At 40.8% G+C, this 280,603-nt stretch overlaps 1 protein-coding gene across 3 annotated transcripts; it reads left to right on the forward strand.

The window, feature by feature from the left end:
* The first annotated feature begins 7,165 nt into the window (after window positions 1-7,165).
* CD109 (CD109 molecule) lies at window positions 7,166-142,944 on the forward strand. 3 transcript variants are annotated; one of them, XM_040983637.1, is made up of 33 exons: window positions 7,166-7,239; window positions 8,596-8,768; window positions 30,169-30,197; window positions 37,323-37,553; window positions 44,667-44,792; window positions 64,188-64,227; window positions 65,711-65,795; window positions 73,636-73,732; window positions 73,996-74,137; window positions 74,932-75,041; window positions 77,341-77,565; window positions 78,371-78,472; window positions 78,562-78,624; window positions 80,432-80,608; window positions 83,525-83,677; window positions 92,729-92,803; window positions 93,165-93,225; window positions 98,076-98,217; window positions 99,147-99,264; window positions 101,504-101,617; window positions 102,885-103,103; window positions 107,133-107,277; window positions 109,899-110,075; window positions 117,877-117,958; window positions 120,052-120,280; window positions 121,325-121,490; window positions 123,428-123,618; window positions 123,989-124,144; window positions 125,188-125,253; window positions 126,567-126,709; window positions 136,571-136,718; window positions 139,894-139,996; window positions 141,757-142,944. In XM_040983637.1, the coding sequence occupies exons 1-33, from the start codon at window positions 7,166-7,168 to the stop codon at window positions 141,924-141,926; spliced, it is 4,332 nt and encodes a 1,443-aa protein (XP_040839571.1). In that variant the 3' UTR covers window positions 141,927-142,944. The 3 variants fall into 3 exon arrangements, with proteins under 3 accessions (XP_040839571.1, XP_040839572.1, XP_040839573.1); XM_040983638.1 differs by having other exon boundaries at window positions 123,989-124,092; window positions 125,187-125,253; XM_040983639.1 differs by lacking the exon at window positions 37,323-37,553.
* The last annotated feature ends 137,659 nt before the right edge of the window (window positions 142,945-280,603 follow it).

A 280,603-nucleotide genomic window follows, 5' to 3' on the forward strand; every position in this document is an offset into this window, starting at 1 on the left:
GTTGCATTCCCAGAGCCCAGTATGATGGCCTAGTGGCTAAATCTTCACCTTGCATCCACCACGGTGGATCCCATAATGATGCTGATTCATGTCCTGGCTGCTCTACTTCCCAACCAGCTTCCTGCTTGTGGTGTGGAAAAACAGTGGAGGATGGCCCAAAGCCTTGGGACTCTGAACCTGTGTGTGAAACCTGGAGGAGGCTCCTTTCTCCTGGATTTGGATTGGCTCAGCTTTGGCCATTGTGGCCACTTGGAGAGTGGACCAATAGGTAGAAGATCTTTCTCTCTGTCTTTGATTTTCTCTGCAAATTTGATCTACCTTTGCACTTAACCACCCCCCCCCCCAACACACACACACATGTTTTGTACCAGCCACCCTTGTGGGAGAAATGGATTCCTAGTTCCTGGCCCAGCTCAGGTCATTGTATTTATCTGCAAGGGGGAAGATCTCCTTCTCTGTATTGCTGTTTGTCAAATAAATACTTTTTAATAACAATGTGGCAAGCATTTTTAGAAATTATGAACCATTGAATCAAATCTTTGCGTTGTCAATACTTCTGTTCTTAAGTTGTTTACGTTGATTTGATTTTGTAATTATTTTCTTCTTCAAAGACAACTAATGAGAATCATAATGGCATTTTTTTTTAAAATTGAATTTTTAGGCTTCCCTGAGTTTCTAAATTCCTTTCTCTTAAAATAAAACAAAACAAACCACTTATTTGAATGGGCAAGAAAGTGGAGGTGAGCATGCGCAAGCATGCTTGTGAGGGAAGTATCTTGCATCCATTGTGGTTCACTCTTCCCATACCCTACCTGACCCTGGGGCTGGGTCAGGTTGAAGCCAGGAGCTTGAAACTCTATCCAGATCTCCCCTGTGGGTGCTAGGGACTCAGTACTTGAGCTGTTATCTGTTGCCTTCCCAAGAGCATTAGCAGAAAGCCAGTCACAAGAGTGGTTGGGATTCTTAGATATGGAATGTGAGTGTTCCAAGTGAAGGCTTAGCCACTGCTCCACAATGCCTGTCCCTCCCTTTTCTTCTATTGTAATAATGTACTTTTCATAGACCAAATTATTCCCTCAATTTCTCTCATATATATATATACAACTATATATTAATCTCTCTCTCTTTCTATGTGTGTGTGTTTTATTAAGATTTCTTTTATTTTCCCCTGAGAATTGCTCCTGGAATTCTTCCTGTTGGAACTTCTCTTTCCATTGCTCTGTAAGGCTATATATACTATTTCCCTTTTCCTGGCTTATTTCATTGGTTTGCCAACTATGTCCTCCTGAAGAAACTTCCTAACAAGAGCTTGTGGAGGTCAAGTTTCTGAGCTACTCCAATTCTGAATCTTTCTCCTGTATTTTCCTTCATTTTATATTTTGATTAGACACAGAATTCTAATTTTAAATTCAGACTCTTATATAGAATGTTAAGGACAGTTTTACTATTATTATTCCTTGTTAATTTCTGTATCATTCCTTGTCTTTCCATGGACAGTAATTTCTTCTTTCTTTTTTTTATTTTTTAAAAATATTTACTTGTTTATTTATTTGAAAGTCAGATCTATATAAAGAGGCAGAGGTAGAAAGGAAGAGAGAGAGAGAGAGAGATTTTCTATTTCTCTTCCACCAACTGGTTTACTTCCCAAAAGGCTGCCTTGGCTGGGACTGGGCCAGTTCAAAGCCAGGAGCCAGGGGATTGTTTTGCATCTCTGTTGTGGATGTAGGGACCTAAGGACTTGAGCCATCTCTGCTGCCTTCCCAGGCACATTATCAGATAACTGAATTGGAAGTGGAACAGTTGGGGTATGAACTAGCCGTCATACAGGATGCCAGCATTATAGACAGCTGCTTTACTGGCTACACCACAGTGCTGGCCACCCAGTAATTTTTTCTTTCTGTCTGTGCTTACAAGTTTTTTTTTTTTTTTTGAGGAAGGTGATAGCCTAGCGTTCTGTGAAGCATTCTTTACAAATAATTCTCAAATGAAAAATGATAGTAGCTTTATATTTATGAAATGTTGAATGTGCAAAAATGAAAAAAATTAGGGCTAGGACATGGCAAATCAGCAACTTAATATCTCACGATTTATCCCCAAATCGACCTCATTGGTTTGAAAATCAGGAGAAGGAAAAAAGAAGGGTTCCTCTAATATCCCTTGTGATCCTTTGGGGCATATTTATCTTCTCATTCTTGCAGTATCAGCCTTTTGGTTTAGAGGCCTCAGTTCCAAGACAGGGATTCTTTCCAAAAGGGATGATATAGTAGTAGTTCAGCTAACCAGATGTTGAGTTTGTCACCTGACAACTTGGGCTCCTCACGCCAGTGGAGGGTTACTTTGTACTGGCCGGAGTGATTGAGTGATGCTGATTGTCAAGGGGTTGCCAGCACACTTGGGGATAAGGAATATTTCTAGAATGCAGAGGCTACACTGTGCCATTTCTTAGTACTTCTAGTCCTATGATGAAAGTCAATAGAAAGGAACACAATATAAGGGGGACTGCTAATGGCTCAAGTCCTTTAGGAATGAGGATTGGGGTCACTCTGCCATGTAAACAACCATGACTGGGGTTGGTGCTTCCTGAGAGAAAAGGAGTGGGTAGTGGAAGAAGGTATTTATAAATGCTGTCTCCCGTCACGTGGCTAACAGCAAAAATAACAGTTATTTGCACTTTTCCTTTCAAAATTCAAATGCAAGAAAACTTTTTAAATAAGATTTATTTATTTTTGTTGGAAAGTCAGATTTACAGAGAAGGAGAGACTAAGAGAAAGATCTTTGTCTGTTGGTTCACTCCCTACATGACTGCAATGCCAGGAGCTGAGCTGATCTGCAGCCAGGAACAGTCTCTGGGTCTCCTGCTTGGGTGAAGAGTCCCAAGGCTTTGGGCCGTCCTTTATTGCTTTCCCAGGCCACAAGCAAGCAGCTGGATAGGAAATGAGGCAGCCGGAATATGAACCGGTGCCCAAATGGGATCCTGACATGTGCAAGGTGTGAATTTAGCCACTAGACTACTGTATTGGGCCCAAAAATTTGCTTTAAAATTTTTTCATTTACTTATTTTTAAAGATCTGTTTATCTGGGCCTGGTGCAGTGGCTCAATTAGCTAACCTTCTCTTTGTAAGTGCCAGGATTGCATATGGGTGCTGGTCTGGCTTGTGTCGGCTGCTCCACTTCCCAGTCAGCTCCCTGTTTATGGCCTGAGAAAACAGTGGAGGATGCCCCAAAGCCTTGGGACCCTTCACCTGTCCGGGAGACCTGCAAGAGGCTTCTGGCTCCTGGCTTCGGATAGGCTCAGCTCTGGCCATTGCAACCATTTAGGGAGTGAACTAGTGGATGGATGATCTTTCTCTCTTATCTCCTTCTCTCAGTAAATCTGCCTTTCAAATAGATCTTTTTCTTGTTTTAAAAAATCTCTTTATTTGAAAGTGAATGAGCGAGTGAGAGAGATTTTTCATCTGTTGAGTCACTCCTTAAATGAGCACAACTGTCAGAGCTAGTTCAGCTGAACAAAATCAGAAACCAGGGATCTATCTGGATTTCACATGGCTGTAGGGCATCAAGTACTCACGCCATCATCCACTGCTTTTCCCAGGTACATTAGCAAGGAGCTGGGTTGGAAGTGGACTTGCTGGGACTCAAGCAAATGCACATATGGGATGCTGGCATTTTAGGTAATTACCCAACCCACTATGCCAGAAAGCTGGCCACTATTTATTTTTTAGAAGAGAGAATAAAAGTGAGAGAAGAGAGGGAAATAGAGAGCCAGGATATATGTCTCTCTCTCTCTCTATCTATCTATCTATCTAATGTGCTGGTTCCCTACCCAAATTCCAGCAACAGCTGGGGCTGGGCTGCGTCAAATCCAGGAGCCTGGAACTCCATCCAGGTATCTCCCATGAGTGGCAACGACCCAATCACTTGAGTCATCTACTGCTACTTCCTGCAGTTTGCATTAGCAGAAAGCTAAAACTGAGAATGCAGCTGAAACCCAAACCTAGGTATTCCAATGAGATATATGAAGCCCAAGCAGTTATCTTAACCACTAAACCAAATACTCACCCTATTCATTTCCTTCTTATTCTAATATAAATATATTTGTGTATTAACCAACAGTTTTCTTTCTCCATTAGTGTTTAACTTTGTATTTCTGACACCCTGTGTGTAACAGGGTGTCAGAGAGAGGAACATGTAGAAAGATGGTTAGAGGAATTTTGTAGCCTCTTTTGGAGAGCTTTGGCTATACCAAGGATAGTAACATCATGTTATGTGAAAGCTTGTTTTTTGGCATTCTGTTTTTAAGTTAAATGTAGCTAAAAGGGGAATGCATGGATGTCAAATTGATGAGGCGAGGACTTTGGTGGTTTTGTCCTGTGCCAGTTTATTTAAGATGAAGCTGAGCTTTTTAGACTTCCCTTTGCTGCGTGCTTCTAGCTGGTGCTGACCACAAATACATTTGGTGTGAATTGGAAGGCAGCAGTGCAGCAGAAAACTGTGTTTTTCACTCCTTGAAGGTCAGGATGTGGTGCCAGGCAGGTGGGAACATTCGCCCCTGCTGTTACGGATGTGGTAGCTCAATTTGTGGTTATGGGGGCCTGTCATCCAGCCCATAGCTCCTCCATTCCCAGAGGGGCACCTCTTTCAGCTTCTTCTGACTTTTAGAACAAATTCCTGTACAACTCTGGGTGGAGGATTCCAGCTTCACCCGTAGTTACCCATTGCACTGAATTTGAAGATGGTAAAAGTGACAGCAGCTCCTGTTCTCTGTCAGATAGTCCTTGTTCTCATTGACATTTAACTTCCCTGGCTGACTTCCAGTGACTTTAGGCTCAACACTAGGCCTGAAATGGCCTATGTGGACAACTCTCCTGGCTCCCATGGTTGCTGAGGGGTTCTCTTTCTCATTAACCATGACAGCAGCATGGATTCTTATCTCAAAGACCACATAGTTCTTTTCAATAAGATTTATTGGAAAAGAGTTTCTAAGAGCTCCCTTTGGAGTTTATTAAAAAAAGGCTTTCCATTGGCTGGTTCAGTTCCCTAAATATTCTCAAAAAGCAGGGGGCTAGGAAACTTCATCTGGGTCTCCCATGTGGGTGGCAGGAGCCCAAGACAGACTCACTGCTTGCTGCCTTTCATGATGGATTAGCAAGAGGCTGGTTTGCAAGTAGAGGGACGAGCACTCACATCAGGTCGCACTTTAATGTACTGTGCCACAATGCCTGTCCTACAGCCTATAGTCATTGTAGTATACTTGGCAGAAAGAGGTGATCACTAGGATAGTGCTAATATTTTGGTAAGGACTCTTCGAGTCTTTTTTCAGGGCACATGAGAGATCTTTAAAAAGTTTCAGGAAAATGTGTGTCTTGAAAAAATTGTGTGGACTTCAAGTTTTTGCATCAATATAAACATACACTTTGATTTCATTTTTCCATGAACTCCCGAAGTATTCTTACATTGATATCTATGTACACATAAGCATACATTTAATTTGTTGTGTAAGAGTTTTCCCTCTGTAAAGAATTTCGTGAAGACTTATCTCTAAATGACTAGTCTGTTTAGTCCCCTGCTTAAACAATATTCCATTGCATAGATATGCAATTTATTTCATTCAGCCTCTTACTGTGAAATAAGTGAAAACTTGAGAAGTATTTTCTCAGTCTTGTCAACTTCCTTCGCTTATTTGCTTCCCAAGTTTCCCCTACCTGAGGACCCATTGTGGCCCACAAAGTGCTGACATAAAGCAGAATCTCTATCTCTATTCCAGATAAGCCAAACCAGCTGCTGCTTTTTCATGTACTTCTCATACACGCTGGAGAAGGAGAAGTACATATTTAGATGTTGACGTTTTGACCCCACTTGATCCTGATCCTCCTCTCTGAGTAACAGAGGTGAGGAGGCCAGCTCAGCACGGGCAGCTGTCAGGAACAATCTGCACCTAAGGATCCGCTCCAAATTCACCATGCCCAGGAAACCACCGCTAAAGATAGGCTGCCCATAGCAGAGGACCTGGAGGATTTGCGAGGGCTGTTCTGCAGGGTGAGAAAGGGTGGGACAGGGAAGGGAGCAAATCAGGATCTCGGCTCCAGAAGCCACAGTTCGTCTAGGTGCTATGTGCCCCCTAATTTAACTCTTAGCTTTCCCGTGAGACAAACCACTGCCAACCTCTTTTCCGGTTGCACTTTGCCTGTAGTAAAGCATTACCATCTGAAACTGCTCCATGAATTAGAACATTTACGTTGTAAGGGACTGAGTGTTCTTGTTTTTCAGCCCTTTCTGGCAGTTCCCTGCTTTTATGGTGTAGTCATGGTGAAACCTGAGTCATCTGAAGACGATGGCTGTTGCCAAGGTGGGGGAAGGGGTCGGAACAGCTAGGACTGAAGAGCGGGGCTCCAAACTGTTGGGCACCGCTGGCCCCTGGCACCCATTTTGACAGGAGTACTGCCTCACCCCTAATCGTGTTAGGACAAATTACTGCAAGCTTCACAGTCCTAATTAATACTTTCTGCAGCAAATGTGTTTATAGAGACGGCAGCAAGGTCCCAGGTAATTGCATCTTCAGAGTGCTAGGCAGCAACATGGACTTCTGTAAGCGCCAGGATTCTTTTTCTCCCACTTCCTTAAGAAAAAAAAAATCCTCCATCTCCACTCCTATACACTGGACGACTGCCCAGGAAACACCCCTGTGTGTGTGTGTGTTTGTGTGTACCATTTCTCTAAAATTCTGACTCATACTCTGCAAGACAATGACTGATTTTTTCCCACTTCACATAGCTGCTATGAATCTCGGCTCACAAGGATGGGCCTGTTCGTGCACTCTGGGCTTGGTTGGTAGTGCGCTAGTGTAAACAGCCCGAGGAGCCAGGAGGGCCGGGAAGTGGGCGCCCTCTGTTCTCTGCGGGGAGCAGGGCGCTGGTGTTTTTAGGAACTGTGTTCTAGTCACTCCCACCTCCCGGACTGTGATGCGCGTGGAGGGGTGGAGCTACCAAGTCCCGTCTGGATTTAGAGCTCTCCGTTTTTTAGGCGCGCCCATTTCAGATTGCTAAATTTCGCAGTCCCGGGGGTGGAGAAAAAAAAAAAAAAATCTGGGAGGAGGTGGAGAGCCGCACCCCGTGGTGCCCGCGAATTTCCCCCGCAGCGGAAGGCAGTCCAGGCAGACCCCAGCAAGATGCAGAGCCCACAGCTGCTGACCACTGCCCACCTTCTCTGCGTGTGCTTCGCCGCACTGGCCGCGGCCTCCGGGTAGGAGCGCGGGGTTGGCGCTCGGGCTGGGCGGGTGCACCCCGGGGCCGGGCTGCGGGTGTTGTGGGGGGTTGCAGGGGCCACACTGCAGGCTGGGCACAGGGGGCCCGCAGCCCAGCCGGTGGCCAGGAGGTTTGACCCTAGGTCGCTGCAGGGTGGCTATCCTCGGGACTGTTAACTTTCTCTACCCTTGGAGTTGTTCAACGTTTCTCAGGCCATCACAGCTTTCTGAAGAGTCATTTTTTAGTCCCTCTGTCTTTTGCTTCTTCACATTTTGCATCCAGATAACCTGCTTTTCTCCAAGGCATGATTTTAGTTTTTAATTTCTAAACAAGATGTCTCAACTTTGGCATTGTCATTGTGTGGTTGAGGTGACTAAGCATGGGTTCAAGTGCAGATATTGGAGGAAGATAACTAACCTGAGCTCCCAGATCATGGAAGCGGCCCTGCCCCTTGGAATAGAGGTTTTCAATTGAGTCCTAACGCTTACTTAGGAAGAGAGCATCCTTGCTTGTGCGACCTTGTACGGTCAGCCATACCTGGACGTTTCTCCACTAGCAGTTTGTTTTCGATGGTCTGTTTCACCCACTGTATTGGTATACTTACCTTGGGTGCATGTTCAAGCATAAAGTTTGTAAAAGACACAGGCGAAAACCCTAGTTTCCTTCCTTTCCTCCTCCTCCCCCCTTTTTTTAAACAAAAAATTATCCTGCTTGGATGGGTTTTTTTTTTTGCACATAAATGTAAGAGTCTTGAACTTGGACCGTAACTTATGCATGCTCCTCTGTACAAGTCAGGTGTGCAGTGGCTCTTTCTGTGCTGCTTGGGGTTTACATGATGGCATTATTGTCACAGGCTTGGGGCTGTGGTCCATTCGGATTCCTGTCACTCGCACTGGAGTGCCTGAGCAGGAGTCCTGCCTCTGGCTGTGGCCCCAAAGGTCAGCTTCTTGCTGATGGGGACTCCAAGAGGCCTGCGTGACAGCCCAGGTAGCTGAGCGCTGCCACTCACAAAAGAGACCCAGGCAATGTCCCTGGCTCCCTGAAGTCCCAGCTTGTGGGTGTTTGGGGAATGAAGTAGGAGGTGAGAGCTCTTCGTCTCTTATCTCTCAAATACATAAAAATAAAATGAAACAACACCTTCCTCTAATAGCGGTGCATGAGTTATTGCGTTGAAGTTGACTTGTGGAGTTTGCTGTTGTTTCAGTAGCATTTGCATGCTGTTGCTAAGTTGGAGTCACTGCTCTTGGCCCAGTATGTGGAATCTGTTTCTCTGTCTGTGAAATTTGAGGGTGACTGTAAAATGCAGATGGGAGAATGAGAAAGTATGTTTGTTCCCTTCTTGGGAATTCTTTAGGCCCCGGTTTCTGGTGACAGCTCCAGCGATCATCAGGCCTGGAGCAAACGTGACGGTTGGAGTGGAGCTTCTGGAACAGAGCCCCCCACAGGTCACTGTGAGGGCAGAGCTGGTCAAGGTGAGGTCAGCCTCAGATGTGTCCGTCCTGGAGGCAGAAGGTGTCTTCCACAGAGGTAAGAGCAACTGTGCAGAGCCCTCCCTTGTGCAGTAATACCGGGGCCGGGCTAGCATACCACACATTAGGTAGTTTCATGGAGTACTCCTGATTTACAGCAGCTCCTGCAACATACATTTTGAATAAGTAATTTTGCCATTCTCATTTATGTCAAGTCCAAAATGGTGTTTCTGGGCACTCATCCGAGTAGAAGCTCAGAAACCTGGGTTTCTCTTCATGGGTGGCGCCAGCATCACCGACATGTGACTCCATGACTGTTTCTCACTGAGGAGCTTGTGGACTCAGCCGGGTCCCGGCTCCCGTCACCACCGCTTGGATTCATATGGAGAGAGACTGGGCCACACAGGCTGCACACCCTGCGAGGACAGGCTGTCTCTGATGAAGCCACGTGGATTTGCCGTGGAGGATTTTGCTACCTAGGCCTTTGGGGAGGAAAGGAGTAGCTACACAGTAATTCAAATCCGGTGTTGTGGAATACAACTTTAATTTTTAAAGTAAAAAAACAGTACCATGAATATGTATTTCTCAAAGGATAAATAATTCTTATTTAGAGTTTCGGTTCTGACCTGGTCCCGTATTGAGGATGTCTGCTTTTTCAGTATGAGGGGAAGAATAATTTTCTTTTTGGGGAAAAGCAGTAAATACTTAAACTTTTCTCATTAAAATGAAAATTTATTATATATTTTTCCTTATCACAAGAGCAATCAATGCTCAGAGCTTAAAACTTGATACACACTGGGAAGGAAAGGAAATAAAACAAATCACTGGTAATCTTGCCTTCACCCAAATATAGACACTGGAGGAATGTTTAGAAGTTTGTCAGGCCAGAAAGCAAGGCATAGATTTCTATACAGTTAAGAGATTTTAAAAAAAGTCATTGAAAGGCATATAATGAAGGGTGGATGGGATTCCACAAGCATTCATTAAATAAATATTCACTGTCTACCAGTGGAGAGAGGTTAAACCATCATGAAGGCAGAAAACACGAAGGGAGAAAACAAGAGATTGTCGACACTTGTGGTTCTTTCCTCCACTAGAAGGTGACAGCCTGGGTAAATGTGGGGCACAGCAGGGCGCAGTGGGGCACAGTGGGGGTATGTGGAGGCCAGATCACACCACTTTGTCTCTGGTAGAAACCATGTCAGGAAGTAGAGAAGTTTGAGTTCTAGCAGAGCTGTCATACTCAAGTCATCTGATTGTCAGTCTCCCGCTGTATAACTCAGAGATAATGAAACACTCTGAAGGGCAATTAGAAAGTTGACAACGGTACGTGACAACTGCTTCTGTTGGAAGTGGTGACAATACTGAAGACAAGGCTGCAGACAGCAACACTTCCTGTTTACATGGGGGCAGGTGTCACGTTTCACTATTGAATTGTCATTTCTGGAAATGAATGAATCTAGATCTGATGATAATAGTGAAAGAAGAAATACCAAGTCACAGGAGATAGTAATGAAGGGCGTTCCTGATTCATTCTTTATTCAACAAGAATCTATGACTTTGTCTTGTGTGGTAGCTTACCGCAGTGCAGAGCTACTGAGTAACATAGGTGGTTCTGATGGACATTTGGACTCTGCTGAATACTTCTATGCTTGGTTCTAGGATTTCTCCTGATGTTGTCTTTTCTGTACTCTCCATTATTGTTTTTTTTCTCTCTCTCTCTCTCTCTCTCTGTTAAAGTTGAGTTGAGGGGGAGAGAGAGAGAGAGAAGGAGAGAATGTTTCTCCTACTAATTCACTTCCCAAATGGCTGCAATAGCTTGGATTCAGCAGGGAACCTGGAATTCCACCTTGGTCTCTCACGTGGGTAGGGCCCAAGCACTTGGACCATCTTCTGCTACTTTTCCAGGCACATTAGCAGGGACCTACATTGGAAGCAGAGCAGCTAGAACATGAACCACAACTCCCATGTGAAATGGTGGTATGGTAAGCAGTGTCTTAACCCACTGTACCATTATGCTGACCCTCCTCTATCAGTCTTTTCCCTCTGTTCTGCAAGAAGCAGTGTCTGCATAGGTGGTGCCTGTTGTTGGAGTTTGGCGGTTGACTGTAGTTTTTTTGGATATAGAGTCCTTTGTAGCCAATTGTAAGACTCAAACGCTCAGGATTAGATTGGAAACAGAGGTGCAGGAAGGATCTTTGAGAAGCAAAGAGGGAACATATGCTGTTACTGACTGTCGACAACTAGTTACATTGAAAAAGCTCCTGGCAGGAGTATTCTCTCCTATCCAGAGGCCAGAGCTCGTCTATTATCAGAGGCTTGCTTATTGTTCTCCCAGCAGATGCTTCCTGTAATCTTGGGGCTCAAGGAGCAAGACATCTCTCCCTTCTTGTCCTTACATCCTTTGCTTTGTCCAACTTCTCCAGTTGTAACAATACATAGTTAATGAGGGTTTCTAAATCAGGAGCCATGTTTTATTTCTCCTATCACATAAACAAATGCATCACTCTCTTATGAGGGCCCCAGATTTCAGGTTGATTTTAGTCAGTGTTCATCTCCTGGCAGAGTTAGGGAAGAAGAGAGCAGGTTGTGAGTGGCTTGTTTCCAGCAGTCTTGGATTCCTGAGAACTCCCTGGGTGGGTGGGTGGCAGTGCCTGACCACAGGCTGAATGTATTACTGGATTAATTTGTGTCAGAAACGGTAATAACTAAAGCATTCATATTGAAGCATATACTTGAGTAAAGGCAGACAAGTATGATTTTTTCTCAGGGAAGAGTTCATTTATTTATTTGGCAGGAGTGGAGGTAATTTTGTTTTCATTTCTACCCTTGAAGCCAGCAGCACTGATTGCAGTACAAACTGATTTTTTTCTTCTTCTTTTTAAAAAATAATTTATTTATTTGAATGGTAGAGTTACACTTTATTTGTTTGCAAGTTAGGGTGGGAAGTGGTGGGGAAAGAGAGAGAGAGAAAGGAAGAAGGAAAGAAAAGAAGGAAGAAAGGAAGGAAGAAGAAAGGAAGAATGGGAGAGAGAGAGAGAGAGAGAGAGAGAGAGAGAGAGAGAGAGATATGTTTTTTCTTCTGGTTCATTCCCCAAATGGCCACCACAGCTGGACCTGGGCTTGTCTAAGCTAGGAGCCAGGAACTTCCTATGGGTCTACCATGTGGGTGCAGGAGCCCAAATGTTTGGGCATCTTCTGCTGCTTTCCCATGACGTATTTGCAGGGAGCTGGATCAGAAGTGGAGTAGCCAGGACTTGAAATGGCACCCATGTGGGATGCTGGTACCATAGGCGGCAGCTTAATTTGCTGTGTCCCTGGACAAATTATTTCCAGTGAAATGCAGCCCTTTAGAGAGTATTTCTACCAAATTTGGAGGGAGTTCTATATAGATGTGTTCATGCCTCTGTAGGGGAGCAGCTAGATTCTGGTGTATATTGGTCATTGTCAGCACTCCTGTCAGCCCCCAACATCAGCAGCCACCTCACTGGCTCTGCAGTGAAGACTGGGTTCGTGATCTTCCTTTGTGTAAAACTTGATTAAGCAAAAACAATTGAAGCAACATAGTAAGAGTTAAGTGGATACAAATGACCAGAAAGGAGAAGCTGGAATGGCTATTGCTGTCTGTTAAAATTTTCTTTCCTTATTTATCTGAAAGGCAATTACAGAGGGGGAGGAGGGGAGAGAGAGAGAGAGATTGAGAGATTGAAAGAGAGAGGGAGATTTTGTGCTGGTTCACTCCTCAAGTGGCTGTAACAGCCAGTGCTGGGCCAAGCTGAAGATGGGTCTCCCATGTGGTCAGAAGGGACCCAAGCCCTTGGATCATCTTCTGCTGCTGTTTTCAGATGCATTTGCAGGGCCTGGATCAGAACAGCCATGCTCATCCGATGCTCCCAAATAGAAAGCTAGTGTTGTAAGTAGTGGCTTAACTTGTCATGCCACTACACTGCTCCAGCTTTTGGTATTTGAAATCAGATCGTAATGATGACAGAAAGACGAATCTGTTATCTATTTTTTTCCCTTAGTAACTTTTGCCCCTTTCCGTACTGTGTGATATTGTCAAGGAGTTCTCTTCCAAGTCAATTAGAAGCAGCTAAAAGCATTTGAATGTATAGACTGTGAATGAGAGTAATTCATATGAAATAACTGACTTATTTTGATTCTGTTTTTCCATCTTGGTCTAGTAAGGGTGGGAAAAATTTGAACTTAAGATATTAGTTGAAAAACTTGAACAGAATTATCTAATTTAGTTGGGAAGTTTTTCTGGTGGAAAAAATGCTCCTGCACATGTGTTTCTTGCTTTGTAGATCAGAATCAGTCCCATGGTTTTTAGGAAAGTAGATTAATTAGTGTAATGTGTGGGCAGGACTCTCAGGGCAGGTTTTCACAGGCAGCTTTGCCAGCAGAACTCCGCTTGAACTTGTCATTTCTAATTCTTTTCAAAGAATATGGGCTTCTCATTCACATGTCTTTGCTGTGTTGTGTGTACGAACAGGTGGGTGGGGACTAGTGATAAAGGGTCGTGGTGTTATTCTAGGCTTCTTTGGCTGCAAAGCCAAGCTACTTGGATGCAGGTGCTGGCCATTCCCACTCAGTGACTGAGTATCTGTGGACAGTCAGGATCTTGGCATGTCTCAGTTTTTTCCACAATGGACAGAGCTGAAGTGATCAGAAGCCAGGAGCCAAGAGTTTCTTCTGGGTCTCCCATGAAGGTACAGGGTCCCAGGGCTTTGGGCTGTCCTTGACTAATTTCACAGGTCATAAGCAGGGAGCTGGATGGGAAGTAGAGTGGCTGTGACATTAACCAGAGCCCATATGGGATCCCAGGGCATGCAAGGTGAGGACTTTAGCCACTAGGCCACCATGTCGGGCCCCAGGTCTCAGTTTTTATTATTGGAAATAGCAACAGTTCACTTAAAAGGCACCTGTTGGGATGATTTTGGATTGGGGTTTTACACAAGGTACGTCACCAGGTGGGAATGGGAAGGTCTTTAAAATATTAAATATTGAATTTCCTCGCAGTGCCAGGAACTTCAATGCACACTGTTTCATTTCAACAAACGTATAGGTGGACGCTATCATCTTAACTTTGGAGGATCTGAGACTAAGAGAAAACAATTTTCTGATGTAAACCTAGTTAGTAAGTGGTGAAGCCAGAATTTGAGGTTAATTTTGTCTGGGATTTAGAGACTAAGGTTTCCTTTCTTTCTTTCTTTCTTTTTTTTTAAAGATTTATTTTATTTTTATTTATATTATTTTTATTGCAAAGTCAGATATACAGAGAGGCACAGAGATAGAGAGGAAGATCTTCCATCTGATGATTCACTCCCCAAGTGACCCCAACGGCTGGTTCTGTGTCGATCTGAAGCCAGGATCCAGGAGCTCTTCTGGGTCTCCCATACTGGTACAGGGCCCCAAGGCTTTGGGTCGTCTCCACTGCTTTTCCAGGCCACAAGCAGGGAGCTGGATGGGTAGCGGGGCTGCTGGAATTAGAACCAGCGCCCATATGGGTTCCTGGTGCGTTCCATGTGGGAGACTTGGAGGAGGCTCCAGGCTCCTGGCTTCGGATTGGCTCAGCTCTGTGTGTTGTGGTTACTTGGTGAATGAATCATTGGATTCATTCTTCTGTCTCTGCTCCTCTCTGCATATCTGACTTTCCAATAAGAATAAAATAATCTTAAAGAAAAAAGAAAAAACTGAAAACTAAAAACTGAGATGGGCCTGGTGTGGCAGCCTAGGGGCTAAATTCCTTGCCTTGTGTGCACTAGGATCCCATCTGGGCGCAGGTGTATATTCTGGCTGCTTCACTTCCCTTCCAGCTCCCCGTTTGTAGCTTGGGAAAGCAGTGGAGGTCTGCCCGAATCCCTGGGACTCTGCTTCTGCATGGGAGACCTGGAGGAAGCTCCTGGCTCCTGGCTTCAGATTGGCTTAGCTCCGGCTCTTGCGGCCACTTGGGGAGTGAACAGGTGGATGAGGATCTCTCTGTCTCTCCTTCTCTCTGTGAATCTGAATTTCTGATAAAAATAAACAAATCTTTTTTTAAAGGAAAAACCTGTGAGATGAAATGTTGTCTCTCCTTATTTTTTAATTTTCTTTTTGGTTGGGATGACATTTAGTGAATTTCATTCCAAAATAAATTCATCCAAAGTAAATTCATCCAAAGTGATACAAATTTTGGAAAAATTTTACACTTGGTATGTAATGAAAACAAATGCAGTTTGACTTTAATAATGTAGCATGGCTTTCTATGTAAAAAAGTGATCATTTGATTTTTGTGTTTCTGTGTGTCAGCTCTATCTTTTCCTCACGTGACTAGTTATGTGAGCAGTGCAAAGAGTAACTAAGGCAACCTTGTATACCATTTTTCCATTATTCTGGTTCCTTTTCAGAGTGAATCTTTCCCCTTTCCAACTTTGTTATTTCTTTTGGGCTTCATAGAATTTTAGAGTTGGAAGGGACTTAAAAACAAGCTGGTCTCATCACCTCACCTGTGGCAGAGGAGCCCGTGTGCTGAGGCCTGACGTGTGGGACCTGCTCTTGGTCAAATCACTTATTGGTGGCAGTGCTAGAAACATATTTCTGACCTCAAATTTGTAGTCAATAGGGTTTCTATTATACTTGAGAAAATTTTCCTAACATGGAAGACTTTATAGAAGACCCAGGATTTATGTGCAGTAGTTCATTCTACTCATTGGGAAGATGTTGGGCTGACCAAGGAGATGAAAAATGCCTGCTGTAGGCATACAAGTTTATTTTAGCACAAGATGGAGTTGCTCTTTATGGACTAATGGTTCTGTGAAAGAATTGGGGGTAGGCTTAGGGGCTTCATAGAGCATAGAGCACACCTTTGCTGTGTTTCTCACAAATATGAGTCATATTCTGAAAATGTAGGTTCCTCAGGGCATGGATTAAGTCTGGGCATCTAAACTGTATGTTCAGCTACTGCTACAGATGACTTCTGGCCACTTTAAAATGAGGTCCAGCTGCTCTTGCTTTAGGATCTCACACTGTAGCCTGAAAGCAAGGAGCATGCCCTTGCATGCCTTTGATGACTCACGAGAGTGCAGACTAGGCCCCTCCCAGGCTTCTGCATTATCTCTCTAAGTTGTTCCCAGAGCCAAGCATTGGCATTAATTTTTCAGCATTGGGGACACATGTTCTTGGGATTTGATTGTGAATCAGCATTTGGGTGAACTTGAAAATGAATGCACTGGTACTTGGAACTCCAAGTTAAACATGTGCGATTCCTCTTCTAACACGGAATGAGTCACTGTCCTCGTTGAAGGGTTGTGGTGGAAATAGAAGTCAGATCCTGTAAAATTTGGGCTGGGTTACTGTTGCTTCTTTATATTCTGTTTAGAGTGCTGAAGCACTGTTGTTTCCTGTTACTTCATTATGTTGCTCATTTGCTGTATGAGAAATGTGAATGAAGGGGGCTGGGGAGGAATTAGAGGAAGGATGGCACTGGAGGGAATCCAGAGGTTTCAGAAGGAAAACATAATATTAAAAGTGCAGGAGGCTGCAGGAATCTTTATTTCTTGTTTACATAAGAAGTTCAATATGGTTTGTAAATAGGGCTTCTTCTGGCTCTGTGCCTGTACCTTTTACGTCCAGAGCTTTACAGATGTCCATTCATAGCTGTTCCGTCTCTGCTGACACATGTGGCGTTTGGTCAGAACAGCCATTTCACACGCCTGACAAGGGGAAAGTGTACAGAGGACCGAGCTGAAGGCTGCGTGTGGCAGAGCTGTTTGTGTTTTTGAAGAAATGATTTGCTCTGCTTTGGGTATGCGTTTGCAGATATTCAGGTGGAGATGTCCAACAGATGGTTGTGGAACTGCAGTTGAGGAGAGACTTTAAGGCATTGTTTTCACTGAAATAGACAGTCTATTTGAGATCCTGGACATACAGGATATGCACCTGAAAGAACTTAATGAAAAGAATATGACTGAGCATCGAAGCTTGGGAGCAGGGAGAAAGGTCAATGAAAGGGACAGGCAGGGAGCAACAGACAAGCACAGTAGATTGAAAATGGTGAGATACCTCGAAGGGAAAATTGTCTGCAGAGGAATGCTCTCTTAGTAACAAGTTCCCTAGAAGGTCTGAGAGGGGGGTGACACAAGGATAGGATAGTGGTGACCCGTAAGCAGATGGTTTTAAGTTGAATGTTGGGAGCAAAAGCAAAATTTAAGGAATAAATGGAAAGTGAGAAAATATAATTGTGCCCAGCACAATGGCTCAATAGGCTAATCCTATCTGGGATAGGATTAGCTATCCTAAGTGCCGGGATCCAGTATGGAAGCTGGTTAATGTCCTGGCTGCCCCACTTCACATCTAGTTCACTGTTTGTAGCCTAGGAAAGCAGTGGAGGATGGCCAAATGCCTTTGGGACCCTGCAATTGTGTGTGAGACCTGAAAGAAGCTTTTGGCTCCTGACTCTTTGCTTCAAATTGGCTCAGCTCAGGCTGTTGTGGCCATATGGGCCATGCACCAATGGGTGGAAGACCTTTCTCTGTCTTTCCTCTTTGTAAATCTGCCTTTCCAATAAAAATAAATAAATTTTGAAAAAGAAAATATAATAAGAAAGCAATGGTGCCATTTTCAAAAGTTTGGTTAAAGAAAGAAGAGAGTGTGCATGGTCTCTTAAAAGGTATGGTTGGGAGGTGAAATTACTAATGTAAAGGGGAAGGGTGAATAATTGGTGAGTCACAAGTGGTGGGAGTAGGATCATATGGCACAGGTTGAGTGGATAGTCCTTGAAACAAAACCCTCATTCTATTCCTATGAAAGAAGGAAAGAAAAAAATGAGTAAGAAAAGAAATATTTTGGGGTTTGAAGTGGGCATGAAGAATACAATTGAAATACAGTCTTATGAATATTTTGCCCGGGAAATGGTGGTTAACTGTTAACAGAATTGGGACACTGGAAAGAGAAACATGGGCATGGAGATATTCCCTGATTGTGCTCTAGATGGGGTCACATTAGGATTGTGGGAATCTAGTGCTTGTATTGTCTCCGAGGGAGGCAGCACATGGAGCACAAAGAGGAGGAAAGGGCACGGTGCGCTGGCATGCCTCACCTGCAGCCTGGGAGTTCCTGAATCACTGCAGTGGTGAGGAGGAAGTGGACTTGTAACTCCCCGTCTCCTGGTCTGGGCTAACATGACATCCTACGGGTGGGGCGATCAAACTTGAGGAGAATGGTGAATCATGGCTTTTTCCTTTTTCATCTGTTCATTTCCTTCAGCCAAGATTTATGAGTTGGCTTTCCTCCCTTGCCAAGCTCAGGGAGAAATGGGTCAAGGGAGACTTGGTAGAGGGAGTAGCAGCAGAACATAGGTGGGGGGCAAGTTGGTAGGTTTTAGGTCTGAAGAACTGATCTGTGAATTCTAATCTGAAGGGCAGAGGGGTGAGAAGCTTGGACATAAATGGAGAGTAAGGTTAAAAGACCCCCTGGTAGCTTCCTTCTGGCAGGGCAAGGTTAAGAATTTACATGTAGGAACATGCTGCTGGTGGAAATGATTTAGTACTTAATTATTAACACTTAAATTTCTGTGAAATATGAGTTAAATCTTCCCAGGGATAGAGTTAAGACTTAACTCTATAATATAATTTATAATATATTTATAGTTTTGAGTATTTTAAACATTTATTACATGCCAAATCGTGTATGGTACAGCATGGAGTGACATGAAATATTTGGTACCCACACAGAGTTCTTGTCCCTATACTCTTTTGGAAGAAACAAAATAGATGTCATTTCATGTGCCAATTTCAGCTGATGGCTGAGGCTGCTTAGAGCGCTGTGTTGGCAGTTTCAAAGTCAAGTCTGGGTTTACTGGATTATATAGCTGGGCGAATTAGCAGTGCCTGCCATGGGCATAGGAAGATGGGATTCTGATATGAATGCTGCAAGTGATTCTATTGGACTGAAAAGGGATAGTTACAAGGGGATTGACGTAATAGCAACCTGGGTAAGAGGGTGGGCGTATCCAAACACACACAATAAGGGAGTGGGCATTTAGCTTCACAGCTGAGTTGCATGCATCATGTATTGGAGTGCCTGGGCTTGATGCTCCCCTTGGATTCTTGACTCTATCTTCCTGCTAATGCAGGCCTGAGAGGAAGCTGTGATGGCTTAAGTGTGGTTGTGTTCCTGTCATCCGTGCAGCAAACCAGGATTGAGTTCCTGAGTCCTGGCTTCAGGATGACACAACATTGGCCATTATAGGCATCTGGGAAGTGATTTGGTAGATGGGTGCTCTGTCTGACTCTCCCAATAAATACATAAAAAACAAATTTAAAAACACCCCAAATGAGCTCACAGTGAACTACAAAATAGGCATGGGAAGGGATCTGAGGCTGTGTTTGGGCTGCTTGTTCAGAAGGAACCACTGGGTTTGTCTTGTACTCTCTGAGAAGCATAGTGGGTCAGATTGGGAGCGCTGAGGCCACATGAAAATTGAACCCTCTGCGACCTGCTAATACTATCTCATCACATCGTTGCCAGGGCTAAAGGTACTGTGCTTCAGACCTGCAGTCTAGTGTGGTAACCCCTAGCCTTGTATGGTTTCTGAGCACTTGAAATTTGACATGGAGTCTGAGTATAAAATTTCCAATTATTTTTGAATACTTAATATCCAAAAATTCAACAAAAATATAAAAAGAGTATTATATTGATTGCATTTTTTCTTCTTCTGTTTTATTTTTAATTTTATGATACAATTCCTTAGTCTCTGGGATTTCCCTTACCCCCCTCTCCAAGTCCCTCTCCTCTCATTGATTGCGTTTTCAATGATACTATTCTGGATATATTGAGTTTAGTAAAATGCTGTTGAAATTAAATTCACATGTTTCCTTCTTCAGTGTATTGCTTTAGGTGCACAGTAAACACCCAGGGGCGTATTGGCTGGATTGGACCTGGCATTTCCTAGCAGCAGGTTTTTGTACTGATGTCTCCCTTGTGAGCAGACGTTTCTCTTGATGACTGATTTCAGCTTGAGTGGTTCTTGGACTTAGGCCTCATGTTCTGAGGAAGGAAGAAGTCTCCTAAGAGGAGTACCAGGCCACAGAGGTCACCAGACTTTTTCTCTGAAGGGCCAGATGCTAGATGGTACAGGTTTTGCTGACCTCGTGGCCTTTATTACGGCCACTTAGCTCTGCTTTTGTCCCTGGAAAGTGGCCATACACAGGGCGTAAACACAGGAGTGGGTTGTATACCAACAGAACTTTATTTATGGAGGCTGAGATTTGTAATTCATGTAATTTTCACTTGTCATGAAATAGTATTCCTTCATCTCCCCTTTGCTATTTAAAAATACAAAAACTATTCTTAGTTAGAACTGTCTGACAAGCAAGTGTTCATGTGTAGGCTGTAGATTTCTGACCCTGCTATAAAAAACTGCTAGCTCATTTAGCAGCTAAGAACCTTGCTGCAATTTTTGTTTTCCGTTTAAATTTATCCTAATATTTAGTTTACACTGCACTATACTGTTTATTTCAGTCTTAGTGGCTTTTTGTTTGACTTGATTTTTGCTCAGCTGCCTAAATGGAACAAAATGTAGAAAATGTCATGTATGAAATTCATATTTCTTGATCCATTTGCAAGCAATAGGAAGCAGAAGAGAGAGGAAAAAAATGAATGTTAAGGAACCAAAGGAGTTTGTTGTTGCTGTTGTTTTGCCTGACAGCTGTGTCTCCATCAGTATAGACTGAATTCACCAAATAGTTGCTTATACTTAAAGTGCACATTGTGAATCAGAAGTGGTGTATTTTAAGATTCTTCCATCCACAGATTTGTGATGGAGATCCTTATTTTTCACTTCATCCACTAGTAAATCACGGCTGAATACTAAGGAAATACTTAATAAGCTGGTTAAGAGGTCAAGTTTTTCAGGTAAAAGAGGTAATAATACATTTATGTGTATTGCTACACATTATTGATCAGTAAAGGACTGGCAAAAATTATTCAGCAGCAAATACTAAGTGATATATATATATATCTCCTTTTTTTTCCCCATAGAGGGTATTTCTGGATCTAGTTGGATTTCCAATTACATACTGCTTCTTCCCTTTGGTGATCCTGCAGAGCCTTTGGATGAGGGCAGATATCAGAAGAGGCAGCATATGGTATTACAGAGTGTGTTTAAAAAGTTAAAGAAAGGTTAGTTGTTGTGTATGCTTATTACACAACTTAAAAATAGCTTTGACTCTATTTGTAAATCAAATGACCAGTGCCAAGGCTGAATGCTTAAAACAAGGTTTCTTTTCAGTTGCTCAGGCAGCTTTGGGAAGGCGAAAGCATCTGAAAGAGGTCGGAGATCGATTTTTGGCTATACACGAAAATGATGGGAGTTTGACAAAGTCCTCTATGATAATGCTAAGTAGTCAGCTTCACAGAGTATATTTTTGACTGGTGATTTGAAAGAATGCTATGATGAATTTTAAGAGGTGGCAACTGTTTTCCATGTCTGAGTGGAAACTTGCCAAAGGAAAAAAATGTTCACAGCAGTTTGCAAATCCTATCTATTTAGTTCTCATCCTAGCAGCAGTGGAGAGAGACATGATTACTCCCCATCTACACTACCCCTCCCTTGCCTCAATTTTATGTTCTGGTGGTGTAAATTATTGCTTAAACATTAAGACTTTCAGATAAATCCTGTGCTAGAACTTAATAAGTGCCTAGAAAATTCCACACTGTATTTGTAAATTCAAAAGAAAGACATCAAGTTGAGATAAATGTGCAGGACTCAAAGTTGATTCAAAGGACACAGGAAGCCAATGATTGGCCTTAACTTGGGTCTCTCTACACATTCTATGAGTTGCTGCCTAAATTCAACAAGAATCAGGGGTGGGTGGACATCTCTGCTCCTGACTCTAACTTGGTCTTTCCTGGGTCTGTGAGCACAAGTGCTGGGATCTGAATGGAAGAACCAGGCATGCACACACCTCCCTCTTCCAGCTTCTTCCTAAGGAGAAAATCCTACAACTTGACTAGAAGCTGTAGTCTGAAAAAAGTTTTACTTTGAAATGAGATTTCCTGCATTTCAAATCTGCTGAAGCTGTTTTGAACAACTAGAATGCTTGCCTTTTAGTTAATCAACCTTTAAGATTTATTTGGATTGTAGACTTCTAACTGCTTTTTACTTTCTCCTTGCTTATATGTCACTTGGATAAAAATAAATGACCGTTCCTCCCACCCTCCTCAGTCTTTGTAAATTTGGCCGGAGGTATACTGTCAGCCTTGGGTGGAAAGGAAACACATTGTTTCCTCCAGTCATCAAGCTGACAAAGTAGTCAGCCCCTGATGATTTATCCTGAAGTACTGAAAAATAAGTGTCCTGTAGAACAGAGGGTGCTGGTGGGTTGGGGCACAGCTTATTACATTTTAATTTTGCTTTTCATTTTTATTGCATTGTGGGGCATTGAGGGGTGTGCTGCCCTCAGAACCAGCCCCCTTGTAGCTGCATCAGCTGGAAAGTCCGCCTTGTCCAAGATTGTACCCTGCTTGTGTGGTTCACACAGAATCCATGGGTTCTGATGGTTGATTAGCAAGAAGAGAGGACCCTGATAACCTGGGGGTCTCTAGCCTGCGTGATTGAGAAAGTGGTGATAGAGGTGTGTACATCCAGGCTGTCCAAATAAATGATATGTACAGTGGAAGTTCAAGAGTACATCTGCTCCTGGAACAGATGGTCAGGGCCCAACAGTGGCTGAGAATACAAACCCAAGAATTGAGCTGCCTGGCTTGGAGCCTTGGCCACATTGCTTCTTTTCTGTGTGATGCTGGGCGAATACCCTTCACATAGCATATGCTTTGTGGATCTCAATTATAAAATAACTGTCGTCATACCTAGTAGGATTGTTGTGGAAACTAAGCTAGTTAAAATGTGTAGTGCTCTCAGGACACTCTCTTAGAAACAGGAGGTGCATTTTAAGAATTATTTTCTCTTTCAGTGACTCAGTAGCCACTTGTGCTAGAGGATACCAAATAGGACAGTGTAGCTTTAGAAGTTTGCAACTTCATCCTGTTTGTTCCAAAAATGTTCCAGTTACCTATTACTATGAAACAAACTGCCCCACAATTTAGTAGCTTGAAGCCACCATGGCTTATTCTCATGATTTTTACCCACAGTGTATACACTAGATTGATGATTACTTTTTGAATGAACTTTTTCTTGTTTCTCAATTAATCATTTATTTAATTGCTATAATAGAATGAATTTATTTTATATAGTAAGCTTTAATTATTTATTTATTTTTTAAAAATCTAATTCTATTTAAGAGAGAGAAAGAGATTGTTCCCACCTGCTGAGTCACTCCTGTGGACCCATAGAGGCTCAGGCAAGGCTGGGAGCAGGGGACACTCTTCAGGTTGCTCATGTGGGTGCAGTAGCTTGGGCTATCAGCACTGCTCCAAGGGTCTGCACTGATGCGAAATTGGAGTCAGCAGCTGGAGGTGGGACGCGAGCCCATGTACTTGGATGGGAGATGTGGGCATCTGCAGTGACAGGCTAAATGTTCCTCCCCATGTTTAAAAAAATGTTCACGCTGTCTGCAGATATTTTTTAAATTGAGGAAACAGTCTTCACATATACTGGCATACCTAGTAAGATATAGTGACCACATAGCAAAATTCTCAATTTCATTTCCCTCTACATATTTAAATGTTTTATTTTTAAAATTTTATTTTTGATGTTGTTACATGGTTGGTTACAGTAGGAAAAGTTGAGGATTAGGAGAAAGTGGGTGAGACCAATTTTCCAAAGTTTCTTTTACTTCTTTCTGTATCTCGGGGGGAATGGGGTGATATGGGAAGAAGCCACATCCAGTCTGCTAACCGTGTTGGTACCCAGGAATGGGGAATGGCCACCTGATGTCACCCCAGGATCTTCAATGTGGAGCATGCTTTGAGGGTTCTGCTTAAGTAGTTTTGATAGTTCTGAAATGCTGTTAATCTCGTTAATCCAAGCATGAGGAAATTCTTCCAAGGTCCATTGGCTGATATAATCAAACCTTAGAGTCTCCATTAGCCCAGAAGTTTGCTGTCAAAGCTTGGCTTGGGTAGTTGAACAATTTGTTCTGGCCTCCTTCCTCTGCTGTGGTACCAGATGTCCTCTTCAGGCTCCAATGGATTGCCACATGTTCTGTGTGCATCTGAGTCTGCTGTCCACTGCTCTGTCTAAGCCACTGAGAAGACCCAGTTCTAACACCTGCATGCCATGGTTGGACCATAGATCCTGCGATTCTCCCCATGGTTGGAGTTCTGAGTCTAGCAGTTCAGTCAGGAGGATCTCCAAAGAACCTCTTCTGAAGTGATCCCAAGCTGACTTTTGTGTGTGTTTGCCAGAAGGGGGTCCTGCTCTGTCTGTCACCCACATTAGCCAACATACACACTGGTAGCTGCAATTGCTAGGACAATTTTGACTCTAGCTGAGTATCTTACATAAACCAATGGATGCTGTGGTCCAATCCAATCCTGCCCACAACACACTCGGCCCTCATGTATTCCAGTGGGAGCTGCAGTCTAGTCAGAGCAAACCCCAATTACTCCCACCAGACCCTCTCTCAGCACTGATTCTTGTGCTTGCCAGTTTGTACAGCAGATTGATCCAGTTTGTCCCACATCCCATTCAGCTCTTGTACACATCAATGGGCATTGAAACCTACCTCAACCCTACCAACCCCACTATCCAGCCCTCACTCATGATAGTGGGTGTCATGGCCTGACTAACCAGGCTTGCCACAGCCTTGGTTCTCATGCTCACCAGTGGGAGTTGGCAACCCATCAGAGGGGTGCCTACAATTTCCTACTGGGCCCACTCCCAGTCCCGGATCTTGAACTTTCCAGGAGATTTTGCAGTTTAGCTTAATAGGATTTACTCTCAGTCCCAGCACTTGCCAGCTGATACTGCGGCAAACACTAACCAGCCTGTTCTTAACTCTGGCCTATGCATGCATCAGTGGTTATTGTCGGTTCGCCCAGCCTGGCTCTCCCCCTAACCCAGTTCAAATGCAGACCAACAGGTGTTGTAGCCCTGCCTGGCCTGATCTGCCCCCAGTCCCAGTTCTCAGGCTCACAAGTGTGAGTAGTGGCCCAGCAGAGGAGCTCGTACTGCCCCCCTTCTGAGATCGACCCTCTCCTCCCAGCTCTTGCATGTGCTGGTGGGTGCTGTGGCCCAGTCTGGCATGGCCTGCCTCAACTTGGAATTTGTTGGTGGGAGTTGTAGCCTGGCCTGGCCTGGTATTCTCTCAGTTCCAAGTTCATGCTGGTGGGTGCTACAGCCTAGTTTAGCCTAGCCATCCCCCAGTCCTGGGCCCTAATGTGAACTAGCTGGTGTTGTGGCCCAACCCAACCTGTCTGGCTTCTTGGTTTTTAGGTCTGCCAGTGGGTGTTATGACCTGGCTTTGTTATGACCATGAATGCCAGCGAGTACTGTAAACTGGCTTTGTCTGGGTTGCTCCCAGCCTTGCTTCTTTTACTCACCTGCAGAGATTGCATCCTGACAAAGGATTCCTCCAACCTTCTCTATCAGATCTCTCAGTGGCAGTTTCAACTGCTTCAGTTTCAACTCTCACTGATGGATGCTGCAACCCAGCCCTACCCTATGTGCTCCCATCCCTAGCTCATGCAAACTGTGAGGTGTGATAGTGTAGCCCAGCATGACCTGCACTCTAGTCTGGCTCTTGCATATGTCAGTGAGCTAAGACTGGCTTGGGCATGCCTGGTCTGACCCCTCCAAAACCAATCCACTCACTTGTTGATGGGTGGAGCTACCTTGCCTGGGCTGACCAACACATGCCTGAAACACATGCTCATCAGTGGGATCTATGGCCCACCAGGGGAGTTTTCCAAGTTCCCCCACTCAGCCCACTCCCATATCCATATATCACATGTGCCAACAGGTGCTAGGTCCTTACCTGGCCTATTCCCTCTGTCCTGGTCTTCGTATGACCTGGTGGATGTTACAGCCCAGCCCACTCCACACCCTCTTCTAAGGTGCATCTGCAGGTGCTACAGCCTGCACCAACCTGGCCCGTCCACAACTCCAGCTCCTATGAGAGTTCCACAGTCATGCCTAGCTCAGCCCATTACCACATCAGCTCTTAAGCAAACCAGTGGAAATTGCAGTTCCACAGGAGTGGGCCCACATATCCCCTTGCCCCAAATCTGCCCCCAGACTTGGTTCTCTCTTATGCTGATTGGTGTCATGGCTCAGCCCAACATTACCTGTCCCCTGTTCTGACTCTTGGTGGGTACTGTGATCTAGCCCTGCTGTCAGGTAAGTCCCCAGCCCTAGCTTTAACGTGGGCCTATCAGTGGTGGTCAGCTGTGATCCATGCTAATTAGCCCAGCTCAGGTCTCCCATGTGGGCTGGTGCACCTGTTTGACCCACAAAAGTCTTGTGGCCACTCCAAACCACTCTGTTTCAGACCCCTTGCTTACTTAGTATGTACTGTGACCTTGTGTATGAGAGTCATTCCTCACCTGCAAAATAGTTCCTCAGTAGTCCTTTATCTCCCACATTCCCTTACCCCTTTCCCTGATAATTCCACAGTCTCTGCGCCCGGGAGCGCATGGGCTTCCTGGCCAGGTCCACTAGCACTCCACCCTAGTATGCTAATCCAGGACTCTGTTCTCCCTTTCCTCTGGGATCAAGCCTGTGGGGAAATCCTCAGAGTCACTCCACCTGACTAGGCATGAACCCCCAGGTCCACACATGCCCCCTGTGGCACCATCCCCTAATCCCCCTGCAAGCCCACACCCCCAGTCCACACTATAGCTCGATAGTGGCAGCCCGGAGGAAGTCTCAAATGTCTTAAATGTTTCAGCTCAAATATTTCACAGGGTCTTACTTTTAAAAGATTTATTTTGAAATTTATTTTATTGGAAAGGCAGATTTACAGAGAGAAGGAGAGATAGAGAGAAAGATCTTACACCCACTAGTTCACCCCTTAAATGGCTGCAATGGCCAGAGCTGAGCTGATCCAAAGCCAGAAGCCAGGAAACTCTTCCAGGTCTCCCATGTGGGCGTTGGGCCATCCTCCACTGCTTTCCAAGGCCAGAAGCAGGGAGCTGGATGGTGGATGGTGGAGAGTTCCCAGTGGAGCAGCTGGGACACATGAACTGGTGCCCATATGGGATACTGGTGCGCAGGGATGGAGAGTTAGCTTGTTGAACCATGGCTGTGGCACCAGAATCCATAAGTTTTGCTTGTAGAATGACCAAAATATTTTCAAAAGACAAATTTATTTTCTAGTACATTGCATTATCTCTGCTTCTATTGAAGGTCTCAACGATGTACATCTTGGTGTGGTGGGTAGAGCTGTCTCTTGGAACAGCTGCATTCCATGTCCAAGTGCCTGGTCAGATCTCAGCTGCTGTACCTCTAGTCCAGTTTCCTGCCAGCCAATGCATCCTTGGAGGCAGTGGGTGATGGTCCATGTGACAAGGCTCCTGGCTTTTCCCTGGCCCACCATTGACTATGGCAGGCATTTTGAGAACAAACCAGCGGACAGGCAATCAATCTCTCTCCTTGTCTTTGTTAGACAAACACTAAAAAGAGGTCCTACCAGGTTAGTGCTGCAATGTTAATACTTTTCAATTTCATCTCAGTTCAATATAGAATATAACTATTCCAATAAAGTAGCTTAATGAAGAGAAGTTTTTTTCTATGAGTCAAGATTCCCCCAAAGCATAACTGGATATGTGAAGGGGTCTCAAAACATAGAAAATTTGCATCATGCTTTCTCTAGTTTGTTTATCTGTTTCTCTGAGAACACTAGTGTGAGTGCCAACTCTTGTCTGCTGGTCCACTTCCCTGATGTCCACAAGAGATGGGGCTGGTCTAGTCTGAGTTTGCCTATCTGGGTGGCATGGACCAATGATTTGAACTGTCTCCACCCACTCAGAGTCTTCATTGCCTGGAGGTAAGAGCTATAGCCAGGAGCCATAGCCAGGCACTCTGATGTTGGGCATGGGCATCCTAACTGCTAGATTGAATGCCAGGTTCTCACATCTTTTAATTCCATTCTTTATAAACTTTTTGAAGTTTTCTCATATATCCAGAGGAAATAAATCAGTATGTTGAAGGGATACCTGTGCTGTTGTGTTTGTTACTGCTTTAGTCATAGTAACTAATGGGTCTAAATGTTCTTTCATGGATAAATGGGTGAAGACAGTGTGGCATATATAAATAGTGGAATACCATTCAGTCTTAAAGGAAGGGTCATGTCATCTCTGACAACATGGAGGAACCAGGAGAGCATTATCTTAAGTGACATAAACCAGGCACAGAAGATGCATACCACATGATGTCAAAGAGAGAAACGGTGGTTACCAGCAGCGAGGGGGCTGGGAGGATGGGAGAAGAGGTCAGAGGACAAAACCCTCAGCTAGGAGGCAGATGTTCAGGAGATCTTACTGTATGTGATGGTGAGTGCCGTTGTAACCACTCATTATAAACTGGAGGTGTGTTAAGAGGTTAAGAATTCTCACCACAAATAAATATGTGAGGAAAACATATATATTAAATAACTTGATTTACTAAATTCCATAATGCACTTGTAAATATACCTCAATGTATGCCAAAACTCATCAGTTAAAAAGAACAAAAACTCTTTCAAAGTTAGATCATGCACAAATTAAACCTGTTCTGTAACAACATTTTGCTTACCTAAAATAGATCCAAGACAAATGCTGGGTCATGGTGTTCGGATGAAGTGGCACCTGGGACAGTCACGGCTGGGGTTCACCTGTCCCAAAAGCCTGCCCAGTTTGACCCAGCCTGGCCTCCCTCTCCCAGCCTGTGGACGCCCATTCATCTCTCTTGCATCCGTAGACACATGTTGTTTACTAATGTTGCTACCACTCTGTCAGGAATACTGTTCCTTTTCTTCCTTACCTGGAAGCTTCCCCTTTTCCTACAACTCTGGACACGTCACCATTTTCTCTAGATGTTTCTTCTTGATCCCTCCAACATGCTCATGGTCTACATCAGGCTATACCTTGTTGAGCTCTTCTTTCTTCCCCTCTTCACAACATTTTTGTTTAATGTCCTATTCGGAGTCCTGCTCTTTGCTAGCTATGATGAGTTATTGGATACACTGATTTGTGCTAGGTGATAAATGATGCTGGCGAATTGCTTCTCTGCTCCTTAAAATGTGTTTACATTTCACTGTGGTGCTTGAAATGGGTGTGTGCACATCTGGGAGGGCACAAGACCATTTGTACAGGTAAGGGTGGAAAAGTGTACTCACTCTTCAATTAAACAAAAATAAGAAATTAAAGGTTTCCAATATTTAATATGTTGGTCGAGAAAGTGCTTGTAGGTAACAATAAGTCCAATTTGAATCTGGTATTGTGTACTACATGTTTTTATTAATGGAGTAAGGATTTGAAGACTGCTGCTGCAGAGGCATACTGATATCCTTGGGGGATAACTCTTTAGACTTCTCACACTATAATGGCTAACACACATCAGGTGTTCCCTACATGTCACACACCATTCCATATACTCTACAGGCATCAACAGATTCCTTCTTCACAGTTTGTAAGGCTGGTGTGATTATCAACATTGTTTTGGGGGTGGGTGGCTAACGACGTCGAGCTCCAGGACCTGGTGACTTGTTCAGGATCAAAGTTGGTGTGTGGCAAATTCATGATAGGGCTGATGGGATCTGATCGCAGAGGCCACTTGCTCATAATGTGCTCCGTGCCATGCTGTGGTACCTCTCTGCTCCTATATGATAGACCTGTATTTTTCACTGTGATTACATGAATAAACAATTCTTTTTATCTATCTATCTATTGATTTTTTTCTGAATAAACAATTCTTAAATGAATAAAGAAACTGAGAGGTCTAACATCGCCACTGATGGAAACTTGGGATAAATATTCTGTTATTTTTAACTTGAAACCATTCCCCCTCCCTTAAGTGAGTATATGAGATGAGAAATTAGCATGAGTTAAGTTGGCTGTCCTATGATTAGAAGCTTTATTCAGAAAAAAGTCTGCATCAGCCTCACACCCGTGAGTCAGTTAGCGGTCCCAGCTTACGTGACTAATGCCTTTCTTCCCTTTGTCCTGAGGCTAGGAGAGCATAAGAAATAAACCTTAGTTTCCCCGTGTGAGGAGTCACTCAAACATGTATAATCTTAAAACAACAAGAGCAGCAGCAACAATGGTAGCAAAAATGATAATGACAAAGAGAAGCAGAGCTTTCCATTTTCTGGATTCAGCCACTTATCTTTCCGGTTCGGAACCTAGGTTCTTCATCAAGAGGATGTATAGTAAATATTCATGGATTCTGGGCATTGACAAAATTATCCTTGGTGAGTTAGGATTCCATCTACATGTAGAAGAGTAGAAGGGGAATTTTATGTGATAGCATATTCAGATTTTAATATCACTGTATGCAAATTATAATAAATTTGCTTTCTTCCTTGTTTTCCTTTCAGGTTCTTTCAGCACACTCACTCTGCCAGCGGTAAGTACTCACTTAAAAAGTTCATCTTTTCGGGGAGACGTTGGATATAGCAGTTGAGATGCTGCTTGGAACTCCTGTGTTCCATTGTGTGAGTGCTTGGGTTTGAGTGGCTCAGCTGTTCCCCAGGGGGCAGACCAGGGTTGAATTCTTGGTTCCCTGGCTGTTGTGGGCCTCTGGGGAGTGAATCCGAGGATGGGGATTCTCTCTCTCTTTCTCTTAAATATGTAAGTGATAAAACACATTAAAAAATATCTCAGTTTACTTAAAAAACATTATTTAAAGTTTTTAAAGAAGATTTAGTTATTTTTATTGCAAAGTCAGATTTACAGAGAGGAGATAGAAAAGATCTTCCATTTGCTGGTTCATTCTCCCAAGTGGCCACAATGGCTGGATCTGAGCCAATTCTAAGTCAGAAGCCAGGAACCTTCTCCAGGTCTCCCACATGGATACAGGGTCCAAAGGCTTTGGGCCGTCCTCCACTGCTTTCACAGGCTCCAAAGCAGGGAGCTAGATGGGATTTGAAGCAGCCATGACTTGAACTGGTGCTCATATGGGATCCTAGTGCATGCAAGGTGAGAATTTAACCATTAGGCTATCGCACCAGGCCCACATTTAAAGTTTTAGTTTCAGAAATACATCGCATTAGTGAAATAAGTAAAATTCTATTGGCTTTTGTAGTGCTTTAAATTTCTTCTTAGTTCGTTTTGAGTTTAGTTCAACTTTCAAATTATTTAAGAATTGTATTTTTTAGCGAGTTGTGTTCTTAGGCCAAATGACAGAAGACTGGCCTCTGGAGGAAGCTGGCCTGTACTGTTAGCACGGAGGGCTGTGCTGGCTGGGGCTTGCTCTGCCTCCCAGCATCTTAGTGCCTTGAGTGTGCTGTTGGGCTTCTGCTCCTGAGGTCTTGGTCTCGCAAAGGGCAGGGCTGTGCTCAGCCATGCTGAGGCAATAGAAGCAGAAACACTGATCCTGCCTTTGTTTATGACTTTGACTTGTTTTTTGTTGTTAATAATATTTCTGCATAATTTTGATATTTTGCACTGTTTCACTGAAGTTTTCTTGATGATTGAACTTTTTTGGGATACTTTTAAAAATTTTGCTTCTGAGACAGTTGCCTCACTCACCTCATCCTAGCCCTGGTCCTAGAATAGGGGATAACAATACCGCTTCTCTCCCAGGAACACCCTGGCATGAGATGAGATGTGAGAGTGTTGTAAAATTTGCTATAGAAACATAAAGGGGTTATTACATCACTGAGAGGGTCGTTGAACCTGACCTTTAAGTGTTTTTTTGTGTGTTTTTCTGTTTCTAATAGCTTCAGTTTGGGAATTGTGCTTTTTACAGCTTCATATGTTTAACATAAACAGAGTAGGCTCAGGCCTATTCCAACAAAAGACACGGTTAGGTGTACTGTTCTGAGAACAACTGATGGCTTTGGTTGTGACGTAGTACAGACTCAGAGTCAGCGTGGCTTCATGGAGTAGGTTTGTTCATTACCTTTTGGGCTTACTTATCAAGCACACTCAGAAACCAGACTTGTTTGTGGGAGTCACTTGGGGGGCTCCGCAAGAATCTAGTGCTTTTGGATTTTCTTGTTAAGAAATGTCCTGGCATACCAACAGAATGTGGATGGGGGAAAAAGGCATGAACAGGCAGAAGTGGAGAAAAAACATTTAGTCTTCTTATTTCAAAAATTGCTGGAGAGGTTGAGAGAAAGAGGCCTCCATGGGGGTCATCACTGATGCTGGCTCCCAGGGTCTGCACCCACCAGTAGCTGGGATCTGGAACTGGAGCTGGGAATTAAACCTGATATTCTAACGTGACCCATGCTGACTTAATCAGGATCTCAATTACTGGGATAAGTGCCTGCATCAGCTCTGCATCTTGGTGACAATAAAACCTCGAATCACATCAATGTGACTTCAGATATTAGAGGCTGACCTCAGGGCCTGAGTGCTGCATGGATACTCCAGTGATGAGATCAAAATAGATCCTGTCTCGGGCCCGGCGCGGTGGCGCAAGTGGTTAAAGGCCCTCGCCTTGCACGCCCGGGATCCCATATGGGCGCCGGTTCTAGTCCCAGCAGCCCCGCTTCCCTTCCAGCTCCCTGCCTGTGGCCTGGGAAAGCAGTCGAGGACGGCCCAAAGCTTTGGGACCCTGCACCCGCGCGGGAGACCCGGAGGAGGCTCCTGGCTTCGGATCGGCATAGTATCGGCCCGTTGCGCTCACTTGGGGAGTGAATCATCGGATGGAAGATCTTCCTCTCTGTCTCTCCTCTCTGTATATCCGCCTTTCCAATGAAAAAATAATAAAAATAAATCTTTAAAAAAAAATAGATCCTGTCTCATACAATTTCCCTAAGCATAAGTAGGATGGGATTTCAGTTCAGAAATCACAGCTTCTACTCCAGTACCGGTCTGGTTTCTGGAAGCTGCAAAGTCACAGACCAGAATTTTAGAAGAGCTGAAAGGAGAAGACTGGGTAAAGCTATGAAATATTTTCACTTGTTGAAACTCCCATTAGCCAAAAATTCAGCTACTATAATTCTTTTAGGTCTTAAGTATATGAAACACTAACTCTGATGTTCTGTGTTCCTCTTTATGATTATTCCATTCCCATAATATGTAGATTTAGGGTATATTAATTGAAAGCTTTGCTGGAGATTATATTTAGAAGTATATCCCTTTTGGTATAGCTTATGGTTTGGCATAAATAAAAGGTCCTCTATTTTCATTACAACTATTCTGATGTTTGTAAACATAATACTTTAAAATTAATTTTTAGGTTTTCTTGATTTTCTGTCATACTGTATGAACAGTATATGACTACAGTGTATGATTTATTGTTTCTCTGCTTCCATATGTGAAAATGGCCCTCAATACGAGGAGTATAAAATAGAACTGATGCTTAATATGAAGATTATTTTTTGTTACAAAATATGACAAAATTTTTATTTGTAGATGAATACAACCTAAAATGAGAAAGTTTTAATCAGAAATGCTTTTAAAAATTATTTTAAGTCTAATAGCAAACACAGTTTGATTGAAACAGTTTGAAATTTCTCAGGTTTATGTTAAAATTTATTCTCATTACTTTTAGTAATTGGCATTATTCATGAAGTTAATGAGGATAAATACTGATGTGCTGTCTCATTTTCTTTTAAGCATTGAATCCCTCAGCTAAGGTGCAGGTGGGAGCAAGTGATTCTCATGTATTGTCCACCAAGGATCTTTCTAGCATGCCTGCCTCTGTTATGTACCCTGGGTAGAAAGCTGTCATCCACATGCATAGTTTACATTTGTGTTATAAACAAAACAGACTAAGCATTGCTAAGAACCTGTTCAGTTCAGAGGCTGATTGATATTTTGTTAATCTAAGTCTCACAATAACTTTTGACACCCAGACCCCTTGCCCTGCTGCCAGAGAGTTGCCAGTCGTGGGAGCTGTCCCTTTCTCCTGGGCCTTCCGGTCAGCTACGGAATACAGCAGCTCTGCAGGCACTTTGCTAATTCTAGAGCCCTTTTTGGTGTAAGTGGATTCCTAATTGACCAACAGAGACACAGGAGCTTTGATTGCCTGTGGGAAACAGGTTTAGAACTTATCCCTGGTCTGGCACATGGAAATTTGTGGGAAGATTGTTCAAAATCTCCAGTTTCTCTCTTAATGTGTCTGCATTGTTAATGATGCAAGACGGAGCACCAGTTGTAGTTGAAGGAGACATCCCCTGGCATGTAGTGATACTCCATGCTTTGCAGAGACCCAAGGATTGACGGATCAGAGCCCACATTGTCGTCTCTGGTTTTCCAGTGTAGAGATCAACCCTGAATTGTTGAGGACTCCCACATTTATTAAACTTATGTGTGGGGTGGCAAAAAGTTAAAGTTACCCCTAAAAAGGCAAATGGATGGTCCACAACAAGTGTCTGGAATAGCATTACCTCTCTGAAGGGGGATGGAGTTGGAGGAAGAATGAGTGTTTGGGTGTGTTTGTGCTTTTACCACCTGTGATAAATAGGCCTCTTTAACTTTAGGTTTCCTTATCATTCATTTGACATTAATCTTCAGTGTCATGGGGTCTCTGTGCTACTAAAAAATGATCAAATTATATTCACATCATACAGACCAATTCCATCATATCTCATATTTTAATTATCTTTTTAATAAGATTTATCTTTATTTTTATTTGAAAGATAGAGTTGCAAAGAGAGACTGAGAGAGATCTTCATCTGTTAGTTCATGTCCCAGATGGCCTCAATGGCCGGAGCTGAGTTGATCCAAAGCCAGGCTCCTGGAGCTTCCTTTGGGTCTTCTATGTGGGTACAGGGGCCCAAGGATTCGTGTCATCCTCAACTGCTTTCCCAGGCCATAAGCATGGAGCTGGATCAGAAGTGAAGTAGTTGGGATGTGAACCAGCACCTACACTGGAGGCTGGTGCTGCAGGTTGAGGCTTAGCCTACTATGCCATGGCACCAGTCCTACATCTTCTATTTTAAAGCATGAAATATTTGTAAGACTGTGACATTAAATTAAGCTGGTACAGGGGCTCGAGGCTAACCCTTTACCTTGCAATGCTGGCATTTCATATTGACACTGGTTTTAATCCTGGCTGCTCCACTTCCTGTCTAGCTCCCTGCTTTTGGCCAGTAAAGGATGGTCCAAGCCCTTTGGATCCTGACCAATAGGAGATATCCAGAAGAAGCTTGTGGCGTCTAGCTTTGGATAGGCTCAGCTGCAACCGTTGTGGCCATTTGGGGAGTGAACCAGTGTATGGAAGATCTTTCCCTCTGTCTCCCAGTCTCTACATGAATCTACCTTTACAATAAAAGTAAATAAATCTTTTTTAAAAAGTCGTTGATATTAGAACCATGCTATGCTGGTTCCCAGCATATCTATATTTTTTTCAGCTTCTAGTGTTAGAGAATCTAATGCACAGAACCTGGGGACTAAGGTATCACTTGAGAAAATAGATTATAAGTGTGTAAGTTCCAGTGTAGACTTTCAGTCTCCCTAGGACACAGGTCTTTCATTAATGTTATATCCCATGTACCTAGCCCAGCCTGATACATGCTGTAGAATGTGCTCAATAAATATTTGTTTATTGAGAAAAGCAAATGTTGACACCAGAAACAGTTGGCAAGGCTGTTTTTCCTAAAATTTTTAAATGAAATTTCTAAATATGCAAAACCTTGAAAAAAGATTTCATAGCAAACCAGCCTATACCTGTCAGCCAAAGGTTCCTGTTACCATTCTATTGCACTTGTTCTATGATTCTTTGTTTATCTAGCCATCTTTTTATTCATTCTCAGATTCATCTTGCTTTTTGATATGCTTCCAGGTAAAATGCAGACATCAGTACTCTTCTCTCTAAATGCTTCCTGTTTACTCTTTTATTGCTAATAATGGTTTCCTAAGATTCTCCTCATATTTTTAACTGTATTGATGGCTTTTTAATTACTTCTGTTACTGGAAAATTTCTCCATGAGCCTTATGTGGATAAAAATTATTTACAAAAGTTAGGATGTAGGTTTAGAATCTCATATTTCATATGAAAGCAATTTAAGAAATAGGACCTACTAGATATCTATTGCTGGGTAACCTCTAGCATTGCCTTTAAACAGCAACAAGTTTATTTCTACAGCTTCCTTTTTTTTTTTTTGAGGATTTGTATATTTTATTAGAAAGGCAGATTTTACAGAGAGAAGGAAAGATAGAGAGAAATAGCTGGAGCATAGCTGATCTGAAGCCAGGACCCAGGAGTTTTCCCTCCAGGTCTTTCCTGTGGGTACAGGGTCCCAAGGGAGCTGAATGGGAAGTGGAGCAGATGGGGCATGAACCCTCACCCCTATGGGATCCTGGTGTTTTCAAGAGAAGGATTAGCCAATCAAGTCATTGTGCCTTGTGCTCCTCACCTCCCCCCCTTTTTTTTAGTCCTACAGTTTCTGTGGGTGAAAATTTTGGGAACATTTCTGATTCAGATCTCATGAGTTTGCAAACAAGATGTTAGCCAGGGCTGCAGTTGTTGGAAGTTTCATTAGGGCTGGGGAATCTACTGTGGAGGGTCTTATCTGGCATATGGGTGGCCATGGATGGGGGGAGGCCTTAGCTTCTCCTTCTGGCCTCTCCACTCACATCATTAGTGAGTGATAAGATGGGAGTGGTAAGAGGGAGACAGAGAGAGAGGGAGGAAGAGAGAAGAGAGAGAGAATATGAACAACATAGAAGCTGTTCTTTCTGTGACATGGCCTTATTCTAGGTTTTTAGAAACAAGTCATTAAGTCTAGGGAGTTAAGCCTCACCTTTTAAAGGGAGGAAGATCAGATATCTTTTGAACACATTTTAAAATCAAATATAGTTCAAGTTGGCTAGCAACTTGTACTAACTTCCTCATTTTTGAAGTGGTTTTAGCAAAAGCATCTGATCCACCTGTAGGATTATCAGGAGGTTAAATGGGATAGTACCTATAACCTACTTAGCGTGGCTTCTGGCCTGTTAATGCGGGAAAGTGGATATCAGGACTATAAAATAGCCTGATGGCTGCTGAGAGAAGAAAAAGTTGCATGACGTGTGTACCCATTCCAGAAACCCTGTGATGTAATTAGAGAGAAAACTATAGAAAGTTAAGAAGGGAAAACAGGGGCAGTGCCATGGATAGTAAGTTCAGCTTCTGCCTGTGGCACCAGCATCCCAAATGGGTACTGGTTTGTGTCCTGGTTGCTCCACTTCTGATCCAGCTCCCTGCTCATGTGCCTGGGGAAGCAGCTGAGGATGGCGCAAGCCCTTGGGCCTCTGATCCCACATGGGAAAGCTAGAGGAGGCTTCTGGTTTCTGGCTCTTGGCTTCAGATGAACTCAGCTTTGATGATTGTGACTATTTGGGAATGAACCAACAGATGGAAGATTGTTGTCTGTCTTTCCTTCTCTTTGTAAGTCTACCTTCCAAATAAAAATAGATAAATCTTTTTAAAAACAAAATGTTTAATCTTTGTGCCAAGGAGGGATGAATTTTTCGACATTGCAATTACCTAAGATAATATTCTATGTTGAAAATTTCTATTGTAACTTATATAAAATTTTTGACTATAAAATAATGAGACCTTGGTATGTGTCATCTCTTTTTTTCTCCCTAGCTACCCTTGAACAGTGCAAATGAGATTTATGAGTTACGTGTAATTGGAAAGGCCCAGAATAAGACTTTATTCTCTAATAGTACACGCTTATCATTTGAGACCAAGAGAATCTCTGTCTTCATTCAAACAGACAAGCCTCTATACAAACCAGGGCAAGAAGTGAAGTTTCGTGTTCTTACACTCTTCCAAGATTTCAAGCCTTACAAAACATCTTTAACCATTCTACTTAAGGTAAGTACCAAACAGCTGTGAGGTCAGGTGCTCAAGCCATCTTACTGAGAAGCTCTTTTGGATAGTTCTGCCCATGGTGCAGACACTGGAATGTCTTAGAAGGCAGAAAAGCGAACTTTCCCACTTTCTGGAAGAAGAGGTAGTAGAGCACTGGGTGAAGAGCTCAGACTCTGAAAGTTTTCCTGTTTGAATTCCAGGGTTCTTCACTGATGTATTCATTTGTCAGGCATTTATTAGCTTCCTGTTTTCCAGGCACCGAGGTGAGGCAGTGAACAGGGCAGGCTTCAGTCCTTACTCACATTAAATTTATTTTTCAGAGGGTATTGAGGACACAATAAATAAATATACACAAATATATACATATTATATATATACACATAATACATTCATATACATATAAATATCTCTGTGTATAATACACAGGGAGAGAAAGAGAGACAGAAAGAGATAGATAGAGAAGGGGTAGTGAATTTCCTTTAGGGCTGTCAGGAATGGTCTGAGCAGAGACCTAAAGGAAATGTAAGAATGAATCCATATACATAGAGAGAACAGCCTGTGCAAAGGACCTGAGGTGTGAGCTCCTTTGGTGCATTGGAGGAACAGCAAGCTGGCTGTGCTTTGCAAGCCAGGGAGTCAGGGGACAAACATGTAAAGGTGAGGTCAAATAAAAGTAAGTGGGTTGGGAGTTGGGCTCATATTGAGTCTTGGTGACCATGATATGCACTTCAGGTTTTACACAGACCATGAGAATTCACTGGAGGATTCTGAGGAAAGGCATGATGTGACCTGACTCAGCATCCTGAAAGCATCATTATCAAGTCTAAGAAGAATAGCTGTTAGCTGTGTAACCCTAGGGAAATTACTTTCTGTGTGTTTCCTTATCTGGAGAGTGTGTAAGTATGTGAAGATAATACGTACCCAGATTTTGTGAAGATGAACTAATTCAAATAAGACATTTAGAACCATGTCTGGTACATTACACTTGCTCACTAAGCATTAGCTGTTATTCTTTTTTTTTCTTTTATTTTGGTAATCTTTACATAGTTGATTAGGGCACCAAGGGTCAAGGATTACAGGAAAGTGGGTAAGACCATTGTTTCTACATTTGTGTGTGTGTGTGTGTGTGTGTGTGTGTGTGTGTGTGTGTGTGTATCTGGGGTAAAGAGGGAGATAAAGGGAGAAGCGCCACCCAACCTCCCACCCCACCCGAGGGTCCCCAACATGGGGCATGCTCTGAGGGCATTGCTCACGTGGTTTCAATAGTTCAACAGTTCTGAATTGCTGCCAATTTCACTATTTGAAGCATGATGAAATCTCTCTAGAATCCACTGGCTGATATAGTCCACCTTAGGGTCCCCATTTGCTCAAATTTTCATTGCCAACACGTGACTGGGGCAGATGATCCATTTGTTCTGTCCTCTGTCCTCTGTCCTCTGTTGTGGTTCCAGGTGTCCTCTGCAGGCTCCAATGGACTGCCATTTCCTCCTTGTGCACTTGGATATACTGTCTACTTTTCCATCTGAGCCTCTGAGGAGTACAGCTTTGACACATGCACTCCATGATCAGACCATGGAACCTGCACTTCTCTTCATGATTGGGGTTCTGGGATCAGCAGTTCAGTTGGAGGGATGTCCAAAGAAACTTAGTCTGAAGTGATCCCAGTCCTGATTCTTGTGTGTGAATACCAGTACAGGGTTTGGCACAGTCTGTCGCCCCAGTCAACTTATGGCTATGCTGGTGGTTGCAATTGTGGGTCAGCTCTGTTTCCAGTCCTGTCTTCCACACAAACCAATGGGTGTTGTAGTCAAGCCTGATTCTACCCGCCTCATACTCAGTCGTCACACAAACCAGTGGGAGCTGCAGCCTAGTCAGGGCGATTCCCTATAACCCCCACCAGGCCTGCTTGCTGCCCTGGTACCTGTGCTTGCCAGTATGTACAGCAGACTGGTCCAGTCTGTCCCACATCCCATTTAGCTCTCGTACATGTCAATGGGCATTGAAGCCTAGTTCGACCCAACCAACCCTACTTTCCAGCCCATACGCATGCTGATGGATGCTGTTCTGTCTAGCCACCCCTATCCCAATCCTGGTTTTCATGCTCTCCAGTGGGAGTGGTAACCCAAAAGGTAGGTGCCTACTATTTCCCTACTGGGCTACCCCCACTCTCAGATCATGCACTTTTCAGTTGGTTCTGGAGTTTAACTTGACAGAATTAGCCCCCAGTGCCAGCCTCTGCCAGCTGATGCTGTGACAAAGTCCAACCAACACTCACCCACTCTGATTTATGCTTGCATTGGAAGAATAGTCAGCCCAGTCTGGCTTTTCCCTGATCTAGCTCACATGAGGCCCACAAGTGTTGTAGCCTTATCTGGTCTGGTCTGCCCCATCCCAACTCATGTTCTCCAGTGGGAGTGGTGGTCAGGCAGTGGAGCCCTCCACATTCCCCCTGCTAGCTTTGTCCCCTCCCCTGTTGGTTCTCACGTGTGCTTGTTGGGTGCTGCGGCCCAGTCTGGCATGGCCTACCTTGCCTTGGCATTTGCCAGGGGATGCTGTAGCTTGGCCTGGCCCACCCCCAATTCCAGCTCCTGCTGGTGGAAGTTACAGCCTAGCTAACCCAGCCCAGCCTAGCCATTATTCTTACAGTTATCATTCTGACAGGTGGTTTCTTCCTTGGCTTCTTCTGCCTGCCCACTCTGATGATCTGGAGGCACCAGGTTGGCAATCCAAGTGTTTTCTTGGAGGATCAAGTAGAAAAGGAAATTATACAGTGCAAGAAAATAGGGCAATTCATTCACTCCAATTTTCCTGGAACACCCTGGCAAATTTTAAAACTGACAGTCCCTTGTCTTGGGACATGGGTTGCTTAAACTGTTGTAAGGAATAACACTACATGCATGGTAGACCTATGCTTTTAGCTTCATGTTTTCCCATTCCTAGTTTCTTTGGTGTTGTAAAAGAATGAAAACAACAGAAACAAATCAAGAAAACTGATACACATATAACTTCAAGTCAAAACATGTTGGTAATAAATACCATGTTGGTTGGCATGGTGCTCAACGTGTATTTTTTGAATCTCAGGGTGTTATTTCAGAGCATGCAGCTCTGTGGATTTCTGCCTTTATTCTGTAACAGGATATCTATGGAGAAGACTGGCATGGTGAATAGCATTTCTAAATTCCTGTGACACCTAAGTATGTGTGTGGAGTGAATTCATGACTTCATTCATGAGCTGACTTCATTTGTTCAACCTTTACTTTTCACTCAAATATACGAAGAATTTTATGTCAGAAACAGCCTGAACTGGGTGATTTAAAAGTGAACATGTCCTTTTCTCTGGGTGGTCACATCCTGTCCTTCTTTCACCCTCAGACAAGTAAAAGTTATCGCTGGATCAATTTCCTGTTGGAAGCCTTAATCTAGAACTAACCTTGCCGATTTGGACAGCTTGTCTGTGTGTTTTTATAGCTTTGCCTGTCTGCTTGCCTATGATATCTGCCTTTGAAACATACAATTTGTAGCTTCTTTGGACTCTTCTGTGCAATTTTGGATTTAACACGCCACATTTAGCTTTTCCAGTAAGACTCAGTGAGATCTTCCTCATGCTAGCTGCAGCACTGAGGTATCCTACTGGCTTGGCCAACATGTGATATTCTCTTGGCCAGAGGAGAGAGACAGTGAGTGAAGGGTGGCTGTACACCTCGCTCTGCACCTAGTCAGTGTGGCTTTGATGTGCAGCTTGGCCCAGCCACCTCCATCTTGTAACTTCCTGAGGCCAGGCCAGACAAAATGCTTTAAATATACTGTTGAACTCCTGCAGCTGAAAACAGTCATCTGAGCCAGGGTTCTCTGGAGTGTGATGTTTCCTAACACCTTTCAGTATGGAATAATTGGTTTCTTGGCAAAATTTTACCCTCAAAAATGAGACTTAGGGAATTAGAACCACTGGGATAGAATTGTGCTCCTAGCACAGCACCACCTTCAGGCTGATATGGAGAAGTGCATGTAAGCCCCTACAGGCCTTCTTTGAGGAATCCATCTCTCAGCTACGAATGGTTCTAGAATGGAGCTAATGCAGAATGTCACAGCATATTCAGGGTTGATAGGTATTGTGGTTTTTGTATGTTAAGGGTGGTAGAGATGTGATTGGAACTATGTAGCCTTCCTGCTCCTGTAACTGACCTTCTCAGGAGGAAGGGCAGGGAGTTGAGCAGCTTTTGATGGTGAAGCATTCATGCACTAACTGCATTAGTTAGTTAGTCTGCAGTACCAGCTCTGGCCTCCTGCAGCCAGTTTGGCCCACGCCTATGGAAATGTGTGCTTCTGATGCTGTGACGGCAGCTGGATAGGTGAGTTTACATGGGAACGGATGTCACCTGCTGGGGGTTCATCTATTGACTGTGCCTGGGGTAACAGTGGCAAACTCCGAACTTCAGAGCGGGTCAGGTGAAGTGCTAACCTTGTTTGAGTGAGTTGACTGCTGTAGTTCTGCATGCCACATAGATGTTTACTTCATGCTTAACCCAGGACTTGAGAAATAGTCCTGTGGACACATTCTGCAGCCAGGGAATTTAGTGTTTGAGATGTCTGGCACAGGTAGCAGATACCGTGCTATGCAAGGCAAGTGGCAGAGAGCTAGAGCCATCCAGAAGTGACTCAAAGGGCACGAGCATCTGCTGCTCTGGTGTCTGTAGCATACTCTTGGTTGTGGTCTTGAAGGTGTCCCAACAGGAGAAGAGCATGTGCAAATGCTGGGTTCTGCTGTGAGGGCCCCATGTGATCTCTTTGTGTACTGATGTGCTCTGGAAAGCCTCCAGCTGTTTTGGCATCCTCTGAGCCTTCCTTTTTGGGGACAGTAAGGCCTAGGTCCAAGACAGACTTAGGAAACTGAGGGATTAGTTCATTCTCTCCCATTCCTCTGGGTAGTCATCAAAGATGTCTAGTCAGACTTGCGTGTGAAGGGCTGTGCTACCATCTGTGGAACGGCTACTCAGCACAGTCCTCCACCAGCTGAATGTGGGCACATCCTCTGCCTACACTTTCGGTCACCCTGGCACTTATGATTATTATTACCTTTTTGGGGTCAGTCTAACACAAGAAACACAGTATTTCATTGTTTCATTTGCAGGTCTTTGATAACCGGACAGCATTTGAAGTTCCTGCTTTGTTTAGGAGCCTTGAAACTCCATGGCCTCCCATGCATCATACTGTGGCAGGCTGAGTAGAGCCAACTGCTGGTTACAATGCTTGACCCAGGAGTTTTCTAAGAATACGGTGACCTGCTTCTGGTTGATAGATTTTTGAGTAACTATTGTCTCTGACTTCTTAGACTATTCCCCCACATAGTTCTCAGCATCATGCTTGATCCTAGCTTTCATATCATCTTCTAAGTGAGAGGTTTCTTCTGGCTTCTAATAACTGGGTCAACTCACCTCTTCTAGTCAATGGACAGAGAGTAAGAGTAAGGGGACGGGCATGGTGCAATGTCTCAATTGGCTGAGCCTCTCCCTTCAAGTGCCAGCATCCCGTCTAGACTCCAGTTCATGTCCCAGCTACTCTACCACCTGAGCAGGATCCCTGCTGTGGCCTGGTAAAGCAGGTGAGGATGGGCCAAGATTTTGGGACCCTATATCCATGTGGAAGATCCAGAAGAGGCTCCTGGCTCCTGGATTTGGTTCAGCTCAGCTCCAGCTGTTGTGGTCCCCAGTGGATGGAAGATCCTTTTCTGTCTTTCCTTCTCTCTCTAAATCAGCCTTTCCAAAATAAATAGTTCTGTTTTTTTATGAGTAAGGGAAAGTATTTGATATTTTTTTCCAAGAGCTTTGAGTCTAGATGAGAACAACAACAAAAACTTTGTGTGAGATACAATGTGTAAAATAAACACTTGGGGCTGAAGAATGGTGAACTCTAGCTATATAAGGGACTCACCAGGAAGTGGTTACCTCTCCTTGTTTGAGGCAGGTGTGGAAAGCAGAAAGCTGAAACTTATTTCCGTGGTGGGCAAGACAGGGGAGGGCATTCTGGATAGCAATGGCAAGAGATTTCTGCATAGGAAGTTGGGATGGGGGGAAACTGCAAGCATTTGTATTTTTTTTGGAAAGATGAACCAAGGAATATTGATGCGGTCAGATTACTGATGATCTTGCACACTATGCAAAGGACATGAGACTTTCTGCAGGCAGACCAAGGCCATCAGCCTGTAGTAGTCTAGTGTTGCTCATAACCCATGTTAATTCATTGACTGTTCTACACCATGAGCTGTGCCTAGCATTTTGTCCACTGTGCCTCATCCTCACAGCTGTGTTCTAGATGGACCACACCCTGGGCAAAGGCAAAGATGTATCAGAGGTTGTGAAACTGGAGGGTGGAGGTTAGTTATACTAGTTAGAAAACAGGGTTTGATGGTAGATGTGAGGAGGGTAAGAAGGAGAGAAGTTGGAGAGAGAAAATGAGGCAGAGTTGATATGACTGGGAATGTGAGAGAGGATCTGAGATGGCTGCTGGATCACTTGGATGTATGTTGGAGGAAAGAATTGTGGTCTGGGAGGTAATAGGTGGACTGACATATTAAACACATCTCAATACTATTGTTGAATTAAAAGAATCATGTGTTTGAGTCCTGAATTCCATCACATATAGTGCTGTAACGTTGGGCCATGTCAGTTCCTGGGCAATTGAGTGTTTACTTAATCCCTCCAGGAATCAGTTTTTCAGTCATTGAGTGAAAATAATCCTGCCCCAGAGCTAAGGCAGAGGACCTGACCCCGAGGGAGCCTTTAGTGAGTGGGGCCTGCTATCCCTGCCCTGGAACTTCTTCTACCACCACCATGGCCTCCACCAGTGTGGAGACGCACACACTGCTGGGTTTCAGGAAGAAGGAAGCAGGGTGCCAGGAATTAAAAGGTGGGATAGAATCAAGATATTTTCATGAGAACTAAATTTTTGATCTGTCTTCTTCAGTAGTACAGGCCAGGTATTTCCCTCATACAATCTTAGTGCAAAATTTTGACAAAAGTTCTGGATGCACTTGAGACTGCTGCAAAACATCCTTCCTAATCAGACAGGAATGCCATGCTTGTGGATAGCTTTTCATAACATGTATGGTTTCCATTTCAGGATCCCAAGTCAAATTTGATCCAACAGTGGTTGTCTCAACAAAATGAGCTTGGAGTTGTTTCTAAAACTTTTCAACTATCTTCCCATCCAATACTTGGTGACTGGTCCATTCAAGTTCAAGTGAATGTGAGTATGATTATATATATTTTAGAGAACATTAAAATCATTGATATAGGTGGGAGAAAGATCTCCAAAGCTTTTTATTCATTGAACAGAGAAAAATCAATATGATTATCTAGAAAATTTCGAGAAAATTGAAGAGATTTGTCTTTAATTTAATCTTCATTGGTAGGCTATTAGTATTTTAATCATCCTTGACTTTTTCTGTGGCATAGTATTTGAAATTAAAATGTTTTGGCATATTGGTATAAAATGGTTTAATTTTTTTTTGCATGAATTGAATCTTAAAAATAAGCAATGAGTGGGTAGGTATTAAGTCACACATTTTATGTCCTGAGTGATGACTCCAATTCGGGCTAACTCAGTTGGTCTTTGACTTAAGAAGCAGAGACTTTGCCCAGCCATATCCATGCTTGTTCCTCATCCTCTTTCTCTCCAGTTCCTCCACTGACTTCCTTCATTTGCTGCCAACTTGCCGAGCTTTGGAGTCCAGCAGGGTGGGGCTGGTTTCAGGCCTTCCATCTTTTTGGGCCTCAGGTTTTTGATCTCTGCACCCCTGGGTCACACTTGAAGATTCATTGACTTTTGTCATTTTTCTCTGAAATTAATTATATTAGATTTTCATTAGTAGGAACTTTAAAAATAATTGTTAGAACAGGGCTTCTCACTATTGGTATTTTGGATAAAAATCCTTTGTTTTGGAGACATTTAGCTGCCCTCTTGGCCTCTGCCCACCCGACGCCAGCAGGAGCTTTTTCTCTCCCTGTGTTATGACAACCCAGACTGTCCCAGCCTTTGCCAGCTGCTGCCTATGGCACACACCCTGCTTCTGTTCTTCTGAAAATCATTGTATGAACAGGAAGAGTCATTCATGAGCATAAGCCGTGAGGTGAGGTAAGGGTACCAGTCCTGGCCATGTGCCCTGCTTCTTCACCGGCATTGCCACTACAGCCCTAAAAAAACAAGCTCCAGAGAAATCTTCCACCTCCTTAGAATGTGTGAGGAAGATGTTAAGTATAATCTATTAAGAATATAACAGGTAACTTATAGAAAACAGACTTGAATCAGCATTAGACATTAGTAAAACTGTAAAGACATACAGGGGGAATAAAGAGTGATCCTGACAACCTCTTAACAGGAGGTCATATGCACAGAGCGGGGGGCACCTCAGAGTGGAGCAGGCAAACCAGAGGAGGATTGTATCCCAGACTGGGAGACTCCCAGATCCTCACCAAGGACTATCAGTATGGGCACCAAGGACTATATCCCAACTGTCAAGGAGACCACAGAGAATTGGAATGCCCTTGTAGGCCAAGAACTCTGAGGTCATCCACTCCCTTTCAGATCTACCACATGGGATGGAAGATGCCCAGATCCTTCCTCACAGGATCTAATGTCATCAGAACAACAACCAGGAATCCTGAGTGGATCTCAGAAACGGAAGAACAGTAAACTCCCTTCAGGACTTGGGATAGGCGCTTTCTCTGGTCCTTACTTAGTTCCAACTTTGGATCTCCACCCTCTCTTGCAATGACCATCAGGATCGCTCTGGAGACCCCCGCTCCTCGAAAAAAAAAATAGACTGAGACCAATAAGGAAAGCTTACAAGCAAGCAGGAAACGGTTAGCCTGGACTCATATACCTTACTAGGTAGGACACAAAGATTAGTTACTCCTCACTAAGGTATTGAAGATTTCTCTGCACACCCCTCCTAAAACTGCTCTGCACCTCAACTGTTGACATATGCCTTGTTGGAGTTATAAGCCAGTTTAGACTATCCTAAAATCTGCCAAGTTCAGCAAAATTATGCTTCAACACTATAAACTGCTAAATACTAAAATTAAAATAGACACGAGAGAGCTGAATAGTACCCTATAGGCATTTTAAGGTGTATAGAAGCCGGTTGTGCATAAACTAAAATTGAAATGTCAGTGAAGTAGTCACAGGATATGGTTAAGAACTTGCATTTTCTAACATATTGATCACTCAATACCATGTCAATTAACTCCATAATGTTGTAATTGTTGTTGATGTTATGTTGTGGCTTTTCATTGGATGGGATAATATTCTGCCAGCTCTACTTTCAGACCAGAGATGGTCTGAAACTGTTGAATTTATCTGGACAATAAGATGCTGGACTCTGTGCATGGTACATGCTTATGATGAAAAAATCTTGACTGGATTTGAACTGTAATACTGCAACAAGGTAGAGGAATCCACCATGGGGGGGGAGAGGGCTTGGGGGAATCCCAGAGCCTATGAAACTGTCACATATAAAATGAAAAAAAAAGGGCCCGGCGCGGTGGCGCAAGTGGTTAAGTCCTCGCCTTGCACGCCCGGGATCCCATATGGGCGCCGGTTCTAATCCCGGCAGCCCCGCTTCCCTTCCAGCTCCCTGCTTGTGGCCTGGGAAAGCAGTCGAGGACGGCCCAAGGCTTTGGGAACCTGCACCCGCGTGGGAGACCCGGAAGAGGCTCCTGGCTTCGGATCGGCATAGTATCGGCCCGTTGCGCTCACTTGGGGAGTGAATCATCGGATGGAAGATCTTCCTCTCTGTCTCTCCTCTCTGTATATCCGCCTTTCCAATGAAAAAATAATAAAAATAAATCTTTAAAAAAAAAAAAAAAAAAAAGCTCCATTCAACTCAGTTCCTAGATTAGGGAAATGCAGCTGGCAGCAATATGGCAACTGGGAACTGGGAGGTGAAAGAAGCAGGATTTGAACTTCGGTGTCTGATGTGAAAGCCCTGGTTCCCCACTGACCCCAGGATCACACCTGTGTATGATGGGGTATCTTGTATCTGGGTTAGAAGACATGCATTGAGCTGCTGGAGGTATATCTTATCTTCTACATAAATTAAGATATAGAATATAGAAACCTTTACTCAGTTTCAAGGCAGCCTTTTTTAGTCAATTTAAAATAAAAATAATGCATTGGTAGGTTATACATATGAAATTGTCACTTCTATGTCGGAAGCACCAAGTTTCAATATTTCACAAGAAGCGTAACCCAACAGATCACTTTCCTCTGGGTGAATATGTTTTGTTTACGATAGAAGCCTTGGAGAAGCAGTAGTTTGTATGAGTAGCTTCCATCTTAACATTGTGGTTACATTTTTTAAGCGTATTAAAAGAGCAAACCAGGGGAAGAACTTGGGTTATTTTTTGAAATATTAAAACATTTAATATTCTTGACTCTTTCAGAAGCCTCATTTTTGTTCCAATACAAAGTATTGGAGTCTTCATGATTCACAGAGAAGGAGCCTGGGGAAAGCGTTAGTCCTGGTGGTTAAGCTGCTCACCTCCTGGGCCCAGTGCCCAGCTCCAGCCCCCGGCTCCAGCTTCCTGCACTTCCAGTGCTGGGAGGCAGTGGTGCTCTCTGCAGTGACTTTGCTGCTGATGGCAGACCCATCGTGCAGGGTTGGACTTGGTCCCCGGCTCTCAGCCTGCACCTGAGCCGGACGCCGTGGTGGGCTTTCAGACAGTAAGGCAGGGGAAAGGTTTCCCTTCATCTACCTGTCCCTGACTCTCAAAGAAACAAATGCAGAACCAAAAAGGAAATTGATTCTGACACATGTTACAGCATGGATGTGCCTTGGAATCGTTACAGTCAATGATGGTGAAGTGAAACAAGCCAGGCACAAAGGGCAGACACTGTGTTTCTGCTTATATGGGTGTGGATATGCCCAGCAGTTACGATTGTGGAAGCAGGGCCCTGCACAGTAGCCTAGCAGCTGAAGTTTTCGCCTTGCATGCGCTGGGATCATCCTGGCAGCCCCACTTCCCATGCATCTCCCTGCTTGTGGCCTGGGAAAGCAGTCGAGGATGGCCTGAGGCGTTAGGACCCTGTGCCCACGTGGGAGACCCAGAGGAGCTTCTGGGCTCCTGGTTTCAGATCATTGTAGCTCCAGCCATTGTGCTTACTTGGGGAGTGAATCATTGAATGCAGAATCTTTCTCTCTGTCTTTCATCCTCTCTATATATCTACTTTTGTATTAGAAATAAAATAAATCTTTAAAAAAATAAAAGAGTGTGGAAGCAGAGAGTGGTGTGCTGCTGGCTGGGGCTGTGGGAGTCGGGAAGAGTTGCTCAATCATACTGCATTTTAGCTTTGCAAGGTGAAAAAGTTCCCAGGAGTGGTTGCCCAACAGTGTGAGCGTGTTTAGTATTCCTGAGCAGCACTCTTAAATATGGCATAAGTTTTATGCATTATATATTTAACCACAATTAAAACAGTGACATGACTTAACTGGTCTGTGTAATATAAATTGGTCATTAGCTGGATGAGACACAATCATATTTCTCCATAACATATTTTTATGATGTATAAATATACACTATATAATTAATCCTTATCCCATTTTCCATAACCTTTGGAAGCACTTTCACCCACTTTTAAGTTTTTAAAAAAGGATTTATTTATCTGCTTGAAAGACAGTCTTACGAAGGGATAAGGAGACACACACACACACACACACACACACACACACATGCACAGCTTCTATCTGCTGGTTTACTCCTAACTTCATCCAGGTCTGCTACATAGGTGGCAGGGGCCTACCCACCCGTGCCGTCTTCTGCTATTTTTGCAGGGTGGTTGGCAGGGAGCTGGAGTAGAAGTGGGGCAGTTGGGACTGGAATCTGCATTTGTATGGGAGCTGGTGTTGCAGGTGGTGGCTTAGCCTGATAAGCAGTGATGCTGGCTCCCACTTTAAGCTGCTTGAACTCACCAACTTGCTTCATCCCAGGACCTTTTCCCAAGCTGGTCTCCTGCTTGGAATGCTGTGTGTGTGTGTGTGTATAATTCTAGTTACTTGCTTTTACCCTTTATATTGTCATAGTGCCTGGTACTTCTTTCAGTTTCCATGTCCCTTTCAATCGGTATCCCTGATTGCTGTTGTCTTTGTAAACATGGTGACCCTCTTGTGTTGCTCAACTCTCTTCCTGGGACTAAGCTCAGCTTAACAGGTAGGAGAGTGTTTAGTAAATGAATGTTCAAAAGCTAAATTACAATCATTTGTGCTTAAATAGTACTTAACCTTTTATAAACTCTCTCTATCCGTTTGAACACAAGCATACTGATCAAGTACTTATTATTGATAAAATGTTTGAGGGACACAACAGAAAAAAATGAGGCTATTTTCAAAAAGAAGTCATTCACAGACCAGCAGGGGGCAGTCTAATCAAAGAAATGTCATGCGTCGCAGACCTGCTCAGCCTCCATCTCCGGTTTTTGTCTTTCCTTGTTTTCTGCCCAGCATTAAAGGCTGTACATTCATCTTTTGTTCATGAGTAGAGCTGCGTCCTCAGCGTCTTCACTTCTTAGTATGCTGGTTTCCGTTATGTAGTTCCTCTAGATGAATATATGTACATACATGTTTGCCTATATCTGTGTTTTGTATTTTGCATGAAGTTCCTTATGTCCCAACGAGACTGTTAAATATATCTTGACAATAGGGTGCTGGACCTCTTACCATTGTCCACACCTACAATGTCAGGATATACTTAAATAGCGGAATGGTAGACTTGTGACTGTTGTTAAAGGATTATACTATTGTGATAATATAGGGGAAATCAGTGGCGGGGGTGGAAGGAGGAAAGGGAAATCCTTGAGCCTATGGAACTGTATCACGGAAAAAAAGAGGGCCAGTAACTGCTTACTGGGAAACCATTTTATCAGTGAACAATGCCAGTGGAGGTAATGCATTTATTATTTCCGTTATTGATCATCCTACGCTGTATTTGATTGAGGCAGTCCCCTGAGGTTGGAAGGGTTTGAAATTTGATTCTGGGTGTAGAAGAGGTGTAGGGTGATGGCAGGGTTAGCGCCAGCGGACAGTGTGTTGGAAGTGCGGGACCTTCGAGAGCGTTGGTCTGACCGTGCAGATGCTCAGGCTGCCGGCTTGGAGTCATCCTCTCCACTCGCCAGGAAAGAGCCCCTTCAGGTCACACATCCGTGATGGAGCCCTTGGGATTCTGCAGTCGTAAAAGGTTTGTTTGTACAATAAGAATGGATGAGTCATATTCTATGTTGTTTACCTTCTAGTTTAGCAAAGTGCACTTGACTTTCAAGTATAACTTTCACCCTTAGTATTTTTTTTTCAAAGAAAAATACTTATTTATTTGAAAGATCTTCCATCTGCTGGTTCAGTTCCCAAATGGCTGCACCAGCCAGCGGTATGCCAATTTGAAGCCAGGAGCCAGGAGTTTCTTCTGGGTTTCTCGCACATGTCCCATCCTCTACAGCTTTCTCAGGCCATAAGCAGGCAGGTGGAGGATAAGCTGGTCGAGCCATCACGCTGCCCCTGAAGCGTGTTTTAGAGGCTGTCGGATTCTAGGTATACTATACGTTAGGTGGGAAAATGTGTTTTTGATTTGATAGTAACTTATAAATATGCCCTGGGAAGGTAACTTGCTGTAAAAGTAAGATGCTGCGAGTGTTTTCATTGCTTTGCAGTACTTCTTTAAGTGTTTCATCTCTGCTGATATTGATGGCCACCCAGATAGTTACTTTTTAAAAAAAATTATGGTAGAACACTTGCGTGGCAAAAAAAAAAATACGATTTTTAAAACTTGTGGTAGAAAATAGTAAACTTTACTATCTTAACCATTTTTAAGGGTCTAGTTCAATGGCATCAAATATATTCATATTGTAGTGCAACCATCGCAACCATTTGCCTCTGGAGCTCTGCATCTTGCAAAACTGAAGCAAGAGTTGTTAAATAATAATTCCTGATTTGACCATCCCCAAACTCCTGGAAAGCACTTTTCTTCTTTCTGATTCTGTGCTTTTGACTGCAGTAAATACCTTGTGTCAGAGAATCAGATTTTATTTGTTTTTGCGATTGGTACATTTTATTTAGCATAATATCCACAAATTTCAACCATGTTGATTGGCATATGTGAGGATTTTCTTCCTTTTTTTTTTAAGCCGAATAATATTTCATTGTGTCAACATGCCACATTTCGTTAGGCATTTTTGTGCATTTGTGATTTAAAATCCATATCCCAGGTCAGTAGGAGAAAATTCATACTCCAGGTCACTAGAAGGCTAACCCTGGTGTGTGGGAGCCAGGTTCTCTGGAGCCAGAGGGCCATGGCTGCAGGAACCTTCCCCTGTGTATTGCACTGTGGCTATCCACGGCCAGAGAGTGTCCGGGATCTGCTTTGGCGCTCATGTTTCTCTGTGAGCCTGAGTAGCTGAGAGCTTCCTGTTCACGCTGTAGTGTGGCCTCGGGCCCACTTTCTTCTGTGTCAGGTGAGGAGTACAGCAGCAAGACTACCTACAGAGGCTCCCAGTGGCTCTGCACCATTCTTGCAGCGTGGAACCTACCTCCTGGGGAACTTGTAAGGCAGCTGCAGGCCAGCTGCTGCCCACACCACCACCAGTCTCTCTGCTCTGGACCTAGGTATTTGAATTTTAAGTAAGCATGCTAGGAAATCCTGTTGGCTCTTTGCACCATGTTTTTGAGAAGTACTGAGAGCTATTCAGAGCTTGATGTCATTCATGTATATTATTCTGTGCAGGTGCAATGGTGGCTAGAGCACGAGATTTGGGACTTTCTCCAGGCGGTCTGGGTTTGTTTGACTGCCCAGTGATTACACACACAGATGTTTCCCTCTCCTGGTGACCAGCTCAGTGGAGCCCCTGGCCCTTTAGTCTTGCTAAATCAGTGTGAGACAATCCATTGTTATAATAGCTTCTCTAGTGCTTTGGATGCACAGCCAGCTTGGGAGCCAGAGAGCCTGATGTATATATTTTTTCTTTTTATCCAACTAAGACTGAAAAAAAATTAACTTGAAAGACAGTTATAAAGGCAGTAAGACAGGCATATGGAAATCTGTTGGTTCATTCCCCCAGAATGGCTGCAATGGCCAGGACTGGGTCATTCTCTATCTGGGTCTCCCATGTGGGTGGCAGGGGACCTAGTGAGCTATCATCCACTGCTTTTCCAGGTCTAATAGCAGAGAGGTGGATTGGAAGCCGAGTGGCCATCTCATGGGATGCCCATGTGTGCAGGTGGTGGTTTAAATTCCCGTGCCACAATGCCAGCCCTGATAATCTTGTATTCTCTTCTACTTATCATTGATGGCAGTTTCTCATCCTTTATCTGACTTTAAACCATGACTGCAAGTGGGGAAGAGGAAATAAAAAGGCAAAAGTTCAACAGGCTTGAGATTCAAAATAATGTTTTAGGAGCCATATATATTGAATTGTGGATGTCAACTTACTGTGTAATTCGGAAGCCATATGCACTAACGATTTCTTCATGTATAACACTGAACATCTATTCTCTTTTTTGAGCCATCGGTTATTACATTAGGCCAAGTTTCTTGATGGCTTGCTGCTTTTTATAAACCTTTGGGATAACTCTTTGTCTTTTCCTGTCTTTGTCATCCAGCTGTTGCCTCAGCCAGCTTGGTTCTGCTGTCAGGTTTCTCTGGAGATGTTCCTGTTTGCCAAAGATCAAGGCTTTGTTTGGACAGTCCTGTCCCTATTGCCCTCTACAAATAACATCTGGTGGCTCCCCAGCTTGTGACGACAATAGACAAGTGTGGAGTACACTGCAGCAGGTCAGGAAATAGAGGCTCCTCTCTGGAATGTGGAGACGACTTCCAAAATATTTTTGCTGTCCTCTGTTTAGAAGAGGACACTCCTTCAGGGGAAAGGACCTTGAGTTCTTGCTTCCACATGCAGTGGGAAAAAGGGAGAGAGGTATTGGTTCTGGAATGCTGGTTTCTTAGGACACCACCTGGCAGACCACAGAACTTTGTTTTCCATTCTTCCAGGAAATCTCAGAGAACACTCCCCCACAGCACTTGGGTTTTACCTTTTTACCTTTACCTTTTTAAATTGTGTTAAGATGTATACAATATAAAAATTGCCAGTTTAACCATTAAAAAATTTTGGTGCAACAAGTACACATTGATGTGGTACCATCCCCACCACCCATGTCAGACATTGCCTTATATTCCTAAACTGTGACAAGTATAGTTTTAAGAACAATTCTCCCTTATTTGCTTGTCCATAGGTCCCTTGAAAACGGGGGTTTTATTTTGTTAATTCTCAAGTTTATGGTGTCTGACCCGACATGCCTCCTGCTTGGCAGATGGAAGGATGAGTGAATGGGCAGTTTCTCCTGGGCTGGTGCTACTGATGACCACAATCTGTGATGCTTTTCGGCCTATTGCTCCACTCAATGTGATATAATGACAGTACATCTTGAGGATCTGTGTGGTTACTTATTGGATGAACTCAAGTCCACAAAAAACAAGATTTTGAATTAGTGCCTGGGAATTTGGCTTTCACATTTAAAAATTTTTGAGCTGAGAAATGAAAACCCTAGTCTCTTACTGAATTTGAGCTGTACTCACAGCTTTTGTGCCCTGGATCTCGTGAACTGATTGAGCCATTTGATTTACCATGGCCAGTTCTTTGACAGTGTGTATTTTAATTGCTGGACTCAATACACATTTTCATGAGAAGTTTTTGTGTTCTTTCCTTTCTGGATTCTGTGCCAGGCATGGTCCTCCTTTCAATGCTTCTTCCTGCTCTTCTCTGCAGGTGCATCTGCACAGCATTTGTCAGCCTCTAGCACGTCATGACCCTCTCCGTGAAAAGGAGGACCTGAAGCAGTAATCATCTCAGAGCATGTCCGTGCTGGAGAGGACCTTAAGGGGCCCCAGAGCCAGCTCCTGCCTTTAAGGGGTGAAGGGCCTCTGTAGGCTCATATAGTGTCACCTAGCAGAGTTAGAGGTCCCATCAGTTAGAGTTCCTGGCATCACCAGCTCTATGAAATGTAACTAGTGACAATGTGTAGCTACCGTTTTCAAATGATCACTATTTCATTGAATTTACATGTGCGTTGGTGGGGAAGATGCCCACCTCTGCTGTATGACTTGGGGGGGGGGTCATATGGACCGCCTCCTCACGATAGATTGTTCCTAAGCTATCTCAGACTCTGACCACACAGCCCTGTCTGAAGATGGAGAATGTGAGTTTAGGAGACTCATGTTACAAGAGCCAGGTAGGTGTCTTGTAACCGTTGACCATTAATGTTTATTACTATGCTGTTAGGAATTAGCCTGGTGACACCTAGCAGACTGAATAATTTTGGTCAATGGAGGCACAAGAAGATTAACTGTTAGAAAAAAAATTTTATTTGGAAGTAGATTTATGATAAATTGTAACTATAGAACAGAGAGGGTGTTCCTTTTCTACCTTGTATCCAATGGCTGCATTTTACTCATTTAAAAAAAGATTTATTTATTTATTTTTTTGTTGCAAAGTCAGATATACAGAAAGGAGGAGAGACAGAGAGGAAGATCTTTCGTCCAATGATTCATTCCCCAAGTGGCCGCAACAGCCAGTGTCGCGCTGATCCGAGGCCAGGATCCAGGAACCTCCTCCAAGTCTTCCACATGGGTGCAGGGTCCCAAAGCTTTGGGCCATCCTCGACTGCTTTCCCAGGCCACAAGCAGGGAGCTGGCTGGGAAGCGGGCTTGCCAGTATTAGAACCAGCAACCATATGTGATCCCGCTGTGTTCAAGATGAAGACTTTAACCGCTAGGCCCGTATTTTACCCATTTTTATGGTACAACTTTAAATGCCAGAACTTGACATTGGTGTGATGTGTGAGTATATTCCTATGTGATTCTTAATTTCTGATGGCATGAATGGAGTTTTGGAAACAAGCCTACAACCAGTCATGACAACACTGGATGTTAAGAGGGAGCATGGAAATAAGTACTAGGTTCTTGGTCAGGATGAAAAGAGAAGAAAAGAGCAAGAAATGGAAATATTCTGGCCTAAGACTTACTTTCCCATTTAGTCTGAAACTGTCGCTTTGCTGCTGTTTTTCCCCTTGTCTGTAATAGATATCTAGGGGAGGTAGTTAGGTTGCATATCATTAACAATCTTTAATTTTTTCCATCATTAGTAGGAAGAGAGCTGGTTACCTTAGGGGATGGGTGAAAGATTGGGGCATTAGCCCCAGTAATTCTGATTCAGTAGCTTGGGGTAGGAAAAAAGCATCTATATTTATTAACTCTCCCTAACACAGATCCTTCTGCTTGGCTTGGGTTGAAACCCCAGAGAAATAGATTCCAACTATACAACAGAAGTTTAGGCTCTAAACATCACAGGGCAGGACCTGTAAATGTTAAACTTTTTCCATCATTTTGTACAGCCTGTTGACTATTATTCCTCAAAGTAGATCAGTATTCATCTATCGACATTTTTGTAACATATTTCCATTATGATTTCTTGTTTGTTTTTAAGGTCTTTTCTAATTTTATGCTAAAGATAAAAAATGAAAAATGGGATGTTATGTGATTAAAGTTCTGTAGGTAAAGAGGTATAAGCATTGCAAGATTAATAAATAAGTGAATAAATCTAAAAATATGGAACTTTGCTGTCATATGCTAGGGAAAGAAATATCAACCAGTAAACATCCAAGGATGCAGTGACACTGGACCTGCTTTTAAGGAGTTTATGGCAAGGTGGCTTCATGCCATAAAAAGGCAAAGGCATTGGACTGGGCATCCTGACACCTGGGTCCTGCTATCATTGCGGGACTGCGGCCAGTCATTTCAGCACTGTATAATAAGGGCCTTGAATCAGAGAGCATTTATTGTTCTTCACAGCCATAAAAATCTGTGCAGTAAGATGGGGCCAGAGGGGACTGTAGGATGGGACTCTATGGGGAGTGCAGGTAGCGTGAGGTTGTGGAGTTGGGAGCTGGAGTAGAGGTCTTATAGGTAGCATGGGTCAAAGAGAAAGCTGGAAGAGTTTGTGGACTAAACCGTGGAAGGGATAGGAAATCAACCTGAAGCTTCACATTTCATTTTGTCAACAGTAGACAGCTCTAAATATTTTTATTTCAGATATTTTGGGTGATAACCAGTGTTATGAATTACATGTAAGACTTCTGAGGTCAGAGAAAGGAGAGAATCTTAACTTATGAAAGATATGGCAGAATATAGATTAGAAGAGCAAAAAGAATCTAAATACAGTATTTTAAATGTTTGTTCCTTTCAATAAGTGAAAAAAACTACACTTGTTAAAACAAAGGAGCCTGTGAATTTGTTTTCTCGAAGCCTAGCTATATCCTGAACAGTTTTATTTATAATTTTGAATTGCCATTTGTATTTTGCTACTGATCTGTCATCAACCATTTTAACGTTCACTCATTTCTAGCAGTATTTGGAAAGGAATCAGATATACTCCTCAAGTGGCTGCAAGGGCTGTCCTTAGCTGGGTCAGATCAGATCCAGGAACCTGGAACTATATCTGGGTCTCTGATACAGGTGCAGGGGCCCGAGGACTTGAGCTATCTCCTGTTCTTTCTCAAGTACATTATCAGAGAGGTGGATCTGAATTGAAGGAGTATAGCTTGGATCAGCACTCACAGAAAATTCTGGCATCACATGTGGCCTCTTAATGTGGTTCCATATGATATGCAGCGGGGACAGCAGTAATACAATTTCATTCATGCTATGCTGTTCATGTTCTTATTTAACATTTTCATGTTAAGTCAATTTTGTGCTCTGTTTAGATCTCTAACTATAACTGATTCTGTGAGAAGATACACTCTGAGTCAGAATTTGGATACCTAAGGTATTCCTAACATTAACTACCCAGTTGTTTGTGTGTAACTGTGAGACTGAATACTTACTGCTTGACCTGTGTAGTTAAAAAAAGTATATTATTTTTATTTTTTTTGCCATTGGGTCCTGTTCCTTTTTAAAAAAAAATATTTTCTTTATTATTTGTATTGGAAAGGCAGATGTACAGTCAAAAGGAGAGACAGAAAAATCATCATTGCCCAAATGGCCACGATGACTGGAGCTGAGCTATTGTAAAGTCAGGAGCCAGGAGCTTCTTCCAGATCTTCAACGTGGGTGTAGGAGCTCAACACCTTGAGTCATCCTCTGCTGCTTTCCCAGTGCATAGATAGGGAACTGGATCAGAAGTGGAGCAGCCAGAATACAAACTGGCACCCATATTGGGTGCTAGCGCTGCAGGGAGATTATTAGCTGGCTATGCCACCATGTTGGCCCAGGTCTTGTTGTTTAGGTCCAGTTCTTCCTTGATCCATGGATGAAATGCAGAACAAATACCAGCATGTTTCTAATTATTTTTTGCTGTTAAAAGATCTTGTCATTTTTGGTTACACCCCTCCTCTCTCAACAGCTACATTCTTTAGTTAATATGTTATTTCCTTGAAATAAGTGCTTTCTTTGCCCACACTGGGACTTTGAGCTGTCTACCAGGCTGCCTTTGAGTCCTCTGGATTGAAATGAGTGGAGGGAAGGAAGTGAGAGGTAAAGAAAAATCATACTTGATGTGGAAGGAAGAGTCACATGAATTTGCCAAGGTTGTCCTGCAGAAATGGCCATTTAGTATGATTAGTGTAATTCTGTTGCCACCTGCTCTCCAAACTTTCTGGGCTCAGCGGGTATTGAAGACTTACACTGTTGCGTCTTAGTACTCATCCATTCAGCCTTCACTTTGGCTGGGAGGGCTTTGGATGTTTTGCAGTCTGCCTCTTCCTACTGGCAGCTCCTGGCTCGCCTCTGCTTCTCTCCCTGAGGTTGCCTCCCTCTTCCTGCAGCTCTTGCAGACAGGCTCTTGTACAGAGTATCTGCTGAGGGGGATGTGTTCCTGCTTACTTAGCCCGTTACCACTCAGGGAGCACAGACTACTGCTGCAAAAGCTCGCTCTTAGATCTGTCAGCACAGCAGCAGGCCAGTGTCCAGATTTTACCCGTTAGGTTTTTCTTGTGTGTCCAGACGGAGAAGGAGAGAGAGATTTTTCATTCACTGATTCATTCACTAGATGGCTGCATCAGCTGGTGCTGGGTTGGTCCAAAATAAGGAGATTTTTTGGGTCTCCAGCTGGGGTGCAAGAACCCAAGGATCTGGCCATCTTTTGCTGCTTTCCTAGGTGCATTAACATGGAGCTGGATTGGAGGTGGACTTAAACCAGTGTCCACTACTGTAGGCAGTGGCTTAATCTACTATGTCACAGCGCTAGCCCTGGATTAAAAAAAATCTTCAAATAAATGATAAATCTACTTATAGAAGACTAGATTAATGGAATGATCATAAGTGAACATAAGCAGAAATGACTCATCTAGCACCTGTGTTCTGTTTTTGGTAATTTTTTTTTTTTACTTCAAAAGCAAAAGCTGAAAGAAACTGCTCTGCATTTAAATATTGTTTTTAATAGTCATATATTTTGCCATATTTCTTCAAACTCATTAAGAGTAGAAACCAGGAGTTGGATGACTTCATGGTTAGAGAAAGAAAAATTTTTGACTAGGACAGATGATTTCAATAATCTAAATGCCTTCAGTTTGTGTAAAGCATTTCAAAAAGTTCATGGAAAATAAAATTAAAAGATAACTTTGCTTTGGTACAGAATTTTTGGAATCTATGCATGTTTTTTTCCCATAATAAGCATTTTTCATGAACTTCTTGAAGGTGTCAAGTTAATATTTTCTGTCATTTTGACTGATTTCCATAGCATAATCCTTATCAAGAATTATTGATTTAGGAAAAAGGGCTTAGGGAAATTAGAGACTACTGAGAATACCTCCTGGATCTTCCTTTCTGTTTCTGCTTTGATAGTTGTTTAGGAAATCTGGGCCAAGCTTACATCTAATACAAACAGTGAATACATGTGCTTTTGCAGGGAGAGCTTTCCCCAGGGATCAGTGACCATATTGGGGAAAGAAGAGCTCAGAAAATGTCTGTGCGTGATGGATTGTCCTGTAAGAGCCCATGGATTTGCTTAGAGCCTAAAGGTGTTTGCTTAGAAGAGGAGCTGGCCCAGTGTTTCACCTTCAGATCAGCCTTTCTTTCCATTTGCTGACACAGTGAATGAGCATGAGTTGTGCTTGATGAGCTGCAGCGAACATCAAAACTCATTTTGAAGCAAACTACATTCCTTTGAAATGGAAGGGCAATTGTTTAGCAAAAGAAATTTGCACTTTCCACAAAAGCTATGTTTCACCTCCTTCATTTTATTTCGACTAGGTCTAACATGCTGCAGTTTGGAAATAAAATTTATTCCTCTTTTAGACCAACAGTCAACAAATCCTGGCTTGTAGAACTAATCCAGCCTGTTAGCTATGTTTTTTTTTTTTTTTTTAAAGTTTTATTGTAGCACAGTCATGGTCATTTGTTTGCACGTTGTTTCTGGCTGCATTTGCACTGTGACAGCCTTGTTGAGTAGCTGTGATAGAGCCCACAGGGCCTGCAAAACCTACAGTGTCTTTGCAGGAATAAGCTATGCAGAGCTCTATTGCAGATTAAGGAAAGTGCTCTGCATAGGTGAAAAACACAGAGGGCTGCTGATTCTTTGAATTATTAATTTTAAATGTTTAAATATTTTCTGCCATTCTTGTTTATGTATTTTATAAAAATAGTTAAATGCATTGTGAATATTGTTCTGGCCTGGTTGCCTAATGGACAGTATGTTGGACATTGCAATGCTGAGTTTTGTTTTTTCAGTCCCTTGGATGCAGAAATATTTATTTCTTGATTTACATTTCACCACTTGTAAACACCCTGGGAAGACATGTGGTTCAGAGTACACTTTCAGTTACCAAATGATTTCTTGGAATAATTTTAAGTGACAATGAGAAAAAGCGTTTTCCTTCTTCTTTGGTTTCCCATGGTGGTTGGCCTCTTCTTTTCCTTCCTCTCAATGAAGGGGAGAGTTAAGGTTCCTTCTCAGTCATTTGATCCTCTTCAGAAAAGGGTCTTTCGGTGACTTGCTACAGACCCTATCTGAGGATGCAGGTTCACTTCATGAGCACCTGAGCAACAAGCCTGGCAACAAAATTATGTGTTCATTTTGACGTATGTTCATTCAATGCACTCTGAAGGTGTGTGGAACCAAGAACTGTGTGCCCAGGCATTCTGTCATCTCTTGCAACAAGTGGACACAGGCCAGAGAGTGATCATATGTTGTGCTAAAGGAAATGACAGCGAAGTTGAACTAAGTCTGGAGAGATGGGAGGTTGTGTAAGAAACAGTAGGCATAAAAGATAGTGCATGTACCCTCACAGCCTTGCACCCATGTGGGAGATGTGGATGCAGCACCTGCTTCCTGGCTTTGGTTTTGCCCAGAACCAACTTTGTAGCCATTTGGAAAATAAACATGTATATGCAAGATTCTCTCTCTGTCTCGCTGTAACTCTGCCTTTCAAATAAACAAAATAAGTATTAAAAATCCTCAGAATCCTTATGCTTATCAGTAAAACAGGTAAATAGGGGAGATTGTATTCTTAATTTGATTTTCAAGTAGTACAAATGAGAATCAAATTATTATACATAGTCAAATACCATATGAAAATATACCATATGAAAACAAATATACCATATGAAAACAGTTTAAGTTAAATATTTACATGCATGGAGATTATAACTTGATCTGAACAATGTAATTTCTTTGGGAGTTAAGTTTAGATAGTGCTTTTCTTAGTATATAAATTGCTGCATATTTTTGTATTTCAAAGTGAGTCATATTTTTATTTCTTTTTTAAACTTTTTTTAAAAAAAGATGTTTATTTCATTGGGAAATCAGATTTACAGAGAAAAAGAGAGATGGAGAAAGATCCTCCATCTGCTGTTTCATTCCCAAGTGACAGCACAGTTGGAGCTAAGCCAATCAGAAGCTAGGAGCCAGGAGCAGGGTCCCAGGCAGGTGCAGGGTCCATGCAGGGTCCCAAGGCTTTGGGCTGATACCCATATGGGATCCTGGTGCATGCAAAGCAAGGATTTTAGTCATTAAGCTAGCACGTTGGGCCCTAAAAACTTTATTTTAATAAGCCACTTGTTTTTCTTGTTTTTGCAAAAAAAAAAAAGTATCTGGTGAATCTGCGTGGTGTATTCATTTATGGAGTCCCTTAGAATATGCCTCAGTGAATCAGTGAGTTGGAGGATGTTGGCCCCTGATGCTTTTGTATGTTTGGTTATTTATAAACATTGGAATTGTGTTCAGTTGATTTTCTCCAGTAGTTTTTTCATAATGATATCTACAACAGATATATCCTGTGTACTGATGAAGTCCTGGGAAGAATTTCGGAATTCCATCGTCAGGAAGCCCTCCATTCAGCCATATCGCAGAAAGGGAAGAAAAACAGGGTAGGGGCAAGCCCACATCCTTAAAAACTCTGGTTTGAATACAGACTGGGCTCTCCTGGTCCTTTCCTGACACCCTGCTAGTCTGTCAGGTGTCCTCTCTTGATTAAACCTTGCTATTTTTGTTACTGCTTAAAAAATTGATGCCATTTCCTGATAGCTTATATATCTTGTCTTTGCTTCATAAATTTCTGCATTATCTAATTGAGTATAATTCTCATTTTACAAATAATAAAAATAAAGTTAGGTAGTTTTTAATGGCGGTTTCCTTTATTTTATTTTAGTCTTTTTAAAATTTTTCATTTCTTATTTGAGACTTAGAGGTATAGATAGATGAGACAGAAACAAGGGAGAGAGGGGAAGGGGTAGAGAGAGGGAGAAACAGAGAGAGAGAGAGGAGAGAAAGAGGTCTTCTATCTGCTGATTCACTCTCTAAATGTCAAGGACGGGGCCAGACTGAAGCCAGGACCCTGGGCACTTAATCCAGGCTTCCCCGATAAGTGGCAGGGCAAACACCTGTGGCATTAACCACTGCCTCCTAGTGTGCATGTTAACACAAAGCTGGACTTCCCCCCAGGCCCTGTTATATGGGATGTGGGTGTCCTAGGTTCTGGTTAACTGTCAGGCCTAAACCTACATCCAGAAACCTTCAAACTCTTGCAAGAAAATGTAGGAAATACACTACAAGACCTAGGAGTAGGTTCCGACTTTCTAAGAAGGACACCAAAAGCAATAGCAGTTGAGAACAGAATAAACAAATGGGACCTCATCAAACTAAGAAGCTTCTGTACAGCAAGGGAAACAATCAACAAAGTAAAAAAGCAACCCACAGAGTGGGAGAAGATCTTTGCACACGATATAGGCGATAGGGGGCTAATTTCCAGGATATACAAAGAACTTCAAAACAACCAAAAAACCAAAACAAACAAGCCACTCAAGAAATGGGCAAGGGAAATGGGCAAACATTTCACAAAGGAACAAGTCCAAATGGCAAACAAACATATGAAAAAATGTTCCAGCTCCCTAGCAATAAGGGAAATCCAAATTAAAACATCGATGAGGTACCACCTAACACCAGTAAGATTGGCCCACATAAACAAGAACACCAATGACGCTTGCTGGTGAGGATGCGGGGAAAAGGGAACCCTACTCCACTGCTGGTGGAGCTGCAAATTGGTACAGCCTTTATGGAAATCAGTCTGGAGAACACTCAAACAACTCGGAATCTGCATGCCATATGACCCAGCAATAGCACTCCTAGGAATATATCCAAAACACCTGTTTTACGACAAACCAACATGCATCCCTATGTTCATTGCAGCACAATCAGTAATTGCAAAAACATGGAAGCAACCGAAATGCCCATCAATAGAAGATTGGATAAGAAAGCTTTGGTTCATCTACTCCATGGAATACTACTCAGCTATTAAAAAAAACAAAATGCAGTTCTTTGTGGCTAAATGGGCACAACTGGAAACTATAATGCTAAGGGAAATGAGTGAATCCCAAAAGATTAGATACCACATGTTTGCCTTGATTTAACCTGTAATTTATTGTTTGGTTGTTTGTTATTTTTTGAACGTGTCATTGATGCTGTCTCAACCCAGATGTTTCGAAGAATGGAACTTGCATTATTTTTAACATATTGTTTACCCAATACTATGTCAATTAATTCCATAATGTTGTATATTGATACTGAGGCCTTGTTGGGGCTTTTAACCGACCGGATCTGTACTCTGTTAGACTTATCTTCAGACCATAGAAGGTCTCCCCAGGAAGCCACTGAACTTATCTGGACAATAAGACGCTGAACTTTATGCTAGGCATGTGTTTGCAAGCAATGAATCTCAACTGAACTTGAACTATGGTTATGCAGCAAGGTGGAGGAATCCACCATGGGGGGAGGGGTATGGGGAGGGGTGGGGGGAATCCCCAGCGCCTATAAAACTGTACTACATAATACAGTGTAAGCAACAATAAAAAAAAAAAAAAAAACAAAAAAACAAAAAACTGTCAGGCCAAGCACCTGTCCCTGGTTATTTTGTAATGTTAGTGAATTGAAAAGAAAAACTGAAAAAAAAAATCTCAGAGGCTAATAAAAATAAATTTGCACAAATTAAAATCAACTCTTTTATTCATTAAATAATTACAAATGTAAGGGAAATAATTTTCTAAGCTTTTTTGTTCAGGTAAGTAACAAAATAATTAATGATTCATAAATTCATGTATTGTTTTTTCCTCCTGATAGGATCAGACGTATTATCAATCATTTCATGTTTCAGAATATGGTAAGAGTTTTTAAATTTATTATTTTTATTACTTTCTACAATGATAAATCAAGAGATGTGCTATCTATTTACTGTAAAAAAAAGAAACTCAAAGAAAGTAAAATTCTGATGTTCCTTGTAGGCCTAAACATATATTTAATTTGAAAAACTTCTAAAATATTATTACATAGGAATAAGCAGGACAAAGATAATTTGTAGTCCTACATGCTAGCCTTCTTCTTATGTAGTTTTTGTGTTTTTCTACCTTATTTAAAATATTATATTTAAAAGTCTTGCACCTATGATTTTCTGCAATTTTTATATTTGATATTGGTGAAGAATAAACTCAGGTAGATCCTCATCTTTTTCTGTATGCCATTTATAGTACTGCAGGTGGAAACACATTAACGGAAACAAGGGGATGCTGCTTTGTGGGTGGATGGACAGGAAATAGAGATGTGAATTGAAACATAAGGTCTCTGCTTGCTAGCTGAAGAGCTGCTTTGGCATTTTTCATGAGTTTTTTCATTTGATTGTGGCATTTTGAAGTTTGTGTCCAATTCAATCAACAGAAATTTTGCAAAGTAAATTACTTTTACCTTTGTGGCTCTGGATTGTGTATCTCGTACAGTATTTTTAGAATCGGGTCGCAGAATCACACAGTATGGGGATCAGCAAAGTGTTTTCCTACAATGAGCCAGTTAGGAATATGTTGTAGACTTTGTGGGTTCTCCATGTACCTTTGTCTTGGCTACTCTACTTGGTCTTGGTAACACACAGCAGCCATAGCCTGTATGTAAGTGAATGAATGTAGCCACGATGCAATAAATTTTAATTGGTATGGATATTTGAATCCCACATGACTTTCATGTGTCCTGAGGTAGTCTTCCTTAATTTTTCTCAACCAATTAAAAATTGTAAAAACCGTTGTTAGACAAGATTGGCCATAGTTTGCTGTTTCATTCTGAAACAATGCTATTTAGTCCATGGATTGAGGGGTAGTTGCCTCATGGAACTTTCTCCTGTCTCCTGCCCTAGTGCCGGGGAGAGGTTGGCATATTAAGAGCATTTAGCTTTGTTTGGATCTGGGGAGCTGTTCTTTAGTTCTGACTCATTGGCCTTCATAGTACTTGTTACCTGAAAGATGTGCCTTGTGTGAGACTGATCTGTTTCTTTGGGCAGTGAAGTTGAGAGAAAGAAAATCTGTATAGGCTAGAAAACCATGAAAGCTTTTTGTTCTGGTGCAATAACTTGTCAAAGAATATTAATATTTACATGTTATTTTATATTTAGTCATCTAAAATGGACCAAAATGGGTATATCTAATTTGGAGGAAACTTCAAGACTTTTTATCTGTATCAACATGTATTTGAATTGTAATGTATTGAAATTCACATAGTAACAGTCCTTAACTCCCACACAGCTAATTCTTTTTAAAATTTATTCAGGTGTGTATGACAGTAAAATAATCTTTAAAAGCTTTACTCTTGTTTTGTTTTTCTAGTGTTACCAAAATTTGAAGTTGTTTTGCAGACACCATTGTATTGTTCTTTGAATTCTAAGACTTTAAACGGTACCGTTACAGCTAAGTAAGTAACATTTTTAAAAGTACTTTATAACTAGAGTAATATTTAAGGTAATACTTTATACTAACATCACTTATAATATTACTTTACAAACTATTATAAAACTTTATGGTAAAAGACTCATCATGTACCCTAGGGTATTGAGACAACGCTTTCCTTAGTAAACAGCCAGTGGGGCACAGGTGCTGTGGTGCCGCAGGTTAAGCTGATGCTTGGAAAACACCGACATCCCGTACCAGAGTGCCTGAGATTGAGCCTCACCTTGGCTTGCAATTCAGTGTCCTGCACTGGGAGGCAATAAACCTGGGCACTTGCGTCTCTCTCATTTGTATGGAGATCCAGATGGAATTCTTGACTCCAACACGCCCCAACCCTAGCTGTGACTGTGGGCATCTGAGTGAGCCAGTGGCTGGAAGCACTCACTCACTCTTGCTTTCTCCCTTTGTTTCTCCCCACTCACTGCTTTCTTTCCAAATAAGTAAACTCTAATAAAATACCTTAATGCGCTAAATAGGTCTCCATAATAAACAGCCAAAAGCCAAGCATGGCATGGATTTCCATGGGTCTTTGCATCCATGTCTGCTTCCCAGCTGATCCAGTCCTAAGATAGTTCCCCAGATCCAGTGTCTAAGATGACTTAAGGAATTTATATTCTAGATTTCTGTTTCTTGAAAATTGTATCTTTATTTATTCCTCATTCAGAAAATATTGTAGTCACACAACTTACATCTTTGCAATCAGTTATTTTTCTGTTTATAATGGAAGTTGAGCTACTGGGGAGATTTTTTTAAATTGTAATTAGCAGATTAATACATAATCTGTATTGTTCCATTTTCAGGATCTGCACAGAGGTTTTAACCACCCCTTCTCACAGGTGCAGGTGGCTCTCATGGTTTAAACCCACTGGCTTGAGCAGCGTAGTGTTTTATTTTACTGAGGCAAAAGGCATCCTCAGGTTTCCAGAGTAAAGGCGTTCACAAGTGCACTAGGATCACCCTTCAAATAATTTAAGGTCTGGTTTCTTGTAGATTTTATTTTTGATGCATCAAGGGTTGCACTTTGGTTTCTGGAATTTATTTGGTCTCAAAGAGCTTGCAAAGACTGGAGCTCACCTCACTGCCATCCCATCAGTATATTCCTGTCTGGTTAGAACTGATGGCAGTGGCACATGGTGGGGCTCTGAGTCGCCTGGCAGAAGCAGTCCACAGTCCATAACGTTCTGAGGAACATTCTGTTCTCCACTGTCAAAAATATGTCACTTGAAACCAACATAATACAAAGAAAAAGCATGTCTAAGTTAGTTTTCTGCTTGTGTTCAACTAAGAGGTAGCTTTTGATATGGAATTAGGGAGTGTGTATAGACCTATAGTTTAGAAAACAGACAAATGCCTACATTTTACCTAAGGATTGTGCTTCTTTTGACTTCAGCAAAAGTTTAAGCATTCTCTTTGAAGGTTTTTTTTTTCTTTTTTCTTTTTTAGCTCTTTGGTTTTAGAAAATGTAGTAGGAGCCGGTCTACTCAAACATGTGTGTAGCTCCGCCTTATCAGTGTCTGGGTTAGGTTGTTCTGGATATCTTCTTTGGTTCTGTTTTGGTTTTCAGATATCAGAGGTTTAAAAAAATTTTTTTTTTTTGAGCGTTAGATATACAGAGAGGAAGAGAGACAGAGAGGAAGATCTTCCATCTGTTGATTCACTCCTCAATTATCCACAACGGTCGGAGCTGAGCCAGTCCAAAGCTAGGTGCCCGGAGCCTCCTCCAGGTCTCACACGCGGATGCAGGGTCCCAAGGCTCTGTGCCTCCTCCACTGCTTTCCCAGGCCACAAGTAGGGAGCTGGATGGGAAGCGGGGCTGCTGGAATTAGAACTGGCATCCATATGGGGTCCTGGCATTGTTGACCTCTTAAGGTGAGGATTTTAGCTGCTAGGTTACCGTGCCAGTCCCAGACTATCAGAGGCTTTTAATAAAAGTCAGTTGACATAGTGGTTCTTAACACTGAAATCTCATCATTGACATCCTCCACCTCTAGCCCAGTAGGCTGTTTAAAAACCACTATGTGAAACACCTGCTTTCCAGTAGAAATTATTTTATTGTGATTCTCATTGGTTGGTCCTCTTTGAGATACTAATGCTTAAGAATGATAAGGCAGTTGTGATCATGCCAGGCATTTCTTCAATGTTCCCCCAAGTTGTATTCTGATAATTTTCCTGAATGTGTGTTATCAGTTAAGATCAAATCAGAGAAGCAGAACCAATTGGAGACCTACATTAAGAAGTTTATTAAAAGGAGCCCAGTGCATTAGCCTAAGGCTGAAATTTTTGCTTGCGTGCGCTGAATCCCATATGGACACCAGTTTGTGTCCCTGCTGCTCCACTTCCCATCCAGTTCCCTGCTTGTGGCCTGATAAAGCAGTGGAGGATGGCCCAAAGTCTTGGGACCCTGCACCCGCATGGGAGACCTGGAAGAAGCTCCTTGTTCCTGGCTTCAGATTGGCTCAGCTCTGTCCGTTGTGGCCACTTGGGGATTGAACCAGCGGATGGAGGAATTTCTCTGTAAATCTGACTTTCCGATAAAGATAAATAAATCTTTTAAAAAAAAAGTTTATTGAAAGGAATTGCCCTACATGATTATGGGTGCGGTCAGGCAAATCCAGAATTCATAAGGCTGACAGCCTGGAAGGGGAGGAGTGGCTAAACTCCTCAGGCGTCAATCTTAGTCTTCCACAAAATTTCTTCCTCTGTAGGAAAGCCTCAGCTCTGTTTTTTTAAAGGTCTCTCAAGTGATTGATTCAGTTTCAGATTATGTATGTAGATGTTCCCTTGTTAGGATGAGTGAGTTATGGACTTTATTTCTATAAAATACCTTCATCTTGAGCTTAGTATTAAACTCAACAACTGGAACTTGAAGTTGCTAGACTTGATATCCCCAAAAGTTTGGTTTGTGCAGTGAGGATAGTTAGCCTCCACACTGTCATTTAAAGCCTTCCGACCTGGCTAATTCTGAGGCTCCTCCATCCACTCTCAGTGCTTCTCCCTGCTGAATCTGCTTCCCTCAGGTCTCAGTTGTTCACGGGTGGCACGGGAAGTGGGAGTGCTGATGATGTTTCGGGTGAATTCAGAGGCATCGCCACTGAGGTGGCCTACACAGACCTCTGTCCCTGGGGGTGTGTGAATAAACTCTGAATGTGTCCCTTGCATGCTATCTCTCATGAGATCCGGGCGCACCAGTATGATTTTATGGGAGTCTGCGTTTCCCTCCAGGATTGAGAGCCGCACTGAGAATAGAGTTACAGCTTTGCAGCAGCACAGCGCATTAAAGAAATCTTTTGAATTTTTAAAAATCTGTCTAGAAGAATGGCATATAAATGGTGGCATAACATTATTCTACAAACACTATGTCACAGACGAGGTGGGAATGGTTTTTACTGTCACCATGCCTGTTGACCTCTGTCTCATGAGGAAAGCAGCCTCTCCTTAGCCTTCAGAGGCAGGTATTTTTGATTCCATCTCCTCTTTCACTGGGGGTTCAGCTTCTTGCAGTTGCTTTCTGTCATTTTTTGTTTGTTTGTGACATCTTCACTCTGTTTAGTCATTTTATCATGAGAAGAGACAAGCCCTCAGTGACCTGTGGTCTCTCTCCTGCTGCTCCGTTGCTTCTCATCTCTGCTTCACAGCCCAGGTGCTATTTCCTGCTTCACGTTCTGCTTGTTCTTCAGCCTCCTGGATCAGCCTTTTGCCTCATCACACATGGAAATTGCTTTCACTGTGGGCCTAGAGACCCCTATTGTGCTCAGCCTTGATGTTTGCAGTTTAGTTTTTTTGCTGCATTTGACCTTGTTGCTGGCTCCCACTGTCTTGCTGTTTTTCTCCATTTCCTTGGGCTGTTCCTTTGAGATGCATTGTTTGTTTCTCCAGGCTTATTTATTTATTTATTTTTTATTTGAAAGGCAGCTTTCAGAGAAGAAGGGACAGAGACAGAGAGCCATCTCCCATCTGCTGGGTTGCTCCCTAAATGGATGCAACAGCTGGAACTGAGCTGATCCGAAGCCTGGAGCCAGAAGTTTTTCTGGGTCTCCTATGTGGTTGCAGAGTCCAAAGACCTGGGCCAGGCTTTGCTGCCCTCCCAGGACACAAGCAGGGAGCTAGTTGGGGAGTGGAGCAGCTGGGACATGAATGGGCGCCCATATGGGATGCTGGTGCTAGCAGGTGTGGCTATGGCACTGGCCCCTCCTCTGAGATCCTTTGCAGGCAATTCTTTGTCTTTTAAAAGCTCTTATTCCTCAGAATGCCATCTTTGGGTCACTTGGTTCTTTACAGACTTACTCCCTTTTCTTCTCCGTGGTTAAGTCTTCTGCTATAGGTTAAGTGACACTTAGTTGCGCAGCTCCAGCCCACACTGTGTTGAGATTCAGGCTTTTGCATGTTGCAACCCACTGGTTGTCACCTCTGGGTGTCCCTCAGGTGCTTTAAGCTATAGGTACCAGCTTCACCCAGGTGTGGTGCTTCCCTTTCTTCGCATCTTTGAGTAAGGTACCACCCAACTCCATGTGCTCTTCCTGGTTCTGCATTCCCTGCATTCAAGCCCCACCCAGTACCACTGAACCTCTCTGTGCTCTCTCTCAGTTCAGCGTATTTTCTCTCATTGTCACAATCCTGGTATAATCTAACAGTCAAGTGTTTTTCCTGACTCAAGTTTTATTCTTTCTAGTCTTCTTTTCAACAAACAAACAAACAAACAGCCCCCCCCCAAAAAAACCCAAAAAACAAACTACACAGCACATATAATTTTATCACTTTTTTGCATGAAAATTTACAGATCATTGTTTTGAAGGTGAAGTTACACACACACACACACACATATATTTTTACTTTATCTTGTAGGTTTAGTGTTTCACGTCTTTTGAAACATTCCATCCAGGGGCTGGGCAGACACCTGCAGTGCCAGCACTCATTATGTGTACTGATTATTGTCTGGCTGCTGTACTTCCAATCCAGTTCCCTGCTAATGTGTCAGTGGAGGATTTATTAAAATATTATTTGATGAATGGAGACATTTGTGTTCTGAATGTTGCATGGAAACAAAAAAATGTATTGGATAGAACTATGATTATATTCAGAGATTCACTTTTTAGGATACTAGTTTATAAACTTCTTGCACTATGGCTGTTTTCAGAGAAATTTCATTTTTTTGATTAATGTTGTTATACCTTTTATTTGTTTTAAAATTTTTTTGCCCAGCTATTATTTTGTAACTAGTTTATTCCACATTCTTACAGATTCTGTTTAAGATAATTGTCAGTGTCCTTGTTTCACAAGTATAATAGCTAGCTTGGTGCTTGGAAACTTAAATCTGTTTAATTCTTAGTCAAAATTAAAAATGGTTGTGTCGGGATGGGCACCGGCAGAGGTGAAGCCCTCACTTAGGATACCGCATCCTATATTCGGGTGTTTGGGATTCAATTCTGCTCCCATGTCCAGTTCAGTGTTTTAAGATGGTTCAGGCGCTGGAGTTCTGCCTCTTCAGGTGGGAGAACTGGTTGTAGGACTAGGCTGCGGGTTTCAGTCTGGCCCTGGTCCAGCTGCTGCAGGTGTTTGGAGGGGCGGAACAGTATGGAGGGGATTTCTGTTACTCTTGGTCTGCTTTTCAAACAAACAAATAAATCTAAAAAAAAACGGTGTGTGAGAACATGTGAAATTACGTTTGGATTTACAAATTTCCTGAACATGCTATATTAAGTAAATTAACTCTTCAAATACCATTCTCACATTCTATTTTTGTTTTTATTTGATTTTTAAAAGCGTATGAATTGTGTCAGGTTTCAAAGACTGTCTTTGAATAAGTGAGGTTGGTGCCATAGTGGTACCCAGGATTTCTCCTACTGTTACTATTTTGATTTCGAAGGGTGATGCATTTGAAGGTTTTTTTTTTAATTTCTAATATGCTACAATTTACTGTTTGCTTTCTAGTTGAATTGACAAGAGACTGTATCTGTGTTCAATTAATGCATTCAGGAAGCAGTTCTTTACTGCTACGATTTATAGAATGTACAAAGTGACATCCACATTTGGTGTGGCATGTCATTACAGAGTTGGAAGAAACCCAAGAAAGGTATTTAGAAAGGACTTTCAGGGTGCAGTACGTTGGCTCAATCGGCTAATCCTCCACCTGCAAGTGCTGGTACCACATATAGATACTGGTTCTAGTCTTGGCTGCTCCACTTCCCACTCAGCTCTGCCTATGGCCTGGGAAAGCACTGAAGGAAGGCCTAAAGCCTTGGGACCCTGTGCCCATATGGGAGACAGTGGGGACTCCTGGCTCCTGGTTTCAGATCACCTTAGCTCTGGGCATTTGGGGAGTGAACCAGTAGGTGAAAGCTCTCGATCTCTCTTTATGTCTCTGCTTCTCTATAAAATTTGCCTTTCAAGTACAAATAAATAAATAAATAGGTAAACCCTTTCAGGCAGTGAAGTGGTTTGTCTAAGAATTGCCTCTTTTTCATGTGAAGACAGTTTTCCTTCATTAGAGAGGATAACATGGATACACAGAGGGCAAGGCAACAGAGAGTGAAATTGGCCTGAAGAAGTCCACTGCCAGGGATTTAACAGTGATGCTTTATTTGTAAATTTCCTGCAAAAAATAGCTTTGATGTCCCAAAACATATTTGGTGTTTCAGTCTAGTCTGACAAGCTTCTTGGCTAACATCAGAACATGCTTCAGTGGGCCATTGCAATTTCAGCTAACATTTAAAAATCTTCAGGAGCTGTGAAGATTCAAAGGGGCACAATGGGCCAGTGCCCATTTATAGAGGTGAAAATGTTTCATGTTTCTGAAAAAAATCTTTGAGTAGAAAGCTTCATGTCCAGCAAAGATTGTTTTCTCTGGAGTCTCTTCAGTTGTCAGAGGCTGAGTAAAGTGCATGTAATGAACGGTTTCAGATGATTTAGTTTGAAGTCTTTTCATTTGGAGGATTAATTTAAAGAATAATCACTCCTTGGGCCTGGTGCGGTAGCCCCGTGGCTAAAGTTCCCGTCTTGCATGTGCCGGGATCCCATATGGGCGCCGGTTCTAATCCTGGCAGCTCTGCTTCCATCCAGCTCCCTGCTTGTGGCCTGGGAAAGCAGTCAAGGACGGCCCAAAGCCTTGGGACCCTGCACCTATGTGGGAGACCCGGAAGCAGCTCCTGGCTCCTGGTTTCAGACTGATGCAGCTCTGACCATTGAGGCTGCCTGGGGAGTGAATCAACAGATGGAAGCCTTCCTCTCTCTCTCCCTCCTTTCTGGGTATCTGACCTTCCAACAAAAATAAAATAAATCTTTAAAAAAGAAAAGAATAACCATTCCTTAAGGACAGTTCTTGTTTCATTAGGTTTAAAACTTGTAGTAGGAGTATTTTTTTAAAAGATTTATTTGATAGATTTTGAGGAGGGGGAGAGAGAGGAAGGGAGAGATTGACGGTTGGGGGCTGGGGCTGGAGGTGTAGGAAGGGGCAGACCTTCCACATATGGCCAGGCACAACCAGGAGCCCTCTGTATCTACTGTGCGTATGTGTGACAAGTGCGTAGGTACTAGGTGCAGAAGTATGAGGACCATTTGCTGCTGCTTCCTGGGGACATTAGGAGGGAGCCGGATTGGAAGTGGGGCAACTGGGACTTGAATTGGCACTCAGATGGGAACTAGCATCACAGGTGATGACTTAAGACAATGTGCCACAATGCCCACCCCAAAGTACACCTTTCATATTTTTAGAGTTCTCTTATGTTAGGTTGTCAGGAGATGTTATTGAAAGTAATATTTTAATTTTTTTCTTTTGATGATATCAAGGTGAAAATGTTTTTGCTTTTCAGGTACACATATGGGAAGCCAGTGAAAGGAGATGTAGAGCTTACATTTCTACCTTTATCGTTTTGGGGACAGAAGAAAAATATTACAAAGAAATTTAAGGTAATTTTTGCAGATATAACATATCCTTGGGGAAATATAAGTGTATTTTCTTTCTAGAAACAAGAGTTCATATGGGATAAACAAAAAAGTTTGACTATAAAAAAGTAAAAAAATTTCTCGCATTGAGTAAATGAAAACCCACACATTTGTGGTGATTAAAATCAAACCAGGGCCATCATTTCGTTGTGACTTAGCTTGAGTTTTTTTTTTTTTTAATTTGAATTAAAATCTGGAAAATAAATGTGAACTTTTTAACAAAACAGATAAATGGATCTGCAAACTTCTCTTTTAATGAGGAAGAGATGAAAAAGGTAATGGATTTTTCAAATGGGCATTCTGAACACATGGATGTATCTTCCCCTGGGCCAATAGAAATTTTAGCCACAGTGACAGAATCACTTACAGGTTTGTAGCCTTTGAAGCGAAGGTAAAGCTGTTTCTGTGATGCTGCTCTGTCGTTTGATTGTAGTAGGACTTGCATCTGGGAGCATCACTGCCTTTCTGAAGATGCTGTTTCATGTGGAAATTATCCTGACTATTCGTTAGTTTAACTTGCAAATGTTTTCATAATAATGGGGAATCATTTTCTGTGAGTCAATACTTAGCCACATATGGTGGTTATGTGAAATTTTTCCATTTCTATTTTTTTTTGTCTTTAGCCTGAAAGTTGCACAGAAATGTTCACATTTACATTTTTTTCAGCTGCTTAATTATTCTCTCTAGTTCTCCCCAGCTCCGTCTCCTCCTCTCCCTTCTCTTCCTCTTCTTTCTCCCCTCCTCCTGTTCCTCTTTCTCCTTCTTCCTCCTCCTCTTCATCTTCTTCTTTAAATCTCTAACCATCATCTGGCATCTCTCCTGCTCCTGAATAGTCTTCTATATTAATTGGAAAATAAAGGTTACTTCTTTGGACTGCTCTATTGCTTCAATAGCTATAATACTCCTAAAGTAAAAGATTATTCTTTAGTTACATTCATAATTTGGGGTATAGGCCACCGCGGGAGGATAGCAATGAAGGGATACGCAGAAAACCTGGTAAACTATGTGTTTCTTTCAGTGTCAAAGCTAGTATGGAAATGAGGCTTGTGTGTCTTGATAGCTAATGACTCTTTGGCAAGTAGCTTAGATGGGAAGATTCAATGTATATAAGCTGTTGGTGAAATATTACTCTTGCATTCTAAATGGTGCAATTTCCAAAACAGGTGTCTCAAGAAATGCAAGCTCCAATGTATTTTTCAAACAGCATGATTATATCATTGAGTTTTTTGATTATGCTACTGTCTTGAAGCCATCTCTCAACTTCACAGCCACTGTAAGTTAGTGTGTTTATTACCTGTCCATTGAAGTAAGTTCAATGTCTTGTAACAGAATGGGAAATGCGACTTTCAATGGTTTTCTAAAATTTGAAGCAAAAAAATAAAATAAAATAGAACACTTTTTATTTTTAGGTTGATGAGACTTGTAGAAATTTCAAATGATCTTTTTCTAACTTTTCTAAAAAAGTAGTTTTTTGTCATTAAAATTTTTTCCTTTAGATTTCTATTTATTTGAAAGAGTGAGAGAGATATGGAGAAAGAGACAGACATAGCAAAGAAGAGAGGAAGAGATTTTCCATTTGTTGATTTACTCCCCAAATGGCTGCATCTGAGTCAGACTCAAGCCAGGGACCCGGAATTTCATGTAGATCTCCCTTGGGTTTCAGGATCCACGTATTTGGGGCATCATCTGTGACTTTGCCAAGCTTGTTAACAGTGAGCGCTATCCGAATTGGAGCAACTGAGACTAGAACACGTGTTCCAGTATAGGATGCCGGTATTGCAAGTGATGACTTGCTGTACGTAACAGGCCCCAACAAAATATTTTTCTGGATTTGGGTTTCTAAAATTTTTCTTAAATTACTTTTTATTCATATGTGTGATTGACATGCAAAACTTGGTACTGTTAGCATGAAAGCAGCCACTGACAATATCTAAACAACTTAGGGTGTCTGCGTTCTGATAAAATACTGGATTTGCCTACCTGATTGCTGTCCTTTACTGACCTCTGATATAAAGATAGGAGAGGTCGCTTCTTGTTAAATGACAAGTTTTAGGTAGTCCCTAACAATTTAGACAGTTTTAAGAGGAAGTAAAACAGCACAAGGCTGAGAATGGTCACTCTAGATGAGTGATCCAGTGGGAGCTGGCTTGGGGGACATTTCCCCAGGATTAGAGGAAGGGATGCTTAACAAAAGAAGAGGCTGTGAGCCATCCGTTCACAAGATTAGTAAGCCTTGAAATATTTGGTTGTGGGCGGGTGGTGTGGAGCAAGGTGAGCCGAGGGAAAAAGAGAAAACTCTGGTTCACAGATTCTGGGCATTTTCCAGTGACAGTGACAGGGCTGGGTGTGGTAAAACAGGAGAAGCTTGGGGAACTGTTGAGGATCCTGTGTCACTTGTGCATTAAAGCTGATGCTCTAGGCAGCAAAGAGCCTGGGAGCTTTAACGTGGGAGGAGCATGACAAAGCAGTGGTGGAGGGGAACTGCCAAGGGTTGTGTTGTACAGAAGGCAGCAGCCTCCCGGGTGGGAGGGAACAAGGGGCCTGGCTGTGCGCCTGGAGAGGCTGGGGGACACCAGTGTAGGACTTGGCAGGTGCTGGATTTGGGTGGTGGGGAGAGGAAGGGAGAACACAGAGGTATTGAATCTGACAGTCACTGTAATGGTAAAAATAGGACATGGAGGTGGTTGCCCTGTGTTAGAAGTGCTGAAATAGAGGGGATGAGGTGACTGAGCAGAAATTTGCTGCAAGGAATTTAAGACATTGAGCTGAAGCTCTGGAGAAAATGAAGATGGACATTTTGGGTTTGGATCTGATTGCAAGATAAGCTAAACAATAGGAATAGTGACACTTAGAGGCAGAGGAGGAAAAAAAACCCCATGGTTGATAATTGGTCTGGATGAATATCTGCATGTAGGGAGACGAAAGGGAAACCCGACAGGACAGAAAAAGAGAAGTATGAGTTAAGGGGGTGTTGGTGGTGCCACAAGGCAAGGAAGCCATACCAAGAGGAAGGCAGTCATGCCACGAGGAAGGCAGTCATGCCACGAGGAAGGCAGTGGCCAGTGGTGTTGGATGCCACTCAGGGAGAAGCCGTCGAATCTGAAAAGAGTACACCAGTCGTCTGTGTGGGCTCAGTTTCACAGGAGTACTCCAGCATCGACACTGGTTCAATTGGATCTTTTTTTTTTTATTAAGATTTATTTATTTTTATTGGAAAGTCAGACATACAGAGAGGAGGAGAGACAGAGAGGAAGATCTTCCATCCGTTGGTTCACTCTCCAGGCAACCTAAAGAGTTGGAGTTGCACCGATCAGGAGCCAGAAGCTTTTGCCAGGTCTCCCAAGCGGGTGCAGGGTCCCAAGGCCTTGGGTTGTCCTCCACTGCTTTCCCAGGCCACAAGCAGGGAGCTGGATGGGAGGTGGGGCTGCCAGGATAGAAACTGGTGCCCATATGGGATTCAGGAACGCCCAAGGCTAGGACACTGGCTGCCAGGCTACTGCGCTGGGCCCTCAATTGAATCTTTAAACTTTGGGTTTCTTGTTGGCTGTGTTTAAGATGTGTTGCTTTGACAGGTGAAGGTCGCTCGTTCCGATGGCCATCAACTCACTCTGGAAGAGAGAAGAAATGACGTCATCATAGCAGTGCTGCAGAGAAACAGTACCAATCTCTGGCCCAGGTGGAGCAGCAGACGTGAGGAAATGGCAGCGGACCAGAACATCAGTTACACCGTCCCCCCAAACGGAACCTTTAAGATTGAATTTCCAATCCTGAACGAGTCTGTTGAACTACACTTGAAGGTGCTGTCTGCTTGCCATGGTTGTGCTACTGTAAATTGTAACTGTGTGATGGGCACTTAGCCTGTCTAGGCTCAGTGGGCCTTGGAAGTGGGCATGTTGCCATTCACAACAAAAGGAGACAGTACAGAAGTGTTTTAATAATGGTGACTGAAGGTTTGGCTGAATGTTCTCCTGTAAGTTCTCTTGGAAGAGCACAGTAAAACGCAGCAATGTGAAGCTGGAATGGAGAAGCCGCATTCGCCCCAGTCTAGGCTGATTTTCTAGTCACCTGAAAGCTTCTTTTCACAAGAGCTGAAATGAAGCGTGTTTCACGTGTACTTGTATTTGTTGAGCTTCCTTTCCCAGGTGGCTTGTTTGAGCCAGTTCTGTCTTCCGGTTATTCAGCCCTATCCAGGCTGGGTGTTCCACACATATGCCTTTTTGAATTTTATTCTGAACTTCAGTGTGTGGAGCTGGGTGGAATGATTTCTTGAACTACCTGTTTTGGACAAAAGGAGAGATCCTTTTTCATTTCATTCTGTCTTCCTGCTGTGTTTCCTGGTAAAATATCTTTGTTCTGAAATAAGCTAGGACCATGCTTTTGTATCTTATATTATGGTGGTGAAGAACCTTTCCTATGTTTTGAAAGTATCTGTTTCTTTATGATTTAAGATATGAAATGATGAAAACACAATTTCTGGTGAATGTATTTTCTTTTTTCTGCATTGAAAAAAGTAAAAGTGAATTTGGCTTTAGGTAATTGTTCAGCAGGTAGCATCTTCAAGCATCACTCAAGAAAAAACAGCTTTCTTTTCTTTTGTTATAGGCCTATTTTCTTGGTAGTGTAAGTAGCATGGAAGTTCATGGCATGTTTACGTCTCCCAGTAAGACATATATTCAGCTAAAAGCAAGAGATGAAAATGTCAAGGTAATGTTTACAACTGAGTTGGTAATGACAATACGGTTGGATTCTCTTGGCATTGGCATGTTCACACTAACAGAGATTTGTTTTTCTAGGTGGGGTCACCTTTTGAGTTGGTGGTTGCTAGCAACAAGCCCCTGAAGGAGCTAAGCTATATGGTAATCTCTTGTAGAATCTATATTTATAACTTATTGTAGACTTAGCTTGAATAGTGTCTACTTTATATTTATATTAGACTTCCTATTTTTTTTTTCATGATAAGGTTCCTTAGGCACAGGGATTCCTCATTCCTCCTTCAAATTCCACCCCCACTGTTTTCTCCATGTTATTACAATAGTACAGTCCTTCAGCAACAGTCACAAGTCCAACATTCTGTTATTTAACGCTATTATGGCATTGTAGGTATAGACAGTGGTAGATAAGTCTAGTATCCAATTGCCAAGATATATTTAACAGTTTCATTGGGAGTCCTCCTTTTATTTGGGAGGGAGATGTGTAATGCAGTGTATCTTCACTTCCTGATAGGCTGGTCTCCATTATACAGTTTTTATACAGATTTCTCTGCCTTTGGATATATTCCTAGGAGTGGGATACCTGGGTCATATGATATGGTAGATCTTGATTTTTGAAATTCAGCCTCACACCTTCTTAACCTATCTTTAAGGAAAATCAGCAATCCATGTCTCCTGTATAGGTGTCAGCAACCTAATTGCTTGGGCTCTCACCACTATTTCCTTGGGTCTGCATTAGTAGGAACCTGGTTTTAGAAGCTATAGGTGGGTCTCAAACCTTGGATGCCTCATACAGGATACAGATTGAATAGCTACCCGAACTGTCCTAACCTGTCTTCAGCATATGACAGTGAAACTGTCTTTTTCTTCATCATCTCTATTTACCTTTCTAAGTTAAAGTGGATTTTTAAAAATTAGGCAAACAGCTTTCATTTATTATGGAAAATTATAAAATATAAGAAAATGAAGGTTGTTATCTATAGATTTATAATGCACTTTTCCAATGTTGCCCTATGTTTCCTCTAATAGAAAATTGATTCTTTTCTAAAAAAGACTCTTTAAAAAAATTTTTATTTGTTTTATTGGGAAGTCGGACATACAGAGAGGAGGAGAAACAGAGAGGGAGATCTTCCATCTGCTGATTCACTCCCCAAGTGGCTGCAATGGCTAGAGCTGGGTTGATCTGAAGCCAGGAGCCAGGAGCTTCTTCTTGGTCTTCCACACTGTGTGCAGAGTCCCAAGAGCTTGGGCTATCCTCTACTGCTTTCCCAGGCCACAAGTATGGAGCTGGATGGGAAATGGAGCCGCTGGGACACAAACTGGTGCCCATATGGGATTCAGGAACGTGCACAGCAAGGACTTTAGTCACTGTGCTACCACACTGGGCCTAAGATTTATTTTTTATTGGAAAGGCAGATACAAAGAGAAGGAGAGATAGAAAGATCTTCCATCTGCTGGTTCAGTTCCCAAGTGGCCGTGATGGCCAGATGACTGGAGCTGAGCTGATCACAAGCCAGGATACTGGAGCTTCTTTTAGGTCTCCCACATGGGTGCAAGATCCCAAGGCTTTGGGCCATCCTTGACTGCTTTTCCAGGGCCACAAGCAGGGAGCTGGATGGAACATGGAGCAGCCAGGAGACGAATGTGCAAGGAGAGGATTTAGCCATTGAGTCATTGTACTGGGCTTGAAAACAGATTCTTTAAAAAAACAAACAAACAAAAAAGATATTTTTGACTGTGAGGCTACTGTTGTTCCAATCAATAATGTTTTAATCTTACCATTTCCTATTCCCAGCTTGTATTCTATGTTTGTCTGGGGCTTTGAAGCTGATTTAATTGAAAAGTTTTTTGTATGCTTTAAATTTGCTAAATGCTGGTTTAGTTGAGAACCTAATAGCTTTATCCAAAAATAAAATAAAATAAAAATTAAATAAACTTCTTCTTCTATTTTCAGGTAGTATCCAGGGGACAGTTGGTGGCTGTAGGAAAACAAGATTCAACCAATTTCTCTTTAATACCAGAAAATTCTTGGGCTCCAAAAGCTTGCATTATTGTGTATTATATAAATGATGATGGTGAAATTATAAATGATGTTCTCAAAATCCCTGTTCAGCTTGTTTTTAAAAATGAGGTAAGATTTAAGGTAATGGCATTTAAAAGAAAATATTCCTATTTGTGAAGTCTGAGAAATGTAGTGTTTTAAAGGAAATGTCAGTAAGCCCAGTTGGATATAAGTTTACATCACTCACTTTTAGAACTGTGATTGGACCTCTTCATTTTCAGTTACCACATGTACGTTTTTGCATGTGAAATTATTTGGCCCTATGGATTCTATTTATAAGGTATGGTTTTGGACTGTAAGACTTCAGTGCAAACCATGAAGTCCTTTGAGGGTTTTCAAATCATTGGCTCAGGATCACCCTGGTATGGAATTTTAGGGCTGATATAGGATGTGTGGTGTTGATAGTGGCATAGAGGAAATAAAGGGCATGGGAGGGAGGGAGGCTGTCTGAGTGACACGTGGAAGCAGAGCTGAGCTTTATTCCAACTATTTCATCAGCTGGAAACTAACCCAAGACAAGCTTTCAGTGAACGTGGTTTTCTTTTGTGTGAGGATCTTTATGGAGTGTGTCCACCAATTCTGACAGTGCTCTGTGAAATCTCACACAAGCAGCCTTTATGGGAAATCTCCTGGCAACCTGACTGTAAGAAATCTGATAGATTGATTTTACATGTAATCGATCGAGCCTTTATTCTTGCTAAACACTGTTGCCTTCTTGGGTCATGTTAAGTAGAATGATCATTGTTTTGAATTCTTGATTTGTGGAGTCCATTTTTCTTATCTCTTTTTCCAAAACTTGTTATAATTTTGAGAAATATCAGCAATATATACTTTCTTTTGTTGAGAACTATTAGCGCTAACTTCGTCAAAATGTAATACAAATTTGTACTTTTTGTCTTATTGAGAGTTTTTGGAGATATAGTACTGTATTTTCTTAGTTTCAGAGAACAATCTTTACTTTTAGTTTTTCCAACAATTACCAAACAAATTTGAATTTTAAAGCGGAGTCATGGAGCCATGTATCTGTGAAAGGGACTCAGGTCTGAAGTGAGTGCGAAAACTCACTTTAGACTGTGGAATGTTACTAAAATTGGAATATTAATGGCATATTTATTAGAAATTTCTTAGATTTAAGGGATTTTCATAAGATTCGTGGAAAATTCATATTGAAAAAACCATGCATCTATTTCATTTTTTTGTACCAGATTAAATTTAACAATAAAAAAAAATCGTTTGTTTGAGACATATACATGCACACATTACAAAGAGTGAGCAAGCAAGCCCAGATACCGGGTCCTTCCCCAAACACCGATCAACAAGAGTGGTGGGAAGGCCCCAAGCAGAGAGCCCAGAATTCAGTCCAGGTCTGCCTTGTGGGTGACAGGAACCCACATATTTGAGCCCTGCGTATTTCTAGCGCAGAGTCTACATCAGGGGGTAACTGTAGTGAGGCGTCAGAGTAGAGTATTGAATACAGACTGAATGTATGTAGGCCAGACGTAAGATACAGGCTCATGGGTAAGCCTAACATTTGTGTGCAACTTTATCTTTGAATTAAAAATACCCTTGTAAGAGAAAGGAGGTTTCAATTCTGTTTGCAAAAGTATACCAATCTCTAATATTTACATGCTAATAATCATCACATTAAAAATGAAATTACATAGAAATAGAAGGTGTTTAGACAAAAGAAATTAGTAAAACTGTTGATGCTCAGTAATGCATATAGAAAAAATGAATGAGAAGTACAAGGGATAAGAGAAGTACGGTTAGAATTCATCCACCTAGAGGTACAAACTGGAGCCATGTGATCCCTGAGGGACATGATATAGAGCAAGAAGTACAAGGTGCAAGGCTGTCTTGGACATATTGTGCCCCCATCCACCTCTGCTTCACATTTAGGATGTTGAAAGAGGAAGTGAACTGGATTCAGTGGCTTGAGAGACAAAGGGCACTGGATAAGTTAAACTGGCAAGGAAGACTTTGAGGTTATGTAATAAGTGAGAGGTTGAAGCAACCCCACTAACTCAAAAGGCAGTTTTTAAGCTGTAGGTTGAGTTAATACAAAATTACTGGAGGGCCAGGTGGAAGGGCCGGTTAGGTGTGCAGGAAGCTCATTATGATCTCCGTGTGTGCCAGTTGGTACTGAAGTGATCCACTGGCATGCTAACTCCCTTGGTGATTGCCCATCAGAAGGAGGGCTCCCCAGTCCCTGCACTTGAGAGACTGAAGATTTACACCCCAAATGATGCAGAGAGAGGATCTGCAGTGTCACATTTGCTAAGGAAAGGGAGGTCAGGGACTATGGTCAGAAATAAACCTGTCTAGAAAAAGTTGAATCAGGCAAAGGAGAATGTTAAGGTCATCTTGGCCAGGCAATGCTGTCATTGGTGCGGTGGAGTGCTAAGGCGGAGATACAGAAATGAGAATTCCCAGCAGGAAGGGGCTTCCTGTGGTTCAGCTGCGGTGAGATGTCTTAGCTGACTGTGAGAGAGACCCTGCTGTGAAGAACCTGATGGCAGAGTAGGTGCTGGCTGCAGTGGAGACTCATGGCATTTTGGCCAGTTTGCTGTGTAGCTAGGAGAGCCCTCCTCACTTTGTGGACCAGCTGGTCTTCTGAGTGTCCTCAAGCCTGGCTCCTGCAGTTTATTTCTTCTGTAAGGTGCTTCCTCATGGTGACTGGCTCTCCCTAGGTGTGATAGACACTGCTGTTCAGCACTGGCTGGGGGCTGACAGGCAGGAGATGGAGGAAAGGAAGAGGACAGGTAGAGATGTGAAGGAGGTTTGGAGGTTATTCCATTGTGAGAAATCTTCACTTGCAAACACTGCAGGAGCAAAGCTTTTTAAATTCTCTAGAGAAGAGTTAAGACGTATGCAGAGCTAAGGCAGATGAGAATCTTAGGGTTTGAGTCATTGATTTGCTATTGGTAAGATGCGTAAGCAATGCTTTAAAAAAGTGAAATCAATCCTTCTTTCTTCCTTTCTTAGATAGAGCTGTTTTGGAGTAAAGTTACTGCTGTACCATCTGAGAAAGTCTCTCTAGGGGTCTCGGTGACGCAGCCTAACTCGATAATTGGCATTGCAGCTGTTGACAAAAGTGTGAATCTGCTGAAAACCTCCAATGATATTTCAATGGAAAATGTGAGTTTAGTTTTTTTTAAATTATGAAAATATATGCTAGAAGAAAAAGAACACATTTTATTATATTATCTCACAAATAAAGAGATTTTACAATTTTCTCTACATGTATCAGTTAATAATCAGTAAAGCTTGCTCTTCCAGTGCTTATGTTGGACAGTTTTTGCAATTGAATGTTTGCTGTCTTATGTGAGAAATATCTTTAAACTAGAAAGAGTAAATGATGAAGAGCTGTTGTACAGTGTGGCAAATGAAATCACTAAACATGTATTCTATACTTGAAAATCTCTGAAAATAATTTTAAATGTTATTACCCCCCAGATTTTTAATTTTCAGTTTTATTGTTATTTAAAGATTTGTTTTTATCTGAAAGACAGACTTTTACAGAGCGAGAAGGAGAGGAAAAGAGAGATCTTCCATTCGCTGAATTACTCTCTAAATGGCTTCGATGGCCAGAGTTGAGTCAACCTGAAGCCATTTGCCAGGAGCTTCCTCTAGCTTTCCTACATGGGGGTGGGGTCCCAGCAACTTGAGTCATCCATCACTGCTTTTCCAGGTCACAAGCAGGGAGCTGGATTGGAAGTGGAGCAATCAGAACACGAACCAGTACTCAAATGGAATGCCAATTTTAGCAGGCTGTGGATTAGTTTGCCATGGCACTGTGCGTACCCTTATCCCTCAGAATTATATGGTGCAATAAATATGTAGTCAGGCTGATTTAATTATTGCACAATGCATACATTTATTGAAACATCTAACTATATGCATAAATATACACAATAATAAAAGTTTCCCTTCATTTTCCTACAGTTTATTTTAGGACAACAGAGAAAGTATTGGGAAATTGACTTGCACAAGTCTGGATTACATGATCTAAGAGAGCTTTAGGTAGTTTTGAAATGCTTTCTGCTTTGGTTAGCTGTCGTAGTTATAAATAATTACAGTTCCCACTGAATTAGGAATTTATAGAATGCTGAGAGAGTGAAAGCACAGAAGTCTGTGGAAAATGTACAAACCAACAAGTATGCAAGATATCTGGCATCACATGAGCTAATCCCATATTAATTAGTCATTTCAGTTTTTAGACATTCCTTTAAAATTATTTGATAGGTCGAAAGGCATACACTGGGTGGGCGTGGAAAGAGACTATCAGAGACAGACAGACACAGAGTTCCCATCTGTCTGTTTACTCCCGAAATCCCTGCAATGAAGCTGGGAGCTGGGGACTGAATCCAGGGCTCCCACATTGGTGGCTGAGTGCCAACCACTGAGCTGTCAGTGCTGGAAACTGGAACTGGGAAGGGAACCAGGGCTGGAGCCCAGTTATACTGCTATGGCATTTTCCTGGAGTCCTAACTGCTAGGCCAAATGCTTGCTCTAACTTTACCACTTGCCATTGTTGGTTGTAATTTAGGTTGTACACTCTATGTCCATTAATTGATTCTGGACAATAATCAATGCCTCCAGAAAAGACATACATATGGTTAGGCTGAGTCTGTCATTATATTGTAAAGTTAATTTGCTTGAATGAATTGTACATTTCCTTTAGTTGCTATAACTGATTTTTTCTTTTCCAAAAAAAACTCCTATAAAAGATATTGATTGGGCCCAGTGGCATGGCCTAGCGGCTAAAGTCCTCGCCTTGAACGTGCCAGGATCCCATATGGGCGCCGGTTCTAATCCTGACAGCTCCACTTCCCATCCAGCTCCCTGCTTGTGGCCTGGGAAAGCAGTGGAGCACGGCCCCAAGCCTTGGGACCCTGCACCCACGTGGGAGACCTGGAAGAGCTCCTGGCTCCTGGCTTCAGATTGGCACAGCACTGGTGGTTATGCTCACTTGGGGAGTGAACCATCAGGCGAAAGATCTTCCTCTCTGTCTCTCCTCCTCTCTGTATATCTGACTTTGTAATGAAAATAAAGATAAATCTTTTAAAAAAAGATACTGATTATTTTTCTTTTACCGAAATTGACATTATTTCTAAAAGTTTAGATGTTATATTTGATTTTTATTGAAAATAGTAATACTTCTTAGTTAATGACTTTCTGAATATTTTGATAATTACATTATTCCATTTCTTTGTGTGTACATAAACATGTGTACATACCCAAGCATGCATGCCTCCATCTGGCAAGTATACTATATTAGCATATTTTACAATATAATCCATGTATTTATAATATACTTATTATAAATGTCTAAATATATAGAAAATATGTATTCAAAGTATATTTATCAGATATATTAAGGTTGCTAAACTAGGTTTTTTTAAGGTTCATATTTGCCTGATGTGTTTTTCTATCTTTACCCTCAACCTTTGTTTTTGTTTAAAGTATCTATTGTTAACATATTGTTATATTTTGCTTTGTTTTTGAATCTACTCTGATAGTAATAAGAAGTCTTTCCCTGCTACTTTGCTTCATGTTTTAAAATTTACTTTATTCTCTTTAATTTCTTTATCTTTTGAAGATTTGATCAAAGTTTGCTTTGCTTGCTTCCTTCTGTTTGTTTTTTTTAAATTGGTGTTAGATGTCCTTAATTCATGAACTGTAATAATAGTTATTGCTCTTGATTTCCTAATGTTAGTGTCTTCAATATCAGTAGTTATGTCGAACAAAACCAACATTTCAGATGCTCTCACATTCTTTTTGTCTGTCCTTGTTCCCTCCTCCTTCCTCTGCTCTGGCCGGAACAAGTTATCATTCACACTTTATCGCTGTTATGGATTATCCCTTCAGTCTATGCTCATCTTCCATTTTTTTTAATTCTAAAAAGTTGTGCCCATTTTTTCATTTATTTCTTTCTTTTCAATTTTTTTTTTCTTTCTGGGATTCCTGTTATTGAGAAGTTGGCACTTCTGCTTCTAGTCTGCTTATCTATAAACTTTTGTTTAATATTTTCTTTTTTTCTTGCAGCAAATATATTGCTTACTTCTTTTCTGCTGCTCTGGCAGGGTAGATGGTGCCTATGGGATCCCTGGGTTTGTGGAAGAGTGCTCTCTGTTTCTCCTGTCCCCAGAACGGTCTGTGATTTATTTTGTCTGTTCCTGCTGACTTCCACCCCTTTGCAAAGTGGGGAAGAGATGATTTCTCTTCTTTTTAGCCTCTCTGTCTTCAGAGTTAGGAGATGCATGAGAACAATACTTTCCGTGTTTTCCCATAATTTCTGCTCATCTTCCAGCCTAGTGTGGCTCTGCATAGGAACAAGTGATGACCCTGAAACATAAATCAAACCATTGGCAGGTGTTCACTGTTAACAGGCTGCAGCAAAATGTCCCTTTTACAAGGTTGAAGGTCGCCCATGTTTCTTTATCATTTATATAATTCCTAAAGTTCCAACCAAGAGGCTACAGTTGTCTATACCATACATGCATGAATAGAATTCTTACCATAGATCTCAAATTACTCTTATCAAGTCATCTCTATATCATTAATTCATGTCATGGATGTTCAGTGCATCCTGGAGCCACCAGCCAGGCCAGGAATAAGAGATCAATAATTTGTGAGTTTTGTAACCCCACCAATTTAGTCTTGCTTCACGGGACATATCTTCAGTTGCTTGCTCCTATCCCTGTCGTATCTGTAGCTGAAGGTCCGGTTAACAAACGGATGAGGCCCATTTTCTGGGGACTTCTTCCAGAGAAGCGGGTTTGTCATTGAAACAGTTGACCACTCCTGGCCCTTATCAGATGCTAGAGCCACAGGTGTTTCTGTGGTTGTGAGCACATCATGAAATGATGGGGTAGGGAATTAGGTTTCTTCTTATCTACAGAAAGTGTATTTTCCTAACTCATGATGCTTCCTATATTCAGTTATTTGCTTATTTTTTATTTTCTGGCACTCAACCCATGCTTATCTGCTTTTTTATTTCCTTGATTATTGAAAATGCACTTTTTCATATTGCGACTGGAGTGTTTTAAGTACACACTTTGACTCTGATGGCCGTTACTAGTTGTTGTTTCTTAGGTAGGGTCAGACCTCTCTGTAGGATTTGTAAAGTTTGAAAAGTCAGGAAAGTTGTATCAGAATCATCTAGAAGCTGCACATCTTCTTGCCCTCTGCTTTCCTTTCTCAACAGCTGGGAGTCCATGGTCCTTGACAGCTGCTGTTTCCGGATCTGTACCGTGGAAACTCTGTGTATGTTCATAGTTACTACTGACTGTGCCTGTCCAGCCTCACAGTTCTGTAAAGCTGCCTTTGGGGTGTGTCCAGGGAGGCCAGTCTTCCTGGGCGACTCCTACAGTCATATCTTTTTTTTTTTTTTTTTAAGATTTATTTATTTTCATTGGAAAGCCAGATATACAGAGAGGAGGAAAGACAGAGAGGAAGATCATCTGTCTGATGGTTCACTCCCCAATTGGCTGCAATGGCTGGAGCTGAGCTAATCCGAAGCCAGGAACCAGGAGCCACTTCTGGGTCTCCTATGTGGATGCAGGGTCCCAAGGCCTTGGATTGTCATTGGCTGCTTTACCAGGCTACAAGCAGGGAGCTGTATGGGAAGCAGGGCCGCCGGGATTAGAACCTGCATCCATATGGGATCCCGGTGCATTCAAGGAGAGGACTTTAGCTGCTTCGCTATCGCACCAGGTCCCTACAGCCATATCTTACAGTCAGTGTTCTAGAATATGAGAGTGTCTGGGGCCCGGCGCGGTGGTGCAGTGGCGCAGTGGTTAAGGTCCTCACCTTGCACGCCTGGGATCCCATATGGGCGCCAGTTCTATCCCGGTGGCCCCACTTCCCATCCAGCTCCCTGCCTGTGGCCTGGGAAAGCTGTCGAGAACGGCCCAAAGCTTTGGGACCCTGCACCCGCATGGGAGACCTGGAAGAGTCTCCTGGCTTCGGATGTGCTCACTTGGGGAGTGAATCATCAAACGGAAGATCTTCCTCTCTGTCTCTCCTCTCTGTATATCCGCCTTTCCAATAAAAAAATAATAAAAATAAATCTTAAAAAAAAAAAAAGAATATGAGAGTGTCTATCCTGTTACATAACAAAAACTCCCAGGAGAAGTTATGGCAAAGCCTCCTCATCTATCCTGTCTGCAGACCAGCATCATTTTCTTTACAGGTTGTTTGTATTTTCTATCTTTGTGCCTTTTCTGTGTTTTCCTGGGGGAATTTCCAACAGACTTTTCCAGCTGCCTGGCCATTGTCAACACCATTCATCTTTATCCTCCTTCTTCTCATATTGTGATCTTTACAGGTGTTATGATTTTAGTGCATCTTTTTATCATTTGGTTCTAGATTCAAATTGCCAATATTTTCCTTTATTTCCATTTGTATATTTACCATGCATATTTAAATTTTTAAACATTTATTTATTTTTTATTTGAAAGGCAGAGTTTCAGAAATAGAAGAAGACACACACATCTTTCATCTGTTGGGTCACTCCCCATATGGCTGTAATGGTCAGAGCTGAGGTGGTCCAAAACTGGGAGCCAGGAGCTTCTTGCTGGTCTCTCATGTGGGTACAGGAGCCCAAGCACCTTGGCCATCTTCTTCTGCTTTATGAGGCACATTAACAGGGAGTTAGGTTGGAATAGAACAGCCAGGACTCAAATCCGAGGATCATATGGGATGCCTGCACCACATGCAAAGGCTTAGGATGCCACACCAAGATGCTGGCTCGCACCATGTATGTTTTATGTTTTGGAGTTAATTGTGTCAGTAGTTCATGTGCCATGTATAGTCCAATCATGGGTGTTTCTTAGAAACGCTAGTTGAGTTGGCAGCTCCTCTGATGAAGTTTGCTGGGGAAAGAGAATGGGTGGTCAGATTTCACCTGCTGAACTATTTCTTTCTTTCTTTTTTTTTTTTTTAACAACTTTTTTCTTTATTTTATGACACAGTTTAATAGGCACCGGGATCTCTTCTCTCCCTCCCTTCCTCCCTCTCCTCCCCATTGTTCTCCCCTCCAGTCTCTCTCTCTCTTTTGAATTGGAGGAATCAGTTGGTCTTTATTCAAGGGAAGCTGAAACACTCCTTCAACTGTGTAGTGTTTGTATTGATGGATTTTTTAAAAGATTTATTTTATTTTTGTTGGAAAGTCAGATATACAGAGAGGAGGAGAGACTGAGAGGAAGACCTTCTGTCCGACGATTCACTCCCCAAGTGAGTGCAACAGCAGGTGCTGTGCTGATCCAAAATCAGGAGCCAGGAATTTCTTCTGAGTCTTCCACACGGGTGCAGGGTCCTTGACTGCTTTCCCAGGCCACAAGCAGGAAGCTGGATGGGAAGCAGGGTTGCCAGGATTAGAACCGGCGCCCATATGGGATACCGGTGCGTTCAAGGTGAGGACTTTAGCCACTAGAACACTCTGCTGGGACCTCTGTCCTCTAGTCTTACAATAGATATCTTTCGTGTACACTCAGAAGTCATACTGCCATTGAGGTGTCTCCCAACAATGCAGGAGATTATCTGCCGTTTTGCTGTGAGTCCATCCTTGTATTGCATGCAAGGGGACATACTTCTCTGTGTTTCTACATGTGAACATACTTATTTCTGCTGTGTTTCCATTATAGATTCCCCTAGGTGACTGAACTTTATCCTCTTTATTTACTTCCTGCCTTCATTCAGTTTTGCTCTTTTTTTAAAGATTTATTTATTTATTTTTATTGGAAAGTCAGATTTACACAGAGAAGGAGAGAAAGATCTTCCATCTGCTGGTTCATTCCCCCAAGTAGCCACAAGGGCTGAAACTGTGCTGATCCAAAGCCAGGAGCCAAGAGCTTCTGAGTCTCCTATGAGGGTACAGGGTCCTAAGGCTTTAGCCCATCCTTGACTGCTTTCCCAGGCTACAAGCAGGGAGCTGGATGGGAAGTGGAGTATCTGGGACACGAACTGGCACCCATATGGGATCCTGGCATGCATAGCCAGGACTTTAGCCATTAGGTTATTGTGCTGGGCCCCTTTCAGTTTTGCTCTTAACAACCCCACACTCTTTCCTGTGGAAAAAGCAGTACCTTGAAGACACAGTCTTCTGAGGTTAGGATCCCCTAGCCCTGAGGGTGCGTACTCACTTTCTCAGGTCAGGAGGGTGGAAGTGCTTGTCCTGGTATCCACCTCAGGCCATCTGAGCCTTTGCTGCTGTTTGTTCTGGGGGAAGGTTCTAAGCAGTGGTTGTCCTGAGGCTACCCCTTGGGGGAAGCAAGAGCAGAATTTAAAGACCTTTCACCTTGTGACTGGGGTCTCTAGCTGTCTTTTGCTATGGTCTGGGGCCACCTGGCACCTTCAATACCAACCCTCCTCTGGGTCGGGGCTTTTCTTGTGCCCCTCACTCATCCAAGTTCCCTCCACAGGGAACTTGTTTTCATGTTCCTCCACAGCAGGATCAGAAGAATTTAGTCAGGAGCCTCTGATAATAGACCGTTTGGCTTCTTTCCTTTTTCTTACATTTTTAAGTGCTGCTGAGAGCCTCTTGAGTGTATTAGAATAATTTAGTTGTACTAGATCTTCCTGCAATAATTTTCAGACACCAGCCTTTCCATCACTAGCCTCTGTGGCAATATTGGCAGGGCTGTTTTTCTTACTGAGCCGGTGAGCAAAGGAGGACTTCTTTATAAGAGAGGTCTCTTCTTGAATGCTTCCATCTGTTCATGTTAGGGCGTGGGCAGAAGCAGTTTCAAGTATTTGTGTTTTGTGGTGGAGCTAGAGTCATGAAACTGAAATCATTTCTCTTCATTATGTATGATTCTGACTCCCTCCCTCTGTAGTCGGGCTACCTAGATGGCCAGCTGGCGGAGACATTATGAAATTGTCTGTTTTTTTCATCCCATCATTTTGAACAAGCTTGTTATCAGTGCTTGTTCTAGCCTCTTGTTTGCATACTGTGGATGTAACCTTGGTTGTTAGCATAGCAGAAACAGTGGTTATGGCTGTTTAATTTTATGCTAGTATGTGTTTTCTTTTTCAACTTGCACTTAGATATTTTCATGGTTTAAATTCCAACTTTGTTTTAATTTCTCTGGTTAGTGATAACATAAATAAGGGGAAAGAATGAAGAAAGTTACTTAAAAAGGCTTACTGCTTTTATTTTTAAAACTGTAGTAAAGAACTCATATAATCTAGAATCTTCATATTTTGTCATTTTTCAGTCTACAGTTCAGTGACATTAATCTTCACAACATTGTGCTGCCATCACTACTATCTATTTCTTAAAATTATACAAAGATTCCATGACCATTCAATAATGCGTTCTCAGTCTCTTTCCCCAACCCATGCTAATGCTACTGTACTTCAGTCTGTGCTGATTTGCCTGTTGTAGATATTTCATGTAAGTGGGACTTTACATTTGTCATTTTTTGGTCTGGCTTCACCCACATTGTAGCATGTCTTAGGGCTTCATTTCTCTTTATGGCTGAGTGGTATTCCATCGAATGGATAAATTGCATTTTGTTTATCCATTTATGTTTCATTGGCATGTAATTGTTTTAATCTTTTGGTTATTGTGACTAATGATACAAAGAACTTTGGCTTGTAAGTGTCTCCTGGAGTCATTGTTTTCATTTTTTTTATGTATATACCTAAGAGTGGAATTGTTAAATCACATTATTAAAAAAATTCTGATATTTTATTTTTAAACTGGACCATATTCTAATTTTATTTTTACATTTTATGTGCTTTTTATAGTTACTAGTAATTTCTTTTCTCTTTTGTGATTTTTTTTTTAGCCTAGGTAACTGATGCTTTACAGAACTTATATTAAGATCCATCAGATTTAACTTACTTATTTCCATCGAAAGTACAGATATTTTCAGTTGCATCAATGTGATGGTCTTGTTACTCAGTAATGTTTCAGCTTTTCCTGTATAGAACTTGCATGCATTCGTCTTAGGAATTCTAGCTGACTGAGCAGAGTAAAATTAAGTTTAAACTAAACATGCATTTTGATTGAATCATGAATGAGTGTTTATATATTATTACTAACTCAGTTCAGTTTGTGTCCTTTTCAAATTCTATTAACATGAAAGCTTTGTTTTCTTTCAGGGATTATAAGAAATGTTACAGAAGACAGGGAAAGTAGATTATGCATCCACTCACTCTTTTTTGTCTTTTCTTTAGGTGGTCCAGGAGTTGGAGCTGTATAATACAGGATATTATTTAGGCATGTTCAAAAATTCCTTTGTAATCTTTCAGGTATGTTTAGTTTGCTATATAACCTGGGAAGAAATTTTATATTTTACTATAGAAAGTGCTTCCAGAATTAGTAATCATTATGAACTACTACCCTTTTATTACATGTGCCTTGGAATTGTCATTAAGCAAATAATTTTTTTCCTTTACATTGCTTTCTTTGGCTTGAAATGTCTTCGTGTGTGTGTACACGTGCATACATGTGTGAAATATTAAAGAGAAGGGGAGACAGAGAGAAAGAGAACGTCTAATATATTTTTATGTAACTAAGCTCTCAGAAATGAGCAATATTAAGTGGGAGAGAATTCTGTAATAATTTAGAGCATTTAAACCTTAATTTTAAAATAAACATTATTCTTTCTAGGAATGTGGCCTTTGGGTATTGACGGATGCGAACCTTACGAAGGATTACATTGATGGTGTTTGTAAGTAAAACCTGGCTTGTAAATGATTTGTCTTTCACCCAAGGTATTTATAATATCTACATAGCATGGATACTTTGTGATTGAACACAGATAGTGTGATTCTTATTTTCTATTCTCTGTCCTAAACTATTTGGAGTTTAATGTACTTAGACGTATATCTAAGCTATGGCATAGAATGTTCATCTGGGCTCCAGACTAGATTATTTAAATAAATAAATGATTTCCATTATTCTCTGTAGTTTATTTGGTCATACTTTATAGTTATTTATTTATTTATGTAATTATTTTATAATACAGTTCCATAGTCCCTGGGATTTCACATCTGTCCTTAAATCCCACCTACCTCCCCTACTGATTTCTCCTATATTATTACAATAGTATAATTCTTCATAAATAGTTCTAAGTCCTTTATTCTACTATTTAAATGTGCCTGATATTGTAGGTATGCACAATGGCAGAGTCCAGCATCCTATTGCCAAGGTATAGTTAACAGTTTCATTGGGAGACCATCTTTGATTTGGAAGTAGAGAAGCGTATTGCATTGTATCATCACATCTGCGTATGATAGTCTCTACTTTACAGTTATTATAAATCCCCTTAAATGAAAAGCCATAAAACAAAATCAGCAACAGGAAGACAGAAAATTTACAACAACATGAGGTTAAATAGCATGCTACTGAATGACCAATATGTTGCTAAAGAAATGAAAATAAAAAACTTTCTTGAAGAAAATGCTGCTACTGAATGACATTTGCGTCACTGAGAAATTAATAAGAAAAATAAATTTCTTGGAGAAATGAAAATGAAAACAAAAATATTAAAACCCCTGAGATGTATGTAGCAAAAACAGTATTGAAACGAACATTTATAACATCAGGTGCTTACAAAAAATCAAAATATCTCAAGTAAATGATCTACTAATGCATCTCATGGACCTGCTTAAAAAGAAAAGATGAATAGAAAGCAAGTAATGACAAAAATTGCAGCAAAAATAAATGGAATTGAAACTAAACTATAAATTGCAACAAGAAAAAGCCAGTTTTAAATGAGCAAAACAAATTTTAAATCTAGAGTAACAAAGAAAACCAAGAGAGAAAAGCCAAGTAAAATTAGAGATGAAAAAGAAAACATCACAAGAAGCTAATAAGGTGTTCTCTCCTTGCTGAATGGATCCTTGGATCTTTATGTGGAGTCCTTCATCTCTTTGAATATTTTTCATGCCAAAGTCTGTATTATCTGATATAAGAATGACTTTACCAGCTTGTTTTTCTTTTCCATTAGCCTGGAACATCTTTTACCATCCTTTCACCTTCAGTTTCTGCATCTTTGTTGGTGAGATGTGTCTTATGTAGGCAGTAGATAGATGGGTTTTGTTTTTTGATCCAGTCTGCTTGTCTCTGACGCTTTATTGATGAGTGTAAGCCATTTGCATTCAGGGTTAATATAGATAGGCATTGATTTGGTCCGATCATTTTAGCAATGGGTTGTTCATTATTTGGTTTAGTCTTCTTTTGTTGTTTTATTGGGACATTTTCCACGCTTGCCTTGGTATTGGTAGGTGCTGTTCCTTTTCTCTATCAATAGAACATCTTTAAATTTGATTTGTAGGGCAGATCTGGAAAAGGCAAATTCTTTGAACTTTTCTTTATTGTGGAAGAATTTTCTTTTATTTTCAAAGACAAAGGAAAGCTTTGCTGGGTAAGTTATTCTGGCCTGACAGTTGTTTCCTTTTAGAATCTGGAATATATCACTTCATTCTCTTCTTGCCTGTAGAGTTTCTTGCAAGAGGTCAGCTGCGAGTCTGATTGCCATTCTCGATATGTTAATTGATTTTTTTCACATGCATATTTTAGGATCTTTTCCCTGTGTTCAAATGAAGAGAGCATGACTATTATTAGTTGGTAAAGATTGCTTTTGGTCAACCCCATTGGGACTTCTGTATCCCTCCTGTATTTTGTTTCCCAATTCTTTCTCCAGATTAAGGAGGTTTCCCTTTATTATTTCATTAAATACATTTTTAACCCCAATTTCTCTTTCTGTGCCTTCTGGAACTCCCATAACTCATATTTGGCTTTATAATAGTGTCCCTTAATTATTGAATGCTTTTCTTAGCTTGACTCAGTTACTCTTCCAGCTTTTTTATTTTTCCCCACTGTTCTTTCTTCTGCCTTGCTCATTCTATTATTAAGCTTTCTACTGAGTTTTTATTTGCTCCATTATGTCCTTCATTTCTAATAATTGGGCTTAATTTTGTTTCAATGTTACTGTTTCCTGTGTGACATATTTATTAAATTCCTTGAACTCTTGAACATGTCGTTATTGTTAAGTTTTATAATAGTAAGTTTTAAAAATTCTTTATTCCCCATTTCCTCGATGTTTTCCTCCATTAACTCTGCAGTTTACAATGGTTTTTGCTCCTTCGTGAGGGAGACATCAGTAATATTCATTGTCTTTCCGTCTCTTCTTTTGCTCTTGGTCATTGCTGTTCTGGTTAGCAGATTTCTTTCCTTAGGGCAGGTTTTTAAGCTGTGTTGCCAACTGGTCTGTCAGTTGATTTTACCGATTTGCATTCGGTACCCAGTTCTTTGTTTGAGTCGCTCGTGCCACTTCCTCCAGTGAGTTTCAGTCCGACTCGTGCTAGGCACTCATCATGGTTTCCATAGCCCTAGCAGGGGGCGCTTCACTTTTCACGCCCTGTGACTCTGTACTATTGTCTGCACAGCCTTTCTCCCATTACTGGTTCAAGCAGTGCTAAGCATTACCGAGACGCCAGCTGTCCTGAATCACTGGGTTGTCAGTGATGCTGGTTTTGCTGGAACCTGCTGGTTGTTAGGTCTGAGGGCAAACCAGACCTGTTTTGGGTGAAACCCACAGGAAGCCAAGTCAGTGCTATTTTCCCTGCGAGACCAGTGCAATGCACTGATTCCGAAGTGAGGTCTTTCCTGGCTTGTGCCTGTGCAGCTTGCTGTTGTTCCTTTAGCTCCACAGCCTTTTGTTACCCAGTGTGACACCATCTTGTTTCTCCTCTCCATAGGGTTTTTTTTTTTTTTTTTTAAGTCAGATACACAGAGAGAAAGATCTTCTGTCCATTGATCACTCCTCAAGTAGCTGCAATGGCTGGAGCTGAGCTAATCTAAAGCCAGGAGCCAGGAGTTTCTTCGGGGTCTCCTACATGGGTGCAGGGTCCCAAGGTTTTGGGATATCTTTGACTGCTTTCCTAGGCCACAAGCAGGGAGCTGAATGGGAAGAGCAGCTGCTGAAATATGAACTGGCATCCATATGGGATCCCAGTGCATTCAAGGCAAGGATTTTAGCTGTTAGGCTATAGCGCTGGGCCCTCTGTAGTTTTTTTTAAGGTGGTTTATTTTTGGTCATATTTGAAATGCTTGCAATTGATATTGGGCACTATGTTATTATTTGGGAATTAGTTTAAAAAGAGCAACATGTTTTGCTCCTATATACTTTTAAGACATGAATGATCTCACCATTCTTCTGTATAGACTTCACCACAAATTTGATGTTTTTTCTTGCTTGAGTTTTAGCAGAATCCATGTTACTCTGATAGGAGCTTTTTTAAAAAATTCAAACTGACGTCTTATCCCTCTTAGTGCCTCAAATTGTATCCTGGTTTTGCGTCCTTGAGATCATGCTCCCAAAAGTTTGTGTATATGTCTTCTTTTGGACACACCTTTCAACTTTCTTACAGCTGATTGTTACACAGCACGAAGCACTGCTGGTCCCTAATCCAGGTCTCCCTCTTTAACCAGCTGCGTCTGTGGGTTCACTGAGGTTTACCAGTTGCTCTCTGCATTCTCTACTTACATGACTTTTCCACATCTCTCCATTACCTTTGTCAATAGGTGTTTTTTTCTAGTTGTATCCATTCAGTATGTGGATTCCATGTAAAATGTACCATTTTCTGTATATTAAATAGATCCTTTCCATGATTCTATTTTCTCCTACTTTTCTATTTGTCTCTTTCCTTCACTGACTGTGAGTGGAGCTCACTGCCTTCTTCTTTGTACTCTTGGTACTTAGTACAGTGTCATTTTCTTCACATTACAATATGAAATAATTTTGGATTTGGAGAAAATGTGAAAAGTGGAAATATATGATCCAACATCTGTGTGACAACATAACTTTAAAAAATCATGATGTTCAGTAAACTAGTGATTGAAACATGTTAAAGTTGTTATGAGTGGTATGTAAATGATAATCAATACTAGGTGGATAAAAGGAAGATAACATGAAACTGGCAGTGTGTTACAGTGGATTAAGCTGCCACTTGTAGTGCTGGCATTCCATTTTTATCCCAGGCGCCCCACTTCCCATTCAGCTCCCGGTTATGTGCTTGGCAGAGTAGTGGAAGACAGCTCAAGTACTCGGGACTATGTTCACTTGGGAGACCTGGCTTCTGGTTTAGCCATGGCCCAGCTTTGGCTATTGTGGCCATTTGGGGTGTGAACCAGCAGGTGAAATATTCCTCTCTCTTTGTTTCTGCTTCTACCTCTCTATATTTCTGCCATTCAAACAAATACATCTTAAAAAAAGAGAAACACTATAAATGGGTTTAGGGATGTAACTTAACTTTAATACAAATTAAAAAAATTTAGACAACTTACCCATAAGCAGTTTTTCTGAGAATTTAAAAAATTTGTTTATTTGCTTTAGTTCTGGCCCTGCTGTCATTGTCCTTGCCCAAGTAACCTTAGGTCAGCATCTGACTTCTTTTAGGTTTCTCATCTGTAAAATGAGAGATAGGGCAAGACAAAATCTAAAGTATGCATCAAGTTTATAATTCATTCTGTCTAGTAACTGTTTGCCTGCTCATGGTCAACATTTATTTTTAGATGACAGTTTGGAGTATTCTGAGGAGTTTTTGGAGGAAAATGAGGAAAGCATGGTAAGCTTTCATGGCTTCTCTTCAGTTGACAACCCACGAATCAGGAAGCACTTTCCAGAAACTTGGATTTGGCTAGACACCCTCATGGGGTAAACATTTATCATATTTTGCCCATATATATTTTGCTTAGTGTTTGTTTTCAATAAGTTTGATCCTGTTTCTGGTATTTATGTAAAAATATAGTTTAATTAAGACTAAGTAGACAAAATATTTTTAACTTTAGAATGATGCTTATTGATTTTAAATATGGTAGTTAATAAAGCCACATGTCTTATTGGGAATGTACCATCAATGAGAGGCTCACTTCAAATTAAGGGCAATTTTAACTTTCGTGAAATAGGTGGATCTCATTGGAGAAGAATTTTTGGGAGTGTATTTGTGGATGTGGTTCAGGGAGGGTGATGGTGTGAGATTCCCTTCTGGCAGGGCTGCCAGCTGGCCTTTCTTGGCATTCCCAGTGAGCCACAGCTGGAGGGCCTGCATGTGTTGGAAGGAATCCAGCCTAACTGGCAAACCATGTTTTACCTAATAGCCAAGCAGCAAATCAAATCTATACAGTATTTTACAGTTAACCAATTAGAGATATTTGAAATAAGACAAGAATCAAATGTAATTAAAAAAAAAAACCCAAAACCAATCAGTCATATGACAGGGATACAGACAAAAACTGCATATTTAGAGAAATAGAATTGTAGTTACAGTTGAACTTATGTATTTACTCTCCATACAAAATTAATAAAAAGTAGTGATTATTCTGAAGGTAGCCTGGCACTTTTAAGGATAAATATAGAAAAATTATATTGGACTATGTAGTGATATGTATTATTGTATCACATTGTGGTCTATTCCTTGAGAATTTGGGATCTATTGTTTTATGCCTGGATGTTTTAGATAGTTTTAAATTTAGATCTGTGACCTGGAAGATAAAAATTTTTCCAAAAGTAGTTAAATTATGTTGACTTACTATAAAAATGTCTATTCTTAGTTTTGTGATTGTATATATTTATCTTTGCTTCAGCTCCAAGACTACCCAAGCATTTGAAGTTACTGTACCTGATTCCATCACTTCTTGGGTTGCTAATGCCTTTGTCATCTCTGAGGACTTAGGGCTTGGACTAACAGCTGCTCCAGTGGAGGTAGTATATTAAAGGACTCTTTGTCAGTGGTTATAGTATATTAGGTTAAGAAAGTTTCAGCTACTTAGAGACTTTACAAAAAATTATTGCTTATGATATTCATTATAGTTTAGTTATTAGCTTTGCTTTTGTTTTTCATGTGCTTCATATTTTAGAATGTAAACTGTGTTCAATATGCTAGGCTCATATTAAGATTTGGATAGAAATGTTCATTGCTGAGTGGATCTAACCACTTCTAAAGACAAAAAGAGAGAGAATTTCCATGTGTCCCTCTTCAAGGAAGAGCAGAACTTCTAAAGATATCCTCCAGCTGACATTCCTTCACATCTCTTTGGTCAAATTCCATCTTGTGTTTACTGTAGCCGTGACTGACAAGAGGAATATAACGAACACTAGTGTCCTGGGAATAGGAACTCTCAACCACTTCAGCCAACCCCCCCTTTTTTCATCCTTTTTTTTTTTTAACATTTTATTATTATTATTATCATTTTATGGTACAGTTCCATATTCCCTTATCCCCACCCCAATTCCCTCCCCCTCCACCTAGTTCCTCTATATCATTACTAACATATAGTTCTTCAAAAGCCCCTTCAAAAAGTGTTTCCTTTCTGAAAGCCCAAAATGAATTTTTAAAAAAATATAACTCACCTACATACATTCTGATTTTCCAAAAGCATCAGTGTGATGGCCTGAGTGAAATACTATGGAGAAACAAAAGGAAAGTAATGTGTAGTAAAATATAATTCGTATGTAAGTGATCAGTTACAGCTGCACCTGAAGGCAGAGTGGCACATTTAAATGCTCACACCAAACACAGAATCTCCCTGTGTGTAGCAACAATGACGAAGTAACTCGTGTGCTACTTCAGCAACTTAAAAACCTTTAGTGATGCTGCTTATGGTGATGTAACTTTCTGAAGTGGTGAATAGCTTTTGGTACATGTTATAAACAGAACAAAGTACAACATTCTCTCAGTTTATGTTATAAATGTGTTCATGAAAAAATACAGTGTGTATAGAAATATACTTCGGCAATGTATACATTGGACATCAGAAACTTTGTCTACCTAAACGTCTGAAGAAATTGTGAAGAATTATTAGGTGCACGAGACAATTCTTTACTGTCTGAGACTGCCCTGAACATTGCAGACCTTCACCAATAGCACTGTCTGCAGTGATTGTGATCATATGAGACACTTTCACAATGACCAGATCAACCTCTCGAGGCAATTACTGGTGCCAATGAGAGGTGAGAACAACAGTGAACACTAAGTAAGATTTGGCCTGAGAGAACGGGGAGGGACTCAATGTATCTGCACAAGTTGGCCAACAATGTTGGAGTTGCGTCACCAAGGAGAAAGCACACATGCATGTGTTAAAGGGAGTAAGCAGAGCATTTCCTGCCGTGGTTAGGTTCCCCCTCCCCCCCCCCGGAATAACACAGGGACTGTTTGGCTTGCCTAGTGGCTTTTTTTTTTTTTTAAGATTTATTTATTTTTAGTTAAAAGACAGATCCACAGAGAAAAGGAGAGGCAAAGAGATTCACTCTCTAAATGGCTGCAATAGCCAGAGCTGAGCTGATGGAAAGCTAGGAACCAGGAAGCCAACTCCCAGCCCCACATGTGGGTGCAGGGTCCCATGCCTTTGGACTGGCCCTGACTGCCTTCCCAGGCCACAAGCAGGAGCCGGATGGGAAGTGGGGCAGCTAGGGTATGAATTGACACCCCTGTGGGATCCTGGTGCATGCAAGAGGAGGACTTTAGCCACTAGGCCACCACACCAGGCCCACTCAGTGCCTTTTAAAACTGATAGATTCGGTCGGTGACAGCAGAAAAACAACTTGCTTTGGCATCAGACAGGGAGGGATCTATTCTGGCTTTTCTGCTAGCTAGCAACATGATCTTATACTAGTTATAGAAGCTTCCAACTTCTTTTTCTTTTCTGTAAAACAAGAGTGTAACATTTTTGTAGGATAGTGATGATTATGTGAAATAATTTATGACATGCCTCACTTTTAGTTGGCAATTAGTAAGATATGTTGATGATTGTTTTAATAATATAAATGAAATAATTTTCCTGGCATTTACTGGGATTACATGCTTTTGCATTCTATTGCTAGTAAGCAGACATTTCTAGGTAAAGCTTCAAGTGTTACAGGTTTTGTAAGGGTTACTTTAACTGGGTAAAATGTGAATACTTTTGACTTGAATAACAAGATGTACTCATTATGTTATTTGCAGCTGCAAGCCTTTCAGCCATTTTTCATTTATTTGAATCTTCCCTACTCTGTTATCAGAGGTGAAGAATTTGCTTTGGAAGTAATCCTATTCAATTACTTGCAGGACGCCATTGAGGTAATATTTTCAGGGTCTTGTTTATCATTTTTGCTTCATGGGAAAATGAAAAGTCATGTGGGATTTGGCTTGGACATTTGGACATCTGGCTTCTCAGCCTCTTCTATGCATTAGTTTCTGGGGAATTGAAAGCAGATCATCCTGGTCAGTGAATTCTTCTGCTTATTAAGGTCCAGACACTCTGTGGTTCACTCTTTGCACAGTAGTTCCTTCATTTCCTGCTGTCTCTGCAGCATTCCTTTCTCCTGCTGCTGTGCATTTCCTGCTAGTCTAGACCATGTTACTGCTTTTCATTGCTGTTACCAAGTCCACTGCAGCTGGCTAGAAGGATCCCCACAGGTCCAGGGTGCCTTTCCGGAGGACGCTGGCCCATTTTGTTGCATTTGCAGTCTTTGTTTGGAAGCAGTGCATTGTATTCCCAAGGATTTATTTCCTGACTCATGGGCCTGGTGTTTCCTTAGCCAGTCAGTTCCCTGGAAGGGGAGCATCAGGTCTATTGTTTATGCTGTTCTGTCAGTTGTGCTGATTCTGCCCATGCTTTACAGTGAATAGTGATATGGAATTAACCTTATTGCACAAGAATGCTATAACTTCTTTAAACACTGTATCTATATATTGTTTTTATTTTCCAATTTTGCTTCTTAATTTATTCAATCCGATGCAATTTCATGTGCAAAATATCTGGAATCAGAAGTGTCACTTTCAGTGTCTAGTGCACTAGTTCCCAGCAAATACAATTTAATGGAGAATATGATTAATAAAATGTAAACTTAGACAAATGCTGTCTGGGTGAGATTGGCAGCCTTATTGGAGTTTACCATCAAGATCTGCTTCAGGCTTGACTTGCGCTTTCCTTGCAATCATTCCAGCAGGGATCCTTATGTGTGTTTGTCTCACTGTTTCTTAATAGTACCAGTGTCTCTAAGGGAGACAAAGCTAAATGAAGGCTGATAGTGATAACAGCAAATGGAACAGCTTTTCTGTGCAGTCTTAGCACTCATTGGCTTTGTGCAATAAGTTTTATATTAGTGGGAGGACTGGAAATGAAGCTAAAGGTGTCCTTCCTCCAGATATCTGGAGATAGAGAAGTAAAGTCTTGAAAAGAAGTGAAGTCTTTTCTGACAGCCTTCATCATCTGGGTTGAATATTTTTCTAATAATCTCCAATCTTGAAACTCACAGATTAATACTATGTAAAGTGGTGATAAAAATCTCTACTGAAGAGCACTTATTTTATACAAAACTTTCCATATTTCTTTTTCTTCCAGGTTAAGATAACCATCGAAAAAAGTGACAAATTTGATATTTTAATGACTTCCAATGAAATGAATGCCACAGGATACCAACAGACCATTCTGGTCTCCAGTGAGGATGGGGTGACTGTTCTTTTCCCTGTCAGACCAACACATCTGGGAGAAATTCCTATCACAGTAACAGCTTTTGCAGCCAATGCTTCTGATGCCATCACTCAGAAGGTTTTTGTAAAGGTAAATACTTAGTCTTAAATAAGCAAAATGGAAATGTATACCTCGGACAGAAACAGAAGATGTGTTTTCTCTTGGTAAAATTTGTTGGCTATCATACCAGGCTGTCTACGTTCTTGGAAGTGCTTGATGATTTTGACATCTGTATGTTTTACATGTAAATCTACATACATCTGTAACATAGAAACACACACTGTCTTAGAAAGAATTGTTCATTTCTTTTTGAAATTTAATCATGAATGTGACTACAAAGACTCTTTCATGATTTTTTTAAAGATTTTGGTTTGAACTGTATTTGACAAAGCAGCATCACTTAAGCTGTGTAGCACCTGCAAGGCAGCTTATACAGTGTGTTAGATTCATTTAGGTTGTCAGCAGCCAATTAGAAACAGAGAAGCTAATACTACACTACAAGTTTCTTATCATGTTTAAAGAGAAGAAGAAAGAATTATGTCAGTTACATACGCTCTGGGCAGCTGTTGTTTATAGGACCTCATCAGCCATCTTAATTTTCGATATTTACAAATGCCTAGCTGTAAAAAGATAACAAAGCAACACCTTGTACCTTTAACAGATTCTTCTATGACATTCCATCAAAAGCTTAAAAAAGAAAGCTCAACTTTTTTCTTAAAATTCATTTATTTTATAATTTTATGATACAGTTCTATAGGCTTTGGAATTTCCCTTCCTCACTCCGTAAGTTCCCACCCCCCAACAATTTCCCCTATATCATTATAATAGTATAATCTTTCATAAAAGTCATAAGCCCATCATTCTGCTATTTAAGTGTTTCCTGATTGTAGGTAGAGTCCCACATCCTATCGTCAACACATAGTTAATAGTTACCAGTTTCATTGGGAGTCCATCTGGAAGTAGAGATGTGTACTGCATTGTATCTTCACATCTGAGTATGATAGGCTCTGTTACACAGTTGCTATACATCCCCTTAAATGAAAATCAACAAGATAAAATCAAATAAAACAAATAAAACAAATAAATAAATCAAACAAAATCAACAAGAGGAAGAAACAATAGAAAATTTACAAAGACATAAAGTTAAATAACATGCTACTGAATGATCAATGTGTCACTGATAAAATTTTCTTTACCATTTCTTTAAAATTTAAAAAGATTTATTTATTTTGTTTGAAAGGCAAAGTTTTGTTGGTAAGTAGAGTTGGAATGGCATGGAGTGGAGAGCTTCCATTTTCTGGTTCACTTGGTGCTGGATCGGGGCAAAGCTAGAAGCCTGGAACTCCATCTTGGTCTCCCATGTGGATGGCAAGGTCCAAGTGCTTGGGTCGTGTTCCATTGCTTTTTAAGGCACATTATTAGGGAGTTGGACTGAAAATGGAACAACCAGAATTCAAACTGAAGCCCAAATGATATACTAGCTTCAAACACAATAGCTTATCCCGTTGTACCACAATGCCAGTGCTGTCACCTCTGTTTTCTTAGTAGAATCTAACGTATATGCTAATGCCATGAATCTTAACTTGTGAATGATGATGGTACTCCATCACAAAGAAATCTGATGAATTAATATCAGAACAGAGTTGTGTCCATGAAGAGGAAAGTGAGTTTTGAAAATGTTTGCAAATTAAGTTTTCCATTTTGTAGAACTCTTAGGATTTGAAAGTAATTGTGAACATGTGGAAGGAATAATATCAGCATATCTACTTTGCATCATTCCTCTACCAGGTTGGCTATGTGCCTTCTTGAAGATTAGAAAGCCCTACCAAATCATAAGCTTTCATGTTGAAAGCAGTAGTGTAGCCAATACAAAACAAGCCGTGATGCCTCCGCTTTATATAAATCTGATCATGACAGGCTGGTCAAGCTGATGCTCTTATGGCATATTGCATTTGTGGAAGAAGAAAGAACAGAAAGTAGAGTTACTTCCACATGGAGAGTTGCTTTAATAAAATCTGTTAAAGGCACATATATGATGCTCATCAGAGGTTTCATTTTGATGCTGTTGTGTTGTATTTTGTCACCTGCTTGAACAGTTGGCTCCCACTTGTGGGACACACTGGCAACTTCAATTTTCTCCTAGGCTTTGAGTGGTCTGTAAGTGCTTGGGGCACAGTAAGAGCTTCAGCTCTTACATGAATAGCTTCATAAGGAGTTTCTTTAATGTATCCATTCTTCCATTCCCCCATAGTCAATTGCACTCATCCTGAGGACTGAGGCATTGAATTGTCCTTTCTGATATTACTTAGGAAATTACCTACTAACTTTTTAATGTGATGAATTCTTTTGCTTTCTCATGACATCCAGCCACATATGCAAAACATTCAGTAAGGGTTTTGCTTCCAGATCCTATGTTAAAAGCTATAGTTGCTTCATGCAATTGATCACATAGAAATTTTGGTGCATATACGTGTGTGTGTGAAGCACTGATTGCTGCTTGGAAATCTGTTGATTATAGAGAACCCACATCAGGTTAACATTTGCAAAGTGCAAGTGCTGTGTAACCAGCATCACCTCAAACCCTTTCTCTTCCTTAAAAACCTGTTTTTGTGGGGATGCCAGATTATCTTCAAGTGGTTAATGCTACTGAATTTCTGGCCATTGTTAAGCACAGCCAGAGTAGGTACAAAATCACCTTTCAGTATGGTGATCAGGTTCAGCAGCTTCCCCAAATGATAACAGTTGCCACGTGGTCGCCACCCTGCTCACATACCTGCTGTAGCTGCCACTTCTGTTGTCATTGCCATCACTGTCACCACTCAAACACATATGAAAGTGTACATATTTACAAAATACTACTACATGATGTTTTAATAATGTGTTTATGTGTAATGTGCCCAATCAGGGTAAACATACACATTTCCTCAATGTTAATATTTCTTTATGGTAAAAACATTGAAAAGCCTATCTTCTACTTTCCTTTACAATAGAGAAATGTATAGTACACTAACATTATCTATAGTCACTCTAGGATCAATAGAATCTCCAAACTTACTCCTATCTAGCTGCAACTCGATGCCCATCAATTGACCTCTTTCATTCACTCTCTTTCCTTTCCTTTCATAGGCGTAACCATCATTACACTCAACTTCTATGAGATCACTTTTTTCAGAATCCATGTATGAGGGAGATCATGTGGTACTTGCTCTTCTGCACTTGTGTTACTTTATCTATATATAATTTCTGCATATACGTTCACACATGTATGCATACATATTCATTTAGATCCAGCTGTGTTATTGTGATGGACAAGATTTCATCTGTTTCATGGCTGAAGTGTATTCATTATGCATGCAGACCACATTTCTTCATTCATTCATCAGTGGATGAATGCTTAAGTTGTTTCATTTCTTGGCCATGGTGTATAGTGCTGCATTGAATGGGGAGTGTAAATGTCTGTTTGGCAGACTGATTTCATTTCCCTTGGATATATATACCCAGCTGTGAAACTGCTGGATGCTATGATGGTTCTGAGTTCTTTTGAAGAATTCCTGTACTCTTTCTCACAATGGCTGTACAATTTTACATTCTCAGAATATTCAAAAGTTCTCTTGTAAAGAGTCCGATACAGTCATTCATTGACATCTACAAATATCTACATTGGAATTCTACGTTGTTATCAAATTGTCATGAAGATTTGGACCTTTGGAATTGCTCAGTGTAGGCAAAAGAAATTGTACAGAGTTTTCATATTTTTATCTGCATAAAAAGATATTTCACCATAGTGGGTTATTACTTTGTTCTGGGGTTCAAATCCCAGCCCTGTCAAACATATAGGATCATATACATAATTCTTGTCTTAGAATAATAGTCTCTTCTCCAGAGAGTTTTTCTAAGCATGTTTTTACCTTTTCTTTGTCACTTTCATTACCACTCCATGAAATGTGTTGTGTAATTTACCTAGGAAGTAATTACTTAACAGAGTTTGAGGCATTTACCTAGCTGTGCACCAACCTCAGACACGATAGGCCTCCTAAGGTTTATCTTTATATATACATGTAATTCTTTCAAAATAGATGGATAATGGCCATGTTAATTGTGTTCCTTTTTTTCCAACAGGCTGAAGGAATAGAAAAATCATATTCAGAATCCATCTTACTAGACTTGACTGATAAAAAGATAGGAACTACAACAAAATCTTTGAGTTTCTCATTTCCTCCTGACACAGTCAGTGGCAGTGAAAGAATTCAGATCAACGTAATTGGTAAGAATAGAGTATAGCAATATCCTACTGGTTTATTGGTATGTGATATATACGAGGGGACCTCCAAAGTATTCGTGACTAATATGCATTATCTTTTAATTCCATTCTCTTGAACTTTTAGAAGCCCCCTCCTTATATTGTTCTTTCATTTTAGAGTCGTATTTTCTTTTTTTATCTTAATAAGAAGATATTAAAAGTTTTTATTGGATTTTAGCTGTTTATGACCATAGAGAGGGAAGTAAATCATATATGTTAGGCCAGTTCCTTTCAATGTTCAACAAACGTGTGAATGATCTATGGATGCCAGGCCAGTTCCTCTCAATATTCACTGTGTGTGTGAATCATTTGCAGTTTTGTTTAGAAGCAAATTGTGGTTTAGTAAGCTTGGGTGGAGTCTGGGGTGCTGCATATCTAACAAGTTGTGGAAGGTAGTGATGCTTCTGGTCTGAGAGCCACAGTTTGAGCAGCAAGGCTCCCAATGGCTGGAAGGAAAAGCTCCTAAGAACAGAGCTTCAGGCTCCTGTGGCTGGATGACCACTGGGGGCTGTCAGAATCCTCTGTGGAGCTTTGTTAAAAGACAAATGTCTGGACTGTTTACCTTCTAAGTCAGACTCCCTTGGGCTGTGGCTGAGAATGTATAGAAGACCAGGAACATAGAATTAAATGATTTATTTTGATACAAATGGTTTTTGGAATCCATGCATTATTTTTCATAATATTTGCTTTCATGAAATATTTGAAAATACTTGCTGTTTTTTTGAAAAGTTTCTGTGAGTGATTTTGTTAAGCAAGGTTTGAGAGATCTACTGCTTAGAGCACTTTTCAGTGCAAAATGCAAGTAACCTTTACAACAAACATTTGTCCACTGACTTTTGTTACCTCTCCTATTACATTTTGAATTAAACCTAGCCTTCACACAAATGAGGTATGAATGAGGATCTCCAGAGAAACAAAAGCAATTGGAGATGAGGAAGGTCATGAAGGAATTTGCTCATCCAGTTATGAAGGCTGAGAAATCTAATGATCTAAAGCCAGATATCCAGGAAAGCCAGGGGTGTAATTCACTCTGAATCTGAAATCCTGAGAACCTGGGGGAACTGATGATCTAATCTACTCCAAGAGTGGGGCAAGGTGAAGTGAGATGTTCCAAAGAGGCAGGAAAAAAGGAGTTTCTCCTTCCTCTATCCCTTTTCCTATTAAAGTTCAGTGGATTAATGATGCCCCTAGACATTTTTGGGCCATCTGCTTAGATTACTGATTCTCAGTACTCATTACTCAGATTACTGATTCTAATGCTAGCCAAGAACTCCATGTTGGCCTCCAACTTGGGTAAGGCAGGAACCCAAGCACTTGGACTATCATCCATTCCTTCACAGGTGCAGGATCAGGAGTACAGAGTAGCCAGGAGCCCAACTGGCACTCCAGTGTAGGATTTGTGAGAGTAAATTCTGCTTAAGCATCTCCCACAATGTTGGCATGCTGAAAGGTTCAGTAATGTGTTCATATCCATTCATACATAAATCCAAAAGAGTCCTCTGACTTTTAAGTATATATCATTACTCCTTACAGAGGAATGAATTTGTGGTTATAGACTTTCCAAGATGTATTAACAGGGAACTGAGTTAGAAGTGGAGCAGCCAAGACCTGAATCAGTGTCCATATGGTATGCCAGTGTGGAAGGTGGAGGCTTAACCTGATATGCTATTCTACCTACCTCCAAGTTTCTGTTAACTTTGAATATTACAGGTATGACTGATAGTGACAATAATATAACTTGCTTATTTCTCTGTGTTAGCACTAAAGTGCATACTGGCTTGCATATGGCTTATTCTTATGGAAGATACTTTTCTCCATTTTTTTGTACTTGATTTTTTTAGGGTCAAATTTTCAGTAGGTATTTGGAAATGGCCCTGTGGTCAACTTCAAAATAAATCATTTAGAAGGCTACTCTTCATGCAGCTTAATAACAGTGTATCAAAATCAGAACTTAGCTTCCACATTTCCAAAGTTTTACTTGTTTCCTTGAGTCGTGGTGTTAGAATGAGAGTAGAAGAGTCTTTTCAGCAGCAATTTTTGTTTACTTTTAGATTACTAGCTTTGAAGAGTAATCCTCATTCTTTTTGATCTTGAGAGTCATTGAGATAGTTATACTTGTTTGTTCTACTTTGTTGTTACTAAATAGAACATTTTGGAAAGCACTGCAGACCCTGTTATTTTAAGAAATAGCATTTCTCGAATGTTTGTGATGCATTAGTTAGAAATAAGAATAGAGATTCATGAATGTAACAAATTTTAAATGAAGTGTTTATTTTCTGTGTAAGAATGAAAATTCTTTAAAAGTCAAATTTCAAAAAGATTTAAAAATATTCATCTAACTCATGCCACATCTCTTTAACTGAGCTTCAAATCTCCAACCTTGTTATGAAATCTACAAGATCAGTATCCCTGCATTAAAAAAATCTGTCTTTCTGCAAGTTTATGTTAATTTTCAACTGTTTCAAGCTATGGACTAATCATATTACTCCTATGTCAGGTGCCTTCTCTACTCCTTGGAAGTGTCTTTACCACCAACAGGCACCTGTTTACTCCTTACTGAAGGAGTTGAATTCTTGTGCTTTCAGGAGACATTCTTGGTCCCTCCATCAATGGCTTGGCCTCTCTGATTCGAATGCCTTATGGCTGTGGCGAACAGAACATGATTAACTTTGCTCCAAATATTTATGTTTTGAATTATCTGACTACAAAGAAACAACTGACAGATAGTTTGAAAGAAAAAACCCTTGCATTCATGAGACAAGGTAAGCATTTCAGAACTTTATTTCTACTTCAGAAGAGTCTTCTTTTTTCAGGCAGAGTTCACTTCAGATTGTTCTTATATTTCTAAATGAATGGATTTTTATCTTTGCTGTGTGATGGAGATGAGGCTGTATTGAAATGTCTGGGGAAGGGTGGCAGTGGGCGATTGGCACCATTCTTCCTTCGGCCAACTGCTTGTGCTCCTAAGATGCTTGTTAGCAATGTTGTAAGGAGTTAGTTTCTAGAAGAGATTATATTGAAAGATCTGAAATTTGCAACTTGACAAATGTGAATCAATAAGCAATTCAGTACACATTTTTGAAATATCTTTTAATGCTAGCATCAGTTCTAGTGCTGAGGAGACCAGGAGTCTCGAGTAAAACCTTTCTTCTCGAGTAATTCACTGTTTGGCAAGGGAGACAGAATTGTGTGGCAAGGAGCTGTGGGGGATATGTAAAATACCAAGCAGATGGGGCTGAGAGGAGAAATGCTTGTATGACAGTGATGAGTGTCCTCTGCCTCCCTGGGAGGTGGAGATTGTCCGTGAACACCACATGTGCTGCATTGTCTGTTGGCTCATAGCAGTCACTAGTAAGAGTTAGGTGCTTACTATCTGGCAGGCAGGTTCTGAGCACTTTCCTGTCTATCTCACTTTGCTTATCATGGTTATCAGCAGGAGCCTGGTTTTACTGATGAGGAAGCTGAGATACATACAAATTAGGTAACTTGCCCAAGATCATACAGCTTGTAAATGGCACAGCTAGGACTGGGTTTCGGTGGCTGGCCCCAAGTCTACGCTCCTGACATCTGCACCTGAGACTTTAGTTAACAATAACGATGCAATTTTGATGTCCTGAAATACTTTAAAAACCAAGCCAGAGTTGCAGTCCTAGTTTTGCATTTCCTATGTAACAATTTTTTTTTGTTGTTGTTGCTGTTGCATTTCTTATTTAGGGGACCTTTAACAGGCACTCTCTATGACTGAGTTCTTCTATCTATAGGATTTGTATGATATGTGCTATTCATCAAACTTGTGGATTCATAGAGCTGCTAGGTGCAACAGCAGGGAAAGAACACCAGAGATTTGGGCCAGGCTGCTTATCTGCATGCAAGAGGTCTTGATGGGACTTCTGACACATAGAGAGAAACATAGATTCCTGTTGGTGTGGAAATACCGCAGGGTAGACTGTGAAGTTGGACTGTGTGAGCAGTAGGGTGACAATAAGGCCCTGAGAGTTCCTTTGGGTGAGATCACACAAAGGATGAGTTGGAGTCAGGAATACTATCGAGGCACGTAGTTAAATAGTTAGAACTATATAACTATATATAACTATAGTAGAGTCAGTTGCCTGTACCTAGGGAGTTAGGATCTGAAATTTGCAAGCAAATCCTGTTTATTCTACTTCTGTAAGCAGATGTGAAATTCTTCCACATCTCTCAATCTGCCTGCTAATTGTTCCATTGAAAAGCAGCATTGTCCACCTGGACCTCACCAGTTGCTTCCTGAGCAACTGTCTGCTTCTCTGTTTGTACCCCTTCCGTGCATTCTTTACATATTGTAAAGGGAATCTTTTGAACATGTCAAGATCACATCAACTTCCTTGCTTAAAATCCTCCAGGGGTTTCGCAGCCTCTGCCTACAAGGCTCTGAATGATCTGAACTTGCCGTCCCTCTCTGGCCCCATCTAAAGCTCCACTCTCTGGGTTGCTTTCTGCCTGTGATTCTCACGTGGAGGTTGGACCTGAAAGTCTGATGTGCTTTTTCCTCAACCAGAGGTTGTACACAATCAGGTCCCACTTGGTCTACCGAGTTCTGATCAGCAAGGAAGAGTGTCCATGTGCTTCCAAAGTGTCCTCTTTGAGCTGAGGAAGTGAGCACAAGGGAGCCTCCGAGTGTATCATCTCACACACTGAACTGATTACGTTTCCAGTGGGTGGAATGAGGTGCCTTTCCATGAGGCTTTTCCTTGTTAAAATGGTGTCTTATTTCAGAGGCTTTTTTATTTTTCATTCGCCATCACCTTTGCCAAGATCCTTTAAATATACTGTAATTGTTTTTTATTTTTAAAGAAATTAAGTGGCTTTGGTGTGAGTCATGGCTGTATTATTTAAATGTCGTTTATGAACAGTGCATTGTTTTACTTAAATCATACTTGGCCCCAGGAGCCCTGTAACCTAACCCATTGTTTTCTTTCTTTTTTTTTTTTCCTTTTGGTCAAAACAATGGCTAAAAATTGAACAAAATCTTTTGCTTTGGAAAAGAAAAGTCGAACCATAAAATGAGAACTGTTTTTGATAAAGATTGGAAATAAAGTTTAAACCACTTGCTTTCTTCAAATGTTCAGTGTGCCTGCAGTTTTTCAAGTGGGACTCAGATCAACTCTAGTTGAAAGCATGTATTTTCTCTATTGAGCTGAAGACAAGGACAGAGGGGGCTTCAGGATTCTGTGGCTGCCTGTGGCCATCCCTAGAATACAAGAGTGAAGAACCTGTAAAGCCTGGAAGATTTTCACTTTCCATTCCATTTCATAGGAAGCTGGTGACAGCTCCTTTTCTTTTAGCACACAGAACACTTCTTTCTTTTTTTTTTTTAAAGTGTGTGTGTTAAAATCTTTATTTTTAATTGAAAAACACATTAAACACAGAAGGAGAGGGGAGAGACAGAGAGAGAGGTCTTCTATCTGCTAGTCACTCCTCAAATGGCTGCAATGGCCAGAGTTGATCTGAAACTGAGAGCGTCTTCCTGGTCTCCCACATGGATGCAGGGTCACTAGCCTTTGGGCCATCTTCCACTGCTTTCCCAGGCCATTAAGAAGAGAGACGGATCAGAAGTGGAGCAGTTGGGAAATGTACCAGTGAGAATTTGGGATGCTGGAAGCACAGGGAGGAGAAGTAACATGTTGTGCCACAACCCCAACACACAGGGTATTTGTACCAGCTATTTTATTTTATTTTATTTTATTTTATTTTATTTTATTTTATTTTATTTTATTTTATTTTATTTTATTTGTTTATTTTTAAACCAGAGCAAGTGCTTGATATAGTCACATGGAGCTAATTTGACTTGTATTATTTACATTTGATTTTGACACTTGAGGCAAATCAAGTCAGTTTGTGCTTAGAATGCTACTTTTCTATGTGTTTCTATGCACAGTATTTTATTCTTTATTATGACCAATCCTGACAATTTTGCACTTATCATTGTTTCTGAAAAGGCTCTAGACCTGGTAAAGGATGTTGTTTTATCCAGTCTTTCATAAATGGAATGATTGTGGATTACAGCCCTGCAGCCTCTGGACTTCTGTATTTTGGTTTTCAGAGGCATTTGGTAATTCATTGATTATGTTGGTTTTTTCAAACTCAAGACCTAGCCATTAGCTACTACTAAGGATGATCCTTTCATTTCTTTATTAACTCTTGGAGAAAGTCGTGATTTTTCTTTTCTCACCAATGGTGAAAACTTTCCAACTTACCTGACCATATTGGAATACTGAATTCTTGTATTAGCAACAAATATTATAGTGGGTGAACTTTAATGGAGTGAAAATTAGGTTTGATTAACTGGGTTATTTGAAGGGCAAACAGCCACGCATTCTGCAATGATGCCTGACTGGGGTACCATGAAGAAGGGTATCCCCAGAGAGACTCTCACATGGACTGAGTCTTGGCTTTAGTTTTCCATGGAGTAGAGCTGGGAGTTGCTTTTATCTAAAATGCTTCAAGAAGTTCTCCCACAACTGGAGATTATATGTGACTTTTCTTTTCCTCTGGGCTGGCTGCATCTAGTGGAAGAATGGTGCTAGTTGTTGATGTTGATGGGGAATGTTGGATTTCAGCCACCTGAAGGGTAATTTCCATAAGCACTGATCTCATCTCCGTGATCTCATCTCCGACCCATTTCACAAATGCTCATACTTGGAGCTGCAGATGCTGGCATGATGTGGGAATCAGAGGCACATGGTCCTTTCCTGAGGTTGGGCCTCCTATAGTGGTAGAGAGTCCCAAACATGGCTTCTTAATCTCACCGCTCCTGTGCCTTTTCTTCCCTTCTCTCCCTCCCTTTTCCTCTTCTTTTCTACTCTCCTCTCCTCGCCTCACCTCTCCGCTGTCCTCAGCTCCTTTCCCCTGCTCTATTGCTCTCTTCTCTCCTCACTTTTCTCTTCATTCTATACTACTTTCCTCTTTCTTTTCCTTTTTTTCTCCTCTGTAAGATTAAATGTGCACTTAAAATGATCATTAGTGAATGATTTTTTTTGAATTAAAAAGAAACAGTCTTAGATGATTCTGCTAATTTCCTTTGTGAATGCTAAAAATTATTATGCTTTTCTGTGATCTCTGGCAGCCTCTGAAAAGTTGAAGAAGTTATATGCTGTATTCTTTCAAGGTTTTACAAAACTAAAATATAATAACATAAACTAGGGTAGTTTAATAATTCTACCATTTATTGTTTCCTGTATGGTTTATTTTTAAATATAGAGGACATTAACAGGCTTCTAAAGATCACACTGTAGAAAGTTTACCCAAAGGAATGAATCTCCTTCTATTTTGTCCTTTTCCCTGTTCCTTGTATATAACCTGCTTAATTAGTTGTGGTTTATTATTTTTTTTGGTCTGCAGAAATAAGCATGCCCATGTATGTCTTATTATTTCACTTGATTTCTGCACAAGATAGTATACTGTATGTGGGCTACTGTAGACTTACTCTTTTTTCCCTTAACTTTCTACCCAGAAAATTGTCCAGCAGCAGTTCGTTGAGTTGTTCTTCATTCTTATTTCAAAGCTATTCACTACTCTTGTGTTGGGTTGACTCTCTGAATTTGGGCACGTAGGTTATTTCTGACATTTTACAATTACAAGTAATGTGACAATGAATCATTTTCTCTTTATGTTTTTGTGCTGTTGTAGGTATATTTCAGCACAGACTCCTGGAGTGGGATTTAAGTGTTAAAGGGAAAAGATAGTCTCTTACCTCACCATTGTATCAATCTGAATTTCCTATAGCAATCAATGAGCCCTGGTTTTCTTACAGTGTACTCTACAGAATGAGGAGTCAAAGTTTTGAGTCTTTGCTAATCTGATGCGCTGGAAATTGTATCTTAGTGTATCTTAAATTTGTATTTCTCCTAATATAAAATTAAACATTATTTTCATATAGTCCATCTTTATTTGTATATCTTGGTTGTTTGTTGTTCAGTATTTTCTACAAAATATAAAAATCTGTCTCCTAAATTTAAAAAGTTCTTTATATGTGAATATATTAATATGTTAACACACACTTATATATTAATGTTGATGCTGTTACTTGTATATCTATCTTATACATACTTTATGTGCTTTAACTTAGCCTAGTGTATTTTACTGTGGTGAAGTTTAAAAACTATTTTTATTGGTCATATTTATTGGTTTTAAATTTTGCTGTATTTAAAATCTCATCTTTAGAAAACCTTGTCTTATACTTATGCTAGGAACTAATATCTATTATTTTTTGGGAGCTTGCAATCCAAAAAGGTATTGTACTAAGAGCTTTTCATATATTATCATGAATATTCATTGGAAGAGCTCTGTGAATAACTGTGACAGTGGCTGTAGAGCCAGAGAAGGGTTAATTCCCAGCTTCACTACCATTTATGCTCATGGTTTACATCCTCTGAGTTGCATGCTCACTATCTCTGAAAGGGGAGAATAGTAGTATCAACATCATAGAGCTGTTATGGGAATGGCCTGGGTTAGTATCAGTGGAGGGCTCCAAAAATCCTTATACCTGGCCGGTGTTGGAACAAGGGCTGACTGCTGTGATGCTTCAGTTTAAATATAAGAATTATAATTGAATTCTCCATTCTTTAAACTGAGCCAAATTCTATCATCACTTTCTATTCCTTTTGTCATAGTCATCAAGATCATCAAAAAACATCATCCCTTGTTATTTTTTACACATTTTGTTGCTACAATCAGTTACTCAGATTTAGCATTTCATATAGGAAGGCTCAAGGAGCAAAGTTTGAGGCTCAATGAAAAGAGCACATCAACTAATCTTAAAGCATTCCTGCTCAGGTTTTACTGGTCAAATATGAATAATTACTTAAGGTCATTGATGCTTCTAAAATCTGGCATTCATAAATTAATGTGTTAGATTTCCTACGGATTGAATTCAACAGTTTATAAGTGAATATATCTTCCTACTCTACAACAGGCATGCTGTAAAGCTCCTACTGTGCACTCTCACCTGCTAAGAGTGGAATCTTGTAATTTTCCAGAAGGAATCTGGAATATCAGAGAATTATTGCTAATGCTTTAAGCTGGGAACTTTCCTGTGTATATTTTTCAAAAATGATAATGTTAGCATCATTTTCAGGAAGTCACTTGATTGTGAGTTGTTTGCTGAAGTTCACAGTGTTTGATCTGTGATTTTTCAAAACACTGGACTTGTAGGAAACTTGTATACAGTTCTCTGCAATTTTGAACCAGTTATTTCTTAATTATAATCATTTGCTGTAAGCACTTATTTGAAAATATGAAGCATCTGTCTTGATCAAAGTAGATTAATCAATCAGTCTGCTTTAGTTAGCATCTATGGTGACTCTTCATTACTGTCATCAAGCCTGTCATTTATTCATTATTTGTTTTGAATGAAATTGGGAAGGCAAATCTATTTTTTTGTTGTTGTTTACTTCAATTGGCCAAAACTTTAAGATCAACTGTCTTGGATTAATTTTTGTTTTCCTTCTCTTTTGCTGCCCTGAGAGTAGAAAGTGTTTTTGTTTTCTATTTTTGCCTTAAATATTAATTATGATACTAGATGGTATTTTTCCTAGGTAGCAGATACCTAAACATGGAAGATGTTGTGGTGAAATTTAGAGTTAACTAAGTCTCTACATTTGATTTTTTTGTTCTTAAGTGGCTAGATGTGTCATTCTTGCTACAGTACTTTTTAAAGTTTAATTTGAATTGAATGTTTTGTATTATAGTTCCTAGCCTGTACATTCTGCTTGAGATGTTTTGGTATTGGGTTTCAAAAGTTAAGCCTCTACTTGCTAGGCCAACATCCCGTATGTTTTGGAGTACCAGTTCTTGTCCAGTGCTCCACTTCCAACCAGCTTCCTGTTAATGTGTTGAGGTACATGGTGGATGGTGGCTAAAGTAGTTAGGCCTGTGGATCATCTGGTGGGAGAATAGGTGGATTTCTGGGCTTCTGGCTTTGGCTTGGCTGAGCTCTGGCCCTTAGCACCGATTGGGAAATGAACCAATGAACGGAAAAAAGGTTTTTTTTTTTAATTTATATCTGTGTCAGTTGCTATATATGTATATAGCAGATATACATACATATATATGTAAAGAGATTTATTCATTGTTATTTGAAAGGCAGATTTACAGAAAGAAGGAAAGACAGAGAGAGAATCTTCCATCTGCTGGTTCACCTCCCAAATAGCTGCAAAGCCTGGAGCTCAGCCAATCTGAAGTCAGGAGTCAAGAGTTTCTTATGGGTCTCCCACATGGGTGCAAAGGCCTAAGCCTCTGGGCCATTCTCCACTGTTTTCCCAAGCCATAAGTAGAGAGCTGAATGAGAAGTGGAGCTGGGAATTGAACCAGTGCCCATAAGGGATGCTGACATTGCAGGTGGAGAATTAGTTCTGTTATTTTAAATTTCTTACAGTACTGAATATAGAAAGCACTCAACATTCAGTATGTATTTGGCATCTTCTTTCTCCTTCTCTGCCCGTATTTCTCAACATGAAGTCATATGTAGAAGTTTTCTTTTGTGGGACATCGATGACATCAAATATCTGTCTGGTTTTGTGTCTACAGGTTATCAGAGAGAACTTCTCTATCAAAGGGAAGATGGCTCCTTCAGTGCCTTTGGGAATAGTGATCCTTCTGGGAGCACTTGGTAAGAGTTGCTGGCTGCCGTGAATCTGTCTTGGAGCTGACTCTCACTATGTCACCCTGGCTATGAAGTCAGCTGTCGTCTAAGATTTGTGGATGTGGAGGCTGCTTTTCCAATATCCTGACTTAAGAAGGGAATCTCATTTTCATATATGCTTTTAAAGCACTAAGGAAACAAGGTGACATTGTTTTAAAAAGATGGGCAGAAATACCATTTTATTATATATGGGAAAAGGAACAATAAAAATAATTTTATGATTGTGCAGTAAGAAGCATTGACTAATTGATGTAATATCCTTCTTAATTGACATGATTATAGTATGTATTATGTCAATACAGCAAATGTGATTTCTTTAAGTTTTTTTTTTTGTCATAAATAGTGATGGATGATTGCCATTGAGGAGTAGAGGGTAAAGCTGCCTTCTGTGATGCTGGCATCCCATGTGGGCACTGATTCGAATCTCAGCTGTCCCATTTGTGATATAGTTCCCCATCTATACACCTGGAAAGTATCAGAGGATGGCTCGAGTGTTTGGGCCATTGCACCTTGTGAGAGACCTGGATGAAGCTCCTGGCTTCAGTCTGGCCCAGTCCTGGCTAAAGTGGCCATATGGGGAGGTGAACTAGTGGTTGGAAAATGTTGCGTTTCTTACTCTCCCTCACTCTCTTTCACTCTCTTTTTAACTCTGCCTTTCAAATAAATAAAATCTTAAAAAAGCAACAACAACAAAAACCAGTGATGGAAATTAAAAAATCAAGAATTTCTTTCAGAATGGAATCTTCTGGATAGCTGATTGTTCATGTGAAAGACTTTTCTCTCCTTTTCCATTTACATGCATTTCATGTTTCACTCAGAGAAAGATTGCCTAAGCCTGGTCAGATTAGAGATGTGCTGAATTAACAAGTGGCCTTCTTCCTATTACTCAGAAAACAAGCTTCCGAGGCTTTTTGTTCATGCTTCATTTTCACTGTGATTCAGTGGGGGCTCTGTGGTGTTTGCTTCAGCTGCCAGCAGCTCACCTTCCCAAGGAGGTGAGCTCCCCCTGGCAGCACCAGTGGGCCTATGGAAGAGGCAACAATACTAGCACTGGCTGCTGAAGGCTTCAGTCAGAGTGTAACCTTTCTACTCCATTATAAGCAGTGCTAGCTCCATGGCTTAACTTGAAGGGAGCAGAGAAGTGAATTACTCTGTGTATTCAAAGTAAAAGAGAACTGGATATTGCTGAATGGTAGTAATGCGCACCACACTGAAGCTTTGATATGATGAAAAATGGGTTTCACAGTCCCTCTAGATGAGTCACTATATTGATCCATAAGTAGATTCCAGAATCTTATTTCCCAGTGTTCTCTTCCCCTCTGTGCAGTGAATTCACCAACTTTTTCTGTAAAGGAATAGGTAGTAGATGTGTAGGCATTTGGGCCACATGGAACCTTTCTTGCATGTCCTTTTATTACCTTCTTCTGCATTCCTTTCTTTCTTGGAAAACCATTCTGAAGTGGTCGTGTTAGTGGCCTGACAGTGGCCTGCTCTGTTTTTGGCTTGAAGGCTAAATTTTGGTCAGGTGTATTTGGCTCACTGGATGCAGTTTACCAACTCCTGGCCTGTAGGGGAGGAAGCATGTCCATTTTCTCACCTGCAATCCCAAATGCTGCTTGAATATAGAAAGCACTTCAAGCAAGCAAGCATGCTTCACCCATGGCTTTAGGACCAAGTGAGGTTGTATGAGATTTTTGTTAAATGCCCAGAACAACGCAAAGACAATTCAAAATCTTGGAGTTAACTCTGAGAGTGGCAGACTCTCAATCTGTAAAATAATGAGGTTGAACTAGATGATTTATAAGGTTTTTTTTATTTGTTTCTCACATCTGATGTTTTGTGAGTTGATCTGAAAGCCAGGGATTCTTATTAGGCAAGTTCTTTACAAAATCTCTCTTTTCTGTCTTTCTTTCCTTTGTTTCTTCTTTAGTGATTCTTCTTCTGGTAAATCTTCTGATGAGGGAGATAAGTGTTAATGTTGTGTTTATTCAGTTGGATTTGCAAGACTTATAAATCATGGTGTTTTTTGTTTGTTTTGTTATTTACCCCCTTTCACCAAGGTTGTCAGCTTTTGTCTTAAAATGCTTCATTGAGGCTGATCCATATATAGATATTGATCAGAATGTGCTACAAAGAACATATACTTGGCTCAAAGGACATCAAAAATCCAATGGTGAATTTTGGGAACCAGGAAGAGTGATTCATAGAGAGCTGCAAGGTGGTAACAATGGTCCTGTGATGCTCACGGCCTATATTGTGACTGCTCTCCTGGAATACAGAAAGTATCAGGTATTTGTTTTTAACTTAATAAATGACAAGTGAGAAACCCAAGGAAGACAAAGCTCAGTAGGTGAAATGTGTATCTGAGAACTTACATGGAACTTTTCAGTTTTATATAACATTTGAAATCTGAACTTGGAAATAATAATATTAACTCATTCAAAATAAGGAAATTCCCTTGTTATTGGTAAAGAAAGCCAATACATATTTTATTATGGGTAATACAATTCCTTGGAAATTTGGGATGTGAAGGTCTGTGTTGTGGTATGCTTGGGTAAGAACTCCTGCCTGGGCACTGGTATCCCATATGGGAGCCATTGGATTCCTGGCTACTCCACTTCCCATCTAACTTCCTGCTGATGTGCTTGGGAAAGCAGCAGAATATTGCCAAGTAATTGAACCCCTGCAGGAAGCTCCTGGCTCCAGGCTGTGGATGGGCCCAGTGCTGGCCGTTGTGACTTTTTGGGGGAGAGAATCAGTGGTAGAAGATCTGTCTCTCTCTTCCTCTCTCTCTCTCTTTCTCTTTCTTTCAAATGAATAAATAAATCTTAAGAAAAACATAAAATTGGCAATGTGTTCTAGCAAGTGTAAGTTGTGAAGAATTTTACCTTTTCTTTCTACAATGTCATGGGAATAAGTACAATGTCTGCTAATGCAGTGCAGAGTGCACCGACACCATCAACAGTATGCTAAGCAGACGAGGATGCCTGGATAGGAAGGAGTGTGTGTGGAAAGTTAAGCTAATGGGCTCCATTTGGCTCCAGAGCTGTCCTGCTAACGGCTTTACTGTTGATGCTGCCTGCATTTCACAAGATTAGCAATAGTATTCTCTGGCTTAAGCTCCCACCATTTTCCTGGCTCAGTACTGGGCTGGAGATGAACTTTTCTCTAAACGTAGGATGTCAACATCTGAAATAAAATGTGAGAAATATCTTGTAAACCAGATTTTCTGCCCTAATCTGGGTTTAATTTTCAGGGGACAAACACTGTCAAAATTCTGTTTCTTATTTCTTATTCCTTCTAAGGAATGGTCCTTTGTTTTTCTCTTCACAGCCTAATATTGATGTGCAAAAATCTATCCTATTTTTGGAGTCGCAGTTCAGAGAAGGAATTGGAGACAATTATACCCTGGCTCTTATAACATATGCATTGTCATCAGTGGGGAGTCCTGAAGCGGAAAATGCTTTGAATATGCTGACTGAGAGAGCGGAACAAAAAGGTAATTTGTGGGACCCTTGTGAGGTTGATGGACCATTCATATTATGAAGTGTATAAATTATGTGAAAAGATTTTGCAAGCTGAATGTGAATTTAATTACAGTTGGGTCTTATGAGTGAGATGAGAACTAAAACACAGAATGAGGCCAGGATGCGTTTGATAGGGCCGCTGGTCTGGGCTCTCAAGAAGCTTCGTGTAGAATCTCAGAGATTAAGTGACTCCTCCTCCTTCTCATTTTTTTAAAAGATTTATTTTATTTTATTTTTATTGGAAAGTCAGATATACAAAGAGGAGGAGAGACAGAGAGGAAGTTCCTCCGTTGTTGATTCACTTCCCAAGCGGCTGCAATGGCTAGAGCTGAGTCAATCCAAAGTGAGGAGCCCAGAGCCTTCTCTGGGTCTCTCACACGGGTGCAGTGTCCTAAGGCTTTGGGCCGTCCTCGACTGCTTTCCCAGCCACAAGCAGGGAGCTGGATGGGAAGCAGGGCTGCTGGGATTAGAACTGGCGCCCATATGGGATCCCGGCATGTGTGTTGGCGAGGACGTCAGGTGCTAGGCTACTGTGCTGGGCCCATGGCTCCTTCTTCGCAGTGTGTTCTGTTCTATGTCAGTTACCCTTGAGTCCTTGGTACCATTTTTGTTTTATAAAACCCTCTTTTGTTTCTTAAGATTTGGGGTTCTGGGGAGTTATGGGTTCAAATTCTGGCGCAACACTTTTCCTATGAGCTTCAGTTTCCCCACATACCTACAAAGTTGCAATAACATTTGTTACTGTGAGAGTTAAATTAGATAATGGACATAGCCTGACATAGAACAAGTGCTAAAACGCTAATTGAGAGAAATTAAAAAAAAAAAAGCTGTGTGTAGGTGGATTGCATAGATTTATTTTTGAATGGGGAGCTATGTTTGAACTAAACCAGTTTAAAAAATATGAGTATGGTTATTACTAAAATATTACAGTCAAGTATCCAGGTGTGTGTGTGTGTGTTAGAGAGAGAGAGAGAGAGAGAGAGAGAGAGAGAGAAGGTGGTGGTTGTTGCGGTAAATGGACAAAAATCATTTTAGGTAATGTGCCCTGATTCAAACATCTATGCATTCAGCAAGGACTAACTTTAGAAAATGTATAGAGGCTTCTGACACTGTAGAAATACGATGTGGTTGCCAATAGCATTGATTCTGCTGGCAGCCTTACTGTCCATGCTACAGCCAGCTAGAGGCTGAAGTAGTCAGTGCCTGGCATTCTTGTGTGCTTGAAAGTAGTCATTTGACATTCCACCTGAGTGTGGTCACCACCAATGGATAATGCTTGAGAGAGGGGGAGGGACTTCAAGGAGGATAGTCCTCCAGGGGCCAGATCAGGGAGATTGCTAGGGGAAGCTGTTGAGGGGCTTTGGTTCTTGGTGTGTCTTTGTTTGCTTTTTGTTGTTAGGGGCTTGGAGTTTGAATTTAACAACACTAATTTTCAAATAGTACAAAATGGAGAGGTTTCCCAGATCATCAGAGTTGGTTAATCACAGATTTCCAGAATAGGAGTCTTCCCAATGTGTCCTTACATATTTTGGTGATGGTTGTCTCAGATAAGTTATGCACCTTATCTTCTGGAATAGAATATGCCTTTTATTTATAGCCGTTATTTCTGAGCCAAACATATGGGATTTTTCTTAGGAAAAATATTTTAATCAAAACATTCTTAAATATACGTGAAAGGAAGAGGATAAAAATTTATAAGTTGTAATAATTTAAAAAGAGATCCACATAAGGGTATGCTTTAATACATATGCCTGTGCAAGTGCATAAATATTTGCTTGGCATACACAAATGCATATGTAAAAATATATTTAAGCTAGCCAAGTGGAACTCTGACAGTGTAGGAGTCAGTAATAACATAAAACCTATTTTCTGGGAGTTTGAGCAGAATGTGGTTATTTTTCCCTTGCAGAAGGTATGCGGTTCTGGGTATCTTCAGGTGCTAAACTCTCTGAGTCCTGGCAGCCACGCTCCCTGGACATTGAAGTGGCAGCGTATGCACTGCTCTCACACTTCAGGCAACGTAAGGTATCTGAAGGCTTCCCAGTTATGAGGTGGCTAAGCAGACAGAGAAATAGCCTGGGAGGTTTTGCATCTACTCAGGTGAGTAATTTTTTAAAAACTACACACACATATATGTATGTGTATATGTATATACACAATAGGAACCTGCTGTTGCAATTTTTCCATGACTTCATAAAATTTCTTGGCAGTTGAAAAGTTTAGCAGTATAAATCAACGTTTGTATTGCTAATTTTCATTTTCCCTCCCATGAGCTTAATATCTGTGGAATAAATCAGTTTTCCATGCATAGTAACCATTTCTCGGGCTTGGTGACTGATCCAGGACTCCTATTCTGCGGATGATTTCTGGGCCTCCCCGGCTCCAGCATGTAGGTTTCCTACCTGCTGAGTTTACCCTGAGAGTCCCCAAGGTTTGCTTACCTGTGTCATTGTTTTCCTTCCCTCAATAGGATACTATTGTGGCTTTGAAAGCCCTGTCTGAATTTGCAGTCCTAATGAGTACGGAGAAGACCAATATTCAAGTGACTGTGAGGGGACCTCACTTACCTAATCCTATACACTTTGACATTGAGACACACAGCCGTTTGCTCCTTCAGTCAGCAGAGGTATGGACAAGGGCAGTTATTTAACATGGTGCATAGGTAATCCTCCATGCTGGAAGACTGCTTTATTTCTAAATATCACTGACTTCAGTAAGACTTGTTGGCAGAGCCCTGTAGAACAAGATTCGGGAAGCAGCAAGTGCTATCCCATTTTGGTTGAAATTACTGAGTTCAGGAAAGATGGAGGGGATGAGAAATTTGGAAAAGGAACCATATGGATAATGTCATATTGGGAAAGAAATGAACACCCATGGAGCTCCCAATTCTCCCCAAACATGGTGCTAGATTATTTCATATTTCTTATTGCATTTATTCTGAAGCCAACTCTAAGAAGCAAGTAGGTTTGTCTCTGTGATACACATGATAAAGCTCCTGAGACTGTGAGAGGTTAGTAACTAGCTCAAGATTGTGTTACTAGCAATGGTAGAGCTAGGATTTGGATCCATTTCTCCAAAAACCATGTTCTTTTCAGCAACATGTTCTTTTCAACTATATCTTATGTCCTCTAAAGAGAATTGATGAAATAAGTAATACAGTTCATACTTTAAAATGTATTCAAGGGATATGTTCATCCTTATCTTCATCCACCTGGTGAATCCTTTTGGACGTTAAGGACAATGGTTGAATGTGATAATTTCAAAACTGAGAATGAAGGAAGAGGTGTGATGATAAAGGAAAAAGAAGGTCAATGCTAGGCATAGTTAATGATGATGTGTTCTCAGGCTCCTAGAAAGACAGGCTCCTCCTGTCTTAAGGAGGTTGCGGGGGAAGATGTCTTTTTATTTTCTTTGATGCAGCAGTCTCCGCAGACTAACCCATTCTCTAGCACTGACATGTCCTCCAAAGGGCAGGGTCCAGAAAGCTGGGATATGATGCGCTTCAGCTGGCTTCTCATAGCTTTTGTATGTGGGACCATGGGAAGCAATTAACATTCTCCAGGGATTGCTTCCACTTCTAATGAGGAATACCCTGGATCTCTTGTGCTTTCTAGAAGGGTCTAGAAGCCCAAAAAATCACTCATTTTTTTCCACATTTTTTTCTTTCAGCTTGCTGTGGAATACCCAACTACACTTAATATTTCTGCAAGTGGTTTAGGATTTGCTATTTGTCAGGTATGTAATAGGGATTGTATATTTAGTTAAATATTATTCTTTATAATAATAACCTTTTGATTTAAGGAATTGCTTCTCTTTTGCATAGATATATCTTCATCAAAATTCTTAATGATTCACTTCTGTGATTTTGGCATGCTATGTTACTCCCAAATAAAAGTGCTCAAAATGTTGCCAACTAGTGGGTAGAAGCAGATAATATTTTTTAAATTCATTAAAAACATCTCTTGGAGGGTTACTTGGAGTGAGGATTAAAATCCTCCAACATGATATGTGTATCTTTAGGGGCTACCACCTTCCATTGTGAAAATACAAATCACAAATTGTGATTTCATAGTGTTTCTGTTATAACGTGATAACCTAACACATGTTATACCTGCAACTTTTAATATTCATCTAAGAATAAGCCCAACATGGTATTTTAAGTAATTATCTTGAGAATAAAACATGATCCTCTGCTAGTTGGGTCTGGTACAGGAAATGTTGGGTCCCCTCCTTAGCCTCTGATTTGGGATTCCCATAGTATCTTTCACATCAGGGGCAGACATAGAGTACATTGCAGACAACCAGATTAACAGGAAATCCATCACTTGTTTTATCATCTTTGAAAAATGTTGTCTGATTAGAAAGAATTCTTAGCAGTTGAACAATTTTCTGATAAGCAAGGGCTTTTACGTGTTCTAGTTTTCATTCATGTCACGGGTGAGTTTGTCAGGGTTCAGTTTGTGAAAAATGACTCCATTTGGGCAGCAGATCATAGAAATTAGTGAATATTCACAAAAGGGTTGCCAATAGCTCTACTTTTTCACTTTGAGAGAATGTTTTACATTCTTTGAAAAAAACATTATCCCATGAATATCATTCACAGTGTTTTATGATACTTGTTTTGGAATGCTACCAAACCATTTTCCCAAATTCAAATAGTTTTAAAATGAACTTTTACAACAGGATTTATTAATAGTGATGCCGTTAGCCAATGAAACCAATTTTTTAATGCATCATGATGGCAGTTAATTTCTTTTTTTTTTTTTTTTTGCATTTAAAGATATTTTGTTTTATGACAATAGCTTCATAGGCTCTGGGGTTGCCTGTGCCCTTCCCCAAGGTGCCTCCCCCCATTAATTTTTCCCTCTAGTGGATGTCCTTTATGAACAGTCACAAGTCCATCATGCTGTTATTGAAGTGATTCCAGACATTGTCAAACAGTCCATCATCTTAGTGTTAGAATGTATTCAGTTCTTAAACTGGGAGTCCATCTTTGGCCTGAAATAATTGATTGTTGATTAATTGTTGTAACTGGTCATTTGTTGCAGTTCAATGTTATTTATAATGTGAAAGATTCAGGGTCTGCTAGAAGACGAAGATCTATCCAAAATCAAGAAGCTTTTGCTTTAGATGTTGATGTAAAAGACAATGAAGATGATATCAATCGTGTGAATTTAAATGTGTGTACAAGGTAGGGATCTATTTAGGTTCCTCCACTTTCTCCTTTTTCTTATTAAAACTTATGAATTTGAAAATTTAATTCTGTGTAATTGTAAGATTGTATCAATTCAGGGAATCATATTTTACTAGTAATTCAATTATTTCTACAGTTGTTATCACTAACTAGAAAAACTAATTCTATTTAATAATTTCATAGGAATTTCCAAACATTTTTTATGTTTTCCTTGTATTTGTTCTAAACAGAAATATTTGCATTAAAATAAAGTCGAGATCTAAATTAGGAGAACTCTGGGGTGGGGTGGGGGCGAGGCAGGCATTTTGCATAGTGGTCAACATGCTGCTGCTTCAGATGCCTGCATCTCATATAAAAGTACCTAGTCAAGTCTGACTCTGTTTCTAGTTCCAGGCTCTCACTAATACATAATCTAGGCGGCAACCCAAATTGAGTTCCCGGCTCCTGGCTCTTGGCTTCTGGTTTTGGTCTGTCCTAACCCTGAGGACACTGGGAAGTGAACCAGAGGATAAAAGATCTCTTTTTGTCTCTGCCTTTCAAATCAATAAAAACAAACTGACTGATCACTAAAAAAATAAGGAAAACTTTAAGTAATGACGTTCAACATTCCCCAAAGTGGTTGTTTTTTTTGTTGTGAGATATTTTTTCTTTTAAAATAACTTCATTCTAGCTGGATGTTTTATCTAAACTGTTATGCTTTTAACCCAGAACTGTATAAGAACATGAAACTCTGATATTGGGAATAGTTTTTAGATGCATGGAAAGTACTCCAGTATAGAAAGTTTTCATCTTGGATAATTGAGCCCTGATACTGAAGTTTCTGCAAGTGATTATTAAGGTTATTCTGAAATTGGTCTGTTTTCAAAGCATAAAGCTTTTTAAAAAATTAATTAATTTATTAATTAATATGATTATTTCTCATGATACAGTTACTTAGGCACAGGGATTTCCCCTCCTGTACTGTTTTTCCCCATATTATTACAAAAGTATAGTCCTTCAGCAATGACTAGACACAAGTCCATCATTTTGCTATTTAGTATTATGGTTTGTAGTTATAGACAATGGTAGATAGTTTAGTCTCCTATTGTCTAGGTATAATTAACAGTTTCATTGGGAGTCCTTCTTTTATTTGGGAGTAGAGATGCATACTGCACTGTATCTTTGCCTCTTGGTGTGCTAGTCCCCATTATACAGTTCATCTATGAGAATATATGTATATGCATGTTTACTTATTTATCTATCTTTTATTTTGCACGAAGGTTGTCTTTTTAAAATTTTTTTTATTCCCTGTCTTCCTTGTGAACCAATGGGTGTTGTAGTCCAGCTCGATCCTACCCACTTCATACTCGGTCTTCATGCAAACCAGTTGGAGCTGCAGCCTAGTTGGGGCGACTCCCCAAAACCCCTACCAGTTCTGCCCCCTACCCTGGTTCCCATGCTTGCCAGTATGCACTGCAGGCTTGTCCAGTCTGTCCCACATCCCAATTAGCTCTCGCACACGTCAATGGACATTGAAGCCTGGTTCAACCCAACCAACCTATTATCCAGCCCATACACCCACTGGCAGGTGCCTTTCTGTCAAGCCACCCCTGCTCCTAGCCTGGGTTTCATGCTGTCCAGTGAGGGTGGTAACCCTGAGGGAGGTGCCCACTATTTCCCTACTAGGCCACACCCACTCCCAGAGTATGCAGTCTCCAGGTAGTTTTGGCATTTGACTTGTCAGAATTGGCTCCTAGTACCAGCCTCTGCCAGCTAACGCTGTGGCTAAGCCCAAACACCCCTCGACCCACTCTAATTTTAACTTGCACCAGTCAGAACAGTCAGCTCACCGTGAGGCCCACAGGTGCTATAGCCCTGCCTAGTCTGAACTGCCCCCATCCGTATTCACACTTTCCAATGGAAGTAGTTATCCAGCAGGGGTGCCCACGTTCCCCTGTTGGCTTTGCCTCCTCCCTGATTGTCACATGTGCTGTTTGTGTGCTGCAGCCACATCTGGTACGGCTCATCTCACCTTGGCATTACTTGTTGTGTACTGGTATGTGTTGCAACCGAACCTGGCTCGGCCCACACTCTGTTCTGGTGCTCGGATTCACCAGAAGGTAATGTGAACAGATTCAGGCTGGTCTGCCCCCAACCCATGCCATGTGTATGCCAGTGGGATAATTTTCATTGCCTGTTCTGGGTTGTTCCCTATTGTGCTTCTTGCGCTTACCTGCATGGGACTGTGTCCTGCCAGAGAAGTTGCCCAGGCTCCTCCACCAGAACCTCTCCCAATGCCAGTTTTCGCGCATACCAGTGGGTCCATGAGCCAGCACTACTCAGTTCGCCTGCTATCCTAGGAGGAACAGTGGCTTTTCCTGCCTGGCCTCCGACCCAAGCTGGTTCTTGTTGTTGGATATTTCAACCCATCCATGGCTCTTCCATACCCCTACCCAGCTCACACATGGTTCAGTAAGGGCTGAGACCTAACCTAGTCTGTCACACAACCCTCCCCGGTCCTCCAGAGCACCAGATGGTGTTGGAATTTGGCCTGGCTTGGTGCTTCCCATCCCAGTCCACAATTGTGCCAAGTGAGATTACGATCGTATCCTGATCAGAATGTAGCCTCAGTTCCAGCCCATGCGCTCCTTGGTGGGAAACTCAACCCAGCTAGGGTGTCCCGTTATTTCCCCAACCGGGCCTCTGCCCTGCCATAGAGCAGGTGTAGGCCGGTGGTTGTTCTGTCTCCGCTTGGCAGAGCCCCTCACTTGTCCTGGCCCCTTGGATGCTGTGGCTTAGTGCCTCTGCCTCACACAGATCAGTATGTGCAAGGACCTACCTGGCATGAGCTGTGCTCCAACCTGATTTCTGTTGTTACTTGTGAGTTAAGGTTTGTTCAGCCCTGCCCATTCTGCCCCCTTCCAGTGGCAGCCCGGCCCACCCCACATCTTGTTTAAAGATGCACATTTGGGTGCTGCTGCCTTGACCTACCCTGACTGTTGTGGATTCCTTTACCCATGAGTGATGGCAGATGGCGTGGTCACACCTAGCTTAGACCATTGCAACCCCAGCTTGGGAACTAACCCGGGGGACTTGTATTCCAAAGGGTTGGGCCCACACAACCCCACAGAGCCTACCCCCAGCCCAAGTTCTCTTGTGTGCTGGAGAGTGTCTTGATCCTGCCAAATGTGACCACTCCACAACTCCAACACTCAGTCGGGCAATGGTACCCAACACTGCCAAAGAGGCCCCCATCCATAGCTTCGGTGTGGGCTAGTATGTGGTGATCAGTGATGTTCTATACTAATATCCCATCTCTGTATTCATAATTGAGCTGTTGCATCTGTCTTACTAAAATTATCTTCTGGACACTTCCCCCAAACCACTAGGTCTTGGTCCCCTTGCCTGCTTAAATCTTTCATGACCCTGTCACTGAGAATACCCGAAAATTCACTTTGCACCTACATTCAACCTAGTCTTAGTCATGAGTGACCCAGGCAGCAACTACATATCTTGAAAACCCCAGAGTTTGCCCTTCCGGGCGGCCAGCAGGCAATGCCTGGCACCATGTGGTGCACTGGCCGCCCTGGGGGAGGCCGAGGACTCGTTCACTGCCTTGTGGCAGTGTCTTTGGCGTGAGTCCCCCGCATTGGGTCCGACCCGGCAGGGGCACCCCCCACAGTAGCCACACTGCAGGGAGCGTCAGTTGCCCCAGAGCCCAAGGACCGAACTCCTCCCAAACTCCCCCAGCCGCATGGTCTTAGCAGCTGGGCGGAGCTAGGAATTTCCACCCAGTTCCCAAGTTCCCTCATGGCGGACTTACCCTGAGGGAAGAGCTCTCTTGGGTCCTGGGGGAGGCCGAGGACTCGTTCACTGCCTTGTGGCAGTGTCTTTGGCGTGAGTCCCCCGCATTGGGTCCGACCCGGCAGGGGCACCCCCCACAGTAGCCACACTGCAGGGAGCGTCAGTTGCCCCAGAGCCCAAGGACCGAACTCCTCCCAAACTCCCCCAGCCGCATGGTCTTAGCAGCTGGGCGGAGCTAGGAATTTCCACCCAGTTCCCAAGTTCCCTCATGGCGGACTTACCCTGAGGGAAGAGCTCTCTTGGGTCCTGGGGGAGGCCGAGGACTCGTTCACTGCCTTGTGGCAGTGTCTTTGGCGTGAGTCCCCCGCATTGGGTCCGACCCGGCAGGGGCACCCCCCACAGTAGCCACACTGCAGGGAGCGTCAGTTGCCCCAGAGCCCAAGGACCGAACTCCTCCCAAACTCCCCCAGCCGCATGGTCTTAGCAGCTGGGCGGAGCTAGGAATTTCCACCCAGTTCCCAAGTTCCCTCATGGCGGACTTACCCTGAGGGAAGAGCTCTCTTGGGTCCTGGGGGAGGCCGAGGACTCGTTCACTGCCTTGTGGCAGTGTCTTTGGCGTGAGTCCCCCGCATTGGGTCCGACCCGGCAGGGGCACCCCCCACAGTAGCCACACTGCAGGGAGCGTCAGTTGCCCCAGAGCCCAAGGACCGAACTCCTCCCAAACTCCCCCAGCCGCATGGTCTTAGCAGCTGGGCGGAGCTAGGAATTTCCACCCAGTTCCCAAGTTCCCTCATGGCGGACTTACCCTGAGGGAAGAGCTCTCTTGGGTCCTGGGGGAGGCCGAGGACTCGTTCACTGCCTTGTGGCAGTGTCTTTGGCGTGAGTCCCCCGCATTGGGTCCGACCCGGCAGGGGCACCCCCCACAGTAGCCACACTGCAGGGAGCGTCAGTTGCCCCAGAGCCCAAGGACCGAACTCCTCCCAAACTCCCCCAGCCGCATGGTCTTAGCAGCTGGGCGGAGCTAGGAATTTCCACCCAGTTCCCAAGTTCCCTCATGGCGGACTTACCCTGAGGGAAGAGCTCTCTTGGGTCCTGGGGGAGGCCGAGGACTCGTTCACTGCCTTGTGGCAGTGTCTTTGGCGTGAGTCCCCCGCATTGGGTCCGACCCGGCAGGGGCACCCCCCACAGTAGCCACACTGCAGGGAGCGTCAGTTGCCCCAGAGCCCAAGGACCGAACTCCTCCCAAACTCCCCCAGCCGCATGGTCTTAGCAGCTGGGCGGAGCTAGGAATTTCCACCCAGTTCCCAAGTTCCCTCATGGCGGACTTACCCTGAGGGAAGAGCTCTCTTGGGTCCTGGGGGAGGCCGAGGACTCGTTCACTGCCTTGTGGCAGTGTCTTTGGCGTGAGTCCCCCGCATTGGGTCCGACCCGGCAGGGGCACCCCCCACAGTAGCCACACTGCAGGGAGCGTCAGTTGCCCCAGAGCCCAAGGACCGAACTCCTCCCAAACTCCCCCAGCCGCATGGTCTTAGCAGCTGGGCGGAGCTAGGAATTTCCACCCAGTTCCCAAGTTCCCTCATGGCGGACTTACCCTGAGGGAAGAGCTCTCTTGGGTCCTGGGGGAGGCCGAGGACTCGTTCACTGCCTTGTGGCAGTGTCTTTGGCGTGAGTCCCCCGCATTGGGTCCGACCCGGCAGGGGCACCCCCCACAGTAGCCACACTGTAGGGAGCGTCAGTTGCCCCAGAGCCCAAGGACCGAACTCCTCCCAAACTCCCCCAGCCGCATGGTCTTAGCAGCTGGGCGGAGCTAGGAATTTCCACCCAGTTCCCAAGTTCCCTCATGGCGGACTTACCCTGAGGGAAGAGCTCTCTTGGGTCCTGGGGGAGGCCGAGGACTCGTTCACTGCCTTGTGGCAGTGTCTTTGGTGTGAGTCCCCCGCATTGGGTCCGACCCGGCAGGGGCACCCCCCACAGTAGCCACACTGTAGGGAGCGTCAGTTGCCCCAGAGCCCAAGGACCGAACTCCTCCCAAACTCCCCCAGCCGCATGGTCTTAGCAGCTGGGCGGAGCTAGGAATTTCCACCCAGTTCCCAAGTTCCCTCATGGCGGACTTACCCTGAGGGAAGAGCTCTCTTGGGTCCTGGGGGAGGCCGAGGACTCGTTCACTGCCTTGTGGCAGTGTCTTTGGCGTGAGTCCCCCGCATTGGGTCCGACCCGGCAGGGGCACCCCCCACAGTAGCCACACTGCAGGGAGCGTCAGTTGCCCCAGAGCCCAAGGACCGAACTCCTCCCAAACTCCCCCAGCCGCATGGTCTTAGCAGCTGGGCGGAGCTAGGAATTTCCACCCAGTTCCCAAGTTCCCTCATGGCGGACTTACCCTGAGGGAAGAGCTCTCTTGGGTCCTGGGGGAGGCTGAGGACTCGTTCACTGCCTTGTGGCAGTGTCTTTGGCGTGAGTCCCCCGCATTGGGTCCGACCCGGCAGGGGCACCCCCCACAGTAGCCACACTGCAGGGAGCGTCAGTTGCCCCAGAGCCCAAGGACCGAACTCCTCCCCAAGGTTGTCTTTTTAAAATTTTTTATTTTTCCTGAATATAGTTCTATAGGATGAGGAATTTTCCCTTCCTCCCTTCCCTTTCTCTAGCCCCCACTCTTTCCCCCACATTATTGCAGCAGTATAGTCCTTCAGCAACAGTCATAAGTCCATCGTTCTTCTGTTTAAGTGTATCATGACATTGTTAGGTGTAGACAGAAAGTCTAGTATCCTGTTGTCAAGATATACTTAACAGTTGCGTTGACAGTGCATCTCTTATTCAGGAGTAGAAATGCATACCTCGTTGTATCTTTGTTTCTTGGTATGCTAGTCTCCGTTATACAGTTCATCTAGATGAATATATGTATATATATATATGTTTGCCTATATATCTATTTATTTTATATTTTACATGAGGCTATCTCATATCAGTGAGAACACATGATATTTGTCCTTTTTGTATTTGTTTATTTCACGGAGTATAATGTTCTCTAGTTGGTACCTTTTGTTGCAAATGGTAAAATTTCATTCATTTTAATGACAGAGTAGTATTCCATAGAGTAGATATACCACATTTCTTTATCAATTCCTCTTTCAACAGGTTATTGGGTTGTTTCCGTATTTTCAATATTGTGGATTGTGGTCGTGTCATCACTGTTGTGGATTGTGCTGCTATAGGTACGGGGTTGCAGCTGGCTTTTTCATATGCAGATTTCTCTTCCTTTGGATGTATTCCCAAGAGTGAGATAGCTGGCTCATATGGTAGATCAATGTTCAGTTGTCTTAGTACTCTCCATACCGACTTCCATAGCAGCTGCATTACCCTACATTCCCACAAATGGTGGAGTAGGGTCCCTTTCTCCCCACATCCATACCAGATGGTATTAGCAGATTTCTGAATGTAGGCCAGTCTCACTTGAGTTAGATGGAACCTCCATGTGGTTTTTATTTGTATTTCTAGGGAGCCTGAGCATTTTTTTTCATAGGTCCGTTAGTTATTTGAATTTGTTCTTTTGAAAGATTCCTGCCCATTTCCTTCACCCATTTCTTCATAGGGTTGTTTGCTGTTGTTGAGTTTCTGAAGCTGTTTGTAAATCCTGAATATTAGTCCCCTATCTGTTGGGTAGTGTGCAAAGAAGAGGGAAAAGGGTATTAACTTCAGACCTACTGATTTTATCCCAAGGCAGTGAAGCTGGCCTCCTCAGTTTATTCTAATGCATATAGATGTCTGAGAACAACTCCATGAGAACGTTATTAAATCAAGAGGAATTATATTTTCTTCCTTGTAATCTAGCTCTTTTTATCTGAATTACTTAGTCTTCAGTTGGGAGTCACTGTAAAGATAGGCTGACACTGAGGAGCTGTTGGCTCTTTATACATATCCCCTAGCATTCTGCTTGCAGTTGTGTCTTGGGGGCTGGGATTATGGATATGGTCCTGACTTACAGGTGCTTGTATCTAGAGCATCTCCGGTAGTTCCTCTCAGTGGTTAAATGAACTCAGTCTCCTCCTAACATCTCTACTGTTTTTGGGCCTTATTGTTCATGATTTTTAAGGTAAAATGACACATGTGTTTATCCTATTATTCACCTTCTTGGGTTTCAGCTTTATTAGGGGATTTCTCTTCAGCTGAGAAGAGAGGCTCCCTTTATTCTCACTAATCTTTCAATTGGTCACAATTTCAGAATGCAATTATCAGACTGTTTTTACCGTTGTAATGTCAGACATTATGCCCAACACTTCTATGCATATCTCAGTGGAATTTCACAAAGCTCTGTAACTCAGGTGCTGTTATAGCTCCGATTTTCTCATTTATGAACTCACTTAGTACATTTTGGTTGAACCTCCTCTAGAACTATGCTAGGCACAATGTCAGCCATAGGAGTATAATGGTGAAACAAAAAGACATTGACCTTGCCTTTGAGCAGCTTATTATTCGTAGAGTAAGAAAAAGTTAATAAAATAATCCCTAAATGTGTAAAAATCTAGTTTGGAAATGACAGAGAAGAGGAATCAAATGGAGAAGCTGGTCGGGAGCATAAGGTGGAACAAGGGGTTAAGAGAAGTCCTCATTTGCAGGGGCCATTGTAAAGATGCCTCAAATGTTAGTCCAGCATCCGCAGTCCAGCGGTCCCCTGGGTAACAGATTTTTGGTTGATAGGTGGGACTTGAAGAAGGGAAATGTTTTCGTGTTATGGTAGAGGTTTTATGAAAGTGATCTTAATGCTGCTACTAGTTTTCTTTGACATACCTGATATAAAATGTAAAAAAAAAAAAAAAAACCAAACATTTACGTCAATGCTTTTAGTGACACTTTGCAGAAAGTTTACCTTTATTTCAGGTACTTTATTCTCATCAACATGATCCAAGACCTTACCTTAAGCAAGATTTTCTGTGTATCATTGTGATTAAACCAATCACTTACTGCCTGTAGCTGGTCAACCCAAATCAGCTAGGCACTTTTGATGATGTCCTGAAAGTACCATTTGCATTGCACTTTTAAATGTTAAAGCATGCTTTTTTTCCCCTCTTGTGTGATTTTGCTCACATACAAGCACCTCTAGTTTCAATCCATTATTAGTATTCAGTAGCATGCCTTTTGGCTAAGTGAACCACCCAGCAGATGGTTTTAGTTGCTTTGGATTGTGAGCTAGCTGAGGTCAGAAGTAGCAGTATTGTATGGCTTTCCAATCAGTCATGTTTGGCAGGTGTTCTAGCAGCCCTTCTTGCTTTTGCCATGTGAAAGGAAGTAACTCAGAAGTACCATGATTCTTTTACAGTAGTGGTGAACTTCTTTCCATACCTGTGCTGGGAATTTCTGCTCCAAATGAAAAACTCATGTCACCTATTTACTTTAGGCAAATATTTATTTCCATGGAAGCAAAATGTTGTTGATACTTAGATCTTCTGAAGTTCAAAATTGTGTACAACACAGTAAGAGCAGGATGCAGTGTAGTAAAACTTTGTGAGGTTTGTAATTCTCTCAAAGCAGCCAAAGAAAACACGTAATATGCTCCAAGTATGTGGGAGAACAAAAGGAAGCTGTGCCTTGCTGCTCTTTTTCTAAAACTAGATGAAGAAAAGTTGCTATGGACTTGGCTGGGGACCGTTAACCATGTGGCCAATGGAAGCTTCCTTCTTGGGTCTTACTTTCAGCTGGAGAGTTTGATGCTGTCAATGAGAAAATGAAAAATACAACTCAGTTTTGATTCACCAGTAGAAAACAGAGTTATCTGGGAAAGGATGTAGATTGTTTCTGTTATAATCTAGAAGCACAAGCCTGTTGCATTACAGGCAGTTCATACCACCTGTTAGGTAAACACATTGTTGCGTTACACACACCACTCCTTGTATGACTGAAATGTAGAAGAACATCACACATGTAAAGAAGAATAACTTTGTGTAAAAAATTCTATTTGAATTTAAGCAGTAATCGGGTTAACATTTGTTATTTTAATTTTTGCATGAAGATCATTGGCTAACTGTCTTAGGTTTTTCCTAATGCGTTTTCTCTCCTTCCATCCACTTTCCCTGTTTGATTTAGGTTTTTGGGTCCAGATAAGAGTGGCATGGCCCTCATGGAAGTTAACTTACTCAGTGGCTTTACTGTGCCTTCAGATGCAATTCCTTTGAGTGAGACTGTGAAGAAAGTGGAACATGATCATGGAAAACTCAACCTCTATTTAGATTCTGTAAGTAGTGAAATGTAAATCTCATAAAGATCTCTTGGAGGAAGCTACCATTTATTGTGTTCAGAGGTCTGCCTTTCTTTCAGCACAAGAATACTTCAAAAAGTCCTTTCTTGAGGAAGTAGGATCCTTTTACTTTTTACTTGTGGAACTCTCAGCCTAGGGGAACATTAAGCCTTTGAGTATAATTTAAGTAAAAAATGCTATCTCAAAAAAAATGAACAAGAAAGAAAGAAGGAGGAAGTAAGGATATATCATTGTGTTCTGAGAATTATAAACTGCTGGAAGTTTTTCTGTTAGTTTTAATGTATTTATACCACATTAACACAAGAATTGCTGAAAACTGTGTTATAGTAATTATAATGCACTAGCTGTGACTCTGAGAAACTAGTGTATTAATAGATTCCTTTTTTAAAAAGTTCATGAAAAAATAAAATTAGAAGATGAGATTTTGGTGATGAAAAATTTTGAAATCCATGCATAGGAGGATTCTTCAAAGAGTACATGGAAAATGCAAAAAAAAAATTGAGATGTATGAAGTTTTTGCATAATATGTTTCCTATGAGGTTTCTTTCTCTTTGAAAGATATATTTATTTTTATTTGCCAAGCAGATTTATGCAGAGAGAAGGAGAGACAGAGGGAGGAGTCTTTCATGCTTTAATTCTTTCCCCAAATGGCTGCCATGGCTGAAGTTGAGCTGATCTGAAGCCAGGAGCCTGGGGCTTGTTCCAGCCTCTCACATGGGTGGAGGAGCTTGAACCGTCTTTCGCTGTTTTCCTGGGGTGCATTAGAAGACAGCTGGACCAGAGATGGAGTAGTTAGAAGACGAACGGGTGCCTCTGGGATTCTGGCAGTGTAGGCGGGGGCGTACACTACTAGGCTAACTATCAGGCTGTGGCACTGGCCTCGCTAGTTCTACTCGCCCCCACTGACACCCTTGTGAGCTCTTTGAAGTATCATCATATGCATAAATTTCAAAATTTTTTGTATCAGAATGAAATTATCTTTTGACTCTGTTTTTCATGAATTTTTTGAGGTACTCTTGTATGTCTTCATTCATTGTTAGGTCATTTTTGTGTCTGAATGACTTTGCCTTGGCAACTATACACTCCCTTTACTACAAATGCATCACAATGCAATTATATACAGCATTACTATTAATGATGATCCCTATGAAGGTTTTGATAAGTGAATTTTTAAAAAGATTTATTTATTTTTATTGGAAAGACAGATATACAGAGAGAAGGAGAGACAGAGAAAGATCTTCCATCTGCTGGTTCACTCCCCAAGTGGCTGTAATGGCCAGAGCTGAGTCAATCCGAAGCTAGCAGCCAGGAACCACTTCCAGATCTCATATATGGGTGCAGGGTCCCAGGGTTTGGACCATCCTCCACTGCTTTCCCAGGCTGCAAGCAGGAAGCTAGATGGGAAGTGGAGCATCTGCGACACAAACTGGCTCCCATATGGGATCCTGGCGCATGCAACGCGAGGACTCCAACCCCTAGGCTACCACGCTGGGCCTGATAACTAAATTTTTATTTGATGTCATTTGCAAGATACATGAAAACTACCACTGCTATACCTTCAAAATTTCAATCCAGATCTTAACTTGAGAACTCTGCCTCAGGGAATTACTAAATATATTTCCTTAAATGCTAGATGTGAAAGCTTTAATTACAAGTTTTAAAATGCTTTCATGAAACTTTTAACAGGTCTGAGAGTGATAAACATTCCTGTCTTTAGCATTTGGGTACCTAAATCATAGTGTAATTTCAGGGATTTGCTCTTGACACACAAATATTGTACAACCTTCATACATTTTTTCCAATGGCTGTGTGAATGTGCTGATCCAAGATTCAGATACCTAAAATATGTCAGGGAAATGTACATGAAGAATTCCAGACTCTGCTTATTATATCTGAAAAGTGGTGGTATGTAAGTTAATTCTTTTTGCTAATATCTGTATGCAATCAAGAGGTTGAACTGAAATTAAGATTGTTTCTAGGATTTCATATTAGTTGGGGAAAGCACGTCTGTTTCTTATTCCAGTTTTTCTAAGTATGAATTGGAAATGCATTGCTAAGTATTTTTAAAAAGATAGTTTCCAAATGTTTTCATTTGTTTTAATGCTTGAGAAACTATTCTGGATAAGGTCTTGTTCAAACTAATTCAATTTCTGTATTCTTTTGCAATTTGGAAATTTTTTTTTTATTAATAATGTTTAAACTGAGGGCCTGGTTCAGAACTTAAAAAAAAATTTGAAGTTCTTATAGAGTAATAAATGGTTTTGGAGTTTGTTTTGTGCCCCTCATGTTCTTGAGTGTCTAATGCTTTTTAATTAATTAATTGATTTGTTTGACTTTTTGTGTGTACTATTACTGGCAGGTAATGGAGTGCTTGCAGGAATTTACTAATTTCTGATTGCTTAGCCAGTCTTGTTTCCCCGGTTGGCATAAGCTGTCTGTCTTGCAGGCGGGGAGGGTGGTGTTAGTACTCCCTATCAGCCAGTCATTGCCTGGGGTGTGCATCACTTGCCCTGGCCTTACCCCCACCTCAGGGCGGGAGCCCAGGTGATTGGCTACAGAGGGGGGTGAGCCTTTGGCACTGCTGAGGATCAAGGTCCCTGAAGCCTGCACCTCGGGCTTGATGCTTGTGTGATATCTCTTGTTCTCAATATCCTTTCAAAGAAAAATGGGCCTGAGAACAATACCTGTATTTTATTTACATGTTCAATGAGATAATTCCTAGAAAGCATTCATTGTAGAACCTGGCACACAGAAGTTCTTTCTTTTTTCAAATTTTATTTTTTCACGATAGTTCTATGATCTCATGGATTTCCCCTTCTATCTGCCCCATTTCTCTTCCTACCCTCCCTTTCCCCTGCCCCACCTCATTTCCCCTAAACTATTGCAATAATACAGTTCTTCATAAATAGTCATTAGTCCATCATTCTGGTATTTAAGCATATTCTGACATTGTAGGTATATGCAATGATAGAAGGTTTAGCATCCTATTGTCAAGATATATTTAGCAACTTCATCGGGAGTGCATCTTTTGTTCAGAAGTAGAGATGCATCCTGTACTCTATCTTCATTTCTTGGATGGAAGTCCTTTCTAAGTTTCTGTCTGCTTCCTAAAGCAGTGCCAGCCCTCTGAGAATCTTTTGTATTTTTCAAGGTAAATGAAACCCAGTTTTGTGTTGATATTCCTGCTGTGAGAAACTTTAAAGTTTCAAATACCCAAGATGCTTTGGTGTCCATAATGGATTACTATGAACCAAGTAAGTGTGTTCTAGAATATTCTTCCTAACATCTTTGAAGTTAAGCCAGGCATTCATTCCTTCACTTGCTTGTTCACTGAAAGTATCCACCTATTGGATTGGTTTTATGGGGAGACTAGAAGGGGAAAATGTGGGGGCTGGGGGTCCAGGAAGTGAATTTTCCACTTAAATGTTGATAATTCACAAGGGTGGGATAATGTGTAGCATGTAAGTAATAAAAAAAGATATTTTAGGTTTTTACTACACTATTCCACACTGCACAAAGAAAATTTGACATGGAAAGTTCAGTTATGTTTCATTTCCAGGGCTTTGCTTCTATTCCAAGGGCTTGTCCCATTTGGTTTTATAACGGGAGAGCTTCAGCAGAGGCTGTGAGCAGCACCCGCAGGCTTCTAGCACCAGCTGGCTGGAGCCATCGCTTCACTGAGGGAGTCTCTGGTGCGGCTAGGACATACACCACATTGTAACAGAATTTTTTTAAGAGCAACAAGAGCATTATATTCTGGAAAATAAGTTGAACATCTGATTTTACTGACAATTTGTTATTTTATAAAGCGATAGGACTTTGAGGATGTGAAAATAACGGATTTAGGGATCCTTCAAGTTAATTAGGACCGATCTGTGTTTATGTCAGAGTGACTTTTATGAGGGTGTGACTTCTGTGGTACAGTCTCTAATTGTAGTGTGTGCTAAATAAGCACTCAACGTGTCCCAGAATTGCCGGAATGTATGAGATGTGGGAGCATTTTAATGGGTGAGGTAGTTTACAGACAACTGCACCGCAATGAAACGAACTTGTGCACACTGTTGTTGTTGGTGCTTATTAGCAGAGTGTTCAAGACTAAGGTTTAGCCTCTGCTCTCTTTCCTTCCAAGTTAACAAGCCAGGAGATTAGGAGAAATATTGAGGTAGCATTTGTTTTCCAAGCAGAGGGCTGGTATATACTAGGGAGATGCCAAGACCATGCCAATTACCCAGTTTTGTTAGTAAATTTACAAAATTCTCAAATTGATATTTAAAAATGTTCTTAGGTAATATACATGTTTTTATGGGAAACAATTACATTAAGAATGGACTGGTTTCAGAGCAATCAAAAGCCACCAACCCCCTTTTTAAAGTCTATAAATACACTTATGACATCAAAAAAGCAATCCTTGCAAAAAATCATGAAGGAGTTTGAAAATGGATTGTGTTCTTAAAATGTTGTCAGAATAAAACCCTTTACATCTTACAGTGACTTTAGTGTTGTAGGTACTTTATGGAGTTTGAAAAATGTTGACCAGTGCTCTGTTTTTCCCTGGATTGAACAGATTTGAGTTCAGTGTTCAGAAGACACTGCATAGGCAGATGTCCTCTGATACTTAGTTATTTTTCAGTAAAGCCCTGGATAATATCTCTTTTCAGCAGTTTTAGAGATTAGGGTTTTATTTGCAGAACAAGCTCCGCAGGAGGTTAAACATTTGCCCGTTTCCATTCCTCCCTGTTCCAGCGGGAGATTAAAGTGCTCCTGGTTGCGGCCTGCCCAGCTGCAGTCGGTTTGTTCTCTTTCAATGCCGGCCAACTGCTGGTGGGAGATAGATGGAGCTCAACACTGTTTCTCGATTGGATCACCATTTGGGCCCTTTCTTGAGCATTTCAGTTGTATTTTCTGAAGAAAAAATAAAATGAGGGAGCAAGAGTGGGAAAACTCCAGAAGGTGGGTGGAGATGCTCTTTCATTTTGGCAAGGTCCTGTGTGAACTGCCGTGTGTCTTCGCGCAGGGAGGCAGGCGGTGAGGAGCTACAACTCCAAGGCAAAGCTGTCCTCCTGTGACCTCTGCGGTGGCGTCCAGGGCTGCGGGCTGTGTACGGATGGCGCGGGGCGCCCCCCTCATCACCTTTCACTCATCTTCGCCTCCTGTTTGACGCTCCTGTGCGCTTTGCAGTGTTGACTGTGATCCATTTTTAAAGGACTCTCTGAAACACAAACATTTTCAGAAGATACAAGTAATCATCTTGTTTTTCATAATTGAATATTGTCCCTGACTATTTTGAGCAAACATTTTTCTCTTTCTTTCTGTGGAGTTTGGAGGCGTAGTGTCCTTGTGTGTATAGCTACAGAGGCTTCTTCATGGGACCGCGGTGGAAGACCAGAATGCTAACACTGGTATGTTTTGATTCTGCTCCCCCGCCTCTTCTCGGAATGTTTTAGGACTCTAGGGGAAGCGTTTCCTTTTCCAGAATAAAAGTATTATTTTGAATTCATCATTCTTGTTTTGTGAAAGAATTGAGCCTGGAGACTTAAAACTTGAGAGGCATCAGCAATTGTGTCCATGTTAAAGGTGGGCTTCCCTGGGAGCTGAGCTGGAGATGACTGGCTGGAAGGCCTTGTTCTGTCCCTTCTCCTTGCGCTGTCCCACCTGTGCCTACTGCCTACCCCAACCCACTCCCCGTGGTCTGTCCTTCAACTGCACATTGCTTCTTTCCTTTTACACTGTCGGTGGAGAATTTTAAAAAGTGAACCACACTCTGATATGGGATGCAAGCATTGCGAGTGGCAGCTTGATCTGTGGGCCACAGTGCCTGCTCCTAAACTTGTTTTAATCCCATTTCCCATGAACTTTTTTTGAAGTATCCTCCCTAATACTCCCTAATTGAACAAAGTTTCTGTGCCATGGGATATGAAAATCACACACACACACACACACACACACACACACACACACACACACACACACACACACGTGAAATGGATGCTTTCCACCCCAGATGCACCGCAGTTTTTGCCCTCCAGGCTTTTCATTCTGGAGAGGCGAAGGACAGTGGGTCTGCCTGTGCTTTGCAAGCTGGCTCAAAGGGCCAGGCATGTGCTCAACACTGCCCCCACAGGCCGTGGGCACACACTCTCTGCAGCCCTGGCTTTATTATCTGGAACGAGAGACAAAGAACACTGCAAAATAGGCCCTCTGTGAATGGAGTAGAGGCACTTGGAACAGCAAGACCTGGAGGATGCCAAGTGTATAATCAAATACTCTACACCACCTTCCTGTGGATTGAGAAAGAAGTTGGGGCAGGCATGGCTGAGGCGGTCCTGTAAACTTCATCTAGGCTTAGGGGCTGAGCCCCATTTGGCCTGCCAGCTGTACAAGAACAAGTGGGCCTGGCTATTAAGTGTTCAGGAGTATTCTTAAATTAGAGCATCCAGATTATTGGTCAGCCTGTTGTTGCAGTGTGGTATTGTTTTCCTGGGTGAAGCACAAACTCTCTTTTCCCTTCCCTCTTCCTTTTTCTTTTTTCTCTCTTGTTTCTGTCATTACTACCCTGTTCCCTTCTAAACATATTGACATAGTTTAGATTTATTTTAAAACTCTCATTTATCATCTTTCTTAGTATAGCTAAGAAATGGTTTGATCTTGCCCTAGAACTCCATGGTGTTTCTGCCACATAGATATGGAAATAGAATTCTCATGGATTCTGCTGAGTTTGCTTTGTGCGGTTTTCATCTATATCAAAGTGAATCTATCAAAAGTTAAGTATGCAAATCTGTCATATAAAACTCATTAAGAAGATGCTCTTATTTCAGTGAATTTTAAGAAAGTTCAGTAGACTGTATTACTTAGGGATACTCTAGATACCTTTCAATAACTTAAAGCTTGTATCTTCTATGTAGAAAGTAGACCCTCTGAGAGGTCTTTAAAGAGAGTGCTTAAACACCAAGCACATGCTTTTCTTACATTTGTTTTCAAGTGAAGATAAATTTGTAGGTGTGTTAACGCTTTTGGAAGAGTCTGTTCTGAAAACGGCACTTCCTGTGGCCAGGCATCTCTGTGATGGTATTTTTGGCCTTTATACTCTGGGACTTCCTGGCAGGTAAAAAAATCAATGAAATTTGGGGTTGGTGATGACAAGGATGTACTCTCACTCCTGTCATGCCCAGGGAATTCTAGACTGACTGTACGTGCCTTATATTCTCAGTAAATAATTTATACTCAACTTTCAGTGTTGTATGTTAGGAAACACTAGAATGGGAAGACGGGTTTTGTCTTTTTTTTTTTTAAACTACATTTGTTCGCTTGAAGAATGAATTCAAATACCTTTTATTGTGATATCCTTGGGATGTTCAAGTTAAAAGTCACCTTGTGATCAATCTGCTTTTATTATGAATTTATGAAGAGTGAAGAGGAGGAGGAAGAGGAAGGATTGATTGGCACTGTCTGATGCTGTGGGGATATCTTGGCTACTTTCTATTTCTTCTAGAATATTTGCTGTGTTACAAGCAGTAGGTTTGGAGTGGAAGTGATTAAAATAGTCATAGGCATAAGAAGAGAAAGAGTATATACAATAGCCATAGTTATTAGTATAAATTATTTTCTTTACAGGCTAAGAGGAATTGTATTAGAAAATTCTTATTTTTAAGTTTGATTATGCTGAAACTGCTCTGTTTAGTGTGCTGCCAGTTCATTTGCTGGTGTCAGCTGACTTGGCCTCTGCCTTCTCCACTGTCTGGGATCCTCATAGAGACATCAGCATATGTCATTGCCGGTTTGACTCTCCTGTGGCCCCAGAGGCTGATGTTTGGGGAAAACTAATAGACAATTCTACGACAGAATAGTATTTATATTTATATTTGATTTTATCATACTTCACTTATAGTTCTAAAAAACAAAGTAAACCCATTGAAACATTCCCAGTCAATAAAATACTTCCTTTTATTGTGTAATGCAATTGTATTTCCTCATTATCCTCTAAAACTAGTATCTTTGATTTAGTTTTTTAGGTATATTATGATTTGAGGTGCATTACACTCAGCAGAATTCAGATACACATCTATTACCTAACTAATGTGGTTTTTATGTATACAATGTCATGTCTTACACACAAGAATTTCAGAATTGTGGAAAAGATTCTCCCTGCTTCTATTCTTTTGAGTCCAGGAATGCTTATTTTAAAAAGAAGTTATATTTAGCTTTATTTTCTACTTATGCTAAATATAGGTATAAATTGTGTGGCAGTTAATGCCAATTATCTTTATTCTGTTGTACTTCAATTATTTTATGATATTTCTGGCTGTTTCCTAAGGTTAAAAAGAATTGGAAGTATGATTTTTCTTTCTCATTTTAAATGAGCCATTTTGTTAACATGTTTTCATATAGTCTGGAATTCTTTGTAAACAAAACTTACCTTTTCTAAACTGTCTTATCAAACTTTTTTTATTCTAACCAATTATAAATCCTCTAACAATTAAGACAATGATTATTTAAAATCTACCAAGTGGCTATTGTGATTTAAGGTATCATGTCATAAACCTGATCATACAATTTCTTGCATCTTGTAAATCTGAGATACCTGTTATATTGGCTCACTTTTAAGTAAATAAGCTTCAAAACATTTTATATTCTTATTAGAGACTTCTTTCAGGCCAAAAAGTGTATTTCTCAATTTTATCTGTTCTTAAATTCCAGCATTTTTAAGAACTTAAAAATTTCTATTATATTGATATTGATGTTAATATTAAACATCTTAAATTACTTTGGGAATAACTTGATGTGCAATTTTTTTTTATCATTACTTTGAATGGAGGGCAATCGTCCTAATGTCTTCAGGAAACTAAGTAGTACATATAATTTTTAAGTTAAGTATTTATCATTGAGATTAGGCATATTTTGAAAAGAGTATTTCTAGCTAAAAGGTTGTATGTTCATGTGCCATGTTGTATCATTCCATAAAAGATCCTGCCATTTCATGTATATTGCAACAAAAAATGGGTATTTCCTAAATAATTTCTAAAATTTTCACCACCAAGGACTGTTGCACATTGACTTGTGTGTCTGCAATAGTGACGGTGGAGATTTGTGTTGCTTCATTTTAGAGACTCACCCTTTCTTATATGAAGTCAAGATTCGGAAGTCTTCTGCCCAGTATATTGAAGTCAATATCTTTTATACACTGGAAGCTTTATAAAATGTAATTCATAATTTTCCTATTAGGAAAAACTATTTTGCATATGAGAAGTGTATTATTGGAATAAATATGGTTTTTTAGGAATCAAAGTTTTACATATTGATCAAGGTGATTCTGAAAGTTTTCATTTTAAGAATTAGAATGTTATATTACTATTAATTGCATTTTATAATGTATTCAATCTGACATCATGATTTATCAATAAAATTATTTTCCCATCTATTATCTGTGTTTTGTTTTTACTTAATGTATATCTACAACACATCTTCCTTATTTAAACCTATGTAATTATGAGCAATAGAAAATCTAAGCACAGGTTTCAGCAGGCATCCATGAAATTTAAGACATTTGATCATCAACTCCTTTACTCATTATTTGCTTTAGGTGCTGGGGTAGGATTGGTAGAGAGGTAATTTTTACACAAGTAAATAATTCAGGTAAGCATTCACTCAACTCTTGGAAATGAAATGAAAGAATAGAAAGCACATTTTTTGTACACATAATAAAAGAAGTATAGATTTGTCACATCTTCAATTTTCCTGGGTATAAAGTAAGATCTTGAGTATAGCTTTGCTCATGAAATTTAAATGTAGTTCAGGGCCTCCTGCTCTGGGATCAGCCTTGCCATTTATTCCTTTGAACCCAGAGGAGTGCTTCATACTCTCGCTAAAGATTCTGAGAGCTGTCTAACATGGGATCTGCTTTGTTCCTTCTGTCCTCTTTGACCCACTTTGTCAATGTGTAGGGTGGAAGAGACTGGCTGGTACTTTGCTTTTTCTTCTCAGTTCCTCTTCTTCCTCCTCCATAGTTTAGAACCTTGAATTTATTCAAAACAGCAACTATATTTCCCAGCTTCCTTCTGGAGTAGTCTGGCTAGTGTGACTTGAGATGTTGGTGATCTGAGTTCCTGATTAGAAAGAAGCTTCCATTACTACTGTCTTCGGAATTTCTGTACTAAGAGAAAAACTGTGTCCTGTTTAAAATCGAAGTGGTAGATAGACTCCACCGGAGCCCTGCCTCTGACTTTCATGCCATTGTGCATCTTCTCCTTCCAAAGATGGATGACTTGTGTGTGACTTTTGCCATTGATAGAATGGACCCTGGAATGGGGTATCCCGTTTGCTATAATCTCTCCATTATCATTTCTGCCTTTGAAGAAGTGTGTTCCCATGCCATGGGTTGCCTGCGTAGACAGGCAACGTGGAGGAGAGGCTGAGAGCAGCTTTTAGGAACTGCGGGCAACCTCCAACTGAGAGCCAGCAACAAGCAGAAGTTCCTCCAGTTCTGTGAGATCTGAGTTCTGCAGCAGAACCTCAGAGGAGACCTTTGCCTCAGCCAGTATCCTGAACATAGATGTGTGAGATCCTAAACAGAAAACTCATCCAAATGCCTTTGAGATTTCAGCTTCTCATGCAAGCACATTAGTAGGAAGCTAGGTCAGTGGAACAGCCAGAACCAGTGCTGTGATACAAAATATTGGTGTTGGCACACAGGCCTTTTGAAGGACCTTCACACATACCACAGAGATTTGGGTTTGGTGTCAAGTCAAGTCTTGGCTTGCCTTTTGTTCATCTTGTTAGAGGGGAGACTCTCTTCTTGTGCAGGCAGGGTGGAAAACGCCCTTAAATGTTCTTAGATTGTCTCTTTCCTTTAATTCACTCCACCCCGAAGGAGACAGAATGCTTTATTGCATTGTTGAGTTAGGAAGCTAAATGGAAATTGTGGGCTCATTTCCTTCTCCATCTCGAGTTCCACTGTGCTATCCTTGGTTCTCCTGTGCTGATCTAGATCTTACCTGGACTCAGAGCTACTTGAAATAGCTGAGGAAGTCTTGCTAAGACAGAGCTTCAGTGAGCAGGTTTTCTGAGTTCTCACACTAGGTCATTTCTTCCAATTTTTGTTTGTTTGTTTTTAAAATCAATTATTTAGGTAATACTGCATTGTATGAAACGTCACAATATCTTATTGAAAAGATACTAGCATTACAGGTTTGGATCAGAGTGGACAGTTGGAACAATAAACCATTTTGTATTCTTCAATCCTTATCTTTTAACACTCACTAAAACCCAGTAATGGGACAAATAGCTTTTAGCATCATTATGTAAAACACTTTAACTTACAAGGCTAAAATCTAAGAATAAATAAAATATATTGTGGCAATAATTCCTTTAAGATAAAAAATCAGGTGCAAAAAAAAAAAAAACAAAAAAATCAAACAATCAGGAAAGCTGCTTGTGTTCTATTGTGTGGCTCTTCAGAAACAGCTTCGGGCAAATGTTACAAAACATACTGTGAATTCTGTTTCACATAGGACCAGGCAATGACTCATTTTAACTACCCAGAATGTAGTTTTACTCATTTTAACTACACTATGCTTGGTATATGCTTGCAATGAAGGAACCCCAACTGAACTTGAACTGTGGCAATGCAGCAAGGTGGAGGAATCCACCATGGGGGGAAGGTTAGGGGAGGGGTAGGGGGAACCCCAGTGCCTAAAACTGTGTCACATAACGCAATGTAATAAAAAAGTTAACCCACCCAAAACAAACAAACAAACAAACAAACAAACAAACAAACAAAAAACTACACAGAAGGGCAATTATATCCTGCTGAAAAACAACTGAAACATATAGGAAAAAGTTTACAAAGCATCTTCAACATGTAAATCATGTACAAATGGATACATTCATTATGTCTCCTAGCCCAGTAACTTCTTGTAAATAAATATTTTACACTTTTCATGTTCAGCATTAACTGGATTTAATACATGCAAAACTCAAAAACTCAAAGAACCCAAGGTTACTGTAAAAATAGAAGTAATAATCTTCAAGTACCTTATATGATAGCTACTCTGTACCATCTTGTCTGCAGAAAATATCCCAAATTTGCCTCCTGGAGGCGGTCTCACTGGCAAACGCAATGTTATTGAAGCTGTTTATAGTAGACTGAATCCTCATAGAGAATGTGATGGGGGTGCTGGAGATCTAGAAGACCCATGGTAGCCTTACAAACCTTCTAAAAATGCTTTTGATAATGTTTTCCAATTTAACCTTTGCTATTATGATTTGAATAGGATTAGCTTCCCAGCTCATGCAGGCATTTAAGTTCCATGGTCTAAGTTGATGGTGCTGACAGGGTGGTGGCTTGATCCAATTATATGTCTTGGAGGTGAGCCTAGTGCAACATCTTGAGGTCATTGGGGCATGCCCTTGGAAGGCTGTTCTCACAAGGGGGTTGCTTGGTTAAGCTGCGCTTGGCCTAGCTGCTTTTTCTGCTTCCTTGCTTTCCCTGTGATTCTCCCTCTGCATGCTGTCTGCATTCACTGGACGTCAGAATGACAGGACTGCCAGATCTTGGACTGTGAACCTCCAAAAACTGTAAGCCAAAATAAACTTTTCTCTTTCTTAAGCAGTTCCTTACAGGGATTTGAAAACAACAAAAGGTTGAGTAATGTAGGAAATTGGGTACTGAGGAGCAGAAGTGATACTATTAACCATACCTGAGGATGTGGAAGTATCTTTGGAATTGATTTACAGGAAATGTTGGAAGAGTGAGGAAAAGCCTGCAGAAAACTTAGGATGCTGCAGGCAGGTTTGGTTGGTTTTGATGAGGGCTTAGAAGATAAAAATGGTGGTGGAAGTGTGAACAGTGAAGGGCAGGCTGAAACTGTCTAGAGTAGGAAATAAGAATTCTATTGTGAATGGACTAAGGGATATTCTGTTTACCTGTCCAAGAACCTGACATTTTGCTCCTGCATCTGGAGATTTTGTGAGTGGCTGAACTTAAAGATGGTGGACAAGTTTGTTTAGGAGAAGGGGATTTCAAGGCAATCAAGCATTCATGTTACAACATTGGTATAACTGGATGCTGTTAGTTTTATGTTAAGAATTGGGAACAATGGGCCTGGTGTGGTGGCCTAACATTTAAAATTCTTGCCCTGAATGTGCTGGGATCCAATATGGGCGCTAGTTCTAATCCTGGCAGCTCCACTCCCCATCCAGCTTCCCGCTTGTGACCTAGGAAAGCAGTCGAGGACAGTCCAAAGCCTTGGGACCCCACACCCGCATGGGAGACCTGGTGGAAGTTCCTGGCTCCTGGCCTTCGGATTGGCGCAGCATCAGCTGTTGTGGTCACTTGGGAGTGAATCATCGGATGGAAAGTCTTCCTCTCTGTCTCTCTTCCTCTCTATATATACCTGACTTTGCAATAAAAATAAATCTTTTAAAAAATGGAAACAAAAGGGAACAGGTAGAAACTTTTAGGAGATTTGCAGTCTGGCCAAGGAAAGATGGAAGAAAAAGCCTGTGTGAAGCATGAATGTGAGACAGGAAAGTTAGTTGCTGAGTTGTATAGCTCGGGTGAAGACAGTTTTGTGCTGATGAGCAAAGCAATAGGAGGAAGACTCAGAAGGCATTTCAGATCCCTAAGGCAACATTTTAAATCAGATTTCCAACAGGGGCTTAATAGTACCACTTTGCTTCAAAGATCTCTCAGGGTTGAGTTCTTATAAGAAAGGGTGCTTAAGATGACCAGCTCTCTAAAAATCAGCTTTAGAATCTGGCCTTTCCGGCTAAGTTTCGGTAGCTGATGTGTGACTTCTGGTGGCAGTAGACCTTGGCATCATTCATATGATGCTTGTTTTTTAGGCATGCAGGATGTAAGAGCTAGGAGATAGTGGCATCATTCAATGAGATTTCAAATGAATAGTTGGGACACCAAGCAGAGGGCCTGGGACTGCTGCATGGAGATAAGGCTAATGGAGTTGTGAGAGTAAGGCTGCCGAGAAAACCTCAGAGAAGTGCAAGCACTGACAAAGTGAGACACCTACCAAGGAAAGCTACAAACAGTAAGTCAGGCAAGCATGAAAAAGGCATAGGCAGCTTCTGAGAACAGCTTGTGGGCAGAAACTGACAGAGCTATAGAGAAATGAAGACCTTCATAGATTTCAAAAAATGTTTAAGACAAGCAGAACCCCCAAAGAGACCAGTCACAGCGGTGAAGTCACTACAATGAGCCTCAATTAAGGCACTTCCAAATAGAAATATGAGGTCAGAGCTGTGGCAGGGTCTCCAACAGAGTCATGCCTCGAGGACCTGCAGAGAAGATTCTTCAATCTGTGGGAACTGAAGAATGGCCTGTGCCCAACAACGATGTAGGGGCAAACTCGTCTCCACTACAGTGTGCGCAGGGCACTGGACATGGGGATATACTATTTGGGGATAGTATGGTGCACGTGGCTTCCAGTCAATACCGAGGTGCTTCACCTGATTTTGCTTTCCAGAGCTTGTAAAATGAACCTGTGGTCACTTTTATCACCTATACATGAACAAAGTCTTTCCAAGGCATGTAGGGCTGCTCATCAGTCAGGTCACCAGAAGGGAGCAGCACAGAGCAGCCCTGTAGCAGTGTCCACACAGGTTCCAGCACAGTTGTACCTGTTGGGTCAGGCAAGGGTCCAGTGAAATCCATTTGCCACCTTTTACTTTTCATGATACTGTTCCACAGGCTCAGGGATTTCCCCTTCAAACTAGCCCCCATTTGTCCTTTCCCTTACCATTTCCTCCCACATTATTACAATAACGTAGACCTTCAGCAACACTCACAAATCCATCATTCTGCTATTTAAATGAATCATGACATTGTAGCTACATACAGAAGTAGAGAGTGCAGCATCCTATTATCAAGGATATTTAACAGTTTCATTTGGAGTCCATCTTTTATTTAGAAGTAGGGATTCATACTACACTGTATCTTCTTTTCCTGGAATTAGTCTCCATTACAGTTCATTTATGAGAATATATGTGTATATATATATATATATATATATATATGTTTACCTATATATCTATTTGTTTTGTATTTTGCATGAAAGTTACCTTATATCAGAGAGAATGTATGCCATTTGTTCTTTTTGAGTCTAGCTTATTTCATTGAGTATAATGGTCTCCGGTTGGGATCATTTCGTTGCAGTTGGTAGAATTTCATTTTTTTAATGGCTGAGTCGTATTCCATACAGTAGACACACCCCAGTTTCTTTTATCCATTCCTCTTTTGATGAGAAGTTTTTCTTCTTTCCTTTCTTCCTTCCATTACCTATCCAGCTATCCCTATCATCTATGTAAGAGAGACAGAGAGAGAACCATAGTACTATCTATCCACAAAGTCTATAATGGCCTGGGCTGGGCCAAACTGAAGCTAGGGGCAAGTTACACACACATCACTTCTGCCTTCCAGGGTCTAGCAGGAAGCCTGAGCCGGGAACACAAGGTGCGCATTGAATCCAGGTACTCAGATATGGCACATAGACATCTTAACAAGCATCTTGAATATTTGGACTAAACACTTGCTGCATTTTTCTCCCCTTTTGTTTATTTGAGGGTTAATTATTTTGGTTAAGTTTGGTCTATTTCTTTTTCTGCTTCCTGATTCACCATGTAATCCCCTCTCTCTGCACACACACACACACACACACACACACACACACACACACACACACGTGCACACACACATGCACACACACATTTCCCCCTTATCGTATGCAGAATTAACCCAATTGCTCGATCCTGTACTGTGAATCTTTAAAATTGTAAGCTGAAATAAACCTTTCTTTATGAGCAGCTCCTCTCAGATAGTTTAGTTAAAATAACAAAAAATAGACCAATACAAACAGGGTGGAGAAATTATTTTGGCTTCTTCCTGTGCTGACTTCAGCACATCCAATGAGGATGAAGGATTTATTGCACTCTTTCAGAAACTCAAAACATCTATTAAGTGTGTGATCTTTGGAAGCTTTTGTAATGCCTGATTTATATTAGGTGGCTAGTAAATTTCACTTACATCTCTTCCTATATGCCTATGTCTATGTCTATATCTGATACAGTTTAGGCTTTAGCTATGGATGTATAACTATGTAGGAGTGAGAAAATTCCTCTTCCTAATTGAGGTAATACCTGTCAGTGAGTTCCTTGGATGTTTTGTAACCTGAACTGACTTCTAAAGTTTCTAAGGGCTAGACTTGGCGCTGGCTTGAGGACTGGTGGATTCCTTTTCCTTCTTACTACTGTCATGCCATTGTTTCTGCTAAGGTGAGTTCACAAATGAGACACTGAAAAACATTCAAGTAATAATGTATTCCAGGTCATTCATGGTACTTACAGAGATTTGGATGTAAGAATATCATGCCAACTAGTGCAGTCACATTGTCTTATCCTGTTGTACAGGAATATGAGGCCTCAACACCCAGACTTGCAGGGTCCTCATTAAGAGATTGCCCATGGGGTCAATGGCATTGCTCAATTGGCTAATCGTATGCCTGCCTGTTTGTAACCTGGCTGCTTCACTTCCCATCTAGCTCACTGCTTGTGGCCTGGGAAAGCAGTGGAAGATGGCCCAAAACCTTGGGACACTGTACCTGCATGGTAGACTTTGAGAGGCAACCTGGCTTCAGATCAGCTCAGCTCTGGCTGTTGCAATCATTTAGAGAGTGACCCAGTGGATGAAAGGTCTCTCTCTGTGTCTCTCCTTCTCTTTGAAAGTATGGCTTCTATATATATTTTAAAAGAATACCCATGCTTGCATACAAACATGTGAGTGGATTAACCAGTTCATATATTATTTCTACTCTCCATTTTGTAATTCTTACCTCTTTCATCAATTTAAAAAGTAGACAACTTATGAGAGAGATTTTAAATGGCAGCTCGTATGAGAAAGGATTTATGATCAAACAAAAGTACCGGTCAGTGACAAGAAAACAAATGGCTGCAGTTATAGCCTTCTTAAAAATATCTGTTTATTTGAAGGTCATAGTCACAGAGGAAGAGTGAGAAAGGATCTTCCATCCTCTGGTTACTCTCTAATGGCTGCAAAGGGCAGGCTGAGCCAGACCACAATCAGGAAGCAGGAGCTTCATCTGGGTCTCTGATGTAGGTGATGGGGGGTGCACAGACCTGGGCCATCTGCTATTGCCTTCCCCAGGCCATAAGCAGGAAGCTGGATTGGAAGTGGAGCAGCCAGGATATGACCTGACTTCCATATGGGATGCTGGCATCAAAAGCAGTGGTTTTACCAGTGCTGGGCCTGGCCTCCAGTTTCTGAACCAGTTCTAATATAACTTGAATAGGTCAGGGCATTAATTTCAGTTATTGAAGTCACAGTTTGGGAAGGCAAACCAGTTGGAGTCCATCTGGCTTGGGAGTGAAGGATGAAAGGACATGCGGTGGTCACTGGTCAAAGTGACAGTATGAGTTGCAGTGTTTGTTTCCAATATCTGAAGGGCTGCCAGGAACAAGCCCAAGTTGCAGAACCATTGCCAGTGGGCAGATTTGACACACATTAGGAAGAACTGAATAAAATGTGTCTGTTTCAGAAAGTAGTGACTACATGATACCTGAAGTTAGTCAGCACAGACTGCTTCTAATGGTTAAGGATGTTAGAAGTAATATTTTAACCACGATATATATTTTTTTGCATTGAACTGTTAAAATTAATAAAGACTGGGAGGCTTTTCAGTCAAATTTTGTCTTTGCCAAAAACAAACAAACAAACAATGGTGAAGTTCAGATCTGTAGTACTTCAGAATGTGATCTCATTTGGGTAGGAGTCCCGTCTCCAACATGGCTGGCATCTTGAGATTGTAAGAAGACAATCATATGAAGACAGAGAGGGAGAACACCCTGTGATAAGGATGGTAGATGTTGGGACTTTACAGCTGCAAGCCAAGGACTTCCCAAGATTGCCAGAAACCCCTATAGGCTGGTGGTTCCTCAGTTAACATGGCACTGCTCACTCCTGGGTTTCAGAACTATATGACAAAATATTTCTGTCATTTGAAGGCTCCAGTTTCTGCTATTGTAGTTACTCTAAAATAGACACAGGGACATTAAGGTCTTGCCCAGGTTCTACAGCTTCTTCACCCAACCTTCTTATGCCCACCTCCAACATCATCCGAGCAAAACCAGCACTTCAGTGTGGTATATAGCAGACACTCAGCAACTACTTGTGGAATGAAAAAGCTTGCTTTATTTTGACTTTGAATTCTAGGATGTTGATGGCTTTTGCAGTTTCTGCTTCCTGTCCTGTGGGCCCAGTTCTGATGGCTAAAGCCCAACAGTTAACCTCTGCTCTTGGCATTCCTGCCCTCGCTTGCAAGTGAGAGGGCTGGAATTGCCATCCATGCGATGGCAGGTCTCTCATTGTGTTTTAAAATAGACTCTCACAGCCGTGATATCAAGTGGAGTTCCCCTGGCGTGCCAGCTGAAACCACTAGGAAATGAGGCTGGTGTGTTCTCCTGGAGACGTGGAGGCTGCCCCAGGACCCAAACGGAACAAGAGTTGCAAGCAGCTGTGGATTTCCACATGGGTGGGGCCTTGCAGACAGTGGCATTTGAGCTGGGACTTTGCCTTTCCTGACTTAGGGTCTGCATCACACAACTTGGCATTTAATCATTCTGCTTTGCACTGTGAATTAATTGTTTTTCTTTTTCTTTTCTTTCTTTTGGTCTTGATTTACTGATTGTACTGTAAGCTTATGCTTTTGGAATTTTCTATGGTACACTGTAGACTTTCTGTATATGCCTAACACGTTATGTGTATAATAAATGCCACCTGCTCTGGGGCTCTTGCGCTCTGGATTACAGAGTTGATCAATAACAGTGTTGCTATTATAATGAAGGCATGCACTAAAGATCCTAGCGTTCTGAACAATGAAACCTGATAACTTTCTTTTTTCTTGAGGCTTTGATTTTCTTGTTTTTACATATCGCCTCTGCTTCCAACCAAGGAATTGGTGGACAGATATTGAAGAACAGGAAAAGTTTTGCAGGAATTTAATTTCATGTGATGGCTGGTAAAAATTGGTGATATGAGGGATTTTATTTTTCTATTTGATTTTAAAGAAGCACAGGGGAACAGATTTTTCTCTATCCTTAGGAAATTCAGAATAAGTTCACATCATTTCTCTTGGAAATATCTAAAGGTCATGTAATCACCCCTGACTTTGCCATCTTGTCTTCCTTTGTCTTTCTCTGCTTCACATATCAGATGTAGTAGCAAGCACATTCCTCGAGGGCAGCATTATTCCTTGCTCTGATTCTAATCTTCAGCACTGGTAGAGTTTGGCTAATAATGGATTCTAAATATGATAGATACCCAAAATTATTTTTTGGAAGGAATGAAGGGAATATTAGTTTTTTAGGTTCAATGTTTGAATCCTCCAAGAATTTCAGTTGATATGTCTAGATACAAAATTAAAAAGGAAGAATATGATACCACACTCATAAACATCAGCATTTCATATTATCTTTAATGTTGTAGGGGCTCAGCAATGTTAAGCTGAATGTTAGAATTTGAGAGACCAGCAATGAATAATTTTCCCACAAAAAGAAAGAAAGATTCAGGGATACTGGTAGGGAAAGTAAAGGAGGACTAGACTGGGAAAAAAGTAGATGAAAAAGAAATTAGGAATAGTTCTAAGCATGACTAGTAGGGATCAGTGGACAGCCTTTGATTTTTCCAAGCCATGTATTTTGTGTTGAGAGTGTCAAGAGCTGGCCTTAATTACAGTTGTGAACAAGTGTTGCTCTGTATGTATTATGAGAGTCTCATCTCTTGCTGTGCTTGGCCCAGTCTGTAGGCATAGATTTCTATTAATAGGTTTAATAGCCAATTTCAGTAATTAGTATAATAGTTGTAGAATATAAAACATACTTCTGGTGTATGACAACGATTCAAAAATGGGAAATGCTGTGAAAGAATAATAATTCTGAGACCTTGCCAGCAAAAAAAAACTTAAAAAAGCTCTTCCATGGTAAAAATTTGATTTCTCTCTATTTTCTGTAATTCTCAGCTACAATTCTTTACTTCCATCCCTCACACCAATGAAAACCAGAGTCACGGAGCTAAAAGAAAGTGATCAGTGTCTCCTTTTTGTGCAGTCTTTGGTTGCTGTCCTTCCTTTTCCTGGCTTGTAGCAGCTTGACACCCTGAGTCTCTTGCTCAGTGCTCCGAGTCTACATGCTCTCCTGTCTGTCAGATGCCATTCACATTTCCTGCTGTAATTCCTTTAAACGCACACTTGCAGTATTTTGGAGGTGTTGCTGGTTAGATTTGGGAATAGGCTGGATTTACAGGGTGAGCAAAAGCAGCGTCAAAAGGTATAAGGAGTTATTCTAATATCCCACCCTGGACCCTATGCCATTTCCTTTTCCTTACAGCTCATGAAATTTGCGCAGGTCTAGCCATCCACCAATCAGATGTAGCCTAGCATTCCACCTGAGAATCCCACCCCCAATCTTCCAGCCCCTTCCCCAACTGAGCTCACTCACCAATCATCCCTGGGCATTCACCTGCAGGCACCAATCCCCTGGGGCCTGCCCTCAATCCCTCCCACTACCCCCCCCCCCACCTTGCAGACAAAAAGGTCCCCAGGTGCGGCTTTCTTTTCCTTCCGGCCTCCGTTGCCCCCTCCACTTCCCCTCTTCGCCCTTTTTTCTCTCCACCACCTCCACCCCGTTCCTGCCCCGCTGGAATAAACCTCCTAAGATACCTCGTCGCGCCTGGTGTTTTCAGCTCACGGTAAAGAACCAGGTTGCGGGAATTAGCTGCACGTAATAGTATCGTAATATCGAATGAACTAGAACTAGAACTCAAACTGTTTTAAATAACTAACAAAAGGTCTGATACCAGCAGCTAGGGAGAGACATTGAGTCAGATGGGAAAGACCAATTGAAGAGGGAACGTGTGTGTGTGTGTGTGTGTGTGTGTGTGTGTGTGTGTGTGTGCAAGGTTCCATTTTGAATCATGCTCTCTCTTTTTAAAAGACTTATTTAAAATACACACAGAAGGAGATAGGGAGAGAGAGAGAGAAACACTCTTCTATCCACTGCCTCACTCCTCTGATGGTGGCAACAGCTGGACCAGTAGCGTCTTTTGGGTCTCTCATATGGGAAGGCAGGGGCTCAAGGAACTGGGTTGTCCTCTGCTGCTTTTCCAGGATCACTAACAGGGACCTAAATTGGAAGTGGAGCACTCAGCACTGAAGCCAGCATGCATTTGGGACTCCAGCACTCCAGGTAGTGGCTTTACCCACTACACCACAGCACCAATAATTCCTCAAACAGTTTACTTGGATATATTGGTGCTGGGGTTCGTGTGGTGGATGTGGGGGACACGAAGGTGTGAAGAGTATTGTTCCATCGCAGGCAGGGCTGCAAGGAATTTCCCTCTGCATGGCAGGGCCCAGCAGATGTCTCTACAACCACCTGAATGCAGCTCCACCTTCCTTTGCATTGCTATCAATGTGATCTTGGAGGTTAATGTCGCTAGTAACGTCTTGCAAAAGGGTTTTTTTTATGAGATCCAGTGCGATAGCATAGTGGTTAAAGTCCTCGCCTTGCACACCCTGGGATCACTTATGGGTGCCAGCTCTAATCCTGGAAGCCCCACTTCCCATCCAGCTCCTTGCTTGTGGCCTGGGAAAGCATTCAAGGATGGCCCAAAGCCTTGGGACTCTGCACCCATGTGGGAGACCCCAAAGAGGCTTCTGGCTTCAGATTGGCTCAGCTCCAGTTGTTGCTGCTGCTTGGGGAGTGAACCGTTGGATGGAAGACCTTCCTGTCTATCTCTTCTCCTCTCTGTATATCTGCCTTTCCAATAAAAATAAATAAATCTTAAAAAAAAGGACCTTTTATTATTCATGCGGTCTTGGCTGTCCCCGTCGACCTTATGCTAATCAAAGGATCTATATTTAGGATTTGATTCTTTCTTTGATCTTTAGGTTCTTCTTTTCTTTGTGATATATTTCTTCTCTTAACTGATTCAGGATTAAGTTGTAGAATGAGGATTGTAGTAGGAATGTGTTATTGATTGATATGCACTGTCTATTGAGAACTTCTATTGAGAGCATTAAGGTGAAACAAATGGCAGAATTATTCTTGGATACACCCACTTGACCATGAGGTTAAAAGTCTGTGCCAGAGCTCATGAGCATTTCTGTATAAATAAATGGGACAGCTTTCTTGCATTTGTCCATTATGATCCTGAAATTGTAGTGGTCTATTTTTCTTCCCTCTATGCCTAACCCACGCACCCTTCTCGAGTTCCGAACTCGGCTCGAGCTGGACTCTGGCGTATTGGCACTTATGGAATCCTGGCACTGCACACGGAGGCTTTACATACTATACCACAATGCTGACCCTGGGCTGAACTCGGTATATCTCCTTTTGTCCATAGTGAGCAGGAATGACAGGTGATTTTGAAACTTGGAAAATTGGGCAAGGTAATGGATAATAATACATGATGCATTTTCTTAGTGTTTTGCTCCTATTTTTGTTATTTTGTATTTTAAAGGCACTGGCCATTGCTGCCACCTGGGGAGTGAAGCAGCGGATGGACGATCTTTCCCTCTGTCTCCTTTTCTCTGTAAAATCGGACTTTCCAATAAAATAAATAAATCTTAAAAGATATTTATTCATTTTTAAAATTGGAAAGCAGATTTACAGAACGAAGAAGAGACAAAGATCTTCCATCTACTGATTCATTCCGCAAATGACTGCAATGGCCAAAGTTGAGCTGACTTGAAGCCAGGAGCTTCTTTCAGGTCTCTGACATGGGTGTAGGGTCCCAAGGCTTTGGGTCATCTTCTACTGCTATAAGCAGAGAGCTGGATGGGAAGTGGAGCGGCCGGGATGTGAACCAGAGCCTATATGGAACCCCAATGCTTGAAGGGGGATGATTAGCTAATTAAGCCATCATACCGGTCCCGGGACATTTTTAATACGTGTACAGAATTATTGATAATAAGTATAGGTAGGCTTTATTGTGACAAAGGAACTTTTTAAGTCCCTGGCAACAATGGATCTCCTCTTCATTTCTATTGATTTCATTTGAGCAAGTTACATGATGAATCATGCAGGATGTCACCTTTGGATATTCTTTCCATGGAGAAAAGTGTCCTGCAGGTCACCTACGTTGTCTTGTATATCCATACATGGTTTGCTTTCATTGCTGAGAAGCAGTCTGGGGGTTGAATTTGATGCTTACGGAAGTCAGGAGCAGTCACCACCTTGCCAATCTGAGAGTTCAAGTGAAGCATGGAAGCTGATACAATGGGGAGTGAGGTGTGACACATGAAGGAGATGTAAAAAGGAAGCTCTTAGTCATCATGGAAAGCAAACAATAGAGTTGGGAGCAGGCCTACGTATTACACTTCTCAAGAGACACTTTAAAGGATGCCAACAGATCCGTAGGAAAAAACTGCTCAATGGCAAAGTCAGGAAATCGGAACAGTGTCATTGCTGTAGGATTTATTTTAATATGGTAATGAATATTTTGAACTCTCAGAGAAGGATATTATGTTTCTTAGTTTCCAGACTTGCAGATCATCACATGAATGCTATTTTCTCCAGAATATTTTTCAGGGCTTTTTTCAGGGAAAATATTTTCGGTGGTAAAGTAATACATAATCTATAACATAGCACTAAAATGATCATGAACTTTAGTCATCTAGGAAAGTGTGGCTGTTGAGCTGGTTTTAAGGATTGCAAAGTTCAAGATTGTAAAGTTGGTAAAAATGCAATAGAGGTACCTTAACTGAGCAATAGAAGTAACCCTGATGCTCACCTTGTATGTCATAGTAACAAACCAACACTAGGGGGCAGAGTAGGATTAGAAGAAAGAACTTTTTCCAACTTGTGATTTCAAAATGAAATGAGATCTGAAGGCTTTTCTCCTTTTTGTGCAAATAGATAATAATATTACTAAAACAGTCTACTCAGTTTTGCTACAGCATACTGTTTAGTATGCCTTATTCCTGGTATGTAATTTATGAATAATCGTTTGTCATTTTCAGAGAGGGGAGGAAAAAAAAATCGTATCCACAATGGGGTTTGTTTTCTGACTTTATAACAGCAAACCTTGATTTCAAAAGCCAAGAGATCATTATAATGTTTGGACAGTTTAGGAAGAGGTACTACTGCCAAATTCTGTCATTCTTCTAGCCTGTTTTGGTTACAGAATAAGTTTCAGCAAGTAAAGTTTGACCTAGAATTTTTGGAATTTTAATCTCCAAATGGAATCAAAGAGACTTGATTAATCATCTAACAAGTATTTATTACTATCTTTTTCCACCTACTTTTTCTTTGTACTGGGAGGTTTTTCTGTTTTTTTTTTTTTTCTGCCAACTCTTGTCCTCCTTTTTCCACACAGCCTGAGTAAAATAAACAGAACTGAAAAAGAGCGAAGTGGGCGCGTTGGAGTCATGCTTGCTTGAAAAACTTCTCAAAACCTGCCTCTGTCGCACAACACGGGACTCCCACATGCTCCTTTCTACTGTGAACTGGCCTCCCTGTCTAGAAATTTCTTACACTAATCCAGGAAAATCCTCTCATTTGGGAGCTCTAGAAATTGTCCAGAAGATGCCTACCATGGTTTGGTACTATAAGGAAGGCACCTTCACTCCATGGCCTTCCTGTTTGCTGCTTTCCCAGAAGTGATGGCTGCTTGGTGATGCAGTCCTCCTGGTGAGGGGGGCTCCCTAGTAGGATGGGGTGAAGATGGCCTTGCCTCAGCGATGAAGGGTGTGGGTGGGACACGCAGAGGAGGCTGAAGGTGAGTGGATTGTACCACTGTCTTGGACAATCTAGACCGGTTTAAGCTGAATTTATAGGAATTTAAACCAGTGTGGAAGAGGCAGCTGGGATTGACAGTGTCAAGCAATTTCAGATGTTACTAGCATAGCCTGAGCCTTGTATTCAAAGTGGGGTTCTTTTCGCCTGGACAGTGCATAATCTGGGCGTGGGAGTGGCCTAGTAAGGAAATAGTGGGTACCTCCCTTGTGGGTTACCATTCCCACTGGAGAGCATGAAAGCCAGGACAGGGACAGGGGTGGCTAGACAGAAAGGCACCAGCCAGTATGTGTGTGGGCTGGATAGTAGGGATGGTTGGGTTGAACTAAGCTTCAATGCCCATTAACATGTATGAAAGCTAAATGGGATGTGGGACAGACTGAACAAGTCTGCGGTACATAGTGGCAAGCTTGGGACCTAGGGCAGGGGGCATTCCTGGTGGGGGTTATGGGGAGGGAGTTCGACTAGGCTGCAGCTCCCACTGGTTTGCCTGAGGGCCGAGTATGCAGTGGGCAGGATTGGGCTAGACTGCAACACCCATTGGTTTGTGTGGAAGACAGGCTGGAAACAGAACTGACTCTACAATTGCAACAACCAGCATGTGTATAAACTGATTGGGATGACGGATGGTGCCAGACCCTATACTGGCAAGCACACGCAAGAATCGAGTCTGGGATCACCGCAGATGAAGTTTCTTTGGAGAGCCCTCCAACTGAACAGCTGATCTCAGAACCCCAACCATGAAGAAACTATGTCAGCCAGTGCATTCTGAAGAGATTTCATTGTGCTTGCAACAGTGAGATTGGCAGCAATTCAGAACTATTGAACTATCAAAACTGCTTGAGCAGGACCCTCGGAGTGTGCCCCACATCGGGGACCTGGGATGGGTGGGAGGCTGGATTGGGCTTCTCCCTTTGTTTCTCCCCTTACCCCAGATACAGGGGGAAAAATGACGAGATGATATTAGTGTGGAAAATCAATAAATAAAACATCACTTCATGATTAAAAAAAAGAAAGTGGGGTTCCCTTAAGAACTCTGGGACACTGTGCTGTGGGGCTCAATGGTTCAACAATAGATCCAGAGGATTCTACTGTCCACCACAGCCAAGGCTTGAGGGTATGACGGAATGAATGCTTTCAAAGACTCTGTGTGTGTGTGTGTGTGTGTGTGTGTGTCTGTGTGTGTGTGTCTGTGTGTGTGTCTGTGTGTGTGTGTATGTGTGTCTCTCTGTGTGTGTGTCTGTGTGTGTGTATGTCTGTGTGTGTCTCTGTGTGTGTATGTGTGTGTGTCTGTGTGTGTCTCTGTGTGTGTGTATGTGTCTGTGTGTGTGTCTCTCTGTGTGTGTGCGCACGCATATGCGTATCCTATGTGGTATCTTTGGGGGAAATGTACTGAGGTGACTTCAAATCTCTACCTTCTTTTTCATCTGGTACGTGGAAGGGCAAAGTCTCTCCTGCTAATTAGACATGATAGGAATTAGCCCTCCCAATTCCAAACAAAGGAACAAGCAAGCAGAGTCTAGACATTCCATTTTCTCCTCCTCAGGGTAGATTATTTCCTGGGAAATGATGTGTTGGTGACAAGTGCTTGGCAGTCACGATTGTTGCCCTGTGGTCTTCCTGGGAACACAGGTCACTAAGGTCCTTGCTTGCTTGGTGAGAGACAGGCCATCCAGATGCCTCATAATAATGTGCCGTAGTACAGGTGACAACACTAACAACGTGTGGTTAGGTGCGTATCACCTGGTAATGGGTCAAGACTCTGTATTCAAATCTTAGCTGTTCTGGAGGTCATGCTCCTAACCACTATGTCTTCCTGCCACCTTTGTCAGCAGCCACTTGACGTCCACAGAGTCCTACTGACCAAGATGAAATCCTGCAGAATTTATCCTCAACCTCATTGGTTCTCGTGTGATCACACATCTGGAAAAGGTACTTTGGGGGAATGTGACCTAGGGTCAATCATGGAGTCTGATGGTAAAATTAGTGCTGTGTTGTTTCAGGAATAATACGACTTGGAATCCAATTCCTTTAATTAGACCTGATTTTTTTTAAAAAAAATGATGCAGCTAATATTTGATGAAATCTTATTTAGTACTTAAGTAAATGCTTCTAATTATGCTTTTATATGAATTATATCTGAATAAATGAATAACTGAGAACTCTGCCTACTGACCACATGAGGAAGACACTTACTGTCCATGCTTTATAGCTGAATTCATGATTATCAAATTACTTGGCACTGCTACATAGCTTCCTCAGGGGCAGATTTTAGATCTGAACCCACCACGGTGATGCAGTGCCCACATAAGCACCACAGTTACAGCAATACATTAATTGCTTGTCTTGCAATTCAAAAGCAAGAATTTTCCCAATAAGTTAGATTTCCTGGAAAACTGGGAGCAGTGTGGAACTGGTCTCTGTGTGGACTTTGTTTTGCTGGTTCTGTTCTGCCATGAACCATCTGGCTGCCATTTTTTCTTTTTTTACTTTTCAGTTTTTATCATCTGGCTTTGATTTTCTCAGGCTCTTTTCTCTATGCAATTTGTATTGTTCTAGTTTATTTTTCTATGGAAACCGTTTTTGTAGCTAATTTAATAATGCATGTTTTACCACTTTGAAGTCTTATTCTTATACTACAGCAAAGGAATTTACATAGCACAGTGGTATTTTCAATAAAAATTATATATCATGGTATTTATGTATGTTACATATATAGCTTTAAGTTTAAACATTTCAGCTCTTATTTTTCTGAGCTATTTAATTATTTCTATGAATTGTTTTTCCAGTATCACACTGAAGCTCTCTTGCCAAAGTCACTTTTTCCATGTAATCTAAATTGTGGGATGAAGAAAGCAGTCTGCCCTAAAGTGTTTGTTAATGGTATAAGAGAAATAAAGCATTATACATAGAAAATCCCGTGAAAATGTTGGTAGAGTCAGCAAGGGAGGACCACGTCTTAACTAAAAAGTTGAACGAATTGTTCGGAGTTGCCAGTCGGGTGATGCTTCGGTGGGGCAGGTCTGGGATGGCTGAGTTCCTCACCAAGAGGAGGGTTTCACCCCAGACCTTCAGGGCATGTGTGTGCAGGTAGAGGACACCCCGTGGCTGCTCAGCCAGCGCGCTGCTCTCCCCACCTCTGATCACTTGTGCCTCATCTGCTTCCTTCCCCAGAGCTCCCAGGCTCTCACAGCCTGTGTCCTCAGAGTTGATTGGATGAATGGGGGACACATGTGCCTTCTCAAATTTGGCTCTGTTACCAACAGATTGTGATAGTAGGCTATTCTAAGAGCAGCTTCCTCCAGGTCTCTCATGTGGGTACAGGGACCGAAGGACTTGTACCATCTTCCGTTGCTTTTCCAGGTACATGAGCAGGGACTTGGATAGGAACTGGAGCAGCTGAGACTTGAACCAGTACCCATATGAGATGCTAACAGTGCAGGCAGAGGCTTAATTTGCTAAGCTATGGTGCTGGCTCCCCTCACTGTGATTTGACTTCTGATGTTAAGTAATTTTGCATGTACCTGTGGGTTATTTATATATTGTTTTGCAGAACAGTCTAACTGAAGAATTCAATTTTCCTTAGGTCGGTGTATTTCTTATGCTGAGTTGTAGGGATTGTTACATATTCTGAATATTCATCCCTTATTAGATACGTTATTTGTAAATATTTACTCGCAACACATATTGTTGCATTTTTGTTTGTTTTAAAGATTTATTTTATTTTTATTGGAAAGTCACATATACAGAGAGGAGGAGAGACAGAAAGATCTTCCGTCTGATGATTCACTCCCCAAGAGAGCCGCAACGGCTGGTGCTGTGCCGATCCAAAGCCAGGATCCAGGAACTTCTTCCAGATCTCCCACACGGGTGCAGGGTCCCAAGGCTTTGGGCCATCCTCCACTGCTTTTCCAGGCCACAAGCAGGGAGCTCAATGGGGAGTGGAGCTGCTGGGATTAGAACCAGCGCCCATATGGGATGCTGGTGCTTTTAAGGAGAGGACTTTAGCCACTAGGCCACAGCACCGGGACCTACACATTGTTGATTTTGCTCTCTGATGCACAAAATCTTAAAAGTTTGGTATAGTCACTTATATTTCTCCTGTGTTACATATGCTTTTGGTGTCATGTGTAAGGAATCATTGCCAACTCTATTGTCAAGAGGTTTTCCTGCTTGTTCATTACAAGTCAGCTCCTGCACTTAGGTCTTTGCTCCCTTGGGTTAATTTTTTTTTCTGTGGTGTAAGGAAGGGGTCAACCTTTACTCTTGCATGCCTAAACCCAGTTTTACTTGTGCCAATTTAGCAAAACACTGTCCTTTTCCCTTTGAATGATCTTGGTATACTTATCAAAACTAATTTGACTAGATAAAGATTTAATTTTGGGCTTTGTGTCTTATTGCATTGTTCTATATATCTGTCCTTATGCCAGGACCACACTGTTTAGGTTTCTGTAGATTTGTACTAAGTTTTGGATCCAAGTTTGTTCTTTTTAAAGATTGTTTTGGCTATTCAGGTTTCCCTGAGATTTCATGTCTACATATTTTCATATCTACATATATATATATATTTTTTTTACAAAAAAGTGAGAGTTTGTTAAGGATTTTGCTTGAGCTTTATATTTTGTTGTGACCTCTGTCTTATGTAAGTAATAAGCTTATTAAATTTTCTAAAACTTACTTTTTTCTGCCCCATAAAAGTATTTTTTCTGTGAGCATTCTTTGCCATTTGTTAGCCCAGGCTCCTTCCCTCCTGCCTCCCCTCCTCTCACCCGGCTCGTCTCTGTCTTCCTCTCTCACAAGGACATGTGAGTATATAGACAGACGTAATCACACGCACCCTCACACATACAAACACACATTTTGGTGGTATTTTGATGAAATTCGTACAATCACTCGTTCTTGTTGATTCTTCTCTAATTTCTATATGAGTAGAATTTTTTTCTGTACCATGCATTTGTTACATGAAAGAGGGGTTAGTGGATTTTCTAGTTTTGTAGAGAAATCTCTTTATCAGTAGAATTCCCACGTTAGAATTAAGTTGATTATTTTAGCTTTTATTTTTTTCCCTAGCCATCTGAGGCTGGCGGCCACAGTGCTGTCCATACATGTCATAGGTTTCCTATATCAACTCCTAACAAAATTTCAAAATTCCAAAAATATGGTGCGTATGCATGATTTCCAGGCTGTTCCTACCTAGTCCGCTCCTCCTTGATCCAAGCTACATCCTTTCTCAGGTCTGGCCACCAGCCCTGGAGACCTGTCCTCTGACAACTTGGTTTGAGACGGTAAGCTAACTACTGCCCCTTTGGGCGTTTTCGCATACTAATGACCTTCAATGCACTTGGCAGCGCATCCTCATGTATTTTGTTTGAGATTATAAACGTCTCTGAATTTTATTAAAAATAGAGCTTGACTTTCTGTTTCTCATTCACTTAGTTGTTTTTGGGTGACTTCCTCAAGGAGAAGAGCCTCGCCTTATATTTTCCAACCATGAATCTGAGAAGCAAGAGCCTTAGCTAGTTGAAATAGCAGTCATAGAAAGTTGATTTTCATATGCAGGAAATGTGAGCAGCAGGAATAATATAGCAATATCCAACAGTTTTTTTTTAAAATGGTGAATTCTAGTTAAGTAAAGACACCTGCATGTCTGGGAGAACTCAGGGATGATCTGCATGAATGGCAACACATGGAATGCAGAACTGATGTGGATTAGCTGCCATTGCCCTTAGCCGCCAACCCGAGGGCGCTCTGGAGAGCTCTGCTTTAGTCTTATGTGTGTTTCTCAGATTCTGTTTTGAATCTAAGACTACAGTGACATTTGATGTTTTCACCTCCAGCTCTCTGGGAGCAAACTCTTTTCATGTTCTCTGCTGTGGCCTTAATTTGGACTCTTTTTTTAAAAATTATTCTTTCTCATTTCCACTCAACATCATACAACAAGGTGTCTGCTTAGACTGTTTGGATTTCTGGATTTTCAAAAGAATGTGGCCATGGTAGGGGCAAGTTTAGTCTTCATCACCATTGCCAAACACTACAATCATGTTTTCATAGAGCGTAATGCTGGAATCCACAGGGCACCAGTGTTGGGCCAGTCAATAAGTGGCAGCCGGGGTGATGCCTGGCCAAAGCCAGGAGCTCCAGTGGAGTTTCCCACGTGGTTGGCAGGGGTCCAGCACCAGGACCATTTCCTCTTGCTTCTTACAAACCATTAGTAGGGAGCTGGATTAGAAATGGGGCAACTTGTGCAGACTTTTAAGGGATACTGGTGGTGGCTCTTTTTGCCATGCCACAATGCTGGCCAGAATATTTACCTTTTAAGGTTCTCCTTTAGCTTATGTTACATGTTTTTTCCCCCCAAGAATATTTGCTACTAGAGAAAAACAGTATGCCTCCTGGTCCGATATACTAAGGAGGGAATCAAGATTTAGGCTGCTGTTACTGCAAATATGACCAAGTGTGTAGTTCCAAATTCTATGTTTAGTCATCTAAATGTTTTTAAAATGACAGTTTCTCTAATATACATGTCATTTTATATGTAGTTTAGAATCCCACACCATATGTGCTCTTCAAATAAAGAAAATTATATCAGAAGATTCAAGGAATAAATGAAACATCTGTTTCTTAAATAAAATACGTTGTCACATTCTTCTAAAGTTGTTTGAAATTTTTCATGTGCTATATTTCTTGAATTGATCTCATTCTCTCCCAGCCTTGTCTTTTGTTGGTTTTGCAATGTTTCTTATATTTTAGGGAAGATTCTTTGTTAAATCTATGTTTAAATTTTGTGTTCCCAGAGATTCCAAATGACACCAGAATGGGAAATATTAGAAACTATTTTAAATAATTGGAACTTCAGAAACTAACTTGGCAATCCATACAAGTAAAGCAAAATTTTTGCCTGGACTGCATTAATTTTAATTTTATTACTCACTTAATTTGTAAAGTATTTCTGCTTTTTATATGGAAAAAGTAAAGAATAAAATGGCTATTCACATTTCAATTATGAGAGACTCTATAGTAGAATAAGCCAAACTTATAAAAAGCCTTCCACTTTTAGAGTAAATGTTTCCATCTCTATTATATAGGGAAGTGGATTAGTCACTGCAATTTCCCAAGTAAGACATCCCTTTATGAATTGCAATACCACAGTTAACTGAATGATTAGCCTGGATTCTAGAAGATTACTTCAGCTTTTCAGGTGACACCCAGACTTTCAACTAAGCTTTTTTCCCCCTAAAGGATAAATGGAAACTTTATATTTTCATTCACTCTATACTTATATAAATTTGCATTGGCAGATAGATCTAATTTGCATATTAAATTCCTAAAGTTAATTTTTGGAACCTGTTTGATCCTAAAATGGTGAACTTTTTCTGAATTGTTTGCTTCCTGACTAAGTTAGGAAGTCCTGAAAGTCTACGGTCACTACAACATCAAAGAATGAAATTTACTTCAAATGTAAAAACTATAATGTGATTGGTTGCCACACTTGGCAAGTCTCTTTGTACAGTCTCCTGACTTCAGTAAGGCTTAATTCAACTCAAGCAAGTGTGCCTGCCAGTTTTATGAAACGACTAGATGCATTCCTCGTTCAATGGCTGACATTCGCATTGTGTGTTTGTAGTGTAAGCAATTTTGCGGAGGATCTGGGCTGTGATAAGAGGAAGAAAGTTAAGTATATAAGGTGAATCTCTTCAGAACGTTAGATACTATGTAATTATTAGAAAAACTTATTGATAGCTTAAGATAAAATCTCTTTTACTTGTACATTATAGCACATGTGCTCTCTTATGTAGAATTCTATTTCTACATACAAAATGGTTTGCTAGATGTCTGGAAGTCGAAATATGAGGAAGATATTATTTCTCTCTTCAACTAAATTAGTCAGCAGAGGATGTGTTGTACACAATCAAATGCAGTGTAAGGAAGAATAAAATAAGTATTGGCACTAATGTTTTAGCTGAATTTCTTATTTTTTAAAGACTTATATTTATTTCTATAGCAAAGTCAGATATATATAAAGGCGGAGACACAGAGAGGATCTTTCATCTGCTGATTCACTTCCCAAGTGGCCGCAATGGCTGAAGCTGCATCAATCTGAAACCAGGAGCCTGGAGCCTCATTTGATCTCCCACATTGGTGCAGGGTTCCAAGGCTTTCGGCCGTCCTCTACTGCTTTCCCAGGCCACAAGCAGGGCGCTGGGTAGGAAGTGGAGCAGCTGGGATTAAAACTGGTGCCCATATGGGATCCCAGTGCTTTCAAGTCGAGGACTTAAGCTGGTAGGCCACCACACTGGGCCAGAGTGAATGACTTTTAAAAATGCTTTTGGATTTTGGTGTTTGCAAAGTGAGAACTCAGCCCTTAAGGTAATGTTTTTAGGGCAGATCTAGTAGAGATGAAGTCTTTGAGCTTTTGTTTGCTGTGGAAGTATTTTCTTTCATTTTTGAAAACAAAGGAAAGCTTTGCTGGATAAGTTATCCTAGCATGACTCTTTTAGGCTCTGGAATACGTCACTTTGTTCTCTTCTGGTCCATAGACTTTCCTCTGAGAGGTCAGTTGTATGTTTGATTCTGATTCCTCTATAAATTAGCTTTTTTCACTTGCATATTTCAGTATCTTTTTCTTATGGTCAACTGAAGAGAGCTTGAGTATAATGTGTTTTGGTGAAGATTGTTTTTGGTTGACTCTGTTTGGAATCCTGTGCCCCTCCTCTATTTTGTTTCCCAATTATTTCTCTGCATTAAACATGTTCTCAGTTATTTCACTGAGTACATCTTTGACTCCAACTTCCCTTTGTGCACCTTCTGGAACTCTTCTCAGAACTCTTACATTTTGTCTTTTTATGGTATCCCTTAATTCACGGATGCTTTTCTTTTGACTCAGTTCCTCTTCCAGCTTTTTGATTATTTCATTGTTATTTAAGGAGGTGTCTGCCAATTCTGAGATTATTTTTTCTGCCTCACTCATTCTATTATTGAGGCTTTCCACTGAGTTTCTAATTTGCTGCATTGTGGTCTTCATTTCCAATAATTTGGCTTGATTTTGTTTTAATGTTGCTATTTCCTGTATAACATATTTCTTAAATTCCTTGAAATCCTGTAGATGTTTTTCATTGTTTTTAATGAAGTTATAGCAAGTTTTTTTTTTTTAAAGTTCTTTGTCTCCCAGGTCCTTAGTTAACTCTTAGATTAACTAAGGCTTTTGCTCCTTTGCAGGAGGGCATCAGTAATATTCATTGTACCTCTGTCTCTCGTTTGCTTTTGGTCATTGTAGCTCTGATTAGTGAATTCTCCTTAGGGCTGGTTTTTAAGCTGTGTTACCCACAGGTCTACAAATCAACTTCACTGATGCTGTTCAGTACCTGGTTCTTTGCTTGTAGCCAGATGTTGTGATACAGCAGTTGACTCATGAGGTAACTGCTCTATGTCAGAGTGCCTGGGTTGAATTCTTGCCTCCATTTCCACTCCAGCTTTTTGCTAATACATGCTCCGAGAGGCAGTAGGTTTTGATTCAAGCACTTGGGTTTTTGGGCACCTAAATGGCAGTTGCAGATGGAGTTCTGGTCTGGTCCTGCTCTGCTGCTGTGGGTACTTGGCAGAATGGACCAGCATAGTGAAGATCTCTCTCTCTCTCTCTCTCTCTCTCACTGTATCTCTGTTTTAAATAAATGAAAACTAATGAATAACACTTAAAACATAAACAAGGGGCTGGAGTTGCAGTGAGAGTATGAGTTTGAATCCTGGTTGCTCCATTTTCATCCCTGTCCTTCCTTACGAATATAGCTAAGTGCATGGGCCCCTGAACCCATTGAGAGACATGGAAGAAACTCCTGACCCCCATTTTCAGTGTGTGTCAGCCCTGGATGTCATGACCATTTGAGGAGTGAACCAGTGGATGGAAGACCTCTCTGTCTCTCCTTTTCTCTCTCTCTGTAACTCTTTCAAATAAATAAAACGAATCTCTAAATGTTATATAAAACAAGATATGGATCTTAAGCATGTCACTGGTTTTGGGTGTTTGCCTCAAGGTCTTTGCAAAAGTCAGAGCTAGAAATAAATCTCTCCTTAAAAATGCAAAAATAACTGAAATAAAATGTATGCAATATACATTTGTGCCTCCCAACTGATTTTATAGAGATATGATTCAGTAATGTTAGGTATATTCACAGTATAGGGCATCTAATGTTGAGATCTCTTTTCAACTAGCAAAACCAAAACTCTATGCCATTAAAAAAATAAAACAACCATCCAGTCACTTAATTTCCCAACTCCAGGCAATCACCACTCTACTTTCGTATCTCAGTGACTTTGACTTTTCTGTATGCCTCAAAGAAGTGAAATCCTATAATATTTGTCTCTTTGTGACCGGCGTATTTCACTTTAGATAAAAAAATCATTAATTCTTTTCAAAAAGATTTATTTATTGTTATTGGAAAGCAGATTTACAGAAATAGGGAGAAACAGACAGAAAGAGCTTCTATCTGTTGGCTCACTTTCTGCGGTTGCAATGGCCAGAGTTGAATTGAACCAAGACAGGAGCTTCTTACAGGTGTCCCATGTGGGTGCAGGGTTACAAGAATTTGGGCTGTTTTTTACTGCTTTCCCAGGCCATAAGCGGGCACTGGATAGGAGGTGGAGTTGTTGGAACACAAACTGGTGCCCATATAGTGTCCTGGTGCTTGCAGGTGGAGGATTAGCCAGTTGAACCATTGTACTGGGCCCAAAAAACAATAATTCAATAATTCAATATGAATATTTTTCAAAGTCATATGAAGCATATTATTAATGCAAATTTTTGATGAATTACATCTTAGAAAGTTTCCAGATGTACTCACTATAGCTCAAGATGTCGTTTGAGAACTTGGTTTCTAAATAACTTTGCAACTTGGAAATTATGTCTAATGAATATTAACTGTTTTCCTGAATACCTGTTTTTTCTTCAAATTATGTGATTAAAGGGACCAGTATTTAACATCTATCATCATAAATAGCATGTGAGTAAATAAATTGAGAAGTAGATGGCAAAACCATCACTGGTGCATGTGAATTTTATATTTTTCTAGTTGGAGCACCACAAAGCCACCTAGGCACTTTAAAAGAATTGTGATGTATTTATTTATCCACCTATTTATTTATAAATAGGATAGATTGAAATATAAAATATTTCAGGTTATAAGGAAGTATTTATAAAACAAACTGGTGCTTTTTAATAATTGAGCAGAGAAACTAAGAATTACAGAATATTATAAAAGACACATTGGGACTGCATGATCCAGAATATTTTTATATGGGCTTCCAAAGCCTTGTGCATGCAGAAGAGTTGGAAAAATTTGGATTTGAGTCACAAAGAATTTTTTAAAAAGATAGTACACAATTTATATTTATCAAACCATAGTGGACATTGCTTAAACAAAAGTTTAATATGAACAAGACATCCTAATCACCTAATTTCTTTCTAAATGACTAAACCTTTCAGGTTCACTTTAATGTGTTACTTCTTTAAAGCGTTGTAAATTTGTATTATCTTGGAATGAAGAAATATGATGATTGATTGTGAAATATGAGTGCGAGTGGAGAGCGGGAATGGGTTCTCCAGAGAAAGCTTGTCATTAGGGGCACTTGATCAAGTCCAAGCCAGAAGGTACTGACATGGTAAGATAACTTAGGCCCTGGTGCCCTAACCCTCTCTCACAGAGATTGCTGACCCTAACCCTCTTTTTTCTTAGGGTGTATTACCCCTGCTGGAAAATTGTCTCCAAGTTTTCATTTACTTATTCTGGTCCAGTACACTGAGATGTAGATAAATTTTTAATATCTGTTACACATCACTAACCTTCAGGTATTTAAGGACCATGTGATTTTGTTTTTGTTGAATAGAGCCTCACATCATTATAGACTAGTGTTCAATTCAAGAGGCAGAACAGACACAGAAGAGGAAAACCAAGAACTGTCGGGATTTAGGAACTCTCTATCACCTTTTCTCTTGAAGTCCCACAAGTTAGCATTGCATTTGCTAGTTCTGGCAGCCAGGTGTGGCTCACTCACAGCTCCTCCTTGGGGCAGATCTATTGCTAGTCATCCTAGTGCAGGTGTTCTCCAAATTCCACAGCCAATCCTCCCAATGTGTTGTTGCTTTTAATGGAAAACAGTTGGCACTGGCAGGTAAGTAAAATATGTACTTGTCTTAATGCCCATTTATGGATAAGCATAACATGTTGCTTCACAGCTAAGAATACAACAAGGGCACTGGCCATTAGCATTCTTGTCTTAATAGCAGGGACTAAGTGTGAAGTTTATTATGCCCACCCTTTCATGTGACTAGAACATTAGGTCACTGATTGTGATAAAATCATGTAAAACCTGTGTAAGACTTATCATGGGCTGCTCCAAGGGCCCAGGAAGACAGAGTGTTTGGTTCATTATCCCCATTATTCTCACTCTTTTGGTGCTCTTACTGATTTTCTGTCAACACCAGGAACTGAAATTTACTCGAGGTCCTATCTTCCATTGGACTATGACTTTCAAAGTGACAGGACCCATGTCCAGCCTCAGGAGCTGGAGCCTGAGACTCTCAGGAGTGGGCATACTTTAGACAACAGATTAAATTTTTGTGCCTTTTTCCCCCATTGCCTGAAGGACTCATTTACCCTCCCTCATCTACACTGTCTAAATGCTAAAAGTGTCTCCCACCAGTCACTGTGATAATTGAAAATAATTCCAAGCATCTCCAGATGCGCTTGGGGTAGAGTATGGTAGAGGGTGTAGCAGGGTGTGTTTGAGCAGGGAGCTTAGATCCATGGGAGTACTTCCAGGGCAGAGCCATCATGCAGCTTCCTTACCCCTTGCTAGTGATCCGTGTAGCCATGGGGCTGGGACACAATTGTAGCCTGTAAGATGACAAGAAATGTGTGCTAAAATGCTTCTTGGAAAGTGTTAGTCCATTAAAAGTGAGAGCCCTGAGAATAAAGTTTCTTCCTTGTGTCTGTCCCTTGGCATAAAGATAGGATGTGGAGCTTCCATTGACTTCTATTGGGTTCATTGAAGTGAACTCACAGCAGACAGCTGAGCAAAATCTGGAAAGCATTGCTCTCCCATGGCCTCCATGGACTGCTGAATCAAGTAGTCCTGAAACTATTTTGGCTTTGACTTCTTACTGCGTGAGATAATAAATTCTGTATTGATCGAATCAACCAAGACAAAGATTTTGGTGTTTACATTAAAAGCGAGTTAAAGATATGCCTTATCCTGTTTTCTTTCTCCTACTCTCCCTAACTTAAATATTACTTTATTGACAGAAACTAGTGTAAAAATTGTCCACTGCATGAAGAAAAACGCCAATGTCTCTGAAAAACAGACCAAAGTATGTCTTCTATGTTAGTCATTTGTCACATTGAAGTAAATCATAAAAAAGAAAGGGTGTGCTTTGGTTCCAAAGCTGGAACTAACTCCAAGAGTAGCTAAACATTTTTTCTCTTAAAAGTGTACTGGCATTTGAATATTATTCATATGACATCATGTCATGTCACAATATTCAGTCATGGTGGCCTTTTCTTTTTATCTTTGCATTCTTACTTGGATCATAACATTAATTTTTCACGTATTTTTCCAGCTGATGTTCCCAATTTGTTCATGATGTTTTGCCTGAAAATAAACACATGCTTGGAAGCTAAGGGCAATGTGTCATGAGTGAGTCTATTATGGTGATCTTAGATCTTATTTAAACAAGGCTAACTTAGACATTTTCACAGATTTTGAGATTTTACTGCTCATTTGGAGATCAGAAGTAATCTAGTATGCATAAATTACTTTTCTAATCTTCAGTGTGAGGAGAAACTGGGTAAATGAATAGATTTTAAAGTGGTTTAAATTATTTCAAAAATACATCATGAGAGATAAAAAGCATAGATATTTCAGGAGAACACTTTAAATGCTCTGGTGCCAGCTTTGGCATTTCACAGGCACATGGTCTTAGCAAATTATTTACTTTGGTTTCTTTATGTACAAAATAGTTAAAAATATTAGTTCTGTTTCTCTTGAAAGGCTGCTGTGAGAGTTAAATGAAATGATGTATTACTCACACATCAGGTTTTAAAAACAACCACTATTACCACAATAGCACCTTGTTGATGAATTTATTTAGTTACTTAGTTGAGATTTATTTTATCTTTATTTGTCAGGCAGAATTTCAAACAGAAAGAGAGTTGGGGGAGGGAGGGAGGGAGGGAGAGAGAGAGAGAGAGAAAGAGAGAAAGAGAGAAAGAGAGAGAGAGAGGGAGAGAGAGACTTTCCATGTATTCGTTCACTCACCAAATGTTGAATTTTGTAGTGGTTGGAGCTGGGCTGGTCCAAAGCTGGGAGCCAGGAACTTCTGGGTTTCCCATGTAGGAACTGAAGCAGCTGGGACTCAAACTGAGCAACTGGGACTTAAACCAGTGCCCATACAGAATGTGGGTGCTGCAGGCAGAGGTTTAGCCTACCATGCACAGAGCCTGCCCTTATTTATTTATAAAAAGATTTATTTATTTAAGAGAGAAAGTGAGCTGCTTTTATCCAAAATGGTTGCAATGGGATGTAAGCATTGCAAGCAGTAGTTTAATATGATATGCCACAACACTGCCCCCTTGAGTTAATTTTGAAGGAGCATCAATGCTGAGAAAAGTAACAATAACTTTATTGCTTGTGGGACTGTTTTATTCCTTTGCTGCTTAGGTGGGTTCACTCTGTTCATCATGAACCTTCGCTCTGACACCTCTTCCTTGGAGATGCTTCTCTGTTCCCTCCAGAGCCGCCTAGATCAGGTGCTCTTTCTCTTGTTGCTCAGTATGTGCTGCTAAGAAGGTCACAGCACTCACTTGTACCTGCCCATCTCTTCAGCTCTAGTTCTCTGTGTCTAACCTTAGAGGAATCACCAACTAGAGATTACTAGGTGCGTTCCCAGAGAGTCTGTAAGTCCTGAGACCTGAGAGGCTCTTACTTTCTTCTAGGAATCTCCCAAACCTGGAATGGGCCTCACTAGATAAATACATAATGCATGGTAAAAGCCTACAGAAGTTCAGTTCGTAGCTACATACAGCTCCTTGGACGTCCTCAATGTAGTTTATGCAAAGAAGAAGAGATACCTTGGAAGTTTTACCTTTTATGATCCAAACATTCATATTTCTGAAATTATTGCCCTTCTGTGAAAATGAAAAGGAACCTGTCAGCATTGTTTAGGTGTTAGAAAAATGCAGAGAAATCAGTCATTTATTTAAAAATTATTTATTTTTTACTTGCAATCTGCATACGATGTATTGAGTGCCACAAAAATGGGAGTATCACAAAAAAGTCAGAGTTCAGTTGCTCAGGAACTGAGAAAATATATATGCTAAAAAATTGTTGTAAATTGAGATGAATTAAATTAAATGGAACAGAGGGAGCAAAATTGTTTATGTTGGAGTTGAGACTAGAATTGGAAAATAAAATGGAGGTTGCTTTTGAGGAAATTGGAATCAGTTAAAGTTTTAGAACCAAATATAGTACAGCTTATGTCAATATAAAAAGGGTGTCTGATGTAAGATGACAATTTATTTCACTACAGTAATTATTTTACTATTTATATATGTCTTACCATGTTGCATGACTTAAATATGTACAATTTATTACAGTTTGTTTGAAATTTAAAAATAATTTAAAAATGAAACAGTTGATAAGGAGGTATTGGTAGTATCAAAGCGAAAGAGCACAGTAACAGTATTGATAACTGGTTGTTGGGGAAGACAGTCATGAATAGTGCTTGACACATAAGCCCAGATTGTACCTTGAAATGGAGCGTTTCCTTTGAGAGCTTCTGCTCTCATAACTCGTGTGAGCCTCATCACCCTGTTTTAGAATCTCTTTCCCTGTTGTTTCCTTGATGTGCACTTTGTTCTGGTTAAGTGTGTGTGCATGGCCCCTGCCCAATCTCATGCTGCATCTGTTGCCATTAAGGTACAGAAGGGGGATGGCCTTTACCTGACTGAGAAAGCTGCAATCTGTGTCTCAACTACAAATTGAGACCTAGTGATTACGAGGGATTGATGTGCTTGCAGCTGATCTGGCTCTATGTGAATAAGCAGCATTCTGTTCCAAACAGAACATTGACAACAGCAGAAGCAACAACAGGCCTATCTGTGGCAGGCAGACAGAATTAGAGAACTAGAAGGAATATCAATAAATAGTGCTTGCTTCCTTTTCCTTTTCTGATTGCTGAACAGATGAAACTAAGGAGTGGCAGATGAAAAATTGACATACTTTCTTGCTTTTCAGGCTTAACAGTTGAGTACAAGGTCAGCTGGGTGCATGGTTATTCTCTTTGGATAAGATGATCTGCTCTCAGGCCCCGCTCAGTGACTCAGTGGCTAAATCCTTGCCTTGCACGCGCTGGGATCCCATTTGGGTGCTGGCTCATGTCCTGACTGTTCCACTTTGCACCCAGCTCCCTGCTTGTGGCCTGGGAAAGTAATAGAGGATAGACTAAAGCCTTGGGACCCTGAGCCTGCTTGGGAGACTTAGAGGAAGAATACTGGTAGGCAATATGGATATTGACCTAGAAAGTACAAAAGTGGCTAGAGCATATATTAACTAAATAAACCCCAAATCCACTTTATGTTTAAGGGGAAAAAAAAAACCTCTTCTAATTTCCATCCTAATATATAATGCAGCCATGTAGTCTGACATCACCTTGTTTGCTTTCTGTGAGATATGTGGGAAAATCATGTAATAAACCTAGTAATAAAACCCAGAAAAAATTCTTGGCCTCTAAAGTAGGCATTAGTTTAGTTCTTTCCACAACAGCACAGAGATGTTCCAAATTTGAGTTTAAGCTCCTGGTCTTTTTGGAGGATCTCTATTTCTGCAGAGACTCCATGTATCGAATGTAGTTACAATTGGTTCAGGGCCTCAGAATCTCTGATGTCAATCCTCGGTCAAGACACTGTTTATGAAAGCCCAAACAGTCAATGTAACCTCCCAGCAGTCGTCCCACAGTCGGCCCAGCAGTTTTAGTGAGTAACCTGGGCAAAACTGCATTCCCAAAACCCCGTGTGCAGTGTTGCCAAGGTTATGAGAGAAACTCAGTGGCTTCTGACATCAGGAAGGTACGTAAAACAAAACACTAACAATCAATCAACCATTCAACCAAATAATCAACACTTGGTTTTAGTTTCAGCATAATGCCAATCAATGCTGGCTTTCCAGAAACCACAACGAATTTACTTAAAATCAATTGGGAGAAATTTCTCACTAGTTTTGTTTTGGGGGAAATATTTCCATCCCATTTCCACCCTCAGCAAGTGATATTTGAGACATCGCTACATTCTTGCAGAGTTTAGAATTTGCGTCCTCTCTTAGAGGCAATTCTTTTGGTACTGTGCCTTAGTGGCTGTTTCCATTACCTTTTCCTATGGAATTGCTTAGGCCTGTAAAATGTGCCTCTGGGGAAGGCTTATTTCTAATGTATGACTAAATTTGGAGCCTGCTTGAGCATCTTTGCTATTGTATTTCTATTAACATATCAACAAATTGTAAGGTTGGTTGATTTTAGTTCCTTCCTTGGAAATGTCAATTGTAATTATATTTGGGTAGCTTTACCTAGATCTGACACTAATGAGTTAAATCTAGATCCTTCAGAATTCTCAATAGCACTGGTAAACTCATCCACTTGGCAGACCTGAGAAGCACAAAGAATTGGAGGAGAATCCATCCTTACTCTAGCTTGTCTTTGTGTCCCACTAACTCTGTCGGGCTGCCTAAGGTGTAACCTCTTACTCCCACTGCAGAGTCCTTCAGATGCACAATTCCAAATTTAAGTTCTGCAGCTGCTTCCTGAGACTGCCTTAAAGAGGCTCACCTACAGTTTGGTTCAGCCCACCACAATTCTCACTCGGAGAGTCAGATCTGAGGCCTATATCCCTCTACATCTCTCCTCATTCTTCTCCTTGGTTTCTTTATGTTTTTTACTAACACAAACTTGCTAAAGGTCCCCAATATCTATATCTAGGTCTTTTTCACGCTCTACAAGTCAAATTGTGTGCTTAGCTGAACTGAGGTGAGTTGTTGGTGATTTAACCTAATATCCTTGGGCAGGCTTTAGAAATGATGCTTCTAGGGCCTGGCGCGGTGGCGCAAGTGGTTAAAGGTCCTCGCCTTGCACGCCCGGGATCCCATATGGGCGCCGGTTCTAATCCCGGCAGCCCCGCTTCCCTTCCAGCTCCCTGCCTGTGGCCTGGGAAAGCAGTCGAGGACGGCCCAAAGCTTTGGGACCCTGCACCCGCGTGGGAGACCCAGAAGAGGCTCCTGGCTTCGGATCGGCATAGTATCGGCCCGTTGCGCTCACTTGGGGAGTGAATCATCGGACGGAAGATCTTCCTCTCTCTCTCTCTCCTCTCTGTATATCCGCCTTTCCAATAAAAAAAAATAATAAAAATAAATCTAAAAAAAAAAAAAAAGAAATGATGCTTCTAGCTTGGGCGTTAAGGTGAGCTATTTGGACTTTATAGGAATTTGTTTATTTGATTTTGAGTTGAGGAGTGCAATGTGAAATGCATAGACTATTTTCCCCTAATAAAGACAAACATGTTTGTGGGTTGATTTGGCATGAATAAGAAAATAGATTTGGATGTGGATGTGAGAGCTTTTAGAGCCTTGTCAGTATAGGTTAGGAAGGTTTTAAGGATAAAGGGACTATTTTTGAGACATTTTGAAACTTTATAAGGAAGAGAAGACAGTTCCAGTGGGTTGCGAAACCCTGTAAGCAGAACTGAGTGGAGATCTGGGGGCACTCCCCAGACCTGTCTCTGGTCTTATGGCTCGTAAGGGGAGGGTATATTGTATGGCGGGGCTTGGCTCCAGAGGGAACATTTATTAGGGCACAGAGGGGTGGCTGAAACACACGTCAAGGAAGAGTCTCAGCATGCCTGCTGTTATCCTGATGTACAGCCTTGGAATGTGTGTTCTTCCCTCCCAGCTGGAGATATGACCCTTTGTGATGGTGGTTCTAGACATCTGGTACAAAGGCATGACTCTTGGTGAATAGCTCACATTCTAAATAAAGGAAAATATTGCATCAGGAATTTTCATTTATTTTTCAAAACCAAATGGCATCGAAACCCTTAGATGTGTCATTGTTAAAGAGTTTGAATTCTAGGGAACAGCGAGTATTGAAGACAGTTTTGCAATTTCTCCAAATTTCTAGGTCCTAATTTGAAGAGCATTCTCTTGACAAACACATCTCCTTGTCCCCTGTAAAATGATTTTCTTTTTTCATTCAATGAGTATTTGGCCCTCATGATAATGATGCCCACCTGTTTTCTACTAATACATTGTTTTGTTTCATTCCAGAAGAGCTGGGCATAAAATGTCTCATCTACCATCAGCACTTGGCCTCTAGATCCTGACCAGAACCCGATTGACATCAATTCCTAACAATTTCCTAATGAAACACAGTCTTAGATCCATAAATGATGTAATGAGGCCTGGCTGTGATTGGGTCTCATGCAATTGATCCCAGAATGAAAAAGGGTAAGAACTTTGTGTCTCAGGATGCTGTCCCACTTCCATCCCTGGGCCATTTGGAACCCTCACTAAGATACTCTGGTTAAACAATGCTTTTCTAAACTCAGAGATGGAAGCCTCTGGATGGAAACCAGTGTGTGTGTGTGTGTGTGTGTGTGTTACATTAAGAAAAAATGCTGATATTTATGGCAGCATTGGCCTAAGGGAACATGGAGTTTTGCTATGAGTAAGATATTAGGTCTTACACTGAACAAGATTTAAAAATGAGGAAGACTGGATCCAGCACTGTGGCTCAGTGGCTGAATCCTTGCCTTGGAAGTGCTGAGATCCCGTAGGGGCTCCTGTTTGTGTCCTACCTGCTCCACTTCCCAGCCAGTGCTCTGCTTGCTGCCTGGAAAAACAGTAAAGCATGGTCCAAGCCTTGGGAACCTGCACGCATGTGGGAAATCCAGAAGAAGCTCCTGGCCCTGTTCAGATGGGCACAGCTCTGGCTATTGTGGCTACAAGGGAAGTGAACTAGCAGATGGAAGATCTTGGTTTCTGTCTCTCTTTTTCTCTGTAAATCTGATTTGTCTTTCCAATTAAAACAAATAGATTTTAAGTAATGAGGAAGATCTGGTTCCTGCCAGTAAGATATTTGCAGCGTAGGTGGTGTCTCCCTATTGTGGGCCACTGGCTGCTGGCTCCCATTCCTCCTCCACAGGCTTCCGTGGCAATCCTTCATGGACAATCTTCACCTTAATCAGATTTTTAGGTGTTTGTGATTTTTCCTTTGTAACTGAAGAGTCCATACAATTAAACGTAAAAAGGATTTTAAGTAATTGAAGTTGTGAAAGATTATACTTAGATTGTCTTCAATGTCCAAGGGGCAAGCATTTAAGAAGCAGCCACTAGGAGGTGGCTTGGAGCACAATTCACCTAGTGGGTCCTGGGAATGTGAGGTCCTTTCCTTAGCTTGTGGATTCTCTGTGGCGCACACTGGGTAAGATGCAGGCCTGTCTGGCCTTTTATCATTGTTCCTGTTAAAGTGCTTGTATATCTCCAAGGTCAGTTTTAATCCTTGGTCACTGGATTGTCTCAATTCCTCATGAGGTTGGAATTGTTTTCTCATCATGTGGTGTGCAAGCTGTTTTTCTGTTACCATGCAGGGGAGAATTCTTTTTTATTTCTGTTTTCAGATCATGCAGGAACAAGAAGGAGTCCACATTTCGGTTCTTCTTTTTTTGCATATACAGAGATAATCTTAGAGATGACCAATATAGCAAGGATTTTTTTTTAAGATTTATTTATTTTTAGTGGAAAGTCAGATACACAGAGAGGAGGAGAGACAGAAAGATCTTCCATCTGATGATTCACTCCCCAAGTGAGCGCAACTGCCAGTGCTGTGCCAATCCGAAGCCAGGAGCCAGGAACTTCTTCTGGGTCTCCCACAAGGGTGCAGGGTCCCAAGGCTTTGGGCTGTCCTACAGTGCTTTCCCAGGTCCCAAGCAGGGAGCTGGATGGGAAACGGGGCTGCCAGTATTAGAACCAGTGCCCTTATGGGATGCTGGTGTATGCAAGGTGAGGACTTTAGTCACTAGGCTACTGCACTGTGCCCTAGCAAGGATTTTTTTCTTACTCTCCTGTGAGGGAAGGCAAGAAGGAGGATCACCAGGCCAGTCACATTATTTCTGATCTGAGCAATAATACTAAATATATTTATTTACTTAACAACTGTTGGTCACTGATGAAACTGAACACTTTCACATATATTTATCTGTTCATTTGTATATTTTTGAAAGTTTCTTATTTTCCTTACTGACTTATAAGAGTATTAGCACCATTTTTAATATTGCATGTCATATTAATTAGCACAAATTAATGCAAAATTAGTGATTTCTCTGTGTTCCTGTTAAGTTAGTATTGTATTCTTAGACACTTAGGCCAGGTGAAATTTTTCAAAAATTGCTTGCTGTAGGACATGTATATTAATATGAGAAGCAGAATAGACAGTCTGCTCTGAATAAAGATGATACTTTATGTGCACACTATATCTTTTCATAGCTTAAAGAAATCTTTTGCACAATTATATTTGAGCCAAATATGCTATTTTCTGAGTTTTAAGACCCAAGGGAATGAATTTTCTTTATACATCTATTAACAATTTGAAGCATACTAGCTTATTATTTATGTTTTGTGGGATTTTAGACTGCTTGGCACTAGGCCTTGTATTACATTTACTTGGTAAATCTCTTAATACTAAGTGGTAGAAGAGCAGAGAGCCTATTCCTTGACTTCTATAATCAGCTTGTTTAATTCAGGGTTGACTTGGGATTCAATGCAGCCTATTTGGAGCCATTGCATTTAAAAAGGTTTCTTTCATGTGGCAAAATACATACAAGAACTAATTTGCCATGTAATCTCTTTGAAACATACAGCTCTGTGACATTGGTTACATTTACACTGTGGTGAACCATTATCACTGGCTGCCTCCAAACTAGGTGCCACATCTAAGTAGGATCTATTGTATTTGCCTTTATTGTGGCTTATTTTACATAGATCATTGGATTTTGGGGTGGGACAATGCTTGGTTGTGTGTTGCTGTCTGACTGTCCCTAGGATTATTTTTGGCTCCTCCAGTTACCCTTAAATACACGATGCCTGTGCAAATTATTGTGACAATCCAAACTGGAGGGTGATATTGCTCAGACTGAGGACTTAGCCTTTGCTTGAGTCTCCCAACCATCTGAAGTTGATTCTTTCAAAAGCAAATATGTATTTGAAATGTAAATAGCTTCTTACTCCAATCTGTGCAAACAAGTCCCAGATGCCACTCTCATAGACCTGAGAAAGCCAAGCCAAGTTTTACCAAAAGCACTTACAAAGTTCAGTTCCTTGCCCGGTACTTGCAGACAAGCTTGAATGTTCTGCTCTAGGAGTGCATGGTTTGAACTTAGGCTGTGTGAATCCAGAGCCCTTGACTCTCCTGTGCGGAGTCAGCTCTCCTGCCTCAACTCGCTCCCCAACCACTTTTCTTCAGTCCATGTAAACAGTCTATCTCCATGTCTATCACTATCTGTATCTCCCTGTATATTTATTTTAGTAGGTATACTGCAAATTCCTTAGAGATGCTGCATGTAACGAGTTTTCCCTTAGTGCCAGTGTAGAAGCTGGTGTGAAATGAATCCCACTCCCTTCCCAGCAGAAATGGGTTCCTCAATGACTTTCGGTTCTTACAAGATACAAAGAAGAGGTCATCTCATTAACTAAGCACAAGTGCATCAGTGATGCCTTTATTTATGTATTTTTTTAAATGATGTTTCATATTACAAAAGTAACAGAAAGGGAGCCATTGTTTAGCCTAGTGGTTAAGATGCCCGTGTCCCACTTTCCAGTGTCTAAGTTTGATTCCTGGCTCTGGATTCAAAATTATGTTTTTAAGAAAAATTTATTTTTATTTGAAAGACAGAATTTCACAGAGAGAAGAAATAGAAAGAGAAAAAAAAGAGATAGAGAAGGATCTACCATCTGCTGGTGTACTTCCAAAATGGTTGCCATGACTAGTGCTGGGCTGATATGAAGCCAAGAGCCAGGGGCCTTTTCCAGGTCTCCCATGTGAGTGAGTGTAGAGACTCAAGTACTCGAGTTCTTCTGCAATGCCTCCCATTATCAGGGAGCTGAATCAGAAGGGGAGCCCCAGGACTTGACCAGTGTTCACATGGGATTCTGCTGCTGCTGGAAGCTCAGCCAGTTATGTCAGGGTGCTGGTTCCAGGCTCTGGTTCTTGACTGAAGCATTCCCTGGAATGTAACAGTGATGGCTGAAGCACTTAGGGCCCTTCCACCCACATTGGAGACCTCTATTAAGTTTTTGGCACTTGGATTTTAGCCTGGTTCAGTTCCGTGTCCCATTTAACAGGGCATGAACCAGTGGATAAGAGCTCTGTCTGTTTCTTTGTCTTTGTCTATAAAATAAATAAGAAATAATAAAAATCTTAAAAAGTAACAAGTGTATTTTGAAAATATATAATGCAAATAAAATCATGAAGAAAAAAAAACAGGAAAAAAGAGAACATCCACAGATAATTATGGTTCAACTATTGGTTTACTGACTTCTAGCACATTCGGTGCTTTTAAAACACACTTCTCACACCCATGCATTTTCTAAATTTTTCAGTGAGATCACTGTTGCATTCTAGTGTACTAAATTAATTGATCACACAATTATGAAGTTCAGATTGAGTTCATAGTTTGGTCATCCACCTCTTTATAATGAAGCCCTTGGGAAGCAGATAGGTGCTTTGTTGGTAGTTATCCCACTCTCCTTCGCTCTTGTTAATTCTTCAACTTATACAGCTTATCAGCGACATTTTATTGCAAATTTGTAAAATTAGAAAGTTCACACAGAAAGGTCTTTTTAGGTGCCTTATAAGCTATGTATGCTACCTGCCCATCCTTGGAATTCTTCCTTCATGCCGCTGATGTCTCTTCCAGAGCTTTTCAGTTTGGTCTCAAAATATATTTTTCCACATCTGTCCTTAGCACTTGATTTGTACAGTTCTATTATATCTTGCTGATTCTGTAAGCATTTTATTTATTTATTTATTTAATTTCATTTCATTTTATGACACAGTTTCATAGGCTCTGGGATTCCCTCAACCTCTCCCCAAGTCCTCCTCCCATATTATATATCTCCAAATTGTTATAGTAGTACAGTTCATAACCAGTCATGATTCCTTCATTGTGGGCATGGACCGTGCAGAGTCCAGCATCTTATTGTCCAGACAAATTCAACAGTTTCATTGGAGACCATCCTTGGTCTGAAAGTAGAGTTGGCAGAATATCATCCCCTCCAATGGAAAATCACTACACAACTTCAACAATAGGAAGAAACATGGAAATTAACAATGTCATGAAGTTAATTAAAATTGTATCGAGTGACCAATATATCAGAAAATGCAAGTTCTTAACCACATCCTGTAACTACTTCATTGACATCTCATTTTAGTTTATACACAACTGGCTGCTTAAACCTTAAAATGGTTATACGATACTATGCAGCTGTCTTGTGTCTATTTTCACTTTTATATTTAGCAGCTTAGAGTATTCAAACATGATTTTCCTAAACTTTGTGAATTTTAGGATAGTCCAAACAGGCTTATAACTCTAACAAGCCATATGTTAATGATTGAGGAACAGAACAATTTTAGGAAGGGTGTGCAGAGAAATCTTTAATAACTTAATGATGAGTAACTGATCTTTGTGTCCTACTTAGTAAGATATATGTGAGTCCAAGCTGAGCGTTTCTTGTCTGGTTCTAAGCTTTCCTTATTGGTCTCTGTCTGTCTGATCTAATTTTGCGGGCTCCGGAGCGACCCTGATGGTCATTGCAAGAGAGGTGTGGAGCCAAAGTTGGAACTAAGTAAGGACGAGAGAAAGCTCCTTTCCCGAGTTTGCAAGCATTTCCACTGCTGTAAAGAACTGACTTGAGTCTGTATTTACCTTTGGCATTCACAGGATCTCCTTGAGTTCTAGTCCCTCTCTTTGTAAAACACGGGTAATAATGAGTACCTGAGAATTTATGTCATAATTAACGGAGTAATTTCAAGAAAATTATTTGCAAATGAATGCTTGTGAGAGTACATTAAGCTCTGGTCCTTGAAGTTACGTAAAAATATTAGACATGATTTTCATTTTTGATGAAGGAAGACAAAACACATGGTTCAATTGTTACATAGTTGTGATAATGTTCTTCTTTTATGAATTCCTTTGGATAAGAATTAATCACAGGGATAGATTCTACCATATGACTAATGCATATGATCTTAAGATTCCTTGTTATTTTTGTTTAAAGTCTTTATAATCTAGCCATACATTTTTCTGTGATGCATAGCATAGATTGGGCAATGCAGAGACATAACATGTATAGGTTTAGGCCTCCATGCTGAGGAGTTTTCAGTAAAATTGTGAGAAGCATTCATCTCTGTGTGGGTTTATATGTAAGACTAGGTGGATGGTGGAAAGATGAAAAACATGTTGAGTGATGTCAAATGTAAAAATTGTACTTGTAAATTGTATCTTATTACACTTCCAAGCTCTGTGCTACATGCAATTAGATCTTGTGACATAGCCTGTTAATCAATAATTCATGAGACTGATTGCATATGATCACCTGAAATTATTAATATCCCTTTTATTACTGTTATTACTACTACCCGTAAGTACCAATGATCCAGTCTATACTGTGCACCCATTTGAATCACATGAGTCATATGCTAGCATTAATTTCTTTTTTTTTCTTTAACAAAATTTTATTCCCTTTTAAAAATTTATTATTATTATGATGATGATGATGATGTTATGATACAGTTCCATGGGCTCCTGGTATTTCCCTGATACCAGCCCCAATTCCACCCCCACCTTGTTCATCTATATCATTACTAAAATATTGTTCTTCATATACAGTCATATGTCCATCATTGTGGGCATGGACAATGGCAGAGAGTCCAGCATCCCATTGTCAAGATATAGTGAACAGTTTCATTGTAAGTCCATCTTTGTCTGGAAGTAGAAATGCATACTACATTGTATCCTTACATCTGGATATGTTAGTCTCCATTTCACAGCTACTGTACATCCCCTCAAATGAAAAGTCATAATACAAAATTAATAATAGAAAGAAAAATAGAAATTTACAATGCCATGAAGTTGAATAAAATGTTACTAGGTATGACAGTCTCTATTACACAGCTACTCTACATCCCCTTAAATGAAAAGCCACAAAACAAAATCAACATCAGGAAGAAAAAAGAAGTTAACAACACCATGAAGTTAAATAACATGATACTAAATGACTAATGTGTAGCTGAGGAAATGAAAATCAAGAACCTTATTGCAGAAAATTATGCTACTGTATGATCTATGAGTCACTGAAGAATTTAATCAGAAGAAAGTGTTTTGAAGAGATGAAACTAACAGAAAACAAAAAAACCAAAGCGAAATAGTTTTCACTGATTTTTGTTGGTGAAATGTGACTCCTTTAGGCAACAAATAGATGTTTTTTTTTTCTAATATTTATTTATTTTAATACAAAGTCAGATGTACAGACAGGAGGAGAGACAGAGAGGAAGATCTTCTGTCTGCTGATTCACTCCTCAAGTGAGCGCAATGGCCAGTGTTGTGCCGATCTGAAGCTAGGAACCAGCAACCTCTTCTGGGCTTTCGATGCGGGTGCAGGGTCCCAAAGCTTTGGGCCATCCTTGACTGCATTCCCAGGCCACAAGCAGGGAGCTGGATGGGAAGTGGAGCTGCTGGGATTAGAGCTGGCACCCATATGGGATCCCGGGGCATTCAAGGTGAGGACTTTGGCTTCTATGCCATTGCGCTGGGCCCGGTTTTGTTTTTTTAATCCAGTGTACTAATCTATGATGTTTGATTGAGCTTAAGCCATTTACATTCAGGGTAAATATGAATGGATGGTACTTGGTCCTGTCTTTTTACGAATGGGTTGTTCTTTGGTTAATTCTGTTGTCATTTTACTAGGATGTTCTTCCCATTTGCCTTTGGTTTTGTTGGTGCTATTCCTCTTCTCTGTCAAGAGAACATCTTGAGGTATTATTTTTAGGGCAGGTTTGGAAGAGGCAAATTCTTTTAGCTTTTCTTTGCTGTGGAAAAATTTTATTTCATTTTCAAAGACAAAAGAAAGCTTTGCTGGATAGGTTATCCTAGGCTGACAATGTTTTTCTTTTAGAATCTGGAATATATCACTCCATTCTCTTCTTGCCTGTAGAGTTTCCTGTAAGAGATCTCCTGTGAGTTTAATTGGCATTCTTTATATGTCAATTGCTTTTTTTTCACATGTACATTTAAGGATCTTTTCCTACACTTGATCTTAGCCAAAAGGCCGAGAAGCAATGAGGGATCTTTTCCTTATGTTTGATTGAAGAGAGCTTGATGATCATGTGTCTTGTTGAAGATCATTTTTGATCAGGCCTGTTGGGAGTTCTGTGCCCCTCCTGGATGTTGTTTCCCAATTCTTTCTCTAGATTAGGGAAATTTTCCTTGATTAATTTATCAAATATATTTGTAAAACCAGTTTCTCTTTCTGCACCTTCTGAGACTCCCATAACTCTTATATTTGGCCTCTTAATAGTGTCTTTCAATTCTTGAATACTGTTTTTGGCCTGATCCAGCTCTGCTTCCAGCTTTTTGTTTGCTTTCCCCTGATGACAGGAAATATCTTCCAATTCTGAGATTCTTTCTTCTGCTTGCTTCATTCTATTTCGGAGACTCTCCACTGTACTTTTAATTTGCTCTACTGTGTTCTTAATTTCTGATATATCAGCCTTGTTTTGCTTTATTGCTGCTGTTGCTTGTGTAAAATATTCCTTAAATTCTTTGAACTCTTTTATGTGCTTCTCATTGTTGATCAGAAGCTTTAAAATGAGTTTTCTGAATTCTGTGTACCCCATATTCTCGATGTCTTCCTCAGTTAACTCTGAGGTTGGCATAGGGTTTTGCTCCTTTGCAGGTGAGTTTTCAGTAATCTTCATTGTGCCTTTGTCTCTTCTTTTGCTCTTGGTCGTTGCACTTCTAGTTAGCAGAGTCTTCTCCTTGGGGCAGGTTTCTAAGCTGTGTCACCCACAGGTCTACAATGCGATTTTACTTATTGCAGTTGTTACACAACTCTTTGCTTGCAGCCACTTGTGCCACAATCTCCAGCGAGTTCCAGATCTGGGTTCTTATATCAGATTTCCACAAAGAACTCCATAGCCCCAACTCCTGGCTCACCACTCCTCCATTTCCTGTGACGCTGTGCTGAGGCGGCACCGTTGTCTCTGTACAACCTTTCTCCCACTTTCAGTTGGAGCAGGTCCCAGGATTATGAAGACACCAGGTGTCCTATATAGCTAAGTTGTTGGTGGCGCTGATCTTGTCGGAACCTGTTGGAGGTTAGTTCTGGGTGCCACACAAACCTATTTTGACCTGTATGATGCCACGGTCGGTAGTATTTTCCTGCAGAAGCAGTGCAATCCACTAAACTCAGTGAGTTCTTGTGAGCTCAGCACATGCACAGTTCACTGTTGTCCCCTGCAGTCCTAAAGCATTTTCACTGTGTACAGAATGGCACCTGACGTGCCACTACTAGAGTTCTTGATCTGCTGCGCATCAGGTCTGAGGGCTACCCAGACCTGTCTTGGGTGGAACCTGTAGAATGCCATGTTGCTGCAGTTCACTGAGTCAGTTATGAGTTCACTCCCAGCTCAGCGCATGCTCAGTCCTTTCCTTTGCCTTTGCCTCCTTAAGGCAAAATGGTTCCCAATTCTGCTCTAGGGCACTGACTCGGCTGTGAAATTCATCCTGTTCTTGCACTGCCTGTCTGGGATCTGCTGCTCTGTCTCTGCTCCTGGTCAAATCAAATGGACCAACAGGACAGACAGTTCCTTTTCTGGATTCGCTTCTAAAGCTCCCAGTGAAAGTCCCTTCCCACCTGGTTGCTGGTAGAGTTCAGATTGCCATTAGCTGAATAGCACTTGAGTATTAGTCACTGCAACACCACACCATTGTGTCCGCTGCTTTCCTGTGTCGGTCGGTCTCCAGGTACCCCTCTGCTGTTGTTCTGTCCTCTCCTATTTCCTGGAACGTGTCTGGTCTGCTTCATCTTGATTAAATGTTTCTCAGTCTGTTTAAACATGTCCTTACCCTATTTCGCCATCTTGATTCTCCGCTAGCATTAATTTCTACAGAAAATTATTGAACACTCTTTTGGCACCACCCTAGCATCACATTGATACCCCTGCTATGAATTTGACAACACCATGGAAATTAAGATTCACTATTTCAGTTTATTTAAAATTTTTTCTTTCTTTTTTCCCTCTCAATCCAAGGGAGACTGTACCTAAGAAGAGATATAGTGGAAATGCAATGGGAATAAATATGTCCATAGGCAGAAACAGAGAAAAATATCTCTGTACTTGCAATACAAGGATGGACTCACAATGAAACAACAGATAAGTCCCTACATTGTTGGGAGACACCTCAATAGCAGCATGATGGACTTCTGAGGGTACTTGGAAGACACCTATTGAAATACTGGAGATGAGAACAATGGGGCTGGGGTGGGGGTAGAGGGGGAACCCCAATGACCGTTAAACTGTGTCATGAAATAAAGAATTAAATTATGTCTAATGATTTGAGGATACAAACATGGCATCAATAAAGGGAACACAATGGTGGAGGTCAGGGACTCAAACTTTCAGGACAAACACTACCTACATCTAATTTTGCTCTGAGGCAGGCCTACAGGTGGAAACAGCTTGTCTCCTGTGCAGGTGTTTGGAGAAAAGCTTGTCTGAGAAAACATGAGTGCTAGCTCACAGAACAAATGCTGTCTTGCTGTCTCAACTGAGTGCTCGTCCTACTTCTGTCTTAACTGTGGTTTCAAGTGTCATTTCTCTACAGGTCTTTCGTTGTTCACTCAATCCAAAGTTATCCTTTCTCCCTCTTCCCTGAAGTTTCCACCTTCTGTGCAATGCAGATCTATTTCTCATCATCCTTGGCATTGGTACTAATGCTCATAAATGTACATTTTCATTCTTTCTCCCAATAGATCACAAGCTCTTTAAATTTCCTTCCTTACCTGGTCTTAGAACATTGCCTGGCACTCAAAAAGTATTGCTGAGCAAATAACAAGTGAATTATATATAGTCCAATTTCTCCACAAAGAGACATTCAATTATTTTGCTGATTTGAAATTTTATTATCAAACACTTCTTTAAAATTGTACCATTTAGGAGTTCGGTCCTTGGGCTTGGGGGCAACTGACGCTCCCTGCAGTGTGGCGACTGTGGGGGGTGCCCCTGCCGGGTCGGACCCAATGCGGGGGACTCACGCCAAAGACACTGCCACAAGGCAGTGAACGAGTCCTCGGCCTCCCCCAGGGCGGCCAGTGCACCAAGTGGTGCCAGGCTTTGCCTGCTGGCTGCCCGGAAGGGCAAACTCTGGGGTTTTCAAGATATGTAATTGCTGCCTGGGTCACTCATGACTAAGACTAGGTTGAGTGTAGGTGCAAAGTGAATTTTCGGGTATTCTCAGTGACAGTGTCATGAAAGATATAAGCAGGCAAGGGGACCAAGACCTAGTGGTTTGGGGGAAGTGTCCAGAAGATAATTTTAGTAAGACAGATGCAACAGCTCAATTATGAATACAGAGATGGGATATTAGTATAGAACATCACTGATCACCATATACTAGCCCACACCGAAGCTATGGATGGGGGCCTCTTTGGCAGTGTTGGGTACCATTGCCCGACAGAGTGTTGGAGTTGTGGAGTGGTCACATTTGGCAAATCAAGACACTCTCCAGCACACAAGAGAACTTGGGCTGGGGGTAGGCTCTGTGGGGTTGTGTGGGCCCAACCCTTTGGAATACAAATCCCCCGGGTTAGTTCCCAAGCTGGGGTTGCAATGGTCTAAGCTAGGTGTGACCACGCCATCTGCCATCACTCATGGGTAAAGGAATCCACAACAGTCAGGGTAGGTCAAGGCAGCAGCACCCAAATGTGCATCTTTAAACAGGATGTGGGGTGGGCTGGGCTGCCACTGGAAGGGGACAGAAGGGGCAAGGCTGAACAAACCTTAACTCACAAGTAACAACAGAAATCAGGTTGGAGCACAGCTCATGCCAGGTAGGTCCTTGCACATACTGATCTGTGTGAGGCAGAGGCACTAAGCCACAGCATCCAAGGGGCCACGACAAGTGAGGGGCTCAGAACAACCACCGGCCTGCACCTGCTCTATGGCAGGGCAGAGGCCCGGTTGGGGAAATAACAGGACACCCTAGCTGGGTTGAGTTTCCCACCAAGGAGCGCATGGGCTGGAACTGAGACTACATTCTGATCAGGATACGATCGTAATCTCACTTGGCACAATTGTGGACTGGGATGGGAAGCACCAAGCCAGGCCAAATTCCAACACCATCTGGTGCTCTGGAGGACCGGGGAGGGTTGTGTGACAGACTAGGTTAGGTCTCAGCCCTTACTGAACCATGTGTGAGCTGGGTAGGGGTATGGAAGAGCCATGGCTGGGTTGAAATATCCAACAACAAGAACCAGCTTGGGTTGGAGGCCAGGCAGGAAAAGCCACTGTTTCTCCTAGGATAGCAGGCGAACTGAGTAGTGCTGGCTCATGGACCCACTGGTATGTGTGAAAACTGGCATTGGGAGAGGTTCTGGTGGAGGAGCCCGGGCAACTTCTCTGGCAGGACACAGTCCCATGCAGGTAAGCGCAAGAAGCACAATAGGGAACAACCCAAAACAGGCAATGAAAATTATCCCACTGGCATACACATGGCATGGGTTGAGGGCAGACCAGCCTGAATCTGTTCACATTACCTTCTGGTGAATCCGAGCACCAGAACAGAGTGTGGGTCGAGCCAGGTTTGGTTGCAACACATACCAGTACACAACAAGTAATGCCAAGGTGAGATGAGCCGTACCAGATGTGGCTGCAGCACACAAACAGCACATGTGACAATCAGGGAGGAGGCAAAGCCAACAGGGGAATGTGGGCACCCCTGCTGGATAACTACTTCCATTGGAAAGTGTGAATACAGATGGGGGCAGTTCAGACTAGGCAGGGCTATAGCACCTGTGGGCCTCACAGTGAGCTGACTGTTCTGACTGGTGCAAGTTAAAATTAGAGTGGGTTGAGGGGTGTTTGGGCTTAGCCACAGCGTTAGCTGGCAGAGGCTGATACTAGGAGCCAATTCTGACAAGTCAAATGCCAAAACTACCTGGAGACGGCATACTCTAGGAGTGGGTGTGGCCTAGTAGGGAAATAGTGGGCACCTCCCTCAGGGTTACCACCCTCACTGGACAGCACGAAACCCAGGCTAGGAGCAGGGGTGGCTTGACAGAAAGGCACCTGCCAGTGGGTGTATGGGCTGGATAATAGGTTGGTTGGGTTGAACCAGGCTTCAATGTCCACTGACGTGTGCGAGAGCTACTTGGGATGTGGGACAGACTGGACAAGCCTGCAATGCATACTGGCAAGCATGGGAACCAGGGTAGGGGGCAGAACTGGTAGGGGTTTTGGGGAGTCGCCTCAACTAGGCTGCAGCTCCAACTGGTTTGCATGAAGACCGAGTATGAAGTGGGTAGAATCGAGCTGGACGACAACACCCATTGGTTCACAAGGAAGACAGGGCTGGAAGCCGAACGGACCCAGTAATCGCAACGACCAGCATATGCATAAGCTGATTGGTGTGACGCACAGTGTTGGAGTCTGTACTAGCAATTGTACCATTTAGGTAAGGGTTGGGACTACACACGTATTTTTAAAATAGGATAATGAAACAAATTATTATTATTGTATTTATTATGTTAACCACTGTATGACTACAATAATTTGTGGTTAGTACTGGGGACAGAAAAAGAAAAGCCAACATAATCCATAGGAGAATTAATAACAGACCAGGTATGAAGCTTTTTTGATTTAAGTTTTCACAAATCTCTTATGATGGGATTGAAGTATTGACAATTTTAAGGACTCTGCAATTTTCTTTGCTCTTTGTAAAAGGAAATGAAAGCAAAGAGCCTTTATTATGTGCATAACAAAATGACATATTAAAGCATTTATTTGAAAAAACAGGACATAGGTTTAAGCCAGTGTGAACCATGTCAATTGATGAGCTGATTGTGGTTTAGTCTTGTAGGAAGAGTTTAAGGGAAAATAAGATAGCAAACTATTTCCAACAGCTTTCATTATTGAACAGACAACTGTCTAGTCCATACGGGAATTTTCCTTTAATTTAGGCCCTCTCTGATGACATGAATTGGCTAGTACAAGCATACTGGGAAAGTTGTAGCCAAGCTTGAAGATATTTTTAATCATTAGTTTTAATCAGAACTCACACCCTAGCTTTAAGAATAAATTGTGGCTGCTCTTCTTTCTAGCTCCAGGCTGTTGCTTTTGGTTTCATCTGATTATTATCTTGGAACTGGATTGGTATGTGAGCTAACAGAGGCAATTGAAGAAGAGAGTAGAGGGCCAATGTTTCAGTCACAGATGCAGACAATTTGGACCACTCTCCCTATCCCTCCTAACATCTGCTACAGAGTTGTAGCAATGCTTAATGAATGGATTAGCTAAAGCATTTTCAATGGCACTGTTGTGGATTATGGCAGCAGCATGTAAAATGAAGATGTTTTACCTTAAACAGAGGATCTCTGAGCAGTTGTGTTACTTTCATTACATATTAACTAAATCCTTGCTACTTCTCAGTATTTTATATTCAATGTTTAAAAAAAATGGAATTTGTATTCCTTGCATTGAGGTAATTTTTTCCCATACAACTGAAACAGAATTAGCTTGCACAGTACATGACCTTGAAGGAATTATAAATTAGCTAATTACCATTTTTTCTGTTATGCTTTTAAAAGTACAGCTATAGATACATCACAGTTTTATAGAGAGACATGTTTTCTGATTATTCAGCAAAATTCCTTGGTTTTGAATTAAAACACAGTGACTTCAATGAGGCTTCCCTTAAGAATTGCCCTTCAAAAATATGTACACATCCCATTATCAGAAAAGCAGCATAATAGAGTGGAAAGAATTCCAGACCAGTGATTAGAACACCTGGTTTAAGTCTTGGCACTACCCAAAGCAGAGAACTTTAAAAATAATTAGAGTGAGATTGAGTGAAATCTTCCATCCACTAATTGATTCTGCGAATGCTGCAACACCCAGGGGACATATTTGCAGGAAACTGGAGCCAGGTCCTCAAATACGGGACACATGGCGTCTTTACCACTATGCTAAATGTTGACTCTCACAGAGATGACTTACAAGAACTTTGCTGCAGCTTCCTTACTTTTGAGATTGTCTTGATTTGGATTTGTTCCTGCCATATAGTCCTACCGACTCGAAGATTAATTTTAAAATTATGTCAATCTTTGAAAAAAATTCAAGATCAGAAGAAAGAAATCATTACTAAATGGATTTAAGATTGATATTGACTCTTTTTATTGGAATTTTCTAATTCTTGTTCCATTCTCATGCTGCAAGGGAATGCAACCTTTCATCTTTAGGGAAAAAGTTTTCTTACCTGGATGAGGGTAGAGTTGATTCCTCCTGGCAGCGTTTGTGGTTGGGAACATTATTCAGGTCACTTTTCTCTTGGCTTGCACCTGAGAAGCAGAGACAGGCGACTGTACTAGAGAATGCTGAGATGTGGTTTGGCAGTCTCTAATCTTTTCCCTTCTGGTTGCTGTGCCGCGGAGTTTGGAGCCTGTGCCTACAGGCTGTCTGGTTTGGTGCTTTGTGTGTGAGTGGCAGGGTGGGGTGGGGAAAGAGGGTGTAAGTGGAGGTGGGTTGAGAAATTCATGTTCGTCTGCCTGGCAGGATAGATTTGTTTAGCCTTTATTACTGAAGAATTAGCCTCATTAAATTTCTGAAGTAATGACTCCCGTAAAAGGACAAAGGAACAAGAATCTTTTCCAAGAGTCACTGATTTGTGCCAACGATCAGTCATTACTCCATACTGTGCCATGTGACACAGGATGTGGTCTGATCTTTAGTCTAAATACATGCTCCATTTTTTTTTCCTGGTTAGGGGGAAAGCATTTATAATGCCTCTTTTGTCCTGACATGATTTCTTAGAAAAAAGTTCTTTTTTCCTTAAGGACTAGAAAAAAAAAAGCTAGAATCACTTAGTCTAGAATGAAAGGCTTTTCAAAAGTCAATCCTGGCATTTCAGCGCTTCCTGGAGTCCAGCTTCCATTTTGGTACAATTCCTGGAATGTGAGCAGGATCAGGATATGTTGTCTGAAAGGCTGTGCCACTGGGACCTGGTACAGGCCTGTGCGTCTCTCTGGGGCGCCCTGGCTTGTTCGGAAGAAAGTCTGTGTTTCTGTTCCATATTTCGTTTCTAGATTCTACCCCATTGAATAATGAAGTACACTGGAGAACTTGAATTGATGCAATAAAACCAATCTTTTTATCCACATATGTTAGCTATACATCATCCTTCTACTTAACAAAGTACCTTATGTTAGCTACTGCATTGGTTTAGAATTTCGCATGTGATTGGGAGATGTTGCTTACACAATATGTTTCAGCAGCATGAGTGTGTGATTTGCCTGCAGAATAAACTCATCGGTATTTTCATCAATTTGATTTTCTCGTTAAATTAATAAGACAATCATTAAACAGATGTTTTTCTAGGGCCTTAAAATTTGGGGGGGCACATGTACCAGTTATTTTTGTTGACACTAGCTATTTTCTTAAGTAGAGCTTGCAGATTTCCTTTTTGCACCGTTCCAGTTTTAGAAGAAAATAAGCCAACTTGATAGTCTTTGATTTTTACTGTTTTTTGGAACGATTCATATAGACTTTAGTGGTTACCTGAAAATCTGATTTAACTAATAAATAAAAATATTTGGGCTTACTTTTTCATTTTTTGTGAAGAGGGTAACCTTCATCTTTTCATACTTTTTAATGATTTTAGATTTATTATCATTTTCCATTTTTTCTTACACTTACATTGATATTTTTAGTTTCAAACAATTTCATCTTTTTCCTCCCTCCCTCCTTTCCTTCCTTCCTTCCTTTTGAAAATTAATGTAAATGGAATGGATGCCTTCTATGGATGTAGTTCCAAGAAGAAAAACCTCCACTTCCCTTCTCCCTCTCCTCCTCCCTCCCTTGTTAAGTGTTTTCGCATCTGTATGCACTGGGGCCGTTGGTCTATTCCCTCCCTTTCAATTGCCTTGAAGAGTTTGTGCATGGACTCTCTGTAATGAGAGCACTATCATTTTTCTTTCATCATTTCCTTTGTCTTCCCAGTTTGAAATATGGATCTGTAAATGTTTGAAATTTGCAGGCCTTGAGAATTGATAATTTGAGAATATTTTTGGCTTATTCTCAATAATAAATGATATTTTACTTATTCCTTTTTTTTAAAAAAACTTGAGTACCTTAAGAAAAAATTCCATATTTCCTTTCATGTACTTTGGCTACTGACAGGCCTGATATTAATTGGATCATTGCTGTTTTGTGAAAGATCTTATTTTCCCCTCCGGAATTTTAAAAGGAGTTTTGTCTGTCTCTAATTTCACTTAGAAAATGTGTGTGTGTGTGTGTGATTTTCTGATCTTCTGTTTGGCACAGAATTGCCTTTTTAATGTCTTTCATCTTCCTTTAGTTCCTAAACATTTCTCTTCATTGTTTTTTCATTTTTGTTTCTTTTATAAAAAGGACAGCTTTATTTATTTGGAAGGCAGAGTTACAGAAAAGTGGGGGGAAGGTGGGAAGCACACATGGGCAAAGAGGTCCTGTGACTGCAGTCACTGTGGCTGGGCCAGGCCAAATCCAGGAGCCAGGCGTGCCTACCAGGTCTCCCACAGGGGTGCAAGGACCTAAGGACGTGGGCCATCCTCTGCTGCTTTCCCATGGTGCATGAGCAGGGAGCTGCTTCAGAAGTGGAGCTGCTAGAACTCAACTGGCATCCATATGGGATACTGGTGGTGCTGCAGACGGCGAACTCATCTACCTTGTTGCTGTGCTGGTCCCCAATTTTTAATTCGTTGTCCCCTTCCTGCCTGCCTGCCTGCCTTCCTTCCTTTGTTTGTTTCTTTCTCCTTCCCTCCTTCCTTTTCTTTCTTTCTTTTTTCTTTCTTTCTTTCTTTCTTTCTTTCTTTCTTTCTTTCTTTCTTTCTTTCTTTCTTTCTTTCTTTCTTTCTTTCTTTCTTTTCTTTCCTTCCTTCCTTCCTTCCTTCCTTCCTTCTTTCTTTCTTTCTTTCTTTCTTTCTTTCTTTCTTTCTTTCTTTCTTTCTTTCTTTCTTTCTTTCTTTCTTTCTTTCTTTCTTTTTTTCTCTTTCTTCAGAGGAGGAGAGACAGAGATGAAGATCTTCTGTCTGTTCATTCATTCCCCAAGCAGCCACAACTGCTGAAGCTGAGCTGATCCAAACGCAGGAGACCAGAGATTCTTCCAGGTCTCCCACTCTGGTGCAGGGTCCCAAGGCTCTGGGCCATCCTTGACTGCTTTCCCAGGCCACAAGCAGGGAGCTGGATGGGAAGCGGGGCTGCTGGGATTAGAACTGGCACCCATATGGGATCCTGAGTATTCAAGGAGAGGACTTTGCTAGGCTACTGCACTAGGCCCCTCATTGTCTTCTTTTAAGATTCTTTTTTTTTTTTTAAATTTTATCTTTGATGATGTTTACATAGCTGATTTAGGGTGGAAAGGGCCAAGGATTATAGAGGAAAGTTTGTAAGACCATTGTTTCCACATTTTCCTTTTTCATTTTCCTGTGTCTAGGGGAAGTGGGGAGAAGGGGGAGAAAGGGGAGAAGCCAAACCCAGCCTCCAAAGCATCTCTGTACCTGTGATGGGGAAGGGCTACCCAATGTCAACCCATGGTTTGCAATGTGGGGCATGCTGCAAGGGCCCTGTTCAAGTGATTGTGATGGTTTGATAGTTCTGAACTGCTGCTGATGTCACTGCTCTAAGCATCAGCACCCACTCAGGTCCACTGGCTGACACGTTCCACTTTAGAGTCTCCATTTGCCCAGATGTTTGCTGCCTGTGCTTGGCTAGGGTAGTTAAGCAATTTGTTCTGGCCTCCTTCCTCTATTATGGTACCAGATGTCCTCTGCAGACCCCAATGTACTGCCAAGTCCTCCATGTGCACCTGTATGTGCTGTCCACTGCTCCATCTAAGCCATTGAAGAGGCTCAGCTCTGAAACATGTCACTCTACAGTCAGACCATGGAACCTGCAATTCTCTCACTGGTTGGAGTTCTGAGTCCAGTGCTTCAGTTGAGGAGATCCCCAAAGAAGCCTTACTTGAGGTGATCCCAGGTCTGATTCTTGTGTGTTTGCCAGTATGGGGTCTGATTCTGAGTTTTACCCACATCAGCCTACTTCACACACTGGTGATTGCAATTGTTTCCAGCCCTCCCTCCCATGCAAACCAATGGGTGCTGCAGCCTTGCCCAGTCCTGCCTACTACACACTCGGCTCTCATGTACACCAGTGGGATCTGTGACCTAGTGGGAGCAATCCTGCCCCCGGAATTGGAACTGCCCCTGGTCTGGTTCCCATGCTTACCAGTATGTGCAGCAGACTGGGCCAGTCTGTCCCACATCCCATTCAGCTCTCATATGCATCAATGGATGTTGAAATCTAGCTCAACCCAATCAGCCCCACTATCCAGTCCACACTTGTGCTGGTGGGTGCCATTCTGTCTAGTCATGCCTGCCCCTATTCCTGATTCTCATGCTCAGCAGTGGGAGCTGCAACCCATCAGAGAGGTGCCCACAGATTCCCTACTGGGCCCACTCCCACTCCCAGATCTTGCACTCTCCAGGTGGTTCTGAAGTATAGCTTGACAGCATTTGTTCCCAGTCTCAGAACTTGCCAGCTGATGCTGTGGCAAAGCCCTACCAGCCTGCACCCATTCTAGCTTATGCATATATCCATGGGTACAGTCATCCCAGCCTGACTTTCCCCTACTCCAGCCAACAGGTGTTGTAGCTCTGCCTGGCATGGTCTGCCCTCAATCCCAGCTCTCATGTTTACCAGTGGGAGCTGTGGATCATCTGGGGAAGCCCCCTGCAGCTTCCCCTACTAGGCTAGCTCCTCCCTATATCCCCCACCATGGGTCTCAAGTTTGCTGGTTGGGAGCTGTGGCCATCTGTCATGGCCTGCTTCACCTTAGCATTTGTCAGTGAGTGCTGTAGCCTGGCCCATCCCAGCCTAATACCAGTTCCAGCTCACTCTGGTGCTAATTACAGCCTAGCTCAACCCAGCTAGCCCCTACTCCCAGCCCTAATGTTTACTAGCTGGTGTGGTGGCCTGACCTGGCTTGTCCCACAGCCTGTTCTGGTAGTCAGATCTGCCAGAGAGTGGTATGAATTGGCCCAGCCTGGCCTGCCCCAGACCTGATCCAAAAATATGCTGGTGGGTGCCATAACCTGGCCTGGTCTGCAGAGACTACATTCTAACTGAGGAGTTCTCCAAGCATCTCCATTAGAACCTTTCCTAGTGGCAGATCTCATGCCTACCAGTGGGTGCTTGGCCCAGCTTGACATACATAGTCCACCTCCTGTTCTGGCAAAAAGAGCAGCCTTTCCTAGCCGGCCCATACCCATTATGGTTTTTACCTTTGGGTGCTATGGCACAGCCAAACCTGGTCCACTCCCAGACACAGCTCTTGCATGGCGGGGACAGAAATCTCACAAGCACCAGTGGGTGCTGAAGTCTATCCCAGTCTGGTGCATCCCAGTCCACACTTGCACTATGGGACACTTCAGGCATATCCAACTCAGATTGCTGTTCCCATTGTGGCTCTTACGCACACCAGTGGGAACCACAACCCAGGTGGGGTGTCCACTTAGCTCTCTAACCAAGGCTGTTCCCAATCACAGATCTTGCACATGCCAGTGGTTGTTTTGACCCAGCTTGAAATAGCCCCTCACCTGTCTTGACTTTTGCTTTTCAGTGCTTTAGTTTGCTTGACTCAGTTGGCACCCAGTCCCAACTCTTCGCTGGTAGGTGTGGGAACCTGGCCTTGCTCAGTCTGCTCCCATCCCTGGCTCATGCAGCGATCTTCTAACTAGCCCAGCTCAGGTCTCCCATGTGGGCTGGTGTATTGATCTGACTCATAAAAGTCCTCTGGCTTCCCCCCGTCAAAACTGCTCATGATCAGCCCCTTTACTTTTCTGCAAGTACAGTGGCCTTGTCACTGGGAGTCCCTCAGTAGTTATTCCATACCTGCAGCACACTCCCAGAATGATCCTCCTTCTCTCTCATCCCTCACCCCTTTCCCTAATCAATCCAGCATCCATGTGCCTAGGAGTGTGTGCGTTCCCCAGCCCAGCCTTTGGAAGCCCAGTGGGTGGTGTGCTGGTCTGGAGTTCTGCCTGCCCACCGAAGTCCCAAGCTCCTGGCATGTGTGAGGTCTTGGATGTTATCCCTCCACGCTCCCAATACCTAAGCCCATTAAAGTTCCTCAGGCTTAGTCTACCAGCACACCAGTCCAGTTTGCTAACCTGGTGCTCTCCCCTCCCTTCTCACCCATCCCGGGGCCAAGTATGTGGGGAAATTCTAGGTTAGCTCTGCCTGTCTGGAGGTGAGCTCCCAGTTCCACATAGGCCCTAGCCCATGCTATCCCCCTAGCACCCTTATCCATCCCCTTCATTTCCGCAGACGTAATCCTATGTCCCCAGGAGCTGATGCTGTCCCCAGCTGGCTTAGCACAGGACTGATGGCTTCTTTTAAGACTCTTAATGTGCTACTTCTACTTTTGCCCGATTTTTAAGTTTTTTTTAAGGAATCTTTTTTATTATTATTTTAGATGATATCTACATAGTTGATTAGGGTGGGAAGGATCTAGGGTTAGGGAGAAGTGGGTGTGATCATTATTTCCAAACTTTCTATCTCTTCTTCCCATTTCTGGGGGAAGGGGATAGGCCATACCCAGCCTCCCAATAATCCGTGAATTGAATCTTGCTGAACCATGCAAGAGCTGTGTCTGGGTGTATTTGGATATGGAAAGGTCACCTGATATCAACCCAAGGTCACAATGTGGTGCATGCTCTGAAGGTTCTTCCCAGGTAGATGTGGTAGTTCTGGAATGTCGTCAGTCTCTGCAGTCTATAGATGAGGAATCCCTTCCAATGACCATTGTCTGACACAGTCCATCTTAGAGTCTCCACTCACCCAGATATTTGTTGTCATCATTTGGCTGGGATATTTGTCCATATGTTCTGTTCTTCATTCGCTGCTATCATATCAGATGTCCTCTGCAGGCCCCAATGGGCTACCATGTCCTCTATGTGCACCAGGGTCTGCTTTCTAGAACTCCACCCTTCACCCTTCAAATTGGGGAGGACCAGTTTTCATAGGTGGGTTCATGGACCCAGGACAGGTGACCTGGGCCAAGCCAGACTCCAGCACTGGGGCTCACAGACATGGTACCCCCTCTTGCAGTTGGGTCCAAACATCTGGGCCAGGTGATCCAGGCCCCCCACCCCTGGGTCTCACTGATCCAGTACCCACCGTGCAGGTGGGTCCAAGGCGCCAGGCCATGTGACCTGGGACCCTTCCTCTAACCACCGGGGCTAACGAACCTGGCACCTACTACGTAGACAGACTCAGAGACCTAGACCAGAATACCCAGGTTGCTCTGAATCCCTCACACCTGGGGTTCACAGTTCCAGCACCCACCACACAGGCCCAAAGCCCCAGGCCTCACCAGAACCCCCACCACTGGGGCTCACATATCCTGTACTACTTCATAGGCAGGCTGAAAGTCCTGGGCCAGATGACCCATGCGTGTCCTGCCAAACCCTCTGTGCTGGTGCCCGCAGACCTGACCCCCTCAATGCAGGTGGGCCCCAGGACCTAGACCAGGTGACCCAAGCCTCATCAGAACTCCCACCCCTGGAGCTCATGGATCCAGCACCCACACCCCTTTGTCCCTGGGGCTCATGGACCTTGCACCCACCACCCCAGACTGGCATAGCTCATCTCACTTTTGCATCCACCAGCGGGTACTTCAGCCTAGTTTGATCTAACCTGCATCCAGTTCCAGCTTATGCTCTTGGTCTTGCAGCCTAGCCTTGCCCAGTGTGAACTTGTTAGTGTTTTGGCCTGACCTGGCCCCTCCTGCACCCCATCCTGGTTCTCACATCTGCCAGTGGATGTGATGTGATGTGATGTTATGTTATGTTATGAACTGGCCCAGCCTGGCCCACCTCTAGACTTGACCCACATGTATGTCAGTGGGTAATATAACCTATAAACCTGGTTTAGGCTGCTGTTTGCCTTGGTTCTTGTGCTTAAGCTACCTGACAATGAGTTAACTAAGCTTTTCTGTCTGGTCTCCTCTCAGCTGCAGATCTTGCGCACATTGGTGGGTTCTTGTCCAAGGCTAACTTTGTCCACCTCTTGTCCTGGCAAGAATGGTGTCCCTAACAATTGGCCCATTTCTTATTGCTAAAGAGTATCTATTACATTTAATACAAATTATTGATTATTTTTCTCTTCCAACAATTGGAATTCAATTACTACATGATTTTTAGATTGATAACTTTCTTTTAAATAAGTGTTTCACCCATTGGGTGTTTTATGTTTAAGCCTGTGAATTCACGTTCTTCTACAGCTATCAGCTATTGTGTTTGGTGATGTGTTTGGTGTTGTGTTATAAGGAGTGGGCCTTAGTAAGCACCAACAAATTAGAGAGAGGGGAGAGGAAAACTGGAGAAACCACATAATGCCTGCTTGCTGTTATTGGGCTCAGCTATTCTGTTGAAGAGACTGATCATGACGCTTCTGGGGAGAGCATGCTCAGATATGAAAATCTGGATTATAAACTGCAGTCTAGGGGTTAGGAGAGTTGAAGGTGTTAGCCGGGTTAGTTTTCAAAGTGCTCTGTTCTCTCTGTGATCGCTGGTGACTGAGGTGAATGTTGGTGATGTGGAGTCAGGAAATGAGTATCCCAAGGCAAAGTTGGGCAAGGCAAGAACAGAACAAGAACTTCCCTCCAACCCCATTCTCTTATTGCTGGCTCCTGTGCTTTGGCCACCCAAAACTCACATAAACCAAATCATGGCAGACTTCAGCCTCTGGAGTTCTGTTATCTTTTTATTTGTTATTAAGTACTGCAATTTGTGCTTCCTTCTGGCATCCATAGTTTCTCTAGAGTTGATTTTAGAGGAGGGAGCCAGCAGCCTGTCCTAGTTAACTCTTGGCAGAAACCAGAGTTGTACTAAAATTTTCTTCCCATAGAGAAAAAAATATTCAGAGAGCATGAAGCAAATATTTGGGAGCAAATTTAAGAAGTCCATTTGTTTTCATTCAGTGGAAAGTAAATCATTCAGCCAATTAGGGACCCTTATTCATTCTGTTAGTAGGAACAAGGAACCTAAATTGAGTAGTGGCATTCAGTTGGCAAAACCTTCCCCATTCTTTTTGCTATTATTATTTTTCAAAAGATATACAAGAAGCTTTTATTTATTTATTTTTAATTCATGTAAGATAAGTAGATTTCTCCCCCCCCCCTTTTTTTTCTTTTCGCAATACAGATTTAGAAGCCTAAGGCAGGAAATACATTTAAATGGAAGAAAATGGAATCAATTCAGATGGAGCAGTAACTCCAGCTAACCACAGTCACTTTGCAGCCTGAGGGGTCTCTCTCAGCAGAGTGGCACTGCAGGTCCCATAATATCAGTTTTTTTGGGGGGGAGGGGTTCAGGCTATTTATCCTCTATTTGATTCTGACTAGTGGGAAGTTAAATAAGTAGGAGGCCACTGGCTAAGACTGTCTGTACTTTTAGTTTCATCCAGCAAGATACAACCCAATTTAGTTTGCAAGCAAATTAAATCCTAATTTTGAGGGTATTATAACATCTGAGTTATAGCTAGTCACACCCCAGCCAGACTTTAGCCAATCGCAAGCAGTTACCTGGTCAGGACACCACCAAATGGAGAAAATGTTTCACTAAACTGTATCCAACCAGCCAGTCACCTGACTTCTTTACTTGGCTTCTGTGTTTGGCCTATTTAAGCTGCTAGGAAGAACTTCCTGAATTTCTTCTAGTCCTCCATACTGTTAGATTCAGGATGACTCTTCACTTAAATTCTGTTACATTTGTATAAACTTTTTCTGTTAGCATTAAGTATTTGCCACAACTTGCCTCCTATTTTTATTTCCTTCTTTCTATAACTTATTCAAATAAAGAAATTATATTCATTAATGATAATAATTTGGTCCATATTTTATTAATGAAGTTATCACAGTTCTTTGTTGACCAATAACTATTAATTTTTAAGAGTTTATTTTTTATTGAAAAGGCAGATCTGTAAAGAGAAGGAGATAGAGACAGAAAGATTTTCTATCCACTGGTTCACTCTCCAGGTAGCCGCAATAGCTAGAGCTGAGCTGATCTGAAGCCAGGAGCCAGGAGTTTCTTTCCAGGTCTCCCATGTGGGTACAGGGTCCTAAGACACTGGGCCATCCTTGACTGCTTTCCCAGGCCACAAGCAGGGAGCTGGATGGGAAGTGGGGCTGCTGGGATTAGAACAGGCATCCATATGGGATCCCAGATGTGCAAGGAGAGGACTTTAGCTGTTATTTTGCTCTTGCAGGCCCAGGTGTGCTCTTCTATAAACAGGATTTTGTTTGGTTGGTTGAAGAGGAGCAAGTCAGAGAGTGAGATACTAACAATGCCCTAGAAAAAACATATACACATTGATGTTGTGAACTGTTCAGAGTGGCCATGTGGTGAGGAATGACAGGCAGACCCTAGGAGCTGTGACGTGTTCTTCAATAACAAGTAATGGGAAAATGACGCTCCAGCATCATGACTGCAAGAAATAACTTTTTCCAACAAATAATGACTTTGGGAGAAATGGTTTGCTCCATATGGGAACGCTGGCTCTTGCTGAAATCTTCATTTCAACCTAGTAACACCTTAAGAACAGTTATGCCCTTCCTGGACTCGTGATCTGCAGAAACATCAGAAACATTTAAGTGATACACTGGTGTTGTTTAAAGATCATTTGGCATGCACTATTTGAGTAGCGGTGATCTGTGATATTTTATTATAGTAGTCCTAGGAAACCAACATAACTGCTGAGACCTTTAATTTAGAAAATCTGAACCACGGGCCCGGTGCGGTGGCGCAAGTGGTTAAGGTCCTCACCTTGCATGCCCGGGATCCCAGATGGGCACCGGTTCTATCCCGGCAGCCCCGCTTCCCTTCAGCTCCCTGCCTGTGGCCCGGGAAGGCAGTCGAGGACGGCCCAAAGCTTTGGGACCCTGCACCCACGTGGGAGACCCGGAAGAGGCTCCTGGCTTCGGATTGGCATAGCATCGACTGTTGCGCTCACTTAGGGAGTGAATCATCGGACGGAAGATCTTCCTCTCTGTCTCTCCTCTCTGTATATCCGCCTTTCCAATAAAAAAAAAGTAATAATAATAAAAATAAATCTTTAAAAAAAAAAGAAAATCTGAACCACTTGCACCTGACCCCAAGTGGTCTGCAGGTATTATGTGTGAGGGGTCAGTGATATTACAGAGTTTGGCAGGCTGTTAACTATGAAGTAGAAGGCAGCAAACTTACCTTCAGCCTTTCCATTTATTTATACACAATCTAGAAACCTCCACTTCCTTCATGGTTTTGATAAGCCCATCTTAGGGGAATTTTCTTTTCTGTGATTAATTTTCAATGAACAACATGTTTGATAGTACATTGAATTTTATTTTTCAACAAGGAGGTTATTTAACAAAAAAGTTTTTGATTTTCAATGCGTTATTTGAAGACATTTTACCTTTAAAATTCTTATTTTAAAACACTTCAAATAATAAGGAAGCATATTAAGAAGAGTTCAATGAGCACAAATAAATCTAATAATGAAATAATTTTAAATTTAATTTTATAAATAAAAATACAATAATTTTAAGTTTTAAAAAGAATTTTGTCATCTTCATTCTATATATAAACATCATACACATATATATACACACACACAGATACATGCTACTTTTTAAAAAAATAAGGATGAATTTATCAATATCAGATAATGTAGGATTCATGAAAAAAACCAGTAAGTGAAGAAAGAAGGATTTTTATGAAAGAAGTATATAATTGAGAGGCTGGCTTAGAGCCATAGTGGCTGTATGTCTGCTGTGTCCCAGCTTCTATACTTTTGATCTTGCTGCCTGTAATGGCCTGGGAAAAGTGATGGAAGGTGAACCAAACGCTTAGATCTCCTGCTCCTACATGGGAGACCTGGATGAAGCACCTGGCTCCTGGTTTCTACCTAGTTCAATCCAGGTGGCTGCAGCTACTTGAGGGAGTGAACTGGTTATGTGAAAGATTCTCTCTCTCTCTCTCTGCCTGTCTGTAACTCTTTTAAATAAAGAAATACATTTTTAAAAGGAATAATTTAGTGAAGACACTTACAAATGTGTATATATTAAATAACAGCACCACATATTTTTAAAAAGAATGTATTTATTTACTTTCACATAAGAGATAAAATACAGTATTTGTCTTTCTGTGTACACTTTATCTTACTTAGCAAAAAAATCTCTAATTCTATTTTGCTGTGTATGTCAGGATTTTATGCCTTTTTAAAATGTATGAACAATTTTCTGTTTTGTATATCTACCACATTTTCCTAATCCACTCACCCTCTGTTGGGCATCTAAGTCGACTCTATGTTTAGTAATGTGTATAGTGCTACAATAAACATGGGCTTGCAGTTATCTCTTTAACAGACTGATTTAATCTCTGTTGGATACAGAACTATAATGGCTGTACTAGTTTGCATTCCTACTAATAATATATTAAGGATTCTCTTTTTGTTGCATCCTTATGGTGTTTTCTATGTTTGTGGAAGATTTATTTCTTTTATTTGTAAATTAAAGTTATGGAGTGGGATGGGGGGAAGGGATAGGAAGAATGAGAGAGAGACACAGAGAGAGAATCTTCCATCTACTGACTTACTTCCAATGGCTGTAATGGCCAGAGCTGGGCCAGTCCTAAACTGGGAGCCAGGAGCTTCTTCTAGATTTTCCATGTGGGTGCTAGAGTTCAAAGTCTTGGGCCATCCTTCTCTGTTTTCCCGGGCCATTGGCAGGGAGCTGATTTAGTAGAACAGCTGGGATGTTTACTTACAGGATGTTCCATGTAGGATACTGTTACCACAGGGCAGAGGTTTAGGCTGATACACCACTCTACTGTGCTGGCCCTGACATTTGCTATTTTTATCCAATAGGCTATTCTAAAATAAAACATTTTAGTCTTCCTTTAAAATGTTTAATCATTAGAAGGGGGCATGAAGAGAGAGATAGAGATAGAGAGAGAGAATTTTCCATCTGCTGGTTCGTTCCCCAAATGGCCATACATGATGAGCTGATTCAGTCTAAAGCCAGGAACCAAGAATTTCATTTAGGTCTTCCACATTGGTAGCAGGTGCTCACATACATTGGGAGTCAAGCAACCGGGACATGAACAGGCACCAATGTGGTACACTGGTGCTGCAGATAGCAGCTTTATCTACTGTGCCACAATGTCAGCCCCAAACGTTGCAATATTTTCTTTGCGTTTTCCTGATGGTTAGTGACATTGAGCATTTTATCATGTGTTTGTCATTTGTATCTTTTCAAAAAGTTCGAATCCTTTGTTCACTTCTTAATGGGTTGCTTGTTTTTCTGTTGAATTACTGAAGCATTTTATATATTCTGGGTACTAATTGTTCATCAGATGCATAGCTAACTTGTACTTTCTCCCATTCTGTCAGTTATCTCCTCATTCTGCTGATTGTTTCCTTTTTGTGCAGAAGTTTCACAGTTTGATATTAACCCATTTTTTTACTTTTGTTACCTGTGCTTTTGGGATCTTCAATTAAATACATGCAACATATTTATCCCTCCTTTTTGCTCTTAATATGTTCCTATGCATGGAAATCACTAAGGGCTAAAGTGAAAATGGGAAGAAATTTCAGGATAAACTAGTGGTATTTGTATGCGTTTTAAAAAGATTTAATTTATGTTCATTTGAAAGGCAGAGTTACTGAGTAGGGACAGGCAGAGAGAGAGCAAGAGAGAGAGCGAGAGAGAGAGAAAGAAAGAGAGAGAGAGAGAAATCTTCCATTCATTGATTCACTCCCTCAATGGCCATAGTGGTGGATCTGAGTTGTTGTGAAGTCAGGAGGCAGGAGCCTCTTCTAGGTTTCCCGCGTGGGTACAGGAGCCAAAGAACTTGCTCCAGTCTTTGCTTCTTTCCTCGGCCTTTAGTAGAAAGCTGGAAAGGAAGTGTAGCAACCGGGACATGATGCCTTACTTGGATGGCATGCCGGCACCACAGTTGGAGGTTCAGTTTGTTATGCCACTGTGCTGGTCCCACAAATACTTTTTTTCCTGCAGAATAACCAGTGTCGGAGGTTCAATGTTTCCCAATATAAACTTTGATAAGTGCTAACAAAATCACAAGATTTTTAAAGCTAGAATATAATTTGGAGGTGGTTTATTTCAAACTTGAGATTTTATGTTACTCTAAACTCCACATGACTTAAAACAGTAAAACTCAGAGCTGAGATCTCTGGAGCTTGATTTTGCTACTGTCAATTGTTTTGTACAAGTTACACTAAGAGTTTTTAAAACTATATAAATTTATTATGTCAAGATAGAATATTTATGTCTGAACTGTTCGAGCTTAAATTAAAGCTGATGCCCCATCTTTCTTTCTGATATCTGAGTAACAGTCCCTAGAACTGTTGGCATTTCCTGTTTAATCAGAGCTATGCATGCTTTGCATAAGAGGAAAATGTTAGCATTAGATTTTGGCATTGTCTGTCAGAGCAGAAGAGAATTTAGAAACAGATGTAGACCAGAAGGTCTGTGTGCTGAGGAGGAGGAGAGCATGGGGAGTGGGCGAGAGAGCTAAAGCTGTCCAAATGAGTGATGTAGGAATAACTGAGTCAGACCTGAGCTTCATTAAACTTTCCAGTGTCTGTCCTGAAATTAGGAAATATTAACATTATGCAGCTCCTCTAGGGGTTCCTACTTGACTTTTCACAGAGTGGGAAGGCAATGGCAAGCAGCCTGGTTTCATTGTCATTCCCAGGGAGCTCTTGCATCTTCAGCCCTCACACTCTCTGCATGCCAGCAAGCCAGTTACTCCAAGAAGCTGATCTCATCTCAGGCACTTGGGACAAAATATGTGTTTGCGGACTGGGAAAATCTTTGTCAGATCATTCTATTGGGTAACACTGAAGATAGTTGTGATGTCTCCTTGAATCATTTTCTGATTGTCTTATCTTCTTTACCTGGTATGCAGTGATTAAATGGACCTTTAGCAATGTCTGGAATTTGGTCCAGGGACTTGTAACTCATAGAGCATGAATGAGGTCCAGAGAATCCATGATTTCCTGAATTAGCATGCTGATATGCAAAATTTGTAATGAAGTCCATTCTCCTGGGATAAGAGTTCATAATTTCATTACATTCTCAAATGAGTTGATATCCAAAAACTACTGCTCTAGCCTAACTATCCTATGTTATATATTTGATGAATTGAATCATTGAAAAACTGAACTGCATTTAAAAATAAAAACGTATCATTTTCAGTGGAGACTATATCTGAAGTACTCAGTAATTCTTAAAGGAATTGCATTTCTCTCAATGGATACTATATTATATTTATAGAAGAGAAACAAGTTTTGGTTTACTACTGCATGGTAGATTAACTATAGCTAATCATGTCATATGAGGGTGCCTCAAAAAGTTTGTGAAAAAATTGAATTAAAAACTTTTTTGTTTCAAAAAATTTTAGTTGGGGACAGATATTTAAATTTCATTGTTATCACAGAATGAAGCTTTTAATAATTGTGAGGCATTCTGATGTGAAGAAGTAGAATTTTGCTATGCTGTTGCTCATTTTTTCACACATTCTTCTACTAATCACTTCCCATTTCTTAGTTGCTAAAAAAAATGAGTTTCATTTTTCTGTGTGTGGCTTAGATTCTGTATCCATTAGAGATCCACTAGAAGTTTATGATAACTCCAGGAATTGTCCAAACAGGTGATGAAAGACTGGACCAATGCAAAGGACAACAACAGTGTTACATTGTTTCCTCCATCAAGTCAAAAACACAATGGGAAAAGTGATGCTTCCAGATCCTAAGATTGGGGGGTATCTAGAAGGATTTAGATCCAAAGCAGGAACTGTCTTATGGGATATGGAGTTACAGAGAAGCAATAGCCAATGCCAGTAATTCCACCAAACAACAACAGCACCAACAATGGAAACGTTGGTTTCACGACATCTGTCTTTCCATTGGTCAATCACCTGGAAGGCAGAGAGCAAGGAACCCTGGGAATTGCAGCATTTGGAAACTCAGGACATAACTGGAAAGAGGTATGGTGGATCCAAGAACAGGAACAGGGCTGCCTGGCGTAGTCTCTAAAGCGAAACAGAAAAGCAAGGTTATGTAAGGTCAAAATTTTGCTTAAAAAGCCCTCAGGAAAATGTCACTTTCAAGACAAGTTCTCGTCTCTCATGACATTTGGTACAGCCAGTTTTACCTCTTATGTTTGGAACAGATTTTTTTTTGTGTGTGTATGATTGAGCAATAGAGGATACATTTGGCTTTGCTCTGGGGTCATCTTTCATAAAAACATGAATATTTCAAGGCTAAAGTCACTCAACTAAGTGACATATTTTGAGAGAGTTCCAGGAACTTAGAAGAATAGGCATAAAGACAGCTTCATCCCTTTCCCATTACTAAGAAATTCTCAACAGAAATCAATACATAGAAACACTCACAAACAGTTATGTAGTAGGGTGAGTGGAAGGATTACCTACTCTACATCATTATTATTCCTCTCATACTCCTTTTTATTACCTTTCTTCTTCCAGACCATATGATTAAAAGACATGTTAAGTTAAATGCTACAATAGGGTCAAATACCAAGCATGTAATGTGTGTTTAGATAGAAATAGAAGAGTAATTCATGGTTCCTGAATTAAAAGGGCTTGTTTGGACTTAGTGGTTAATGAAGACTACTGAAAAGGAATTTAAGCAACTGAAGAATAGTTAGATAGAAGAAACAAATTGCATTGTTCACACAATGCAGTGAGATGAATATAGTTTTAACAATGTTTTATGTATTTTATGAAGAACTAGAAAAGAAGAATTGAAAGTTTCAAACATGAAGAAATGCTAAGGAGATGGAAATGTAGTAATCTTATTTGGTCAGTGTATATGTGTGTTGAAAAATCATACTATATTAGATAAATGTATTTGTTTATGTATCTTATGCTAATTAAAAGAAAAATTTCAACAAAGAAACATAAAATTCAGAAGATAAGTTTTTACAAGAAACTAGTTTATTTTGTATGTAGACTATGGTTTTTAGAGAAAATTCATAATTTAAATTGTATTGATCCCTCTTAACACATACCTATGGATATTAAGGACACGCTTATTATATACAAAGCAATTTTCAGGGAAAGGCATATAATTTTGATGTTCCTTGTCTACATAAAAATTATTCTAAAATAATAATATATGATTCCATTCATGATTTATTTCCCATTTGTCTTGTTTATTGTGATACCATGATTTATAATATCAAATATGTATTTATTCTTTATTCCAATTTTCTGGCACAAAGCTTCTAAAAGCTTTGGAGTCTCTGAAGTGATTTATCTTCTGTGTACTCATGGGATGGTCAATGGCTGGTGGCTTCTGGAAAGCCCAAAAGAATGGCAGATATGTGCCCAGGACATAACTATGTGATCACAGGTTGAAACTTTTAGCTCCATCTCCTGATCTCCCAGTGATCAATAATTTAACCAGCCGTGGACAGATAATGGAGATTCCACAAAACCACAAGACAGCAGGCTTCAGAGTATATCCAGGAACATGTGGAGACTCAGAGAGATGGGTATGGCCACAGAGTTTGTGGAAACTCCAAACCATTTTCTCTACACTTGGTCCTATGCATCTCTTCATTTATATCTTTTAAAATATCTTGCGTGATAAATCAGCATTAGTAACCAAACTATATTCCTCAATTGTATGATCTATTCTAGAAAATGATGGAATTCAAAAAGAAGGCAATAGAAACTTGAAATTGCAGCCAAGTTTGGCAGAAATTGTGGGTAACCTGGGAACCTAGTATTTGCAGCTGGCATCTGTAGTGAGAGAGTTTCCCAGGTGGAAACTTTAACCTGAAGGCTCTCCTTTACTTCTGGTATCAGAACTGAAATTAATTGTAGGGCATCCAGGTGGCATCTGTAGAGAATGCCTGGGGTGTTCCTTCTACAGCTGAACTTGGAAGTGTTTTGTGTTGGGAGTGGGTATAAAGAAAAGCAGTATTTACTTTTGTCTGTGTATCCATCAGTTGAAAAATCCAGCATTTAAAAACAGTGATAGTACGTTACTTTGACAAAATCTCAAAGACCAGTCAGGGGCTTTCTCTGGATTGACTTTGAGAAGAAACAACTTTCATTTAGGGTTAACTGGGTGCATGTCATTATTTACCGGTTAATGATAAGTAGTTCTAATTGCTAATTGATGTGGTATATATCAAATAATATGATGATAAATTTATCATTGATCAGCACCATTGATATTTTAGGTGGCCATTTCTCTTACTTTCAGGACTAATATTCAAAGGGAACACTAATATTTAAGAAGAGCAAGCTAATTGCTAAGGGTTATGTTGGCAGGCCAAGGCTCAATCACTGCTTTTCAGATTGTGGTGAACTTGTCCCATGATATCAAATGGTTTCATGAAGCCCAATATGGGGTATAGGAAAAGGAAGATAAATATTGGTGCATAATCACGGTTTTCACTGAGGAAACTTTTCTGTGATTTGATAGCATAAATAATTTGATGAAAGTATTCGATAAAACATTTTTATTAGTGTCATTTGATTTCTTGAAACAATAATACATGTGATTCTCAGATATTACTGATTAAATTGGAAACATGATGAGAAGATATATTTAATTTTTAATGAATAGCTTGATGTAAATTTAGAGTATTTTGAGACATGTCCTCAGAGCAAGCAGAATGCAATCTTTCAGGAGAAAGATTTTTACTTTCATTGTGACACTCACTGGTGATGTGACCGTAACTTGTCTAATTATCTTTGCTTTTTTTCTAAAATTTTGTTCTTGATGATGTTTACATAGTTCAGAAGGATGTATACCCATGTGGACCACTGATTAGGGTGGGAAGGGTCTAGGAATAGGGAAAGTGGATGAGACTCCTGTTTCTGATTTCCTTTTTCTCCTTCCTGTATTCTGGGAGAAGGGAGGAGAGAAGGGGAGAAGCCTCACCCAACGTCCTAACTTCATCAGTACCCAGGGATGGGGGATGGCCACCTGATGTCATCCCAGGATCCCCAATGTAGAGCATGCTCCGATGGTACTGCTCAAGTGGTTTTGACAGTTCTGAGATACTATTGATTTCACTACTCCATGACTGAGGAAATGTTTCCAAGGCCATTTGGCTGACATAGTTCTCCATTTTCCCAGATACTTGCTGTCAATGCTTGACTTGGAGAGTTGTCCATTTTTTACTGTCATCCATCCTCTACTATGGTGCTAAATGTCTTCTGCAGACCCCAGTGGACTGCCATATCCCCCATGTACATCTGGGCATGCCGTCCACTGCACTGTCTTAGCCACTGAGGAGGCCTAGTTCTCACACGTGCACTCCATGGTCAGACCACAGACCCTGTGATTCGCCCCATGGTTGGAGTTCTGAGTCCAGTGGTTTAAAATGTATGTGTGTATGTGTTTCCCAAAGCCACCTTGTCTGAGGTTATTCCAACCTGATTCCTATGTGTGCTAGCCAATATGGGGTCTGGCTCTGTCTGTTACCCACGTAGACTGTGTTTGCAGTTGCTAGGTTAATTCTTTTTTTTTTTTATTGATTACATTGTATTATGTGACACAGTTTTATAGGCACTGGGACTCCCCCCATCCCTCCCCAACCCCCCCCCCCCGGTGGATTCCTCCACGTTGTTGCATTACCACAGTTCAAATTCAGTTGAGATTCTTTCATTGCAAGCATCTACAAAGCATAGAGTCCAGCATCTTATTGTCCAGATAAGTTCAACGGTTTCTTGGGGAGACCATCTCTGGTCTGAAGATAGAGCCGACAAAGTATCATCCCAATCAATTAAAAGCCCCGACATTACATCAGTAACAATTTATAACATAATGGAATTAGTTGAGATGGTATTGAGTAACCAATATGTTAAACGAGAGAAAGAAAAAAAAATAAAAAAGAATGCAAGTTCTGAACCACATCCTGTGACTTCTACATTGACATTTCAATTATTAGTTTATATACAACTGGGTTCTATATACCTTAAAATGGCTATAGATTACTATTCAGCCATCTCATGTCTACTTTAATTTTAGTATTTAGCAGTTTATAGCATTGAAACATGATTTTGCAGAACTTGGCTGTTTTTCAGGTAGTCTAACTCTATAACTCTAACAAGACACATGTCAGCAGTTTAGGTGAACAGTTTTAGGAGGGGTGTGCAGAGAAATCTTCAATACCCTGGTGAGGAGTAACTAATCTTTGTGTCCCACCCAGTGAGTTATAAGTGCATCCCCACTGCCCATTTCCTGTCTGTTTCTAAGCTTTCCTTGCTGTTCTTTGTCTACTGTAGTTTATTTGGTTAATTTGTTTATTTGTTTGTTAGTTTGTTTTGAGGGGTTTCTGGAGCAATCCTGATGGTCATTACTAGAGAGGGTGGGGACCCAAAGTCGGAACCAGGCAAGGACCAGAGAAAGCTCCTCTGCCTAGTTCCGAAGGAAGTTTACTGTTCTGTTTCTGCGGACCGCTCAGTTCTCCTGGTAGGTCAGTTTTAACTCTAGCCAGATCTCTTACACAAACCAATGGATGCTATGGCATGGCCTAACCCTGCCACCACATACTGGGCACTCATGTACACCGGTGAGAACTGCAGCCCAGTCAGGGTGACTTGCAATAACCCCCACCAGGCCCATCCACAGTCGTAGTTCCTGCACGTGACATTGTGTGCAGCAGATTGTCCATCTGTCTCGCATTCTACTCTGCTTTTATACACACACCAATGGATATTGTTGCCTAGCTCAGCCTGATCCAATCAATTATCCAGCCCACACTAATGCTGGTGGGTGCTACTGCCTGTCCAGACAGGTCCACACCTGCCCCAGTCCTGGTTCTTATGCTCACCTGTTAAAGTTGAGCCCATCAGAGAGGTGTCCACAGTGTTCCTACTAGACTTACTCCCAATCCTGCATCGTGCACGTTCCATGTGGTTCTGCAGTCTAGCTTGACAGGATTTGCCTCCATTGCCACCACTTGCCAGTTGATGCTGCGACAAAGCCTGACCAGCCTGTACTTACTCTGGCTCATGTATGCACCAGTAGATACAGTCACAAAACCCAGCCTGTCTGTCCCTCTAACCCAGCTCACATGCAGGTCAATGGGTGTTGTATCCCTGCCTAGTCTTGTCTACCCCTGGTCCCAGCTCTCACACTCACCAGCAGGAGCAGTGGCACATCAGGGGAGTCCTCACTGCCACTTACTTGGGCTCACCACTCCCCTTTCACTGGGTCTCATGTGTACTGGTGGGTGCTGCAGCCCAGTCTGGCATGGCCTGCCTCATCCGGCATTCGCCAGCAAGTGCTGTAGCTGACACAGCCCACCTACTGCTGGCTCCAGATCCTGCTGGTGGGTACTGTAGCCTAGCCCAGGCTGGATTGCTCCCAGTCCTGGTCCTAATGTGAACTGGCTGGTGTTGTGTCCCATCCTGGCTTGTTCTGCACCATGTTCTGGTTCTCATAACTGCTTGTGGATTTTATGAACTGGCCCTGTCTGGCTTGTCCACAGACCTGACTCAAACATAAGCGGGTGGGTACTGTAACCTGGCCTGTTCTGGGATGCTCACAGTCTTGACTCTTGCGTTCACTTACAGGGTCTGTATCCTGACAGAAGTGTTTCCCAAGCTCCTCTATCAGGTCATCTTCCAGTGGCAGATCTTGCTTTTATAAAGTTATAGAGCTTTAGTGTATTTGAAATGGCAAATGAAAACAGGGATATTAGTTTTCGTTAGTGTTTTCAGTTGTGCTCACAAGCAACATTAGGCCTTGTGCTTTAGGGTGACAATGTAATATAGAAAAGAAGGAGAGAAAATTACTAAATTTAGAAACTTATTCTTCCAAAATTGTGATTTCTTTCTTCTTATGCTCTTTGTTCACAATTCTTCATTTTGAACAGTGCTACTTGCAAGGGGATCTGGAAATAAATTTCCAGATATATAATTACATAAATTATCAGTGACATTCATTTGCTGAATGCATTCAAGCACAGATTACTGAGCCACTTTCCCACCATTTCCACCTCTCTGCTTAACCCAATGACTTTGTTAGGATGCACTCTTATTTCATCAGGGAAGAAAGAGACAACAATTGAAATTGCATTTTTCTTTGAAGAATACTGTGAACTGGAAAAAATAATACTTTGAAAGTCCCATAAAGTTTTCACATTTCCTTTGCATGATGCTAGACATGCAATCACATTACAATGTCAAGACCATAAAGTTCTTCACATCTTTGCCAGTTCTCATGAGAGAGAAAGAATACTGACAACTACTGGTGCAAACAAACTAAGTCAGGGAAACTGAAGTCATGTTCTCAGTTATGCATTGTGGGTGACTGAATTCTTCACTGGTTTGTTTCCATTGCAGAAACATGCAAAGCAGCACATAGCAGTTTTGGAACTTAAAGACATATTTATGTATGTTGTATCATACTCCGAAGGAAAAATTTTAAATGTGAACAAGAAATCCTTAGGATGAGCAGTACTAAATTCTGGATCTTCATGAAAATCTTCATTAGGTCATTATGAAAGAAAATCATTCACATTTAGTGACAATTCAGAAGTAGAATGGGAAATAGAGCTTGAGTGCCTCAACAGTAAGATTAAGTGATCTGAGACAATATTCCTATTCAGTAAACAGCAGATGCCTAAAATTGCTTTTGGAGGGAAAAGGAAAAGGAGACAGGGGACAGAGGGAGAAAATTAGAGCAAGAAGAAGGAAAAGATGGGGGGTGGGGGAAGTCAAGAAGGGACTAAGGGATAGCTTCTAGTGCACTGAAAATAAAGCAAAGTCAGAACAGCAGCTCCAGGTGAAAACCTTAGCTTTAGTTCGTTTCTTTGTCTCTGTTCTCAACCTTGTTCCAATCCTTTCCAAAATGCTGGTTTTCAACAGGTTCACAGACACAAAGTTCTTACTATTCATAGAAAAGCACAGGATCACAACATGTAAGATCTATCTACAGCCTATTATTAGCTCACTAAATTCTTTCTTAAGAAAACATAAAAGCTTATATGACAAAGAGGGAGAGGGCTCCCATTGGCTTGCTCATTCTAGAATATCTACAATGCCCAGGGCTGTTGAAGCTGAAGCTAGAAGCCAGAGGCTCAATTCTGGCTTCCTATGTCAATGAATTTGACACTAATTACTTGAGCCATTACTGCTGCCTTGGAAGAAGTTGGAGTCAGGAGCCATCACCAGGAATTCAGCCCCTGTACTCTGATATGGGCTCCAGATGTCTTAGCCACCAGGCTAGATGCCTGTCCCTCTTACTGTGCTATTTAGTTTACTCTTTGTGTGTGCCAATTCTCTTTTACTTCTAGATGTTTCTTGAAAGATATACTCTCTTCTCTATGAACATTTTAGCTGTAAGTAACAGAATTCGGAACTAAAAATGGCATAAAGATAAAGCTAAGATGTCCAGTGATAGATGTGGTTGATATTTCTGCTGCATAAGATGTTATCAAGGGCACAATGTTTTAACAATAACTCTACATTCCATTTATGTCAGCTGTGACTTTAAGCTCATCCCTAACCATAACCTTCACACGGTAGCATTCACAGAAAGAAAGGATTTCTTCTTGCATCTTTGGGGGTCAGAATGGAAAGGTTTTTTTTTTTTTCCAAAATATTGATTTTTTTCCATAACTCTCATTTTCTGAAAGTGAATCACATGTGTTTATTTAAATAAGAATTTGACAAAATAATGATTATGTTAATCTCTTTCTAGAGGATGCTACTACCTAATATTTGAAAAATCAATGGTCTATCACAAGAGTCAAGTTGGCTGTCATTTTCTTTTTGCACTCTATCTTTAATGTTGTTTCACCAACCTTGAATGCCCTTTATCTTTTTTTAGAGGGATAATTTATTTTTTATTTGAAAGAGTGAGAGAGAGAGAGAGAGAGAGAGAGAGAGAGAGAAAGATATCTTCCATTTCCTGGACCATTCCCCAAATGGTTGTGATGGCCCAAACTGAGTCAGTCCGAAGCTAGGAGTCAGGAGCTTCTTCCAGATTTCTCACAAGGGTGCAGGGATCCTGCTTTCCCAGGCTGTAGGCAGAGAGATGTATCAAATGTACAGCAACTGGGACTCAAACCAACTCCCAAATGGGAATACTGGCATAGTAGGTGGAGGATTAAATCGCTATGTCACTACATTGACTCTCTCCCATTTCTTTATTTTGTTTATCAAAACTTCCTGTTTATCAAGACTTGCTTCAAAAATCACTGCTATATAGCATTTCCCCAACTATATTATGTAGTACTGATTTATTTAAAGCTCCATTTAAAATTTTAAACCCTATTTGGAAACATACTCATAGAAAGAGAGAAGTTTCTCATTCATTGGTTCAATCTGTAAGTGAAATGATTGGAGCTGGTTCAGGCTACTCAATCCAGGCTGCCCTCACATTGGTTAAAAGATTTGAAGGTCCAACTCCCAGCTGTAACCAAGAGCACAGCCAGGGCAGGACTTGAACTCAAGTACTTTGAGATGGTGCAAAGGTCTGTTACTGCTAGGCAAAATTACCACTCCAGCATGATTACTTTGTGTTTTTTAGTGAGAGAACAATAACACCAAGATATGATTCACCTATGTTAAACAATGCATGTCAATATCAAATTTGTACACTTTTTAGTTAGGCATCTTCCTCTTAATGCATCTGTAATTGGAGTACAGTGTGGAAAAAGTCATCTGCCAAGCATAGGAAAAACTTATGACATGGTTGCCATTTGTACTTGCAGAAACCATGCTACATCCAGATGTCATCAATTCATATAATTACTACTTCAGTATACTGATGGCATTATGATCTCCACAGATGGTTGCATTTTAAATCTGGATCCTTAATTGTCATAAAAAAAAACCTTCAAAAAAGAATACAGTATAATGTATCAACAAAATGAAAAGCTGTTTTGGCCAGAGAATATATGCTAATCTATGGACAACCGAGTAAGAAGTAGTAGAAATTGGAAAGCAACTAGAAGAGATACAGAATTTTCAAAACCATGGCATGATGCTCCACTTTCCAGCAGCTCTCTGCTTGTGGCCTGGGAAAGCAGTCGAGGACAGCCTGAAGCCTTGGGACCCTGCGTGGGTAACCCGGAAGCACCTCCTGGCTCCTGGATTCGGATCAGCTCAACTCTAGCAGTTGTGATCATTTGGAGAATGAATCAGCAGATGGAAGATCTTCCTCTCTGTCTCTTTCCTCCTCTCTGTATATCTGGCTTTCCAATAAAAATAATATAAATCTTTAAAAAAAATCAGCCCACAATCATGATGCTGGAGGAGAGCCTGACATGTAATGGAGTACTCCTGCTAATTGTTGTAGAATTATGCATCTTAGAATTGCATTCATCTCACAGTGACAGAAAACCCGGTTGTCAAGTGGCTACCTATAGTTATAATTTGGTTGACAGCTCACTAATACTGAATTGGCAAAGGTGCTGTCAGGGTTGCACAGCAATGCCGAGTTTCTTCTAGCTTCATATTCCACCATCGTTAATAAGTAGCTTTTTGCCTCACAGATCTAAGATGATCTTTCTCTCTCTTATATATATACTCTAGGCAAGAAAAAGAGGAAAGGGAAAGGACGTGTGCTGAGTTTTCTCATTTTTAAAGCTCCTTTCAAAAAGCTCCATTGGAAATTCATTCATCTGTATGGTGTTGATGAAACTTCCATATATATATGCGGGATAGGATGAGAAGAAGGTTTTTCACTCTGGGTAAATTTGGTCTGAAGTCTTTTAGATCCTGGAACACAGGGTACGAGATAGGTATTGCATGAAGGAGATTTACGAAAGAGAATCCAACTCAGAAGAACCTCAACTTGGTGTGAGGTAAAGGAAGTTTCACTGAATAGAGGTAAGCACTGTATTCAGATATTTTATATTACAACAAAGTTGTTCCCTCCTGCTTTACAAGTAGAACATTAGAGTTTGGCTACTTTGAATTGAAGGGTGCCAGATCTTTGTGTTATGTATTAAGCAGTCAAGACAATAGACTGCTCCTGGGCTAAGTGGCTTTCTTGAATGGGAAGCAATTTCTTAGGAATGACTCAGCTGAGAGTGGCAGCTGCCAAAATCCCTAGAAAACTGGAGGAATGCTTGCCTTAGTTCTGAAGAGTGCATCTGTGAGAACCATGGCAGTGCCTGTAGCTGGGTGCACTGACTCTCTGAATGAAATTCAGTTTTGGTGTTACAGGTTGCAAACATTTTGTCTTAGTTTATTGTTCCCTTCACATGTTGTTTATTTTTTAGATAATATGAAATAACATATTAGCCTTTTATTCTGTGATTCCTTTCTTTGCTGTTCTTATAAAGTTCTCCAATTTCATTTTTTAAAAAACTTTAGAAGTTTCTTTAAAATAATCATATACTTACAGTAATGCTGCAGGAACAGCACAAAAATGCAGGACTGGGGAACAGCCCAGTAGGGCTTCTAGAGGTCTCACTGATTGGCCACTATTTCTGCTGTGAGAACCAGTGTGGAGGCAGGGATGATCAACTACTATACCTACCAGTGCTCATGGGATCTTGGATCAGGGACCAAGCTGATAGGGGCTCTAGGGGGATTCCCTGACCAGGCCAACATGCCTGCAGATAAGTATGGGAGACAGGGGAGGCAGTGTTCTTTACCAGGCCTTAGCACCCCATGAGGAGTATGAGAATTAAGGCTGAAGGTGGACCAGGCAGGGAGACCTGATCAGCAGTGGACCTCCTGGATAACATGAGCATCTTAGTCTGACAAGATCCCCGATCTCAGGGACATCCCATAAGCATTTGGTCTGACAGTGCAGCACATGTTGCAAGACAAGGCCACCCCCGTAAATGACTCCCAGGAAAGGATAAAGAATACACTCAGTTGTACATGAAACACAAGACCTACCAGTGTTTCCATCCCCTCAGCTGTGCAATGAAGATTGTGAAATTAAATTTAGAGAAAGAAAAAAAAATGGTGCAGAGAATGTTTATTTGTTGGTTGCTGATTTTGTGAGCAGCAACTCTAGAATCTTTAGCTTGTATTCGTCCAACTTTCCAATGCTAGGGATACTCCTTTACATAACTATGATATAAACATCAAAATCAGGAAATTAATATTAATGCATTACTGATATTAAACCTTTAATTCTACCTAGTTTTGACAAGGGCTGTAATAATGCTTTTTGTTCCAAGAATCACATTTTGTTGTCATGCAGTGTTTTAATTCCTTTAGCTCAGAACAACTCATCAGCCTTTAAAGCATTTCATATCTTGATGTTTTTCAAACTGGGCCAGTTCTCTCTACTTTATTTTCACTAGTATTTATTCATGACAAGACTGAAGTTACTCATTTGCCTTTGGCAGGAATATTGTAGATATAACACTGAATTGATCACATTGTACTCTATCAATGGTCCTACAAATCCAGTGTATTTTTTACATCTTTCAGTTGTCCACATCTCAGAGGATTCCTTGTAATTTTTTATTATCTTACTTTTGTAACCATCTTCTCTAACGTTACTTGTTACTCTGCTTTTATCATGCTCCATCTCTTCAGTCAAGTGGACTCCTTTGACAGACTGTCTCCGGATGCGAATAATCTTCTCATCCTACATGGGTGCCAACACTCCATCATCTTGAGTACCCTACATTCCTGAACTGGCAGAGGTTCTGGCTCCCTGTGGTTGGCTTGGTTGATCTACATCTAACTATCCTTGCTGTGTCCAACACCTGAGACTCCTTGCCAGGATACCACTCCCTAACCTTGATGACTTCCCCATTTTCCTTCAACTCTGACACTTTGAGTGAAAACAGGGCTGAAATTTGTCCTCTTCCCCGTCTCAAACTCACCTCTTGAAATTCTACATCTTAATATTTCAGTATGTGACCTTCTATAAAGATGTAATTAAGCTAAAATGAGGTCATGGAATGGACTCCAATTCAAATGCCTGATAACTTTATAAAAAGAGAAAAGTTTGGAAGCTGGCAGTATAAAAGGAAGGAAATATGAAGATGCAGGGAGAACATTCCTACCTTTCTAGGCAGGACAAAGGACAAAGGTCTAAGAAGCTGACTCTCTTGACTCTCATCTTGGACTTCTAGATTCAAGGATTTTAAGAAAATAACTTTTAATGTCTAAGTCATTCAGTGTATAGTATTTTGTTGCAGAAATCTAATGCATGAGCAATTTAATTTTTGTATTTAATTTTAATGTGTTTTATTATATCCGTTGAGGTAGGAATTTAGCTCTACTGAACCTAGCCTGAGCTCCAAAGAGTTAACCAATTGTCCAGAACTATTTTCTATGGAATCTGACCTTTCATCATGTACTGAAAAAATGAAATCCTAAATTTTCATATATAGTAATATCTCTTTTAGGGCTTTCTGTTTTGACTACACATGCCACATTTCCAAGCTATTCACATTGTACATTCTTAAAACAGGTTATATTGTGCTTGCTTCTGCAGCACATATATTAAATTTGGAAGGAAAACAGATTATATTTATATTTGGTAGCATAGTTCTTTCCCCTCCTTTTCTTCCCATTTTTATATACAGAATTGTTTTTACAAAAATCACACCTCACTGTTTAGTCTTTTAGTTGGAAGTACGTGACATGTATGCACTAATTTAGAATCAGCTGACATCTTTTAAATTTTGAGTATTCCATTGGAATCAAGATGGTGGAATAGGGTAACGACATGTTTAAACAGATGGAGAAACATTAGCCAGTGTGAAGCAGAGAGGACACATTTCAGGAAACAATAGAGGACAGAATGACAGCAAAGGGGTACCTGGAGACTGACAGATACAGGAAAGCAGCGGACACAATTGTGTGGAGTCGCAGTGACTAATACCCCAGCGGCACTCAGCAAATGACTAAGCTGCACCAGCAGCCAGAATTCCACCAGCAACAAGGTAGGAAGGAGTGTTCACCAGGAGCTCAGGAAGTGAACCCAAAGAACTGCTCGCCCTGCTGGTCTGTTTCATTTGACCAGGAGCAGAAACAGAATGGCAGGTCCCAGATGGGCAATGCAGGAACAGAGTTGATTTCACAGCCCAGTCTGCCCCCTAGAGCTGAATTGGGAGCCATTTTGTATAGGGAGGCAAAGGTTATGGGACAGCACTGTGCATGCACTGATCTGGGAGTGAACTTATTTCTGACTCAGTGAACTGCAACAATGTGACATTCTACAGATTCCACCCAAGATAGATCCAGGTAGTCGTCAGACCTGATAACCAGCAATGAAGAACTCTAGTAGTGGCACATCAGACACCATTTCTTAAGGTGTTGAAAAACTTTAAGGCTGCAAGGGACAACAGTGAGCTACATGCACTGAGCTGGGAGTGAAAATCAAACTGTAGACCTATGAGTGACAGAGCTTAGAAGCCTGCCCCAGGGAGAAGAATCTGATAAGCAGAAGTACATGTACTACTGATAGACTCTAATGGACTTGACAGACAATCCCAAGACTTTGTAGGGACCTGTGACTAAAAGACTTAGGTGTTGGGGCTAGCACCATGGTGTAGTAAGCTAAGCCTCTATGTGCTGCATTCGCATCCCATCAGAACACCGATTTTTGTCCCAGTTGCTTCACTTTCTATCCAGCTACCTGCTAATATCCTGGGAAAGCAGTGTAGGATGATGCATATTACTAAGATAAACACACTACCCAAAATGATTCGCAAACTCTTTGAAATTCATGTCAAAATTCCCGTGACACTTTTGACAGAAATGGGGAAAACACCACTAAAATATGTATGAAACTATGAAAGAACCAGAATATCCAATGTGAGCTTGAGCCACAAATCAGGAAGCATTTTATTTCATGTTATCACCAGTTTTGTCTGAGATGAAAAATAAGTGCTATTAGAGCCCAGCGGCATGGCCACCAGCTAAAGTCCTCGCCTTGAATGCGCCAGGATCCCATATGGGTGCCGGTTCTAATCCCGGCAGCTCCACTTCCCATCCAGATCCCTGCTTGTGGCCTGGGAAAGCAGTGGAGGACGGCCCAAAGCTTTGGAACCCTGTACCCACGTGGGAGACCTGGAGGAAGTTCCTGGTTCCCAGCTTCGGATCGGCACAGCACCAGCCAATGTGGCTCATTTGGGGAGTGAATCATCGAATGGAAGATCTTCCCCTCTGTCTCTCCTCCCCTCTGTATATCTGACTTTGTAATAAAAATAAATAAATCTTTTAAAAAAATCAATGCTATAAATTACAAATAAAATTACAGCTGAAGAACCTATGTTTGATCATTGGTAAGCAAAATTCCTCTAAGCATTGACTTACTTGCCTATATTCCAGCAACTGCAAGGGTGAACTGTGAGAAGGAATGATAGTGGATTTTCGATCTGGCTTGGCCATTAACTTATCGTAGGCAAAATGTTTAACATGTTAGGGATTTAATTTCTTTTTTTTTTATCTCTATTGTCTAGTGACATCTTTAATACCCAGTCATTCCTGCAAAATCTTGAATATTTCTTTTTTTTAGGATCCCAGTCACTCTGCATTATTTTGGGGCATATTTTAAAGGAAATTTTACAGCTTATGATGATGATAATGTGGGATGATTATTCCTCATAGGGAACTGGGTTCCTCTTCCATCAAGAGGCACACACTCTGTGAACTTTATGAGATGTGGAGACATGATAGGAGTCATGTCTCTTCACTGTATTACTCAAGTTGGGTTTCCAGTCACCAAGTGGAGAAATTTTCCAGAAATAATGGTTGAGAAAAGTTCTGTAGGCTGTTTATCTGTTTCATTCTTAGAGACAGAGATTCCCAGAGCCTGAGTAATTCTGATCATCACAGTACTCTGCTTTCCTTTATGATAAGTTCATTCATGCTGTTTTTGGCAATCATGTGCTGTCACTCCAGGACCCCAAACCCTCACTGAGATGTGACAGTTGTCTGAGGTGAGCAGCAAGGCAAAGTTTTGAGGACATTGACAGTCCTCTCACTAGCATATATTTGAAAGAGAGAGAGAGAGAGAGAGAGAGAGAGAGAGAGAGAGAGAGAATATCTTCCTTCTGCTAGTTCACTCCCCAAATGGTTGTAACAGCCCAAACTGGCTGGATCTGAAGCCAGGAGCCAGGAGTTTCTTCTGGGTCTCGTACATGGGTTCAGGAATCCAAGCATTTGGGTCATCTTCTGTTGCTTTCCAGAGCACAATAGCAGAGAAATGGAAATGGAACAGTTGGAACTTGAACTGGAGCTCATTTGGGATCCTAGGGCCACAGTGTTGGCTTTACTCACTATGTCACAGCACTGATCTGTGATGAACCTTTCCAATTGCCTTGTATGCAGAAACTCCTGGTAGACTGTATACAGAGACATGGGAACAGCTTGTCTTAGAGGGGTAAAAGAGGGCTGAAGGGCAACGATAAAGTTCACGTTCTGGAAGGAGGTTTGCCACCTTCTGCACTCCCAGTGCCAGTGATGAACTGGCAATTGTGGTGACTGAGTCCTACTCTGACAGGGACAGCACTGAGTCTTGAGTGCTGCTCAAGGCCTGCCCAGAAGTTTAAGACCTAGTAACCAAGCATTTCTCAGGGGCATCAGTTGCCACTCCCAGATGGTGGGAAACTCAGTGCTCTGCCTGCAGGCTCAGGCTAGCAGATTTTACAACTACATTTAATGTAGGGATAGATTCAATGTTGCTATCAGGGACAAAAATTAAACAATGTCTGTGTACCCAACCTTGTGACAATGGCTACAGATGCCCTGTCATCAGGCAAAAGATCATTTCCTTATAACCTGTGACTCTTGTTGATTTAAAAGCAGTAATTCCTATTTTGTGAAACCATTTAAAGGCATGTGGATGTGTGGCCAAAGAGTCCAAAATGCAGGGACCAATACTCTGTTCAGATCTTTGAAGTTGTCTGGTTGGGTAAGACAACAGTCATCTTTGAGGCAGTATAGGTAAGATTCAGGCATCTTCAACCCCATGACTGTAAAACAGCTACAAGTTCATAGGCCTGTTGGCATATTGGAGAGAGTTTATCTTGCTTACAGCACACATTCTGAGGCCACTGTGCCATTTGGTAGAAAAAGACATCAGATAGTAATGGTTAAGCAAGAACAAGTGGTCTTCACAGCAGCTAAGGAGAATGTAGACACTTCACAAACCTTTGATGTGTTTGATTCATCCCTCCAATGTGAACTTAGTGAGCAAATAACTGCAAAATGGGTTGGTTAAGCGCCTTTAATAGACAGGAGAGATTAAGACAACCTAATTGTGAAAAGGAGCAGAGACTTTGTACTCCTTAATTAAAAATAAAAAAAAAAAATTTCCATGCACTGTATGCTGCCTTGATGGCTATTGGAAATAAAATAGTCACTGATCCTATCTCTTGTCATGTATTATTGGCTGGATATGAAACATAGTTCTATAGTGCAAATGTACACATTGGCAAAGTGGGACATTTACTTGCAACAAAGAAAACTTCTAAGTGTGAGCCCATTGTGGGCTGAATTTCAAGAGCTTTGGGAATCTGGATTTACATGACAGATGATCCCATGTGCCTTTGAGCCAGTATTTCATCCATACCAGGACAAGACGCTCATGATCACTGTTTGGTGGCTGGAACTGGAAGGGTGCTGCAGAGGCTGTTCAGTACAGTGGACCGTGCTGCCCTTCTAGCCTTTCACTAAGGTGATTTGTTGAGAATCATGCAATTACCATGTTAGTCAGTGGGTCAAATGGATCAACTTGTGCAATATGGCTGACGGCTGCCAGTGAGCTTTTTCACCCATTGCTATTTGTATAGGCAGATGGTGCGTCTCTGGGATCTAACTGTGTGGATAATGACAGAAAGTTGGATAATTGTACATCAGCCCTTGTGGGGTTAATCTATATGTAAGATTTACAAGAGATATAACATCAAAAGGAGATGCTATGTACAATGCTAGCTGAGTAACACAGCTCTTGTCCATTTAGCAAAGAATTAGGCTGATGCTCTAAGGCATGTTGGTTAAAAAAGGCCCCAGAAAATGATCTTGCTCAATGGTTGTTGTTACATTTGGGACAAAAGGTAATGTTGACTATAGTAAAACCTGGAACGTGCGTATAACTTACCAGATTGTAATGTCTATTCCTAGGAAGATCCCTTATTAGTGCTTGTAGCCACCAGGGACTGTGATTTATATGCAAGCTCCTCCAAAGAGGTAGCAAATGATATTTGTACCTTTGGGATTGGCTTATTTCACAGAGCATAATGTTCTTTAGTTGGGACCATTTTGTTGTAAATGGTAGAATTTCATTCTTTTTACTGGCTGAGTAGTATTCCATAGAGTAGGTTTATCACAGTCTTTGTTCTCTCTGATATAAAGCAACTTTCATGCAAAATACAAGATTGATAGATATAGATGCAAATATATATATACACACACATATATTCATTTACAGAAACTGTATAGAGGAGACTATGACACTGGGAAGGGAACATAGTGTGGTATGTATCTCTACCCCTGAATAAAAGCTGGATCCCCAATGAAACTGTTAAATATGTATCTTGACAGGAGGATGCTGGACTCTTTGCCATTGTCTACAGGTATGTCTCTACACACCTAAGGTTTTATGATGCACTGAAACAGAAGAATGATGGACTTGTGTCTGTTGCTGAAGGACTCTATTACTATAATAACATACGGAAAAACAATGGGAGGAGAGGAAATGATGAGGCTGGAAAGGGAAATCCCTGAGCCTATGGAACAGTGTCATGAAAAGTAAAAGGTGGCAAATGGATTTCACTGGACCCTTGCCTGACCCAACAGGTGCAATTGTGCTGAAACCTGTGTGGACACTGCTACAGGGCTGCTCTGTGCTGCTCCCTCCCGGTGACCTGACTGACGGATAGCTTTACATGCCTTGGAAAGACTGTCATGTATAGGTCACAGATTGTTAAAAGTGACCACAGGCTTCATTTTACAGGCTCTGGAAAGCAAGATTTGGTGAAGCACCTTGGTGTTGACTGGAAGTCATGTGCACCATGCTGTCTCCAAACAGCTGGAATGATTGAACAGGTTAATGAACTAATTAAACAAAGCCTCAAAAAGAAAGTTCACCTGGGGATTTTGATGTAATAGGCCAAGAGACTGTGGACTGTGAGACGGTTGGTGAATGAACAACCATGCACAGAAACCCTGGATTTTTTGCATCATTCAGCCGCAGGTGGGAAACATTGACCCCTTGATGAGGCCAGCTTTTAGAGGAAAAAACAATATATTATATACTTTCAAGACTTTTAAGAAGGGGAAACATATCATACGGCAGTTGTCATTAGAGATACATTGTGCAGCAAGACTCCTATTGCATGAGGAGCCGGACTGAACATGATCAGGAGGCGACATTGCAGATGTCTGCCATGTGGTCCCTTGTGGTCAAAGTACATTGTCAATACAAGAAGAGGGGCACTTTGTTGCTAAAGGGTATCTGACTTAGCTTGTTACCAGTGTTACCCTTTCCAGTGTGCCTACATGTAGAGGAGTGCCTGGTACAAGTTATGCTCTACTGAAGTGTTATAAGAAGCTGGAATGATCACTTTTGCCAGCTGTAATGTTATCTCAAGAAAAACCGATTGCTTGCATCTTGCCTGTCAGTCAAGATTTACCACTGTGTGGTTATTAACTTCGTTGTCTTATCATCATCAGTCTGGTGATTGAAAACACTGTGGTGCTCTGGATACACACCTTTGTCATGGTAGCAAAATGTTCAGCTTGTTGGATGAGCAGTGAGTTGTGTATCAGTTCTGCACCAGGAGTGCTTTGGAGAGTACTTATAGCCATAGACCAAAATGGGACTGGAAAGATGGAATTCATCTGACCTATTCTAGGACCTTATCTGGATTCATGTAAATATTTTAGCTTGGGAGCAGTAGAATAAACCCTGGCCAGGGCTGTGCTATTTTGTATGGGATTGTTTAAGCTGACATTCTGTAGAGACAGTGAAGTTATCCCCCAGAGTGCCAAAGCGTATGAAACAAGCGTGGATGTGTACAAGTGAGATGGAGCTCTGCCTCTATGTGTAACTACAAATTGACTAAAGATGTCAATGGGTGACAAAAATCCAGAAATTCAGTGGGTGCATGTCCCATATTCAGGGGTACCCAATGTTCTTCTGCAGCCTATGGATGTTCCTTTCTGCGTAATGGCTGAGTGAGACTTACGTGTGAGATGGGCCCTACTTACCAGGACAATGGACTCCCTTTACCCTTTCCTTTCTCCGTCCCACACACAGTTTCTTTGTTTTGTTTTCTTTTTTTGAAATGTATTCGTTTTTATTGGAAAGTCAGATTTACAGAGAGAAGGAGAGACAGAAAGAAAGATCTTCCGTCCTCTGATTCACTCCCCAAGTGGCTGCAAAGGCTGGAGCAAAGCCAATCTGAAGCCAGGAGCCAAGAGCTCTTCCAGATCTCCCACACGGGTGCAGGGTCCCAAGGTGTTGGGCTATTCTCAATTGCTTTCCCAGGCCACAATCAGGGAGCTGGATGGGAAGCAGGACCTCTGGGATTAGAACCGGTGCCTATATGGGATCCCAGCATGTGCAAGGTGAGGACTTTAATCTCTACGCTGTCATGTTGGGCCGGCCATATATTTTTTTAAGGTCTCCTATGCGGATGTAGGGTCCCAAGGCTCTAGGCCATACTTGACTGCTTTCCTAGGGTACAAGCAGGGAGCTGGAAGGTAACTGAAGCAGAGGAATATGAATTGGCATCCATATGGAATCCCAGCATGTAAAGCAAGCACTTTAGCCACTAGGCTACCACCCTGGGATCATCCCACACACATTTTTCACAGTTGCTTTCCAATGGGAAATCTTGAAGGAATGACTTTTTTCATGGTTTTATCCACTTGTTTCATTTTCCCTGAACCAAGTTATCATGGTTACTCTGAGTGAAGCTTCTACACTGATCCCACATCCAGTCCAGAACCTTTAATGGGTATAACAATGTGCCAGGTCGTTTCATGATTTAACTTATTTATCTCATGATACAGATCCATAGGGTCTGAAATTTCACCCCTTCCCTCCAGCGATTTACTTCGTATTTTTACAATAGAACAGTCTTCAGAAATAGTCGTAAGTCCATCATTCTGTTATTGAAGTGTATACCAGGTCTTTAGAATGAAATATACCAAATGAGAAAGTTTGGAATTTGTTTGCTGAATCATTTTACCATGAAAAGTAATGTATGAAACTTGTTAACACGAGAGGGCCTGATTGCAAGCATGGTTTCATTCTGACTCTGGGTGTGTGCTGTCCAAGACAGTAGTCATAAGTCACAGGTTGCCACTGAGCTAATCTGTATAGTGATATGTTACAAGTGTAAAATATGCACCAAACTTTGAAGTTAAATGGAAATAAAGAACAGAAAAATATCTAATTTATATTTTATAATACTGTGTACTAAAATGATAATATTTTGAAAATTGTGACTACATTAGACAAAATATATTATTAAAATAATTTTTCTCTCTTTTTACTTTGCAAAATGTAACTACTGGAACAGTTTTGTTAAAAATTTTAGAATTGAACATGAGGCTCGAACTTATTTCTGTTGGAAAACACTGATCTAGTTATCTATGCGATTAAAACGTGAATCAGTTAATCATAAAAATAAATAAATAAAATTGTATGGGTTAGGCATCCTTACAGTAAGCCAAGGTGGTGTGTCTGTCAAGCTACACACTAAGTGCTGTGTTTATGTATTAGATGTCCATCATAATGGAAGGCAAGCCCTCATGGCTTTGAAGTAAAAATATCTTCTTGGAGATCTCTTCTGACCATTAGTAGGTAGGGTAGCCTGCTCTTTATATTTGATGTTGAATGCTCCCTCCTAACTTGTTACTGTAGATTATATTACTGCTGTGGAATTTGTTGCCATATTCAATGCACCTCACACATGGGCCCTCTATGGAGATATTATACAAATAGAATGTGAGCTGAATCACTCTGAGAGATGTAGTTTTGGGGAAAATGGAGGTAGCTAGGCTCCCTCAATGTCAGGATACTCGGCAAACCAAAACTGATGTATTTTCTGCTGGCTGATAAGCCTATAAGGCTGATTCATTTTCTCTTAGCCAATGAGCCCAGAAATGGATACAGCTCCATTATCTAACTTTTTGGCTTCCTGGCACTGCTGTCTATTAAGCTTTAAGTGAATCTGGAGGTAAAGCTGGTCATGGACTTCCTTTGTGTGTCTGTCAGCTGCCATGAGCAAAGCGGATGTGTTTCTTGCACACTTTCACTGCTGCTGAGAGCATTAAGTGGTATGAATCCCCCAAAGGCACTGAGGTTGTTCTTTGACCTATTGGAACCCAAATGTGTTCTTCCTAGAGCCACGCTCCTACATCAAAGTAATTGTGAAAGAGGCAACTAAGGGAAACACAAAACAAAGGAATGTACTCTTAGTATAATTTTCAACATAGCAAGAGCTACAATATCCATAAAGTCAGGTTGAATTCAATGGTACAGCTGCTTTGCTACTTTTTAAAAGTTCAATCATAAATGCTCACAGGGACTAGGCTTAATCACAAAAGGCTAAGTTACTGCTGTTGTATTTAATTGTATTTGGTTTGTTTTCTGTAGTTTTTATGATTTAATGTCTGCTGCATTCAACATAACTACATTTTGGATGAAGCGTTTGTGGAGAGTGTACAAACCAGAACTGTTTTTGGATAGCTCAATTTTTTCTTTCCCTCAGAAGAAAACACACACACACACACACACACACACACACACAGCCTCTTGCCTTTCATTGGAATATAATTCTCCCTTGTGTACATTTCAAATAAATTCAGCTGCATCACAAGAGCATAACAGCTACTTTCATTTTTCTCATATTTGATTATTTTTATTTTTACAGTTCATTTAAAAATGATTCACCCGCCTCATGGACTCATCAGCTTTGGACCGAGAAAAGGCCCACTATTAGATCATCTGGCTTCGTTGTCCAGCCCAGAGCGGTTCCAGTATTGCATCTGCCAGTGATCAGCTCAGGCCATTTATGTTTTAAGCACTAGCACTGACAACAGTCCTCGGGATATGATACACAGTGTGAGAGCCCTCATATAAGAAACTTCTCTCTTTTTTCCTCCCAATGTAGATTTACTTAAACTCCATGAGAAGTGTAAGCATTGACTGAGTGTAACAAGGTGCTTAGTACTTCTTAAATAAAAGCATTTAATTGTCTGAGAGGGAGATAGGGAGAGAGGGAGAAAGAGAAGTAAAATTACCCATTTTCTAGCTCACTCCCTAGATGTCTACAACAACCAAGCTGAGCTAGGCTGAAGTTGGGAGCTAGGAATTCAATTCAGGCCTCACATGTGGGTGGTAGAGACCCAATTACTTGAGCATTTATGCCAGGATATGATGCGTTAACAGGAAACTAGAATGGGAAGCAGAATTAGAATCAGAAGCCAGGCACATAATATGGGATGCCAGTATCCTAAGCAGTATCTAAATCACTGTGTTTAATTCCTGCACTGGCATTCTTCGCGATACTTTTTCTCTAGATTATGTTGGCTGTCTGTTAGCTGTCTCAAGTCTCACCTTTAAGTTTGACCTGGATAATTCAGTATTGTAAATCTTTTTGTTGTCTTCATCTCTTACATAATCTCTACCTGTGGTTGTATACACTGAAATTTCCATAAGTGCTTGCGGTATAAAATGGAGTATAACTTCCTATGCAAAAACAACACAGTACATCAATCCAATAAATGTACTGAACGGATACAAAGAACAGTTTTTAATTCAATTAATCATGTTTTCTAAGGTTTTTTTTTTTTCTTGCAGTTTGTTTTCTTTGTGACTTTGGCTCTTAAAAACTTTAGATGTACAGTAAATGCTTGAGGTAATTTACTTTGTTTCTAAATCCCATTCAGGTAAAGTCACTTTTCAAAATCTCTTCAGTGAGCATTTTAAAATTTGACATGTTTTTTTCTTATTTAATGATTGGATTTATTAATTATGTCAAATTTCGTACAGGAATTAGAATATGATCATCTACATGCTGAGCTGAATTTCCACTAGTGATGGATGCTCATGTTGGCATCAGGTACAATCCACTGTGTGGCTGCAGATTCAATGCAGGCTCTGTTAAACGAACACTGAGCCATCTGAGGGTAGTCTTTGGAACCTCTGACTGTCTTGGTGTGGGTAACCTCCCTGGAGAAATAGCCATCCTTGCTTCCCTGAGGTTTCAAAGTGAGGCCATTTACCATGCTGATGAAGGGATTGCTATTCTTCTGGCTCATTCTCCCAGTTAATTCTGGGCCTATGAGAGGAGTACACATTTCCCAACACTGAACTTGCATCTGAGTGGAAACTCAAATCAATTTATAGTGTTGATCTTTTGTTTTTGGAACCCTTACCTTTAACACATGTCTCTATTTATAGCCTCTGCTAAAACCCCACCTTCTACCCAGCTTCAGAATTGGAAGAAAAGATGAAAGTGGGGAAAACACTTCACATTGAGCTTCAATAAAGGTTTGCTTTGAATTGATGATCACAGTAAATAGAAAAGAACAATGTAAAGTGGAGCAAGAAGCAATCCCAAAGAAATCAATTAAGTTGATGGAAAGGCAAGCAGAGAACAAGATGGATAGGAGGTTGAGAAAAGAGAATAGAACATGGAAATTTAGCAACTGAGGATTTGAAATTTAACACCTGAGGACTGGAGCCTGGCAAAATGCAGGCCAAATGCCAAGCAACAACCAAGCAGAGAATGGGATGGAATTAGGTATCAGGGAAAAGAGGGAATTTGTGGCTTGTCTGAGCACTACATTCCCTCAGGCTGATGGCCACCAGGATGCTATGCATCCTTGCTATTTGATCAGAAAATAAAGACAGCTATTCTTCCATACTCACCAATTATTCAGAAAGAGAATATAATTGAAGGTTATTCGTATCTTGAATTTTTACTATATAACATAATGTTTGTGAGGTAACCCATATTCAGTGAATCTTGATAGGTGAGTTTATGTTTATTAAATCTATTTCTCGTGTGTGAAAATGAAGTGCTATTCATATTTTCCATTAAAAAAGGAATAAATAAATTGACTAAAGTAAAAAAGTGAGAACGTGTAGAAGTTTTAAGGATTTTTTTATTGCAAATCAGAGATATACAGAGAGGAGGAGAGATGGAGAGGAAGCTCTTCCATCCAATGATTTACTCCCCAAGTGGCCACAACAGTTGGAGCTGTGCTGATCTGAAGCCAGGAACCCAGAACCTCTTCCGGGTCTCCCACGTGGGTACAGGATCCCAAGACTTTGGGCTGTTTTTGACAGCTTTCTTAGGCCACAGGCAGGGAGCTGGATGGGAAGCGGGACAGCTGGAATACGAACTGGTGCACATATGGGATCCTGACACTTGCAAGGTGAGGACTTTAGCCACTAGACTACTTGTGCTGAGCCTGTGAAGATTCTGTATAGAGGAGTTTTGAGATCAAGTTCATGTCTATGTGATTTTTACCATCAGTGATTACTTAGTTTAAATTTTGTAAAAGAGTGTAAATTAGTCCAATCAATCCAAAATTCATAATTTCAATGAATCATGAATTATGAAATTTCAATTTCATAGTTTTACAAACCAGGAAAAACAAGGCACACATTGGAGGCAGAGTCAATTTCTCTGAATCACACCTGAATGCCCTAGCTAGCTGTGGTTGAGAGCTCATTTTGGCTCTTGGTTTCTTAAGAAGGTGTCCTCTTTGACTTTCCTATCTATAGATCCGTAGTTTTCAGTGAGAGCCTTCCCTGTCTCCCATTTATCCCATCAGCAGATTGGAGAAGTCAGAATTAGAACTTCTAGAAATGGCCTCTTGGCCAAAGAATTCCACAGGGAGAGAGCAGATGAGATGATTGGGAGCAATAGTTTAAAAATTGTTTAGCTGGACTTGTGGTCCTGCAGAGATGCAAACTGAAGAAGCATGTCTGGAAATCTCTAGCTGACTTCAAAGGAGCACAGGACCACAAGAGCATTTAAATAATTATTTTTATTTTTATTGGTAAGGAAGATCAGATTTATGGGGAGAAACATGGAGAGAAATACCTTCCACCTGCTTGTTCATTGCCAAAGTTGCTGCAGCAGCTGGAGCTGTGTTGATTCGAACCCAGGAGTGATGAGTTTCTTCTGGGTCTCCTGTGTTGAGGCAGGATCCCAAGGATTTGGCCCGTCATTGACTACTTTCCCAGGCCACAAGCAGGGAGCTGGATGGGAAGTGGAGCAGCTGGGACACGAAAGTGCACCCATATGGGATCCCAGAACCTGCAAGGTGAAGATTTAACCACTAGGTTACCACGCTGGACCCAAGACCCAAGACCATGTTTAAAAAGATGAAGTGGGGACTGCATCTTTCTTTGTTATCTCTAATTATGATGGTGATAGAAGTTCAAGGACAAAATCCATGTCTGGGAACACTCAGCCCTTTAAGAGTCAAATTTTATTTTAATACAGCATGCAGATCCACTCTTACATATGTTTCAGTAGGTTTTTATTCACATCGAGTTGACACTAACCAGTCTGGTCTCCTAAGTTTGCTTTCTTCAACTTTTGTCTTCTCCCACACTTGACCCTCCTGTTGATTTCTTGCATTTTCTTGGCTGGGTTCTTCCAGTCTGCAATGGACCTGGCTTCTTTTTTGGATTTTGACATTTGACTCATTTTTTTTTGGCAAATGTGTTTCAAATGACCCATCCTTTGGGGATGGAAATGGCATGGATCATGTGAAAAGAGAAAGCTCATGTCCAGGAGACAATTTACTTTCTTTATTATAAGACTTTCACTGATATCGTGGTTATGAATAATTGGTAGCAATACTAGATTTTAGTAACCATGAGTAATTACTGTTGATTTTTTATAACATTTGCTTGAATATCAAATCACTGGAAAGTATTTACAGAACTGTCAGTAATGTGGATTCTCTGATTCTTCAGTAATCTTCGTTTTCTTGTAAAACCTTTAAATTACAAACATATATCTTTATATTACAGTCATACACCTTTTATCTTTTAAAAAAAGATTTATTTATTTATCTTTCTTTTTAAAATAATGTAACATAGTTGATTAGGGTACAAAGGGGCAACGGCTATAAGAAAGTGGGTAAAACTGCTGTTTCCACACTAATATCATTTTCCCCCTCTTGTATCTGGGGTCAGGGAAATACAAAGGGAGAAGCCCCATCCAGCCTCCCACCCATCCCAGGTCCCGGATGTGGGGCATGCTCCAAGGGTCCTGCTCAAACAGTTTTGATAGTTCAATAGTTCTGAATTGCTGCCAATCTTGCCATTCCAAGCACGATGAAATCTCTTTAGAATCCACTGGTTGACATAGTCTCTTCATGGTTGGGGTTCCGAAATCAGCTGTTCAGTTGGAGGGATCTCCAAAGAAACTTTGTCTGAGGTGATCCCAGACCTGATTGTTGTGTGAGTTTGCTAGTACAGGGTCTGACACAGTCCGTCATCCCAATCAGCTTATGTAGATGCTGGTTGCAATTGCTGGGTCAGTTCTGTTTCCAGCCCATCTTCCACACAAACCGATGGGTGTTGTAGTCCAACCCGATCCTGCCCACTGCATACTTGGCCCTGAGACAAGCCAGTGGGAGCTGCAGCCTAGTTGGGATGACTCCCTATAACCTCCACCAAGTCCCATGCTTGGCAGTATGTACCGCAGACTTGTTCAGTCTGTTCCACATCCCATTTAGCTCTCATACATGTCAATGGGCATTGAAATCTAGTTCAACCCAACCATCCCTACTATCCAGCCCACACACATACTGGCAGGTGCCTTTCTGTCTTGCCACCCCTGCTCCTGTCCTTCCCCTATCCTATGCCAAATGTATGCCTGTGGGCATCTTTCTTTGGCCTGGTCTGGATTGCTCCCTATTGTGGTTCTTGTGCTCACCTGCAGGGACAGTGTCCCAACAGAGGAGTTTCCCAAGCTCCTCTATCAGAAACTCTCCCTATGCCAGATCTGCACATACTGGTGGGTCCATGGGCCAGCTCTACTTAGTCCACCTCCTGTTCTGGCAGGAACAGTGGCCTTTCCTTGCTGGCCTTCAATCCATTCCAGTTCTTATTGTTCGATGTTTCAGCCCAGCCAAGGCTTGTCCATACCCAGACATTGCTCACACATGGCTCAGTAGGGGCAGAGACCTAGCCTTGTTTGACCTACATTTACCCAGGTTCTCCAGAGCACTAGATGATGCTGGCGTCTAGCCTGGCTGGTGTACCCAGCCCCGGTTCACACTTGTGCCATGGGAGATTGCAGCTATATCCAGACCAGAAGGCAGCCCTCCTTCCAGCCCCCACCCTTTCCCTATACACCTCTTACCTCTTTTCTATGATGAGTATATCTGTCCTTTTATGCAAAGGATTGCTACTTAGAAGGGGATTTCTGATGGTAATACATTTGCCGATGTGGGTTATGCCTTGAATTCAGGTTAGTAGCAGTTCTTTTTGGAAATAAAAAGGTGTCCCATGCTGCTTTCTCTACTTACACTGTAGCTTTTTATAAAAAAGCATATAATAACAAGAGCATTCTAATAGACTATGAGTAGGTTTAGTGTTGAAATTATTATAGGTAGTTTGGAGATGCTTTATATAAAAGTGATATCCAATTACATTGTATAAAAGACAGTAGATATTTTAACAGCATGATGGAAGGTTATTCAGTCTAGTTAGCATTTCTAAATATGCTTATTGCCTAGCTGATAGTATTTATTTGCTTCATAAATATATTGCAAGTTACAAAAATGCAAAATGCAAAAGTCTGTTCTTTCCTATTTAAACATTTTTATTCTTATTTTACATTTTGGTAATGCCTTTGTGTCTTTAGGACTGTGCTCAGTATTATTAACATGGTTAAAATTTATGCTAAAAACTTTAAATTTATCATGTATATCATGTGAGTCTTTCACAGCTATACTGGAAGTATTTTTACTTAATTTTACCAACAATATGTTTGATAATGCTTAGTGCAATATTAATTTATATAGACGTAAGGAGTAAATTAATAATTTTATTACTGGTTTCATATTAGATGATTTAAATGAGCAATATTTCTTACAGCAGAAATATTTCATGCTTCAATTTTCTTCATTCTTCAAAAATGAGTTTGGAACTCAAAAGCTCACTTCAGGTGTCTTTTTTCCTTTGATATTAAAGGCTAATAATGCATTTAAGCTTTGATTATACCTTGCATAAAATTCTAGCACATTTTGTTTTTGTTATGTTCTGAAGCCTCAGTGTTTCTTTCATGAACATAACGGATTTAGAATAGGAGTAACCTAGTTAGAGTTTTTGATTTTGTTGTCAGTCTCTTCTAATATAACTACTTGGGTAAATGAAGTTTTGTATAAAACAAGTTCATTAGTGAACCACTTTCAATAACTGCGCCTTTTTCATTTTGGTGCCACAAAGGCAGTTTATGAATACAATTTTAATTCCCTTATTGAACAGGTCCCTAATGTGTTTGTTGGCTTAAAAAGAAAAAAAAAATCTGACAACATTACTGAATACAACTCAGGTTCATGGGGTAAAGATTTTCAAAAGGATTACCAGGGCCTCAAAGCTCCTCGGGATTAGGTGATAGAGTTCTTGGCCACCAAAGGGTTTCTGTGAATTGTGCTGCTACTTCAACTACAGTCCACCCAACAGCTCTTTGTTTAAGACTCTTGCAACCAGTAGGCTAGTTTCAAGTATGTCTTTGATGGTCAGACTATTAGAGAAAATAACAGATCTCTGCCATGTGATACCTGACTAGCAGAAATAATTTGAAGTAAGAACTTGAAATGTGTGTGTGTGTGTGTGTGTGTGTGTGTGGTGGCAGGAGGTGAAAGAAGGTCAGCTGCTAAGGTAGGGGGGAATACTGTCAGGGCTGCCCATTTCAAATAAAATCAGTCCTTTCAATTTTAGTATTTAAAGTGTTATTTCTCCAGGTATGATCTACTGATCACCTATAACAGACTACCTAGGATCCTTGCTAACTACAGTGTCAAAGGCTTTACGAGATCTCATGAATCAGAAACTCAGTGTCAGGAATGGCAGTTTTGGATTTCCAGCAGTTTCTATGATGATTCCAATGTGTTGAGAACAACTGCAGTCATAAAGTAAACAAGGTCGTTTCTGCTTTCTTTCACTCTAACCACTGAAACAGCGTCTGCATCCCTATTGGAGTCAGTAAGATGGTAGCATGGCACTTTAGCATGGTAGTACTGGATCACTATAACAAAAAACCTACAGACTGTAATCAAAGCAAGTTGCAAGACTTTAAGAAGCCTTACTGTTTGTGCTTATTGCTCAGCCTCATTATTTTGATTAAGGAGTATTTGATTCCTCCTTGAGAAACATCTCTTTTGGGGAAGTTTTTGAGTTCCTCTTTTTTGTTAAGCAACGTGCAAATATGACAGTCCAAGGTACCCAGAAAACAAAGTAAGTGATTATATATTTATAAGAGTGCTACTTGTACTCTAAAATGATTCAAAGAAGATTTTTAAAACAACGAGCCATGCATTTAAAATGGAATCCGGCTTGCTAAAATATAGAACGCAAAGCCACTTCTTTTTTTCCAGTGTCATTTCTGTTGCATGCATTGTCAATTCTTTCATGTAGTTGGCTGGAAAATAGCTTTGTGATCTGGGGATTCTGTAATGGTCAGGGTGCTATGGTGGAAAAATGCATAGTTGAGTTAAAATTACCTGGGGTGTGTGAGTAGTTTCATTATGTCTGCCAAAATCGTGTATTGTGTATGCAAGGGTATACCCATGTTGGCCAGTCAATGTTTTTAACATCCTTCAACATTGGCATACACAATTTTTGGAGAAACTGTCAAATTTATGTATGTGGACCTGCTTGAACCTAACATAGGTGATACTCAACTCTGAAAATCTAGAAATCTGACAGGTAACTTTTCTAAAACTTTGAAGAAACTATTTAAAAAATATAAAAGAGAGAGAGAGAGGGAAAGACAGAGAGACAGAGAGACACAGAGAGAAACAGAGAGAGCGAAAGAGAATATCCCATTTGCTGATTGATTCCCCAAATGGCCTCAACAACTAAGCCAGCCAGCAGCCTGGAACCAGGAGACAGGAGCAAGACATGAGCCTTTTCCTGGATATCCCATGTGGGTGCAGGGGTCCAAGGACTTGAGTCATCCTCTTCTATTTCCCCAGGTCATAAGTAGGGAGTTGGATGGAAATGGAGCAGCTGGAAAATGAACAGGTGCCCATATGGGATGCCAGTGCTGCAGGCAGAGGATTAGCCTGAAACACTATCATGCCAGCCCCTGGAGAAACTTTGCTAAGCAATACATATTTAATTGAAATGCTCTTATCTGGCATTTGCCTCAGGTAACTCCCTTACAGAAACCCTGCATATACATTTCACATCTGCAGGTCTACTTTTATTTTGAATCTTTACTTCTCTGTCCTGGCATGCATTTTGTTCAATAACCTCATGGCAGCAGCAGAAAGTAAATATGCCTCAGGCATTTTGGAATTATCAAGGACTCAAACAAAGGGGCTTTGTGCATTGTTGTGATAGCATGCTCAAGAGTTCACCAGCTGATCTCGAAATCAATTTTGGCAAATTTAAATGCTTTATGAGCCTAAATTCACTTTTTAGTTTATCTTTACAAAAACTGCTTTCATTTCAGTATTATGTTGGAGATGATGCTTGAAAAAAAAAAAAAACCCTTTGGCTCCTTACCAAGATACCAAGCCAAGGGTTTAACTTCATTAATTTATATGTGTTGATTGATAGTTTGATTACATTTTGTAGGAATGCCATTCACTTGAAAGTATTGCCACAGTTAGTATATGGCTTTGAACTCTAATGGAGAAATTAAAAGGTTCATTTTTCTTCCCAATGTAATTTTGGATATCAGCAAGGTGAGAAGATAACATATGAGGACATCTAAAGGTTAAAAGTAGATTCCTTAAAAAGTACCTGACTGTGTGTAGGGAAAATAAATGTAAAGTGGGTCAAGAGGACTAAGGCCTCCTTAGAATATTGTCAAATGGTAGGAGCTCATCTGATTTACCAAAAGCTGTTGTATTTGTAATTTATGATTTGATTTTTTCCAGCGCTTAAAACTGTTTGACTGTTATTAACAAAGTTTCCAAGTAGTAGTGGCTTGATCAAATTAGGTGTTTTAATCTTACTAATGGTGGTTGATCTAACTTGATCTAACATCTAACTTGATGTTTTATTTCTCCATACAGTTTTAGATGGAGGCTATTGATTAGTGTTAATCTCTCACTTACCTAGGAATATGATCTCATTTAGAAATTGAGTCTTTATAGGTACTATCAAGTTAAGATGAAATACTGCAACAAGGTGGAGGAATCCACCATGGGGGGAAGGTGTGGGGAGGGGTTGGGGGAATCCCAGAGCCTATGAGACAGTGTCACATAATGCAATGTAATCAATAAAAAATAATATAACAAAAAAGTTAAGATGATGTCATACCAGATGGGAATATGTCCTGGTCCAATGACTTGTATCCTTGTTAGGAAGAGGAAAACGTGTATGCAAAGACACAGAAGGCATATGCCATGGCATGAAAGAAGTAAGGATCTAAGTGATACGTTTACAAACCAAGGATTGTGGTATAAGGATACACACAAATCTTCAACTGAGAGGCTTAATTCTTGTGGGCTCTCATGCTGGAAACTTGTAATTATTATTTCTTTCTCTGCCTCATTGAAATTCATATTCATCTTCATATAACCAAAATAAGCCTTTAAGAATATCTTTTTCAAATACCCTGGGTCCATTTCTGTGAAATGCAATAATTGAGATAGTGTCCCCATTTGTCAGTTTCTTTGAATGCATAAGAGCCTACCTTAAGTAGGGACCCTGATCCAAAACTACCTTGTGCCAGAGATATGAAAAATTCATTTTTAATTTGTTTCCACCTAATTGGCAGAGACAGATGGTCACTTGGTTATCAAGACAATCTAGTAAGTGTCACAAATGGTTCCGTTTTCTTGCCTGGAACTAGCTGCCATTTACCTTGAGAACAGACATGGGACACAGTGCTTGGTTTGGCTGTGAATGGAGAGATTTTTTTCTGTCTTCAGTCTTTGCGAATTGCCTTTGAGAGACACTGCGCTGTAGTCAATACTGGCAGAATACTAAAACTGTTTTCTTTCTTTGTTGCAAGATTTTTTGAGTCAGGAAAATGTTTTGTGTTATTTGTAATTCTCCAACACCAGCATTCACCAGAAGTAGGAAGGAGGCAAGGAAGAACACAGCCCCGCAGGCCCCCGAGGGAGCACAGCCCTGCCTACGGGCTTGCTTTGGACTTCAGGCTGCCAGAGCAAAGAGAGAACAAGTTTTTGGTGTGTTCAACGGCCTGGTTTATGGTGAATTGTCGAGGCAGGGCTAGGAAATGAGTACAGCAATCCAGGCTGACATGGCAGCTTTACTTCACAGAGTTTCAGGCATTGAGGGCTTCTCTGTCTATGTGTTCTGCTTTCCTCAGGGTGTTTCATGTCCTGGTCAAGGAAAGATGAAGTTGTTGTATCTGCATCCAAACAACAGAACAAAAGAGGAGTTACAAAGGGACGCATGGTCAACACCAATGTTTTCTTAAGGAAAATATCCTCATGCTCTCAGAATGTCATATATGAAATACATGAAATCTGTTCCCTTATATAAATAAAAAAATAATTTCTCCTGAAAAAGGAAAAAACACTTTCTGAAAGCTGTTCTACAAGCTGCTTTATATCATATTGGGTAGAGCTTAAAGAGAGTAGCCATAGTTTACCCTAGGAAATGCAGTGTTCATTCTAGTTTGCCGTGTGTGCAGCTAAAAAGTCAATGACAAGGGAAGAAGGGGAAAATGGGTTAGAGACAACCTGTAGTCTGGACTTTCCCATCTTCTCTGCCTGAGCACATTACATTTTTTTTTGTTACATTCTTAATTTGAATGCATCACTTCTTAACACCTTTTCTCTCCCTAGGATAAGCATAGCTGTATTTTGTAGATTTCACATAATGTGATTAGGTTAGGAATATTTTCCTCATTTTTAGACACAATTTGAATCCTCGGTCGAGATATGCTTTCACTTTATTCCTGGCATGTTTCTGTTTTGTTTCAGGGATGTGTACAGCATATTCTTGTTTGTACTGAAAAAGTTGTCATATGGATTGTTTTGACTGTCTCCATGACATGTAAATGGATAAGGATTTAAAAAAATGTTCTCGGCCCTAAAGCAAACCATATTTATTTACACATCTATGTAGCCAGAACTCCTCTTAAATTTTATCATTTGTTCTTCTAGTTGTAAAAAGAATACTTTTATGGGAGATTGGCAAAATGACTGCCAGCTCTCTGATCTCCCACTAACCACCCCTGTGGACTTTCACCTGTTTTATAATATTTATGTTATTAATAGCGCCCTTGGACAAAGGCAACCCCAAACCTGCTTGTTGAATTTTGAACCCAATTGTTACATTTTGACCAATGAGGTTAGAACCAAAGCAAGGGGTTGAAGAGCATTTGGATTTCCACGAAACAAAATGTCTTGAGTTCTGGAATGTTTAAAAGCTTGGCTGTCCGTTTGGAATAGCAAGAAGGAGAAAATACAGGAAGAGACCATCTAAGCGTGGTGTTTAATAACTGGTCTTGTCACGTATGCCTGATGGTGAGAGCTGCTCCATAGACCTGGGAGCAATTTATACAGAGATGACAGTTGATGCTTTCTAAAAGTGAGAGAAATTCAAGTAAAACTTTGAGGGGAAAAAATGTCGTCTGAAAAGTCAATAATGGTCATGCCTGAGACGAGGTTCTGGGTTTGTAGGCTGTGAGACAAGATTCAGTCGCATGTAGGAGGTAAGCCTGATTTTCAGAGCATAGAAACAACTGATGAGACAGTCAAGGGGATAGACAGTCCCTTGGAGAACATGTATGGTGAGTGGACAGGAAGTGGATCGGCAGTTACAGGAGGTTGCTGCAGGTGGACAGTGCTTTTCCAGGCTCAGAACATTCTTTGTAGCGTTGTATGCAGAAGCAGAGAAGTTGGTAATGGCAGGAGAATAAAGTGAAGCTGTTTTGATTAGAGGAAAAGAGTGAAGGTCTTAGATCCAACAGTGCCTGTTAAAATGATGTAACTATGTGATATTGGTCAAGTCAGTTGACCTCTCTGAGTGATTTTCTGTTTTAGAAGTAAAGATAAAATCCTGCTCGATAGCCTGACTCCTAATGGCATGAGAAGAGATAACAGAAGGATAGCAGTGAAGACAAGTTCGAGATGGCAGCATGTTTATTTCGTAAACAAACGAGACCCAGAGCAACATAGTGAACTGCTTACAGTTACACACCTACTTGGAAAACTAGAGTTTTGCTTTTAGCATTTCTGATTCTTTGTCTTTCTTTTCTCTCACAGTGCTGACAATGAGAACCTTACAGGACGGACATTAGCGGTAAAGTTCTAGGCATGAGTACAAGTTGCTTAGGAAGGAGGAGAGAACAGATTGTCTGACTCCAGTTTGTATGGAGAAAGTTTTGGGGACATTAGTTTTCCACAAGGAAAATATGTGCCAAGACTGCAACTTTTGCTGGAAAGGGCGATGTGGAGATGGTTCAAACCGAGATCATAACACACTATGGGCTTGAGCTAATGGGGGTGCCTCAGTGCAAGGGCCTTGTTAGCATCTCCGTGTGACAGTAGAGATCACTGAACAGGGTGCTTAGAAGTTTCCTTTGCTGAAGAGATGTACAGTTAAAGTCCTACTATTGAAAGGATTCTTATGACTCATTAGACTTAAAGACAAGTCACAGCGGTAGCACAGAAAATTCGCTTACATGCCACATACAGATTCTAGGGTCCCTTTTGAAAGAATTAACTCCTCTCTAGGACCAAAAGCATAAATGCCATCTCAAAAAAGGAAAAACAATTCTTGAGTTTTGACAGGTTGTGAGGACTGACAGCACAGCTGCAGAGTTAATAGGAGCCAATATTTCACTCAAGCATAGGCAGCAACTAGGAGATGCTGCGATGTCTCAGTCTTCGAAATACTGCTGCATTCTAAGGAGTGATGTCCTTAGGCCTGATTTTCAACATTCATCCACTTCTGGGGATATTGGGTTGCTGCTAAACCAATCATGGCTTACAATGGGGGCAGATTCCTATTCTTGCCCCAGAAGCAACAGCCAATCCAGACCTGGTGCCTGCTACAATTATATCTTCTTCAGAATTTTTCACAGAAGTTGATCATGAAAGGCATCTTTATATCTCCTGATGGTTGCATGACCCCATGTTTTCCCTTGCTGTGTCCCAGCCAGTAAGTTCAGAGTTTGTTAATGGTAGTCTTTGGTAGATGAGGTATAATAAATTAAATAAGCAGGAGTTCTTGTGGGCTCTTTTACACTCTTTAGAAACCTGAAGTTGGTGTTGTTCATGGATGTATAGGAATGGCTTATTTGATATGGTTTTGGGGCAATGAATGAGTGAGACTTTGAGCAGTCTATGGAGTGTCTTGGTGGTATTTAGATTGGTAAAAATGAAGCAGGCAGCTGCTATGGAAGCTTTAACCTTTTCTTTTTTTGTTCCTGTCTTGTTAATTAGTATTTAGTGATGGCTGCAATGCTAATAACCCCCTTCATGTCTATCAATTCCATTTATTCAAAACAGAATATATCAGGCATTGTGTGTACCTCTTTCAGATAAAATTTCATTTATTTCTCACATTTCAATTTTTACAAAGGGAAGGTGAAATTTTGCTAGGTGGTCGGTAATAGAGTCAGAATTTGATCTCAGGTCTTTCTGGCTCTTGGCTATTAGCTGCATCTTTACAAGTTATTATTAATTGCCATATCACTCCTGCTCCAGTAGCAGAGAGATAAATCTTTTAAGGTTTGCTAATTATCAACAGTGGAGAGAATACCTGGTTTTCCTTGGCGTTGCTGCCACAATGAGGGTCAGAGCCATTGCTTCTGTGTTCTGATTCTGGCTTCAGCTCTCTGTGATTGTCCCTTCTGCTTCTATCCAGATAACACTCATCAAAATAAACCAAACTTCCATTTTAACTTTTGCAAAAAAAAAAAAAATCCCAACTCAAATTTCAACATCTTGGCTTGTTGGAGTTCCTTTGGGAATCAAGTGCAAGTCAATTCTTAGTGCAATTTATGTGGTTGTGGTATAGTAAGACAGTCCTATTAATACTTAAGAGTCACTCAAAGAAAATCATAATTCTCTTCTCTCTGGGAACCATTCACTGACATATGTTGTTTCAAAACCCAACCAGTAATTCTACAGGAACCTGGGGCAGGAAGGGTGGGAGTCTCTTATGGAGTCTTTCCCAATCTTTTCTTCCTGCAGAACTTTAGCAGCAAGTGTTTGCCAGAAATGTGACCACTGAACATGAGCCTCAGGGAACACTCAGTCTCTCTGTCAGGTTTTGGTTCAGGTCACTGTTTTCTTTGCCAAAATTTCTTGCTGGTGACAGAAAGTCTGTTAACTATGTTCCTCTATTAGAATTGAGTGAAAGCTTAGCCACCAAGGAAGGACTCTTCTGGGTGGAAAGGGCATTTCGTAAATAGACAATTTGGAGGGTGAAAAGCTGCAGCTGTGAAGAGGTTCTGATAGCACCTACCTGGCAACCTTGGATTGGATGGATGGCTTCCTAGGGGGTATGCAATAGGAAAAATATGATCCTTGTTACAACTGCGTTTGGAGCAATAAAGGCTTTATAGGGAAAAATCTTATTCTTGGCAGGAATTTATACTCTGTGACCTAAAAGGTCTTTTTCCGTATCTAATTCTACTGATTAAGTCAAGGTTTGTGAGTCATGAGGAAATGTATCTGGAGACCACAGCTCCAGCAGAAGGAAAAAAGAAGATAAAACACTACTTTTAATATGTTCTTCAGTATAAAGTGATAGAACTTGGTAAAACAGTGACAGAACGCAGTAAAATAAAGCAGCCCACACACATAGACGATCATAAAGATCCAAACTCAAATTTGCCTTGTTGCTCTCTGTAATACTGAGCAATTTGAAAAAACTCTCTGAAAATTGATTTTCTTGTCTACAAAACTGAAATAATCCCAACCTTAGAGTATTTCAAAGAAGATTAAATAAAAATAGTGGCGCACAGTGAATGCAAAATGATCATTTTACTCTTATTTTTCAGGCCCTATAAATAAAATGGAACTTGCCATATTTAGGAAATGAATGGATGATGGGCCCTGCACAGTAACCTAGTGGCTAAAGTCCTCTCCTTGCACGTGCTGGGATCCCATATGAGCACAGGTTCAAATCCCAGTTGCCTGTTTCCAAACCAACTCCCTGCTTGTGACCTGGGAAAGCAGTTGAGAACAGCCCAAAGCCTTGGGATCCTGCACCCATGAGGGAGACCTGGAGGAGGCTCCAGGTTCTGGCTTTGGATCAGCACAACCCCAGCCATTGTGACCACTTGGGGAATGAATCAACAGATGGAAAAATGGAAGATCTTCCTTTCTGTCTCTCCTTGTTTCTGTTTATCTGTCTTTCCAACAAAAATAAAATAAATCTTAAAAAAAAAAAAAAGAGAAATGAACAGATGAGAAAAGTTTGATTATAGAGCTAAAAAATTATTTGGAATGTAGCACAAGTCGAGATTCACATTGTGAGATAAACAACAGTGTACATGGACAATAACTCCAGGCTGGCACAGTGGCTGAATTGGTTAATCCTTTACCTGCAAGTGCCAGTTTATATATATATATATAAATGTGTGCATATATATATACCTATATATATGGGAAATTAGCTGAAAATGGCTCAACTCCTTGGACCCCTGTACCACCTGGGAGACCTAAAGATGCTGCTGGCTTCAGATTGGCTAAGTTTCAGCCATTTGGGGAATGGGCCACTGGATAGCAGACATTTCTCTCTCTCCCTCTTCTCTGTAAATCTGCCTTTCCTGTTAAAAACAAATATTTATTTATTTATTTATTTATTTATTTATTTATTTATTTATTTAATGTTTTGGTAGGAATGGAGGAGAAAAGTTGGTGGATCCTTGAGTAGTTTGAATTTTTCTCACTGTGAAAAAAAACAGTAATTGTCTCCTGGCCCAAAGATTGGATCAGTTGTCTCTAAACTATACTTGAAAAACAGCTCAATGTCATTGTTAAACTTTCTGCAGTTGTCCCAGCCCTCATTGGCCTCCCGTTTGGACTGTATCAGTCAGCGTAGTTGCTAACTGTTGCAGCTGGAACATTTTCCCCCTTATCACCCAGATCTAAATCTAAAGGCCAGGCCTACATATCCTATTCTTCTGTACTTACTTTAGTATCAGAGATGCTCAATAAACAATTATTCATCAAGTAAATTTTGACACAAATATGTCAGTTGAAGTGTGCTGAAGAGAAATGATTTATTGAGAAATAACAAAAACAAATTGAAGAAAAGGATGAAAATTTTTAATTTTAAAATTTATTTTGATTTTGGTTGAATTTAAGGGGAATTAGCTTTTGATGAGTTAAGCACAGAAATGATTTTTAAAAAAGATTTATTTATTTTTATTGGAAAGGCAGATATTCAGAGAAAGAGAGACAGAAAGGAAGATCTTCCGTCCGATGGTTCACTCCCCAAGTGACTGCAACAGCTGGAGCTGAGCCAATCTGAAGCCAGGAGCCAGGAGGTCCCTGGGGTTTCCCACATGTGTGCAGGGTCCCAAGGGACAGCTTTGGGCTGTCCTCAACTGCTTTCCCAGCCCACAAGCAGGGAGCTGGGTGGGACCAGAATCGGCGACCACATGGGATCCTGGGCATGCAAGGCGAGGACTTTAACCACTACACTATCACACCAGGCCTAATGATTTTTTTTTAAGGGGCTGCATTCTGGTTAAAAAAATAACTCTACCATGCTTCTTATAAATCTTTACCAGATTTCAAGGCTGTTATGGTGGCTGCTACCTGACATTGGCTTTCCATCTGGGTGGTTGCCTGCTCATGTCCCGACTGCTTCACTTTTGACCCATTCTAATTTTCTGGGAAAGGCAGCGGCAGATTTCCCAAGTACCTTGACCTTTTTTACTCTTGTGGGAAACCTGGGTGAAGCTCCTGGCACTTAGCTTTGGCCTGGCCCAGCCCCAGCCAATAGAATCTTCTGGGCGAGTGAACCAGTAGATGGAAGATTCTTTCTTACTCTAATTCTGAATTTCAAATAAATAGATACATAGATTTAAAAAAATTTCCAGATTTTCCCTGCTTTTGAGAGTTTGTAGTAGTATAAACCTCTGTCCTTCATTTTCAAAAGACATTATAGCCTTATTCAAGGAATATTGATTGCTTTTAATGAAATTCATGCATTTCATCCACTAGATGGCAGGCAATTGTTAGAAAAAAAGGGAGAGAACCTGAATTGAAATTATTTGGATTGATGTGTTTCCACTGAGCTGTAACAGTCAACAGACCTTGCCAATAGATCTTTAATTTCTATAAAGTTCTTCAGCATTAACTTTCAAGAGATTTAACAAGTGATTACGAAATATTCCATGAAGAGCACCAGCAAGGTATTTTTTCCATTTCCCCATCTAACCCTAGACTGACCCTGTATTATCCTGCCCCTTTCAGTTTTCTTAAACCATATAAAGTGTCCTGACTTAACCTGAAAATTTTAACTACAATGAGCAAAACTACATTATTCAGAGGAGTGAATAAATCACCCAAACCTCATTTAAGTGAAATGGGCACTTTGACATGTGTGTAGTAATTGTGATTTTTTAGAAGGACAGGATGAAACAGAGTTTATCTGCAAATGTATAAGGGATCTCGGGGAGTTGGGGAAGCTTGTCTCATGGTTCTCAGAAGTCTTGTTGTACATGCCCTGCGAATATCTAAGATGATGGCAAACTGTCAGAAAAATCTTTAGCCCGACTTACATATAAAGTCTGAATTTTGTATGTACTCACTTTGCAAAGAAGTCAGACACATGAACTGGTGTTTCTGTTTCTTGATTAGTTTGGTGAGGCGCCCTTCACCCTTATTGTGGAAATTTTCTTTCTGACACTTTTCAAGAGTGAACAATCTTAGAGTGATGGCTATATGAGTTCAGTTCAGAATAAGTGAACATCTCTACTTATATTCCTAAATTTAGCAGAACAAATAATATCAATTTGACTATCCTGAAAACCATTTCTTTTTTAGAGTCATATATATTTCCCCATCACTACAAGTGAAGCTTGAGGTGAATACAACACAGTTATTCTATGGTATTCAGATCTGTACTTTGAAAGAGAAATAATGGGTTGATTATAAGCTTTGTATGTTGCCTTCAACATTAATTATTTGTATCTGATTTATTTAATTGAACATGAGACTCAAGGAATATGAAGTTTAAATTTAAAGTTAAGAAAATTTGACATAACTGTGGAACTTTCCTCCTTTTTAACATATTACAAAATATCACCAAAAAGAAGAAATCGGCTGCAGAAAAGGGATTTCATTTTTCACTTAAATCAAAAATAAATAGGTTATTCAGTTTTTGACCTTATAGGCATACTTTAATTTGGTCTGCTTCCATTTTTGCTTGATGAAATTGCTTTAAATCTATTCACTCTGTGCTTAATTTATATGACATGTCTATATTAAAAACTCACATATTTTAATCTTTCAAAAATACAAAAGTAATTTTAGGAATAAATTTATGCTTTCAATATATTTTTATTATATGTATATAACAGTAGAAGTATTGTAAACATATTTCTTACAGTTATTTTTATTTAAAAGGGGTTCAGTCCAGGTAAAAGTGACAAAACTGAGATTTTCCAATATATGGAATTTTTGCACCTCTGTGGGAAAGCAATCATGAAACTCAGAATTTCTACTTCTTTTCCAACATCTAACATTCCTGTAGAAGGTAAAACTTAAAATGAGAGAAAGGTGCATTCACAGAGTTGTCTAGCTTATGTATGAAGATGGAAACGCTAGAGAGAATCTGAAGGTTTGGTAGCTGAGAATAATTAGAGGAGATGGAATGCCATGAAGCCACTGTAATAATAATAACAAGCTTAATAATAATTAGAATGTATCATGATTAATGGAAAAAAACTGACTAATGACATTTTACTTCCATTATTACTAAAGTCGTATAGACATTATATAGGTCTAATGATACAAATTAAACAAAAAAAATCACTCATGCCCAGATTAAGCAATTACAGACCTAATCTTTTTTCTTATTTCCCTACCCTTTTAGCTCCCACTGTGAATTGATTAAATCCATAAGAATAACTTTCTGTCATACTTTTTTACATTGCAAATTTTACTGTTATTTAAAAATTATTTTTATTATTTATCATGATACAGTTTTGTAGGTATAGGGATTCCCACCTTTTCCTGCGAATTTCACAGTTTAGAAGGAAGGTTTGTATGGCCTGAGGAGTTATACGAGTGTTTGGTATGAAGTGTTTAGTGGACGTTCTAAAGCAGTAGACAGCAAAATGTGGTCCCTGTTTCAGTAACATCAACAACACTTGGAACTTGGTTGGAAATGCAGATCCTTAAGCTCTGCTTCAGACGTGTTGAATCAGAAGTCTGGAGCGGGTAGCCTTTAGTCTTTCCAGACTCTCCAGATCAATCCGAAACATTTAGAAGTAGAATAATTGTTCTATTCTAAATTATAGGGAGAGCTAACTGTATTTAACTATTAAATGTTTTGATAATAGGAAGGACATGAAATAACAACCTTTGAAAACTCACTTCTCCAGTGATTTTTTGTGTATCCAGCAAACATTTTTTTTTAATTGCCAGAAAATTGGGCAGGAATGGTGAGGAGCAGAAAGAGACAGATTAAAATCTCTCAGCTAGTGAACAAATTAAAATTCTGCTCTCCTTGTTGCAGTTGCAGCCAGGAAAAAAGAAAATATTCCCCCAAAGCTTGAGGGGACAGGTTTCTCCTTAGAATGGAATGTGGAGTAGGTTCTGGCCACAGGGTTAGAGAGGCTCTCAGTCAACCTACATTGGAAATTGTGACTACTAATTTTATCCATATTTGTCTTTCATGTATGTGGCTATCATTTATCACTGGCTGTGCATGACAGGTGCTCCGAGTTCCAGAAAGTAAAGATCAAAAGAATTCATAAAAAGTCCCTTCTCAATATTCCAGTACTGTACAGCAAAGATCAGAAGGCTTTGGTTTTTCCCAAGAAGATAGTACTTTGCAACAACAGTAGCAACAAGTACTTCAACCTAATATTTACCTTCAAGTTGACAATGTTCCCAACATGCTGATTTCCCATGATCACTGTGGGGGCACATGGGTTATGTAGAATGAGGAGTATTCAGCTTCACTTCATTTTACCAAAACCTTTCAATCTGTAATGGCTCGTGTGTATTGCACAGAGCTATTAGCTTGATTTCTGTCCTGGTGGAGGAGTTGATGTATGATAGAAATTCTCCATAAGCAGCAGGAAACTGCAGAAGAAAGTCAGTGGGTGCTTGATACTGCCATCTTGAAGAAGAATCAGATCTTTTTCTAGCCTGTGCCTACAGTAATTCCCCATACACCGTATGTGATGAGAGTCATTTTGGCTTCCCAAGCTGGTGCTTCATCTGGAAACCAAGTTTTCCGTTGTCTGACTGCTTGCATTAGGATTCATGTGAGCAGTCATCTGGGATCCTATTTATTGACCTGAAGATACTAGGTCCAGTCCAACATATGCTACTGCTATCTATTTTCCCCTCAAGTCTTGGCTTTACGTTTGAGAATTAGAAAAATGCTGGCTTGTTCTAGGAACAAATCTTTATGACTACTAGATATGAAAAATGCATCTGGATGACGGTGTTTTCAGATGGCACCCTTCAAACTTCAGACATGTTCTAAGAGTGTACCTGGCAACTTGTCATCGCTGACACATAAGTCTGGGATTCCTGAGGCTTCCTAGGTTGGCTGCAAGCCATTTTGTTCTGGGATTCTGTTGTTATCCTTCTGGAGTGTTCTGTAAGCGCCAATCCCAAATTCATCCATTATTTCTGGAGTTCACTGGTATAGATGAAATGCAAATTAGGATTAACTTTTTTCCTTTCTAAATTTTCTTGTATAATTGGCAAATCTAAATGTACATACTTATCAGATACAACACAATGGTTTCACACATATGTACATTGTGGAATGAATAAACCAAGATAATTAACATATATGTTAGTTCATAAATTTAAATTTTTGTGATGAGAACACTGAAAATATCTTTGTAATGTTCAAATATTTAATATATTTTAGGTATAGTCATCATTTTGTAAAATAGATCTCTTGGATTTATTTCTCTTAGGTAATAAGAATTTTGTATTTGATTAACATATTCCAAATTCTCCTCTCCTATTAAACTTCTTCCTTTTTGATATGAATGCTTTTGAACTCTTTTTCTCTTGCTCTGTTGCCCTGGAAATGTTGAATATGAATTCTATATTCTGTATTCTGGTCTTATTCTTCTTGTCAAGGAGAAGTTTTCAGCTTTTCACCGTTGAGTATGATAGTTGTGGGTTTGTTATGAATTGGCTTCATGGTGCTGAGGTACATTTCTTCTTAGCTGAGTGTTTCTTTTTAATCAGGAAAGGATGATTAACTTTCTCAAATGCTCCTTTTGTCCCTGTTGAGATGATCGCATGGTTTTTGTGCTTCAAGCATTGCGTTCATATATTTAATATTGTTGAATCATCATTGCGCTTCTGGGATTAATTCTACCTGATTATGATGAATAAGGTTTTTAATGTGGTGTTAAGTTTACTAGTATTTTCTTTAAGAAGTTTTATAACAATGTTCAGCACATGTATTGGCCTGTACAAACCTTATTTATTTATATTAATTTATTTTTTACAGTTTTGTAGGTATGGGAATTCTCCCTTTTCCCCTCTTTATCCCTACTCACCCCCTCCATTATTGTTATTCCCTGAATTATCACAGTAGCATAGTCCTTTAGTAACAACTACAGGATTAACTTCCTTGATGTCTCCAGGAGTTGGCCCCTGCCATCTGTGTGGGAGACCTGGATTGAATTCCCAACTCATCACTTTGGGATAGCCCAGCCACAATCACAGCAGGCATTTGGGGAATGAAGCAGTGGGTGGAAACTTCCTGTATTTCTGGTACAAATAAATAAATAAATAAAAACAATTAACTTTCTACTATTAAGAGTATCATGACATGGTAGGTGTAGTTAAAGAAAATCTCCTATTATGCTGTCCAGGTGTATTCACATGTTTCAAAATGGGGGTTCTACCTTTACTCAGGAGTAAGATGCACATGGCATGTAACTTTACTTCCAAATGTGCTGGTCTTCATTGTACCATTGATCTGTGAGAGTATACCCTTGACTACCTTCATCTGTTTAATTTATAATCTGCGTAAAAGCTGTCTTATTTCATAGAGAACATATGGCGTTTGTCTTTTTCAGACTGGCTTATTTCATTAAGCATGGTGATCTCCAGTTGTGATTTTGTGACAAACAGGTTTTGCAGCATTGAACTGATCAGTTCCATCTTTGTATTTTGATATCCTCATTTAGGCATATGTGTTTTTTGAGTGAGCCGTAGTTTCCACTGGGTAACTGGAATACCTTGACCTATCCATTTTAATGTCTCTAATCCTTTCACCATAGTTGATGCTGTTCCCACTACTGGTCACTATATGATATCTAACATCACAAGAAATAAGCCTCAATAGACCCCATAGTATAAAAGTTTAAAATGAACATTCCTGACATTCACACTTGCTGTCTTTCCACCTAGGGATTTGGACAGCATTCCTGATGGAGCATAAAGTTTCAAAATTGTCTTCCTTTTCAACTTTTATTCCAGCTTACCCTTGACTCATAGCTCACTTTGCTCTAGTGAACTCATTTAGTTAGGGCTTTCCCATGGACTATCACTGAAATCTTGGGATTTCTGTCAGTGAACCATACAGTTTGAGAAACAGAAAAGCAGTTCTGATGCTCCTGACATTTTTAGGTTGTTCAGTAAAGTCTTCCAAGTTCCAAGTTGCTTGGTCTATATTTCCCCTAGAAATCTGAGAAATTCTGGAAGTAAATTTCTAGTAGAAATACTAAAAACCGAACATTGTAGAACTATAGTTGACCATATTAACAGAGATGCATACACACTTTTCCTTAATAGTTAATAACTGCATAACAAATTTCTCTGTCAAAATCGATAGGGAATTTGCTTAACTATCCTTTTGTAGCACATGTAGCTGTTTTTGAATTTTCTCAATTTCATTTGTCTAAAAATAGCTCCAAATATGAATTGTTCTTTAGATACACTGTCTACAATTATGTTTTTTAGATATGCTACAATGGGAAGTGCCACTAAGTTAATGATTTAGAAAGAATTTGGAGATAGTTGAGTGAAAATAGATGTTTGATTCTGATTTATAGATTCAAATTATGTAAGAAATTGTTAATTTGATTGGAATGAATTTTTGATTGTCACTAACGTTCATGACAGCTGGGGGTGAAGCCCTGAATCTGATACATTGAAATTTTACTGCTGAACAGCTTAGTGGTCAGGTCGAATGCTTGAGGCAAAACCACAGGTATTTTCGAATATATATACTTGCAAATATTGATATTTTAAATACCTATGCCTCACAATTTGTTGTTACTCTAACTTTATGTCCCATTGCTGAAGTAATAACATATATAATTTAGATCCCTATCGCGTGTGTAAATAGGAATGAGTGAAATCATGAAGGTTTGGTAGACTTCAGGACGTAGTGCCTAAATAACTGATTTTAGAATATTATAGAATGTCAAACCGTCAGGAGTCCTTGAATTAATTTAGAAAAGCCCCTTATTTTAAGGATGTAGAAATCGAGACTCAGGGTATTATAATTGATGAAGTTTGTGTGTGTGTGTGTGTGTGTGTGTGTGTGTGTGTGTGTGTGTGTGTGTTTTAAAGCAGGTTTAGCAGGTTGTAGAATGCAGGATTCCCAAGTCCTAGTTTTGTTATTCTGGTGCCTCATTACAGAAAGAATTAAGACTGAGAAGAGCAATAGTTAAAAGATCTTTTTAAGTGCCTTTACGTGACTCTTTGGTGTTGAAACTGAGAAACGTAACACTTAAGAGGGCTTTTAGTTGGAGCCAATGATCTGGTATAGTGGGGTTAAGCTGCTACCTAATTATAGCATGCCATATTGGTACTGGTTCATGCCCCAGGTGCTCCACTTACAACCCAGCTTCCTGTTGATGTGGCTGAAAAAGCAATGGAGCATAGTACATGTATTTTAAGAGATGCTTCCCACGTGGGAGACCCAGAAGAAGCTCTTATCTTGGGCCTGACCCAGCTGTTGCCACTGGGACTATTTGGGGAGTGATCAGTCAATGAAAACTCTGTTAACTTTTCCTTTCAAATAAATCTTTAGGTAAAAGGGGTTTTACTTATCTATCTTCATTTTTACTACCCTTCTCTAAGTCCTACCCTTAGCAGGATGTTCTTTGTGTTTCTATTTTAAAAATTAGTTTCTGTTGCCTTTTATACATAATTAAAATGAAGGCTTTTTTTAAATTTAGAATTGGCTGCTCTCCTTCCACCCGCTGGCCACACGCACCAACAGTTAATGGAGCTGAGATCAGATAATGAGTTCAATGAATTATGTAGTTTCTGTGAAGTGAGGGATGCAAATGCCAAGAAAATGTAATTTTTTCCTCTTGCTGTGTGACTGTGCGTAATTAATCATGCACAGAATGTGATGTCTGGAGAAACTCTGGATACACCAAATGTAGGAAAGTCTTACTAAAGGCAGTGACAATTTCCCGCATCCCTTTCTCCCCTTTGGTGAAAACCAAAGGCCACTTGGTGGTAGCCAGGTGAGGCAAAGGAGCAACCTGCAAAGGGCCTCCAGAGGGCAGTGCTAACTTACAAGTTAGCCAAGAATGCTGAAGCCTAAATGGAATGAACAGTACTGAGTGTCTTGAATGCTCAGTTTCTTGGCATGCAAGACATGCAAGCATAAGACATTGTGCTTTGGGTTGATTCTTTCTTTGAATCTGCATGCTCTGGATTTGTTTTCTTTCTTGGGGGAGGGTGTGGAAAATGTTTGTGGGGCAGAGGAAAGGATATTGGATCGTCCACTAATATTGAACCTCTGTGTCTATTGTTTTGGTTCTCTCATCCAAAAACTAGCTGGTTTTAGGATTTATTATCCAAAAATCTATGAGCCAGTTGGTTCATGTTTCTTCCTCAGTTTGCTAGGGTCTGTTCACTACTCAGTTTTACCCCAAGGGCTAATCATAGGCCCCTTTATCTCTGAATTCTGAAGAGCTGCATTCGGATGCCCTTTCTGTAGATGTCTTTTCTGCCTTGGCTACCAGGTCAGACTTCTTTGCCAGAATTGCTTTCTCCCAATGTGGCCATCGTGTTCTACCGAGTCTTTCCAAAATAATTCCCAATTTAGGCCTAAGAAACACTTAAGATGGAATGGCAATTTAATGATACAAAACTATCTTTAATTTTAGAAAGTATTTAAGATGCAGGGATTCCTCTTTATAAAAAAAATTAATGACAAAATCTGATCTTGGGCTCTTTCTTAACAGAGTAGGTCCATTCACAACTCCAGCTTTTGATCAAAGCAAAACAGAATCAACTGTGTCACTGGTGTTACTAAAATCTGTCATTTACTTCCGTCTTCAAGGATACGCCCAAATCAAAATCTACTGAGAGAAACCAGGGCAGATATTGGATGTCAGGGAGTGGGAGGTGAAGATGTTATTAGAACAGCCTGCAGGGAGAGGCAAGCTGTGGATCTCAGCTAGAACTTTATTAGCGCTTATCAGGAAGTTACCTCTAGATATCCCCTATTCTCAGTTTCCCTTGAATAAAGTTGGTCAGAAAAGCAAAGGAATTTAAATCATTTGAACATTATTTGGAAATTCTATAACTTTGCTTTATGCTATTTGTTTGGTATTGTCTGATACTCCCTGAAGGAGATATTCACTTTTCTTTCACACTGTCAGAGGAAATCATCTCTGATTTAATTATTATTTGTGTCTCCACATGCATCAATGGAAGGTGTTCTGTGTAGAGAAAGTTTCACTTGGGGGACTCTTAGCATGGTAACGGAATTAAGTTCCAGGCATGCGAATGTAAGTACGTTTTTTTGTTTGTTTGTTTGTTTCTCTGCTTTGTCATTTTTCTTGACAAGACTTTTTTTTCATTATGTTCATTTTTGTGATGTAAAGGGAACATATAACACCATTGTCTTATTTTGTTTCTAAAGAAGAATAAACTTGTTTCAAACATATTTCTGAAAAAAATATCAGAAGAGGGAATGAAGGTAGAAGATATTTTCATGCTGTCTGGGTAAAACCAAGGATCCTCTTCTAAGCTCACTCTTGTTGGCGGGGTTTAATTCTTGCCGATTGGCAGTAGGCCTTCCCCACCTCGTTCTAGAGTGTGCTCTCTTCAGTACCACTTAAAGGATGCTAAATGGCTTCCCTCAGAGTGAGCTTGTGAGAGAGCAAGAGAAAGCCAACAAGAGAGAAGCCAGAGTGGGTTTTTATGGTTGAGTCTCAGAAGTGACATCTTGTCACCTTTGCTGTATTGTATTTGTTGCAGTGGGCTATTCTGTTCAGGCCATCCGAGGAGAGGCCTATGCCAGCGCACAGAGGGCTGGCACAACTGCGAACTTATCCACCCACCACGTGGATAATATATTTCATTCATTAATTATTTTCTTGAATAACTTTAAATGATGTGTCATTATATTCTGTTTGAAAGGTAGTTTATTTTCCTTAGGAATTTTAAAAGAAAAATACACATTTAATGAGCTATTTTTCATTACACTATTTCCTGATATGAAATTAAATTATATTTGTGCTCTATCTTATTATTTTTAAGCCACAGAAAGACTAATATTCTCCAAAAATGTAGAGGTAGGATTATGTAGTTATTTTGTGGAAAAGAGGGCCATTATTCATAGAGATAAACAGACTTATAATATTATAAAGTTGAAAATATAACTTTTGTGATTATTTAAAAATATAATTTATGAGGCATTTTTTTGTGAAAAAGTCTATGTAAGTCTAGAAGAATAATGCTAAATGCTTTAACCTGAACATCTTTTGATCACTTTATCTAAATGAACAGAAGATGTATGTGTGGACATAGAAACTAAATTGTGTTCATTAGTACCCTTTTAGTCTATTCGAGCCTTCAGAATTGAGTTGCAGTAGAATGGGTAATATTTGTTCTGTGTTGTTTAGAGAACCAAGCATATGAATTGCTGGATCTTGGTTTAGTTGCAAATGACTGGAAAACTTTTATGACACTATTCTTACTGGTATGGTTCTATGATTACTCAGAAAGGAATCTTTCGTTTTGTTTTTCAACTTACTTTAGGAACTTAGAGAACAGAGGATAACATTTAAAGGTGGACAGAAATAAAGAGAGAAAGTAGAAGGGAAGGGTGAGAAAAAGCAGAGTTGGTGGTCAGGTCAGTAAAAACTGGACAAACAGATGGAAGACGGGGGTGGGGGATGTTGTTTGACAGTTAGATGGTTTTATGTGGATTTTAACCACCATAATGACTGAATCAGTTGAGCATGTAGAAATTGTCACGTTTATAGTCCACTTGATGAAAAACAGTAGCATATGCCATGAAAGTTTTGAGAAAACATCTGAGCTTTATGACCTCCTGGAGGTCATAATAATTTTTTTCTGTTTTCTAATATTCTGTTTAAATTATATTTCTATGACTATTAAGTCTTCTTGGCTATAGATGAGATCAGTTACCTCATAATGGGCCATCCTACCTCCGGGCTTCATTTGCACCTTCTTACCCTGCAGTCTTACTAATACCTCTGTCACTAGATGTCAATAAGTGTCACAGAGACATTTAATGGCAGCTTATTTCAGCAAGGTGACATCCTTAACATTTATTTAAAGTTTTCGTGATGAACACTACTTTTTCTATCTTTCATAGCATCACTTAACCAATATATAACCCTACCACATACCAGGTAATTCTTTACTCTTACTCATCCTTGATATCTTGAATTATACAAAAACACCTCACATATTCCAAATTCAAGATAAAGAGCTATTTCTTTTACCTTTCCTCACTCAGGCTTCCCTGTCTCACTACAGATGGTTTCCAACTTGTGGTGAGTTCACTTACGATTTTTTTGACACTGAAAAAAACTGTATATACTCAGTAGAAACCTTAGCTTAAATTTTAAATATTGGCCTTTTTCCATGTTAGTGATGTGCATTCAAATATTATCTTGCAAGGGTGGGCAGTGAATCACATGATCGCAGGTAAACAAAAATAATTTGTATTTTATATTATATCATATTGCTAAACTATGATATTTGGTAGGTTAGATGTATTGTTTGTATTTTTGACTTATCATGGGTTTAGTATGACTTAATGTCATTATCATGTCATACACGTGAAAAGTTTAGAAGCCACTCAGAATTCCTAGGCCTCCTTTTTTTTCCTCTTTTTAAAATATTTATTTATTTTGAAAGCCAGAGTTATACTGAGAAGAGAAAGAAAAAATCTTCCACCTGCTGGTTCGCTCCCCAGATGGCTTCAACAGCCAGAAATGGGCCAGGCTGAAGCCAGGAGTCAGTAACTTACTCCCCGTCTACCTTGTGGGCATCAAGAGCTCAAGTATTTGTATGATCTTGTGATACGTTTCCCAGACCATTAGCAGGGACCTGGACTGGAAGCACAGCAACCAGAAAATGAACTGGTGCTCACAAGGGGTGCTGGCATCACAGATGGTGGCTTAACTGCTATGTCACAATTTAGCCTTAGGATTACAAAGGCTTTCTCTTTTCTCTATAAAGTCAACCTATCACTTTCTGTAATAGACATAGTAAGCCTCAAAGAATACCCTCAGAGCCATGAAATAAATATAGGATAAGCAAGAAAATTAAAAGATGTATTTTGTAAGGAAAGAATCTTATTAGAATTCAAAATTTATTTTTACAGGAAGTAACTCACTGCTGTAGAAGGACCTGTCTAAAGAAATAATATGAACTTGTTCAAACTTCATTCTTATCATTAAAAAGTTGCCAGTTTAAAATATTTCTCAAAGTTTTCCCCTTCGTTCACAGACAGACAGACAGACAGACACACACACACACACACACACACACACACACACACAATTGCTGAAATTGAACTTTTAATGGGCATACCTGAGCCAGTGGTCTTCACGTGGTTTGCCTGAGACCAGAGTCCCTTCATTTAATGATTTCACCATATCCTAGGTTCTCTGAATTTTCTGCTTTATCTTTCTCCAGCCAGAAGAATGGAAAAGGAAAAAGAGACGACACAGGAAAATTTAACATGCTAAACATGAAAGTGGCCCATGTTATTTCATCTGGTGCATGTAATTCTAATAGAAGTATGGAAAGGTAGATCAGCTGTATTGCCATGAAAGAATGGAAGAAGCTTGATAGGACACATGGGCAGTCACTACTACAGCTAGTGAATGGTGATGCCAGGATTCAGATTTAGGGATGCTGATGCAGACAGCCAGACAGCACTTTTAGTCATCACATTCTGTTGAGTGTGAATAGATCTCAAGTGAGATGGCACTCCTGTTGTTTTATGTTAGCATAATGCTGTCATGGAGGACCTCCAGTAGGACAATTTAATCTCAGAACCAGAGAGCTCTTGTACCATCTGAAGGCTGAATCAATGAATAACCACAGTGCCAGTGACTGATTGCTGTAATAACCAACTAAAGTTTGCAGGCCTAAAGCAACACACTAATTATATTTTACTTTTCTGGAAGATAGAAGCCCCAAATGATTCTTCCTGGGCTAAAGCCACAGTATGAACAGGCTGGTTTGTTCCAAAGCCTCTGAAAAAAATCAGTATCATGTCTTTTGTAATTTCTAGAAGCTGTTCCCATTCATTGCGTCATGACCTCCCTCTAATTTCTTTCTTTTTTTTATCACATTTTCTACTCTGGGCCTTTGACCTTATAACTTGCCTCTTGATTATTTTACAGGTAGCTCTCCTAGGAAAAACCCACGATAACTCGTAATACTCCTAAGATCTAGAACTTAAGCATTGGTGCAGTCCATACCACACTAAACCTCTGCTTGTGATGCCAGCATCCTATATGGGCACTGGTTTGGGTCCTGGATGCTCCATTTCACATCCTGCTTTGCCTGAGAAGGCAGCAAAGGATGGCTCAGGTCCTTGGGTCTCTACACCTATGTGAGACTTGAATACGACTCCTGGCTGCTGACTTTGGATGGTCCCAGCTGCAGCCACTGTGACCATTTGGACAATGAACCAGTGGATGTAAGATGTCTATCTCTGCCTCTCCTCCTCTCTGTAGATCTGTCTCCTCAATAAAAATAATTTTTTTAAAAAAAGATCTATAACTTAACAACACCGATACAATTTCTTTTTTAAAATTTGTGATGGTAACATGTTCATAGATTTCATGTCAGGATGTGGATATCTTTGAGGGGTCAAGTTCAGTTTAACACTTCTGTTGTGAATTATTGACCCTGTAGCCTCCCTTATGATTATAGCATAGGTAAATCTTACCTGAAGGAACCAAGATAACTCTTTAATTCAGTTTTCTTAACATAAGAACATCTACGGTATCCCTTTTTCTAAAAAGGATAGATATTCATAATTTCACGGGATGGGATGTACATCTTTGAGAGGTCATTAGTCTACCACAGCCACAAAGTTGGTGGCCCTTTTGATCATTTCTGTAATGATTTCATTCAGCGTGTTCTTCAAAACACAATACTAAAATCCATTTGTGTGTGTGTGTCTACAATGTTATGGTACAGCTGCTAAAACCTGCTGACTGCAATGCTGATATTCCATGTTGGCATTGATTAGTATCCTGGCTGCTTCACTTTCCATCCACCTTCTTGGTAATGGTCTGGGAAAAGCAATGAAGGATGGCTCCAGTATTTGGACCCTTGCTAAACTGTGGGAGATCTGGATGAAATACCTCACTTCTGACTTCTGCCTGGCCCAACTTTGGGTATTGCAGCCATTTGGATAATGCATTAGCAAAAGAAAGGACTATTGCTCTCATCCCTGTCTCTCTGTAACTCTTTCAAATAAATAAACAAATCTTTTTTAAAAAGCAAATTTTTGTGATATATATCAGATAAACCTCCAATGACAGCTTACCTGTTACATATTGAAGTTTATTCTTCTATTTTAAATATAGATTCTTTATGTCTCATTAAGTTTAGCTTTTTGTTGAGAACTTTGCCATTAGTATTACTATAAGTCATTTCTTTCTTTTTTTAAAAAAGGTTTATTTATTTTTTATTGGAAAGTCAGATATATAGAGATGAGGAGACAGAAAGATTTTCCATTCATTGATTCACTCCCCAAGTGACCACAATGACTGGCTGAGCCAATCCAAAGCCAGGAGTCTAAAGCTTCTTTCTGGGTGTCCCACAAAGATGCAGGGTCCCAAGGCTTTGGGCTGTCCTCGACTGCTTTCCTAGGTCACAGGCAGGGAGCTGGATGGGAAGCAGGGCTGCTGGATAGCTGCTAGACTATCGCGTCAGCCCCAGCTTCCATTTTTTAAAAAATTAAAATAATGAAAAAGAAACTGAGTCAGCAGGAGCTAAAAAAATTTTCAGTTGAGCATCATACATTCAGAAATAACATCTAATCAGTAAAATTGATAAATACTGAGTAATAATGGATCCTATACTTTATGAGTGACCTTAAATCAAGTTCCTATTGTGGAAGGTACTTACCATTTTATTTTACCTAATACTGCAAATTGCTATGAGGTAGCTATTAAAGCTGAACCAACTAACTTATAGTAATGCTATAAGTCAATAATAAACTCTAAATCAGTCATAGTTCAAAATGTACATTTGGAGCACATTGGCCCTTCCTAAATCTCCACCATCACCAATTTTACTTCAATCATTTATTAACATTTTATAGGAATCCCTAATATCCTCACAATTGGGAAAGTTACATGTATTTGCTTCTTTCTAAGTGAGAGTTATGCTGCATAACGAATTACTTCAATATTTAGTGTAATAAAGCTACATGCATTTATTGTCTTACAGATTCTGTAGGTTGGGAACTGAGTCATAGCTTCATTGGCTTCTTTGCCTCAAAGTTCAATGTGCTAAGTTTTGGCTGGAGTTGAAGTCTCATTTGAAGAATCTTCTAATGCGTTAGACATTACTATCTATTAATTAGTATTTTAAAAACATCTTTGAGATTATGATAATATAAAAGTTGAATATTTCTATCTAGGATTCTTTTAGAAACACACAATCTAACATGGAAGATAGGAGGAATAAACCAGTAATTCCTGCTGTGTTAGGTAAAACATTGGGTTGGAGCCATACAAATATGACCTGCACATTCAACATTTAAATGGAGCAGAGGTTGAAAAGCTAGGAGCTGTCTCTCAGAAATCATATTCCTGAGCAAATTTTGACATAGAAATAAGGTTAGCAGAGAACATGGAAAGAGGAGAGGATCTCAGGTGGGAGAAACAATATATGGATACTTATCGAGAACTTCAATCTCATAAAGGAAATATAAGTGTGCTATGAATGGGAAAAGTTGTATCTTGCTCGAAGTACTAATGGGCTATTTATACATACTGTGAAAGTGTCAAAGTCATTTTTCTAATTCTTAGTTTGGGCCATTAGAAGAGAATACCATAAACTGGGTGACTTAAAGCACAAATACTAGCTTCTCACACTTGCTCAAAGTCTGAGATCAGGGTACCAGCAGAGTCAGGTCATTCTGAGAGGTCTCTTCTCATTGTGCCCTCGCATGGCAGAAAGAGGGTGAGAGCACTGCTTGGGGTTCTATTTTCAAACAGATTAGTCCCATTCATGAGGGCTCAACTCTCAGGAGCTTGGAACCACCCACGGCCCATACCTAAAACTATTCCACTGTGTTAGGGATTCAATGTACAATGGGGTGGGGGGGGGTGGGAATACAAACATTAAGTTCTTAATGCCCATACCTAGAGAAGAACTGTGAGATTGATGCAGTAGGTTAAGGGTTTGGGTATGGCAAAGCAACAGTTCTGGGCCCTGGTGTGATAGTTTAGTGGCTAAATTCTTGCCTTGCAGCTGCTGGGATCACATATGGGTGGCAGTTTGTGTGCTGGCTACTCTACTTCTCTTCCAGTTCCCAGCTTGTGGCCTGGGAAAGCAGTGGAACTTGGCCCAAAGCCTTGGGACCCTGCACTCACATGGAAAACCAGGAAGAAGCTCCTGGCTTCAGATAGGCTCAGCTTTGGTCATTGCGGCCACTTGGGCAGTGAACCAGTGGACGGGAAGATCTTTTTTTCTCTGTAATTCTGCCTTTTCAATAAAACAAAACAAAACAACTGGTCTAATAACGAGGAAAGAGTTAAGCAGGAAGGGAGGTGAAAACGAGGTAATAAGTATAGGCTTCAGTCCTCCATGTGGCTCCAGAGTACATATTTGGAGGTAAGACTAGCGAGCTGGTGCATCCCGGGAGTGTGAGCCTTAGAACTGATGATGTCGCAGGCAGGACCCCTTCATGGGGTGGTGTTAGGAGGACCAGAAATTTAGACTGACTTTGGAAAAAGAGGCTGTGTTGCATGCAGGCAACATGGAAGTAGGAGAAAGAAATTGACAACAAATATGTCATAATACAGTAAGAGTTGGTTTCAAAATTTGAGAGAAAGAAATATCACACAAATAATTGATAGATATCCATTAGAAGAATTTTTATTTTTCATGAAAGAGCTCCCAGAAAGTGATGTGCAATGTAGGGACTTCATTTCACCCTAGATCAGTAGTTCCATTGTTTTCACAATTTAAAAATTATTGATATAATATGTGCAAAATTAATAACTATGAGAATTAAAATTTGACTTTCTGTTAACTTATTAACAGAAGGTTAATTTCTGTTATTTCTTATTTCCCCTGAGAAAAATTTTCAGGTTGCTGGTAGGTTAAACCCTCCAGGGACACTGGGTAGAGACCACTGAACCTGTCAGTAGGCTTATCCTCCACGGAGAGGAGGATTTCATGCTGGCTTCATCCTCTGGAGCACGTATTTATGAATTACTTTGAAAATGGTCCTTCCTCAAGTATTTTTGAATTCAATATTTTTAAATTCAATATTTTTGAAATTCAATATTTTGGAAAGCCATCTCCAATGGCTTAAAATCATAGACCTAGTTTTATTTGGAAGAGTACTAAATCCCTAATTAATCAAAACTAGAAGACATATAATAAAAACAAGTGAAAACACTTAATGAAAAATTGATTTTGGATTCTACTCCGGATTGTTAGAAATGTAACAGGCAAAGCTATCATCTGCAGTCTACTTAATCTATTTAGAGTTATCTGACAAATAGGTGATGATTATTATGGTTTCATGGTACTCAATGTTTTCTAAATAAATAGTGTTATACTTTGATCACTCCTAGCGTGAACTTACGGTAGGAAGATGGTATACCCCAAACAACACAGATAAATGGTCCTTTTTATTTCAGCATTACATCATGAAATCAGATACGCATGTGTTCTCAATAACACACGTGTGATTTTCTTGATGTTCCTATGCTCACACTGATTTCTAGTGCCGACAGCAAGGTAGGAATGAATGGATCTGCAATGCCTAGGTGTCTTCAAAGGACTTTCCAGAAGATTCATGCACTGACAACTGATAGACTCAATTATGCTATTTGCTGCCTCTTATACTTTGGATCCTTCCTATTAAAAACAAATTTGTTTTGAGTAATAAAGGACATCAGATAAAAATCTCATGGTCATGCCCCCACAACTGGAAATATTTTTATATTTAAAAAAGATGCAGATTTCTTTATTTTATGTGAAAGAGACAGTTACAGAGGAAGATACAGAGAGATCTTGTAGCCACTGGGCTTACTTCCTTCATGGGCAATGGCAGACTGTGGACCAGACAGAAGCTAAGAGCTGCAACTGGTTGTCCCTGTAGATACAGGAGCTCAAACATTTGAGCCATTGTGGTAGCAGGGAGCTGGATTGGAGGTGGAGCAACTGGGACTGGAACTGGCGTCTACATAGGATACTGGCAATACAGCAGTGACATATTGCATTACAGTGCATCACAGATATCAGTCTTTTGGCCTTTAAGCACTGCTGTTAAAATTTATGAAAAACATCTGATCATAATTAACCAAAAACATTCAAGAGTGTAACTTGAAATGAAAAGTTAGGAACTTTCAGAGTATCTACTTATTTATTTATGACACCAGTTGGGAAATTTCAAGCCAGTAAAGCTATTATATTGTCCTAGGGAGCAAAAGAATCTTAAATAGGTGGAAAAATAATTTTAAAAATTCAGCTTGGTGAATCTGTCAGTACTAAAAGTGAATGCTGGACTCTTGATTTGCTTAAGAAAATGCAAAACACATTTCCTCTGAAAATTCTATCATTATTGACCTGCATTGTGATAAGGAAGTAGCAGAAAATATTCTTTTTCATGTGAATGGAAATTCATTTTGTTTTGACAGTTATGCAAAGCTTTTACACCATTTAAGGAAAACTAGAAAATAAAATTAAGAAAAATAAAATCTAAAAACCCAGAAAATAAAATCTACTCCCCCATATATTCTTTTATTATAATCCACAAAAAGACAACTATACTTACCTAGCCCTACTAGGCTGGTCCTTACAATTTTTATTTATTATTATTATTTTATTTTATTTTAATTATGTTGCATTATGTGACACAGTTTCATAGGCTCTGGGATTCCCCCAAACCTTCCAACACCCCCTCCCCCCATGGTGGATTTCTCCACCTTGTTGCAGTATTACAGTTCAAATTCAGTCAAGATTCTTTCATTGCAAGCATAGAGTCCAGCATCTTATTGTCCAGATAAATTCAACAGTTTCTTGAGGAGACCATCTCTGGTCTGAAAGCAGAGCTGGCAGAATATCATCCAGATCAATTTAAAGTCACAACATAACATCAACATCAATTTACAACATTATGGCATTAATTGACATGGTATTGAGTAACAAATATGTTAAAAAATGCAAGTTCTTAACCACATCCTGTGACTATTTCATTGACATTTCAATTTTAATTTATACACAGAACCAGCTGCTATACACCTTAAAATGGCTATAGGGTACTATTCAGCTGTCTTGTGACAATTTTCATTTTAGCATTCAACAGTTTATAGTGTTGAAGCATGATTTTGCTGAACCTGGCTGTTTTTCGGGTAGTCTAAACTGGCTTATAACTCTAACAAGGCATATGTCAACAGTTGAGGTGCAGAACAGTTTTAGGAGGGGTGTGCAGAGAAATCTTCAATACCTTAGTGAGGAGTAACTAATCTTTGTGTCCTACCTAGTAAGGCATGTGTGAGTCCACGCTGACCATTTCCTGTCTGGTTCCAAGCTTTCCTTGTTGTTCTCTGTCTGTCTATTCCAATTTGTGTGTGTGCGTGCATGCATGCGTGTGTGTGTTGTTTTTTGGGGTGTGGCTCCGGAGCGACCCTGATGGTCATTGCAAGATAGGGTGGGGATCCAAAGTTGGAACTAAGTGAGGACCAGAGAAAGCTCCTCTCCCTAGTCCTGAAGGAAGCTTACTGTTCCGATGACCTTGGATCCTGCAAGGAAGAGTTTGGGCTTCTTCCATCCTATGTGGTAGATCCAAACAGGGGTGGATGACTTCTGAGTTCTCGGCCTCCGAAGGCACTCCAATTCCCCATGTTCTCCTTGGCAGTTGGCATGTAGTCCTTGGTGCCCATACTGATTGTCCTTGGTAAGGATCCGGGAGTCCCCAGGGTTGGGATAGAAGCCTCCTCCTATCCACCTGCTCCACTCTGGGGTCCCCCCCTACTTTGTGCATATGACCTCCTGTTAAGAGGTTGTCAGGATCGCTCTTGATTCTGCCTGTATATCTTTGTAATTTTGCCACTGTCTAATGCTGATTTGAGTCTGTTGTCCATAAGTTACCTGTTGTGTTCCTGATAGGTTATACTTCATGTCTTCCTCACACATTCTAAGGAGATGGAAGATTTCTCTGCTCTTTCTCCCCATTTCCGAGTAGCATAGGGTCTTAAAAGTATATTAGGTTTTGGGCCCGGCGCGGTGGCGCAAGTGGTTAAAGGTCCTCGCCTTGCACGCCCGGGATCCCATATGGGCGCCGGTTCTAATCCCGGCAGCCCCGCTTCCCTTCCAGCTCCCTGCCTGTGGCCTGGGAAAGCAGTCGAGGACAGCCCAGGGCTTTGGGACCCTTCTCCCGCGTGGGAGACCTGGAAGAGGCTCCTGGCTTCGGATCGGCATAGTATCGGCCCGTTGCGCTCACTTGGGGAGTGACTCATCGGACGGAAGATCTTCCTCTCTGTCTCTCCTCTCTGTATATCCGCCTTTCCAATGAAAAAATAGTAAAAATAAATCTTTAAGGAAAAAAAAGTATATTAGGTTTTACAATTCTTTGATGTAGATCATAAGCAGTTGGACTCACATCGATTGTTGGTTCATTGGTTACTTCACAATATCTTATTGCATGAGATACAGACCCTTATCCTTTTTAATTCATGTAACTTGTGACAAGTTATCTCATGGAATAGTAGTGTCTACAATTTTATTTATTTATTAATTTATGAGAGAGAGAAATAGAGAAAGGGGGAAAGTGGAGAGGAAAAAAGTAAGCAAGAGAGAGATTGAGCCAGACAGAGAGAGAGAGAGAGGGAGAGAGTGAGTGAAATAATTGGCCTGACAAAAGGGACTCGATGTTGAGCTGGACTCTTAGGTGAGGTAACTCCCCACCTGTGAGACTGTAGCCTGGCTCAGAAAACTGTATTTTGCTTGGCAATAATGCTTGAATCCCTGGGTGGGCTGTTCAAGCATGACTAGGAGAAAAAGGAGTTTTACCTGATTCAGCAACAAAAGCCTCAAATTTTCCCAGTTTGTGGATTTTGCCTTTATAAACCATGCAGTTCTATAGTTCAGGGTCAAGTGAACTTTGGGGCATGAGCCCATTTTGCTGTAAGCACTAAAGGACTTCCAAATCATAGTACACAGCACTCCTGTGTTTTGGCTCACTCGGGTGCAACGAAGACAGCGCTCTCTACAGAGCTAGTTCACTCCATAAATGTCAGAACAGCTGCCACTTGGCTGGGTCAAAGCCAGGGGATGGGCAGTCCATTTCTGTCTTTCAAGTGGGTGGCAGGGACCCTATTACTTGAGTCATCATGTACTGGGATATGCATTAGTGGAAAGCTGAAATGAGAAGCAGAGCTGGGGCTCTAAGACAGGGCTCCCTGAACAGTAGCTCCACCACTGTCTTCTGTATTGTCTGCCTTGCAGCTTTCTTTGTCCTTACCCACTGCCTTAACTGAGCAGTCTTTGGTGCTGGAGATTTACATTTCAAGAGCTGAGACACTTAGGACAGTGAGCAGATATGCTGAGGAAAAGTTATGAGTGTTACTCACGGACAATAAACATAACTATTTAGAAGATGTCACAATACTTCATAAATCTTTTAAATTCTAGAAAAACAGATGCAGTTACATGTTTATAATGCTTTTCCTGTGATGTATTTTCCCCCTCTATGAAATCTATTTATCATTCATGTTTTTCCATTGTGTTTAATATAAATTGTATTTTTCCTTTTCTGATTAGAATACCTTTTGCTTTGAATTGCAGAGATTATTTTGAATATGACTAATAGTGGTCAATGGATCATGCAGCTCAATGGGCCAAGATGATCACAGCAGCTTTGCTCTGTGACTACCAATCTTAAGGTTTTAGTTTTTATCTCCAGGGATTTATGGGTGTTAGGAGGTCCGTATTTGCCTACAGAAGTGAGCAGTTATGAAACAGTGGGAGCTTGAGTTTATTTTGATTTTGTTTTTGATCTTTTGGGTAAGAGTATTTAAATGACAGCAGGACACAGGACCTCTGTGACTTGCAGATTAGTGATATCAAGCAGACCTGCTCAAGTTCACTTTGCTTAAAAAAATTCAAGTAATTTCAGGAGACAAATTTATGATATTATCACATTTCATTAATTAAAGTCAGTTAAAAATTCAAAACATAGAGCATGAATAGAAAGTGTATATACGCCTGAATCTTGTTTTACACTAAGCATATTGAATTGGTCATGCTGAAATTAGTCACTAGTGACATAGCTCATATAGAATTGGTATGTGAACCAACAGTTGAAATTAGTCAACATGATATATTGCTTAATTATGTAGTAACTCTGAAAACAAGCATCACTTGACTGGAAAATGTTTTGAATGATTGGGATGGTCTCACTGAGAAATCTGAACCTGTTTACTAGGAATGTCTGTGACGCTCTTGTTTGTGCAACAAAACAGCAAGATTGGCTTGACTTGGTAGGGGGTCAGGAGAAAGCCAGACAGATGAACTGGTCTGAATGAGGCCAATGATTTGGGAGCCAGGAAAGGGAGAGCTGGGAGTCAGTAGTTTACTGTGGCCAAGAAGGAAAAGTGCCAGAATCCAGGACATTAGACAGGGCTGGATAGGAATAGGAAGGTCTAGGTGGCCAGGGATGAAAGAATCAGAGATTCAGAAATTCATCAGTTGCAGTTCTGGTAGAGCATCAAATAGCCAAGGCTTTTGTTGTCTTTTGCCCTTCTTTAGCAGATTGGGCTTGTGATATTTACCAAGAAACTGTGAGGGATTTATGATATGATCTGTTTCAAATTCCTGTATTTACTAATTGTGGGTTGCATACCCTTGGGCAAGTCACATAATTTTAAAAAGCTTCAATTTATCTGCTTGTTAATTGAACATGCCATGGTTCACATTCCATGAGTCTTGTGAAGACTTCTAATTTTGTCATAATTTGCCAGTAAACTTAATTTTCCATGTACTTATTTGATTATATGATGTGTATCAAAAACATTTTTGTTAAGATCTCATTTTTCTAGATTTGCTTTTGTTTATGCTTTACGGGTGTTATTCAAAAAAACGCTGCTGGGTCTGGCATGGTGGCCAAATAGCTAAAATCCTTGCCTTGAACACGCTGGAATACCATATGGGCGATGGTTCTAATCCTGGCGGCCCCACTTCCCATCCAGCTCCCTGCTTGTGGCCTGGGAAAGCAGTGGAGGATGTCCCAAAACCTTAGGACCCTGCACCCATGTAGGAGACCCTGAAGAGCTCCTGGCTTCAGATCAGCACCACTCTGACCATTGTGGTCACTTGGGGAGTGAATCATTAGACAGAAGATCTTCCTCTCTGTCTCTCCTCCTCTCTCTATATATCTGATTTTGCAATAAAAATAAATAAATCTTTAAAAAAAGAAGAAAAAAAACCCACTGCTTATACCAGTGTCTTAATTATTTCCTCTTTGCAGTCTTCCAGAAATTGTGTAGTATCAGGTCTTAGATCTATGTCTTTGATTCATTGTAAGATAACTTTGGATAGAGAGAAGTAGGGACTAATTTTGTTATATACATATGCTTGTCTAATTTCATCAACAGTATTTATTAAAAAGTATACATTCTTGGTGCCATTGTAAAAATCACTTAGCCATATGTACATGGATTAATTTCTGGGTTTCTTTTCTGTTCCATTGATTTATATCCATTGATTTATATATCTATCTTTATGACTCAGCACAGCAAAAACAAACAACAAATAGAGTGAAGAGACATCTGACAGGATGGGAGAAAATATTTTCAAATCACTTGTTTGGCAAAGGATTAATATCCAGAATATGTCAGGAATTTAAAAAATGATAAAATGATCAATCCAGGCAAGAACTGAGCAAGAGACTTGAACAGACAATTTTTAAAAGAGGAAATCTAAATGACTAACATGAAGATACACTTAATATTACTAAACACCAAAAAGATGCAAATCAAAACCATTATATATCAACTCACTGCTGTTAGAGTGGCTTCTACCGAAGTCACAAAAGCTGGTAAGGATGTGCAGAAAGTGTAACCCTTATACAACGTTGGTGGTAAGGGAAATTGGTAGAACCACAGTAGAACAGTGCGGAGATTTCAGTATGGAACTTTCTTTAAAATCTAGAATTAGCTCTCCTATGCGATACATCAGTCCCATTACTGGTTATACATTCAAAAGAAATACAATCAGTGTATCAAAGGGATATGTGCTCCATCATGTTTGTCAGTGCACTTTTTCCAATAGCCAAGATATGGAACCACTAAAATTTTCTAGCATCTGATAAAAGGAGAAGAAAATATGCTACTTATACACAACGGAGTACTGTTTAGCCAGAAAAAGAATGAAATTGTACCATTTGCGACAAAATGAATGGAACAATAAGAGCATAATGTTAAGTGAAATAAGCCATGGAAAATGAATACTGTGTGTTCTTTATATGATATGTCTGAGAATAAAAACCAAATGTCAGCTCTTCTTATTCTCCGACCAAGAGTGGCTCAGGACAGTGTGCTTGATCTTGTCCCAAAGTGGAGAAGCCTGAACAGGCTCAAGCTGGAATGCAAGGCGACAGTGCTGGGTGTGGTTCTCCTGCTCTGTTTCCAGGGGTCCAAATCTTTTCTTCTAACGATCCTCTGCTGGTGGCCACCCACTTGAAGGACAAGAGCAGTCCTGGGCTCAGACTTTCCATTTATTCTCCCTGCTCTGAGCAGGCACAGATAGCCTTTCACTCTGTTTTTCCGTCTGGTATGTTCTGTATTGGCCTCATTTGGTTGAGGGTGTGGGAGAAGAACAGGCATAGCAGGCTATTTTTATCATTTGGGGCCCAGGTTGCACATACTTTAATTTATGCATAAGAAGCCCCTAAGTGGTCTGCCACAGCTTAGAGAGCTGGGCCATGATTCAGAGCAGAAATGTGCTTGATGGCCACCCTTTCTGTGAATATATTTCCTTCCGTATGTCTGTATTTCTCAGCAACCTTACAAAGAGAAGAGACAGTTTGAGATGATTTTGAATGAAGTTCCTGTACCTAAGCTATGTTTTCTTCATGATTATAACCATACATCCATGCTCTTTGTTGATATATACTACATGTGTTTTAAAGGCACTTAGACCTTTAAGTATATTGAGTGAAGAATATAAGTTTGTTTATTTTCACATTATAGAATAATGTACTACACGGACAAAATATCAAGCAAGAACTAGCAAACTAAAAGTAAATATCCTACCCATGACCTAGAAATTTGCTTACCAGAAAGAATGCCTTGTAGCAGTTTTTAATGTATGCCTCCAAATTTTTTTTGTTTACACATCAGTGCATAATTTAGAAGCATGTAACATAAGATAGCAGTATTTGAAAAACCCATTCACACAAATGGGATTAAACTATCTTTCAACTAAATACCTTGGATATCACTGCATAGAAGCACATGGAGACCTACCTCATTCTTTTAATGACTGCATAGTTCGTCACAGTAGGGACATGCAATAATTTTTTCACTGAAGGATTGATTGCTTTAAAGATCATAAATATCCCACTGAACAGTAAGTCCTGTGTTGAAGCTGTTTCTCCAAGGTAAAAGTCCTTTTTAAGCTAATCTCCTCCCTTTATTTTTCTTGGAAAATAAAAATTGAACAGTACTTTCATTGCTGTAGCTGTGAGTTTTGAAGATGTTGATGCGAATAACAGCTGTGTTAACAAAAGAATTCTAACGCAACTTGTGGCAGGTAATGCTACAAAGTGCTCATCTCAGCCTTGAGTATTTCTCAACTTCACCATACGTGACAGCTCCTGGTAGAGGAATGCACTGGCCACAGTCACCTGCTTCTGAGGCAGCCCCTCAGATTAGGAAATCAGATTGAATGGCGGAAAAGTCAGGTCAAGAGATTCAGAGAGATTCTTTCAGTTATCCCAGAGAAGAGTCAAAGAGAGGCAAAGGAACTGCCATTAGAGAGGGAGGGAAGAAGGAAAAAAAAACTGGTAAAGAGATCAGCAGAAAAGTGTTCTGGAAGCTGAGTGAATGTGGGCTCTGCTCTGAATGACCTCTATTGTCAGATTCTCCTTGGGGTCTAATTCTCCCTCCTTTCCTTTTCTGTTCCCCCACCGTGGTCATGACCAGTGGGAAACATTAAAAATGAAAGTTGTTATTGAGGAACTGAAACACTCTATGGAAGCTTGATTCTTTGAACAATCTGGGGATGGATAAAGTGGGAAAAATACCCCAGTGAGCTGGCTCAGTTGGTATCTACATCTTATGCCACATGGTTGTCAAAGTTCAGAGAATGCAGACATCAACAGAGACCAGTTGAGAAATGAAGTAAATGAGTATGAGCAATTCTCTTGATGAATTTTTCCTTTGTTGGTGCAGGGTCCCAAGGCTTTGGGCCATTCTGCTTGGGACATTCCAGGCCACAAGCAGAGAGCTTGATAGGAAGTGTAACAGCCAGGACATGAACTCGCACCCATATGGGATCCCAGCAGGTACAAGGCGAGGGTTTAGCCACTAGGCTATCTTGCCAGGCCCTGAAATTTTTATTTTGACAGGGAAGTTGTACTTGGAGCCCTGACAGAAAGTATTTTTTTTCCTTAAAAACTAGAAACTTAGAAAAGGAGCTCATGAGAAAAGTCAGACCAAAATATTATGCAGTATTGCATTTTGCTATTTATCTACTTTCTAGACTGGAACATTCTTTCAAAGCCATATTCTGTTGTCTATAACTGGTTGTTTAAAATAACAAAGAGAATCTGAAGTAGGAGAGTTGCTGTTGTTGATTATTTTTCATTCCAGTCCTCTAATCTTTTTATGTCAGGGGCCCAACTTTCACTTGCGTCGATCACCACTCCACCCCAAGGGCTCAGATAATTATTTCCTTATAGTTTTGTGGCCGCAATGATTGACCCAGCCATGGACATGTGAAATTAAGGCACTTTGATATGTCATTGTTTCGCTAGTTTTGTTGAGCTTTCTTTCTGCACTAGAGTTGAACCTGGGAAAGGTTAATCCTGACAGCTGCTATACATTTGGTGATCAGAGGGAATAGGCTATGTGGAAATGGAGCCATCATATATGGCCTATCAAACCAGTTCTGGGATACAGTTTTGGTGCTGTTTCATCACTGGATCATTGTTAGTCATAACTAAAGCAAAAACCACCCTGGAATTTCCAGTTAGGGAGACAAAAAAGATTTTGCCTAAATCATTTGTGAATGATGTTTATGTCATTTGCAGTCAAAAGAATCTTAGCAAATACATAGATGGGAATAATTATTTCTTAACTGTATTAATGAGCAGGAAAGAAATCAGAGCTCTCCTCTGATCCAGGTTCCTGATGTACACCCTGGGAGGTAGCAGGCAATGGTTATAATACTGGTGTCCCTGCTGTGTGGGAGACACAGATGAAGTTCCCACATCCTGGCTTCAGGTTGGCCTCGCCCTGAAAAATGCAGGCATGAACCAATGAATAAGAGGTTTCTCTTGCTGTCTCTAACTTTTAAATCAATAACTATATTTTTAAAAGAGGCTCATGGGAGAGTAAAGTGTGCAGTACTAAAGTGTATAGTATTTTGTGCAGTATTTGTTGAAATCCATGCATAAATTGAAATAATATACATTTTACATTAGCTTCTTAAGGAACCCTCAAATGTATCTATTTCAATTTTTTCTTCAAAGGTTAATTTGTCTTTTAATTCCTTTTCCCACAAACTCTTTGAAGTACTTTCATATTGTAAGTATGGAATACATTACTATTAAATGAGAAAAGAAGGTAGAGACCAAGTCAAGCAATCCACACACTGAAAACTGATATAAATAAAGGACTTAGGTGTGATACAGGGAGTGAAGGAAAAATTGGATTGCTGTTGGTGAGATATGAAGCCATAAAGATGTGGAGAGTGTCACTGATTCATTCACCCAGCAAAGATTTGTAGAACAGTCACTCTGTGGTATGTGTCGCACTAGGTATTTGAGACAGAGGAGTGAACACTGGAGATTAAGTTTCTCTGGTAGCTCTTAAGCTTTGTCAGGAAGACTTCCTATTTGAAAAATTAATCTATAATGGTTCATGGTCAGAAGACCCATACAGAGCCATGAGAATGTGGTAGTCCTGAATGGGCTGTGGGCAGAAAACTTCTTTAAGATAAATGGTCAAAAATTATGGTGAGATGAGGAGCTTTACACAAAGTACTGTGAAAAGTACTGAGGTGGAAAGGAATTGCCTTTATTTATTTATTTATTTTTACTCACAGAAAGAAGCTGGTGTAGCCAGACAATGATGTGGACAGCAGAAGGGAGTAGAGCGAAAGGCCAACGCCAGCATCCACCCCTGTGTCACACCCTTTGATGCAAGAGATTCTGTCTTTTCTATTCCAGTCTACTCTCGAGATTTGAGTGGCTCTTCATCTGCAGTGTAGAACTTTCTGTTGGAGGGAAAACCTTGGAAACTCAATCTTATCACAGAATGTTGATCCCCAGACAAAAGAGCCATTACCACAAAGTTTCATTGAAGGATGCAGTAAAATATGGCTTGTTTTCAAAATTTTTCATAAAATATGGTCAATACCTCTTCATTATTTAATACGAGGATGAGAGTGCTGTTTAAGTTTAAAGAGATAGTGATTCAGACCTTTGCTTGTGGCTTCAACAAATGTGATGAAGGTTCAGCTCGAAGAAGGATTTAGGGTAACATAAGGACATTGTGAAACTGAGAAAGTGAAATTAATTTTTATGTGAGAAGTTTTTCAAGATAAATGAGAGTAAAGCAAAATTTAATTAGAGAAATAAGTTGTCTGCCAAGTTTTATTTGGGGAAGATTCAGCCTCAGGCTCAGCATTTTGACTCCCAGAAACTTGTTCTTTAACCAGTCACTGCTCACATAAGATATAAAGCAGCTGGGTCTTACGCTTGGAAGCACAATGGCCTGGGAATTTTAAGTGATAAATAGCTAAGGTGGGTCATTCAGGACTGTGGGTTATTGGTTGGAGAGCTTTGAAAAAAGTGGGCTTTGTGACAAATATTTATGAAAGTATTATATCAGTTTTTGCATATGTATGCAAAAATCTATATAAAATATGAAATATATTTATTTTTAGTTAAATATGAACACTCAGTGTATGTACACAATACTGAAAGAGCTTCTAACAAATAGAACATATATGCTTCCATGGGTAACAAAGACCGGGTAAATTGTTGATTATAATTTTCTTTTCTTCCAATATAAAAGGAGACAACTTCTTGATGTATGGGATGGGTAAGTTTCCATTATTTATTTCAAACAATATTGCCTTCTTAGTTCTTTCTTTTACCTTGCATCCAATCAGCTAACAAATTCTGTTAATGGGAGCAAGATGGTTGTGTGAGGCGCTCAATGATCATTTAGAACAGCTATAACACATTGAATCACTTTCAAACCTTAAAAAAATTCAATTTAGCTGATTAAGTAAATACTTTCAAGCCCAGAAATAACCTGAGTTCACTATTCAACATGCCTGAGTTGGTTATGGGTTTTACACTTTTCATATAGAGTAAAAAACTGCATAGCGTCAGGTTTAATCGATACATATTTGTGTGATTACCACTTGTGAATCACATTGAAAATCTGAAGATACCCCATGGAAAGTCAAATAATTTGCAGTAACAGTTAATAGAGCTGATTTTTGATTCGGGTGGTATGGTACAATCCTATATTTACCCCCATTGTGAATGTTATCTAAGATGCAAATGTCAAGCCATTAAAAAATTAGGATTTCATTTATTTGAAAGCAGAGAGAGATATATCTTACCTGGTTAACTCCTCACATGTTCACAACAGCTG

This window comes from Ochotona curzoniae, unplaced genomic scaffold (genome assembly GCF_017591425.1).
Source record: "Ochotona curzoniae isolate NIBS_2020 unplaced genomic scaffold, NIBS_Ocur_1.0 contig_3819, whole genome shotgun sequence".
Lineage (NCBI taxonomy): Eukaryota > Metazoa > Chordata > Mammalia > Lagomorpha > Ochotonidae > Ochotona > Ochotona curzoniae.

What these genes read in the sequence shown, in the direction of transcription:
- CD109 (XM_040983637.1), top strand. Translation starts at nt 7,166, where the DNA reads ATGCAGAGCCCACAGCTGCTGACCACTGCCCACCTTCTCTGCGTGTGC. An exon ending in CTGTTGAACTACACTTGAAG is followed by an intron (nt 77,566 to 78,370) that starts GTGCTGTCTGCT and finishes CTTTTGTTATAG; the next exon opens with GCCTATTTTCTTGGTAGTGT. An exon ending in AATTTAAATGTGTGTACAAG is followed by an intron (nt 126,710 to 136,570) that starts GTAGGGATCTAT and finishes TGTTTGATTTAG; the next exon opens with GTTTTTGGGTCCAGATAAGA.